The sequence below is a fragment of the Prionailurus bengalensis genome, chromosome A2 (assembly GCF_016509475.1).
Source record: "Prionailurus bengalensis isolate Pbe53 chromosome A2, Fcat_Pben_1.1_paternal_pri, whole genome shotgun sequence".
In the NCBI taxonomy this organism is placed as follows: Eukaryota; Metazoa; Chordata; class Mammalia; order Carnivora; family Felidae; genus Prionailurus; species Prionailurus bengalensis.
The window spans coordinates 132,730,118-133,018,475 of record NC_057348.1 but is presented as its reverse complement, the minus strand read 5'-3'; the positions used below and the strand labels follow the sequence as shown (position 1 = coordinate 133,018,475).

Here is a 288,358-nt window from a genome sequence, read left to right as displayed (position 1 = left end):
TTCTTTCTTGTTTTAAAGGGTAAAAAAATTAAAATCACTGTATTTTTTTTTCTTTTCTAGTCCTAAGAGAGGTTTCCCCATTCATGACATAATTGAAAGTTTTCAAACCTAAAACAGTTTTAAAACAGGAACAAATCAAGACTAAATAGGATCCCTCTCTATGCTTTTTGGAGAACAGGTTCCAGGAAGCTCTCAGAGGGCTCAAAGTAGGACAGTGTAGCAAGAAATGAGGCTAGAAATAAGGGCAAGGGACCAATGGGGAAAAAAGCCTTAGCAAATAATTGCCTAAGAAAACATTTACCAAATTTGAAAACCTTAGAACCAGAGTGGCCACCCAATAATGTTAGAATTTATCTCAGTTGATATATGAATAAGTGACTAAAGAGAAATATTTTTTAATATAAAATTTTCTATATTTAATGAGTTTCAAGGCAGTACTGTGTAGAAGTTAAAAGTGTAAGCTTGAAAATCAGACTCCCCTGGACCCAGCTCTTAGCTCTACCTCCTACAAGGTGTGTGACCCCAGATACATCACCTAACCTCTAATTCTCAGTTTCAGCATCAGTACAATGGGACTGGCTCTCACAGGATGTCGTACAGTTATGAGAATGTGTCCAATTAATGTAGGCTCTAAAAATACTTAAAATTATTTTCTCTGATGCTATTTTTCATTCTGTCAGCCAAAGTCAGAAAGAATTTTAATAATTCCTCATCTGGGAACTGGATATTTAAGGTTTCCCACTGACTGAGATGGTTTTATTCATTCATGCTTCTCTATACAATTGCCTCTGGAACTCCTTTTCAACTCTCCCTGGTCCAAATACTTGTTGACTTTTGCACATGTGGAGCTATTTATCCAGATAGTCTGGACAACAGATTTACTTTAGAAGACCGGTGCTTCTGTTCTGTTTCTAATGTGGTTTTAGAATCCAAAGCATATTCTTCATCTCAAGGCAGAGTCACACACTGCACAGCTTGTAACAAATAACGTGATCAAAGCCACCTGTGACGTACACTGAAGCTAAAGTGATAGAAGAAGGAGTGTAGTCAGCACTTTAATGGCTAAGTCTTAGAATCAATTTTAGCCTTTTTGCACTTATGCCAAGGATAAAAACAGGGAAGACTCCGTTAGTATTATTTGGAATATTGAAATCCATTGAATTACAGGGCCACCTTGGGAGTGAGTTGGAGGTCTTATTGTAAGTAACTTTCCCCTTCACCTCTTTATGTGCAGGTGCTCCTAAAGATATCAATTCTAATATTTGTCCATGAGGACACGATTACTATACCAAAAGAAAGAAGTTTTAATAGCTTCCTTAACTGGTCTACACTTGCATCCTCATGGGAATAAAATGGGTGTAATTTGGCCTACCTTCTGTAGTAGTAACGAGGATTAAATAAAATAATGCACATGAAGTATATATAGCATGGTGCCGGACACATTGCAAATGCTCGATAAATCACGTAGATCAACTCAGAAATCATTTTCCCTGTTAGTATTTTAGAGTATATTTGACATTATGTACAAATTCTTAAATTTATAATCCTAGAAGTCAGGGTGTTAGAAAAATAACTAGTATAGATTAGCTACTGATTAAAAACCATTGTATTTTGTTCTGGGAATTTGAAATATTCCTTATTCCTTTCCAATTTTTTTTCTCTTTAATCACCTTTCAAGTTTCTATTCAAGTTCAGCAAAATTCAAAGCTGAAAAATAAAAACACTCCCTAATGAGGCTAAGATGTTATCTCAGAAAATGTGTGCTTTAATTTCTGTGAAATTTAGTAAGATTTTCCATTTGCTTCTTTTGACCTGAATAACAGTTTTTGAAATAATTAAAAACACATAGTTACAAATATTATATATGTTCAAAAAGAAAATGTCAATAAGAAAAAAAAAAAGAAAAGAAAAATTGTTTGTGATAACTATCAGCTCCAGCTAGAACAGAGGAATTGAATTGGTACGAAACTTGTTCTGCCACCAGGAAAAAACAAAAAAACAAGATAAAAAAAAAAAGAGCGAGAGAAATAAACTGGTCAAAATACATGAAGCAACTCTTTTAAGCATTGGATAGTAGACGACACAAGAGTACAATCTCTGAAAGAAAGAAGAGAAATTCACAAGGTGAAACACATATTTGTTACAGTTCTCTGCCTAGGGGTAATTTCTGAATTTCCCAGCATAGGGAGCTGGAGTCCAAGCAGAGCAGAGTGGTCCTCCTGAGTGAGATGAAGAGTCTGAGGTCTGAGTTTCAGGCAGCTAAAGTGACCAGAATAACTATGATATATAACACATTATATTATGTTAATATTATTATAATATTCATATTATATAAATGAATACATGATATATACCTTTTAATGAATATATATTAATATATATTTATTGATTTTCTTTGACATGCAATGGTTCATGATAGTCATATCTTTATTCTGAATTCTACTCTTTAAAGTTTATTTATTTTTGAGAGAGGAGAGGCAGAGAGAGACACACACACAGTAAGAGAGAGAGAGAGAGAGAGAGAGAGAGAGAGAGAGTCTCAAGCAGGCTCCACACTGTCAGCATAGAACCTGACTCAGGGACTCAAATTCATGAACCATGAGATCATGACCTGAGCCAAAATCAAGAGTCGGAAGCTCAACTTACTGAGCCACTCAGGTGCCCCTTAAATTTTACTCTTTAGAAGTTAAAGTGAATCTTTGTTCCATTTAACATATACTTTCAGGGGCAGAGTCGGTTGAGTGTCTGGCACTCCTGATTTCAGCTCAGGTCATGATCCCAGAATAGTGGGATTGAGCCTGTGTCAGGCTCTGCACTGAGTGTGAGCCTGCTTGAGATTCTCTCTCCCTCTGTCCCTCTCCCATCTTTCTCTCTCTCTCTAAAATAAACAAAAATTTATAAATAAATAAACAAAAAAATAAACATAAACTTTCAAAGTACAGTAAAACTTTGGAGTGTGAGTACCTTGTTCTGCGAGTGTTCCCTCAGACGAACAAACATTTTTTTTTTATTTAAAAAATTTTATTTAATGTTTATTTATTTTTGATAGAGCATGAGCAGGGGAGGGGCAGAGAGAGAGGGAGACTCAGAATCCAAAGCTGGCTCCAGGGTCTGAGCTGTCAGCACAGATCCCGACGCGGGGCTCAACCCGTGATCATGACCTGAGCCAAAGTTGGATGCTCAACCGACTGAGCCACCCAGGCGCCCCACGAGCAAACATTTCTAATAAATTTTAACTTGATAAACGAACGATGTCTTGCAATATGAGTAGTATTGGCATGAGTAGTATGACATGACACCAAATGTCACATGATCACAACTGAGCCAATTGTTCTTGAAATTCGCTTTGATAATACAAGTGCTTTGCATTACAAGCACGTGTCCAAATGAATTATGCTCTCAAACCAAGGTTTTACTATAGTATCAATATATGCTCTGTTTTTAATTACATTTGCTTGACATAATTTGACTAATACACTATTTCGGATTTTTGTGTGTGTTTTTTTAGAATGTCTTAAAGACAACATGTAGTTGAATTTAATTTTTAAAATTAAATCTTGAAAATCAATTTGATAACTCCAGTCCAATTTTATTTGTAATTTAGAGTGATATACGTTGACTTAGGTTAATCTTTTATATTTTTAATTTGTAAATCTACTTAGTTCTTATTATTTCTCTCATTTTATATGAGGGTTCTTTTTCTTTTTTTTTTCTTTTAATTTTATCCAATGCTCTAGAAAATGTATCCGATTTTAATCCTTCTAGAAAGATGTCAAAGTTCTCAAAAGCATTTTAAAACTTATTTATTTAATTGACATCATCAAAAATATGCTTGGGGTGCCTGGGTGGCTCAGTTGGTTAAGAGTCACACTTTCGCTCAGGTCATGATCTCACAGTTCGTCAGTTCAAGCCTCACATCAGGCTCTGTGCTGACAGCTCAGAGCCTGGAGCCTGTTTTGGATTCTGTGTCTCCTTCTTTCTCTGCCCCTCCTCTATTTATGCTCTCTCTCTCTCTCTCTCTCTCTCAAAAATAAATAAACATTAAAAAAATGTTTTAAGTATGCTTAAGTCTTCTTTAATTAGGAAAATTTTACTCCCTTCCTAATATCTCCCTACACATATATATATATATAATACTCAGAGATTTGATGATATTACTGGAATTTCTGATCATTATAAGTATTACATATTTTCAAATAATACAGATTTTCATTTAAGAGTAATTACTATATTACATTTATTTTTAAACCCAGAGTTATACAATCTAATCATTTTAACACTTAATTGCTATTAATGCTCATTACTATTGCCCACCTCTAGTCAATACCATTGCTGTGCACCTTGGTGAAAAACATTTCTTCATTTGAAGCTAAGATCTCTAATCAGCAGAGGTCAAAATTGGAAAAAAGGAAGGAAAAATTCGATGAGTGTGTTATTAGATGTAATAATGAAAGGCTTCATGAGGTGCCTGAGTGGCTCAGTCATTTGAGTGTCCGGCTCTTGATTTCTGCTCAGGTCATGATTTCACAGTTCATGGGATCAAGCCCCATGTCGGGCTCTGCACTGACAGTGCAGAGCCTGCTTGGGATTCTCTCCCTCCATCTTTCTCTGCCCTGTACAATGTGCATGCTCTCTCTCTCTCTCTCAAAATAATAAATAAACATTAAAGATATCATTATTAAAAAAAATAAAGAAAGGCTTTATTTACACTGACATCCCTGGATTCCTAGATTCACATATTGTGACTTTGAGACAAACAATGATATTGGTCTTTGTTTCTAAGAGAGAAACAATGATATCGGTCTTTGTTTCTAAGTATATATGGATACTATAAGATTGATCTCCCAATTAACCATTATTGGGAGCGTTATGATCACCTCACTAGTGCCATAACTTGATTTTTGGGAACTATTCCATTATACTAGCCAGGTACTTATGGATTATGGGGCTCATGGTAATGCTAGTGAATTCCATATTTGTGAGTCACTGCCACATTTATTTTTCTATGAAATGAGTTCATTGGCCAGAAGTAGTGTTGCTTGTGCCACGGTAATGAATAAGGGATTCATAAATCCACGTATAATGTTGCTTATAGAAGCTTTGTGGGCAAGGAAAAAAGTCCATTTTCAAAACAAGTATGCATTCTAATGATGACAGATCTCTTCCCCATCTAAGATGGCAGGAGCACAATGTAATCAACCTGCAATAAGATGTCTGACTCATCTCTGTTGTAAGAGTCAATATTAGTCTCTGAGAAGCTCTGCTCCAGGCCTAAATCTTATGTGTGATCTTTTAGGCCCAACCATAGACAAGTGCAAAGGCTCTGTCTGTCTGCCAGATAGAGGAGGGGGAGCATCCTGGCTAAGGCACTTTTCTTCACTCTGACTCAATATTTTTCTATTATTAGCTTTTCACTTCTCCTTACTATTGCCCCCTTTCTCAGCTCCCCAGGTATATAAGATAGCAGGAACTTTTCTTCAAAGTTCCTTGGCAGTGTGACAATTCCCCCTGCCTGTGCTGCATGTCGTTTGACCCTCTCCTGGGACAAACTTAAAGGAAGATTTGTGACATATGCTTATGGCATTGTTTCTGGAGACCCTGTCCACTCTTTGGTCTTGGGATTCTGGTGCTGTAAACACAATTGGCCCTGGAACCCAGATGAAAGGCTATGACTTCTCCTGTGGTGAGTTAAATCAGATTTTTAACTACCTGGTCTGGATTTTGTTCTTCTACAGATTTAGATCAAATGATATTTTAGTAATGTGCCTATCTATTTCATTCTTAGGGATACTGTAATCAATTAGCTGCTACCAAATATCCTTGCAGGCTAAAATATTCTCATTACTACTTCATGACTGCTCCCCCTTCTTTCTAGTAGTTAAGTGCTGCCACCTGACCTCTACTATGAGAGCCTATCATCCCCTTTGAAATCACAGAGACTTTCAAGGATACTAAGTCCCATCTCCCCCCCATACCAATATCTTCCTCAATTCCTTAGTGAAGGGAGTATGCTCAGTGCCCTCTCAGGGGATGTGGTAGAGATGGGTAGTCAAGTCATACATGATAAGTTTACTCCAACATTCCTATATCCCTAAGTATTTAGATTCCTCCATTTACATTATGCCAAGGAAGTTCATCTCAGTCTCATTAAATGTAGGCCAGTACTGAATCCAAGGTTTGGTCATCTAAACAAGTGCATTATTAAACCTATTTTCAGCTGCATAAGCTAACCCATTAAATTCAGAATTGCCAGTAAATGCACCCATATCAATAAATTCAGTCCAATCCAGCATTATATTACTTCTTCCATTTCATCCAAGATCCTTAAAATCCATTCCCATATATATTCCCAAGGTTTCCACTGATGATATATATGTGTATGTGTGTGTATATATATATGCAAAATCTTATAATCCTTTTGAAGTATAAGCTATTTACTCCCAGGTTAGGCTTTGCATTTATCCCCCTGGAGTATACCAAGATCTGATTCTAGTTATATATCTAGAAACCACAAAGAGGGATGGAATGGATCTTGAGAAAATTAGGATTTCTCTTGCAAAGCAGCTGCCCCACAGGAACTTATTACTAGGTCTTCAAGCAACAAAAGGCTAGTATCTTTAGGTACAGGAAGACAGATAGCTTCTACTGATAAGGGAAACCCAGAGAGCCCTGGGGAGTTCAAGATTCTCAGCTTCCTCTGAGACCATCAGATATCCGCATTCCAAATATCAGGGTTTTATTCATTACGAATCATTGCCCAAACTTTTGCATAAAAAGCTTAACAAGTCTGAATTCATCTTATATTGTCATTATGCAGCATGCCCAATTAGATCTTGAGTCTGATTTTCAATAAGGTTGATCCTGTAACTATAAGAAATAAAACTTCTCTTAGGGTCATCACAGAAGTTTTCTGGTTGTCTGACCTTGGCTAGAACTGAAAATTGAAAGCTCTGGGATGGTCATTTCCTTCTGCAAAATCTCCAATATGGAAAAAGGAGCTCTCAAACTCCATCCTACAGCCGTCATTATTTCCATAGCACTCAAGTTCAGAAGCAGTTTGTTTCCCCCCCACCAAATACTTTCTCAGCAAGCATTCTGTTACCATCAGTAATAAGTGATAATGTGATTAATTGCAATACACTGTAAATGCATATCAATGCAAACTGGCAAGGAGTTCAGCACTGAATTCAAGATCAAGGCCAATTGATTCATAACAAGCCAATCCCATTTGAATGTTATACCAACTACCATATATGTCTGAGTTCAGGCAGGAACCTAGAAATTACACTGGTTATTTTAACTGAGAGAATGGACACAGGAAAAGTACTTTAACAGGCACTGGAGGACTTAAAAAAAACACGAATACTGAGACAAGTTGAGTTAGTGACAGCATGAAACAACCAACCCTAAGTTGGGGCAAAAGAAAGATGTTGGAAATATCTAAACCTGTAGAGCGAACACCCTCCTGGCTGCTGCTAATGCTCCATTTGCTCAGAGGAAGGATCCCACCAAAGATGGGTTCAGAACTCTGAGGAAAGTCTGTGGCACACTGTGGCTGGTGTGGGGTGAAAAGAAGTTGGCCACTGGAGCCAACCACCCTTTCTGAGGTAAAGAGATGTTTCTCAGAGGTGTTGACTGGTGGGAACAATAAATAAGCAGGAAGAAGCAAGTCCCTTCTCTCCGCTCCCACCTCCCAATCTCCCTCTAGCGCCCCTATTGGTATTATCAATTGGGAAAACACCTGGCAACGGAGAATTGAAGTTTGCGGAATCCCAGCGCAGGACCACAAAGCTGATTATAGAAAGCTGGGTTTGGATCTAAGAGACAAGCTTAATAATTGGCACACAGTGTCCTCACAGTTCTTAAGCTCTTAATTTTGATTCATCTCTTGATCAATTGGAATGAATCTTTATGTAATTTCCATATTATACTATTCGTGCATTTGAGATTCAAGAATATTATTGTCTTGCCTTTGCTAATAAATTACAACTTTATTGTTTACAAGAATCTTGGGTTATGATTGTCTTTCTACTAAAGTTTCTACTAAAAATCCAGGAACTTAGTGTTGTAGAGAACAGGTTGAATGCTAAATTGTTTTCTTTGTAGGTAATCTAGTTTCCTCTTGAATTGTGATTGTTTTATTCTTATTGATGAAAGCATTTACTGGAACATGTATAGGTATCTCTGAATTCACTTGGTGTGGAATGCAGTAACCCTCTTTTGATCTGTGTCACAGTTTCTCTTTGACTTGGAGGGTTGTTCTCTAATTTTATCATCAATTGTTCTAGTTTCATCATTTTCATTTGTTCTAGTTTTTCTTCAGACAGAGAAATTATCTATACGTTGGCTTTCCAGGGTTTCTTTTTTTTTTAATTTTTTTTAACGTTTATTTATTTTTGAGACACAGAGAGACAGAGCATGAACGGGGAGGGTCAGAGAGAGAGGGAGACACAGAATCCGAAACAGGCTCCAGGCTCTGAGCAGTCAGCACAGAGCCTGACGCAGGGCTCGAACTCACGGACAGAGAGATCATGACCTGAGCGGAGGTTGGACGCCTAACAGACTAAGCCACCCAGGCGCCCCCCAGGGTTTATTTTAGATACCTGTCATTTTATTTCTTATTATTTTGTGCAGTTTTCCTTTCTCTTTGATGACCAGAAGACCTGTTAATATATATTCTGTATCACAGATTGTAGTATCACTTCTGCCCAGGACTGCAATTGTATTTTAATTTCCTGGCAATCCTTTCTCGCTAAATCTTGTTGTCTTTCCCTCTTATCCTGTTGCCTTTTAATATTACTCAGTTTTCTCTTTATGAATTTCAACTCCTGTTTCAATAAATGCCATGCTTCCTTGCAATATGTTGCACATGCCAAGCCTTTCACTGAAAGTTTCATCTGGACCCCTTACTAGATAATCTTCAGAGATATCTTTTGCTGCCAAGTCTTATACATACCATTCTCATTACCTTGTTCCTCAGTTCAATCCCCAGATAGTGGTATTTTTTTTCTTTTAAGGTATCTCCCCAAATAGTGTGTTATATTCAAATTCCAAATCTCCTAGCAGACATAATATATGAATCGTTCCGTGCCTTTTTTTCTTCCTCTGTGACAAATATCCTTCTCTAAGCTTACATCTCAAAGACAAACTTATTCGCTCAGCTTCCAGTCTATTTCTCAGCTTCCAAAAAAGATTTCTACTAGTTGTCTTTTAAGAGGAAATGCTTTAGTATGCCTACTTCCTAATATCTGTCATCCGGACAATAAAGTGTATGTGAAAACTTAGAGTTTCCAGCCTGCGTGTTCTTCTATCAGAATTACTCATGTTTCCCCTTCCAACTTGATAGTTTCACTTGTGGTGATTATTCCACTTTTAATCCAGGGTGCTATTGGCAGTACCTCTCACCCTCCTACCTCCTTCCACATTAGCTCAGGTGTTTTCAGGGATTTGTTCTCTCTCTCTCGTTCTCTTCCTCAGTAAGATGTACAGTCGGAGGAGATAGATACCAATTCTAGTTGACTCACATGTAAGCAGGACACTTGCCCCCCTATCCTGTTAATGTAGTTCCTGAATATTTGAATCTGAGTATAGACATTCATTGTATTCAATTGAGAAAAGAATGCTTCACAATATGAAACCCAAAGTATCACATTAGGAGTGTCTGAATGTGTTTTTCTTAATCTAGCTTCATGTGTATTTCATCCCAGATTTCCCTGAATTCAGAGCCCAAGACAAGGGTTATTTGAGTTGCATGAACCCAGGACAGCAAGAGGGAATTATAAGGAAAAGAGGATGATTAAAGATTCAAAGCAGTGCAAAATCAGGGATCATTTCACTGACCACTACTTCACAGCAATGCCTCTGCTGGGCATGTCAAATGTCTCAGGAGAGCTATATGGAAACACATTCTCAGAGAAGTCCATGTGAAGCAGGGAGAAGGTGGGACTTTATTTGCATGCTCTTTCTAGTCTCTCGCTTCCCAATGGGCAAAGTTTGATCTCCAGGGAGGTAACTCCCACACTTCCAGGTTGAATCATGTGGATCCTTTAGCAGCTGTTCCAGGTGCCAGATATGATGGCAGGAATGGCAGGATTAACCAAAAAGTCTGGGCACGTAAGACTGGTCAACCTGGTTGCACTGAACTGGCCAAGAGGGAGGCTCTGACACCCCCAAAGCTTGTTGGCTGCCCCAGATGGAGTCAACCTGGTACAGGAAGGAGGGCTAAGGCAATCTGGGGTGACAAATATGATTTATGTGATATGATGTGCCTTATAATCACACACTTTTGTAGACTTTGGCAGTAGGGCACCCATCAGATCTTACTTTCATTATTTTTTATTGCTTTTTCAACTGGGCTCAGGTTTTTTTGGTGAATATTTTTAGTGAAAGTGGAATAGGAAGTCGTCAATAGCTGATGTCCAAATGTGAGAATAAATTTGAGATGTGCCTGAATGCTTCAAACAAAACTTAAGTTTTACCTTAACACATCCATGATAGTTATTAGTATGTCAATTTATAAAATGATTCAAGCTGATTTATTTCTAATGAAAGGCAAACTCCAATTTATTAGTTGGCATTGTTTAATTCCTTGTTCCAAGTTAAAAAGGATTCATTCTCTGCCTGAATGTTTAGAATTTGACATGTCACATTTTCTGCTTATATTTTCTTTTGAAGGAGTTGGCCGATTTTGATAAAATACAGAAAACTAATAAGAGGTATCGTTATAAACTCTAAAATTACTTTGTGGTTCTGGCTGTATTTTTGAAAAAAAAAGAATGAGAAATTTTTATGTCAACATGTAAAATTGTAGTACAGATCATGATTTAGAATTTAAAGAACTAGAAAACCAAACTAAAATATGTCCTCTATTAAAAATATTTTAATATATAATGGTAATAAGTTTTTACCATTTGGAAGAATATTGGAAAAGAAAAGTAAGTATATAATTTTCTCTCTTTAAGGATTGTATGTCATCTTGCAAGAAAAGGTAGTGATAGTGATCCACCAAAACAGGAAAATGGTTCTGAGAGATCTTTCTAGCACTGATAGAAAGTGAATTTTGCAAATTAAGTTGGACACTATGATTACAGCTGCAGTCATTTGAAACATGTATTTATAATTTAAAAAAAAATTCAGGATTCTTTGTTCAGTATTCCAGTGGAGCGATATAAACCTAGATACATGCAATCCTGCTCCAAATATATACTTTGACCAGTTCACTTCTGTATTCAAGACAGTGGAGGTACTTGAGCTGCTTAGAAAAGTTTGTGTCGTGTAGAAAAATATGAAATAAACTTTTCCCTAACTGGTTTTAACCTTGCTTTTGTTTATGTAGTTGGTAGGGGGGAAAGGGAAGGAAAAGAGTATAAACGATGGAAAAAAGAGTAGAGAGAACTCATGGCCAAGGGTAATTGAGAAAGGTACACTAAGTTTGTCTGTCAGGGGTTGGAAATCAGTATTAAAAATGTAAAGCACCAGAAGGAGAGCGTCATTACCTGCCCCAAACATAGAGAAGCATTTCATTTCATTATTGTTCATTTAACTATTCAAAATGTTCAGGGTGCCCAGGTGGCTCTGTTGATGAGGGTCCAACTCTTGATTTCAGCTCAGGTCATGCTCTCACAATTCATGAGATGGGGCCTCGTGTTGGACTCTGCACTGACAGCACGGAGAGAGCGGATTCTCTCCCTCTCTCTTTGTCCCCCCCCCCCCCCCCCCCCCCCGTTTGCACATGCATGCACATTCTCTCTCTCAAAATAAACATTAAAAAAAAGTAAACCTACAAAAAATTCAAAATATTCAAAAGGCATTTTCCCCCCAAAGAGCCAGTACTTCATATTTTAATACTCATCAAATTAAGTAATGCGTATATCCTATGTTCCTGGACTACTGTATTTTTCATTATAAGGAAAGGCAATTTTTACCAAAGATGTTTTTTTTTTTTTACCTAAGTGATAGAATATCATGTTCTACTTTGTGAAAACTGAGAATATGTGGAGAAGTTATTCTGTACATTTCCTCTCAGGATCTGACTGTAAAATGTGACCTTTACTGAAAGCTGGCATTATGTACAGGTATTTTGATATCTCAATTGCATGAAAACATACCTTAACAAATTGAAAGCAGTGACCTGTCTCTACTCTCAAATATATAAAGAGAGGGTAGAATCTTTCAAGCTAAGGGGAAAAGGTGGGGAAAGGGTCATCAAATACTGGTAGAGTAGCTCTACTGAAAAGCAGTGCAGGAGTGAAGCAATAAACCATTCTCATTCTGTAATGAAGGCTTTTAATAGATAAGAAAAAAATAATAAATAGATTTGTTTCTTAAATTTGGGTTTTTGCTTTACAAATGTGCTTTAAAAAATAAAAATATGCTTTAGCTGCACTTCATTTCACACACCTGAGTCATCATAAATTTCCTCATGTAGCAATATTTGCCTTCTAGCATCAGCTGTTAGGAAATCTACCAGGACAGCTCACGTGAAAAATGTATATTCCTACAAAAAAACTTAAAAACAAACAAACAAACAAAACAGATGATTTGTTTCACTTGTTAAAAAAAAAAACTGACATAGCTTTCTCCAATTTTTAATATTTCTGGTAGTAGGAAGAGGTTTCCAGTTGCGACAGAGACACCTTAACTCACACTGCAATTCTCTCAGGCAATGCGTGCGCCTTGTGTGTCCTTTCACAGTGCAGTTCACTTGGAGACAAAAGCAAGAAGAATTTGTCTCACTTGAGCTACTCCCTTTTAACATATGCTTTCCAGCTGACTAAAGTTATCTTTCAAATTGCAGCAGTCAAAAGGGCATCAGCCATAACCATCAAAACTGTTATGGATTTTTTTTAGCACTATCATGCTCAATAAACGGATGAGAAACTTGTTCTAATTTGTTCGTTAATGTTCTGGTTTTCATAATTTACCATGTACATATGCAGTCCTACAATTACTACAAATTAACTATATTAAAAGATACCTGATTCTAAAATATCATGTTCAAAAACTACCTCCTGTAAAATATGACCACTGGAGAAAAAAGAATTCTTATGTTGCCATTCTAAATAAGAATATCTCATTGGCCTTGCTGTTAAAAGAACAATAGAAGACTAATTAGCTCAACTATGTATTAGTCCCAGTGAGGGAACCCCAAAGCCCACAGTAATTTTGACACAGATGTATGCCACATGATACCTTTATTATATGCTAATGATATTTGACCAGGAAACATAATCAAAACTTTTTTAAAAAATCAATTAGAACTATTTCATTATAATAAAAAGAAAAGTTCTACATTCACTGTAAGTTCTTTCAACAATTTTTGCTAATTCAATTATTTTCTGTGCATCTTTAATAGATCAACTTAGTGTATTTTCCATCTGAAATAATCATTTTAACATCTCTAAATGACCACGTATAATATTTTGGAGGCTATAGAGCCATAGACAGTCAGCTAACAAAAGATTCAGGTTTGCATCAGTCATTTTCCCATGACTGTTGCTGCATCAAGTAAAGGCACATCCATGCCTTCCCTTCCCCAGATTTTCACCAGGAGGTACAAATTTATTTAATGTATTAGCCGTTAGAGTTTTGTAGGTGGTTGTGCTGATTGGTTTCAGTCACCATCAGGAATACACCTAGGAAATTTTTAAATATGTATCTCGGTTCACAGGTCTTGAAAATTAGCTAGCAAAATCCTATAGTCCTCTCTATGTGTTTTTCCATTCTTCTAGACTTAAAGTTGCGTGTGGTCAGAAGCTATTTCTACTGTGTTTGTTACTGTATGTTCATCAGCTAGCACCACATCTAGATTTTAGTCAATATTTATTGAATGTTTATTCTTGAATACAGGAAGAAATGAATGCTAAAATTCTAGATTACAAGGAGCTACAAAGCAGGCATCCATTTTAAGTTTTCCGTGGGTGGCATCTACCTTTATGCCTTGCCCAATCAAACATCAAATAAAACTTATGTGCTAATGATGATGGAAAATGAGGATAATGATGATTATTATAAAGCATTGTTCTCCGCCTTGGCTTTACATCAGACTCATATGAGAGTGTTGAAAACACCATTGCCTGGGTTCAACCTCGATTTTATAATTGGTCTGGGGTGTGGCCTGGGCATTAGGGTGTTAAAGCCTCTCCAGGTAGTTCTAGTGCACAGCTAAGATTGAGAACCACTTAGGTATGATGATGTCATGATGCCTATGATGAAGGGAAATTTCAGAACATCCACCTTATAATTTTACTTTATGAAAAATAAAAGGGCCTTGTTTAAAATAAAAAGCCAAGTTTAGGAAATATAACAAATCCATTGCATTTCTCCTTGATACACTGGTGCGCGCGCTCACACACACACACACACACGTGCACAAATACAAACTTCAACACTTTCCTTTGTTCTTTTCCTTACAGTCCAAAGAGAAAAAAGTATTTTAAAAAAGACTTAACAAGAGCTACGTTTGACCTGCTCCTTAAATAGTAACGACAGAAATATGTATAAAATTAAGAAGCTTGGGGAAGGCGAAAAGAAAGTGGAGAGAGAGGCTACTGATTCTAAACCTACAAAGGCACCTATTTTCCATAATAACAAAAATGAGAAGATGCTCACATTCAGACTGCCTGAGCAGGTGCTTTCTCTCAACTGTCTGCTCACTGGCCTGACCCTTTCCATTCTGTTTTAAACTAAGATTACTTAACTCCAAGGTAACTGTTCAACCAAAGACTCTGAAACCAATCTTGTCACAAATCAAGAAATATTTAAGAAGCTTGAACATATAACTCAGAAGCTCAGCCTGGTGTTATTATACTGTGACTTTGGGCTCTGCTTTCATAAACAGATTTCTGCCTTGTCCCCACATAGATAAATCCTTGCTTTTACACATTTTTCAAATTAATTAATTAATATTTATTGAGATATAATTGACATTATATAAGTTTAAGGCATTGCATGTGTTGATTTGTTACATTTATGCATTGCAATATAATTGCCACTATGACATCACTTATATGAGGAATCTCAAAAAGCTGCGAAACACTCTTAACCTTCCTTATGCACTAGTCCTGTGACAAGAGTTCTTGCTTGGTTTCTCTCACTTCTCAGGAACCAGAATTCTGCTCTTTCTCCTCTCCAGAAACTCTTTACTATTTTCAGAAAAACTATAACTTTGGGGCCAAGGTCACCAAGCAGCTGAGTTGATAGGCATCTGCGAAGTGTAATTTATAATTACAAATATCCCATGTGAAACACATCCCAAGATATCTGCTAAAGTATCTCTGCTAGAGATGGGTTTACTTCTGTTCAGCGAATTCTCTGAGTATGCTAGGGCTATTGTTATGGAAGGTGGGTTTTCCAAACAAAAAATTGGATATAACCTGAGAATGTCTAGCAATAGGAGAGAATACTTGATGCCAAACTCAATAAATCCAAAGTTAACTAAAGCAATTTTTCCTAAAATACTCTTTTGGTCATAGAATAGGTCACTACTCCTTATGCAAAAATTTTACTACATCTCAGAACAGAGAAGAACTATTGAACTTCGAATGCTAGAACTGTTTAGAAAAAAAGAAAACAAAAGGTATATAAAAACAGTTCATGAACAGAGCAGTAGTTAAAACACGGTATTTAATCTGTAACATTTCTATTTATTGATTGCATGAAAATTGGAAAAAACGTTTTTCTCTACAGAATTTTCTTGTGTATGAGAGAATAATGCACCCAGGCTGGTGGCCAGAGAAGCAAGTATTAAAATGTAGTTCCTAGAATAATAATTAATATTACTGCCAAGAATAGAAATTACCTTCCGTGTGCTTCGAAAGTGCGTAAACACTTATTTTGCTCCTTTAGTTTACAAAGACGCTTATTTGTGAAGTTAGAAGTTGTCCATCAGTAGTTAAGTGTTGGTGGAAATGCAGATTACCTCACAGCTAATCCACTCACAAGAATTATAATAAGAGACTTTACTTTCTGAAAAAGAAAGGAGAGCTAACCAGGAGATGCTGTCACCTATTTTAAGCGAATTTTTAAAATACTTACATTCCACAGCAGGGTTGTTTCACTTCCAATAGCTCTTCATAGGCAACTATCAACCAGGTTAAGAATTTAGTGCATAGTTATTGTGACATGAGTTTTTGATGAAAGCAATCAGCTATTGTTAGCAAGTGAAAGTTGAAAAGATTGCATTGGTCAAACAAAAGCACTTTTAGGCTGCAAATGCGATTGAGAAAAGGCAACAGTCAAAACACTGCCAAAGTGATTCGTGACATCGGAATGTTATCTGGATTAGGTCAGAGGAAATGTTGAAGTGGTGTCATGATGTACAGATCAACTCTCAATTTAGATTTTGATAATCTAAGATTTAACAGAACGTTCGCAAGCATGGTCATAATGGAGTAATAACCACAAAATGTTGTTGAATATGTATCATTTAGAAAAGAGAATATAGCAAAGGTGCATGATAGTTTTGCTTAAAATCCTGTCTTGTCAAAAGTAAGTTATATACGTGTATTATTGTCAAATGATTTTTTTTGCTTCAATTTTGATGTCCTGAAGTTTTTTGTTGTGCCTTTATTATTATTTGTTTATATTTGGCAATCTCAAGCTCTCACTGAAAGTAATTGGCTTGTGATGACAAGTAGGTGATTTATTTGGAGCTATGGGGAACTTACTAATATATAATGTAACCACAGCATTTAAAGAAATTAGCAACCCCAGCAGCAGGTGATACCTATTAAAAAAAGAAAGCAGCTTATCAAGTGGCTACGGTCCTTGGATTATAGAAGAGACTGCTGACTGGGTCCATGCTAAGAGGAAAGGGAACAGAAGGCATTAGACAATGATTCCTTCACTTAATTCTATCAGGGTAGTGTGATTGTCTATGACTTTGAGAAAAATTAGGTTGGAAAATCAGAAAAGCTAACTATAAGAGTGTTTTCCATAAGCTGTTTGAAGCACTAGAACTGATCAACACCATTTATTCATCTCATGAGTGTATATTAACTGCTTGCTAAGTAACACACACATGAGTAGGAAGTCAGAGGGAGATCACGTTGATGACTTACTTGCATTAGAAGCATTTTTGACAACATTTTTACTGAGTTTCAAGGATGAGTAGGAGTATGCCAAAAATATGACACAGAGATTAGTAGATATTCTAAACAGGAAACTAAGGCTGTGAAGATTGGAACCAGGATGTGAAAAAGATGGAGGTTAGGGAGGAGAGGTAGATGGGGTCTAAAAGGATGGAGGAGCAAGCAATGGCTCTTAGATTCCTTTTTATTTGTTTTTAATGTTTCTTTACTTTGAGAGTGGCGGTGAGGGGCAGAGAGAGAGGAAGACAGAATCCCAAGCAGGCTCTGTGTTAACAGCATAGAGCCTGACATGGGGCTCAATCTCAGGAACCAAACCGTGAGATCATAACTTGAGCAGAAATCAAGAGTCAGACACTTAACTGATTGAGCCACCCAGGCACCCCTTAGATCCTGAATCCAAAACCACAGCGATTAAGGTTCAGGGTGCCTAAACTGTGGGGCCATGGGGATTTCATTGGCTTATTTTTTTTTTTATTTTTTTCAACGTTTATTTATTGGGACAGAGAGAGACAGAGCATGAACAGGGGAGGGGCAGAGAGAGAGGGAGACACAGAATCGGAAACCGGCTCCAGGCTCTGAGCCATCAGCCCAGAGCCTGATGCGGGGCTCGAACTCGTGGACCACGAGATCATGACCTGGTTGAAGTCGGACGCTTAACCGGCTGCGCGAACCAGGCGCCCCACATTGGCTTATTTTTTAAACAATGGCCAAGCAATTCTGATATAGGTGGTTATAAACCCCAGGTTCAGATACCCTATGCTGGGTGATGAGGAGACTATGAAGAATTTAAAGCAAGTTTAAGTGCAAGAATTTAAAGTAAGGATTAAAGTGGGAAAGAAAAGGAGGGGAAATATCCATGATAAAAATTTCTGGCTAGGGTGACTGGAGCACCCTAGTGGGTGGGGCTATTAACCTAGACCAGGAATATATCCTGAGAAAACTTCTAATTCTAAAGTAAAAGATTCAGTTTATGTTTAAAGTTGTCTACTCAATCCTGGAAGAAATCAGAGTTCAATTATGTCATAATTTGTAAACACTAGAGTGCATAAGATAGCTAATTTACCGAGGCTCATTAATTCATTGAAGAAAAGTTCATTGAACCAGGCACTATGAGGGGTGTCTACTCTTACCTTCAACAAAAGATATTCAAGGTAATATCTGGCCTTTCTGTCAAATGGAGTCACCTCTGCTACTTTTGGCCTTTGGCTCTTCAAGTTCACGTAGATAACCAACAGTGACTGAGCTATGCACTCAAAGTGATGTGGAAATGTTGCGGTCTGGAGTGAAAGATCAAGAAAGAATTTTTGAGACATTTTCCGTGCAAAAAGGTGGTTTTATTAAGACATAGGGTCAGGACTTGTGGGCAGAAAGAGCTGCACTTGGGTTGTGAAGGGTGACTGAATATATACTTTCAAGTTGGGAAGAGGTTAGGGATAGCATAAATTTCTAAGGAATTTGGAAATTTTCCAGGACCTTGAAGGGGGTAGCTATTGTTAGGAAAAGGTCATTTATTATTGTCTAGTAAAACTTAGTCATGAGACCCTTCAGATGTGTATCAGTGGACCATATGCTTGGAGGATGATTGCTAACATACATCTAGGGGGGTAGAGATAAAGGAAGTTTCCAGAGGAATTTTTATATGTTAAAGGAGACTTACAGGATCCTGGAGGTTGGGATAATGTTAAGCTAAGATCGCCTTTTGCTGTGAGCAAAGAATTAACATTGAGGCAGTTGAGTTCCTAGAGGAAGGTCACTATTCTGCCTGTCTTAAGGACCTGTAAATGGGTAGTATGTTATAAGGAAATTTATTTTTTTTTCTTTGGCCTCTGTTCCCCATATCAGTAGGAGTGAGGCCATGTCTAACTCACCTGTTTCTAATCGGACATTACTTTACCCAAGTGAATCATGCTGAACCAAGTTTTCAGGATCAACCACTGATCTAGTAGAATAATACAAGTTGGTTTATAGTGGGGCAGAGTAAAATTTACCAGATAAGGTATGGGAGTCATTTCTGGTCTTGCAGGATAAAGACTAGAGCCTTCTAGAAGAGACTGACAAGCTCTCTTTGTCAGTCATGGCTGCTTGCCTCAATCCCTTTGCATAGTCTCCTCTTTCAACCCAGCTCACCCCACAATCCAGTACCCCCTCCTTACCCTTCCCTAAAAACAAAGACAGTGCCACAGCCCACCTTAATTGTGGTTTGCAAATTGAAGAACTCAAGCTTTATCTGGAAGCTCTAAGAGGTTCTCTTGGGATAGAGAATTGATTAGTGCATAGGAGAATAGGTACTGGTTCACTCTCTCTACCAGTTAAATTTCTCACTAGTTACCTAGGAAACATACAAGGTCAACACACAAAGTTGTGCAAGTCATACAGGCTGTTGTCTCTACAAATACCCAGCTGAAAGAGCAGGTGGCCAAAGCCTGCACTTGACTCCTCTAGTGTGAGCCTTGTAACAGGGCTACATCCACCAAGAGGGGTGCCTCTTTTTTATTTGCTCAAAGGCACTACTATCTGGTCCAGAGGGACCCTAAAGCAAATTCTACCAACGTGAGTCTTAGTTTACTGTAGAGGGTGTGACTCATTCCAGACCCTAACCTACATTAAAACAATTATGATGACTATAAATTACATTCCTTTAGTCTTCTGGGATGTATGGCATCAGTTTCTGTTAGATCCAACAATTTGAGGGATGGGGAACAGCAATTTAGTATTTCCTGCTATAGATTAATAAAATACGATTCTGTCCATAAACGAGTCTACAAGCTAACAGATCAGAAAACATATACACAAATACTTAGTTATTTGTGTGCTAATTAATACAGAACTTAAGACAGTGAAAAAGTAGCACAGTCTTTTGTAAGTTTAGGGAGGGGAATTTCTTCTGACAGAGGAAACTGAAGTCTTCCAGGAGACTGTAACAATCACAGGCCATTGAGAGGCAGACAGAGTTTTAACAGCAAATGAGAAAGCACTATGTATAAATACAACCCAAAGGCAAGGTGAAAGGAAAACTTGAAGATATGACAAAACTATACTGCTTTCAGGGAGAATGCAAATATTTCAAGAAGAGTAAGAAAAAGTAATGCTAGTTTTTTAAAGTTTATTTTGAGAGAGAGAACACGCACGCAAGCACATGCGCAGGGGGAGGGGGAGTGGCAGGGAGAGAGGGAAAGAGAATCCTAAGCAATCTCACTGTCAACGTGGAGCCAGATGCAGGGCTTGATCTCACCAACCATGAGATCATGACCTGAGCCAAAATCGAGAGTCAGACGCTTAACCTGACTGTCACCCAGCTGCTCCAATAATGCTAATTAATACTGTAAAAGTATACTCAGAAGAGAGAGACTGGAGGACTCATGTCAACCAGTCTGGATTTTAAACCTTGCAGCCCAGAACTGCCCGTATGACCACTCTTCTGTGGTCCAGAAGAGCTCCACATTTATCTATTATACATACCAGTGTCACAAGGTAAAAAGAAAACAAACAAGGGGCGCCTGGGTGACTCAGTCAGTTGGGCATCCAACGGGCTCAGATCATGATCTCAGGGTTTGTGGGTTCAGGTCCTGCAATGCGCTCTGTGCTGACAGCTCAGAGCCTGGATCCTGTTTTGGATTCTGTGTCTCCCTCTCTCTCTACCCCTTCCCCACTTGCCATGCTGTCTCTCTGTCTTAAAAGTAAAGAAAACGTTAAAGAAAATTTTTAAAAAGAAAAGAAAGCAAACAAAACAACCACTAGTCGAGCCTGGTTTCATTTTTTAGGTGGGAAACTGGTGCTAAGAAAGATACAGGAGGGGTGCCTGGGTGGCTCAGTAGGTTAAGTGTCAGACTTTGTTTCAGTTCAGGTCATGATCACCTGGCTAGGTGGGTTAGGCAGTGCAGAGCCTGCTTGGAATTCTCTCTCTCTCTCTCTCTCTCTCTCTCTCTCTCTCTCTCCCCCTCCTCCGCCTCCCTCCCTCCCCATCTCATTGCCCCTCCCCAACTTGTGCTGTCTCTGTCTCTCACAAAATAAATAAACTTAAAAGAAAAAAAGAAAGAAAGATAAAAGAAGCCTGACCCACTCACTGCATGTAACTAGTTAATAGCAGGCCAGGACTAGAACTTGAGGCTTTTTCTCTTTCCACTTCTCAGCTTCTCATCCTGGAATGTTAATATCCTCTGGTGCATAGGACAGAGCATTAGAAAATCAGCTGAGCTATGAGTTAAGATGACACATTCTAGGAAATATGGATTTAATTCTGAACATTTCGAAAGCATTCTGGTGTAATGAGGGTAGAAAAGTAGATTGTTGCCAACTCTTGGAGGTTCTTAAACATTAATCCAAGCAGTGGTGGATTCAGTTCACGAGGCAGTGCATAACCACTAAACTTTTAAAACTGTGGAATGTAATTATTGGACTTAATGTGTTTTAATTGCCTTACTTTAAAGTCTCTATTGCTTATGTCTTTTCAGTAAGAAATGAGGTTTGTCTTTACCTTTGTTGTCACGGTTGTTGAACCGGAGCCAAATTGTCAGTTTAGTTAGCTGAGTTTTGGTTTTTATGTTCTCTTTCTTTCTTTCTTTTTCATTCTGTTTTGGTTTTCCTAATTTATATGTTCTTTGAACTTCTTTTAGATTTGATCTGAGACTTGAGAATAGTTGAGAATCGCACAGTTCCTCTAAAGATTTCTCTCTGCTGAGTGTGAAGAAACTAAAAAAAAAAAAAAAAAAAAGTGACTGCCGAGGGTACCCTCCTATTGAACAGGCTAAGAGTCTAGCTCTGATATTAGGGAGGCTTACAGAGTCGAGAGTTCTTGAGAGTCGATGCTCTGGACTTGTGGTGGAAGGTTTGATCATGGTATACTGGAACTGCTACTCCACTGCCCAGCACAGTGGGCATGCTTTGGAATTTAAATTTAGTGATCTTTTATTCTCTGCAGCTATGTCTGGGGCATCTTCCAAATCAACAGTCTGCTTTATTTCAAAGCCTAGACAAAAATATTACAAAACATAGTTCAGTTTTTCCTTTGTAAGTTGTATAAAGTAAAAATGCACGAAAGCTCTGAGAAGTCAAGTGAAATTCAAAGCTGGCCCTATTACAGTGCAGAGGTCCTTCAACCTACCAGATGATCTATCTTGTTATGTTTTCTGAGGAAACAAGGATATGATCAAGAAACTCTGGTTGGGGCACCCGGGTGGCTCAGTCAGTTGAGCGTCTGACTCTTGGTTTCAGCTCAGGTCATGGTCTCACAGTTTCGTGAGTTCGAGCCCTGAGTCTGGCTCTGCCCTGGCAACACGGAGCCTACTTGAGATGTTCTCTCTCTACCTCTCTCTCTGACCCTCCCCTGCTCATGTTGTCTTTGTCTCTCCCAAAATAAATGCACTTAAAAAATTAAAGAAGAAACTGTAGTTGGAATTGAAATTGGTTTTTCTTTATTTAAAAAAAATTATAATATTTTAGTACAATGCTATAATTATATTAGCTAGGACTTTCAATAGGAGTAAGTAACTTTTATGGTTTGATTGATGTTTACTATTAAAATAATAGTATTGTTTGACTGAAATGATATATAAATGTAACTTACCATATAAAATCAGCTTCTGAAATTTTTACTATCTCGAAGCTTAAAATTTGTGAAAGTCCAAATAAGTGCAATCCAAGGGTAATAATTACAGTGTGAAAATCCAAGAAGTTTTGTTTTTGTTTTTGTTTTTTTTGCTCTCATGAATTGTTCCTAAAAGATAGAATTCAATATCAGCCTCATGTGAGATGTTCTGTTGCATTACTCAGGGTAACTTTCAACCAATGGTTGTATTTAACTTTATTAAAAAATTCTGAATTCTTGTTTCTCTTACCTTTCAAATGTCATACACTTTGTGGTGCTTTCTTATTAATGGTATTGTTTTTAAATGAGACCCAGAGACTCCTGATCTCAGCAAATATCTTGGTGAATACACTTTTGCTTTGGGGCAAGTACAACTTAATATTCATAACTCTTGGAATGCAGAAGCAAAACGTGAAGAGAATCATTGTGATTCCCAAGCTTTAGGTATTGGGGCTAAATAGCTGATGTGAACAACTTATCAGGGGATTGGCAACATTATTAAAGTATCATGTAAAAGCCAAAATCACTCTGAGTTTCAAAAATCCAGGGAAAGGAAAACTCTACTACTAGTCGACATTTCAATAAAATATGGCTAAGAAGAAAATGCCTTGTAGCAGGAGATCTCAATGGGCTAGCTATGAGCAAAACAATAAAGCAGAGACAAAGCAGTAAAATAAAAATACATCCCAGTAATAACACTTGAAATCTGAAAATCAATTAAGGCAATTTTGAATAACCCAGAATTAAGTCGTTTGAGATGTTCAAATGAGAACCAAGTAAGTGAGGTGCCTGTGTGTATTAGTACTTTTGCCTCCAGAGGTCTATTGCTCTCTACCCTGCAATGGTCACCAAAATCATTGAAGATGCCAAGGAGTTCCCAAGTTCATGTTTACTATTGCATGAAATTACTGTTATGTAGTATGTATCGCAGTGCATGGAACAAGCAAGAACTGAAAAGTATTCTCAGACTTTTAAGGATCTGGCTAAAAAAATTGGGGCGGGGGGAGTAAACACCTTACTTTTAAGTGAGAATACTTCGTTGCAAATTGAGAGGTATCAAATGATATCACATATGTATATTTCTGTCTCTGTTCATCAATTTTCTTTTCTGGTAATATTGTACCCTATGGCCATGTACTATTTTATATACTTAATAAGATCATACACCATTTATAAATTCATATATTGAGAATGGGACAAATAAATAGACTGGTTATGCTGGAAAAGAGAACATTGGAATAGGTTTATCAGTGTTGAGAGAAAAAAGATAACTTTAGTATCCCTAAGATTATTCCCTAATATTATATATCCCATTTCTCCATTCTGGAAAAATTTGAACTAAGACTGAATAGGCAGACTTACCCCAGTTTCCCTAAATTAGTGACCCTAAAGTAGGGACATCAACAAGGGCAAAAAGAAAGATTTTGAAATACAATCAGGCAAAATAAGGAAGAATTGAATTTCAGATCCCAAGGATGCATGATAGTCTAGGACAGTTTTCTATAGAAATCTACACTAAAAAAATCCTGATAAAGTTTTAAACTTTGGAGGTAAATAAAGAATTCTTTGGTCAAAAAAATTTGTGTGTGTATGTGCATGTGCACGTATATGTGTGTATAAATAATAAAAGGTGAAATGTCAGACTGTTCCTAGACTTCTACTAAACCTAATCTAGTGTCAGAAGGTACCAGAAGACAAGGGCAAAAATGTTAGCAACAATTTAATGGCAAAGAGTGTAACTAAGGATTGTATACAAGGGTGCCTGGGTGGCTCAGTTAAGTGTCTGATTCTTGGTTTCGGCTCAGGTCATGATTTCATGGTTCCTGAGATTGAGCCCCATGTTGGGCTCTGCACTGACAGTGTGGAGACTACTTGGGATTCTCTCCTCCTCCCTCTCTTCCTCTGTCTCTGTCTCCCTCTCAAAATAAATAAGTAAACATAACAAAAATATTGCATATAAATAGGTTGTCAAACTAGGGCAAGAGGAATACATTTTATAAATAAAAAACAGCAACAACCAAAAAATACTCAGAGAAGATACAACTCATGAGCCCTTCCTGAAGAAACGGAAAGATTACTTGATGTTAAATACCTAACCAACGGTGTGGGTGAGGATGTGGAGAAAGGGGAACCTCTTGCACTGTTGGTAGGTATGCAAACTGATGCAGCTACCTGAAAAACAGTACAGAGATTCCTCAAAAAGTTAAAAATAGAACTTCCCTACCATCCAGTGATTGCACTATTAAGTATTTATCCAAAGAATACAAAAATACTAATTCAAAGGGATACGTGCACCCAATGTTTACGCAACATTATCTAAAATAGCCAAATTATGGAAAAAGTCCAAGTGTCCATCAAATGATGAATGATAAAGAGGATGTCGTATATACACACAATGGAATATTATTCAGCCATAAAAAGAATGAAATATTGCCATTGGCAATGACATGGATGGAGCTAGAGAGTATAATGTTAAGAGAAATAAGTCAGAGAAAGACAAATACCATATGATTTTTCTCATATGAGGAATATAAGAAAAAAAGAACAAGCAAAGGGAAAAAATAAGAGAGAGAGAGAGAAAGAGAGAGAGAAAGAGAGAGAGAGAGAGAAATCAAGAAACAGACTCTTGGGACACCTGGGTGGCTCAGTCTGTTAAGCATCTGACTTCAGCTCAGGTCATGATCTTGTGGTTTGTGGGTTCAAGTCCCGCATCAGGCTCTGTGCTGACAGCTCGGAGCCTGGAGCCTGCTTCGGATTCTGTGTCTCCTTCTCTCTCTGCCCCTCCCCCACTTGTGCTCTGTCTCTCTCTATCAAAAATAAATAAATGTAAAAAAAATTTTTTTAAAAAGAAACAGACTCTCAATTATAGTGAACAAACTGATGGTTACCAGGGGAGAGGGGGATGGGGAGACAGGTTAAATAGGTGATGAGGATTAAGGAGTGCACTTGTGATGAGTACTGGGTGATGTATGGAAGCGTTGAATCACCATATTATACACCCGAAACTAATATAACACGGATGTTAACTGGAATTAAAATAAAAACTCTAAAAAAAGAAATACAAATTTCCAGGTATAAAATAAATAAGTCCTACGGAATAAAGCATAGGGAATATACTCAATAATATTGTACTAACTTTGTAAGATGACAGATGGTAACTAGAGTTATTGTAATGACAATTTTGCAATGTATACAAATGTCAAATCACTACGTTGTATATCTAAAACCAATACACTATTGTAGGCCAATGATACCTCAATAGCCAAACACAAGATTTTTAACACAGAAAAAATAATCTAACCAACTGGAGATGGCTTGATCAGAGATGCTGGGATAAAGGAAGAGAGGTATCTGTCAATGCCCAAAGATAGTAAAGCAATAATTACAAAGCTGTGAGATAAAGAAAGCATGAGTCAAAAATGTATACTCAACCACGTTATCATGCAACTATAAAGGAAACAGAGATTAAGATTCATGAAGGAAATGCTACAGGTAATGAACCTTATGGAGAAAAAATCAAGGTCAAGCAAAAGAAATAAAAAAAAAAACTATGTGATGAAACCCTGTCCCAAGAGATGGATTTTTTTTTAAGTTCAGAACTGAGAAACAATGAAATTGACAGAAGACAAAGAATGGTGAGTTTTGCATTCACTTAATTATAAAACAAAGAGTTAAAAATGTAGAAATCACAGAAAATTCATATTATTAACTTGGAATATATATATATATATATATATATATATATATATATATATATATATCAGTATGGCGTCCACAATTTGGGAGGAATTGATGCTCTGGAAAATAGCTCTTTAGCTAACCTGAAAATTAGTTACAGTTATTGTGTGAATTTTCCCTTACCACTCCTCCAAAATATTCTCCTACATAGAGGTCATGAAGGCTGTGTTATTAAGTTCGGTAGTTCCTAGTTCTTAGCAATTTGGATCAGGAGAGGAAAGCATCGGAGCACGTTTGAGTGGGTTTTGTTTTTTTGTTTGTTTGTTTTGTTTTTTTCTCATCTTTCAGCAGAACACACTCCATAAGAGAAAGGAATTAAAACTTTAAATTTTTTTCCATACTCAATGATTTTTTTTTTTTTGGTTTTTGTTTTTGTCAACCCTAGATCATTTGGGAAATTTTACCACCAGTGATGCTAAATTTTTATCTAGAGTGCAGAAATTCCATCAGTTCTGCTTCAGTTTTCAAATTCTGTTAAATGTCATCAAAATTGAAATTGATATTTTTATATTAAAAATAGCATACTATTGTTATCAAATCATCTATCTACCCATCCTTCTGCACATATAAATATGCACCACATTGTGTAATCAATTTTATGAATGACTACTTCAGATGGCCAGGTTTTGGTTGAGTGGGGTTTTTCTACTTTTTTCTATTTTTAATACATAATTTACAATTAAAATATGTCATATTTATAAGAATTTTTTTTTGCTGTTGTTGGTTCACAGCAAAAATGAAGGTAAGGTATAGAGGCACCTGGGTGGCTCAGTCGTTTAAGTGTCTGACTCTTGATTTTGGCTCAGGTCATGATCTCACGGTTCATGAGAATGAGCCCCGAGGTGAGCTCTGAGCTGACAGCTTAGATCTTGTTTAGGATTCTCTCTCCCTCTCTCTCTCTGCCCCTCCGCCTCTCTGTCTTCCTCTCTCTCTCTCTCTTTCTCAAAAATAAAGAAACAAACTTTAAAAAAAGATTGAGGGTAAGGTACAGATATATCCTCTGCCCACACTCATGCACAGCCTCCATTATTATCCCTTACCAGAGAGGTACATTTGTTACAACTGATGAATCGACACATGGACACTTCATAATCACCCAAAGTCCACAGTTTACATCACAGTTCGCTCTTGGTTTTGTACATTCTATGTGTTTGGACAAATGTATAATGATGCGTATTTCTTAGTAGGATATTATACAGAGTATTTCCACTGTCCTAAAAATCCTCAATGTTCTGCATATTGATTCTGTCCCCCTCCCCAACCCCTGGCCACCACTGATCTTTTTACTGTCTATTTAATTTTGCCTTTCCCACAATGTCATATAATAGCAATAATACAGTATGTAGCCTTTTCAGATTCGTTTCCTTCACTTAGTAAATACGTTTAAGTTTCATCAATGTCTTTTCATAGCTTGAGAGAGTCTTTCATTTTTGAAGGAAAATTTTGCAGGGTGTTAGGTTCTAGGTTGGTGGTCTTTTTCTCTCAACATTTGAAATATTTCACTCCAGTTTTCTCGCTTGCATGGTTTCTGAGAAGCTGGATATGCCTGTTATCTTTGTGCCTCTATAGTTAAGGTATTTTTCCCCCTGGCTTCTTTCAGGAATTTTTCTGTATCTTCAGTGTTCTATAGTTTGAAAATGTATGCCTAGGTATTTTTTGTTTGTTTTCATTGCTGTGGGCTTTTTTTTTTCTTTTTTTCTTGCATTTATCCTGCTAGATGTTCTCTGAACTTCCTGGATATGTGATTTGGTGTCTGAAATTAATTGGGGGGGGGGGGAATTCTCCACCATTTTGTTTCAAATATTTCTTCTGCTCCTTTCTCTTCTCTCACCATTTATTTTTCCTATTAAGCATATTTTACACCTTTTGTAACTATTCCACAGTTCTTGGATATTCTGGTTTTGTTTTATGGGTTTTTGTTTTTTGGGTTTTTTTTTTAGATTTTGTTCTCTTTGCTTTTTCATTTTCCAGGGCTCTACTGATATGTCCTCAAGCCCAGAGATTTTTTTTCCTCAGCACCATTCAATCTATTAATGAGCCCATCAAAAGCATTCTTCATTTCTGTTACAATAGTTTTTATCTCAAATATCTCCTTTTGGTTTCTTCTTAGGATTTCCATATTTCTGCTTACATTCCCTATCAGTTCTGGCATGCAGTCTTATTTATCCATTAGGGCCCTTGCCATAGTAAATATAGTTGTTTTAAATTTCCAGTATGATCATTCCAACATCTCTGCCGTGTCTGGTTCTGGTGTTTGCTCTTTCTTTTAAAATCGTGTTTTTTGCATTCTGGCATGACTTGTAATTTTTCCTTGATAGCCATACATGATGTGCCTAGTAAAAGGAACAGCTGTAAATAGGCCTTTAGTAATGTGGTGGTGTGGTGTAGGGGGAGGGGAAGTGTTGTTTAGTCTTATGAGTAGATCTCTGTCTTTCAGTGAGCCTATGCCTCTGGACTATTAACTGAAGTGTTTCTCAGGGTTTTTGTTTGTTTGTTTTGTTTTTTTCTCTCTTTTTTGGTGGGACCATATGGCTAGTGTTGGCTGGCCTTGGACATTTCCCTTCTCCCTTGTGGAAGGCTAAAGCTGGCTTGAATGAGGTATTTCCCTACCCCTAGGTCAGTTAGGCTCTGATAATGCCCAGCTGGTTAGGCCCTGGTTTATTAGGTTCCCCTGAGAGAAGGCTTTATAAAGAACAGCTATGTTCTGGTCTACTTCAAAATGGTTGCTTTTCTCCTCCCCTTGCTGGAAGCAGGAGACAATTTTTTCTCCGTATTTACTGTGGGAGCCAAGTCAAGCTTTTGGAGGTAAATCTCATTAACATAGTGGTGGTCCCCCTCTATGACTGGGTGGCCCTGGAGTTTTTAACTCCTATGCTTGCCCACGCTAAGCCATCAGCAATTTCTCAAATACATTTCAGGTCTTCCTACCCTGGCCCTCATTCCTGTGGAGGTATCGGCTCTTGAGTCTCTGCTCAGGTAAGTCGTGACTCCCTGAATTGATAAGGTGTCTCTCCAGTCTTGGGGGCAGTCATTTGCCTTGTGTCCTCCCTTCTCTTAAGAACTTGAGAACAGCTGTTGACTTCCCAGCTTTTTATTATTTTTTAATTTTGACTAATTATTTTATTTTCTTTATTTTATTTTTATTTTTATATAGTTTATTGTCAAGTTAGCTAACATGCAGTGTATACGGTGTACTCTTGGCTTCAGGAATAGATTCCTGTGATTCATCACTTATATACAACACCTTGTGCTTATCCTAACAAGTGCCCTCCTCAATGCTTATCACCCATTTTCCCTACCCCCAAGCCCCCACCCCACCCTCATCAACCCTCAGTTTGTTCTCTGTATTTAAGAGTCTCTTAGAGTTTGCCTCCCTCTCTGTAACTATTTTTTTCCCTTCTCTTCCCCCATGGTCTTCTGTTAAGTTTCTCAAATTGCATATATGAGTGAAAACATGTTATCTTTCTCTGACAGACTTAGTTTGCTTAGCATAATACCCTCCAGTTCCATCCACGTTGTTGCAAATGGCAAGATATCATTCTTTTTCGTTGCCGAGTAGTACTTCATTGTGTGTGTGTGCGTGTGTGTGTATACACACACACACGCACACACACACCACATCTTTATCCATTCATCAGTGAATGGACATTTGGACTTTTTCCATAATTTGGTTGTTGTTGATGACACTGCTGTAAACATTGGGGTACATGTGCTCCTATCAATCAACACTCCTGTATCCTTTGGATAAATTCCTAGTAGTGCTATTGGTGGGTCATAGGGTAATTCTATTTTTAATTTTTTGAGGATCTTGTACACTTCCTCTCCCCACCCCCCCACCCCACCCCCCGGCTACTTTGTTCATGTTTTTACTTGCTAGAATGAAGTGGCAACTTCCAAGCTCTTTGCATGCAGAAATGGAAATCAATATTATTTTAAAAAGTAATTTTGAAACAAAGTAAAAACTAGTGAAGATTAAAATATAAGTGGATAACATTATAATTAATACCATAGTGTACAAGGACAAGGCCATACTTTTTAATCTATAAAAAATTTTTCCTTGCAAATGGTTACACTTGTATTCTTAAAATGTCTACATTGAGACATTTTTGGTTTCCTACAAGTTGCCACTTATACCTAGGATTTTAAGATCTCAATCAGGAATAAAATTTGATATTTCAGTCCAAAGTATCATATTTAAAAGTCTTTCAGACATTAATTTCACTTGCCTGACACCAAATTCTTACTGCATTAATTTATTCAAGACTATTCTCATCACTTCATATTGACCTGAAATTTCCTATTTTCAGCCTGGCAATTGAAAAATTAACAAATGATGTTTCTAAGATAAGAATAGTATCTTCTTAGAGCTTAGAAGCCCTAAGCCCTAAGCCTGAGTGGCTTAATTGGTTAAGAGTCTGACTTCGACTCAGGTCCTGGTCTCACAGTTTATGGGTTCAAGCCCTGCATCAGGCTCTGTGCTGACAGCTCAGAGCCTAGAGACTGCTTCAGATTCTGTCTCTCTCTCTCTCTCTCTCTCTCTCTCTCTCTCTCTGCCCTCCCTGCTTGTGTTCTGTTTGTCTCTCAAAAATAAATTTTTAAAAATTTGTTTAAAGAATAGTATCTTTTTTTCCTTCTTTCTTTCTTTTTGACCAAGACTTACCCAGAATAAGGATGTTCTTGGCAGTTAAACTATGCTTTGCAATGTGCCTGAAATTCCCTATTATTACTTTGCCTGTGTCAAGTTCATTTTTTTAAACATCTATTTATTTTTGAGAGAGAGAGAATGTGTGTGTGAGCAAGCAGGGGAGGGGCAGAGAGAGGGAGACAGGATCCGAAGCAGGCTCTGCGCGCTGTGAACACAGAGCCCAATGAGGGGCTCGAACCCATGACTATGAGATCATGACCTGATGTGAAATCAAGAGTTGGCCACTCAGCCTACTGAGCCACCCAGGCACCCTGTCTATGTCAAGTTCTTAAACATTCCTCAAACCATTGCACAGTCTACCCCATACCAATTACCGTGCGAAGAACAATTAGACAAGAAGATCATGGACTGTGGAGGGAAGCTGGATGAGTTTGAACCCTGGCTCCCTTACTCATCAGTGGTGTGACCTTGAGATAATTATTTACCTTTTATATCCCTCAGTCTTCTCACCTCTATAATGAGAACAATAAAAGTGCCTATGTTATAGGTTGTTGTGAGGATTAAAGAAGTTAAAATAAGTCAAACATTTAGGTATTTCCTGGTACACAGTAAACACGATGTGTTAGCTTTTATCTTGATAACAAATATCCAACTATAAATTATTCTTTTTAAGATCTGAGTGCATACATGACAAATAAGATTATTAGAAATACCATGTGTTAATATAAAAATTATTTTAAAATATTGAAACAGGCTTTGTAGAAAAAAATTCAGTAGGCTGACCATACAATTTGCATTACCTAGGGCAATCTTAGTTAATGCTCGTTGTCCTGGCATACATTTTTTTTGAGCTAGAACTGATAAATAGGGTGTAAGTTTAAGGTGTACCACATGTCAATTTGATACATTTATATATTGCAAGATGAGCCATGCCTGGGTGGTTCAGTTGGTTGAGTGACCGACTTTGGCTCAGGTCATGACCTTGCAGTTTGTGGGTTTGAGCCCCAAGTTGCGCTCTGTGCTGACAGCTCAGAGCCTGGAGTATGCTACAGATTCTGTGTCTCCCTCTCTCTCTCTATGTCCCTCCCCTGCTTGTACCTCTCTCAAAAATAAGTAAATAAAGTTAAACAAATATATATTGCAATATGACTATCACCATAGTATTAGCTAACACCTCTATCACATAATTATTTCTTTTTTGAGATGAGAACAATTAATATCTGGTTTCTTAGTAACTTTGAAGTTGATAATACAGTATTGGTGACTATAATCACTATGCTGTGTGTTAAATCTCCAGAACTTACTTATCTACTAGTTGCAAGTTTGTCCCCCTAAACATCTCCCCAGTTCCCTCACATGCCACTCTTTGGTAACCACCATTCTACTTTTTGTTTCTATGAGTTCAACTTCTTTAGTTTCCACATAAAAGTGATACACAGTATTTGTGTTTCTCTGACTTACCTCACTTCGCATAATGCCCTCAGGCCCCATCCATGTTGTCACAAATGGCCGGATTTGCATCTTTCTTGTGGCTGAATAATATTCCACTGTATATATACTCGCCGTCTCTTCTCTATTCTTTTATAGATTGACAGACCCTTATGTTGTTTCAGTATGTTGGCAATTGTGAACAAAGCTGCAATGGAGATGGGAGTACGGATGTATTCTCAATACTCTGTTTTCATTTTATTTAGTCATATACTCAGATGTATGATTACTGGATAATAGGTCAGTTCTATTTTGGACTTTTTGAGGAAACTCCATACTGTTTTCCATAGTGGCTGCACCAATATACATCCCCACCAACAATATTGGAGGGTTCCCTTTTCTCCTCATCCCCAGCAATACTTGTTATCTCCTGTTTTCTTGATAATAGCCTTTCTAACAGGTGTGAGATGATGATCTCCTTGCAGTTTTGATTTGCATTTCCCTTGATTAGTGATGTTGAGCATATTTTCATGTACATGTTGGCTATTTGGATGTCTTACTTGGAAAAATGTCTGTTCAGTTCTAATGTGTCTCTTTGACTCTCACAAGTAAACCAGTTTGGATGATAAATGTTAAGAATACTTTATAATTAAGGCAAAAAATGCATCGCTGGAAAGACATGGTTAAGATTAGAACTAAAACAATTTTTTTTTGTAAATTAATGTTGACTGATGAGTTGAAATAAAATGTTTTAGGGGCGCCTGGGTGGCTGGGTCGGTTAAGCGTCCGACTTCGGCTCAGGTCATGATCTCACGGTCCGTGAGTTGGAGCCCCGCGTCGGGCTCTGTGCTGACAGCTCAGAGCCTGGAGCCTGTTTCAGATTCTGTGTCTCCCTCTCTCTCTGCCCCTTCCCTGTTCGTGCTCTGTCTCTCTCTGTCTCAAAAATAAATAAATGTTAAAAAAAAATTAAAAAAAGTGTTTTAGGTTTAAACACCTGTTAACAACCAGTAATTAATTGACTAGTTCATTTAACAAATGTTTATGTAGTGGCTGTTTTGAGGATAAATCTTTGAACAAGACAGAAAAGCTCCCTGTCCATGGAGTTGACCTTTTGTGAAAAACATAGATATTAATAAGTAAACAAATACCTAGAATGATGCATGGTAGGCATGAATAAATGCTTTTTAATTGTTTCTGAAATAAACAAGATATGATTGATCTTGATAAATGCTCTGAAGAAAATGAAATTATACGAGGAGAGTATTCAGATGATATACAAAGGGCAGGACCCGCTGGAAATGACCTGGATGTTCAATCTGAATTGCCTGGCTTTGGACAAAATAGTTGGGACCAGCCCTACTCCCACCTCTGGGAGAAATCAAGTGTTTTTCTCCACCTGGGCCCCAGGGTCTCCATATGCTGTCAGCTGAAGTCCATGAACAATTTTAATTCCCATAACACTTCACCTCTCATATCCAGACTCTCTGGCATCCAGGAAGGGTGATGTCCTTCATTAATAATGTTGCTCTAATGCCTGACCTGTTAAAAGGAAGAGAGGAAACAGGGTTCCTCCATTATAAAATAGACTGAAACTACATACTTAGTGTTGCTCCTTGGCCTGGCTTCTCTCTCTGGGCCCTGGAAGAATCAGGTGTATCCTTGCCTTCTGTCTCAATGATGTTAACCTTAAAGGTTTTGTATTTTATTTTCAAAGTAATGTGAAATCATTGAAAAGTTTAAAGCCAGGGAATGACATGATCTAACTTAAGAAAATTATTCTGATAGTCATGTAGGTAATGGATTGGAGAGGAATAAGAATGAATGTAGGACGGTCAGTTCAGAAGCTCTTGAGATAGTGTGGTTTGTACAATGCTTCTGGTGGCATGAGTGGAAGAAATAGAACAACCTTAAATAGGTTTTCCAAGATTTGTCAACGAATTACATGTCAGAGGTAGGAAAATGGAAGAGTCAAAAATAACTTGGTGTGTGGTGGTGTTTTCTTGGAGACACTGGATGGTGACTTGGGAATCTAGTTAACTTCCAGGGAACTCTCAGTGGTGTACTGGTCTGGAAAGGGAATGCCCAGAGTGTCCGGTGTACCTTACTCTAGATCACCATTCAGTGGTAGTCATTAACCCATAAAAACATACATGACAACTCTCTTCGTAGTCCTGGCATCAAGGAAGCTGATTACATAAATGATAATATGAATACGGATGGCAGGATTCCTTACAAGAAGTAACCTTTTCAAGAGGGGCTAATAGAGGCCTTCCCATAAAGGGATCTGGGTATAGATCATAGTATCTATTTATTCCAGTGTTCCTTTTGTCCTTATTTAATCATAGCTTTTCTAGTTCAGTTTTTCACATTCATCTCTTTCCTAAGAAAATTTCAACATAACAATTGCTTGGATTTAAGAACATAGTGTTAGAAATATAGGGTTCCTAGTAAGCAAAATAGCCTTGCAAGTTCCGAATAAGATGCAATTTTGGCAAAATATGTTGAACTACCTGAAGAAGAAAGGGGGAATGGGAATTAGCCTGACTTTTTTTTCAGCTTTTTAAAATTTATTTATTTGGGGACAGAGAAAGAGTACGTGCATGCACATGAGTGGGGGAGGGGCAGAAAGCGAGGGAGAGAGAATCCCAAGCAGGTTCTAAACCTTTAGTGTAGAGCCCAATGCGGGGCCCAAACCCAGGAACTACAAGACATGACATGAGCCAAGATAAAAAGTTGGGTGCTTAACTGACTGAGCCACCCAGGCGCCCCAGGAATTAACGTGATTAATAAGTCTATTTCCCCCCCCACTCTGTCTCTGTATTGCACCAAACTTGGTATTACTAAATGTAACATTTCGCCTATCATGCTTTAAGTTTTCTTCAGGGAAAAGAAAAATAAAGCAGTTTTTCTCTTTAGGAGTAAAGAACCAATATTACGTTGTTATGGCAACCAAAGTTGCAAAACATTTAAGAGAAGGCTGGTTCTTCAAAAGTTGCTATAACTTGGTAATCATGCATGAACAATGGCATTTGTTTGAAATGCGCTCATTATTACCTGATTATAATTGTCCCCAGGATGTTCCAAAGAATTTCTGGAAGAATTACCTCCTCAAAGCCTTTTAAAAAATTAACAAGCCAACTATTTATTACTTTATTAAGAAAATTATTCCAAACATTTCACTGGGTCTAGTATATTTAAATCTATTTTCCTGTAATTTATGCATATCTAGAAACTTTTATGTTGACTAAAAGTATGCATCACCTATAGCTAGGCAGAAGTCTATAAATTATTTATCAGCCATACTTACAGCTATTAATTGGGTTTTGAATGGAGGGCAATATCAATATTTCAGATGATTTTTATTCTTTACTGACTACTTGGTTATAAATACATGATTTTCATGTATAAAATGTAATGATCACGTAATATATATGAGATTGTGTGTCAATATTTGTCAACAAGTTCATTCTGTTTCCAAAAGGATTATAGTCTTAAATTCCTTAGTTTGGTATTTCTTCAGTATGTGTGAAAATTTTATTAACTACAAAATGTAGATAACATCACTACATTACTTAGAAGTTTAACAAATAATTTTAGCAGCAAAACACAATGGAAATGTCCCCAAGTCTAATACAGTGATTTTCAGCTGTGTGCATGGATGTTTTGTAAGCACAAATTTCAGGTCCATATTCCTGGACAATAGGCTTGGGATGGTTCTCTGATACCTCTATCTGTTTCATAGGTGATTCTATGTAGCATCATCACTGTTTGAGAGCCTTTGGACTGTTTTAAACAGGAAGCATCTTTTTAAGTAATGTGAACATCGCTAAGAGTTCTATAATGGGAACATGCAAGATCATTCTAAATACTATATTGAAACTTTATTTCTAAAATTGACCAATTCTTCCAAATAAGCCTGAAAAGGATGCTCCTGGACAATATTCTCAACAGAGTTTGTCAGTAATTCATAGCTGGAAGAATACTGTGGGGTCGGAGAGACAAACAGGTGGTCCTGATGCCAGGTGGGGCCTGCAGCCTTGCTGTTGAAGCTCGCGCAGTGTATTTTAATTGTTTTAGTTGAACTGACCATGTGTAAACTGTATTTGAAGTTGAACCATTTAGTTTTTAGTTTCTCTTGGAGAATCAGAAGTACTCGCAGCATGGGCCTGCTTTCCCACTGAGGCTGGACTGTGTTCTCCCTTCACATGCTTCTGGCTTCTCCAGGTTGCCCCCAGTCCCTGCCTCCTAACGTGTGTGTGTGTGTGTGTGTGTGTGTGTGTGTGTGTGAATTTGTATGTATCCCCCTTTGCCAGGGAAATCTTGGGCTTTCAGCCTCTGCGCTTCCTTTGGACCCTGCACGTGAGGTAGCTGGATGTAGCCCCTCATTCAGATCTATAACCTGCCTGTCTCCCTTAGCAATGGGGTTTGCACTCTGGTGCCCACCATTGTCTTTTTCAAGTAATGAGTTCTTTTGCCACTTGGAACATTCAGCTCAAGTATTTTCCTCTAGGAAACTTTATCAGAATTTCCAGACTAATTTAAGTGCCCCTTTTCTGGGCTTCCAGAGCACGCTGTGTATTTCTGGACCCTTAATACATTACATTGGAAAGATTTGTGTTTCTTGCACTAAGACCAAGGATGGAAGGTGGGCAGTGCACACAATTGGGGCACCTGGGTGGCTCAGTTGGTTTAGTGTCAGATTTTGGCTCTGGTCATGACCTCAAGCTCTGTGGGTTCAAGCCCCACATAGGGTTGTGCACTAACATCTCAGAACCTACTTCAGATTTTGTGTCTCCCTCTATCTGTCCCTCCCCCCTCTTGTGTTCTTTCTCTCTCTCAAAAAAAAATAATACAACAAAAAATATCCCTCAACAGTAACAACAGCAACAAAAAATAAGCATCAGAGGACAGCTTAGCAGTTGAAGGCAGGGTAGAAGTTGAGTCACAGGATGAGGAAAGTCTTCTAAACCTCTCCAAGAAATACATGTTGAGTTGAGTTGTTCTTGGTTAAGATCACTATGAAAAACCTGCAGCTTTATTCTCTAGGAAGAAAGACAAATCTTGTCATATGGAGCTTATTTTTTCTTTTTCATTTTTGGGTCTTGGAATGAAATGGGAAGAAAAAGGAATGAAACAAAACATGGGGTAAACAGAAGTTTACCTGGAGCAATAAATGTCTAAATAGAGCCAATTTTTATTTTAAAGCTCTCTGTCCATGTGATAGACACTAAAACCCCTTCAGGGATAAATTGGTGTTTTGGGGCTAATAGTCAACAATGTTAGTTGCAGTGATCTCCCTCCAGGGACTGGGAGAGTCTAGGTGCTCACAGTTTGGAATACTTTGTTATTAGATGAAATATTTTCACACCTCAGTTCATTTTACAAAGAGATACTCCAGTTATTACCTGTTACCCTTAAATGCTGGAAAATAAGATAGCAAGCAAAATCAAAAATTTAAATTTTAACATGTATTTTTTAAAGCATACTCCATAGAAAAAGTATAGCCAAAAGAAGAAAACACGGAAAAGTAAATGTTAATTCTCTTGTCCTTTCATTTACATTTTGGTGTTTGTTTTTCTATATTTTAGTGACCTGGGTTTTAAAAGCATTTTTCCTTGGGGTGCCTGGGTGGCTCAGTTGGTTAAGTGGCCAACTTCAGCTCAGGTCATGATCTCACAGTTTGGGAGTTCAAGCCCTGCATCAGGCTCTATGCTGACAGCTCAGAGCCTGGAGCCTACTTTGGATTCTGTGTGTGTGTGTGTGTGTGTGTGTGTGTGTGTGTGTGTGTGTATCTGCCCCTCCCCTACTTGTGCTCTGTCTCTGTCAAAAAAAAAAAAGAATGAATAAATGTTAAACAAAATATTTAAAAAAAATTCCCTTGCTAAAAGGTATTTTTAAATATCAACAACTTAAGATACACGTGTTGCATTTTTTTAAATTGAAATGATTTACTTAACCAGTCCCCTACTCTTGAACTTTTGGCTGCTGTACGTTTATCATGAATGTAACTAATCCCGTGATATGCATCCTTCTCTCTGTAAGATTTATGTGCAACTCTGAATATTTTGGGGGAATAATTTCAAAAGAAGACTTTTATTCTGGGCTCAGTCCAGTGTTTTCAATTGTCCTTCAGAAAAGTATGGATGGATATACACTCCACATTTGGAATGAGAGGGCTTCTATATACATACTCAACCCAGTATCGAAGAGTGTCCTTTTCACTTGGCAGCAAACATATACCTTCTTCGTATAGAACAGACTTCTAAATTTGTGATTTTATCCCCCATCTCATCCTTACAGTGTGTGTGTGGCTAATTTAATGTATATTTGGTTTAGACTGCTTTTTGTTTCAAGAGATGAAAAACTGAACTCAAATTGGCTTTAGCACAAGTGGCAATTCATTGATTTGCTTTTCTAAATATTCATTTAGATCTTACTCCAGGATTACTAAATAGAGGCTCAAAATATTTTACAAAAAAAAAAAATTCCCCTTTCCTATGTACTGCCTCTGTTTTGACAGTCTCAGATAAGCTCTTCCTTATATTACGAAATGGTAGCCAGTATCTCCCAAGATTGGATATTTCCAGTTTCTAATAAGGCACAAAAGAACAAGTGCTTTTGCACCAGCAAATATCCTTAAGTCATTCTCCTGGGACCAACACTGGCCATGTGGACATAAAGTATCTAGGTACTGTAGGCAATGCTGATTGACTTGGGTCCATGATACTGACTTCTCCTCTGGTCCAATAGTAGCTAATGAACTGAAGTGGGGGAAGGAAGCTCATTAAGTGAAAAGGCTAATGCCAGAAGGAAGTGTTGAGGTAAATTACAAATAGTCGCTATAACATTGTCTCTCTCTGTGTGTGTTTTACTTATTTTTTTATAAAACTGGATTGATGGCTTGTCTGTGTTACTGGTTTTTCAAAGAGTACGTGCCTGGATTTACTTGCAAAACTGTTTTCTAAAAAGCAAATCTCTACCTGTACCCTAATAATCGTTTCCATCTGCTTTCTTTTAATTTCTTGGTGTCTTTCTAACTTCCTGATTTGAATACTATGAATTGGCTATTTATTTAAGTTAAAGTAAAACCAGTTGGGCAAAAGCATGAAAACTGAATAGTTTTAAAGAATGAATTCAGTAGTGCAGAAATCTGAGGATCTTATTTACGCCCATTCAACTTCTCCTTGCTGAGAAATTTCCAATTGTCACATGACACAATGATACCAATGAACAAGGATTTCATCATTGTTCATCAACTAATATCACAGGATATTAGTTTCCTGTGAAAGATGATGCCTGTAAAAAAAAAAAGTGGCATCTGAAGGGAGACAATTTGGAACCTCTCTAAAGGTGATAGGTACAGTCGGGAATCGAGGGCCTTATTGGCACAGCAGGAGATAGCTACAAAGTAAGACAAAGGGGTATAATAGATATATATAAAGTTTCTTCATTGCAATAAGGGCAGACCACAATGAGTCTAATGGGAATTATTTATGGAAATGTACATTAAGCTATTAATGTCCATTTTATAAACTCAAGTTCCACACTAGTATATCAGCCCTTGTGTTAGTTATGGAACTTCTTTAATTGACCGGTGCTAACTACCTTTTTGCTACTCCTTAGAAAATAATAAATTGTTTAATATTAAGATGAGCCACCCTGGGCTTGGATGAGACATAATGAAGTGAAGCAGTTCTAAATCTTTTACTCAGGCATTTAACAATGATGAAGCCTTTTGTGTCTGAGACAACATATATTTTCAGGGAAATAACCACGCAAAAGCTTTATAGACCTACACTTGCTAAATACCCCTGACCCATTTCTCACTGAATATTTTTTGAGCAGTTTCTTTAAATTATGCTGTCAAACATCACTAGATCCTGTTGTATTTTTGTACCCCACAGTCTATATAACCACATTTCAGTCTCAGGAATAAAATGTTTTAGATGAGTGTTTGTTAAATTATAGTCAAGAAGCCAGCCACTGAAGGCCCAGATGGCATTGCCTGTGAGTAAATGAGGAAGATCCAAGATGAAAAACCTTTCACTTCTCAATGCAGTCTGACTAGAGCACAACCAAGGTTAATTTACAAAACAGCATGGTAGTTGACCCTGACGATGCTTCAACACATTAATCTTGGATCTTAGTGGCAGGCTGTGTGAAAGACCCTGCCTCATCCACCTCATGAAATACTGTATGTAAAAGAAACACGAAGTGAAATTCATAAATTATATTTAAATATGACTTCTTGTATAGTGCTTACAAACAGAGCCGGTAGAGCCAAATTTCTTGGGTTCAAGTCTTATTTCTGCCTTAAGTGGCTCTGTGACCTTAAATACTTCATCTCTTGATGCCTCAGTTTCCACATTTGTAAAATTAGACTAATAGAAACCTACTTCATAAGCTTATTAAAAGGGTCAAATGAGTTATTATATCAAAAGCTCTTCCAACAGTGACTGCTCTAGAGAAAGTGCTACTATTTGCATTTCTGTTTTAGTGGGGCTGCCCACACATGTCATTTGCCTTTGTCTCTTGTTTTGGGCCCCTATACAGTTGTGATGAATAATGCCTAGGTATTCGAAGCGTTGACGCTTGTGAACTTAAAGGGACATTGACATGGTGAATTAAAAAAACAAACAGGTGGTAGGGTTTCTGTGACTTGGCAGCAGGAGAGGCTCAGAGATTTGATGCCTGGTTCCCCCATAGATGAGGTCTCCCCAGACTTGTCCAGCTGGAGGAGGTGACCCCCAAGAAACAGCAGGAAGAAGGAATGAGGACGCAGTAACCCATGCGGGACCAGTCTGGTAGAGCAGGTAGACCTCCATTTCTGCTCCGTGTCGGAGCCACACACCCTCTACAGGGCTTTCAGCACAAGTACGTTGAGGGCTGTTCTCTCCTGACTTCTCCGAGGCCACGTCCCAGAACTCTGCTGCCTCATCCCCTCAGTGCCAGGCCCTGACCCTGCTATCTGGCTTCAGGGTAGCAGAACTAATCAGCCTAGGCTTGCTGTTTTCCTGCCCATAATGTTTGACAACGCTGAGACTGTGTAACCCCCATAAGGCCTGCCGCATAATCAGAGACATGAAATTCTTCAGGCGAAACCCTGAGAGCAGGAGGGCTGTTAGTCTTCCAAAAACACACAGAGAACGCATTGAAGAATGCACCTGCTCTCTTTAGATATTACTTCCCTGCCAAAGCAATTGGTTATAAAGAGCTTTTTTGAAAGTCACAGTTGCACTTAGCCTTCAGGTTAGAGACAGGCAGAGCAGAGGCCAGAGGATTAAGGTCTTAGCCTAGTGCCAGACAGGTGACAAGTCTTGTATAAATGCTAGTTGCAGTTTATTACTGTGCTATTATTGTGGCTGAAGAGATAGGGTGACCATTTACAAGGACAGAGAAATTAACCAGAGGGAAAAATTGTAAGAGCTTTGGAGAAATCAAATCTTAACAATAGCATCGAAAAAAGTTAGTACTTAAAGTGAATTGGACCACTGCAGTGAAATTGGACCACTTTAGATAAAAGTAAAAATGTTCACTGCCTAGGCATTGCCTTAGACTCTGAGAAGCATCTCCACTTTCAGCCTCAATCTGCTTGCTCCTTGACTTGTGGGATTCTTCCAGATGGCAAGCAAATCATGGTTCCAGACTCACTTGGCTCAGAATCTTGGCTCATGTTTCTTATTCCATTTGGACTTGTTAACAAGGATCCAGATTGTCTAATTCATGGATAGCTTATAAAGTACAAGATACCCTAACACTAAGAATTGTCCCCACTATTGCCTCTCTCAGCCCTAAGTAGGGTCCTTAGAATTCCCACCATAAGGGTTCAGAAAAGATGGCCCCAGGAAAAGAAAGTGGCATCTCAGCAATGTCAGTGTAGGCACACAATTGATTACTAATATCTGGACAACTTATAAGTTTGAAATTTCATGTTTGCTCAGATACTTTGTTCCAGGAACAATGGACTCAGTTTTTCTCAATCCCCAGGAAAGGAGTAATTTTATTATAGCCCCACTGTACAGTAAAACAATTGAGTTCGATCATCCCAAACCAATTTTTTGTTACCTTCAAAGAGTCCAAAGAGTAGATTTTACCTATTTCATCAAAACATGGATGTTTAAAGTGGGGGAAGCAATGAAGCAGAATGCTGCCAATCAAAAAATTTCAGTCTCTACAATGCTACACATTAGATATGAAGCCCTCAGGAGTCTTCTGTTTGCTTTTATTGGTGTGGTCTACTTTGTTGATTCTTTACAAAATTGAGATTGGGATTATCTAATATCTGGCAAATGTAACTTCTGACTATTGTTTTTATTTTTTTACTTTTATTTTTTTTAAACAGAAAGTCTGATTTATTTTTTATTTTTTTAAATGTTTTTTTAAGTTAATTTTGAGACAGAGAGAGACAGAGCATGAGTGGGGAAGGGGCAGAGAGAGAGGGAGACACAGAATCTGAAGCAGGCTCCAGGCTCCGAGCTGTCAGCACAGAGCCTGACGTGGGGCTCAAACTCAACAGACTGCGAGATCATGACCTGAGCTGAAGTTGGACACTCAACCGACTGAGCCACCCAGGCGCCCCAAGACTATTGTTTTTATTATAGTGCCCATCCCTTCCTCAAGTTTTTTTTCATTTTATCAGTGATTTCTTTCATAGTTTTTATGCTAATTTCTGATTATTTTATTTTTTAACTATCTCTTAGGCTTTATGAAGTTGGTTAGAACGGAGACTTTGTTTTTCTTGTTCACTGCTAAATTCTCAGTTTCAAATAGAGTCAAGTACACAAGTGCCATGTTCATGTTAAATATATTAACCTGGTGTTACTCCTTCATGTTGCATTTACAGATAAGGAAATGAAATTTAGTAGAATGCATTTGATACATTGGAGATCTTTTGTTCAAGGCAAAATCCAGAAGTGAGCACCAGTCTGTTGATTCTTAGGAGTTATTTTCCCTTTTACAACAAGTTGCCTCTTTTCGTACGTTAAAAAAAAAAAAAGTTCTTAGTCCCAAAGTACATAATATAATCACCTAGGGAGCTTTATAAAATCTCAAAGCCCACACATCACTCCTCACCAATTACTTAGAATCAGTATGTTTGAAGCTCTGTGGAAGGGTCCAATGAGCATTCAAGTTGAGAATCTGTGCACACAGGTGTGCAAGGGCAGGCTCAGAGTTGGGATTTCATGTAGGAGCCAGTGAAGGGTTATACAAGCATTGCCCAATGTATTTAATTTAGCATGCACCTATATAAGGTTGCATTTGGAACTTTGGTTCAATTTAAGAAAAGCTCCAGCTGTCTCTTGATGACGTCTGAATCCCAACTGTTGGTTGCCTGTATTGTTTATTTCCTCCCTGGGTGATTTTTCAAGTCCCCATGTCTTGGGAAGGCTTATATGACCACTACATAGGCCAGTTTGGGGTAGAGGTAGAATGACAGCAGAATAACCAATTCCTATACTAATGAAGTTCTCTAAACAAGAGTAGGAAAGACCTGAACTCAGGTGGTAATAGTAGCAATACATTGGAGGGAGTAGGGAATATATGTGAGACATTGTGGAAATAGCTCTATGAGATTTGGCAATGAATGTGAGCGCTACGGGGGGTGGAGGCGAGGAACTTCAGAGAGCCTTGACAATTGTGCCTAGCCTGATTCCAGAAGTAATTTGTTACCCACATGTGGTAAATTAATACTTTGAGTGACAGTGTACCAATTTGCAAATTACTTCTTTCAGGGCATTAATGACTGAAGAGCATAATCACCATGGCATTATTTTTATTAGCATTAGCATTAATAAATATTTCATGAGCAACCAAAAATTACAGTGCCTATACTTTGAAGAATAGGTATTCCTCCAAAATATGAAATAGAAACCTCGGGCTCTCACCAGTGCCAAAATTCTGTAAATATTTATAAATAACAATTCATTTGAGTAGAAGGTTAATTGAGATGAGTTGCAATTATGCTTAATGTTAAGTAGTTTTGTTTATGTCATTATAAATTGGAGGGCTTGAAGAATTGAGCAGCATGAATTCCAGTAACAATTTAACTGTGACATTGGAAGAGTTTTACAAACTCTCTACATCTCAGTTGCCTTATCTGTAACCTGACAAAAATAATTTTTTGTCCACCTGACAGCAACAGTCTGAGCCAGATTTTTCCATTTACTGGAGGTCTTAAAAAGTTTTTTTTTAAGCTATGGAGGTTGATATAGTATGGAGAGGGCACTAAATAAGGAATCTAATGTTTTGTGATCAAGTCTCTTCATTTGAAATGATGCAAGAATTAGCCAAATAATCGCTTCTTTTGAGCTCTTAAATCCGAAATTCAATATCATGGAACATACTACTTAAAGGAGGATGAGTATAGCAAGATAATCAGGGAAAGCTAGCATAATGAATTTCTAGAAAGACAGGGAAGCACAGTGGTCTGGGTCTAAGAAGAAAAGAGGAGTCCTAGGATTGTTCTTGAGACTTCCTTCATCCATGATTGTATGAAAGTCTCAGAGGCAGGTGATGACAATGCAAGGTCTTTCTATAATATTTTTGAATTTTTTTCTAATAGAAGTGCTATTGTTGCCATTTTAAAATTTAGGGAGACGGGCTTCTTTTAATGGGGAAATTTAAGAGAATTTGCAAAAGAAGTCTTCTGCTCTATACAAATGCCAGGAATGCAATAAAGAAGGCACTTTATTTTGTGGCATTTTTGCAGATTCGTTTTCACCATGCTTGTGTAGGCATGTAAGTAAAATAAATTAATGATTTAGTAGGATTGAGCTGATGAAGTGCAGCAATAAAGACTGCCAGGTACAGGAATAATTCAGTCTTTTATTTTAAGCCACTTGAAAGCTATAACACCAGAGGGAGATAGTCACACCATCAGCAAGCCCATAGAAAATGCTTTCACACCATTGGGAAAGGCTCTGCCAAATTTCTCAAGAAATTATGAAGTGAACGAGACAAAATAAGCCAAGCCATCAAACATCAACAAGACAGGTGTGAGTGGCTGGTAAGCACCATTTCCCTGACACATGTCATTTAGACAAGCAGGCCAGAGGATTATATAAAATGCAAATACGAAATGATAATATCTAGCATTGGGACCACTGCTTCAATAAGATTACTTTGAGGGGGGGGGAGTTAAAAATAGAATTCTTAAGAGTATGGTACTGAGATCTGATATAAATGACAAAGTTGACTTAACAGGAAATGTAGAAATTACTGAAATTAGTCATTTTTGAGGATTTATTTATTGAAGACCTATGTGCCAGACGTAAAGCTTAGGTACTTCAGATGCGTTGGTGGAGTTTACATTCTAGAGAAAGAAAAAGAGGCAGTAACCATAGTAAATTAGATAGTATGTTCGAAGGTGATATGCCCTGGATAAAAAGAAGAAAAATAGTGTAAGGGACTGAATTTTTGGGCTTCCTTGAGGAGGATATAGACAGAGTAGTCAGGGTAATGTCATTGAAACGTAAGCAAAGATTTGAAAACTCTGAGAGCATTGGGGCGGGGAGGGTTGACAGGGAGATGTATTCCTTCGTCCAGGAAGAAAGAACAGAGCCAAAGTCCTGAGATGTGAGCATGCATGGCATATTGAGAAACAACAAGGAGTTTAGTTGATGTGGCTCAAAAGGCAAAAACGAGTGGGGGAGCTCTAGGTAACCAAAGGAAGGCAGAGAGCAAGTGAGGTGAGCAGACTGACTGTGCGATCAGATTGGGCCTGGAGGCAATCTTGGGAAGAATGTTGGATTTTATGGGGGGTTTTAGGTAAAGGGATTACATTATTGGCACAGAGGAGGTAGGACTTCTGTGTTTAGACTGGGAGTGGGGCAAGGTAACCTGCTAGGTGGCAAGGGCGGTATAGAAAAAGGGGCAGCATAACTTTCATGAAATGTGCTCCTAGCTGATTACCTATAAAGGGAAAGAGTTTTGTGGTATATTACCCGTATCTGCTTCCCCAATCTGACTCCTGGCCAAGTGCACGTAAAACAGAAGTCAGAAAGAAAAGTGCCCACACCTGGAGAGTTGACTCCTTTTCTCTTTAAATATCTCCTCCCTCCATTTTCGTAGTTCAAGTACTTACATTCTCTTCTGAATCTAAAGTCACATTTCTGGTTCCTTCCTCTTGCCTAGGAGCTAATTCTTTGCCTCTAAATAACTGCTAGTTGCCGCTTGGTCATGTGTCCACTTCCCCCAAATCAGTGTTTCTAAAACTTAGTTTGTCACCACCCAATTTTAATTTCCTTAATCATGAATCTTGAAATCTGTTGGTCATTCTGTCTTAACACCATTCTTTCTAATTCATGGTTCCTTCTCCCATATATGTAGGCAATCTTTGAAAGGTATTAATGATTCTTTCAAAATATTTCGTGTATAAAGTGTTGCTTCTTTTTCCTACCTCTGTCACCTAAAACAAACCACATCACATCTTTATATTACTATAAATTTCCCAAGAGTTCCTTACCAGATCCTGCCTAAGAATATCATAAACACTATTTGTATTGACCTGCAGAACACTTCAAATGTGTACGATGTATAATCTAGCATCTAAAGAAGGATCATTAAATGTACAAATATTGTTAGGAAGAACAAAAGAAGTCAATAGTTTTGACTGTATGATGATTAATATAATGGTATATCAAAAATGTAATGATTGGGAAGATAGACAAACCAGGAAAAGTAAGTTGTTACAAATGAGACTCCATGTTGGTGTAATCCAATTGGAAAAGTTGTTTTCAGTGATGACTTTCGTTGTCATTAGGATGTTGGTAGGAGGTTAAATGGATACAGTGTTTCTATAAAGCAATCAGGCAATACCTACTGATAATTTTTTTAAGTCCCATTAGCAATATAATTAAAATTCTATTTATTTTCCTGAGAATTTCAGAAAAAAATGTTTCTAAATAAATGTTCAAAGCATAAGTTACAAAAACAAGGCCTTTCATATCCATCCAGTTTTCTCTAGCTTTACTATTTCTGTTCCCGGGGGCCATTGTCAGGACTTCACCCATGTCGTTTTCACTGGAATGTAGTCTTGTTCCCTTCTAATTCATCCTACATGCTTGCCACTAGAATGAGCTTTCCGAAGCATTGTTCTCAGTGATACTTGCTGCAATGATGGGAAAGTTCTATTCTGGACTGTCCCATATGGTAGCAGCTTAGACACATCAGATATTGTGTAGCTAGTGCAACAGAAGAAATGAATTTTTAGTTATACTTAATTAAGTTAGAGTCAAATAGCTGTATGTGGCTGGTGGCTAAAGTATTGGACATCATAGTTCTAAAATACATGTACCTTTTGATGACTCCTAATGCCAAAATGTTTTCAAATGTTAATGTGCCTGAAAAGGCAAGATCCTCTGAACAGCTTGTTAGGAAAGTAGATGACGAGGTTTTATTTTGTTTTTGTTTGTTTGTAGAAGAAAGGGGCCACAGGCCTACTGGACTGTACTCATTTTTCCCCAGAGACTGAAGGTGAGGGGCTAGATGAGTTTGTCTTTTTTCTTCTTCTTTAGAGGTGGAGAGATCCAACAGAGGACAGTAATAGCCTTTGCCTAGGCTCGGACAAATGGTTGATACAGGGCAGACCCAACTTCCATCACCCCCAAATTCAAAGGTTTATTCACCTTATACTTTAAGCAAAGGGCTTTGAGTACTTTCCTGCTCCAAAGTTGTAAGATTTTAAAACTCAGATCTAGGAACGATGTCCCTTCCTTACCACTAATTTCAAGGGCAGAAGTCAACATCGCACATAGTAAAAACATATTATCAACTCTGTTGCATTAGAAAAATTTATTTAAGCCACATGGACAGAACAAATCTCTGTGGGTAGGTCTTGTAAATATGAATTCTCAATCTCAGGTGATTCTAATGGAAGTTCTGGGCAAAAATTTAAAGCACAGAAGTACAAATTTCTTACCATATTGTAGAAAAAATGCTCATGATCTGGTCCTTCCAACTCTCCAGTTTCATCTTACATATTACTCCACATTTTCCCACTGTCCTCTACCCTATTTTGCCAAGCCATAGTGAGCTACTTGATAGATACTGAGTGTTTCCATTCACTGAGAATTTATGTGCTAGATACTTGTCACATTTTTTCGTTTAATTTGTAACACAATTTAATGAGGTAGAATATATCCTTTCCATTTCACAGAAGAAATTAAAGCTTAGGTTGAGTAATTTACCCATTACTATATAACCAATAATGAGTATGATAGCAGGAACTGTATGCCAGAGCAATGGGTGAGATATGCATAAGCAGTATGGATGGATCCCAAAAACTTGATCTGACTAAAAAGAAAAAATAATCCAATGTGCAATATCATTTACTAAAATTAAAAACTATATGCAAAAGACTTGACACATTTAACAGAACATATACACACACACTACATACATACATGTGTATACATGCATGCATGTATTAAGATGAATGAGTGGGGCAGGTGGTAGTGGGGAACATGGACAAAAGAAAATTCATGGATAGATGGGTGAATGAATGAATTAATGAACAAACGAACGAAACTGAAGAAGGGTCTTGTTGGAGCCAATTATAATATGTCAGCAGGACGTGGAGAGAGGGGGGTAGAGAATGAGAGAATAAAACAATGTGTTCTATCAATAGGTTTCTTTTATATAGAGTGTTAGTATCAGAATGTGGATCCTGAGAAATTTAACAGAAGCCCATGGGGGAGGGGAAGGGGAAAAAAAAGTTAGGGAGGGAGCCAGACCATAAGAGACTCTTAGAAACTGAGAATAAACTGAGGGTTGATGGGGGGTGAGAGGGAGGAGAAAGTGGGTGATGGGCATTGAGGAAGGCACTTGTTGGGATGAGCACTGGGTGTTGTATGGAAACCAATTTGACAATAAAGTTCATATTTAAAAAAAAGGAATATGTTAACAAGAACAATTGTTAATTGCCCTCCAGTTTTAAAATAAAAGCCTATCACACTGTGTGCATTACTAAATAAAAGCACTCAGTGCCAAAAGTTGATATTTTGGCAGCATCCCCGTTATTACTCACAAATGCATGTATGTTTCATTACAGAGCTGAAAGAGCAGTTAATGTTGTCATTTTATGGTTTGTTTGCTGGCTTTTTCCAGGTATCTGCATGATTATCCTTACACATTGTTTCTCTGAGAATAAAAATTTCTAAAGAGAGTTGTTAGGTATTTAATTTGTTTGGCATATTTCTTCATGTATTAGACTCAACAGAATCGTATCGGTATCTATATCTATCTCCTACTATGTGCCAGAAACCATGCTAAGTTTCTTAATGAATGTAAAGTACTTCTGATGATCATGAAGCATAAAGTAGATAGCCTCCCAAAGCCTGAATTATTTTCCTTACCATCAAAGCTTATCACGTGTCCTATTAAATTTAGTTGTAATGTCTAGAACAATCAAATTTATGCTAGCACATGCAGATTGTTTTAATTATATAATCCCAGCCAGTCATTCCAGGAAATAATATCAAAGAAAGATTAAACTGCAGCCCTGAATAGCAGAATGTGATACTAGAAAGATCTTATGTGCAAGAAATTTGATCCATATTAAATTATTCTTCAATATGTTTGTCAACATTTTGCTTCCCTTTGTGTGCATCTGTGTACATCTTTCTCACCAAAATGACTGGCATAAGGAAGGTATTTAAAAAGTGACAACTAGTCCAAAAAAAAAAAAAACTCAACATTCTCTCTCTTTGTTGTTGTTGACTGACTAAATCTGGTTTTAATACTGAGTGGAATTTCCAAACATGACCCTGGGGCAAGAGAGAAAGCAAAAGTCAACATATTTCCCGAGGTATTAAAACTATCAGAAGGAAGTTCTAGTATTTCCCTTAAATACACACAATGCAAAATGAATCAAGATATGATGTCATGCTTTATTGAAGTATTTATTTTCATTACAATTCACACAGTTCTTCAAGGTCAGAATGACACTGGTCTTACTAGAAAATATAGGATTTGTGTTGCATAAGTCATTCTCTACTGTTTAGAAAACAAACCATGAATTTTCATGAATTGGGGACATAGCTCTAGGAGCTAGATGATATCAAAATTCAAAGATAAGGGACAGTGTTTCTGTTTGAAAGGCTTCATTGGAAAAAAAGTTTAACTTTTGTGGTTATGCTGGAAAAAAAAATGCAAAGACCAGTACAGCCTATCCTTTTTTCTTTTAGAAGTTGTGGAGGTTCTTTTTTTCAGCAGTGTGATTCCCTGACATCCCCCGACTCTGCCATTCTCCTCAATTTCCTCTCACATCTGCCGTACAGCCCCCTCCCACACACACAGGACAGAAGTGGGACAAGAGGAGAAGAAAATGATGAGAGTAATGCCGAGGGAAGACAGCAGTGTGTTTAACATCACAAGATCAGAGGGAGCCCAGAAGCAGAACCTAGAAAAATCCTTTCACAGCATGCAATATAGAACAAAAATCCCCAGAAAACTCAAATACTACTATTATCATGTTTCAAAACAAGAAAGCTAAGAAAGGTGACAAAAGGACCCAAGAAAGGCTAGCACATACTTTTAGCCACCTGTGTGTCAGGTGGAAAGTTTTCATCAGAACCCTTTAATTCTTGCCTTTGATGTCTAAGCCCAATCAAGACAATAATGTGTCCTTGAACCAAAATGAATCCCCTATGATAGGCTGTATCACTCTGGGTGATAAACAAAGCTTTTAAACACATAAACTAGCTCTGTAGGTGGCCTTCACTCACTCCAAGAAAGCTTTTGATTAAAATCAAAATGTATGTAGGAGCAAAGTTGAACGAAAGCACACAAAAAGTTTTATTCCATTTGGAAGAAACAAACATGAAAATGAGGCCTCTTCAATACTCTGCAAGGGTAGACAAGCTTATGAAAACAGTCCGGTAAAAGGAGAAACAACAACTTTGCTTCCACGGCCTCGAGATTTTTAGCTGGGGAGCATAACCACAGAGAGTTGACCTACCCCTAAGTAATTCTCTTCCAAGGTGTTGCCTAATTTGCTCAACCACAAATATGAACATCTGCTCAATGGGCTTAGCTAAGAAAATGGAAGAGCAAACTGAAGGAAGCTTGTGACCTCTGACTTAATGGCGGTCCATTTGGAGGCAGCCTTCACAGGTGAAGAGATGGACACTGTGCAAACAACTGAAAGAGATTAAAAAAAAAGCAAGAGCGAAATGGAAGAACAATGGGAAATAAAAAGGAGAGACTGAGGTTAGATTTTTAGCATTAAGAGAAGATCTAATGGATAAGAATTTCTCCTGGCTTATATCTACAGAAAGCTACAATAAAAATTGGAATCTCTGCTGCCTAGTAATAATGGAAATACGGAAGCATGAGTTAGTGAGTAAGTAACAAGAAAAAGCTATTGTAATTGTTAGAAATATACACCTAACAGTATTCTGTTGGCTATGGAGTGTAACCTAAAACTTCTGGAGACACATCTCACGAGGTGATTCTACAGCTGTAATCACTAGAAGTAGAAATGCTTTTCAGGTTTTGGGGAAGGGCAGAGAAATTCAGAATTGAGGGTATTGTTAGTAAACTTACCCTTTAATTTCTCAGAGAGTGCCAGCTTCGACATGTCAGTGAACACTGCCAAAGCATTTACATTAAGTTCTCCAAATGCACAGTTTTTCAAACACTCGTACATTCTCATGGAAAAGAGAAGTTGGTTAAGCTTGGTTGAATTTAGTTAACTGTCCTTTTTCTAGGAGAAATAAAAGGAATGGAAACTGTACACAAACCAACATTTCTAAGCCACTACACAGAAATTCTGGCAGATTGGAGGGGTTGAGGAGCAAAGATGTGACGATCTGACTCCATTGCAGGGAAGACATAAAATAGGAGGTTTTACATTTTTTTTGCATTTTTAACTTTTAAGTTTTAAACTGTTAAAAATTATGGAAATGTTGTGATGCTAACGTGTCAATAAGAAGTTAAAATTTAAAAATGAATTCAAAATGTTCTTTGTTATGTATCATCTTGTACTGAAATAAAAGTGACTGGAATGAAAACACAATCAGCTGAACTTACATTCTTGTACAATTCAAAGTACTGGGCCAATCCTTCAGATCATGTGCAGATAGTAACTGTTCTGCATTTGTCTTCATAAGGAGGGACTGGGCGAGCCAAGAAAACTTTAAATCAGTATTTATTACCCAAAAATATTTAAACCAATGTCTCATTTTTTTTATCAAATATATTTTTCAAATTAGAACTGCTAATAATCAAAGACAGTTGTAAATTCACTATCAACTAAAACTCTATTGTGGACAGTTATATATTTAATTCTTGAAAAAGTGCTTCACGCTTGAAGGAAACATCAAAACTTCTATATTAATTCCCATAAGGAGACCAGGTACTGATGCATTCATGCAATCTTAACTGTTTTATTCAAATTTTAAAGATTCAGGATGATTTTTGGTTTTTGCATAATAAAGAATGTCAATATAAATGAATTATTGGTTTAAAATGATTTTAAAATATCTGGCCTTAGGGGTTCTTGGGTGACTCTGTTAAACATCTGATTCTTGGTTTCAGCTCAGGTCATGATCTCAGGGTTCATGGTTCAAGCCCCACTGACAGCAAGGAGACTGCTTTGGATTCTCTCTCTCTCTCTCTCTCTCTCTCTCTCTTTCTCTCTCTCTCTTTCTTTCTCTCTCTTTCTTTCTCTCTCTCTCTTTTTCTCTCTTTCTCTCTCTCCCTTTCTCATACTCTCTCTCTCTCTCTCAAATAAGTATATAAACTCTAAAAGAAAAAAAAAAGTAAAATATCGGGCCTTTAAACATCGTTAGCACTTTTTCCTCCCTGGCGTAAAAAGTGGAGATTTGGGAAATACCGATTATTAAAAAAGAGAACTATTAAAAGGTTCCTAATATCACTAATTAGGGACAACCACTGTTAAGCATTAGTATATCTTCCCGAGGGAGGGAAGAAAGAAGTGAGAAACAGAATATTTTATAATATTATATTATAATATTTTATTTTATAATTTAATATTACACAAAATACATAATGTAATATTGCCTGAAAAAAAAGGAAAAGGAAAAGCAAAATACCCTTATATAAAAGGTAGCAATACTTGGCTTATAAGTATTGCTTGTAACAATTTTCCCAATTAGCCATTTTGCCTAATAGGTTTTTGTGTTTCTGAGTAGTAGTCATTCAATTTTTTGTGAATTCACATCAGTTGCCCTTTTACTGATTTCTTCCATTGCTTTTAAATTAAAAATCACTAAAGATTTATATAAAAGATATGATCTAATCTGAACTGGTTTTTTGTTGTTGTTGTTGGTTTGTAATTTTCAAGATAATGCCTGCCAGGGACCCAAGTCTGAATAACTACTTTGTCTATTAGTAATTCCTTCATGTGAAAAAAAGAAAGAAAGAAAAAATGTACCAGGAAACTAAGTGGCTTGTTCAGCTCACAACTCAATCATACACATGTTTTTCCTCAAAACTATCATTGCTACATGCAGAAGTTTGTCCAATTTTGTCAAATAGTTTGTTTTAAAAGCTTGTGCCTAAGGGTTGAGATTCAATATTAATAATTATTGCTGCTTCATGAAAGATATCCTCAAGTGAAAGGGGCACCTTCTTTTAAATTTACGTGGGGGTTCATTCCGGAAAAGTATACTGCAAGCAGCATCTTTCATTAAGAGCATCAGCCTCCCAACTGTCAGCTTGAATCTACTCTATTCTCAAAATAGTAATCAAATGACCCTTTAAAAATGTCAAATTGTTCTTCCAAAGCACAGAATATAGGATGGAAAAAAGGGTAACTTTAAGTGGGGAAATGGGGCAAACTCTACCTTCACCAAATGATGAAGGTTAATATCATGTGGATATCCTAAGCCCGCTGCTATGACATGACCTCTCGCCCAAAACCCAAAACTTCAATCTAACCTTGAGCTACACATCAGACACCCCCAGAGTGAGGGACATGGTACAGGATAACTTGGCCACTACTCCTTAAAATTGCCAAGGTGTGTAAGACAAGGAAAGATGGAGAAACAGTCATAGACCAGAGGAGACTGTGAAGCCATGACAATGTAAAGTAGCTCAAATCATGGGCTAGGTCATGGAACAGATGAAGGCCATTGATGGAGAAACTGATGAAATCCAAATAAGTCTGGAAGGTGCTTAATAGTAATGCACCAATGCCGGTTATTTACTTTTGACAAAGATGTCATGGAAGGTGTTTACAATGGGGAAACTGAGTGACACACATATGGGAACTCTTATTGCTGTCTCTGCAATTTCTCAGTAAATCCAAGACTATTCCAAAATTAAAAAAAAAAAATTGAGACAGATCATTTTACTCCTTTTCTCAAAATTCTCCATTTGTTACTCATCTCACTCAAAGTTAAAGTGTTTTAACAGTCCTTGTGTAATCTGGCCACCCATGAACTTTTTAATATCTTTCCCTAAGTAGTCTTTCCACACCTCACTTTGTTCCAGTCATGCAGGACTCTGTGCTATTCCTCTAACACATTAAGCATGCATCTGCCTCAGGGCCTTTGCACCTGCTTTCTCTTCTGCCAGATAGCAGCATGATTTATTCCTAGACTGCCTTCAGATTGCTGAACACATTTCACCCTTGTAAAGAGGTCTTCTTTGAATGTTTTCTATAAAATAATCATCATTTTTCCCACTCTGGCACTCCTTATTCCGTTTACTCTGCTTTATTTTTCTCCATCTGATATAACATCACCAGCTGACATATTTACTTGTCCATTTGTTTATTCTTCTCCTGGAACACAATCTTTTTGAAAGTAGGGACTTAATTTTGTTAACCGCTTTCCTTTAGCATTAAAACAGAACCTAGTGTATGGTCAGGTCTCAATCCTTCTTGAATAAGTCAACAATAAGGTTTTCATGGGTTCACTTCAAAACCAGAAATGTAAGTAAGAAATACTGTTTTGCTATAAAGCTGACAACCATTATTTCTTGGGAAAACCAGTAATTTATTCTGACATTATCCCCTTGATTAATTTTGTGTGTTAAAATATTTTAATGATATCAACTACCAGATTTTAAAAAGTGTCTTTGCTTAGCAAAACAAAATAATCAAAATCTTATGTTCTCAAAACCGGTTAGGGAAATTTTGCTGGTGTAAGAAATCTCAAGTTTGATTTTAAACTTCTATATACTACAAGGTTCTAGAGAAAATATGCTAGATATCAGGGTAGAAGTTCATTTCAAGAGACAGATTCATTCATGTAAATATTACTGATGTGAAATAGCAACACAAGTTCTATATTCTTAGAAATCCCTAGATATTCTTAGAAATCCCCAGATATTCGTAGAATATCCCAAGAATCAGGTGAGGAAAAAAAATTCTCAATAAATCTTCTCAAAGATCACTATTTATTATCTATCTGTAGAACAACAACAACAAAAACCAGGCTAGGAATAGATTCCAGGTCTGTTTGCAAAGATAAAGTTTCAGTCAAAGGAGGTATTTTTTAAGTTTATCTAATTTTTACCCATATGAATATGTAGGTCTGCTGTTTTTATATATATTCCTTAGTTTAATTCACACTGGCACTAGATAAGTGACAATCTAAGTAAAAAGTACACAATATTAGAGGGAAAGCCCTTCAAGGTCTGATTGCATTGTCCTTCACTAATTGTGTCTAACAATTTATTCAAAATTTGAAACGTTTTTCTTTTTTGAAAAAAGGCTTTCCACCGTTTATAAATAATAATAGAAAATTAAAGGCTGTGTTACCGTATTTTGAGTTACCATATTTCTTAAAAGACAATTATTTTCTTTATCCATTTTTCGGAATTCTGAGTGATGAAAAGCTCTCACTGGATTCTGAGCTTTATTGAAATACTATTTTTTATTGTTTATATTTGGGAACCACAGATGGTTATGATTGAACTGAAGAAAAAGACTGTGTTCAATTTTAATATTTATAGAACTCATCTATTTCAAAAACTAAGCATACTAGTTTCCCATCCCACCTGCCTCCACTGTCCCGCCTCCCAAAAAGTTGGGTCTAGAGTCTGGGCTAATTGGGACTTGATAGACCTGACGGTAATATTTTACATATGGCAAGAAAATACGTTTATAAGGTCATCAAATTATTAGGGCATGGAAGAAAGTTCTGAGGTTGGAAATTATTTCCATAGTTGCTCTTCTAATAGAAGAATTCCACTGATTTAAACCCAGCTCAAAACTAATCTTAAACATTAGGTGTCAATTTATAACCTTGTGAAAGAATTACATCATACGCATTGCCACAATTTTGTGTAAACTAGCCATTTTCTTTTCTAACTAGGAGTTCGTCCCTTTTGACCACCCTCACCTGTTTTGCCTACCCCCAGCCCTTTGCCTCAGGCCACCACAATCTGCTCTCTGTATCTTTGAGTTCTGGTTTGCTTTTTGGGTTTTGAGATTTTGTGTTTTTCAATTTACATGTAAGTGAGATCATACGGTATTTGTCTTTCTCTGTGGCTGATTTCACTTAGCATAATGCCCTCAAGGTCCATCTGTGTTGTTACAAATGGCAGAATTTCCTTCTTTTTTATGGCTAATTAATATTGCTGTGTACGTGTGTGTCCCACATTTTTTTATCCATTCTTTTATCAGTGAATACTTCAGTTGTCTCCATGTCTTAGCTAATGTAAATAATGCTAAAATGAACATGGATGTGTAGATATCTTTTTGAGTCGGTGTTCGCATTTCTTTCAGGTAGATAAATACTCAGAAGTGGAATTGCAGGATCATATGGGGGTCTTATTATTAATTTTTTGAAGAACCTCCATACTGGTTTTCATAGTGGCTGCACCAATTTACATTCCCACTAACAGTGCACAAGCGCTCCGTTTTCTCCGCATTCTTGCTAATACTTGTTATTTTTTGTATTTTCATGCTAGCCATTTTGACTGGTGTGGGCTGATACCTCATTGTGGTTCTGACTTTCATTTCTCTGATAAATAGTGACATTGTGCATCTTTTTATGGACCTGTGGCTATCTGTAGGTCTTCTTTGGAAAAATGTGTATTCAGATTCTCTGCCCATTTTTTAATCAGATTACTTGTTTTTATGCTATTTGAGTTGTATAAATGAGCTTATGTCATATTTGCCGCCAGTGGAGGTCGCAATTTAAGTTCATCTTTTGAGGTCGTCCTTGGAAACACATAGCAGTGTGGAAAACAAAATATATATATATATATTTAGAAAAAGAAGCCATATATATCTAAATTGTGTGTGTGTGTGTGTGTGTGTTTACATATATTAGCCCAAAACAAGCTTAATGCCTCTGTGGAGTATATTTCTGCAGCAGGTGCACAAAGTGGTAAGTGTGTGAAGCTACAAGTGTGAGCTCTCTGGGCTTTAGACCCCGATTAGGTCAAGGTAGCAAGAAGTTCATTTACTGTGATGTAATGAATATTACATCAGCCTCAGTTCTTAACACAAAGTTCTCAGATATTCTTTTCTGACTCCTTGCCCCATGTTTCCACTGCCCTCAAAGGAGGATAAAAATAGTTGCTTTGGATCCCTGAGGACAGTGGCCAAGGACAGCATATACCTTGAGGGACAGGATGGAGGAGACTCAGATTTGAAGCCTAGCCTGAACCCAACCCAGATACTGGCTCAATGAATCGATTTGAAATGTCCCTAGTCCAGAGCCACTAGTCATCAACCTAAGACCTGATTCTGACAAGATGGCTCTATGAGGCCAGATGGAACAACTCAAGAATTCCTAGACAGTAGAAAGGGAAACGTGGAATTGAGAGAGGAAAAACAAATAACAATGCATTCAAGAGGAAGATGCAGAATAAGCATTCAAAACATATGAGAAAAACTACCATTATGGGAGATAACCAACAAAATCCTACTTCAGAAAATGAATTCACATAAAATAAAATAAAATAAAAATAAATGAACAGTTTGTCACTGACTTTAAAAGTTCGGTTCATTCAGGGGCACCTGGGTGGCTCAGTCGGTTGAGTGTCTGACTCTTGATATTGGTTCAGGTCATGATCCCAGGGTTGTAGGATTGAGCCCCGCATCAGACTTTGCCCTGAGCATGGAGCCTGTTTGAGTTTTTTCTCTCTCTTTCTCTACCCCCTCCTCCCGCCCCTCCCCTACTCATGCTCTCTCTCAAAAAAAAAAAAAAAAAGGAAAAGAAATAAAAGTTAATTTCATTCAGCAAATGACCCTGGGAAAATAATTGAGAAAGCAGAACTTGTTCTACATTAACTGTTAATGACCATTGATAGGAGAATGGTTAAATAATGTTAATACTATGAAATTGTATACACTTGTTTGTTGGGAGACAATCCTCCATGGCACCTCTTACATTTCTGCATGTCTTACAAGAATGTATACTGAATAGCCTTGGAAGATAGAGATATTATCTCCCTCTGGAGTATAGGCTATGTTTGTTTACTCTCCAGTATAATAAATACAGTGTCTTCCTCTAGCATCAACATAAAGCTGTTCTTCTGACTGCCAATTAATGAAGATTTGGCATTCTCTAAGTTTGGGTCATTCAACCACATATACAGACATTGCCTATCCTTCTTCGTGTTACCCTATGGGAACTGGAGCTTAGGGGATTGGTATAAATGCTGATACTCCTGACATTGCTATTGCTGTTGGGAGAAAAGTTCTTCATCTCTGACCCAAGAGTCTCATGTCATCTGCCAGCATCCATGAAACTGTGGCAAGCTAGCTTTCAACCCACAAACAGTAAAATCTCAGACCCTTCACAGCTGTTAAAATTGTTAAAAAATTGAAGTATATGGAAAGATAGCCAAGACATACTGTTAAGGGGGGGGGAAATCAATAGTGTATTATATACACATATATGGCACACACATATTTGAATCCAACATACACCAATAAATATTTAAAGAAAGTTCTGGAAGGATATATACCAAATGATAAAAAAATGATAACTTCTCTATTGGAAGAGAAGACTGCTTGGGTACTTGAGTTAGAAGTGGGTGGCACAATGAATATGGTACTGAGGAGAAGTGTTCAGGCAGTTGCCGCGTGATCCATTCAGTCTCTCTGGGGGTGGGGAGCACCCCTGGGGAAAAAGTAAGGAAAAGTGAACTATTCTTATCTCCTCATCAATTGGACTCTCTCTTTCTTCTCTTTCTCTCTGTCTCTGTCTCTGTCTGTCTCTCTCTCTCTCTCTCTCTCTCTCTCTTAGAGAAAGACACTAATAATATTTGGTAGGAGAAAGAGAACTTTCCATAGAATTCTTATAGTAGGAAGCCCCTGACTAAAGGTTTACTGTAGTAAATAAACTCAGAATATATGGTTTATAAGGCATGACTCCTTAGAGAATGTCTCATAAATTATAGAACTCCTTTGGGTATAAAATGCAGATGTTTCATAACTTTAATGTTCTTGACTTGTCAGGTAACCCTGCAAAACCTTATTTGGAGATTCCATATATTATTCTGGGCCAGGAAAAGCATGTCTAATGTGGGAGGAAGGACCTGGAAAGCTGTGTGGAATTTCCAGGCCTCTCTATTTGGTCTATGTTTCTTGATTGAGGATATCCTTAACTGATTTGTAAAGCTCACTACTGGGTGAGATACCTGATTTGTACGAGTCTGCTCTGACAATCCAGTACTTTACTCCTCAAGGTACCTTCTCTACCCAACAATTGTATTTTGATTATTCTTGAAATTCATCAAAAACTCCATGAACTCTTTTCAACCTCCTTTTCTATACTTGCCTAATGAAAACTATTATTTACTTCTTTTTGTCTTTTTTTCCCCTCAGGTTCTATTATACAGTTTCTTCCTGGCATTTTCCCACTTTTCTGACAACTTGTTTAATGAGAATTTACCTAATTCTAGATACTTGGCACATGTTTTCCATTTCATACTTAAAATACCCCTGAGATCTAAGTGTTACTATCGCTGTTTTACAGAGGAGCATCATGAGGCTCAAAGAATGCAATAATCTGCTCAAATTCAAATACAGCCTTGATCAAACTCAGGGTTTTCTGATTCTTTTTTTTTTTTCAACGTTTATTTATTTTGGGGACAGAGAGAGACAGAGGATGAATGGGGGAGGGGCAGAGAGAGAGGGAGACACAGAATGGGAAACAGGCTCCAGGCTCCGAGCCATCAGCCCAGAGCCTGACGCGGGGCTCGAACTCACGGACTGCGAGATGGTGACCTGGCTGAAGTCGGACGCTTAACCGACTGCACCACCCAGGCGCCCCAGGGTTTTCTGATCCTAAAGCCTGGGCATGAACACTTCTCTTCCCATCTTCTCCTCTCTGACTCTCAAATGTTGTTTTTCTGGTTTCTTTTCTTGCACTTGCATTCTTGCTCCAACTTTGTGGTTCTTAAATTTTTGTGGATCAAGTATCACTTTGAGAATGTGGTAAATCTCTGGACTTACTTCTCAGAAAAGTGCATATGGCAATAAATACAAACATATTTCCTGATTTCTGTGGGTTTACCCTATAGTTTGACCATGTCAAGAGATGCCAGTCTACGTGTTTACTCTAGTGATCTCCTCAGGTTAAGTAGCTTCAACTAGTACCTATTTGTGGTTACCATTATTTTTTTTAATTGTATTTAATCCAAGTTAGCCAATATATAGTTTAACAATGGTTTAAGGAGTAGAATTTGGTGATTCATCACTTAATAATATAACACCCAGTGCTTATCCCAATGAATGCCCTCCTTAATGCCCATCATCCATTTAGCCCCTCCCCCCACCCAACACCCCTCCAGCAGTGCTGTTTGTTCTCTGTGTTTAAGAGTCTCTTATGGTTTGTCTCCTTCTCTGTTTTTATCTTATTTGTCCTTTCCTTCCCCTATGTTCATCTGTTTTGTTTCTTAAATCCCACATAGGAGTGAGATTGTATATTTATCTTTCCCTGACTGACTTATTTTGCTTAGCATAATACACTCTAGTTCCATCCACATTGTTACAAATGGTAAGATTTCATTCCTTTAAAATTTTTTTTAAATGTTTATTTTTGAGAGAGACAGAGAGCATGTGAGCAAGGGAGGGACAGAGAGAGATAAGGAGACACAAAATCCGAAGCAGGCTCCAGGCTCTGAGCTGCCAGTATAGAGCCCAACGCGGGGCTTGAACTCATGAACTGTGAGATCATGACTTGAGCTGAAGTTGGACACTTAATCAACTGAGCCTCCCAGACACCCCAAGATTTCATTCTTTTTGATCACTGAGTAATATTCCTGTGTGTGTGGGTGTGCGCGCGCGCGTGTGTGCGCGCGTGTGAGTAACTCTGTTTTCAGATGTGAATTGGGCAGATGATTCCTTGTGGACTTCTACCCACATGCTAACCAAATCTGGCATCAGGTTGCCCCTTACTCATTTTCTGCACCAGGCTTTCTGGTTCAGACCTCATGGAAGCTAGACTGGCCAGAGAAAGTACAACCTGGAAGTATGAGGTGTGGATACTCAGGGACAATGGAGACCAATGGAGTAGGAGCTTATAGATTAATGTCACTGCCTCTTGTCCTTTAGGTACACATTTCTGAAAAGTACTCTGTGCCCTTCTCAGCTGGTACTGGCAGAAATGAGCCCCATTGCCCAAATGACAACCTCAGTAACACCTTTAAATTGACTTTTCCTCTTCACTTGCTTCCCTGTCCCTGATCCCTCAATCCTGCTCTTGGAATCACCTCCCAGATAAACTAAATATACCTTCTTGCTTCAGACTGTGCCCTCAAGGCAATCCTATACAAACTAAAAAACTCTGAAATTTACTTTTCTTCTCTGGACCTCTTCTTGGAGGTCCAAGAAAGACCTAAGCCGCAGCCTTGGTAGCCTTAGGTAGGGCCACTCGTGGACCTCACTATAACAACCACCTCATATCTGTTTTTACTTTTTCCCTTGAGTCTTCCTCCTTTCCAGTGTCTTCCATTTTTTTGCATGAATGATCTGTCTAAACACAAATCTGAAACTATCTTCCTGCTTTAAGTTGTAGCACATAGAAAAAATTTTTTGAATTACGTGGCATGGCATAAAAGCTCATCTTGACCACAACTTCTATTCTGTCCTATCTTTCTATTCTGTCCGTCCTGCTGAAGTGGTTTCTTAGCCACACTGAACATTCTCTGGTGTTAGGACATGCCACGCTCTTCACGCTCCATGTATTTGTGGATGCCGCACCTTGTGCTTGACTGTCCGTCCTCCTCTCCTTGTCTGCTTGGGAAACTCGAAATCATCCTTCAAGAACTGGCTCAAAATAATACTTCATCGTAATTCTTGTTCCTGCCAAGCCTTAGTCTTGTGCAATCCCATCAAACTTTCACGTTTCTCTCTGACCTCTGACCATGCACTTTCATAATTTGTTCACGTCTTTATTTCCCTCAGTCTGCTATGTGCTCCAGAAATGCGGGAGCCAACTCTGATTTATCTTGTCTTCCTAGTGCTTAGAAAAAGTGGCCACTTCACATGGGCCAAACTTGACTGAATGGTACTGAGAACGTCAAGAGAGAATTCTATGTTGAAGAAAAGCACAGGGAAAAGGGGATGGTGGACTTAGGAGGGGATGTTTATCAACAGGCAACTGGGGGAAAGAAGGTGAAGAGTGATGACTGAAAGTGGAGTTGGAATGTTACAGGAAAGCCAGTATCATGAGAAGAAAAAAATGTGTGCGGGTAGAATGCAAAGAGGACAAAGACACAAGTGACACAGACCGATGTTCGGGTTCAGGGGTGTTAACTCTAGTTTAAAAAATAGATATATCCCACAGGTTTTTAGTGCTCAGTTTCCTAAGTGCTGTTATTTCTATAAACTGCTATACTCTCAGGATTAATTTAACATTACGAATTATTCCTTAAAAATGAATATGTACATATACACGCACCACAATGTACAAGATAATGTTAAGTGATTTAAGTGATAATTTCTATTTTGAAACTATTCTACAAATTGGAATTTGCCTTTTGAGAATCTTGATGCTCCAGGCTTCTATCTCAGAAAGAATGTGGAGCATCAGTTTCTGAATATTTCCTATTTTTACCTGATCTAAAAGCCAGAGAGGGAGCCCCGGGAGCAGTGGTATCTGGCTGCCAAACACTTAGAAACTCTCAAAAATAAAAAGCTTGACATGCTTCACCATGCAAGTAACTTCAGAGGAAATAGATTTGATTTATAGTGTTAATTCTCCTTACTAGACCGTAGCAGGCAAGTAGAAAAGATGAGAAAGCTTTTTTTTTTTTAATTTTAATATAGAGGATATATTGGAGAGATACCAGACCTGTAATCATGTCCAAAGTTTCTGAATTCATATGAAAAAAGGATTTCCCACAGTTTCAATAAAAGGAATGTTTCCTTATGAGTGCAGTGTTGTTTTTCACTTTTCTGTAGTGATAGGATATTCTGTTGTGCCACAATTTGATAGTCTATGAATGCTTTTTTTTTTTTTTTGTTATACTGCCAATAGTGTCTTGATTTTTTTTTTTAGTAGGGTACACTTGTATGTATCTGTTCTCTATTATGTTTTTGTTTTTCTGGGTTATTTCACCATGGGTTTCTCCTCTCTTCCAGTATCTATATCATAGTTCAATTTTCCTACAGAAATATCCGTAAACCTTCTTCAAATCAGTAGTTCTGGACATTCTTCCAGGATATATAAGTGGTTACATCAAACAAGGATACACACACACTAAAAAGTTCATTGTTTTCTGGGATCTTTTTATGCTTAGATCTTATCTTTTTAAATTTGGCTTACCTGAATGCGATAGAAATTTGTATTTCTAGCTGAACTGAAATTAGAAGGTACAAAAACTGGAAAATGATATAAATACAACTTCTAGACTAAGTAAATACCATAGATGTATTGCAACTATAAACTTAGAGATTGTAAGATTTTTATTCTCCCTTGATGGAGTTCAATATAAGTTATTAATACTACTTCTGTCCGATTTTACATATATACACACATGCACACGCACACACTAGTTTCTTCCAATAGCTTATAGGAGTTCCTAGACCATAAACTATCCCTGCGAATTGATTCCACACTCCCTCAAATATGACTTTTCATAAGCCAAGTCCTTTAAAAATACAACATTTCATATATTTCTCAGACTACATGTCAAATCAGTATCATGCAAACATAATACTTTTACTACTTTCTTAGAGCATGGTGTTGAGAGGAAAAAATTTAATATATCTGTGCTACATCTACATTAATGCAATGGTGCAATATTGAAACTGCTTTTATCTGCCACATTTCTCAAATGAAAGCGGCAGCTAAATTTTATGGTAGTTAAACTGTGAACCTTGCACACAATCTTGCCTATACGGATGTGGCCCATGGTATTATTAAGGCAGTAGTCTTTATTGTGCATCTTAGACTTTCAAAGTTGCTATGGGTATAAGAAGTCTATCGTGTGGCCATGTCTACACCGTAAAATTTTCCCAAAGTGCGCAGCAAATTCTTGGTAGAGTTCATAAGCCTTTCAAGAAATTAGAGTAAAATTTCACCTGGCATTTGTGAAGCAGGCTGTAGAGGAGAGTGTGGTCTACCTTGGCTCCCAAAGACACTAGATGTGAACTTACCAATAGTTCTTGTATAGCTTTAGAATAATGACCAATTTTTGGCATCTCCTGCTGTCTTCCTATCCCGTACTTTACACACAAGGGAAGTGCAGACTCCACTATTCAAATGAACGATGGCTAATACTAGGTATTTGGAGGCAAATGTGGTTTCTATTAGAGTTTAGTCCAATCGTTCACAGAAGTTTGCCATTAAGAAGGAAAAGGGCTACAGATAAACAACTTGCCATGTGAGTGTGCTTAAATGGCTTAGAGAGGGATTCTGTTTTAAATATCCTTATATTTTTTTCTAAAATAAGTATGCTGGAATCCTTGCTGTGATGCTGATAAACTCCTTGTATCACTCACAGTCAACAATACCTTTTCTTGAGCTGTTCCGACTGAGTGAGTGGCATTTACTATTGGCAAATCCCCCATGGAGTAACCTGAGCTCACACGTGCCTAGCCACAGCACCAGTAATGACAGGATTCTGAGGGGATTTGAAACCCTACCTCGATAAATTTATTGCTGTTTTTCAACATATATTCAAAGCAATACTTTGGCATTGTAATGTGATTCTTGACAGGGCTAAGGTAAATTCATCTTGCTAAACAGAAATGTTTCTGGCAGATGTCTACCCTGGAACAATCAAATTGTGTGTACTGTAATCTATGACAACCACAGGGCTACTTTAGTTGTGAAACTTACAAGTGGAATACTTTATTAATGCAAACTTGGGGTGTCATTATGCAATGTATTATCCCTCCATATTTTTTTTCATGTAGAAACCTTTTTGAAGACAGTCTGCCAACTTCCAAATAATGGAAATAATTGAGCGCATATAGAAAAAGTAGAACTTTCTCATCACAAATATGTGCATCTATACGTATTGTGATGCTTTGATAGGATCATATGTGTTGAAAGTCATACTTTCTGAAATTTAAGAAAGCATAAAAGTAAAGTGTTTTCCCTTATTACATATTAACTTTTCTCTCTATGGAAATAGTCATTTGTCCCGGGCACATGCTCTTCTTTAAAGAAGAAATGATTATGATGTCACTATTATGTATTGAGATACTTTAAAAATAGGTAAGTTTCGGGATAGACTCTGCCTAATTATATGTACCCCATATATACTTCATTATAATTTATCATATTTTAGATCAGAGAACCTTAAAGTTTTGTTTCAAGGAAAATGTAATTCAAAAGAAAGACAACTTTTTTGACTCTCATAATACACGAGAAGCCTCAGCACATGACATTTTTTTATTCTATGACATGATCTCTGAAAACAGGAACACCTAAGGAATTGTGACATACAATATTTTAAGAATCTGGCAACTGTAAGTTTTTGTATTTTGGTGTGGATTCCCACTGCCTTGTCCTCCGTACTGTCAACAATTATTAAATATTTTAATGAACAGATAAAATCCTTCAGTTCGTATTTTACGATCTAGTTGCCAGATGCAAATCAAACTACTTCCCGGGAAGCTGCATTGTGATTCCCTTCAACTACCAGCCTCCATCACTGGGGACAAAAAGAGCCCAAGGGACTCCCTTTTGCCCTGGTGCCTCCCCTCCTCCCTTATTATTCTTAGGAAGCACCTATATTTTAAAGACCCCTTGAAATTTAATTAGTATTTGCAATGTGAATTTAAATATTTACCTTTAAACGTAATTATTTTTTAAGAAAACAGTCTAATTCTATGATCCTTTTGCAAATTTTGTGTGAGTAAAGAATAAAATAGTAAAAGCAGGTTTGGGTCATTTTTTTTCTTTCTGAACTAAGGAAACATAATATGTGATGCACAGAACTTAAGACAAATTAGGCAATCTCTCGAGGCCAGTAAACACCCTCCCAGACTAACACAAAACTTGGAATGTGTCCAATTGAAAATTTGAATCAGGTTGTGCAAAAAGACAAAGGCTGGCAACACTATAACTTTGGAAGATTTACTCCCTAATTTTCGAACTGCTGGAGGCGCACCAAAGAGATTTGGGTCATACATTACCTAAGACTTATGATGGGAAGTAGACTTACTCATTAAGCCAATTAAAGAATGACTCATTTAGCCAACAGTTAGTAATCAGTAACTGGTTAGCAATCTGTTTAGCTAAAAATGATCAAACAATAGTGTGTATAGTCCAGTGGAAATTGTCCTCTCTTTCAGTTATTATGCTTATAATTGTCATTCAGCGTGTTGTAGCAACACACATCTGATTCTGTGCAGTTATTCATGCCACGTGTGTGTGTGTGTGTGTGTGTGTGTGTGTGTATATATATATATATATATATATACCTACACATATACATACATACTCATTAATTCACATATTAATTTAACAAATATACACAGGAACACGTCCTACGTGCCAGGAACTCTGGAGATCCTTTGTCCATGTCTCCTTACTCCTGTTTTCCTTGTACTTCCTCCCCCGCAACCCCTGGCTACACACATTAACATCCATCTCCAGCATCTTAGGGAACTGGAAGATTTTACTCTGGTATTTTTCTCACTAGTTCGCCACCAGAACACCATATATACCACCATTCCCACCATGTAAACCCTAAATGGAATTCTGAAGAAGTTTCCGAATATTGGTGACACTGTTTACAAGCATTTTCAGATCCATTATTTGACTGAGTGAAAATGTGATATCGGTGGCCTGAAACATTAATGGGCTTTAAAACTTCTGTGAACTTGACTTTTATCTAACATTCATGCAGTTGGTTTTGTTTGTAGGCACCAGGCACATTTAATACTTCAATTCACCTAGGATAGTCTTTCAGTTCTCTTCCAGAAATGCATTTAATTCAGTCCCTTCTCCCACCCCCGTGTGTTCCTACAGTCGGTGCCTTAGTTCACACCCTCACCATCTTTGGTGTAAATGAACGCACAATCTTTTAGCCTGCCTCAGTTCATCTTCAGCCCCTCTAGTCTGTCACTCATACAGCTGCCCCAATAAAATTACACCAAAATATAAATTTGATCTCATCATCTCCTTGATTAAAATCCTTAGCAAGCTTCCCATTGTCTACAGGTCAGAGCCTACAGGTTGAACTTTGGAAACGTAAGGTTGATGTTGGACCTACTTTTGCTTAAAAGTATTTGACTCTCAAGGCATACAGATGCCCACTTAAGTTATTGTATTACCTTTGTTTACATTCATATGGAGTCTCTAAATAGGACATTTCTGGAAAGACTAATTTCCAGGCTAAGATTTCTATTGTGGGTCTGCTTACATTGATAATGATGTTGCATCATTCCAGGTTGTGTGGAACAAAGTTAAACCTTGTCATCTCTAGGAATCCTAAAGCTGTATAAACTCAGTTGTAAACTTTGGATAACTCCTGGTAATGATACTCTCTTTCCTTCCCTCTTCCACTGCCAGCTTGTTATAGTGTCAAATGTTAGCATCAAGATGTGTAATCATTGAACCTGAAATTGCTAAGTTAATTTCTGGAGTGTCTAGTGTATTTCTTGCAATATTAGATTTGACTAACTGTCCATGCTAAAGAGAAAAACATCTAAGAAACCACCAGAGTTAACATTATTTTGATAAATCTTAGAAGCACATGATAACTTGATTGGATTCAGACAACACGTGCATTTGCACACACAAGCTCATTCTTCCTCACTATCTCTTTGGAGTACTGACAGGAAACAGCTCACTCAAAGAGCTTAATTGAAGAGCATTTAATAAAATGGACCGTTTACAGAGAAAGAATCAGTTGTAAGGTAGCCAACAAGGGCGTTTGGAGTGCCAGAAACTAGCAACAGTGGGAGATGTTACATCTCTATGTCTGAAGGGGCAAAAGCAAGAGAGCTGTAGCTCTAGACAAGGGTGACGACAGTGGAGTTGTTAAAGGTCATTTCATTACCTGGCAGGAAGGGGGCCAGGAAGTAGGGTGGGAATTAACACCTTGACCTCTCTCCTCCCACCTTCTGATTTCTCATGACTGCCATCAGCTAAAATCAACTGGAAACCAGAAAGCAAGGGAGCCTGAACAAAGCAGGCAGAGACCGAGAATAGACCTAGAGGGACAAATGGAGAATTGACCAGAAACAATTTATAATGAACACATAACTCTTGATTCCTTATCCATCTGGGGGTGGGGGGAGGGGGACAAAGAGGGATAGTGTTAAGTAGGCATACGATAGTGAAATATTGTGGATTGATTGATTTGGGGTCAGCGCATGTAATGGGATTTAAGTAGTATAGTGGCTACGATTTTCAGTCTTCCTGGGAGCTGGTGCCAGGATACCCACTCAAGGTGGGAGAGATGAGAGACAGGAAATAAGGCTGGGGAGAATTCAGATCCCCATGTCCTCATGCCAGCTTCAAGCAGAGCAGTTGTGATTGAATCTATTATATTACATTATATGTAAGATTTCTTTTTTTTTTATTTTTTTAAATGTTTATTCATTTTTGAGAGACCAAGAGAGACAGAGCACGAACTGGAAAGGGGCAAAGAGAGAGGGAGACACAGAATCCAAAGCAGACTCTGTCAGCACAGAGCCCAATGCAGGGCTTGAACCCACGAACCGGGAAATCATGACATGAGCTGAAGTCGGCCACTCAACCGACTAAGCCACCCAGGCACCCCTATATGTAAGATTTCTTAAGAAACATAGGGTTGTAATAGCAAGATCTGGGAAGAGAAATCAGGTTTCCAAGGTCCAAGGGAACTGTGTTACTTTGGGAAGTGAACTTAAGCCATCTGTCCCCATTGTTTCATCTGTAAAATGGAGGGAAAAATGCACATCCTAGATGAATTGTAGGGTTGTAAAGATCAAATGGGAAAGTGGAAATGGTTTTCTTCTGAGAAGTTAAACAAGCTCTACAAATGTCAGGCTCTATCGCTTTTGGATATGATCTCATAAAGCCGGTCCCTGAGTATGCGCTTGTAATCATCATCCTCTCTTTTTGACTATCTTTCCCCTACACATGGAGCACTTCACTCAACTCCAACTTAAACATCACATACAAAGAAAAGATAAGCAGTAAGAAAATCCAAATGTGTTGGCAATACCGCTGCATGTTAACAAGAGAGAACTAGATTCACGTTGAACTCCGTTTTCGTGGTGCATAACTCTCCTTTCCATAGGTCCTATTAACTTCAAAGGGAGCTCCGTGCATGTAAATGATTATATTTATTGGATGCGCCAACTCCTTCTTATCCTCCGGGCACAATTAGAAATATCATAGAAAAATGAATGTCAGAGACTTGGATCCATATTTGATATTCTATAGGAAACTTCCCATAGTTACAGATGTTAAAAATCCTGCCCAATGGTCCAGTTAGGAATGTGTAGTATTTCTTCTTCTTTCATCCTTGCAATTATTTTTTTCTCTCATTTTAGAATATTCTTTTTTGCGTTAAAGGAAATATAATTCTCTGTAGGTCTAGATAAGCCAGTGATAAAATCTTGGCTTGTACAACTTGGTATCGTGATAAAAATTTGGACCGCGTAGCCCCTCTCTTTCAAGGAACTGTTAGTGCTTCCCTGAGATTGTATCATTAATACTTACAGCAATCCTGTTCCTACTTCAAGTTCGTTCTGGGAACTGCCGGGGGAGTCAGTGTCTAGGAACTAAATTCCTGGATGCCCAGTTTCATATTACATCCACTAAGCCACAACTGTAATTTCAGTGTTCGTTGTGAACTCAGGCCATTATTAATATTCTTGTTAGGTAACTATAAACTCAGGTTTTCTCCAGTTGAAATCACCACAGTCTAGGAGAACAGATGGTGGGTGTATGAAGAGCTGCACTTCTCACACCAATTTGTTGTTCGTTCTCCTTAAATTCAGTTGTCTGATGGCTCTTGGTGGAAGTGTCTGTGAAACTAGTTCTGACAAACAACTTAGGTCCTCACCCAGACTTATCAGTGAACATAAAGGCCTTCCTAGTGTTACACACATGGCTCCTCAGCCATATAAATGATTACACATTACATATTATATATCCAATATATGTATTATACATCCAAGAGGGCAGGTTAAGTTTTTAACTGTCCATTTCTTCAAAGTGACAAAAAAAAGGAAGGATCCCCTCAAATCAAATATTCAGACATGCATGAGAGAGAAAATGTATATTATGAAAAGATAAAAAGCTTTTCTGGAAGTGTACCCACATGTGATGGGTGGTATGAAAGATATAAAGACTTTCCTGATGTTTTGATAAGCAATTTGATTTACCAAAGAGTCATTCTAAGTAGTCTTACAGACAAAACCATATCCACAAAGTAATTTGGATCTACTTTGAATTATTCGTAAGAAATAAGTAAGCAAAGACCATCTATTTTTAGTAAATATTGATAGAGCAAAACAATCCAAAGTATATATAACAATCACATTTCTAGTGAAAATGTGTGTAAGTAGGTTTATTTTGAAAGGAAAAGTCCTACTCCCAGTGTCATAACCAATTAAATTCTCCAGGTAATGACCCCATTTGCATAGCGAGCGGAACCCACAAGTGGGAATTTTAATGGGCACACCACCTGAGTACAGTAATTGAGAGTGACACAACTTGAACTAGTTTTGTGCTTACCCCACTGAAAATTCTACTCAGATTATTTTTAATGTCAAGCTACAAGTCAAATTTCAAGATGATGGATTTGTTCTTTTTTAAGCACTGAGTTTGAGTAAAAGAAATGCTTTAATTCTGTTATGCATTGCATATCTTTGCTTTAACTAATCTGTAGTTCTGATTCTTACCATTGCTTCATTTTCTTCAGTGATTGGAATTTAATTTTATTCATTAATTTGTGAATAATTAGATAAAAAAAATAATGTCCTCAGCAGCAAATTGCCTTTGGATTGCAATTTAATGTATTTTTACCAGAATATGTATTCTCGTTAAGTTGGCATAATAGTTTACTAAAATGTAATTGTGTAAATATGCCCAATTATTCTTTCTGATGATCTAAGAAAATCTAATAGAATATGTATTCGTGAGTATGTCCCTCCTCCTCCGCCTCAACACCAATAAAACGCCCTTCCTGCAGAGCTGATCACAGATGCCTTGTCATCTGAAGGTGTTACTTTTAAAAGATACTCTCCTTATCTCTCAGGCACTATTCATGTCCTTGAAAGAACTGTGCATTCTGATTGAGGGATCATATGACGTCCACATTAAATTATATAATAAAGGTGATCTCAAGACTCTAAGAGTCAGACACACATGATGAACTGTGCTTTCTAGGTTTTGAGATGACATTTTAACACTTCTTTTGTTTCACTCGAAGATTGCTCGAGATCCTAACTATTTGTAGGTGTTTGACACCGCTCCGCCACATCTGTAATTGGCAGAGCATCCAGCAGACAGGCTCTGTACATCTTTACACTGCAACCTACCAAGTTAAGAAATGTATTGGTTCAATATAAAACAGCAGGCTGTTTTTAGACATAGTTACTAGTGCACAAGCTTTAATATGGCTTGGCTTCATCCTATAATGAGATCTTTTGGTTCCCTGCTCAACAGGCTTTTATTCCTTTGCAAAAGGCTATGAACTATGTCAAGTGGATCAGCTGCTTTTGTACACCCTCTTTCTTGGCTTTGGAACGTAATTCTTTTGCTTCTACCCCTTTATGCATCAGACAGAACTTAAGAACCTTTTCAATTTTTCAAGCTAAACTTAGAATTGGTTTGAATTTGCTTTTTACTATTTTCCTAATAATTACATTCTCAACCGAACCTCGCACAAAGACCTGCCTGGAAGTGAGCACTTAATTGCAAAGCTCTACTTTGTCTTTAACATGTGTTATCTATACCCCATGTTGGTAATGTGTCAAAGGATGGTTATCTAACGTGATTTCTTCACGGTCACCTCACAAGTAAATGCAGGGCTCTGTTTTAGCAAGCACTGAGGCAACAGATGGAGGGCATAAATAACAGACAAACGGTGGAACTGGAACTAGTAGCCACAGTTCAGTGGGAAGGCAGGAAACTACTCATGAGGACATTTGGCAGCTTGGGAGCTATTGGTGTAGTCCCCGTGGAAACCGTCACGCTATTGTCCCAGTTTGATGAAGCACGGGGTGGTGCAGGCTTCTGCTTGCCTAGAGATCCTGTGTTCTACAGGGTGGGGCTCGGCTGTGGCTGTGCTCAGACTCCTTTGCAATCCAGACTGCCTATTGATTTCATTAAAATTTGATCATTTATATGGTGTTTTCATTCACAGTCCTTTAAAGTCAAGGGAGCAGGCATCGTTGGAAATTTTGAGATGTGAAAACACATGGTGGATTTAGTCACCACTGACGGTTTTTGTAAAAACACCCTCCACTTTAGGGCTGCATCATGCTATCACCTTTCTATAAGCTCTTCTACAGAATCTCTAATAGAAAATGAGCAAGGAAATACAGTTTTCTCCTGGGAGGTGCCAAACTTCTTACCTAGGTTGAAACTACGTGAGGGTTCTGACCCCATTGGGTATCTAGAGAAAGTAGGGGTGCCCGGTGGCTCAGTCGGTTAAGCGTCCGACTTTGGCTCAGATCATGATCTCACGGTTCATGAGTTCGAGTCCTGAATTGGGCTTTGTGCTGACAGCCCCGAGCCTGGAGCCTGCTTCGGATTCTGTGTCTCCCTCTTCCTCGGCCCCATACTTGCTCATGCCCTGTCTCTGTCTCTCAAAAGTCATCAAACATTGAAAAAATTAAAAATAGGCACTTGTAAATGTATTGGTTATAGTGGGAAGTGGAGATGAAGGGTTAAAGGGATACCCTTGTAAAAATTCTTGATTAAAAGATATAAATAGTAAGTGTGGAATAAACTCTATTAATGTATTAACTACTGTTTAAAATAAAAATGATGTGCTTCACTACATTAGTGTAAAGGGAAAATAAAAATGGATATTATAGTATTTGATGAAATTTCATCCTGCCTGTCAGATTAGATGTAATAAACCTACAGGCCAACAAATCACAAGTAATTGGAAAGGGCATAAAGGTCTTGAATAATTTGAAAAATAATCTCATTAATAAATTAACTTACTCTTTAGGTGGTTGGGTAAATCTAAGCATTTAAACTGAAAGGCAAGAAGGCAAGCCACAGACTCAGGACTCCAGTCTTATTTATGTTAGGCAGTGACTTTGACATTTATAACATTAGAATCTAGGGCACTGATAGAGTTTGTATGGATAAAGAATGGAAAGTTATTACATAAGGTTGCCTTGGTTACTCCTTGAACTGTTCAGAAAAATACTGACTACTTTAGGTGAGAAAAACGGATGTAGTTAATAGATGAAGAATATAAAAATTAAATATTCCTAAATAGCCTTCTGCTAAATAAATGATTTGGGGGGGGGGTGAAATACTATAAAGCCTTTCCTACTACTTAAAAATTATACCACTAAAAACCCTAGATGAAAATACTTCTGCTGATTTAACTTTTGGGTAAAATTCATTACATCTAATATCCAATTTCATAGATTTTGTGTGTGTGTGTGTAATCTCAGTATATACATTAAAAATAAAATGACCTTTTTTTCCACTTATTTACTTCAGAATTATTTCCCAAATTATAAAAACCATTTACCTAAGACTATGTTTTAAAATACCGTATTAACTATGATTTGTGGTATAAACTGATCTGAATCTTTCATAGTTCATTTATGAGCGTGAGTCATGTGATTTACATAAGGAAATATGAAATCTTCAGAAAGGGAAGTAACAAAGAAAAGTCTCAAGGTTTAAACTATAGTTGAATTAATTCAAATATCAGTATAACAATCAGGAAATATGCTAAAGCCCAATAGAGAATTTTTTTTTATTTCAAAATAATGTATTCAGGATAATACAGGTCCAGTTTAAAAATATTTCAGGTTAAGTTTCCACATCTGAAAAGAGACCAAATCTATAACTGTACACTGTAGCACTTAGTCATGACGGCCATGTAATTCAACAAAACATTTTACATACAGAAATTCTAACATATATTGAAAACTATTTTCACATTTTCCTACTTTTGTTTTTTTTTTTTTTCATTTTTAAAAATCATACAAGACACTTTATGGCATGACTGGAGTAGACAATAGAGGAAAAGCCCTGTGAACATAAATAGGAAAATAAAATTCTGCTATCAAGTAATGTTCTCTGTTAAGGAAAAACATTACTTTAAAAGGGCTAATATTTTCATTGCAAATAGGGGCAGAATATACTTAAATATTAGATAAACCACTTGGTTGAAAAATTTTGCATGATGAAAAGTGACATTTTAACAATTCTAGGTCATTAGAAGGCTTTACATATCAATACACAGATGATATTCTTATATCCTAATATATACGCATAAGTTAACATTGGGTATATGTAAATATTCAGATTCTGGTTACTATGAAATAGTACAAAGATGTTCTTATATTTAATGTAACAAATGAAAGACACTCTTGAGACAAGAGAAAGACAGCTGTTTCCTAGAATTCTATTTAAACCCGACAATTTAAAGGTTGTGTGTGTGTGTATACACGCACATAGCACTGAAAAGGGGATTCAAGAGTTTGCCGACTTTTTAAGTCCTTTCAGTAATGATAGAAGTAGAACTAGGTTTTATCTCAAAGGAAAAACTGTAGGTGACATTCCTATGCTTGAGGTTTAAAACCTTTCTGAAAAGGGTAGGGTTGTTAAAGGCTTCCTAAAAAAATGCATTTGTTTTTATCATGAGTTTGAATTTCAACTAGAAGAACTGAAAATAACTATTAATCCAAAAGTGCGCTTTCAGAATTTCTACAAGGAATTACATTAACTCAAACCAAACTACAATTTTGGGGAGATCAGATTTAGTAGGAAAGCACATAGTATGCAAATGTACTCCCCCTTTCATCTGGGCTACATGAAGTTTCTACGTCTTACTATGTACTTAGTCTCATAATTGACTTATTTCTTTACTCTTGCAGCATCTTCATAACCTGTCCTGTTGGTTTAATTTAACATAAAATTGCAATAGTGAAATTTGGTCACAGTAGTGGACGTCAAGTTTCCCACTGCTTTGGAAGGAATGGTTTACATTTAAGATGAGCTGTGTTTATAAAATATAACATTGGTTATGAAGCAAAACAAACAAACTTCCTTCCCTATAAAGAGACTTAAAGCTCTTAAAAAATTAAAAAAAAAACAAACATTTTTGAATAAATCAAAATCAGAATACTGGGATTTTAGTATTAAAAAAATCACCTAATTTAAATGCAATTTGTCAAAAGCATTCCACGTTCTTCATAAAATAGAGCTATTTTAATAAATCATTATGTTCTTACCAAAAACGTTATCACATTTAAATTATGTGTAAAAAGTTATTGTGTAATTTTAGTTGAATTTGATAGTCTTAAAAAAAAAAGCTGTATTCCTGCAACTAAAGAAAATACATACTTAAGGCATTTTTCTTTCAACTGCTTCAGGACAGACACAGTTCAGGCTCCCCACCTAAAACTTGGTCCTAAATCTAATTCATTCAAGCCATAGATGGATCACTCATCCTAAAAGGCCTCTTCAAATACCATCTTTTCCTTGAGGCCTTGTGCATATTCCAGTAGACAAGAGCTGTTCTCTGTGTATTCCTAGGGCCTTTTCAGTCTTTCTCTTGCATAATCCTCACTTCAGCATGCCTTGAGGAATGGTTCATACTGTACAGGTCTCTTTGCTCTGTTAAACTGTACACTCCTCTAGATGAGAGTTGAATGGCATCTGTCTCTGCATCTGAGCAGGAGATTATACACAGGAGGAGCTCAATGTCTGTTGAACAAGTGGAGAAAGTGAGAACAGAGCACGGAGATTAGCACGGGGCGCCCAACTACGGTGTGGGTTTGTTTCCCAAAGTTCACTTGAAAGGAAAGAAACGCTTACTTTGAACCATGGAGAGATAAACATCAAAAATAAACTGTCTGGTTTAAATACCCACAGAGAAATAATACATTTGGAGCAAGAGGCTCCTAGGAATTGTTAAAAGAAATAGAAATGTGTATAAAAGGAGGAGACATTTAGCTTTTTTTTTTTTTTTTTTTTTTTGGTCAAAATGTCCCTCAGTCATTGTAACCTATGAAGTTTACAAGTAGTTAAAATTTCACATATTAAACCACGTAGATTTGGTTAGAGAAGGCTTTCAGAGATTACTTAATGAGTTAACAGTGCAAATACTGGCTTGCTTCATGAGAATCTTACCATGGGCTTTTCTGCCCCCTTAAAAGAAAAATCTTAAAACTCTCCAGTTTTAACACAACAGAAGATAAATATCTATGAAGGAAAACAAATTCCACAGCATTCCATACAGATTTCCAAACAGTCTGATGATTCACAACAGGCATCCATGATGCCACAATCCATGTCACAAGGGCAGTTACAGTCATCTCCCATTTCATCTCCACAGCAACAGCAGCAGGCTTCTGAGGTGCAGATGCCACACGAAGCTTGGCCCAGGACAATATTGCAGAGGGTCAGGAATTCACAGAACAAGCAGGCCAGGATACAGTGGACACAGCAATCTTCATTTTCAGTTGGGAAGGGACCACATATGAGAGAGAGAATGAACACAATTACATAAGTCAGCAACGGACGGAATTAATAAGAATTGATCAAAATAAGGAATCCGGAACGCAGTGACAGGCACTCCTAGAAGTCTTTCCGGGGTCTGGAAGCTCACAAAGAAACTTAAGTTAAATTTTCGAGGAGGAATCTTGAGACGTAGGTATTGCATTCAGGAAAAAAAAAAAAAACAAAACCCAGATCATTGTTGTGTATACTGCTGCGTGCTCATAGGTTAGATTTCATGTCACTTTCATACATTGTGCCGTGGTCCTGGTCCTAGGTTCCGCTTCTCTGTGTCTCTTACCCATCGTCCTTATATGCTACTGCTCTCTATAACAGAGGCTCAAACAATTCTGTGACAGTCAAGTCCTTTAGAAATAGAAATTTGACTGCTCCACCCACCTGCTCCAAAATCGGAAGGAAAAAAAATTCAATAGGATACATTCAGTATATTATTGAGTACATCATGATGTATAAGGTACTTGAAATGTTCTAAAGAGCTAACGAGCTAGATTATCATGATATTAAGAAACTAGTGTTTAACTGGCACTAAGCCAGTTCCATTCAGTATGCCTTCAAACAAATACTCCTATTTAACCACTCATAACATTTCTGCCCTTAACTTTCTATTCTGCTGGGGAAAGCTTGTATTTCAAAGCTGAAAGCGGAACCTACAAAACTCACTTGACATTGAAGAACGTTTAACTGAGTATTCTGAAAACCCTAAGAATATTACTGATCATTAGATTATTTATGTATTAATCATAAACTACACCATATATCAAACTATCTGTAATGGATCTATCGATTTTAAAGGGGGGAAAGAATGGTCATCCCACCTAGACTCAGAAGTAGAGGGTTATATCTTTGAAGCCTCCTTTAGTCCCTTTCTAATAACTGTATTTTCCTCTCCTGAGATATGATCAATGTCTTGAGTTTTGACTCAATCTTTCCCTTACTTACCATTGTACTTTTTGCAACAGTGAATGTGTAAACATCCCTACATAGCCGATCAGAAGGGAAATGATACCTTATGAATTCCTGGGAGTAGCATTTTTTGCTCAACACTTTGTTTCAGATTTCCTCTCACTGATTCATGTCACTATAGTTCACTTATTTTCCAGGTGTTGAGTATCCCAATTGATTTAATATGCCATAATTTATCTGTACTATTTATGAATATCTTTGTCGTTTCCAGTGTTTCTGCTACTCCAAACATCACTGTTGGGAATGGTTTTGTGCAAGTGTCTGAGAACATACATGATATATAACTAGCAGAACTGCTGGCTCATGGGATATGCAAACGGGTTGTCCAAAGCGATTGCTCCAGAGTTTACTCACACAAACCAAGTTTGAGAATGCTCACTGTCTGCATCCTCACCAATCTTGGGAACTGTCATACTTTCATATATGCCCATTAGGTGAGTGCGAAACGGCATCTCATGGTGGTTTTACTTTGTATTTACTTACTTACTAGTAAGTTGGGACATCTTTTCATGTTTGGCCATTCATGCGGTCTCTTCTTTGAAACACGTGTTCAGGATGTTCATGTTTTCCCCTCATTTTTCTATTAAGTTGTGCTTTTACTGATTTGTAGAAGTTCTCCATAGGTTCAAGATACCAATCCTTTCTCAAAAATGACCGTGGCTTTTCTTAGGTGGCTTTTCTTATGGCTTTTCTTAGGTTATGTGGCTTTTCTTAGTTTAAAGTAAAATAAGAGACAGATGAGTGAATTTTCAGACCTTGAGAGTTAAATAAAGAGAAATCCAAATCAAATCTTGTTGTTAGCTAGAGATATGGGATTGATTATATGGCTAAGGAGGCATTAACAAGATCTGGTAACAGAATGAAATAAAAAGTTTTAATGGCTGATTCAAAAGAAGGGGAGGCCAGCCCTGCCGATAGGGAGGGAGACAGAGAGAGGGAGAGGGAGAAGAAGCCAGCAATCAGGAGGGAGAGACTGAATGTGATGAGTAAGAAATCAACAGCCTTCAGAATAATTCCAAACTAAACAGCTCATTGCTACTCACAGGATGTCTCTATTCATTGGCGAATGAAAATCCCTTCCTGATTTTAGATGATGACAGTTGTCATACAGAAATAAGAAGCCCTAAGCCCAGAATAGGATCTGTCCAATTCCTATTTTAGCCAACAAGATTCACAGATCAATTTAAGTCTGTTAAACCCCCTTTGTATTTTTAGTAAACAAAATGAAAAAAACGAAAGTTCTTAGCTGTAAATAGATCAAATACTCCTTTCTAGCCTATCTTCTACAACCAAATGTGATTTCTGTAACTAATAGGTATGAGTGGTTGTCTTTCATAGAATGGGAAGCCTAGCATAAATAAAGGAAAATTATTTATTTTCATATTAAGAAATATGGTATCTTAGAGAAAATGTTTTGATTATTTTTTAAAAAACTATTTTAGATACTTTGTACTGATCTCTATTTAAGGCTTTTTCCAAATATTACTTCACTTAATTTTAATAATAGTCTCAAGAGGCAGCCCTGGTATTATCCATGTTTTACCAATATAGACGTAGAGAAAATTGAGAACACTTGCCCAGAGTCATACAGGCTGTAAGGAACAGAGTCGGGGTGAGAACCACATGGTTCGCAGGGAAAGGCCCTGCTCTAATCCAGCATGCTGTGTTGACCGCAGGGGTGGACCGCTTGGTTCATCTTCCTTGGGGGAAGATCAGTTATAAACCCCCACCTTCCTGATTTGTCTTGATCTGTTTTTAGCCTTGATTCATGTCCCTTTCCTTTCTAAAGATGATTCTGAATTTCACCTTGAATGAAGAGTTGATAGTAGAGGTTAACCTTCAACAACTAAGAGCAAAGTTTATGAGCTGGAGAACTGATATACTGCCAGTAACACTGTGGAGACAGACATCAGAAGGTGGGCAGCCAAGAGAGCAGGTCTCAAAAGACACAAATCTGTACATGTAAAACGTAAACATTAAAGTCCACAGTTACAGGAACAAAAGCAGTGAACAGATTATGTAGGGATTCTGGTACAACATGGTAATGACACAGGTTTTAAAAGAATCAATTCTTTAGGTAAATACTAAAACTACAAAAATAAAAATAAAAAAAGACATCCTCTTAGAACATAGGTCCTACATAATTCACTAGAAAACCATTTTGAGCTACTCTGAAAAACCAATCTATTAAAGGGCACCTTGAAAAAAGCCACAAACCAAACTGCACCTTAGAGATTAAAGTGATGTTAAATATGGTGCATTTACAGGGGCGTGTACCACAAACACAGTCCTTACCTGTACTTGACAAGAACTTCCGAGGTATGAAAACAACAAAAGAAACGAAAGGATCCCTGGACCCTATCAAATCAATTTCATAATCTGATTTTTATTCCTTGTCCAAAACATTTCTTTTCGTTGGGATCTAGAACGAGCAGTTTGTGACTGGGGCAATGAAAAGGTTAAACAGAGACAAAATAGCTGATAGAGTTTCTTCCATTGTCACCCCCACCACCCCCAGGGGAATCAAGAATCATAAGAGGCATCACAATGTTGGTTTTATCTGAAGCAAAGAGAAGATTCTAAGAATTAGCAAACTAAGAAGACTTCAATAGAGACACTTTGAAAAAGAAGAGTTGTCTGCATCGATGATAGTTCACAGTCAGAAATAATTTCTCCCCCCTGTTCTTGAGGTTTTTCATTTTTATGGTTTTATTCAGTCACACTTGCAGTTTTTGCCAAAAGCATTTAACCTCTGAGAAGCCAACTAGGTTCTGGGAAGGATGCCTGTCCCGAACTGGGCCAAGCAAGAATTGCACAATTCAATGTGCTAGTGAGAGGGGAACTCAGCGCAAGACTGACAGCTACTGTAAATTGGGGAACACAAAGGCACATACCAGCAGCCAAGTATCTTGCAAGAAAGCATAAAGGGAAAAGTTTAGTGCAACATTTGATTTAAGAAAACCAAAACTGTTATGAATGACTGCAGACACAAACCCAAACAAAATATCTGAATCCTATAAAAGGTCATCAGTGTTAAACCCCTGCAGCTGGTCTAGCTGGAAAACATCTGGCTGCCCCAGGCCTTGAAGGCAACAACAGAAACCTACTTCAACAGCATCTTAGGTGACTATGGAAATGGCCGCGACTGGCCCAAGGGGCTTTGGTCTGTTTAAAACGACACCAAAGACTCATTTTGCTAAGAACATGTTAATTTAATAATGAAATGATCCCAGATTGATTTCCCTAATCATAGGTGGCCCCAAATGCTCAGAAAATAGGGGGGAGAGCCATCAGAAAACTCTCTGCACAGTACACTCAGCTCTGTTATAAATGAGTCTATTACATTTCTTGAGTTTTCTTTTTTTAAGATGTGGTATGACAGATGCTCTGAATTTCTTGGAACAAAGACCCCAAACAGCAGAGTACTGGGAAGCGCAGAGCAGTGAATTCTGAGAACAACCCACAAACCAGATTTGTATGTGGTTTATCTCGACTAATCTCTAATAACGTTTCCTATGTCTTCAATGCTTGAAACGACTTTCTTAACCAAGTCCCCAACAAGTAAACTATATACTGAGAAACAGAAGTTTGTTAACATTGTTAACAGGCTAACAGGATGCCAAAAAGCAATTGCAGATTAGAACATGAGCAGTCAATTATGCATAATTAGTCATTTGATAACTGCACAGAGACCAAACCTGACTTCACACCCAAAGCTACAGAGAACCCCCAGGTGTTCCCATGTCTTGACCTGCTAAGGCTCACAACTAAGGGGGCGTCCAAAGGGGCTCCCCGTACAGAGGATGCCTGATTGGTTGGTGGCATTCTTCTTCCCAGACACTGCTTGACTGCAACTGTTGTTTCTCAAGGCAAAACCAGAAACCAGGCTAGAAGTGGGGGGTTAGTAATCTTGAATTGCAGCCAGGATGGCTAAGTTAGTATCTGGCCTATGTGAAAAGCTAGCTGTGAGGGATGAGACACAGACATCTCCAGGGAGTTGTGCTCCTCAAGTGTTCATAGGGGCAGGAGATATTTACTAATACAGCACGGTAGCTCAGCTCCAAGTAGCTCTGAGTCTCCCAGCCAGAGGACGCACAGCGTTCTGGCCTACAGCCCTAGAATGACCCGCTGCCTGCATAAATTGGCCTGAAGCGTACCTCCTACACAGAACTCTCTGGCGCACTGCTGTCCCCGTGAGGCCATGCATCTTAGCCAGAACACAGTCAACATTTTCCTAGTGGGGAAGAAAGGGAGTTAGGTCAGGAGGTAAAGGAAAGAGAAGAGCGATATTTTCCACTGCAGTACAAAGAAGACCACACTTAGGAAAACCGAACAATTCTCTTTACTATTATCTTTGCTTTCGGCAAACTCAAAAGAACCTTGGGGGAAAAAAAAGAGCACCGTTCTCCCACACCCCAGAAAGGGACTCCTTGATAATTTTCCTAGCACATGTCCAAATTCTGGATTCCATCCTGTACCTATGAGAGGTGCATTTGCATTTTACATTACAGTAGGTGGAAGGTACAGATTTTTTTGCTTCTCTTATCCGTTTATTCTGCTGCATGCTCCATGGTTGATTCATTGAACATTCCAAACTCTCTAAGAGATTTGATCTAGTAATCGTCAGTCATTACTTAACTGTAGGACTGAGTCAAGTAGTCCTTTGTAAAAAGTCGCATCTTACAAAGTCTAGGAACATAACATATACACCTGAACACCTTCCCCTCCACCTCAGGAGCTGTACACAGAAATCTGAAGAGGACTAAAAGCTCAGTTAGTAGACGTGTTTATGTAAAGCATTTTACATGTTTAAAACATTTTCTGTTGTCTACATGCCATTACATGTAGTTAAAATATGGGAAGAGAAGAGGGTAAACAAAAGCTAAAAAATATAGGTGGTGCACATAACATGTACATTAACTTACCGAATCCCTACAACACTAAGATCACAAATTTGATAGCTGGTAATAACAATACTGTCCTCAGAGGGTTACAGTGAAGATTATTGATTAAGCATTTGAATCTTGGTTACCACTCAGGTCATGATCTCACAGTTTGTGAGGTTGAGCCCCACATCAGGCTCAGCCCTAGCAGTGCAAAGCCTGCTTGGGATTTTCTTTCTCCCCTTTGCTGCTCCTCCCTTCCTTACTCCCTCCCTCCCCCCCCCCCGCCGTCCCTCCCCCTCTCTCTCCCTCTCTCAAAATAAACTTAAAAAGTACTCAAGAAGGGATTTATCATGTAATTCTTATTAAATGTTGTTACTGTGATAGCTATGAAGATAATAGAAAAATATTTATTTTAGGGAGGCCCCACGTCTCTACCTACCAATAGACTTCATTCACTCTGATTACTACACCAAAATTGGGCCATTCCATAACTGAGGTTTTATAAAAGGCTTAGTTCATAGTTGAAACACTTGAAAACAGAGACCCAAAATGGCAACTTTAAGAGACAGAATCTGCAGGAGTGAAGCAGAAATCTGCCCAGAAAAAAATTAGTAAATCTTGTGTTTGACTACAGCAGAAGACTTAAAATAATCATCTTTTCCCATATTTAAATGATCCATTTATTTTCTCAGGAAGTTAGAAGGCATAAACACAGTAAGACTACACTTTATCTGAACCTATTCAATGCTGATTTTATTCAGCCAGCCAGTTGGAGTATCTCTAATCCAAAAAGTTCAATAAAGAAGTTGAATATAACTCTTAGAGAACCAAATCCACTTTAGACCTTAAAAGCATTTTCCTAGAAAGAATATGTCTGACAGTGTCTCCTAAAATTGGTCACAATGGCATCTATGCCTAGGAAAAAAATACACTTTTTCATTAAAACTAGAGGATTTACTTTCTTATGACTGTGTAAAAATGATCTAAGGAATGTCTCCACAAACCTTAATGTTTTTCCCATTTTTCACAACTGTGACTATTTCACAATTACCATTTCAGTTTCCCCTCTGATCTGTGCATGCCTAAATACTGCACAAGGTACTGTTATGAAAAGAAATCTGCTTAAGTCAAATAGTACCTAATAGGGTGATCCTGCAAAAGGTGCTGGTGGTGATGATAAGAACAGTAAAATAACACCTTACTGTATCACATGCTTTTTATGTATTTATATTTATTGAGGTATAATTGACAGACTAAATTCTACTCCTGAAACCAATATTGCACTGTATGTTAACTAGAATTTAAATAAACATTTGAAATGAAAAAAAAAAACATACAACCTATTAGTTTCAGGTGTACAACATAATGACTCAATATATCTGCACTGTGAAATGATCACCACGATGTCTAGTTAATATCTGTCACTCTAGTTTTTTTCCTTAGGAGAGCTTTTTCATATCTACTCTCTAAGCAACTGTTAGATATGCAATATATTAACTATAGTCAGCATGGTGTACATTACATCCCCATGGCTGATTTATTTTATAAGTGAAGTTTGTGACTTTTGGACTCCTTCATTCATTTTACCATGTCCCCCCCCCCCCCCCCCCCCCCCGCCTCAGGCCACCACCAATCTGTTCTTTACGAACTCATGGTTTCGGTTTTAGATGCCACATATGACTGAGATCATATGGTATTTGTCTTTTTCTGACTTACACACTTAGCATAATGCCCTCAAGGTCCATCCATATTGTTGGAAAGGTAAGATTTCTTTCCTTTTTTTATGGCCGAATAACGTTCAATTTGTGTGTGTGTGTGTGTGTGTGTGTGTGTGAGCACACAAATATATCCTATATATATCCATCACATCTTCTTTACCCACTCATCCATTGAGAAACATTGTTTCTATATCTTGACTATTATAAATAATGCTGCAGTGAACATGGGGGTGGATATATCTTTCTGAATTAGTCTTTTCATTTCTTTTGGATAAATACCCAGAACTAGAATTAGTAGCTCATATGGTGGTTCTGTTTCTAATCGCAGAGCAACCTCCATACTCTTTTCAATTGTGGCTAAACAAATTTACATTCCCACCAATAGTGCACTTTTTCCCATAACCTCAACAATACTTGATATTTCTTGTTGCTAATAGCCAATCTGACAAGGTCGAGGTGGTATTTCATTATGGTTTTAATTTATATTTCCCTGACGATTAGTGATGTTGAGCGCCTTTTCATGTACCTGTTGGCCACTTGTATATCATCTTTGGAAAAATATCTATTGAGATCTTCTGCCCATTGTTAATCAGATTGTTGGGGGTTTTTTGCTTTTGTATTATAAGAATTCTGTCCATATTTTGGATATTAACTCCTCATTATATAGGTTTTGGAAATATTTTCTCCCATTCGATAGGTTATGATTTTGTTTTGTTGGATTCCTTTGCGGGGCAGAAGCCTTTTAGTTTGATGTAGTCCCACTTGTTTATTTTAGGCTTGTTTTTGATGTCAAGTCTAAAATCTTAGCACAAAAATAGAAGTCAAGGAGTAGCTTCCTGAGTATGTGTTCTTCTAGGAATTTTATGGTTTCAGATCTTATAGTCTTTCATCTATTTGGAGTTAACGCTTGTGTATGGTACACAATAGTGATCCAGTTTCATTCTTTTGCATACGGCTGTCTAGTTTTTCCAGTACCATTTACTGAAGAGACTTCTACTCATTGCATATTCTTGGCTTGCTGTCAAAAATTAACTGACCATATATACATGGGTTTATTTCTGGGCTCTCTGTTCCACTGATCCATGTGTCTGTTTTTATGCCAATACCATCATGTTCTGATTACCATAGTTTTGTAATATAGACTGAAATCAGAGAGTATGATGCCTTCAGCTTTGCTGTTCTTTCTCAAGATTGCTTTGGCTATTCAGAGTCTTTTGTAGTTCCAAACAAACATTAGGATTATTTGTACTATTAATGTCCTTGCCATTTTGATAGGGATTTCATTGAAATTGTAGATTGTTTTGGGTAGTAAGGACATTTTAACAATATTCTTCCAATCCATGAGCACAGAATATTTTCATACAGATTTAAGTTGTCTTAGGTTTCTTTCACCATGTCTGGTAGGTTTTCAGTGTATAAGTCTTTTACCTCCTTGGTTAAATTTATTCCCGTGTATTTTATTCTCTGATGCATTTTTAAATAACATTATTTTCTTAATTTCTCTGATAGTTTGTTATTAATGTATAGAAATGCCACAGATTTTTCATACTGATTTTGGATCCTGCAACTTTACTCAATTTGCTGATTAGGTCTAAGTTTTTTGAAGGAGACTTTACGGTTTTCCACACATATCTGTGTCATCTGCAAATAGCAATAGTTTTGCTTCTTGCTTTCCAATTTGTATGTCTCCTGTTTCTTTTTCCTGCTTAATTGCTCTGGTTGGAATTTACCATGTTGAATAAAAGTTGTGAGAGTGGGCATCCTTGTTTTATTGTTGATCTTAGAGGAAAAACTTCCAAGTTTTTCACCATTGAGTATGATGTTAGCTCTGGACTGGTCATATATGGCTTTTACTGTGTTGAGATACATACCCTCTGTACACAATTGTTGAGATTTTTTATCATAAATTTATTTTGAATTTTGTCAGAGGTTTTATGTACCTATAGATGACATTTTATTAAAATGGTATATACTTTATTATCCTTCATTTTATTAACATGGTATACACATTGATTTGCAGAAACTGAACTGTCCTTGCATCTCCGGAGTAAATCCTATCTGATCATAATCTCTGATCTTTCTACTGTTGAATTTTGTTTGTTAGTATTTTGTTAAAGATTTTCCCATGTATGTTTACCAGGGATACTGGCTTATAATATTTTTTCTTTTTTTGTGGCATCCTTGTGTTGTTTTGTGTCAGGGTAATGCTAGTCATATAAAAAATGAGTTTGGAAGTATTCCCTCCTCTTCTATTATTTTGGGAGAGTTTGAGAAGGATTGGTGTTACTTCTTTAAATATTTGGTAGAAATCACCAGTGAACCCATCTGGTCCCGACTTTTGTTTGTTGGGAGATCTTTGATTACTGATTCAATCTCCTTAGTAGTAATCAGTCTATTCAGATTTTCTATTGTGATAAAATAAAGAGGTTTATTAGTTACAATAATAATAAATAAACCTGGTAAATTTATGTTTCTGAGAATTTATCCATTTCTTCTAGATGGTCAAATTTGTTGGCATGTAATTGTTCATAGTCTCTTACAATCTTTTGTATTTCTATGATATCAGTTGTAATGTCTCCTGTTTCATCTATTAAAGAGGATTTTTTTGAGGGTTTTTTTTTTTTGGTGAATTTAAAGGTTCATCAATTTTGCTTATCTTTTCAAAGAACTAGCTCTTGCTTTCATTGGTCATTTCTATTGTTTTTTGTAACCTCTATTTCATTTGCTTCCACTTGATCTTTGTTATTCTACCAACTTTGTTCTTCATTTGTTTTTCTAATGCTTTGAGGTGTAAAGTTACACTGTTTGAATTTTTATTTCTTGAGGTAGACATTTATCATTATGAACTTCCCTTGTAAAACTATTTTTGCTGCATCCATTAGTATTGCTGTGTTGTACTTCTATTTTCATTGTCTTGGGGTATTTTTTAATTTCTCCTTTGACCCACTGGCTGTACGGTAAAATGTTATTTAATTTCCATATGTTTGCGAATTTTCCATTTTTCTTGTAAATGATTTCTAATTTCATACCACTGTGGTTTGAAAAGTTGCTTAATATGATTTCAATCGTCTTGAACTCATTTAGAACTATTCTGGGGCCTAATAGGCTCTATCATGAAGAATATTCTATGGGTACTTGTAAAGAATGTATACTCTTGTTACTTTTGTGTGTAATGCTCTGTGTATATCTGCTGAGTCTATCTGGTCTAATGAGCTGCTTAAGGACAATGTTTCCTTACTGATTTTGTGTCTGGATGATCTATTGATGAAAGAGGTATTAAAAGCCTGTACTACTATTGTTATTTCTCCACTTGGGTCTATAAATATTTGTTTTATATATTTAGGTGTTGCTGTGTGGGTGCTTAAATATTTACATATGCTATATTCTTTTGTTGGACTACCTTTTTTTTTTTTTTCAACGTTTATTTATTTTTGGGACAGAGAGAGACAGAGCATGAGCAGGGGAGGGGCAGAGAGAGAGGGAGACACAGAATCGGAAACAGGCTCCAGGCTCCGAGCCATCAGCCCAGAGCCTGACGCAGGGCTCGAACTCCCGGACCGCGAGATCGTGACCTGGCTGAAGTCGGACGCTTAACCGACTGCGCCACCCAGGCGCCCCTGGACTACCTTTTTTATCATATGATTATCTTATCTCTTTTTACAGTCCTTGTTTTAAAGTCTGTTTTGTCTGATATATATACAGTTACTCCATCTTTCTTTTGGATTCAATTTGCATGGAAGATCTTTATCCATCTCTTCACTTTTAAGTCTGTGTAACTTTACATCTGAAGTGAGTCTTTTGTAGTCAGCATACCGATGAGTCTTGTGTTTTCATACCACCATTCTTTTAATTGAAGAATTTAGTCCATTTATATTTAAAATAATTATTGATAGGTATGTACTTACTGCCATTTTTTACAATTTATTTATTTACTTAGCCACCTAGCTGCCCCTGCCATTTGTTTTTTTTTTTTTTTTTTTTAATCTGTTTTGTAGTTCTGTTTCTTTCTTTCACTTGGTCTTTTCCATTGTAACTTGATGATTTTCTGTAGTGGTTATGCTTAGATTATTCTTAGATATGCTTCATGTTTTTCATATTTTGTGTGTCTACTACAGGTTTTTGCTTTGTGGTTATTAAGAGGCTTACATATAATGACATATCCGACAGCCTATTTTAAGTTTATAACTTAAGCATTAATGCATTCTAAAGCTCTACATTTTTACTTTCCCCCTCTTTTTTGATGTCACATTTTACATCTTTTTATCTTAACTACTTATTGTGGTTATAGTGATTTTTACTACTTTTGTCTTTTAACCCTCATACTAGCTTTACAAGTGATCTGCCATGTTTACATTAGATTATTTTGACCTTTACATTTACGTTTACCACTGAGATTTATACTTTCATGTTTTCCTGTTCGTAATTAGTGCCCTTTTTCTTCAGCTTAAAGAAGTTCCTTTAACATTTACTGTAAACCAGGCTTAGCTTTTATCTGTCTAGAAAATTCTTTCCTGAAATCCAGAATGACAACTTTGCTGGAGAGTGTTCTTGGTTACAAGTTTTTTTCTTTCAGCACTTGAAATAAATGATGCCACTCCTTTCTCTCTGGCAAAGTTTCTGCTGAAAAATCTGAGAATAGTCTATAGGGGTTCCCTTATACATATACTTTTCTTTTGCTGCTTTTAAGATTACCTCCTTCTTCTTAACTTTCGACATATTAATTATGATGTGTCTTGGTGTGAGTCTCCTTGAGTTCATCTTATTTGGCAATCTCTCAGCTTCCATATCTGGGTACCTGTTTTCTTCAAGATGTTAGGGAAATTCTCAGCCACTACTTCTTGAAATAATTTTTCTGCCCCTTTCTTCTCTCTCTGTGATCCCTTTAATGTCACTGTTGGCCCACTCACTGTTGTCACATAACTCTCTTAAGCTATCTTAACTTTTCCATTCCTTTTTTCTATGCACTGATGAGGTGAGCTCTGCTGCCCTGTTTTGAAACTCCCTGATCTTTTCTTCTGCTTCATAGTTTGCTGTTGAATTCTTCCAGTATATTTTTCAGTTTGGTTTTGTATTTTTGAGCTGTGTGACTTCCATCTGGTAATGTCTTATATCTCTGTGTTCTGTGTCCACTCATTCATCTCCCAAGTTTGGTGAACATGTTTGAAACCATTATTTTGAACTCTTTGGCAGGTAAACCACTTATCTCCATTTAATTAAGAACTTTTTCTTAGGGTTTATCTTCTTCCTTTTTAAACATATTCCTCTCTTTATTCACTTTTATTGACTCTCTGTGTTGGCTTCTGTGCATTAGATAAAACAGCCACCTTGCCCGGTCTGAAGAAATGGCTTTGTGTAGCAGATACATCTTCTTGTTCAACCGTGTCCTAGCTTGTGGTTGTCTCTCAAACCTTTGTGATTGTCCAAAGTGTTTTATTTATTTATTTATTTTTGGCTCCCAGTGGTTGAGGGTGCGCTAAGACACTGGTGTCCCAAAGGGGAAGAAATCAGTCAGCACCTAGATTAAGGCTATTTGGAAAATGACCCCCCCTTCCCCCTCCCCCTCCCCTGCAGCAGTGGCTTGTAAAGTACGCAAACGTACATAATCTTGTGGCACTAAAACTATAAATCCCACTGGTTTCCAAGGCCAGGCGATCTAGAGGTGTCCACTGGTGGCAGTCACAAAAATCAGGGTACTAGCTGGGTATACAAGTTTCTTTTGGGAGGATACTGGTTATCTGGAGCAAGGCAAAGGGAGAGCTTAAAGACGGCACTCACAGGCCGTTTCTCTGGAAGTGCATACAAGTAGGCCCCTACATATGTGCCCAACCTGAAGCCTGCCCAAAGCCAAAGGTCATGTTAAGCAAATAGGACTCCCTTGCAGAGACTGGGGGTATGTCTCAGTCTGCTATCTGTGCAGTGCCTCTGGAGTGGCAGCTGGCCACAAGCAGTCTCTCCTGTGTTAGTCTGTGGGACCCAGGAACCCAGGCCCTGCTATCCACCACAGCTAGGCGATCGAATGGTGTCCCTGGGCACCAGATGTGTATAAGCTCATCTTCTCCCAGAGATACTGGCATTCTGCAGGACAAAGCTAGTGTTCACCTTCCAAGGTGAACCCAGATTACAGTGAGTTAGTCAGAACAACCTCCCTGAGATAGAGCCTGCCAGCTTCAGATCTGAGTATCCTGGCGATTTCCTAGATGTGTGTTAAGTTAGGTGCTTGCCCCTCACACTGACACTTTATTTTAAAGAGTATCTGCTTGACCTAAGGTCTGGGCACCCCTCAATCTGCTGCCTCTCTACTGGGCCCAGGGCACGTGGGTCCGCACGCACAAGCCCATTACTAGCCACTTCCCGGTTCGACACAGTCTTTTGGGTCTTCGGGATATAAGCTGCACTGGTTTACAAAGCTAGATGTTTGGAGGTTCTTCTATCAGATACAGTCTTAAAAGTCAGGGTGCTGAATGTGGGGTTCAAACTCTTTGCTCTTCAGGGAGAGGCTCTAGGTTTTGAGTTCCATCCTGTCATTGTGCCTGTGTGAGCTTTAATCTCAGCCTCTCCTGCTTGCTTTAGATGTGGTTGTTTTTTTTTTTTTTCTCTGCCATATGTGAAGGATTCACTTAGCTAGTTTTCAGATTCTTTTCAGAAGAAATTATTCCATATGTAGCTGTAGATTTGGGGTGTTTGTGGGAGGAGGTGAGTTCAGGATCCTACTGTGCCATCTTGAACAAGAACTCCCTATTATCAGATGCTACTAAACTCTTCCAGGGCCCCCAGAGTTGGCTAGATCACTTGTGTCATGAGGTCTTTAAGACAGTGTGGGAATAAACAAACACAAGGAGAGGAAGCTGACAGTATTCAAAGGGCTGGGATCTGGAACAGTAATTCTCCAGGCACTTGCACCTGTACGATGGAAAAAGGCTGAGAGGCCCTGGTGGTGACTGTTCCTGTAAGCTCCTATAAAGGCAGGGACTGCATCTCCAGCAGGGGGGACAGGCCTCACACAGGCAAGAGCAGCCTTGCCTTGAGAAGGCCCAGGCTGTGCACCCCAGTCCTGGTACAAAAGCCAGGCCCCAACCAAAGAGGCACAGCAGTCTGACAGACACTCCAGGCAAGATGAAGAGGAACAAGCCGAGCGAAATGAGACACCAAAGCGTATTTCAAAGGAGTGCACAGGAGGTAAATCCTGTTATTTATGGAATTAATTTGTGAATCAGTGATGGCATTGTTACTCTTTCCATATCCCTCCCTCTCCACCCATGTTATCTATTAATACCATTTTTTTTGTTTGTTTTTTTAAGCCTCCGATGAACAGGACAGCATGACACTGAAATTATAAGGTATAAATACCTCCACCTTAATTTAGTGTACAAACAATTCCACAGCCAAGAAAATCTATGAACATGTCGTTTGCAAGTACTCTAAAACTGACAAACCTGGTTTTCTCATATAATAAAAATTTTGGAGCCTTGTTATATTACTTTAAATTGTAGAAAAGAAGGTAAAAAAAAATAAAAACACTTTTACTTAGCTGCCTCTCGATGCTGTGCACTTCATCAGGGCCACCCCCCAATGGCAGTTTCCCTGAGTCACAGCTCATTACCTACTGTGGCAATTCCAGCCAGCAAATGCCAGAATTACTGAAACAGATGCCCCAAGTGTCCATGGTGGTTGTCTCTCTGTTTGGTTTTGGTGAGGCTTCTAGCAACAGGGAAATGACATTTTTGGGGGCACAAAAATGTTACAATTTATGATCACTCTGCCATCTTCGTGAGTGGCACAGACAGCCAAGTATTATATCCCATTTATCAGGATCTGGAAAACCTATTTCCTAGTCTTGACTCTGTCACTAACTGGCTAAGTGACCTTGAGCAAATGATTTCAGTGTCTAACTTCTTACAGTAAAGAACAAAATAATCTCCAAGTTCTTTCCAGGCACTAAGTTTCTATGAAAGCATAGCTCAGGGTCTTTTCTTGGCTTTGAACAGAGCAATTACTTGGCTTAACACGATATTCGAAGTACAGTGGCAAGTTCACAGATGCTCCTGGGTCTCAACCAACTTAGCGTCAACACATATTCAACAGATGGTCAGATGACATGTGTTAGGTGAAGAGAAAGCCAAGGTGGTTCCAGGTAGTGAGGAGGAAATGTAAAGGCACACAGGCAAGAATATGATAGTTTTAGAGATCCAAGTGGCTCAGGGTTGTTGGGGCAGGGAAAACCAAGGAGAAAGCCTTCAATTTTCCATTTCAGAAAGGAGGAGGCAAGAGCAGCATCAGTGATAATATATACCTACCTGACCCCCATGGCACTGTATTATTGAGGAATATAATGGAAGTGGTCAGATCAGCACGAGTTGCTAAGACACTGGATGAGGCAATGATGGGAAGAGAATAGTCAAGTATGACTCCCTGGATTCTGGAGCCATTCACTAAGCAAGAAACATAGACAAATAGTTTAGTTAAAGATACTCTGAAAGTATCATAGGATAATTCTGAAGAAACTCAGATGGAGTTGTCCAAGAGGTGGTTGGAGACACTGGCCTAAGAGCTTAAGGGTCAGGTCTGGGCTTGGGAGCCAGAGTCGCTGAAATGCTTACGGCAAATACAATTATTAAGCTGCCCAGGGAGAATGTCCTGAGCAAAAGGAGAAGAGACGGAAGGGGACAAACAGCATTTGAGAAAAGGACTGAGGAAGAGAGGGGTAGGCAGGGCAAACTGGGGACTTAACAAGGGCAAAGAAACTCCAAGAAAGGGAGGTGCCGTGGAAGCAAGAGAGTAAAATATTTCAAGGAGATTGTGTCAAATAGTATGCTTAACCAGAGAAATTTCAGTGATGTGATAGGGATGAAAGTGAATAGCAGTGGGAGGAGGGGTAATTGAAAAATGAGGAAGTAGAGACCGCAAATGCAGATACCTTTCAAGAAATCTGTACAGGGAAAGCATCTTCTCCCCATGGAGAGGGAGAGAAAGTTTCAGAGAGCTTCCTGTAATGAGAGTGGCAACAAAATATAATAGCCATTGTGGAAAATGGAGAGGGCAGGTCTGCTTATCTGCGTAGTTCGTTGCAATGTCCTCGTCCCCTAAAGGGTGCCTGCCCCAGAGCAAGCTTGATAATGATTTGTTGAATGAGTCAGGGACATACAGAAGGTTTGCTGAGGGATTCTGAAAATCCAGTTGAGATCTGAGACCATACATCGGTCGTGATGGTGATTTTTATGGAGGTCAAGGTTTCCTCAGTAGTGCTCAGCGTCTTGGTACAGACAGAAGTTGAAAAAGAAAAGGGGTCTAGGTTTTGGTTCTGAAAGGCAGGCGTGCCTGAAGGACAGGGTCTCGAGTCGGGAGATTCATCGAGGGATCCAAATATCAATAAGGAAGACAACATCTGGGAGGCCAGGTACATATAACAAGGGTCAAGTGGAGTTCAAGAGCCAGCATATTCATAGTTATTTCTGACTAAAAGTGTAATTTTTAAAAAAGAATAATACTCAAAGGCACTAGATTAGAAAATAACATGGGACAGCTCTATAGAATCTAGTACACAGGCCTGGGCACCTGGCAGATCCTTAAATACCTGTTGACATCATGAAATTCATTTGTATGGCCTCAGGCGAAGATTACTTTTGGTTTTACTTCATCTTCTCCTGTCACTCTACAGAACACATTTTCCAGGAGATATCTACCACAGATGTTGAAAAGTTCTTTCTAAAATAACTACTCTTCTGTCATTCCAAGATGCAATTTCTGCATCCCTCACTGAGCATAATTATTAGAAAAAAAAATAAACTTCAGCTTCTAGTGTCAACTTTAAATTATGTTATGGGGATATTATTCCCCAAGAGGTCCAGTTCTTCCAGTCTGATTTCCCAAGAGAATTCAGAGTGGAAATTTAGGCAGGTTTAATATGTCTTTGGAAAACTAGTATATTCATCCATTTTGCTCTTTTCTTTCAATTATCTTCACATTTCCCCCCAAATCCTGGATTTCTCAATCTTTGAGGAGACCGCTATTATTAATGTGTATGAATATTTCCCTTTCAACATAAGGAATACAATTAATTTCCCTGAGTAAACTGTTTTATAATTATTCACTTTTATTATTCTAATTGCCTCCTCTACCTACCACCTTCCATTTTCCCTTCAGCCAGGAAGACGCAAAGTAAGTACCAACTACCAAGGTCCAGTGCCAGGAAGAGGGCCATGACGCCACGCTATGTTACAGGTCAATTCAAATCCCTTTGCAAGATTTGCCTGAGAGCCTGGAAACAAAGTTTTCACCAGGTTGTTGACTTTTGATACATTTCCTCTGTTTTGTCTTGTATTTATTTATGGACAGTTAAATTAAGATTACCCAAACTGTGGCATGCAAAACCACGGAAATAATTTTCTCCATTCCTCTATATCCTGATATTGCTGAGTATGACGTGGGTAAAAAATTTTTTTACAAAAGTATGCATGAAGATGTAAACGTGACAACAACAGTTTCTTGGAAATTTACTATTTAATATTGTTTTTTGACGTGGAAATTTGGGTATGTCTTTTATGCTTATTTCAATTTCATACAAGCAAGAAAAAGCTGTTAAAAAATCTGTGTTCTCTGTATTATGAAAATTGCACACAGATATGTAAGGTTGCAAAGGAAATTATACTACAAAGAATGCTTAGGATGCAGCAAAGCAGGATAGAGCAGGTATTCTTGTTTTTTGTGTGTCTGCCACTGACATAAAATAATAGTTTCAAATGTGTCAAATAAAAACGATTTCAAAGGAGACCAATTATGTTGAAATAGTTACAATATTAAAAGTTGAGGTAGAATAAAAGTAAGTATGTGCTTTTTCTAACACATCAATGACAAGATCCACTGACCTTGTAACTGCTATAATTTTAAAGTAGTGATTAGCATAAACAATTATTTCACGATTTCTGCAGCAATGTTAATAGGATATGAAAATAACAGTGATTGGGGTGCCTGGTGGCTCAGTCAGTTGAGTGTCTGACTCTTGATTTCAACTCAGGTCACAATCTCACAGTCGATCATGAGATTGAGCCCCGAATCAGGCACCAAGCCAAGAGGGGAGCCTGCTTAAGATTCTCTCTCTCTGCCCCTCCCCTACTCACATGCATGCTCTCTCTAAAATAAAATATCAGTGACAAAAGTTACAAGTACTACTAATGCTACTAAAGTTTGATTTTTTTCCCCTCTCAAAGTCATGGACCCCTGAACTGGTGGATCGTAAGCGAATCTTTCAAAGAGCTTCACTTAAGTATATTTATCCATTTAAGTATATTCAACCTAAGCCTTCTTTTAAGAAAATATTTTACCTTGTGAGAAATTTTCAGAAATAAGGCAAATTTGTACCTTGAGTTCCCCTCTGAGAGTTATACAAATTAATTTGAAAAAGTCCTCAAAAACTACACTAATTTAACACTATGTATTAGTATTAAAATTAGTGAAAAGAGTTCTAAGATGAACTGTACACATTTCTATGTTACTTCATTTTTTTTAAATTACATTCTCAAATGACCCTGCCTAACTCCAAACAGTGAGCAACTATGTATTCTGAAAGAAATCAACTCAAATACCATGAGAATCTAATTCAATCTAGAAAAAGATAACCATTGTTCAAAATTCTCATACCCATACTCACAAAAGCTAAAAATAAAACCATTGGACACTAGTATTAAAACATTGAAAATGTCATGAATCACTGTCATTTGGGTTCCTGTAAATTGCAATAAGTTCAATTAAATCATGCAAAATGTCTGAGTCAGGAGGGAGAGAAAGTAAGAAAAAGAGAAAAACGAAGGGATGGAGTGATGAAGGGGCAGTGGGTGAGAAAGACAGATGGACTACACAAAGTATACTTTGGAGTTACAAACCAAAGGAGCCCAAACTCAGCTTGAAGGCCTACTCCAAACAGTTCCAAATGGGTTTCCCCCCAGTATTGCAATTCTCTATTCTTAAATATTTTAGTGTCTATTTAACCAGTAAAACAATAGATCTTTCGAGCATACAGAGATGACAGTGGGGCACACAAAGGAAGGAATGGAAAGAACATAGAAAAACATAGGGCAAAAAACAAAAACAAAAGCAAAAACAAACAAACAAAAAAAAACACCAGGAAATTTAAGGTGCCAAGACAAAAAATACAGAATATAGCATTATCAAAAATGGTTTTAGTTGAAGTCAAAGTAGCATGAACATAACCCAGTTAGGCTTAGAACTTTGAATTTCTTCTTTCTTCCAGATTGTCAGTGGGCAGACCATCTGGCATTTGGACACAAGTTAAGGTATGGATTACACATCAGTATTTTCCTCGAGTCATTAGCTCATTTAAAGATTTTTATCCTTCAAACCTCAGAAATTGAACTAATTTTTTTTTTAACAAGGTAAATACTGTAGCTATGGCGGTAAATTTTAGGTTAAAGTGAGACACAAAACAAAGAATTTTGATTTATTGTGACCAGCAGAGAGCAAGTTTTACTGTGAGTGGTCATCTCAAATATTTGAAGATAAAAATTATATTCAATGAATAATACTTTGATACTATTTTCCCTGTGTATACTTCATAAACTACAAGAGACTCATGAGTCATCAGCCAGTTTTTGTCAGAAGATTCAAAACATCCTGCACATTCTGTATCTTTTCCCAAAAACTTCCTCCTTTGAGAATTGTAGTTATTACGCAGTGTCTAGTGCTATTATTGTAACTATGAAATAATTTTTTGAAATCCTTCTAAAACGAATGGAAACTTTTATCATAATTAACAGCATGCCAAATGATAAAGTATTTTCTTAAATGGATGGTTTCCAAAACAGTAAACCTAGGCCAAATCCTACGGGCTATTTGAAAGATATCCAGCTAAAGAAATCGAAAGTGTCTCCTACTATAAGCACTACTATAGTGGACACTATAAAGATCATCTGAAACCATGGCTGCTTTTAATGGTCTAAAACCTGAGAAGGATAAGATATAGATAGAGCACTTTGTAATGGATCTCCTCCCCTCTCTCCTACACTCCAGGACATCCTTCTCCTGCATCATCACCAATAACAATCAACCAATATATCTCATTTCTTTTTATTTTTTAAATATTTTTTTGTTTATTTACTTTTAAGAGAGAAAGAATGTGAGTGGTGGTTCAGGCGGGGGGACAGATTGAGGGAGACACAGAATTCAAAGCGGGCTTCAGGCTCTGAGCTATCAGCATAGAGCCCAATGCGGGGCTCAAACTCATGAACCATGAGATCATGACCTGAGCCAAAGTCAGACACTTAACCAACTGAGCCACCTAATTGCCCCCAATATATCCTATTTCTAAAAACATCCCCCTTCAGCAAAATTCCTTGAATGCAGTATCCTAGACTTCCAATCTTCAATTCCTCTCCTTTCATTCTCTCCAGAACCCACTTTAATCATACTCTTATCCCCCTAATGACACCAAAAGTATGAGGTCACAAATGACCTTCACAGGACAATGTCAACGGTCACCTCCCATGCACCTGTTTGGACTTCTCAGTTTCATTTGACCCATGATCATTCATTCGTTCATACTGAAACACTTCCTCCATTTGGTTTCCAAGCTGTCTGTCTTTAGTGGTTCCTTCTCCCCCATCACTGACTAGTCATCCTCCTCCTCTTCTTTTTTCTTTCTTGTAAAGTTCCTCTTCATTTTCTGACCTCTGTATATTGGACTAGTCCAGTGGCTCAGTTTTTGGAATACCTAAATTTATCTTCATCCCGAGCAATAGTTCCTAACTCTACATGCATATTAAAATCTGGTGGGAAGCAGGTAGAGGATACTAATACCTTAGCCACCAGCCTCCCTCCAATTCCAAATGAGTTAGAATCTCTGGGGGTAAAGTCCAGAGAGTGGTAATTTACTTCCTACTTGCTTTGCCCAGAAGCTCTTCCTCCAGGTCCCCAGGTTGAGAACCCCAGTCCTCGGAGATCCCATTCGTCGAACATTCTGTATCTTGATGATTCATAAAATGTATCTTAGGCTGCAGACCATTCCACTGAATTCCAGACACCTCTATTCAAACAACTATTTCATATCACCAGTTAAATAAAGAGTATCTCAAATCCATGACCAAAATCCTTATCTTCCTCTACCAACAAAATCCTGTTCTTCCCATAGCCTTCTCATTTCTATTAATGGCAACTTGTTACTTTAGATTGCTTAGGCAAAAAACAAAACAAAACAAAAAAACAAAAAAACAAACTAACAAAAAACACCTCAGGAGTCATCCTTAAGTTCTATCTTTCTCTGAAATCTCACTCTTCAGTAAATCTTACTCCGCCTTCCAAATACCTCCTTATGCAAAAACATCTCACCACTTCTACTGCCACCCGGATCCAACACAGCTATCTCCCACCTGAATTACTGAAAAAGGCACACAGTAGGCCTCTTTGTTCCTTCTGTACCTGCAGTGAATTATCAGCACAGAGGCAGGTGATGCTTAAAAATGCTAAGTTAGACCACGTCATTCATTTGTTCAAAATCTTTGAAGGTTCTTCAGGCTCCCCATTATCTGCACCACCTTCACTGTTAAGTGTCTTAATTTACTTCCAGGAACAACACAAGAACTGACAGGATTTTCTTACCATCTTTCTTAAAAGCTTGAGGAAAAGGATCACAATTTTTGTCAGATTCTCAAAGAAGCCCGTGAGCCAAAAATGATCAGAATTACTTTGTAAGAGACTATCATAATATTTCAATTTATTACAGGTTAGGTTTTAACCTTTGCAAGCTTTTACTTACAATAGTAATTCAGTCAAAGGTAGGCCACGTGAGGAGTGCCTGGGTGGCTCAGTCAGTTGAGTGTCTGACTCTTGATTTCAGGTCAAGATCTCAGAGTTTGTGAATTTCAGCCCTGTGTCCGGCTCTATGCTGATAGCACTTTTGAGCCTGCCTGGGATTCTGTCTCTCTCAAAATAAATAAATACACTTAAAAAAAAGAAAAAGAGTAAGCCACATTACAAGATAAATTTACTTTATATATATTTTAAAATTCACCTGTCTTCTATTTTCCTGGATGATACAGTGGTTTCTTTACTCATCTTTCCTACACTTTTCTTCTTCTTCTAATGTTTATTTACCTCTGAGACAGAGATAGAGTGCAAGTGGAGGAGGGGTAGAGAGAGAGGGAGACACAGAATCCAAAGTAGGATCCAGGCTCTGAGCTGTCAGCACAGAGCCTGACACAGGGCTGGAACTCACCAGTAATGAGTTCATGAGCTGAAGTTGGCTGCCGAACTGAGCCACCCAGGCGCCCCTCTTCTAATTCTTTACCTGTTTTTGTGTTCATGTATTTCCTTTCTTATACTATACATATATAGAGGCTAGGATTTAAATTCAATTAAGGGTCTTGCCAAACTAAAGTATAAGAAGCTATCAACTTACATCCACTTGTGAACTTGTGATCCAAAAGACAACAGTCAGAAGTTTGGAACTCAGAATCACAAATGCCCGCCCTGTGAAAGCCTCCCATTCAAATGGCAGTTAGTGCTCCTGGAATGAGGTCGGAGTGAGGGCTTGAGATAGGCTTTTTAATCACTTTAAGCTACATTTCCTCATACCCAGTCATTCCACAGAGGTTATTCAGAAGTCTTCTAAGATTAATCAACCACACCACAGAGTGGAGTCATCTAGGTTAACAATTCAGTAAATGCTTTTCTGGTTGCTCAATTCTCTTGCCTTGTTAATGGATATCCAACCACATAAAGAGCTAAACTCTAAAGAACCCATGTATGCTGGCTTGTCAAGAAGTTAATGTTACTACCTTTTTATGTATTCAAACTTTTCCTCTCTCCTTGATCCTTTCCATCGAAAAGTAAACACATTCAAAGCTTTCCCATCTTAAAATGAAAAACAAACTCGCTGGACCCACACTTCCACCCTGGACTTGAGCCTTTCTAGAACTACTGTTGCCCGTGTGTTTCCTCAGTGTTCCATAGCCTACATCATTCTGGTTTCTCCATGCAAATGGTTCTAAATTACGTCACCAAATGATGTCCACAATGAAACCCATAAAATATTTCAGTATTCATCCCGCTGAACCTGTCACTGATCTGGCACAGTCCCCTTCCTACATTCTCGCCCTGGCCTCCGTGGCACTATCCTTTCCAATTGTTTTTCTCAGCAAGATTATCCTCTTCTTTGCCTCTGAGGTCTCCCGAGGGCTATCTTATCAGTATCATGGCCTCACTCTGACTCTATTTAACATCACCTGTGGAGAAAAATCTGAACTTTTCCATGCGATTGTCTCCCAAGTGCGCAAGCTGAACCCACATTCCCCTCCCACCAAGCTGGCTGGCCTCCAGTGATCTGAGTCAGTCAGTTTTCCGCCATCTGACTGTTTCTCATAAATCTCTTCTTAAGAAAACTCAACCAGATTTAGTTTCAAATATTCCCTCCATGAGAATATCAGTTAGCATACTTGGGTTTAACTCCTCCCAAGTTCCAACTATATATTCCCAAATGCTCTTGAATTGTGTATCATCATTTGAAATCGAACAGTTCTAAAACTCAACTCATGGTCATCCTTAAACTACACTGAGCTATTCATGATTTCCTCATTTCTTTTCCCTTTTCCAACTAATTGAACTAGAAAATTAATGACAGTCCTGACTCAGATGCAGGTCTGACGGCTGTTCAGTTCTACTCAGTTTTAACCCAGCCCTTAATCCTGAAACCCTAAAGAAAACCTCTGCTTCTCAGTTATCACATTCAGTCCAACTCACAGGGTAGAAAACAAAGTTTGCTCTAGAGAAGCCTGGCTACTGTATCCCCTAGTGCTGTTTCACGTACACACACACACACACACACAAACACCACCTAAAATTCTCATCATCAAAGAAAGAATTAAAACCATGGTGTACGAATAGGGTCACAAGATCTGTTCAATCCTTTCCATTTAGCCTATTATTCTGAAGCTGGGTTTCTAAATGGTCTGTTCACCCTGCCACCCCACACCCCAGAGCTTCCTGGCCAATCTATCTCTATCTTCATTGTTTTATTTCCTCCCCACCCATCTCCTGAGTGAATGCTAAACTAATTTAGATCATTAGAACAGTGGCCTAAGCAACTTGTCTACAAAACCAAAAAGCCAAAGGTGAAGGAAGTAAAATCCATACATACCTGATGGCTTCTCTTCTTTAACCTGGCTTGTAAAACTGTAAGCTATTTCAAATGAAGCTATCTGAGGCCTCTCTGTTCCAAATGTTAAATTATACATATTTCAGAACCTTATAAAATCTTTTCTTTGATCATTAAAAGGATGGGTAAGAGAATAATTTACTATAGAACATCACTTATATAGTTAACCTATTTGCCTAAAATCTACAGTGTATTCAAGTATCTAGAAATATCATTTATTAAAAAAAAGAAAAACTCACATTTTATAAGCACTTTGGATAGATAATTGTTTCAATTTTTTTAAAAAAAAGCTGATTAAATATCTCAAGTAAATAAAAAGAATGATTTCTACTTTGAGATCAACTTTGATCATGTCTTCTTTCCTCACGTACCCATCTACTGTATGACTCTTGTTCCATTTAGTTTGTTGGTTGAGCAGTGAAATTTACTAAAAGCCTGTTTTCCAATGGACTGGCAAATACTGCCTCAGAAAGCAGAGTTCTAAACCTTTCTCCCACACAACCATTTTGACATGGAATGGAAGGCACTGTGCCTGAGAAAACAGAACAAAACAAAACATCATCCAAGCAAACTAAGTATTTTGAGGAAAGCAGAAACCTATCTTGCCAAAGTCAGAGGAGGTGTGTTTCTGGAAGCTCAAATTATAACACTATAGTCCTCTCATAAAATCCTATTATCCTTCCACTAAAATACTTGTATTTCTACAATTACAGGCAAACCTGACGTTTTATGGGGGAAAATGAATGTAAGATTTTATAGTATTATGTAACTAAGAATGAACAATTCAATTTGAATTTTACTTTTTTCCCCCTTGTTTTTAGGATTTGGCAACATGTTGTTGACTGAAAATCACAAGGAATAATGAAGAAACAATGGGGGTAAGAGGCAGAAGTTCTGAGTTCCAGTCCTACCCCAGTAGAATTTTTGTCTCCGACCTCTGATATTTGCACTCTTATCTTTCCACACTCTCTCCCTCGAGGATTTCAGCCTTTCTGAGGTTTCAACAACAATGTCTATGGAATGTTAAAGAACAAGTACCTGTGTTCTCAGGTTTATACTCCTTACTTGCTTCAACACTTATTACAAGCCAGACTCTAGACTGTGCTGGAAATAAAAAGAATGAGACAGAGTCTTGGCCTTCAGTGAAATTACATTTTAGTGCAGGCAGGAAGACAAACTTCAGTATCATTGGGTATGTGGAAGGTGCTATGGGGACACAAAAGAGGGGCAATTAGCTCAAAACTGGGCATCAGGAGATGATGCCTAAGTTGAGTTCTGAAAAAAAATGTACACAGGTGAAAAAGGCAAGGAAAATTACGAGAGCATTCCACGTTGAGGGGAGACAAGAAGGAAGGGCAGTTACTTGTACCCTTTAACCACATGTACAGGGACCTCTAACCAACGGAGTAAAGGCATGCTTTGAAACACATGGACTTGTGCCAACGTTTGCAGATGGTGAGGAGGGTAGGGGAAATGATGAGGTCAAGGAAAGATATTTTTACCATTTCACCAGCAATTCTCAAGAAAGGCGGGGCAGGACATATCTGATCACCTCCTGAGCTTTTCACACTTTCATGCTCAGTAGTGCCACATCCACTTTGAAGGCTGTGTGCCCCACCTGCTCCTACTCACGCTAAGGTGCCCTGTCCCTCTGGTATACCGTGAAAAACTGCCACACTACAAATACAAGGGGAAATACATGGAAAAGGGGGAGGAAGAAGAATCTAAAATGATAGGCCAGAGAGGAAGGAAACCAAGAAAATAGTTTGAAGAAAAGGAAGCAGAGAGAACCAGTAACATTGGAAGACGGGGCTCAAGTCCATCCATAGTCCCAAAAGCTTCCTAGAGGTTGGTAGCATCCCAGCTCAACAAGTCCAGAGTAACTCATCATGTCAGGTATGGCAATAATTTATTTCTAACATACTAAAAGTTGTGAAGGCACTATGCGTGCAGGTGCTTAATAGATAGCAATATTGAACAGGTAAGAAGGCATCTGGTTTGAATAACTGCAACCATGGAATTTCTGCATTGTGGAGAGAAATTTTTTTTCAAAGAAATGTATACTGGATATAAAATGGTGTCCTTCAAAGAGACTGCTTTAAAGCTTCAGAGGAACAGGACATCCCAGGGGTCCTGTGGACTTTCCCTTTGTCACATTTCCACTCTCATGGCTAATTTAGCTTCTATCACAGTAAACTGTTTATGATTACCTGAACAAACCACATTAATTCCTAACAGCCTTGAATGTCTCTCTCATCTATCTATGGAGCATCCACCCAGGCATTGCATTCTTCAGGAAGTTAACATTAACACTTGTGAGCTCCTTAATGATGACAACAGTGATACTTATCAGATGCTTCATCTGGGCCAGACTGCCGTTCTAACTCACATGAATTTGGCATCAACTCAACTCCTCTTTACGACAATTCTATGAGGTAGGTACTAATAATAGCCCCATTTACACTTAAGACACTGAGGTACAAAGCCTACCCCAGGACACATCACAGGTCAGTGGTAAAGCCAATAGTTGAACATAAGCCGACTAGTTTCAGAGTCTGTGGTCTAATCCCTAGGCCACACAGCCTGTGTGTGATTAAAAATGGGACAGATCCTAGGTACTGCTATATACACAAGGCTCTTGGCTGTCTTGTTCAATTTAAGTTCAATGAGCTTTGGGGTTGGAGAAGTATATAAGATGGCATATTAACCCGAAAGGTATAAAGTCTATTCTAAAAACACCTTTGCTGAAACTTAATTTTCACACAAATATATAGCTGTAACTATCATTCCTAGGATAAGAAAAGTGTCTTAGAGTCTAATGAAAACCCTTGGCAATTTGAATATTGCATGATGCTAAATTATCCTATAATTATTTGAGAGGTCAAGAATCTTAAACATTTAGTCTTAAAACTCTCCACATGGGTGATGCAATCAGAAAATTTAAGGATGTATGAAAATATTTTTACACAAAACAAGTAGAAATCTACGTATTTAATAAACTTTAAATAAAAGGTACAGTATTTTCCAACACGGGTATTTTTTTTCCTCTATTGCAAAAAAGGAAATTTTTTTTTTTTTTTTTTTTTTTTTAAATTTTTTTTTCAACGTTTATTTATTTTTGGACAGAGAGAGACAGAGTATGAACGGGGGAGGGGCAGAGAGAGAGGGAGACACAGAATCGGAAGCAGGCTCCAGGCTCCGAGCCATCAGCCCAGAGCCTGACGCGGGGCTCGAACTCACGGACCGCGAGATCGTGACCTGGCTGAAGTCGGACGCTTAACCGACTGCGCCACCCAGGCGCCCCAAAAAAGGAAATTTTTAAAATAACATTTTTTTATGAATATGAGCACCTATTTTATTTTGCAGTACTGGTTTCAAGGAAGAGTAGGATAAAAGTGTGTGGAATAAAACACTGTATCACTTATTAACTGGTGGGAAACTCTAATTTATAATGGTGCCCAGCACTAAAGCTTCATAAAAAAATTTGAGTCACCTCAGTCCAACCTCTTCGGCACTTTAGTCTGGCAGGAAAGGGAAACAAGCCTAGGGCAAAAGTGTGAGAATTGTTTTTATAGTTTTAGTAGGAAAAGCTTCAAGAAGGCAAATGTATACTAAGATCCTTGCCTCATCCACAGATAACACCATCAACATCAGATGCGATGCGGGAATGACCAGTAACTACCTTTCTCATAAAGACTTTCAGTAAGGCGAAGTATCAGTGGTTAGGGGCATAGATTGTGGAGCCAGAAGGTCTGGGGTTTCATCTTATTTCTACCACCTGTCAATTGACTTCAGTGGGTTCACCTGACCCATCTCTGCCTCAGTTGGCTCATTTATAATAAGACAATTACATAGAGCTGATTAACTTAAAGTGCTGTTGGGAGGGTACAGTGAAATCATGCTAGCCTAGTTTAAAAGAGAATGAACAATACACATTACTACTTGAGCTCAGTCCATAGATAACCTACAGTTGCATCTTACAAGATGTTGCCCACACACTGACTCAATTACGGGGCTGGGTAAGTCCTAAGCTCTGTGTGAGCAAGGGGGCCGACATCTTTTTTTTTTTTTAATATATTTTTATTCAAAAACTTTTTAATGTTTAATTTTGAGACAGAGATGGCAGAGAGAGAGGGAGACACAGAATCTGAAACAGGCTCCAGGCTCTGAGCTGTTAGCACAGATCCTGATGCGGGGCTTGAACTCACAAACCATGAGATCACGACCTTAGCTGAAGCTAGACAACTGAACCACCCCGGCACCCCAAGGGGGCCCACACCTTAAGGGTTTTTCAAAATTTGGTCTGCAAAGAGGCCCTTACTTTTTTTAATGAAGCAAAATAGTTTCATATTTAATTCCATCTTCTGAACCAGAAAAAACACCCCCCTGTCAATATTATTTATGTGTAACACAAAAATAACCACAGGCACCGTTTGTCTAGAAATCACACTGTCAAACTGTGGTTAGCTGTCTGAGCTGAATTGAGTGAATATTATTTTGCTATTCATTTGTTCCTGTTACTGTAGGAGGAACAGGCATAGACAATAAAGACTTAAGAAAATGTAACAAAAAGAAAGTGAGAAAACAATTAAATCTCTCATTTTTAAAAAAATACTTTGTATCCACTTTTATCAGTGTCCTAAATCAAGCCTGTTCAAGACCTACTGTTGTGACATACCTCCTGAAATCCAGATGCTCTCCCTGTTCATCAGAACCATTCCTGCCATTGCCCGGGCCTACTCAGCAAGTATTAAATTTCTGCTCAACCAGGAATCACATTCTGCAGAGCAAGAAACCTGCGCTGAAGTGAAGCAGTTTTGCTGTGGGGATGGCATCACAGAATCCTGAACTCAACCTAACTTGGAAGATTCCTACTCCAAACCATTTCATAGAAAAAGCAGCCCCCTGAGAAATGCAAGTCGCCCAGCTAGCTGGTGGCCAGCACTTTGTCATTTCATTTGCCATCTACCAGGTCTGTACTTTTTGTTTCCCTACAACTACATTGCCAGAGAATAAACTGAACTTCAAAACTGAAAATCAGGAGTCAACTTTAAACAGCATCAAAAAGCATGAGGATGCCCAAGCTGGAGAACACAAGAAACTGGGACATGTTCATCTAGATTTGAGCAATCACAACAACATACAATCAGCTAAATCCTATACCCTTACAGCAACGTTCTGGATAGGATGACATACAATATATTTAGACATCTTCATTTGTGTTTCACATTCCTCATTCCCCAATCCAACCTGGAAAAGATGTGGTGATACAGAGGAGGATGACAAGGGACTTCCCTCATCCTTATCTCCCTCATACACTCACAGGCCTGGGAGAGAAAGGGGGAGAACACAACTCTATTTCATTTCAACACTATCGATTTTCCTCTTCCTTCCTATGTTACTTAGGAAGCTGCATTCTTCCATTAGAAATAACTTCAGACACAGAATTAAAAATAAACAAGGACAATCTAAAAGTTCCATAAGCTATTTCAGGTTGGATTGATACAATTGAGGTAGGACTGATACACCATTCTTTACAGTAAGTAAATATCAAATGGAAAAGAAGAGGTTAAGGCGGTAATAAGTAAATTCAAATGTATAAAACAAGTAGATTTCAATTATTTCACCCAATCACCGGGAAGCAAAGATACTCTAAAGAAAATTGCATTGCCTTCCCAACTCCTTGGAGAGCCAGTTTAGTTAACAGCCTACCTCTGCTTCCGAGATGACCATACAGCTTGCATGTCAAACTCATTTTAAAGTGTCAATCATGTCCCTTTCAATCTAATTAGTTTGGAAAGTAGTGTCACTGACCTGGAACTATGCAGACCACTTATTATCATATCATTTGATCAACCTAACACTTTACCTCAGTTGAGTCTAGGACACCTGTAGCCAAAATGTAATATCCTTTCTCCCGCTCCTTACTGGTAACTCTCAATACAATTTCCTATTTACAACTCAATTTATCTCTATGAATAAGCATGGCCAACTTCACAGAGGCATCCACAGAATTTGCCTTATTTAAAATTTCATGGTAATTAAAATTGAAAGGTAAGGGGAATTAGAAAAAAAGAATCACATATAGATCTGAACCAGAGGAGGAAATATATACCTGTATCTGTATCTAAAATGCAGATGTGAGATTTTTGATCCCCAAGAACTGCTAAAAGGAGAGGAAAGAGGAAGAATAGAACAACCTGGATAGGCTGGGCGAAATCTGGGACCTTACACATGGTAGGGAGGCTATTCTTCTCTAACAAAACATAATACAGCAAGCCATTTTTATGAAAGGAGTCTGTGGGCTGTAAACCCATCATCGGATGGGTTTGTGTTCTAATAAAAGCTTTCTCACGTTCATAGTATTTAACCTGACTTGAACCTGGCCAAGGACAGGATGAAGCACATTGAAGACCTAATCAGTAATTCCCCAGAGGTCAAAGAACACCCATGTACCTCGGGAGGAGAGGCCACAACCAGACCAAAGTGAATGGGCAATGAGGTGGGCCTGGAGGGGTAACAACACCGGGGGCTGGAAGATGCTCCTCAGTGAAGCAACAGATCACCGGGCCCATCCCTGGTGAGAGGATGGAAATTACCTAATCCTTTCCTCATTTTACTTGTGCGTATTTAAGGACTGATTTGCAAGACAAAAATACAAGCAAGTCATTTCTGAACCACAGGACATCATAATGAATCAGGGACAGAGAGAACACATGCACACACCACCAGAATGCTGCATTCGTATGTTCAGATGTGGTATTAAAAAAAATAGGTATATGAGTTCTATTTAAAGTCCTGACTGTTCACTCTAGAAGACAATAATCTAAAGCAGGATGTCAGTTGCTAACACTTCCTTTCCAAGCCTGTGTTTCCCTAGGCAGATGTTGCGTTTTACCAAAACTCCTGTTTGAAAGGTAAGCAAGATTCTTCATTCATGTTTGCTTGATCAAGTAGTTATTGGTGAATATGATTTTACATCCGGTCAAATAAAATAAGCATGTATCTCAAACGTACCTTCAGGTGAAGAGCCTGTCTTTTGGGAAAAGACAGCATTAACTTTACTCTTCTTACTGATATCACTGTTGACGGACAAGCTGGACTGAATTTTTCTATGCATTTTGTTAGAAACAGGTGCTGAAAGTCTTCGATTATCCGCAGATACGTTTTTGGCCCCGTGGTGGTGAATTCCATTTCCGTTGCTGAGACTAGTGGGGCCATTCTTTATCTTGCCGCCTTCCTCCTCACTTGGCTCCTGTAGGGACGCTTGAAGCTGAGGCAGGCGCTGAGGTTGGGCTAAAGAACAGGAAAAGTTTTTCCAGTTAAAAAAATATTTGAAAATCATCAAAATATATGCAGTAACAGACTTTTTCTTTTTCCCCTGGGTTTCACCCGTGGTACTAAAAAATGGAAGGTGGAGAAAAAGGAAATATTAATTAACATGGACACAGAGAAAACAATTAGTACAAAAGGCAAAGTGGGAACAGGGTCATCAGAAGTGACTTGACACAAGGAATAGGAAAATAGCAGGAAAGACTTTTGTTTTTTTAAGAAAATTTAAGTTGGAAATCTGAAAAAGTTATTCCACACCCAATCAACAGCAAATGTTTGTCTTCTATGTACTAGGCTCCTCTTTAGGGTGCTGGAAACAGCAATATTATCTCAATATCTCTGTAATGGGCTAATTGTCTTTTGAGATAGAAGGGAAAGAACAATGAATTCAAGTGTCAAAGCTGGATAATAGAGAAGGAAATATAGTTGTTTTTCTTTTCAATTTCATTTCATTTTTTTAAAGGTTATTTATTTAAGTAATCTCTTCACCCAATGTGGCACTTGAACTCAGGACCCGAGATCAAGAATCACATGCTTTTCCAACTGAGCCAGCCAGGCACCCCTTCAATTTTATTTTAAATCCTGGAGAAGAAAACCTTTTCTATATGTATCCTTCAATTTGATATAAAAATAAACCATTTATGAAAAGTTAGGAATAGAAGACACTTTCCTTAATCTGATAAAACACATCTGCCAGAGTTAAATGTCAGCACTATAGAAACACTCCCATTTAGGTCAAGACCAAGAAAAGGCAGCCCAGCTTCACCCCTCTTATTCGACATTACACTAGAGGTCCTGGCAAAAACAATAAATATGAAAAAGAAGTAACAGGTCTGAAAAAAAATGTTTTTGAGACGTATACCTAATTTGAATGTTCTAGGGGAAACTTAGGAGACTATAAATCTTGAAACACAAAGAATTTAACAAGGTATATACGAGATCAACCATATTAAAATTAAAAAAAAGTTCCTCTAGGCCAACAGAAACCAAATAGCAAATATACAAGAAAAAATGAACTCTTCACAATATCATAAACAAAACACAAACAAGCAAACTAACAAACAAAAAACAAAGCCAAGAAAAACACTGTTAAGAATTAAGCTAGGACAAAATGGGCAGAGATTTTCTGGCAAAAATTATAAAAATACTGAAGGACATTAAAGAATATACTACTAACTGTAGAGCATATAAATGTTAATTCTCCCCAATTTATTTATTTAGTGTAATTCCCATAAAACAACAGGTTTGTTGAGGGAACTTGACAAGCTGATTCAAGAATTTATGAGGAAGAGTAATCAACAATCACTAAAGAAATTTTCAGAAAGAAAACGAGGGTTGCAGCATTTGACTTACTACATATATAGTCTTATCAAAAAACCAACAGGAGCTAAAGCAGTGAGCTGATGGTTCAGACACAGACACATAAACCAGGGGATAAGCAGAGAGAGTTCCCAATAAAAATGTGTGCACACATTTAAGGGCATGTATTCCTTAACCAAATAAATTATGGGTGTATTAAATGCCTACCTATGAAAAGCAAAACCTTTCAGATTGAAAAAATATAAGACTATTTTAACATCATGACACTAAGGAGGGACAAACTAATTGGTTGTTTGGACAATGAATCATAAAAAAAAGCAGGATGACTATTCATCATTGGTGTTGCCTGGCATGTCTGAACACCCTCATGGATTTTTGGTAAATTCCTCTATTCCATTCCTAGACTCCTGTGCAGCTAAAGGGCAGGCATGTGACCTAAGTTCTACTAAGCACAAGTATGACTTACATGCAGAACGGCCAATGCAAGAAGGCAGCCACCTCCACCAGAGAGGTGGAAACCCTCAACACAGACCATGTAGAAAGCGTTTATTGGTCTCGGCAGTGGGGTGCAGTGTCTGATGTCCACTTCCTATCAGACCAATGAACCGATAGTCTAGCAGTGGGGTTTTCAACAAAGAAGCCCCATTGAATAGATGGGAATGATCTGTGGCTGTGTAACTCTTGGGAGGGCCTGTATGCTAATACATTTATTTTCTATTTAAATTAGCCAAAATGGAATCTAGTGTTTGTAGCTAAAGAGCCCTAACTCCCCCCACCCCCAGTGTTATTTTACATTGGTTCCATAATGAAATTATTAAAATCAACATTCACCTTGATTGAGTAGCCCCTAAGCAAAGCTATCCATCATCGCACTTCAGCAAAAACCACCAACAAAAACAATTTGTTCCCAAAATGTTACTATTTTATAATTTCCTGCAATTTCAAATCTAAAAGTGCTGTTTTAATTAATCTTTTCCATTTATGAATATGAGCAGTTATGAAATGTATATTACATCTGAATACTAAGAACTCTTCAATTGAGAAAAGTATTGCATGCAAAGCAGTCACAATTATATGTGGCATTGACCATGTCTGATTATCTGTGTTCTGGGGATTAGCTAAGACTTGGTATATATTTTTGACAAAGACAGTTTGCATTTGAGTAAATCTCTAGCACACATCGTTTACCTCCGTTCCTGTTCACATATCCTCTGTCTCTTGAAGAAAAACCTCTTAACATATCAAAACATGCTAACTCATGAATGTGCATATTTTAAGAAAAAAGACATTCTTTTTTTTTTTACTTAACAAAAGCATGTTTTCGTACAAAATCTGTTAACATTAATACCTGATTTATTAAACTAACCTATGAGTTCCCTTAAAGTTTTTCAGTTCTTCAGTGATAAAGGAAAATGACTGTCTAAAAAGTAAAGTAATGGTGGTAAAATGTATCAAAATATTTTGTTTTTCTCCTTACTCTTGATGAAAAAAACCTTACTTCTCTGTTTAGCAGCCATATATGCCCTTCTGTTAAGAAATATCGACAAGGCATCTGCAAAGGTAGATCTATTTCTTATGAGTGTGCAATCATTTGATCTAGAGATTAATCTGCGGCTCCTGTAACTTGTATCAACTAGAAGGACACCCTAATGACTGCTATTGAACACACATAGTTATGCATATGTATTTAAAGGGATGCCAGAGAAGATAGTCAAACGTAATGTGGTGTTCTTTTCAGAGCACTTACCAGTAATTTCACCAAATAAATGGAATGTTTGGGCCACGTTTTCTCTGAAAAGAATATTTCAAAAGCAATCCGAGAGCTTGGTTAAATTGAAATATCCAATTGACCAATATTAAGGAGACTTCTTATCAACCAAAAATATCCTGTCACAGTCCATAATCCAAGATAAATTTAAAACTACTATGTAGTAGTTAAAACATTCCAATAAGTAAATTTTTTTAAAAAAAGGTGGTAAAAGACAACTATGTCTTGCCACCAAATTCTCAAACTGACAGATCTGACCTTTTTCTGCTATCAAAATTGACTATTTGCAAATTACCAGATATGGCTCAAGTGGTATTCAAACATATCCTTAATGATTTATCTACATTTCAATCTTCAAAATGATATCTATTTCTGTTGCCAGATAAATCAAAGTACATTCATTTTTGTTTCACTGTCCTCTAATTATTTTAACTATAGTTTGTATTATGGTCAGGTAACCAAATATTATCTCTTTATGCCAGTTTGGTTTTTTTTAATAGTAATAGTTTTTTTTTTATTAAAATAATTTCTTAGTTTTAGGATTTGGGCAGATACATACAGTATGTAAGTCAAATTAAAAATGGATAAACCCTAGGTATATTAGCTATATTAACATTTATTTTAAGTTCACTGCTAATTTTTCATGGGTGTGACTTGAATCTTAGAGTCAAATTCTAAGCAAAACCAAGTCAGAAACAGGATTTTATTCTCAAAGAACAAAAACATCTGACTGATTAAACCCTAACTACTTGGCTTTAAATAGATTTCTTTTCCTTATTGTGTAAAAGTTGTGTATGGCTTTAAAAAAAAAAAACACAGTAATATGGGAACGACACAATGCTTCTTAAAACACAAGTGATGCCTAGGGACCCTCACTCTCCCTTTAATGATCCACTGCTCTCATTCAGCTGTCTTTCTTTTTTCAAATCTTTACATATGTGACAGCTCTCAAAAGTAGACCATAGACCATCTGGCATTTTCCGAGGTGTAACTTGTGCAAATTCAGCTCTATTGGGAGCGCACTGCTATCTTCTGCCTGCGTTATAAAGGGACAATAGAATGTAGAACTTATGAGTTGTTTTGAATTATTCATTTTTTTGCCTGTATATTCAAGAAATTTTACAAACTCTGCATTTTGTACTACATAATCACATGCGTTAAAGGTACAAAGAAACTTTTTGACACCTCTTTTCTACAGAAAGCTGGCATTTTGTTTGATATGTGAACATTCAGCATCTGTTATATCATTCTAAACAGGATGGGTGCTTCTACAAAAGACCCCATTTTAAACTTACTCTATATGAGCAAAAAAATGTATTCTTGACATTCAGTAACTAATGCAATACACATCAAAATTTCAAATACCAGTTATATGAACATTCAGCATCTTCAAACCTGGATAGCATTGGTCACCCGCTTTACCATATGTGTAAAGAATTTTTTTTTTTTTACCAGTGCTCACACAATGCCGCATGATTGTAATTTTAATATCCGTGATGAATAGTTACAAATGTCTTAAGAAATACTGTGCTTTCTAGGTTCAAATGTTTTCAATCAGGGAGGAAACCAATAGAATTAAATCTAGTGATTTTCAATAAGAATAATAAATATGGGAGTAATGAGTCAATAGCATGGACTTCTTTTGATAATTTTTTTTAACTGGGTGATATTGCAGCAAGTAATAACTACACTTGCAACTGTAGCTGCCTGAGCGGCAATATAAAGCAACATTTTGTTATAGCATATAATCTATTAGCATGTGCAAGACCTCTTCAGTCACTGGTCTCTTGCACAAATCAGATTTAATAAAATTACTAAAGAATTCTCATACCACTTGCCCACTTTAAATGGTGGTTGTATGCATATGAAAAAAAGTTAAATGCTTAGAATTTAAAATTGTAACAAAATTATCAAAATAGAATATTGTTAGGGGGTGACTTGGTATAAACTGAATTTACTCTTCCCAGAGACAGGTGACAAAGCTTTTCTGGATGCCCAATATTATGTAACTCCATGGTCACTAAGAGACAGAGACAAACATGCACATGTGCACACATACTAAAATAGTAGAGATTATATATAAATAAAGTGGTGTTTTATTGTATATACATGTAATACACGTCAATACCCAATAGCTTAAAAAATCTCTTCGAGATGCACTAATGTGAAAAAATTATCTTTGTTATAATGTAAGATTTAGGCTAAAATCAACTAAAATAAAAGTTAAAATAATGGCTAACTCTGTTCCTCAGCTTGATACAAGCCTTTCTCCGTGTACCCTAGATAGACCCAGCATCTTAGCCCTTACACAGTCTGAAAGCTCCTGGCATTTTCTACCTGTTTCCTTAGTTCTCTGCGCCCCCTCCCCACCCAAGGTCTTTCTGAAAATTTTGACCTATCTCTTGAGCCTCTGAACTTTTTCATCACGTGTTATGTTTTCCATCTTCATTTTATTTAATGTATATGTTAACATAGTGAAATATATTTTGCAATTGTGTCCTTTTTGGAACATTGATCGGTTTGAGAAGCCCAATCAAATTCTCTCCACGCAATTTGAAGTGTACAAGATGGAAGAGACTCTCTTATGATGAAAGCATTTTTAACAGTAATTCATCACTTATCAGTGGTAGGGGTTGCAAATACTTCCCAAACAAAAGGATAAAACTTGACAAGTTGTTTGGAGAATCAATCATTAAGAAAGTCCTTAACCATAATGAAGAAGAGCTCAAAGGAGGGAGGACTGCTAGCTTTTCCTCAATTCCATGCTCCCCATTGTCCCGGGTTCTTGGCTAACCCATTTCCCAGTCTTCCTTGCAGTTCAGTTCAGCCATGTATCCATGTTCACTCTGAAAGAATGAGAGCAGAAATTATTTCCGCCACTTCCAGGCCTGGGCCTAAGCCCTGGGTGTGTCCTCTATACTTTTCTTTCTTGCACTAGCCAGCAACCCAGCTTTGACCACAGCAGTGGGAAATATCTTAGGCATTTTGGAGAAAACAAACAGAAGGAATCTGCATGGCAGCAGGGAGAAGAGCCTCTCACTGACCTAGTATGCTCATCTTATACTGTTCCATAAGAAATAAACTTCTGGGGCGCCTGGGTGGTGCAGTCGGTTAAGCGTCTGACTTCAGCCAGGTCACGATCTCGCGGTCCGTGAGTTCGAGCCCCGCGTCGGGCTCTGGGCTGACAGCTCAGAGCCTGGAGCCTGTTTCTGATTCTGTGTCTCCCTCTCTCTCTGCCCATCCCCCGTTCATGCTTTGTCTCTCTCTGTCCCAAAAATAAATAAATAAACGTTGAAAAAAAATTTAAAAAAAAAGAAATAAACTTTTATTCAGTCATGGGATTAATGCTGGGACTCGCTGTTATAAACAATGTTACCAAACATTACAGCTTCTATCAAATCCTATTAACAACGACACAAATTCTAAATACATATATATGAACTGCCCCAAGCCCAAATGACTTAAAAGATACCACATTTCACTAGAAAGAAACAGTACATTAGTAGCAGTAGAAAGACCACTGTCAAACCCACAGCCTGGGGTTTGTCTTAGAAGACAGTAGCTGAGCTAGCTTTACCATGCAGAAGCCAGTTATTACTGAGGGATAGTCGTGCATCATGCAGTTCTGCAGGAAAAGTCTCCCAGCATTACTCTGCTGCTCAAAGACAATTTTTAGCCTCACCATGGCTGGTAGGAAATCCAGTAGAGTGACCACCATCCTATTTGGTCAGGACTAAGGGAGGTGCTGGGATGCAGAACTCTTAGTTTTTAAAATAAGACAGGTGAACCGGGACAAATTGGTCACCTTTACATCAGGAGCAATTTGTACACAATTGCTACCGTTTTCCTCAAATGAGACACTGGCTTTAGCAGATGGTGGGAAGATAGGTTTTCAGTGAGACTCACGAGGGGTTGAATTCTAGAGTCGGTATTTCCCCAGTTCTGTAAGCTTGAGAAAGGTACTTCATCTCCCTGGGCATGAGGCCCTTCACTAGCAAAATGAGATAAAGTGACAGGTCCTCATGGGTATGGACACTTTATTAGCACTTTCCAGATTCGTACCACAGTTACTCTCTTCCCTTACTCTTCCCTACATAATTTTCCTATCATTTCTTTCTGATTTACTATTAGGCTTTTTTTTTAAATTCTGTTACTAGGGGTTTTTCCCCTATAAATCAATGCAAGACCTTTTTATGAAATAACAGGTTTCAAAAAAAATACACAGTATCTTTCATTGTTCAGAAAGAATGACTTGATTGAAAAATATATTAAAAAATAAGGAAAATCATTGGCATTTTAAGATTTACATGTTTTACTGAAAAGTCCCCAGCAGTAAGCCAATGAACAAACAATTTTTATTGTATTCCCTCCAAGTGTAGCTTTTCTTGAATGCCTGTTTCCATCCCCAGATGAATGACAAATTTGGCCTTACTTTATGCCAGCTCTTACACATCATGGATTCTAGCTAACTTATGTGGATAGCATGAGCCCACCACTCGTACATTTGAGAAGAGTATATTTTTCAGTTTAAGGTAGCAATTTTCATTATGGATTGTTACCTACAAGCTTTATTTATGTACTAACAGATCACACGGTCTTCTGATATAATCCCATAGTGAAGATGGGGTCGTTCTGCTACGGTAGGTATCCCTATGTTTTCAGGTATTTCCACCATTTGATTCAACTGATAGAATATCCTCTACTTATAATTATTTGCAACTATAGGATACATATCTAAAAAAAAAGTGCCTATCTACTTGCATTTAAAATATATATATATATATATGTGTGTGTATATATATATATATATATACATATATATATATATATATACACACACATATATATATATTGCCTAAGCAGCCTTTTCTTGTAGGAGAGAAAACATACTAATAAAAAGGCAACACAAAGTCACACTCTTCCAGAAACCTATTTTACATCCTAAAATTTTATTGTTTTTTGTTTTTAAGTTATAAAAGGCACTTCTTTGCTTTAATAAAAAAAACAATTATTGGGCAAGCAGAAGTTTGAAAAATCCTATAATTGTGTTACGTCTTAACAAATAGAATCTCTCCTTGGAATTCTGAAAACAGTAGGAAGACAAGCATCAGAGAACAACTATTCATACTTCAACCTTCAGACCATAAGTTAAATATTTCTTGGACCTTGCTGGTGTTTCACCATAGGTTTAAAGAAAAAGATTTTTTTAAAAAAATATTAATACCATGTTTATAAGTAATCATTTTAAAAGCATCTGATTATTGAGGCACCTGGGTGGCTCAGTCGGTTGAGCATCCAGCTTCACCTCAGGTCATGATTCATGGTTTGGGAGTTCAAGCCCTATGTGGGGCTCTGTGCTGACATCTCAGAGCCTGGAACCTGCTTGGGATTCTGTGTCTCTCTTTCTCTGCCCTTCCCCAGCTTATACTCAGACTCTGTCTCTGTTCTGTCTCTCTCAAAAATAAACATTAAAAAAATAAAAATTAATAAAAGCACCTGATTATCTATCACAATGGAATAGGACACATTCACATATCTTTAACATATCAGAAATACCTTATTTAACCACATGCAGCATCTACAAACTTCAAACAACATACACTGCAGTAAAATTAGTGTTGGTAACAACTAAGGTAAGTATACACTGAAAACCCCACATATCTGACACTCCAGAACCCATCTTGAGGTTTTATATACTAATTACAGATTTCAAGGACCACAAAGCATGTGAGAACACCTCCCATTAAGAAGCATGCAGCACTCTTAGGCTTCAACTAAAGATACACATTGACACACTTGGGTAGATGCAGAATTGCTTTCTTTTTTTTAAAGAAATTTTTTTTTCAACGTTTATTTATTTTTGGGACAGAGAATGAACGGGGAAGGGGCAGAGAGAGAGGGAGACACAGGATGGGAAACAGGCTCCAGGCTCTGAGCCATCAGCCCAGAGCCCTACGCGTGGCTCGAACTCACAGACCGCGAGATCGTGACCTGGCTGAAGTCGGACGCTTAACCGACTGCGCCACCCAGGCGCCCCCAGAATTGCTTTCTGAAATAGGTCCTGGATCACCCCTGCCTTCAAGTGACTTTAGCCCTCCTCCATGGGATGAGGGCTCTCCAGTAACGCAAGGATACAAGTCAAAAAAACCTTGAAACCAAGAACTCTGATCCAGTATAAAAAACTGCATCAAGAGTAGGCTATTAAAGTGTGAAACTAGTTAAGTAAAGCCAAGAATGGGGAAGACGAGAATCAATACATCCTACCCTAGAAAATCAGTAGTCACTGTGAACCAGTAGCAAAGTAGTGCATTGGAGTGAGTAGCCATCAGTTCTTAGAACAGAAATCATGTGCATACTGAGGCTGGAGCTTCGGAGTACTCTGCAGAAAACTCACAAATTGGTATATTGGACTTCTTATGGCCTTCAGTAGCTGCTGCAATAAAACAACAAACTCCGTTCTAACTGGCCATGGTAACAGCCACCTGGAGAAAGCAGGCAGCTTCATTCAAGGGAGCTCCTTTTACCTTCAAGCAACACAAACAAAGCCAGCAACACACATATAAATTTGCTATTGTGGGAAATCCAAACAGGTGCTCCCCTCTGCACAAATTTCAAAAGCCTTCCTTGCCTGATTGCATACCTGAATGAGTAGACGAAGAATAGGTTTTGGCCTCTACTTGCCTTGGTGCAATTCACAGACATACAACCCTAAGCAAGAGCCTTAGTAGCCAGTGAGGAGGGACCACTAGAGTTCAGAGAGTCATACATGGTAACTGGATTTCAGCAACCAAATTATGTATTCAGTCAAAATTGAGTGTGCTGATCTCAAGAAAGGCTTGAGACTCCCAGCTCCAGTGCCTCCCGCACTCACTGCCTCTCAGTAGTTCACATAACTCATTCACGAGGGATACAGCCTGAGGAAGGAGCGACCACGGGGTCAAGCCTCACCAACCACAGAAAGAGCTAGTGACGGCAAGCCAGTATGCAGAGACAGGAGGAGATCAGAGCTCAAAAACACAGATGGCAGGTCAAGGGACCAGAGTCAAAGATTATTCAACCAACTTTTGATGCCAGTTACCAGAAAATGAAGTCTTACCCCATCACCTCCCCCAAAAGGATATTGATAAACAAATAACAAAGATGTTAAAGAAATTACATTGCTAGAAAAATCTCTAGCTTAGAAAATAAAGGCTTGTGACAGTTCCACCAAAAGGCAATCCCTGAATCTAAGTCCTTGTTAACAAGAAGAGAACTGCTAAAATCCCTAACAAAGGAATCCTCCTAGAAGCCCTTCCTTGAGGAAAGGGCCATGAGGGACACCCAACAAGGGAAATCTTCTTAGCAGATGATCCTGGAGTAAGCACATCTACTGCCTACAGAACCCAGGCCAAGGTCAAGGGAAACATTCAATAAAGAGATGCTTCTGTACTATCCCTCACCAGACTGACACGGACATTCCCCAGATCAGTACTGTACTTGAGAGTTTACACTACAGCTGCCCTGTACTTCCTTTACCATCATACAGTTAGATTTGTTTTCAAACATAAGTCGCAAGATCATGAGGAGCTAAATCCAAACTTGATTTGAGATCACATTTCTGAACCATGTCAAAGGAGGAATAAATATCACCCAGAGGTGTGCAGAACAATGACCGTATGACGCTAGCTCTAGATGCATCATCTGAATGTGACTTTGATTCATCTCTCTTTAGGGACAGGTGGAGTACACATGTGTTTGTTGAAAGGATAATTGGATCTCATTAAGAATATTCTGAATCCATATGCACGGAAACAAAAAGTATCTGTATGTAGACACACACATAAATATGTGCTGGTCAAGCAAAGACTGGACCATAACCGACACCTAATCTTGATCCGTCCAACATCACCCACTTTCTTCTGGTGCCAGTATGGCTATTAATGAGAGCAGGACCTCAATTTACTGACAAGAACCCTTCAAAAAATAAAGTACTTTTAGTTACACACATTTTGTATACAGAGCTTAACACTGGGCATTTGCTGACTTGCCTTTGATTATACAGCAAGTGCCTTAAAGACAAGGTTCCGTCTTCTTAGAGTTCCATCAACCTTATCAGGCACATACCTGCTGACAAAGAGCCATGTACAGTGTTCAGCACCCAGTGGACACCCAGTGAAAATTAACTGATGATGATGAATTATACTAGCTTTTAAGCTGTCACTTGATCCCAGTATGTAACAACCTTCCTGAATAAATCAAGCAACAGTTTGGTATTCAATACCATTATAAACTTCATCCTTCACCTTCACGAGTCTAGGGAATTGCTGTAAAAGCATAATATAAGGATGGTGGAGCTATAGCAAGGATTCAAGAAATTCTCCGTTATAACAAGGGAATTAAAGATTCAGTTACAGATATCATACAATGTGTAGGGAAATGCATCAAAAATACTAGTTAAGTGACCTTCCTGAAAACAGCATTAAAAAGTCAGTACCAAATTATATATCTGAAAGTTTTCTCCCTGCCCTTTAATAACAGTAAATCCAACTTAATGTACAAGTAAAACTCGTATCTCTTTGAGGTTGGAACAGCAGAATTGCAAGTGAAGTTCCAGTTAGAAGACAGGGAATCAGGTAGAGGAAACGATGCACTGCTAACTGAACATTTAAAAAGAAATTTATTTCTGGTAGCTTATACAAGGTAAATCAGAAAAAAAGTAAATTCCACTGTTATTCCCCAGAGCTTTAATATAGGTCATAACCCTCAAAGTTCACTGGTGAGTATTTGTTATTGGGATAGCTTTCCACTCTTCAATAAATTCCTTGAAGATAGGGTCCGAGACAAGGAAACCTCTGTGCTTTCATTTTAAGAACAGTTCTCATTACAGGTGATGCTCTCTCTGATCTAATTTAAAGATTTAGGAATCCAAAGTTCTCAGAATTGACTCTAAGACTGGAATGGCCCTAACGATCATGTCCAACTCCTAGGGGATATCCTGGAGAGCTTCCTCCATAAGGAAGTAATAAACTAGCTGCTTATCCCATGTAACTGAAAACAATTTTCAAAAAAAAACAGTGAAGTTTTCCAAACCTGTGGAGGCAGATTCACACATACGAATTTTAAATTCTTTTTTACACGTGAGCAACAGATCACAGGTTAAACATAATAGAAAGGTTTCAATATGGAAAGGACTAGGTAAAAAATAACACTATTTCCTCATTCTCAACTTGTCTTCTCCTAAGATGAAATTTCGCCCCCGCTTCCCACCCCGTTACAGGGCTACTTCAAATTTTTGGAGCCGGATTTGAGGAATGTGAATTTTAGATTCTTGTCTTCACCAATGTATCAAGACTATTTTAACTTCTATGGGAATGAAATGTTACCCCAACATGAGCACAGAGGAACAAACTCATTAACCACATTTAAAGATTAACAAGATCGAGACCATTTCTTCCTTGGATTTTACCATTAAAATCCACTAAATCCTTCAGGGTACCTTTGGCGACAAACTAACTTAAATATATTATAAAATACTTGGCAAGTACATACTACAGTGCCAGCCACTGTTCCAGGCAGAAGAGATTTCACAAAATTTACAAATGCCTTGCCCTCACAAAGCTAAGAGATATTTATTATCTTGCATAACAAGAAATCTGAAGACAGGGTGGCTCTAATTAATACTAATTTCACAGGTTCTGTATTTTCACTGCCATCCTCGGCATGCCAACTTTCCCATCCGACTCTTCTCCTCAGAGTTACAAGACTCTCTGAAACAGCTCCAAACATCACATCTCGAGATGATGACAGCCCTTGAAAGAAGAAGTGCTCTTTCTTACCATCTCTTTAAGAATATATTTAAAAAAACCCCTTCCTTCCAGGAGATGTCCCTCAGGTTTCATTGGTGGACACTGGGCCACAAACTAAAAGTAAAGCTCCCTTCTTCTCTCCCTGCATCTGTTTAAAGGTCTGCCCTTTCCACCAGACTGTAGATACGCTCCTCCATAGCAAGAGACATATCATTCAGTCAGTCACTCAATGAGCATTTACTAAATGCTACATTCAAGCGCCCAGCGCTTCTGAAGATGTGTTACAGTACCTCAAATAGTGGTCACTTAGAAAATGAATGAAGGAATGACAGACAATAATATTCATTTCACAGATCCCAATTTCAATCCATTAAAATAAAACCTTAAGTATGCATTTCTTACCTAGAAAAGTAAACAAGGAAAACAAGCATGTTTGCCTTTCCCCATACCTCTCTGATATAATTTGAGTTCTACTTAACCCAGATAACAACCCTAACACCCTGTAACAGCCCACACACACTGTGTTATTTACAAGGCCAGTTATGAGCTATCATTCAAATGAAATGGGAAAATGAGAATGTCAAATTTATTCATCACCATAGACCTCATATTAATTTTGTTAACATTCCGAAGAATGTTGCTCCGTCTTCCAGCAGTAGATAAAAACCCACAAACAGTAAAAAACAACGATAGATCTTAGCACCTGAAGATTAAGAGTGGGTGAAGTGCCAATGATATACAGAATTCTGTTTTCTTTATGTGTCCAAATACTTATGGAACATCTATGTATCAGGCACAGCGCTAAGACTAGTCCAGTAGAGCTGAATAAAAAGACATGAGACATGTACATAATAAACAAAATATACAACTTGAAATCATGGTACTTGCTATGAAGGAAAAATACTACTATTAGAAAAACAAGTGAAACTGTTTTGCTTAGGATAGCTAGGAATTGCATTTCACCAAAGGCCTGAAGGGGAAGAAGGCCTCGCGGAGAGTTCCAGGGTTCTGGGCCAACCTAACAACACGTGCAAAGCTCCGCAACAGAACAGGGCTCAGCACATCTGCTGACCTGCTGGGAAGCCAGTGTGGCTAGAGGACACTCACACAGTCCTTTGGACAAAACATGTATTGCCTCATTCAAAGGATAAATATTAACAAATACATCAGAAAAATCATAGAATGCTTCCATCAACAATTCCTGGCAATATTCTTCCAGATATTCTGCTTCTTTACCATATAAGCTATTACAATAGTAAATTATTCACTTATAAGACCACTCTCAATAAAACTGACCAGAAGTTGACTTAGATACTTTACTGTGAATCAAGATACCCCCAGGAAAAGACTTCTGAGGAAGTTACAAAAAGGGGCCATCAACTGTATATATACAACTACAATTTGGAATATTAGGAAACATTTATAGAAATCTTATCCTCTAATTACTTTCTAAGAAAGAAACACATACATCCATTTCTCTGAAATGTACAAATCTATTTATATTTAAAGTGGTTGAAAATTGTTCTGGGGCTGGAGAGACTAGCAGGAATTATTCCATGTTCTCGGATAGTGAAATGAATGGTTGTGGGAGAATCTTGCTACTGTTCTTAGGAATCTGCTCAGATTTTAGAAAGGAGACTGTCATTCTGATTTTGTAGTCCTCTTCCTATTTTATTCCAATTTTCAAAATCTGATTCCTTTACTCAAAATATAATTCTCTAGCAGTATTTCTCAATCTTTTTCCAACTCCACAGAAGTTTATTTGAGCAACATATACCCTTCAGGAATATCTTGTGTGGTTTCAAAAACAAACTCCTCCAGCGAGTCTCATAGCTGTTGCCTTGTGCACCACACTGGAGAATCCTCACTCTAATACAGGAGTCACAGATCAGTAGAGAGCTTACCAAGAGCAATTTTTATCATGATTTCAAACTCTTAAGGGAGAACAAAATGGGCAAATGGACAGTCAGTTGAATAAGTTTATCTACCTGGGGTCTTTAAAATCCCCATTAATTTCTAGCAATTATTTTCAATTAATATAGCATTTAAAAGACAAATGCCATAGGATTTCACTCATATGTGGAATTTAAGGAAAGAAATAAGCAAAGGGGGGGGGGGGAAGAGAGGGAGGCAAACCAAGAAACAGACTTATAACTTTAGAGAACCAACTGATGGTTACCAGAAGGGAGGAGGGAGGGGAGTGGGTTCAAGAGGTGATGGGGATTAAGGAGGGCACTTGTAATGAGCACTGGGCGTTGTACGGAAGCAATGAATCACTATATTGTACACCAGAAACTAATATTGCACTGTATGTTAACTAAGTAGAATTTAAATGAAAACTTGAGGAAAAATTTAGCCTTGCAAATCCCACACTGTAGTTTACAAACTGCAAGAGCTAACTATATATTCTCATTGATAATCAAAGACCATTCTCAAAAATTTTAGCCCATTTCTGCCACCAACTACCTGAGTCTCGCTAGATAAACTGTTTACCTCTTTATGCTTCAATTTGCCAGCTGAAACAAACAAAACACAGAACCCACAGAGGTTGAACACACTGATCTCTAAGGGACATTCCTTAACTTTAATATTACAAGAATATAGGCCCAGGATTCATTTTCCACATGTAGAGAAACAATGTAAACATGGCATATAATATATACATAAAACAAACTGGAAAATACCAGCGTAAGCACCCATGTTGTTAGGGCCTTATAATTCGGAATCTATGTCATCTAGATAATATCTATTAAGGTAAGTATTCAAATGTCATCTTTTTCTAGAGAAGGGAGTCTGAGAGGGTGGAAGGTATAACACTTAAATAGGACCATTGATTGGGAGCCAGGTTAACCAGGGGGAGTGACAGTAGTGATTGAGCTGTCCACCTCCAGCCAACAATTACTAATTTCACAAGGTTCACACACCCTCTGCTCTTGGCCAGATGTCAGGAGCTCAGGGCTGTAGCAATGGTAACCAGTAGGGGTAAAATTAAGGCTTGTTTTTTTCAAAAGTGGAAAACCAGTGAACAAAACAGAATATGAAAATAAGTATTTTCTCTATATAGTATGTGCTATCTGGTTCATGACCATCAATGCTTAGGAGGAAAGGAGGCTGGGACAGTAACTGTGACTCATCCTTCCGGCAGCTGATTTTCACTGAGCACCCTGTGATCACTATGCCACTCACTCCTGTGCTGTGCTGTGCCAGGTGCCTATAACCTGGAGCCTCCCTGGTTTATATTGCCCAGAGCATCCCTCTCTTGTGTCTTATGAGAGTCAGAGTGGGAATAATATGGTACTCGGACTCAAGCAGGGGAAGAGATCTGATGGTCTAAGCCTTCTGTATGCAAACTTCCAACCAGCACACTTCTGGGCGTCAAAGTTCACCCCAGAGCCCAAGAGCCTCGGTGACTCAAGATCTGGAGCCTTTTGGGGGTAGTGCCAGATTGTGTCATACTGACACTTAGGTTTTGGCTACTCAGTGCTACAAAGTCAGTTATTTCCTCATCTACTTTCCATCTTACAGAAAACTCTTAACATCTCTGATCTGTCATTTCCTGGTCTGTTCTTGCTTTCCTTAAATTTCTGTCTCTGTAAAATTATCTTTAATTTATAATCATTTAAGTGGGATTTCTAAAGGGAATGGAACATGTATGTCCAATCTGCCATGTTAAACATGATTTTTAAAAAACAATCACACACACACACACACACACACACACACACACACACATACACTTTAAGAAAATGTGGCAAAATGTTAACACTTGTTAAAGCTGGGCCCGGTTCATTCATGGGTGTTTTCAATATTCATTTTTCCCCTTTTCTAAAGGAGCTACTTTAATGTTAAGAAAAATCAGAGTTCTATTTATTAAGCATATAAGTTGATTGGTAACCACTAACCAAAACACTAACAGAGTGGGATATTACCAGGATCAAGGGCAAATTAGTATCCTTTTCCTAGAAAAGTAATCTTTTGTTTATGACTGAGATATTTCATTATATTTAAAACTGAAAATTCATTTTAAAATAAAGAGAGGCCTCTTCAGTGCAGAGTCTCATTTTCTCATGGTTTTATAGGCAACTCTGATGATGTGTTTTAGGTTGTTTTTGTTTTCATTTTAGGATCATACCAACAGGCTATGCTGTGTGTACTTGACTCTCCCCTGCTAACTCCTGGCTAACCAATGGGAGAATCCAGACAACTCCACTTTCTTTCCTGGGTCTTTGCTCAGTATCTCGGGATCAGCCTGAAAATGGGGTTAAGAAGAGGTTCCATTCTTTCCAATGCCTAACTCAAAATGGCCCTGCACTTCTTAGTCTAATCCGGGTACCAGTTACTGTCACTGTTATGTATTACAAATATGCATCTAGAAACTTAGAGTTAACAATGTATTTCCACTTAGGTTTTCATGTTTGCCTCTTCACTAACCTCAAGAGGTAGTGAGAGAAGAGAGTACCTCCCTTCCGTCCATATTCTGAAGGTGGAGAGCATGAAGTGACTTTGCCCAGTGATCCCAAGCTAAGGAGTTTTGGTCAGGATTAGAATCCAAATCACAGGACTTCACATCTGACCTTCTCTGCATATACAAAGCCCCTTTTATAATGTCTGACCAGGAGCATCACTCCAGTCAAACCTAGAGCTAGCTGACAAGTCAAGTTTTTGCCCATAATTTCATTTTCACTTTTCCTACATTTGCCTTTGTCTATTAAGAATATGGGAGTCAATCTAATTGGCTTGCCACATGTGTACCTTCCTCTGCTTTAAAAAAGCACCATGTGGGGAGCCTGGCTGGCTCAGTCGGTTGAGCGTCTGACTTCGGCTCAGGTCATGATCTGACGGTTCGTGAGTTCTAGCCTGCATCGGGCTCTGTGCTGACAGCTCAGAGCCTGGAGCCTGCTTCTCATTCTGTATCTCCCCCTCTCTCTGCCCCTCCCTGCTCATATTCTGTCTCTCTCTGTTTCTCAATAACAAATAAACGTTAAAAAAATAAAAAAAAAAAAAGCACCATGCTATGTTTGTACCTGTCGTCGGTGACACCTTCAGTTCTTCCCAAGTCTTCATACATCATCAGTAACAGTAGGAGAGATTTCAGCACTTAGTTCGCAAGGCATACTAGAGTGGATTGCATCAGGCCCTACTGCCTGGAAACTAAGTTGAAACAGCACTCATGCAGACTTATAAAAATTAAGTTATCTGAATAATGAAACTTCTACATGACATTTTTCAAGGAACTGAGTTCTAATATTTGTGCCAAAAACAAAACAAAAAAATAGGGATACGTTAAAGGGTGAGAGACACATAATAATGAGCCTCTCTCCAAAACAGGCTATCCACAAATACTTCCACATTTGTATTAATATGCAAAGACGTGAAAATAACACTGTACCTACAATTAAGAGAAAAGACCAAAACCATCCTCAAACGATTTAACGTCATCCTTATCCCCCAAGATATGCTATTCTAGGTTTATAAACTACCCATCTTTTCAATTCATTGTAATTTAGTGTTTCATACACTAAAATGGACACCAAAATCTGTCATTATTACTGACCACGCTATAATCGCCCTCCTTCAGCCTGCCAGAGCTGTAGATTCTGACTCTGTGAGCTTAGTTACCCTGTTTTGTTTTTTAGGTCGAAGAAGTAGTGGTTGGGCTTTTGTTTGTTTTTAGTAAAAAAGAAAAAAATTAAATGCAGAAAATGACCACTCCCACACATTCATTCTTTTTACACATTAAGTATGTACTCGGTGAACTGTTCTATTTAAATATTTTTACTTTAACGCTGTAGATGTCACCAGAAAAACAAACTAAATTAAAGACTTCTTCCCAGTGAGTGTTCTAACAAACCCCTCATTTTCTTTAGGCTTAATGGAGACAAGGAATTGCTCATCAACGTCATGTTTATCAAAATAAGCGACCCTGAGAAAAGTGATGAGCAGGGCGATGAATCCTTGGCTAGGTAAGGGGCCCCACTTCTCAGGAAAAAACTTGTGAAACCATTTAAGATAATGATAGTGTAAATGCACCAACATCAGAGCACAAACTTCAAAGAGTTGTGCAAAAGATACAGTATTTCGTTTATGAGTCTCACACACTCAGGAGCCGATGGTAAATTGTGCTCGCAGAGAACGTTCAACTACATCTAGTGTGTAGGTTGGAGCCTAATTAGTTTTCCTGGTAAAACTGAAACCTTTGAAGAACTCCCTCAAGGTAAGAATGAGGAGACAGGCTACTGCCCAAGAACAGTTGAGTTTGGGATATTCATTCCTCATGGCAAAACAGTTCCTTCCATAGAGTCAGTTTCACTTTTTAACTAATTAACAAATTAATAAAATCAATTTATTCCAAACTCTGTTCCTCCCTTCTTCTCTCAGAATATATTTATTCCACAATTCCAGGTCTTCTTACTCCACGAGTACTGAATCTTCTGGGGTAGGTCCATTCTACAGAGTTTTGTAAAAACAGTCACTCTTAATAACTAAATGACCAAGCTCTTTTAAATGCTTAAATATTGCGATAGTGATGATTCTTATGGAAGCAAATGCTTATTCCTGGTTTACTGGCAACAAAAAATGGTGCCAGAAGTTGTACAGAACTAATGTTTTCCCAGCAGCCCTATAAATATTTGCCATTATTCTTCTTTCAGTAGCTAGTTCCAAATGAGCAAACTATGAACTTTTATACAGTAAGAATGGTGTACAACTGCCCCTAATAAATCTTCTCCGTCTTATGCTATATTTCCATACCATTGAAAGAAATAGCTGATACTGCACAAAGTTTTGAAATACACTGTTCTCCAAAGTATGTGCTTCATCAGCAATTTATTTTAACATCCACATCTCCCTCTCTAAAGGCACTGAAACTAATTATGTATTGTCCCAAATGCCTAGATACCACTGATATCATATGAATTCATATATTATTCAAAAAGCTGATCTTTTTTTACTTATTAATCTGACTCTTAGGTAAACTGTATCTCTATTATAAGGGACTTTGCTTTACTTCGAGAACAAACTCTTGCTGTAATAGGTAAGGAGATATTCTTTCCACTGTATCTACACACACTTGATTGGAAGGCTGCTTATTGCAGACATTTTTAACTGAAAGAGATAGCTTATTCCCATTCGGGACAGAGTGTCAAGAGAAGATGAAAGCAGGCATTTGTAATTCCTCAGAAAAACAGGCAAAAGAGTTTTCAACCTTAAGAAATCTGACTCTTCTGGAACATAAACCTTGATCTTGGGTTAATAAATCAAGATTCCTAAGATAATCAAATAATCCCTTATGGCGACATCAAGTTTTCGATTTTAAAGTCCTTTCATTGCGCTATCCAACCCCATCATGCCATTTAACGAGGCCACAAGTACCAACTGTAATAGTTCTTTTCCAGTATTATAGAACGCAAAGTGCTGCACAGTGAAACTAAAAGTAAGAAACACTTTGTGAACGATGTAAACATCTCTCTAGAAAACTTCAAAACAAGCTTAGTCTCAATCACGGAGCCAGTACCTGGGTTCTCCCAAAAAGGCAGCCATGGCTATCAGTCCCTAGGGGTCATTAAACACAACTGTTAAGAAACCACTTTCTAAAAAACAAACAAACAAAAAGTCTCTAAATGTTCAAAGAAAAAACTCTGTTTGGGCAATATATTCAATTGAAAACCGTATTAGTTCTAAGTCTGAGCTATACCTCAGAATTAACTAAGAAGCTCTGAAAAATTAAGCTTGTCCAGACCATGCCCACATATGATCTACGTTCACTGGTGTGGACTGGTCTGGACATCAATATGTTTTGAAGCTAATGCAAAGAGTGGAGAACCCTCGCTTTCAACAACGGCATAGGACTACAGCAGCATATTCTGGCCCCTGTATCTTCAGCTTCAGTTTCTGATTTCTTCTTGGTGCCAAAAGAAAATGCCTATCTTCAGACCACAAAAAAAGAACAGCAGATGTCAAGATTCTCTGCCTATCTCTCCGAATGAGACCAGTTAAGTTCTCATAGAGGCAATGAGACAATAGTTCTGAAAACAAAGAAGCCCTTTTTCGAAAACGTCAAGTATATTGTAAGCCCAGGAATAGACTTGAATTTATCACAACAAAGGTAAAATTCCAAAAGAATATGGTGTATTAAAATTTTCCTAACTTTTTTTATGACCCAACACAAAGGCAGGATACGGTCACATCATTAATAGTGAACAAGGGCAATAATTTCCAACCAGGGAAATGGATTAGAATTTTCAGCTTGGAATAAACTATTAATTTAAGAAAACTATCATCTCCCCTACGATTTTAATGTAATCTTTAGGGGACCGTGAACACCATAGAGTCCTGACTCTTTCCCTACTTTTTCCCCATCTGAGAGTCAGGGCTACATCACTGGGAGATTAGCTGTGTGGCCCTAGGTAAACTGCTTGGCTTTTCTGAGCTCAGGCCCATCTACAGATAATAATACTTATTCCACCTGCCTGATAAAGTTGCTGATAGGCCAAGTGAGATCATCAATATGAAAAATTTCATTAACTGTAAAAAGCTCTAAGTAATAACATTGTTAATATTACTAATAAAAAGCATCCTTTGATATGCATGAACTGTAGACTGAGAAAATTAGCTCCTTAAGAGAGGCAAAGATAGTCAATCCACATTTTAAGACAAATTACTACAGCTTAACCAATTCAAAGCTGTCAGTCTCCTACAGAGAAGCTAAATGTAGTCAAAAGGTACAGATTTTCATTTATTCAACAATTAACATGACAGTATTGGGAACAAACTCTGTGCATGGCCCTGGGCTATATGCTGTGAGGGCTACAAAGCTGAATGAGCCGCCAATTCTGCCTTTAAGGAGCCTTCAGTTCAGTGATGAGGAAGAGGGCCATCCACACAGGACGATTTCAAAATTAACGAGCCCTTTAGGAGAGATGAAGATAAAGCCACTGTGCTTGCAGAAATCACAGCATGGCTCGCCTGTACAGCTGGAGATGTGGGGAGACAGGTAGCATGAGTGAAGCATGGGAGAAGGAAAATACCGGACCCGGAGACGGAAGAAAAAGGAATGCATTTGGGCTACGGCAAAACTTCATGAAAGGAAGTAGTGGAGGAAAAAAAACAAAATTTCTTTTATTCCCACAGTCATCCAAAATAGCTTAGGGAAGGTCCAATGTACTCCTGGATCAATGCTAATTGCTGGGGGTGCAACCTAAAGCCAGGAGACCTGTAGACATGTAACAGCAGAAACAAGTTACAAATTGTGACAACGACAGAAAGCAGGGATGCCTGGAGAAATAGGGAAGCCCAGTTTAGACTGAGAAGTCTGGGAAGTCTCTCTTGGGAACTGACAATTAAGTCTGGTGGGCAGACCCAGAGTGCAAAAGCTCAGAGACAGAAAGGAACTCAGAGCATCTGGAGGATCCGAAAAGGAACCCCGTATAGCTACACAGGCAGGGGCAGGGATTTCCAGCAGGAAACACGTCATGTCAAACACTACACACAGAAGTCTGAGAAGAGACCACTGCGATAACTGACCTATCAGTATTAAAAGACTATTTCAGGGGCACCAGGGTGGCTCAGTCGGTTGAGCGTCCGACTTCAGCTCAGGTCATGATCTCACAGCCTGTGGGTTCGAGCCCCACGTCGGGCTCTGTGCTGACAGCTTGGAGCCTAGAGCCTGCTTCGGATTCTGTGTCTCCTTCTCTCTCTCTGCCCCTCCCCCAGTCACACTCCGTCTCTCTCTCCCTCTCTCAAAAATAAATAAATGGTAAAAAAAAAAAAAAAAAAAAAAGACTATTTTAGTTGTATTTAACCTTCCAGGAGAGACTAAGTATCAGCCATGTGGACCAAACTGGGTTTGAATACCAGGAGCTAGTATTAAAATAGAGCCTAGAATATCTCAGTGATGGAGACAGATGTATCAGAATACAATCTGAGTCTTCAGCAAACAGAAGTGTCATAAAATCAAAAGGCAAAAATAGACCATAAGTGAAAACCAACTAGAAATTAAAGTATAACTGAGTATCAGAGAGGTCTCAATTGAGATTAGAGAATATGTATTTATACCACAGCTAATCTTACTGCGATATAACATCTTTTATCTATGATCCCCAGCCCCTGGAATCTGAACTGAGAATACTGATGGTGTTGTCTTTTACTTTATTATCACGGCAAATAGGATACAAGGCCATAGAACTGAGGGGGATAATGACAGATCATTTGCAGGTGCTAGCAGGCCATGAAAACAAAGGCACATGAAGTGAAGAAGCAGATGAGTTACTATGAGGCAAAAGAACATAGTTCACAGATTAGGCCTAATTAAAGTCAAAAACAGGCAGAAATGAGAAAGTCAATTTCTGATTTCAAAATCTTAGAGATTTTGCAGTAACAAGGTCCAAGGTGGGTCTTTATTTGTAAGGTGGCTGAAGTGAAATAGACATTAGGGCCTTTGAGCTAAAGTCGTCAAGAATCAGTGTGATTTCCAAGAAATTAAAAGAAGCTTTATAAAGAAGCTAAAAGAACCTTTGACTTCAAGAACAAACTGGATACTAGTTAGGGATCAAATAGTTTAGGCTAGAAGGTGGAAGAGAATGTGAGAATAATCAGAGCAACAACACACTCAATACTCCTCCACGCAATGAGTAATTTAAGACTCTGCCATTTGACTTCCAGTGTCAGCTACTACCAACACCCCCTTCACATCAACTTTCCACGTATCAGACTAGCAGCTAGGCTCCAATTTAATCTTTATTTTATTATTATTATTTTTTAATGTTTATTTATTTTTGAGACAGAGACAGAGCATGGACGGAGGAGGGTCAGAAAGAGAGGGAGACACAGAATCCAAAGCAGGCTCGAGGCTCCAAGCTGTCAGCACAGAGCCCAACGCGGGGCTCGAACTCACGAACCGTGAGATCATGACCAGAGCCTAAGTCGGAGGCTCAACCGACTGAGCCACCCAGGCGCCCCTCAAATTTAATGTTTAAATTATCAGAAGATCTTATAGCCTGAAATATTTTACCCTGATTTGGATCAGTCCAAACAAATTTGGACTTTATAGAAAAAGCCAGTTTTATTCAACCTCCTATAAGAAAGGTCTTATGATATACATTTAAAATGATATATTAAAAAGGGGGGTGCCTGGGTGGCTCAGTTGATTGACCACCCAACTCTTGATTTCAGCTCACATCATGAACCCTGGGTCGTGACATCAAGCCCCATGTCGGGCTCCATGCTGAGCGTGGAGACTGCTTAAGATTCTCTCTCTCTTGGGGCGCCTGGGTGGCTTGGTCGGTTAAGCGTCCGACTTCGGCTCAGGTCACGATCTCACGGTCCATGAGTTCAAGCCCCGCGTCGGGCTCTGTGCTGACAGCTCAGAGCCTGGAGCCTGTTTCAGATTCTGTGTCTCCCTCTCTCTCTGCCCCTCCCCTGTTCATGCTCTGTCTCTCTCTGTCTCAAAAATAAATAAACTTTAAAAAAAAAAAAAAAAGATTCTCTCTCTCTCTCTCTCCCTCCCTCCCTCTCTCTCTAATTAATACACACACACACACACACATTTTATATTACACACATATATTCCACTGGGGTATAATCTATAGAAATTAAAAGGGATTCCTCTTATTTAAAAAAAAAAGGCAAATTATACCTATCTACCTAAGAAGTACTAAAAGGCATTTGTTCTGTTTGTTTCAACAGGTAAAGCCAGACCAAAAATCAACCACCTGAAACTTGCTAAAATGAAAAATATTAGAAACCTAAATATGTAAGAATATGGGTTTCATTTGACATTTCCAGTAGTAATTATTCATATTCAGAGCTATTTGATAGGACTTTCAAAAATTTACTGGATACGGGAGAAGTGCAAAAAGAAGAAACTAACTCATAAGGAAGAGGAGAAAAATGCTAATTGCGCATGATCACATCATCCTCTGGATGCGAGGTTCTCACTGCTGCTGCCTACATTTCACTCACCTTTGTGATGACTACAGCACCTTTGCAGTGCTGAACAAATATGCAGAAGACCACCTGCAGAGACGGGCCTCTTTGTGGATGATACACTAGTACCTTTTCCATTACAAGGAGCAATGATGGGGAGCATCCAAAGAGGACATGAATGGTCTTATTAGATCACAGGCATGAATCAATTATTTATGACAATTTGAGATGGTGGAAATCTTTTGATTTTTCTAAAATTTCCCAATCCAAGTTCTCAAGAACCATGGGAAATGTATTTAATTAGATTATATTCCAATGCAGAACAAATTTCTCCACCCACTCCTTCTCTAGCTCACATAATGCAATTTCACCCTCTAAGACCAGCATCAGAGGGTTTTAAAAGAAATTTCCCTTTTATGTGTTTTACTGCAGAACCCAAGGACTTGGGAAGAATCCAGCTTCCAGTCGAAAACTGTGGAGCATGGATTTACCACTGAGTCCTAAAAGACTCACTGGAAGAAACACAGGACAAGTCACTGTATTGACTCTCAGCTGTGCTAAGGCAGAGGGGAAATGGAGTTCCTGGAAGGAATGGAGAGGAATTTCTACCAAGCCTCCTCATTCTAACACACCTCATTCTCTACTACTGAGCCATGGATAAAGCTGGAAGCAGGTCTCACTCCTGTGGCTGGAGAAAAGCTCGGAACCACTGTCTTCCAGAGTCTGCTGCATGGCAGCTCCCAAGTACCCGTACAAGTCATTTGTGCTTGTGACAAACGCAGGATCTGCCAAGCAAAGAAAAACTTCCTCATTCTAGAACTTCAGTGCCTTACTGAAAAACCAAATTATAAAACGGGTATACAGTATTCTCTTTTGCTTACCAGAACTGAATGGCCACTCTCTTGAAGCCTCCAGCCAGGCCCAGCTTCATGGACCTGTGACCTGTGCAAAGCTCAGCTGCTGCCATCTTAAAATTCACAGTTTTTGAATAAGGGGACCTGAATTCTCGTTTCGCACTATTCTCCACACACACACCCACCAATTTATTTAGCTGGTCCTGTCTTCCACAGAACCTGAAGGAATCTGAATCTCCTGGCTTATCTGCCACTTGAGAAGCATTTCTTACAAGTGACTGGGGCTCTAATGTAGCTTTGGGAAGCTGGCCCCTTGCCCTGGTATTTTTTGCTATCTGGGAGAATTTTCTTTTTAAAATATTATTGCTTTTAATATAATAAGAGAATTTACCCTGTGGGGAAAAATCAATGATTCAGAGGAAGGTATACACAATATTAAGTGGAAGTCTTCTTCACAAATGCACCCCCCCACACTTAATTTGACATCACTCCCTAAAAGTTAACTATTGCAAAGAGATATCTTTCATTATGAAAAAAAGAAAAATACACATCTAATTTGATAAAAATCATATACATACACACACTATTATATATACAACCCCCCACATACATATAGATATATACATATAGATGGATAGAGATATATATATATATCTTTTTTTTTAAATCCCAATTTTGTATGTTACTAAACTAGATGAAGACCCCTTTGAATCTTTCAGTGAAGCAAACCAGCAGCTCCACACAGTGTGCATTATTTTTCATTCATTTCAGGGTCTTCAGCTTAAAGAATATCAAACTACTCTTCCATTCTTCCCCAACAGGTGACTAATCTTAGGGCAAAGCAGAAAGAACCAGGGATAACCAACTGGCTGCCTTCTCCTCAACTATTATGTTTTGATGAAGAATTCAGATGTTGAGACTCAAAACAAACAAAAAACATAGATAAGCCCCAGCTCTGCCTCTTACTGGCCATGCTGATTGAAATGAACCTCTGGATTTGTTTCCCCATCTACTAAACAGGGCAATTTTTATGAAGCCTCCAAAATTTCTTCCAAATCTAGCACTCTGGATTTGGAAGACACTCTTTCAGATATCCAGCCTCACAACTACACCTTGGGTGTTGTCCTACCTCAGAAATCTTAAATTCTTATTTCCCAATCTCATAATTCATCTATTCTTTCTACTTCTCCTGTTCATTTACTGCATTGATACTTGTTTTGTTTCTTCAGGAATAGAAACCTTTAGGGACTGTCAGCCACTCTGGCTAGTTTTCTTATTTGTTAGATCTTTCCTGTTTTTACTTCCTTCTCAACCCATCTGATATCCTCAGCCCAGCGCTATAAACTCTCTTTGGACAACGTCCTTAAGTCCTTTGCCCCACTGTCTTTTCATCATAACTATCATTTGTCCAAACTAAAAACCCTGGCCTCATCCCCAGCACCTGCGTTTCCCCTATCCCATATGTCTTACTGATTGTACACCCCAAAAAGCCGAATCCTACCTGCCATTACCCCATCCAAGACCGATCTTTCTCAGTTGGATTAATACAACAGTCTCCCAGTCGGTATCCTAATATTTTCCGTTTCTCATTCTTACTTATATTTTCCAGCTACCCCAACAGTTATTGCCCTAAAATATAGGCAAACAAAATAATAAACCTGCTTAAGTCACTACTCCCTTCAATACCTTCCACCTTCCCTTAACCCTTTGTTCACAGATTCTTTGCCTCCCACCTCCCTCCAGCTCTCATCCAATATTTTCCATCTCAGCTTAGGCAAAACTTCTCCAACTCTCTTCAAGCTGACCTCTTACCTCTAGACCTATAAACCATCCTATTGGCTTGGAACACTGGCTCCACCCACTCCCATGCTCTGCCAGAGTTGGCTAGCTCCTTTTGGCTTTACCAAATACATCGCTCCCTCTGGAAAGCCCATTTTGACCTCTCCCTAACATGAGAATTTGTGTTTCTCAAATGTGAAAATGTAACAGCCTGCTCCTTCCCATCAAAGATTTCATAACACACATTACTTCAAGACTATACAGTCTGAACACAGAGGCCACACCTGTAGTGTTCATCACTGCATCACAAACATAACACAGGGTCAGCACACTGTAACACTCCATCTTAAAAGAACTGATTTTTTATTCAGCTTTAAAAGTTATATTTTGACTCCTAATCCTGAAAGGTACCCATGAATAAAATATTCTACAAAAAATAATTTATGTGTAAATTCACACAGTATTCAACTCCAGGAAGTTGGAGGTTTGAGAACTAAAATTATCTAGACCACAGCATTTATGGTCTTGATCATTACATGTTATTTCTTCAGTGGTTAGCATTTTCAGGGTAATCTCTGTGGTAATTTCCAGGCCTCAGCTCCTCCCTGAGACTTGAAGAAACTCCCAGATGGGAAAGGAATATATCTGGTTCCCTCACTGAGCCCCACCCGCCACCTGTATTTCAATATCATCTCATCTCTCCCAATAAAGACAAAAAGATTTTAGGGATATCAGAAAGAGCCTGAAAATCTTTGACAAAAGGGCAGCAAGAGATAGACTGGAAATGAAATGAGTCATGGTATAAGATAAGGGTGAAGGGTAAGTAATAAATTAGAATATTAATAGGAATAGTAAGGACAACAACATCAGCTATATACATTGTATACTTTATAGAACGCGAAGCATTTTAAAACCAATTTAAAAAAGTTGATAAAGATAGGAGAAGGAAGAAGAAAGGAAGGAAGCTGGGGAGACAGGCAGTAAGCAAGGGAAAGAGCAATGAAGGAACAAAGGAACTAAAGGAGTCTCAGACTCTTCTAGCAAAGCAAGAAAAGTAAGAACTAGGGAACGAAAATAGGTCTTACATAAAGTGCCATTCCTACCCACCTCCACAGACAATGAACATTATTCAGAGCACTGCCACCGTTCACTGAGAACTCTTCAGACTAGCTTCAAAGTGAAGAGCAGTCAAACCTATGACTTGACTGTTTTAATATCTTTAGGAGTCATCTATGAATATTTGGAACTTGACGTGAACGAATCAGGTATGGCTTGAGAGTAATAAGGGGGTTAGAAGGCAAAAAAGAAAGAATGTATTGATTTAGAATGCTCATATTAGGAACCTAAAGTATGAAATAATACAAGCAAGATGTATTTTTAAGAATCTCATTAATTCCATGTACTTCTTAAGGATTTATTAAGCACAAACCATGTAATATCCAATGCTCTATTATGACATAATTATCAATGATCTCAGGAAGACATGATCTAATACCCAGCATATCAGGTGTCTGGACATGTAACCCATTTGAACCATGGATCCAGAAAGAACAAAAGAAACAATGAAAGAACGAAAGAAAGAAACCGAGCAAGAACAAAAGCAAAAAACAAAGCTTTGAAACTGATACTTGTGTCCAAAGATAATGAAAATCAATAAATTGATTCAATATTTAGACACATATTTCTGTGATAATTAAGCATAAAAAAATATTTTTCTCCTATAATCCTTAAAATAATACAATAAGGTATATAGAATTAGTACCCCCATTTTATTTTGTTTTTACAGTTTATTTATTTTGAGAGAGAGAGCAGGGGAGGGGCAGAGAGAGAGAGGAAGAGAGAATCCGAAGCAGGCTCCACGTTTACAATGTGAAGCCTAACACAAGGCTCAATGCCACACACCAGGAGATCATGACCTGAGACAAAACCAAGAGTTGGATGCTTAACTGACTGAGCCACCCAGGCACCCCAGGACCTCCATTTAAAAAATGAGAATTTTGATCATAGAGTTTAAATAACTTGCCCAACACCAGCAGGAATCATGTATCCAGGATCCGAACCTGACCATCAACTCCCACTGGCCTCCAAGAACTGAACTTAAGATGCCCAAAGCAAAAGATGGCAATGGTTCTCCCTAACTTCTTGGTCAAAACCTAGATGAGCTTGGAATAATGCACCCTAAGGGAGAAGTGTGTCAGTAAACTTGAGTTCCATTCTAGAATGCAGCCTAGTGATGGTCATTGAACAATGAGATCATTATAAGTAACCATCAAAAACAGCTTATGTTTGGGCACCTGGGTGGCTTAATCAGTTAAGCGTCCAACTTCGGCTCAGGCCATGATCTCAAGGTTCGTGGGTTTGAGCCCCATGTCGGGCTCTGTGCTGACAGCTCAGAGCCTGGAGCCTTCTTCAGATTCTGTGTCTCCCTCTCTCTCCGCCCCTCCCCCGTTCATGCTCTGTCTCTGTCTCAAAAATAAATAAACGTTTAAAAAAATTTTTTTAAAGATTCTTCTCTTCAGACCAAAGCATTTTAACTGCAACCACATAACCATGTGGTCAGTGTATTTTTTTTTAAAAAAAGAGAATTTTTCTGAGAGACAAATGGAGGCAGATATTGAGCAAGATGAAGTCACAATGACTTGCTCCCGATATGGGATCCTACAATGAATGAGCATGCAATATTAGGAAAGAATTCCAGGTCCACTGAGAACCGTAACACGAAAGCTGCCTCTCCCAGTCTTATTGGGTGGTATTTATTTCAGGGGTTTGTTTACATCCTCTTTTATATGAGTGAATTCTCAGAGAATATTAATACTACTACTATAATGTGCATTCAAACATGAGACCTGCAAAAGAAATTTAAATCCCAATCTCTCCTGATCTTTCCTTATCACCAAGTAACAAATGTTCTCTGTATATAAACAGTACACATGAGTATCTGCCATTTTCAGCATTAGACATAGAGGCGGCCCCTAAAGTGATAAAATAATATTCACTAAGGAGCGATCAGAGCTACGTTGGCCAAGTCTTGGGAAAGAAAGAATAGAGATCCGCATAACCGAGCCCGCTGATGTTGAGAGGAAGCTCAGAGGACACCAAGAGGAAGATGTCAAGCAGCAAGCCGAGTGAAAAAGCCTGATGCATTAGCTCCATGAAGAGGAGGCAAGAGTGACTTGGGCAACAGGCTTGCAACCTACTGCCAATTGAGTGCTTATTATTACGAGAGCAAGAAACTCTTCAGAATGAATAAATGGGTTAAATAGAATGAGGATTGCCATTTAAGTAGAGCATTCGAACTTTGCTTCAGATCATGGGAATTCTACAAAATCACAAAGGAGAGAATTAGCTGAACAAAATAGTTTAATTTAATGGGACATTTATTTCAGAAGAGGAGCTAAGGAAAATTTCTGGAGTTAAGTAATGGCATTTAGAATTAGGAGACATGTATGTAAAAGCAATGGCCAAGGATAAAGTTAAGTGATAAGAATTTTTCAGAAAGACCTAGAAAATCAGAGATAGAGACCTAAGGCACTTTAGAAAGAAGAACAAAGAAAAATGTGAGCTCTCTATAAGAAATAATTAAAATAGAATTTGACCTAAATTAAAGGAAAATACTACATGTATCTGAATGTAAGCACAGGAACACAGGCACACACACACACACACACACACACACACACACACACACACTCCTTCCTACCTTAGAAATCCCCCCAAAGACTAAGATCAAAATGTTACTTCTGTTCCTTTTCTAGTCTAATTAAAACATGAAATGTTGCCTATTGCCTGTTACCAGTTTATGTGCATTATGGGTTAAATAGAAAAATTAATATTAATTGAGGGTGTCACTTCCCTGCCACATTTATTTTACCAATTCAGAGGAATAGTGATTATAAAAACAAGGCATAGCTCCAAATTATATACTGAATCATATACGCTAAACTGAGGGGAAAAGCCAAAGTCTTTACTGGTGTTGTCATAAAAATATACTCTTATAAACTCTAAACTTTAGACTTAAGCCCCTTTCCAGCAATTATAGACCAAAAATATTTTCTCATAACATGAACCCATTGTAAACTGTAAAAAGGAAACTCGTAAGATGAAAAAATAAAACTTCCCAAACATAAAATTTCCTCAAATTACCTTCCTTACATTTTTAATTCTTTACTGATTTGATTTAGGTTAAAAAAAAAAAAAACAAAACCTTGAGTCGTTAGAATTGTCTTTTTAATTTAAATTTCATAAGAAAGAGAATCACAATGCACATTCCCTGACCAGATTGTGTGTGGCCTATTTATTCGAAATGTTTGATTCCATATGGATTTCTTCTCTTTTATTTATAACTTCCAGAAAGGATTCTCAGTAATAAGTTAGCAACTCAAGGGCAGCCAATGTGAAATCCAGGCCCTGAGAGCACTGTACCTGAGGTCTGTCACCTGCAATGTTTTCTAGAAGGACCAGGGAAGACACACAAAGCTCATGAACTTCTGTGTGGAGTATGAACCAAGTGTGAGCCACAAGTGGGTGGTCCACTGAGGTCAGGGTTAAAGTTCAGAGAATAATTTGGAAATTATTCTCAGCTTGGATCTCGTTTATGAGGCCTGAGAATACACCCTTTAATTAGAATACAATTTCCAAAGCAACCACTCCCTTGACTTTCCAGAGCTCAGTTATTCTCAGAAAAGTAAAAACAGCCTCATCACACTGACAGCTAACAGTCCCCTATAAATTACGCCTTAAATGTCCAACAAAGAAAGCAGCAGGCATCCGGACAACGTAGATGTTAGCTGCCAGCCCTTCTAAACACTCTCAAGAACAGATAGAGAAAAAGAAGTCGTATTAAACAGACTCACTCTCCTCTACTTCTTGCTTATGCAGCTGAGCTATCCCATGGAAGCTTGGAAAAAGAGTGGGTTGTGCATTTGAAAACGTTCCCACACCCCAGCCGGCCTCATTTTTCTGATGATCCCTGCATCCAGCCAAGCTCACACTACAGTGGGAACACTAAAATCAGTTCCATGAGAGCCAGCTGTCCTCCTCTTCCACAGTGCTCAGGGAGCCACACAGGACTCCTGGAACGGGAGCCAGCCCGGTCCTGACTCACCACAGATGTTCCCCTCCTCCCCCATGCAACTCTGAGCCAGGGCCTTCTTTCCAGGGCTTACTGTTATTACAAAAGATTTCACTGGGCCCCCCAAAATGTGCTGGATGCTGAGAGGAAAACACACATCTCCCTAGCTGTGGGGTTAAGAGAGACAGACATTAAATTATTCAGAGATGGCCAACGACCTTATGGGGCCAAAGAAGGAAATCCAGGCAGCTTTGTAGAGTTCAGTGTCAGGGAGTTGGAACAGCAGAAGCTATCACAATAGCAAACTTTGAAGTGCTATCCAGGCTTGAGTTGAGTTTAAATATGACATAAAACATTCCGTTTTGGCAAATCCAGACATCAGATTTTTCTCTGGACCCAACAAAGTCGCCTTTGCCTTAGTTATAAAAGCGTGACCAGGACGAGAACAAAAATACAGTTTCTGAAATTTGTAAATCAGAATTCAGAGTCCAAGGTCACCCGCAAATATTTGGAAATTCTCACCAGCTATTTTTCAGGCAGGAGTGGCGTTGCTGTCTTCGGACTTTATCTTTTGTGTATGCATTCATCTGTCCATTTTCCCAGGGTTGGGGGGGGGGGAGCACATAGCGCCCTGTCTCTGCATTTCTTCAGGGCATATTAGTAAAACAACTAGAGAGTTGCTCCCAGAGTGCCAGTGTCCCATCATACAGGCTGAATCATCATCATCTCAACAAAGAAACTATTTCATGCAATTGACAGTATTTTTTTCTATCACCAAATAGCATAACAATATTCTTTATACTTACCTGTTTGCTATAAAGAATATTTCATTATATAGCAAATTCATTTTGAACCTACCGGGGTGGGGTGGGGGTGGGGGTGGGGTGGGGGAAAGCCTCAGGTCTTAGGAGAACCTGACACATCATGAGTATTCTACATAGTACCCAAAAGATACTGGTGTTTCCGGGGATTCCCACCATCAAATGGAAATAAACCACAGCTTTTGTATACAGTCTACAGAGCAAGTTCAGGGAGAGGAAGAGAAGAAAAAGAAAATGCCAATGTTGGGAATTGTAAAAAAAAAAAAAAAAAAAAAAAAAAAAAAAAAAAAAAAAAAAACACTTGGAGTCATTTGGCTACAAGAACAGAGACCAGAATGGCATTACCAAAATACTATTCATTGCCCTTTTGTTCTTTCATTATCTTTTTAGTTTCACAGTCCATTTAGAATTGTCTGACTACTTCTCAGTCACTGCTCAAGAAGGAATTAAGTTTTATCTCTAGCTCTATGAGAACAAAATCCAACGTTTACAGGTTAATTCTTCCTTTTCTAAGAAAAAAAAAAAAAAAAGGATGAAAATGACCAAACAGGATTACCTATATTCTAGTTTTAGCTCTGTTTTTTAAAATACTCATGAACATACTTTCAGATAAACTCTGTTGGTTTATAGATTTCCAGGAAAATTATATGGGACAATTAACTAAAAGCCTATTATCATAGGCATATATCCAAATCACTCTGATTTTCTCTAAAAATACTTACTTCGGATGAGTTCGTCATCTGAACAATTTCCCCAAATGGACTGGTCTTGCATCATTCCATGTGTGAAGCAGCTATCGGCAGCTTGAGTTATATTTCTCTCAGTATTTTCTTTATCACATTTTTCTAAATAAAACAAAAGATCTATTACCATTAAATGTTACATATTGTTCTCTATTTTTTCAGTTTATGGTGTTTTTTTTCCAAATGCTTCCAAGTCTGCCATAATTTAAGGAAATGGGAGCAGTACTTCTATTGACTGTCGCATAGGTATTGAAGCAGTAACAGATTTATTGAGCACTTACTATGTGACAAACATCGAAGAAACAAACGTGTTTACATTAAAACTAACCTGTTACCGTAAATAAGTCATCATAACACAAGTGGTGTGCCATGACAGAGAAATGTGGAAAGGTCACATAAAAGATGAAAGTGAGTCCATACATGCAGAGGGCAGGTGCAGCAGAGAAAGCAACAAAGGAGAAGAGATCCCAATGAACGGTGGGGATTAAAAATCAGGCTGAAGCTCAGTGGGAGCAACTGAGAAGTGAGAAGGTACAGAAACAAGCAGAGTTCTCTCTGCAGAAACTTGGGAAAGAGGCAAGGGCTGTGTTACGTATTCTCACAAAGGGAGATGTTTAGGATGGGAGATTTATACAGGGGTTTATGGGCTCTTAGGGTGAAAGCCAGTAAGGAAAAGTAACATCTGATCAGGAACATGACAACTCAAACAAAAAGCTAACTACAACACAAGGTAAAATCCATGTTAGAAGAGGTCCAGAACAGTAAAGAGGTTCAAAGGAAGAAAAACAAAGTCATCAAGATTCAGACCTCAAGAAAAGCACCCCAGAGAAAGGTGCATGTTGGATAGTCTTCAAAACACTAGCAGGAATTCTGCAAACAGAGATGGGAGAAAGGTCATTCCAGGTGGAAGCATGGCCTGGCCAAACTCCACAAGCATAAACTCCAGCAAAGGTTCCAACTCTCTGGAGTGTGAAATACTTTAAGGGGGACATTAGGAGATAAGACTATAAAGGTTTGATTAGGGACACAGCATGGGTATCTGAATGTGAAGGTGAGAAATCTAGACAGAATCTCAAGGCAAGATGAGTAAGTCAAAGTAGCCATTGAAGCTTTATGAATTGCTTTATCAGAGCTGTGCATTAGGAAGATTAATTCATTTGTGCACAGCAGTGTCTCAATCCCATATGCATTTTAACTCACTTGGGGGGCTTTTTAAAAAGCAGATTCCTGGACCCCACCACTAAAGATTCTATTTCAATTTAGGGATGGGGCACTTAGGTAATTTTACTGCACTTACATCCTTGACAATCACTGGAGTATGGATGTATCTAAGAGGGAGAACAGAGTATAAGAGAGGCTTAGACTAGTCCAGTTTAATCAGAGCTTAATCTACTGAACAACAAGATGGGAAAGGGGGTAGATGTGAGAACATAACTGGAGATTTGCACAGATGATCAGGGAAGATGGGGTTGGAGATGATGGAGCTCTCTTGGTCAAGGATTTGAAGGGGAAAACCTGGAGAGGAGGAGAACAATTTATTAGTTAAAAATATCTATTTGTATGTAGATGTTTTAGGCATCGTGTCAGGCAATGAAGGCTCAATGAATTCTGAGACACAGCTCAGGCCTTCATGAACTTTACAGTTTAGTAGAGGAGGACTTTAGGTTGCACATTTGAAAGTGCAAATCATAAATAAAGTTATAGCTGGGAAAAGTGATCTTCCTAAACTTGACTGCTAAAGCCATTTAAATGAATGGGCCCATCAAAAGAGTGAGCACATTAAAATAAGAGTACCAAGAGGGGTCTGTACAATTAGACAGGAGTCAGAGAAGGACGAGAAACTGGATGATGTCAAGCCATGGAAGCAAGGAAAGGAAAGAGATTCAAACAGAAGTTGTTAGTCAACTCTGTTAACATTTCCAGTGGAAGGAAAAATTTTCTGCACATGCAAAAGTTTCTCATGTACCATGGGGATTTCACAACAATTGAAAAGTTCTGCCATGAAACACATTTCAACACATGAAAATAGATGGACACCGCTTAGGACTAAGTCCAGAGGCTAAAAATCTCTGAAAAAAAGCAAGGTCTTCAATGCTAAGTATTTTCAGAAAGCAAAACCATATTCAGATAGCAGTAAAATATAAATCAGAAGCATGCTAAACCAATATGTTCTAGAAGATTTATGTAACATTTACTCAGCATTATCCTAGAGAAAATGTAATCTTCCTGAGAGGTGTTCGTTTCAATTAAAATCTTTACTTTTTTAAACAACTCCAGAAATCTTTCCACTGTTACAGTCAACTCAAGGCCTTTCTGAGATTATCAACAGAAGAGCTTTTTATAAAAAGTCACTAGTATACACAAACTAGCTCATCAGCAGAGTCCCACACACTTGCTGCTACTGTTATGAAGCTAACTGCCGCCAGGTGTCATGCTAGTAGGCTTGATTCAATTAGCAACTTTAATTGAAGCTGAATGAAATTAATTATATAATTTTGAGCTGTTCAAGTTTAATTCCATTAAAATTAATTCATGAAACCAGGGCATTATGAAGCATTGCTGACTAAAAGAAAATAGGTATGAATAAAGCCTCTAGACACACTTGACTCACATTTGAATCATGTCCAATATTCAAGTGCTCAACACAGGCCCTCTAAACTCTCCACTGAATAAATGAAAATGTCATGTGGTCCATATACACGCTGATTTACTAGTGACCTACCACTAAGAGGAAAATAAAGTTCTTCTGCTTTAAGTATTTATTAAGGAACAGTTTATCACTTATTTTTTTTTAAGTTTCCTTATCTGTGAAATTCTAGAGTTAAGAGTCCTTCTCAAGTTAAAAAAGAAAAATTATCATTCTTTGTCCCTTTATATTCAAGAAATAAGAAACAAAATGTAATTACTACCAAATCATAATCATCAGTCTATCCAACTTTGTCTCATTTGAAAAGTAAATGTCTTAGCCCAAAAGTTGGCCTTAGCTTTTTGCTATGACCCACACAGCACCCAGCCCAAAACAAGGCTCAGAAAAGGTTCTAAGCATAAAAATTCAGTTGACTTTTGCCAATTCTCCACTTTTAAAAATTAAATTTCTGTGACCACTTGAATGTTCTATAAATTTTTAACATGTGTATATTATTTTATTGGCATGTTTGTAATATTTAATGGAATACCTATATAACAGTCTCATAAATGGGGCACCGTTACATCTAACACTGGAGAAACGCATGGAGGCAGACTAAGACTTAATTGATAGACAATGGTAAGGCGGGAATCATGATGCCCAGCCGAAGAACCAACCTTACTACAACTTTCAGTACTTTGGGTCAGCCACTACTCAGTAAGATGACAAACAGGCAATTTCTAACAGATTTCTGTTATCAATGGAGGTTTACTGTGTGTGTGTCACTTCTGAACTGCAGAAGCAGGGCGACAGTCCTGGTTTAATCAATTCCTTCCTGGGTTTATGAAGGTTTGTAGATGCTGTTGAACTAGTATATGGTCCCAAAAGGCACATCCCATAGGCAATCAAGTAACTTCGTGATGCATGAGCTCAGCCCGTACCTTTCTGTAAGAATTCTGCGTATACAACCAAGCAGCACTGCTCTCTAACCTTAACAGTTTTCTCTTAAAAGGGGACCGTGGTCATCTCAATAATGCTGTTCTTCTACGCTAGTGGGTCTTCACTGTTGAGCCCCTTAAACATAAAGAGGCACAGGTTCCAATTCAGGTGGTATGGGGTAAGATGGGGAGAGGGATGTCATCATCATATATGGCCAGGTTTGAGGGACACTGTTCTAAGCAAGCTCTTCTGTACTACACAATTTCGAGAACACTTAGAAAAGCCTATTCAATACTGCAATACAGACCTCACTTCACATCACCTCGTCACCGTATTCCAAGTAATCAGAAAATACAATTTTACCTAATCACTAATACAGAGGTATTCAGTTTGGTCTCCAGGTCAGGACAACTATGAAAATACAAATCATGAGTTATATAGGACATTAACAAGCTCTACTAATAGACGAATACATAAGCATTGTTTTAGAAATTAAAATACACTTGAAGACACTTTAAAAACAGCACTAGACCAGAGGACAGCTGCATACTACTGGCATCTGCTTCCATAAGGCTAGCCTCCCAGGAATCACAGAAGTACGGAAGAAATCTTTGGCTGAGGGAGGAAAATAAAGTCACCTTGGTCTCTGACAAAAAAAATCCCCTAGCTTGAGAGACCAAACATACACACAAAACAATCAAGCAATTACCAAACAGAAGGTAACGGAAACTGCACTGGGTTGTAATTCCGACTCAAAAACTGACCAGCTATGTGGCTGGGGCTGGGTCTCATTTTCTTCAAACAGAAGCGAGGGCCTTGAGCTGGATGATGGCAGAGGCCTTTTTGGTCTCCACAATTCTGTAAGTCTGACTTTGCAAACAGTCTAAACAACAGAGCCAAAACTTCATATACACGTTGAAGGGTTCAGAATAGAGGGGAGGAAATCAAAGAAAAACCTTTGTAAGGCATTGGATTTGAGTTAATTCTCAAAGAAAATAACAAGCATGAATTAAGCAAAAGAATCAAAAGAAAATAGTAAGAATTCTAAATGATCGATTTAAATACAGTATGTCCTACTCAGAAATGACTCTCTCACAGGATCAATACTCTTTATTTTTTGTTATTTTTCTAAACAAGGGTATGAATGGTGAAAAGTAATCTCTCTCCAACCTCAATCGTTCCTGCTGAAGAAGAATGAGATCCAGGTAAACAGAATTTCCATTTCATTTAAAATTCTATAACACTTTACCTAGTTGACATTGTCCAAATTTGAAACCTTGAGAATGAGAATTTTACTGACCTCTGAGAGTTAGGGAATAACCCAGTTGAATGGTGATTAACAAGAGAAAAATCTAAAAGCATTACATATAAGTAAATTGGATAATAATATATGTACAACATATTATGTTCTATGCCACAGAACAGCCACTTAGCTGGTATATGGTTGTTAAACAAGTTTTTAAAAATAAAACACTTCCTTTCGTTGAAAGAGTAAATTAATTAACTTTTGGAATTACAGTATTAGCAATTTTCAAAGGGCTTTAATATTTATTTGATCTTCGGAACCATCAATGATATCGTAAGAACACGTTGGCTTTATTTTACTGATGAGAATGCAGAATGAGAGTCAGAGACAGACATTCAGGCGAAAATAGGAGAAAAGCCAGAAGTGGAAAGCATCTTGCAGCTCTTTTGATACTGTACCAAGTGTAGAAAGACCCACCACACCACTCAGCCCTTCAAACCTCCAAGGAATGATCCCTCACACAAGGAAACAACCCTATTCCTGGTCAGTTAGGTCTATTAGTAAGTTGTTCTTTATTTTGAACACAAATTTGCTATCAGGTAATTTATAACTAGTCTCAGTTCTGCCCATTGAAGGTAGACATAGTAAACTTAAGCCTTTCTAAAAGATAACAGTGTCAACCACTGAAAAGGGATAGTCTTTCCATCAGTTTGTAATCAAGCAAATATACCATCTCAAGAGTTAAATGCTTTTAGCACACAATAGTAAAAGAATCTAGCCATGCTGCATGAGGATGATTAGTTTGTGAAAATTACTAATGAGCTTTTAAACACAGAGTTCTGTACGTGCCAGGGTTTTCCAAGAAATGGAGATAATCCTGTCATGTACAAGTGCAGATATCTGAATCCTTCCTGATGAACAAAGACTCTCTTTGGTTCTCTGGGACAGAAAGACCATCTCTAAATTGTACTTTGCGCTGGAAGTGGTTAGTGGCACAGGATCTCAAATCAGGGTGCCTGGGTCAACCACGAATGTTATGGATCCTGGGCAAATTAACTGTCACATGTTTAATCTTTAAAATAGGAATAGCAATAGTATCTATTTCATAAACTGGCTGTGGAAATAAACGGAATCATGCCTGGAAAGCAGAGTTTCTGTTATATAGTAAGGGCTCATCCACATTTGCTATTATTATTTCATTAACTGTTATTACAATAAGCATCTTTTAAAACCCTGATATAAAGCTATCATATGGAAGATGTTGAAGGAACTATCTAGTCAGTAATCCCTATGTGAAAAAGCAGGCAAGAAATCTATTTCCAGACTTAGTATGAGGAAAACTATTGCTTTCTCTGAGAAGCTATACATTTTTCCTGATGCACAAGGAACATCGTATTAAAGAAAAAGTTTTCTTTTTGACCCAAATTTACAAACAAAATTGAGTGAGTCTGACCCTACGGTCTCTATATACATTTTGATTTTCCCTCATGTTTGGATCTCCTAGGTACCTGTATTTTCCATTATTAGGTTTTAATATTCTTTTAAAATGTACTCTTATAAGCCACCTCAAAATATTCTACTGAACTAGGCAGAGGTATATGTAAATGTACAAACCAACCATCAAATATATTTTCTACTCGTTAACCATACTTTATTTGCTTACTTCATGGAAGACTAATATAAATGATGGTGCTTGGCAGAAATCTTTACAAAACCTCAAAAACTTAGTGTAAAACACACATATATTCATATATAAAAGGAATACAAGTACCATTCTTTGTACTTAAATTTGGGGACTTTTGCATGTTAGATCTCATCCAATTCAATTTAATATTTGATAATAATCTATGTCAGATTATTTATAATCTATATATTATGGATATTCTTACTGCTGTGCAATCTATATTCATACCCCCTTTTTCTGAGAACAAAGCAATTGTTTTAAACAATTCTTATTCTTCCTTTAAAATATCAGCATCGTTTCAGATGGTCTATGTGTGTTCCGGTTTATGAAATCTCAAGTAATCCAAGACTAAAATCTCTGGGCAAAGTAAAAAATCTGGGTCTGTTTTTCCCAGAGGCTCAGAACAATGTGGAAATCTACAAATGCTTCCCATAAGTAACCTTTAAAAATCAAAGATAAAGCAGTTTCCAGGAAGGCCTAAGGTTCTGGAATTTTACTTCTTCACTCATCAAAATAACACAAACAAACAAAACCCTCAAGCCTAATGACCTTCAAGAAACATTGCAAAACCAACCTGCTTTGCCTAATGCTCTAAAATGGGTTAAAATCGGGGCACCTGGGTGGCTCACTCAGTTGAATGTCAGTCAGTTGAACTCCTGATCTCAGCTCAGGTCATCATCTCACAGTCATGAGATTGAGCCCCACAGTGGGCTCTACACTGACAGCACAGAGCATGTTTAGGATTCTCTCTCTCCCTCTGTCCCTCCCTTGCTTGCACACACACACACACACACACACACACACACACACACACACACACAAACACACACACACACACACACGTGTGCTCTCAAAAATTTTAATTCAAGAACAAAAAATAAATTGGATTAAAATCTCATTGTCCAAAAAAAGTTAGGATAACCAAAGTATTTTAACAGATGAATGAGCATATGCATAAAATTTCATGATTTTGTAAATACAAGAATTATTATATAAGCACAAATCATTATAGATGTTTATAGAACTAACTAAATGCCCGAATCAATTTAATCAATTCACTGTTATCGATATTTTGAAAAATAAGACTGAGCAAAATCTAGTGTGCATTCATTCAAAGGGCTTCGTATGCATTTAAAAGCTTAGGGTGCATTTATATTCAAGAGTGATAAAAATGACATTGACTCAACTGGTTTAAAATTTGGGGGTAGGTAGAGTGGGTTATATACACAGCAAAGCGGAAAACAATTCCAAAGTTAGATAAATATACAATTGAATAGAACCATGCAAATGAATAGGTACAAAATATAATAATATCTCAATAAATCCGGGTTCTAAATAAATGGCAGAAGGAGTAGGGAGAGGTTACATGACAGAAAGCTGATACTTGCAACCAGGGCACATTACCTAGGTCATCTTTATCTCCTGCCCTTTGACATCCAAACCTATAGTTCTTTCTCCTAAAAATATATTTTCAGGATGACCTACCCTGAGGCATAGTAAACTCCTCCCACTTCAAATATATGCTCATTTGTGTTCTTTCAACCAAGTATACTCATGCTAAAACCAAACACTCACAGGCTAATGGAATTTGGAGTTAGATGAGCTTTTAGAGGTCTCAGCCCAACCTGCTAACCTGAATTCAGATGAATACCTTCACCATCCAATATCCCCAAGAACAAGCCAAGGAGTATAGGCATGACTACTTCTGGGGCAGGGAAATAGCGTCAGCACATCATTGACTCCAGTTTGGGACTGTTTTAATCATTCACAGGCTTTCCTCACAATTGGCTAAAATCTACTTCCTTACATTTTTTTGCTGATTCATCATTATTTTGCTCTTTGCAATCAAAGTCTAATGTTCCCTCTGTGACTGTCTCATATTAGAAAATATCTCATGCCCTTGTGCCTATTTTCTCTGTGCTAAACACCCTCAATTCCTTCGATCGTTTTTCGGGACCTTTTTAACATTCTGTTCACCCTTATAGACAGGATAGTCTTCTTCATCTTGTCTAGAAAGCCATCATCAAACAGTTTGTCTTACGGTGGAAATCCAGAGAGGCCATATCTGCAGCAGTTTTCTTACTTAGCAATTGACTACGCCCATTACAAAAAGGAATTGAGGACTCTGACATCTTCCTCTTTTTTTAAAATGATGTCACACACCCATCTTCAGTCTTTTGTCATGATCACTGTTGTAAGTGCCACAATTCTAAAACTTTTCTGTTACTTCTCAGTTATATCGGGTGGGGATGAACCTTAATTTGGCACTGTTACAAGAATGAAGGCCAATGGAAATCAAAAGTGAACCAAAGGGGGTTGTTTCATCTGTAAAGCCTTTTTCAAAGCTATGATTTGAGTCCACTCCTGATATAAGTGAGAGAGGATGGAGAAGAGCATTTCACATAGTAGTGAAAACACAAATAAGATAATGATAAGAGAAGCAGAACCATATTGCCATTTATTTTTTGGACTTCAGTCCAAAAGTGACGTGGCTTCTTGCCTTCAGGATCATTTCTTTGAGACATTGCTTTCTTTGGATTCTCCTCTAAGACAACAAACCCATTCTGGCCCCACAATCTTTGTAATCTCACAAATGGCTGATGGCCTCCAGGAGGAGAACTTGTAAATCCATTCCTCTAGACTTGCTCCCTGTCCTGACCTACAGATTTGAAGTCTCACCTCTACATGAATATATCTTTGGCAACTCAGACTCAACATTTCCTAAAATTTTAGCAATTAATCACCACTTCTCTTCTGGCCCTGTTTCTCCAACTATAGTCTATATCTTGGTCAGCGGTGTTCACAGAATCATCTTTCAATTCTCTATTTTCTCCGCCCTAACAGAGTCAACTATGAGATCCAGCTAATTAGAACTTCCCAATCTCTCTCAAATGTATATTTTCCTATGCCCACTACCAATGCCACCTTTTTCTTGAAATTATTTCAACACAAAGACTGAATATGTTACTCCTTAGCTCAAGTAAAAATTCATTTCGCATAGTGATGACAAATCGGTATATTGTCACGTTGTACATATTTTAATGGAAGCTCCGACACCTTTCCCATGCTCCAAAATTTCATCTTGTACTTCAGTGAGAAATAAAGAGTAATACCCCTCAGAAAATGCAAGCTGCATGAGCGATGGAAAAACAAACAACAGAGTAGGTCCACGTTCATAGAGCCCAGGAGATCAAGGGCTGATCCAGGGAAAAGAGTAGGAGGACCTGATCCTAGAGAAGAGGCTGGTTCCTTTGTGTGTTCCAGCTGCCTTCAGAGAGTCTGTCACCTACTCAACCACAAATTGCTTTATTTTTGGTGCTCAATTCTGCATAATTCAAACCAAAAGACCTGCAAACTATGTCTTCTTCAGATGGGATCACTAGCAGCCCAACCCAGAAGGAACAGACTTCTTGCCACTCTGGGTTTCTCATTCAACCTCTGAATTTGTATGCTCCACAACTGCACCAGTCAGCTGGCAACTGGCCATAAACTAATCTGTCACCTGGTTCTTGTTGTAATCTTGAATTGATATTTAGACAAGGAATTAACTTTACAAATTCCTTGTGGGCAAACTACGCATTACAGATTCTTAATCTGCACAAGACTTCGCACGCAGTAGGCACACAAAAACGATTTGTTGACACGGTTTCTCTTCAAACGTATCAATAATGAAATCTATGTGCTGGCAGGAAAATTAACTTCAGATTCTACTCCTGAAACTAGTAAAAAAAAAAAAAATCAGGCATAAAAGCACATGCATATGAATCATCTTACTTCAGATCATGTGGGTGTGAATCTGAAAACAGAAGTGGACTGCAAGTAGAAACCACAAACGAAATTAATGTTAAAATAACTCTGTTCATAGCTCCTACTTAGTGAACCCTAACTGATTAAATTAGAATCTTTTTAAAACATAACTGGCTTTCAAACTCAAGATTAAAAGCTTTCCTTCTGGAGAAGATGTATGCGAATGTGAAAGCAGATACGAAAAGTTTAAGTAACTTCAGGAAAGTGTCAATGGTAAAAGGAGAGGAGGAAAGGGAAAAAGAGACACAGACACAGAGATAAGGAAAAGAGAGAGAAGCATCCAAAACACTGGTGCACAAATACATGTGTGATTAAGACAATGGGAGGAACCACGACTTCCTTCATCTGCTCCAATCACCAACATCCAACTATCCAAACATCTAGTATCTAGACAGTGCAGGATCAATCTTTCCTTAGTAAAAACTTAAGAAAGACTTTTAGAAAAAGAAACATAAAAATCACATCCCCTAACTTTATATAGGGTAGAATAATCATGTTACCTCAGAAAGACCATTTATTTGGTTGAATCATTTCTCTCCTTTGTTGGTTACTGTATCGTTCTAATTTTCCATTTGCAAATGGCTTAACTTCAGATTATGTCAATTTAGGTTTCCTTATTTTCCCCAAATCTTTTATTATTATAAAAATATAATGATACTAAAATAATTGCACACAGCTATTAGAATTTTCCATGATATCACCTCAACAAGATCCAGGAAATAAGGTTCAAAGAAACAGGAAAGGCTCTTACACACCCAAAAATTCCAGTTTCCCCCCCAACTAGCCCTATAAAGGTCACTCAAATACATATATATATTTATAAATGTATAAACGTATAAATCCTTACATGTTAACTGACCAAACAAGGCCAAGAAGCATGGTTCTTGCTGGCCAGAAACCTTACCTGCCAATTACACTGCTGGGCTCTCTGCCTCCCCATACACCCTAGAACACAAGATTCATTAGAACAAATACACTCTTCTCACACATGGGTAATCCTCCTCCTTTGTCCCCCACTGCTTCTACCCTGCCAACCTCCAACCCTATGCTAATTCCAAAAACTCATTCTATCAGCTCTATTCCCAAGCTCCCACATGCTCCTTGCTGAGAAAGGCAATCAACCACGCTGACCGTGTCCACTAAAAATTCATGCCATTCATTCTCAGTTAAGCCCTCAGTGCTACAGAGCAGCCCTTTTGTTTGCCCCAGATTGAATCCCTCTTGAATACTTCATTCTTTGAAATCTTTTCCACACATCTCAAATTTCTTGACTCATCCTAACCACCCCCCACTCTTGCTCCCAGCAAATGTTACCATATACTTTGTTAAGAAGATCTAGGCCTTCCAAGATCTCTCTTTCTCATCCAACTGTGTCTAGATTATCATTTATTATTTTCTCCCATGCCCATCTGTAAAGGGAACGTGGTCTACTTTCCTATGACTGGTCTCTGTCCAATTCTGTCCCGGAATTTTACTTTCAATTACACACACCCACCACACCACCACTGTACCCCAGACCCTTTCAACTTCCATCTCCCTCTCTCCCCTGGATTTCTTTCCATTAGCACGTGGTGAGCAAGCTCAAAATCCACCCAACTGAAATCCTCTCTACACCTGGTTTCTCCCTTAACAAATCACAACTTTTTTCATCTTCCATGACCACTAAACCTCTAAGGCTTCTGTGACCAATCCTTATGGACTCTCTTTCTGTATTCTTTTCCTTCTCCTTCCTCAAGTGTGGCCATGCCCCCAAAGCTTTTCCTCAGTCCTTTCCCTCACTCTTGTGTCCAGGCATCAACTATCTGGTGGTGAACTCTGACCCTGTGAGCTTGACCCTCACCACTCTCCTAGGTACAAGTTCTAGTTCTTGGTGGCTTGCTGGCTTATCATGGCAAGGGATAAGCTCCAGGAACGAAGATGATCCAAAGAAGACTCAACAGCTCCTCCCATGTTTCCACTCAGGCTAAAAAATCAAACCCCTGGATTACCTTGAATTTCTACCTTCACACTACCTCCCGTATAAAATACATCGCTCAACCATATCAATCAGATACAACAAAATCTGGACACTATGCTTTAGGAGATTCACAGCTGAGTAAGTAAAACTTAAGGCCCACAAGGGGCTCTCACAGCTAGGAAGAACTCTATCCTACTTTTGCTGTTGTCCTTAAACCCATTTCCTCGATCAAATTCCTAGTGGGGCTGCCCTATGTCCTTTTTGTCAAGTGCCTGTCATAGCTTCCCGGATAATCACTGCCTTCACTCTTGCCCCTCGTACCAACATCATCCTTTGCACTGCTACCAGATTTATTCTCCTAAAAAACACCAATTTGGTCCTGTCCTTCCCCTTCTCAAGAACTTTCAATGGCTCACCACCGCCTACAAAAAGGATATACAAACGCCTTAGTGGAGAATTAGAGCCATCCTCAGAATTACTTCAGTTTATCTTTACAACTTTACCTCACTCTTTGTTCTTTGATACAGCCCATACAAAGGGCTTAGTGAAGCATTCACCATTTTGTAATAATCACCTCCAAGTTTTGCTCTCCATTATCCATCTTCACAGAGCTGAGTTCTATGATCGTGCTTCTTTGTCCAGCTCAAATCAAAAGTTTTCCTTGCGGTTCTTCCAAATGCCCCAGCTAGAGATACTTTCTGTCTCCCATGTTCTGTCATCACACATTCTTTCTACGTCTATCATAGCACCTATCAGTCTACCTTGTATTACAGTTATGGGTGAATGTAGGTGTTTTCCCATCATTCAGCAAGACCCGAATTTCATTCAGTGTATTCCTCTCTGTACTTGTCACACAGCAAGGTTCAAGATATATATATATATATATATATATATATATATATATATATATATACACATATACATACATACTCGTGTGTGTGTAGGATTGAATATTTATGAAGCATTTGAGTAAAGCAGAAATAATGCAAAGAGGAAAAAAAGGCTATGGTAGAAATAAAAATTAGTAATAAATATTTAATATAAGTTGATTCTAATTTTTTGAGATTAGGGAACTAAATATAATTTATCACTGTTTCTATGAGAAAGGGTAACTTAGGTTCCAAAACTCCAACTTACAAATGAACACAACCCATGTGCAAATTATGCACTCTTTTCCTTATTATTCCATAATGCTGGGATCTCCAAAGAGAAGTGTATGGGTGGCAGGACACGAATCTCTACTGAGCTGGTAGAAGAAAGTACTAAAATACCTATTTCACTTACATTTTCATGTACTTACATCCACTTACAATTTTCATCTCTGTATTTCATTTTTAAAGTTCACAATACATTTGTGTTACAGTCCACAAAATGTTAGAAAGTTCTTTGAGGAAGAATACACTCAGGATTATTTGTATTAATTGGGGTATGTGATAAACATGCTGACAAGTAGTAATGTAGAAGATACACAGAGTGATAGGATTTAAAATTTGGAACTTGAAAGAGACTGTTTTTAAAGCTTTCTGAGGCCTTTCTAACTAAAAATGAGAGACTTACTAGAAACCTATCAATATATCTTTCTGCAGACAAAAGCCTATATAACAATTATTTTCTTTTTTTTTTTTTTAATTTATTTTTCAACGTTTATTTATTTTTGGGACAGAGAGAGACAGAGCATGAACGGGGGAGGGGCAGAGAGAGAGGGAGACACAGAATCGGAAACAGGCTCCAGGCTCTGAGCCATCAGCCCAGAGCCTGACGTGGGGCTCGAACTCCCGGACCGCGAGATCATGACCTGGCTGAAGTCGGACGCTTAACCGACTGCACCACCCAGGCGCCCCAACAATTATTTTCAACTAGAGATAAAGAGCACCTGGAGACTGTTAACAATACAGATTCTTGACCCTTCTATATCCAGAGATTCTGATTCTAAAAGTCCAGAGTGGGACCAAAAATGCCAGTAGCCTTGAAATATTAGGGTAGTATCTCAATGCATCTTACATTCTCGGCCAGATAATTCTGTGTTGTGAGGGGCTGTTTGGTCCTATGCATGGTAAGATATTTAGCATTACCCCTGGCTTCTACCCACTAGATCCTAGAAGGACCCACTCCACTCCCTGTATGTCTACCAAACATGTCTCCAGATGTTGCCAAATGTCTCCTGGAGGGCACAATCTCCCCAGACTGGAACCAGAGAGAGAAGCTATCCAAAGAGGATCCACTTTGAGAATTTCCATCCTTAATCAGAAGGATAAAACAATATGATACGTGTCTAAGAATATGGGTGTTACAAGCATACATTGTATAAATTGAAATAAACAGGCTTCCCATAAAGGAAATCTGATTAGCCACTATAAACTCCTGACAACTTAGCTAAGCTTCTAAGTCAAAGCTCTTCTTATGTAATTTCAACTCGAAGATTTTCTCCCTAGCTTCTATTTTAAATTATTTTTAATTAACTTCACTGGCATTTTGCATCCTGCTATGAAAAGTCTGCCTAATAGTCTCAGAGGACTCTCCCAAGAGAGAAGAGTGCATTAAATCACACATTATCACATTAAAGTATATTCCAGCACTCACAGTCCAACAATCGAAGTCTTGGCAAATGCAGGGAGTGGCGGGGGGAGGGGGAAGATGCAGGGACTGGAACAGGCTCAAGTGATTCACAGTATCCAAAGCCTATTATCTTCGATTCATCCATCCGTAGGAAAGATTTATATTCATTCTTTACTTCAACCACATTTATCACAATGACATATATTCCCCAGTTTGTGGTTCTACCCTGATTTCTATGGACTGCATGAGACCTTGGCCAAGTCACCTGAATACTTTGGACAACCTTTCTAAAAAGTGAGCCAGTTAGGGGCACCTGGGTGGCTCCGTCCAGTAAGCATCTGACTTTGGCTCAGGTCACGATCTCATTGTTCCTAGGTTCGAGCTCCACACCAGGCTCTGTGCTGACAGCTCAGAGCCTTGAGCCTGCTTCAGATTCTGTCTCCCTCGGTCCTTCCCCCACTTGCACTGTCTCTGTCTCTCAAAAAATGAATAAATGTTAAAAAAATTTTTTTTAAAATGATCCATTTGGACTAAGTTATTTTTATAAATCCTCATAGTCCCAGGTTGCAAATGTATGAATGAAGTACTTAATTAAAAAGCTCTTCCGAGTACATGGATTCTAGTAACTTTTGCGCAAAAAAGTAAGTACCTACATTTTCAGTGATAACACAATGAATTTTAAGATGTTTAATCCAAGAATGAAAAAAAAAAAGACAATTAGATGAATCACGTATACAAGATCCATTCTCTCTTAAAACAAAATTAAGTTTGGCCCAAATTATCCTTCATCTATCAAGACATTCATACAGGGACTTTGCATGGGACAGCAAATCAAACCAATCTTTCAGAAGTTAGTCATAAATAGGGAAACAGTTATAAACACATGTTTACATTCTGATTTCTAGAACAGAGATAACAGATCAGCTGCCTAGAGGCCATATCCAGCCTGAAAGTGTAGTTGTTTTGTTGGCTGGGGCAAAATTGTATTTAATCAATTGCCAACTTTTAAAAAGGGAGAGATGATACATAAAAATCTGTATTTCCAGTGTCTCTTGAAATACTGGAAGATATTAGCCCAAATGGCAACAATGAGCTGGAGCTGAGCATCACCACCTCCTGGCCCATGGGCTGTCCCAGGGCCCACGATCCCTGCTGCTATAAGCTTCTCACACCCATCCTGGTTCCCTTTTACAGCCTGGAGCATAAGAGCTTATGTCCTTGCTCTGCAACAATTTTCAAAATACACAGAAAATGTTTTTAATGCTTTCAAACCAATAGCGTTTTCCTTGCAGAATCACAGGAAAAGAGCAGAAATTTTAAAGAGGTAGAACAATGCTCTTAATAAGGAAACCTTCCTAACCCTGAATGCCGTTACGTAGAATCAGCTACACTGTAGGTTTCTAACTAACCATCTGGAAGAACGGAGAAAGGGATTTTAGATTTGATGGGGAGTTCACTAGAGACCCCCCCCCCCTATAATTTCTTTTAACTTTAACATTGCATGCCCTTAGTTAGGAGTGTGGATATCTCATCATGATATAGTAATATATGCATAGGTTTTATCTTGACATCTATCTATCTTTGCCTACAAGGTAAGACTTGACCTTATATTTCCTCTTCATGAAAAGATATTTTCTGCTAATTGCCATAAAACACTCCATTTTTCTCACAGATTTTAATATATAAAAATTTTAAATTAAGTTTCAATTAACTAAGCAGCCACATCTGACCAGAAAATTATTAAACTATTCTTCTGAAAAGATGATAAAGAATCCAAGGACAGAGGAAAGAACTCAAGAGCTGGAGAGTAGGGCACTCTGTGAGCAAAGCTTCTTTCTTCACTAACGCCTTTACCAAGAGGATCAAACTACCTATGGAAGGCTGCATCTGCAAACTTTTACCCTACCCACTCACTCCAAAATTTGTTTTCTTTCAATATACCTTATGAAATCTGCTTGTTTGAGGCATAATATTTTAGCAAGAATCTGAAGATTTTCTTCCTAAAAAATCATTACAATCATTACCTTATATTACACGTGCAATTAAATTGATGCTTAAAGGATGTGAGTCGAAGATAAACTAATAAAAAGGCGGTATATAACTATGTTGCTGAGGGTAAGCCGATTTTCAGGTACAATATAACCCCAAGAGTTTCCACACTGGTAATCCTGTATGCAGTCAACTGCACTTCAGACCATTCTAGATGCTCACTTCCTAAAATCAGAATCATGTGATATTTTACAGCATTGCATTGCATTACATTATACACCACTGCAAGTTCTAGCTGACTCTAACGATGCGTATTATTAAAGTAAGTTGGACACTGTAGATATCACTATGTCCAAATCAATTGTTTTTGTAGTGTGTTTGATGTGGATTTTGACATAAGCATTGTTTAACAATAGTGATTAACAGCTCAAGTGTGAAACATCAATGAGTCGATAAGACTATGAAGGGCATGCCTAACAACGGGAAAATGACTGTTGGCAATACAATGTGCAGAGCATGGGCTGCTTCTGGGAAAACATGTTTATCATTCTACTTCTCTGATTTGCTCTATTTTCTGTTTAGAAAAAAATGACTCACTGTTTAGAAGCAAAAAGCAATGATAAACATAATTCAATTTAACAGCCCTGAATGCCAGAACATTTTAACTTAGCCATGGATGTTTTCTGCTTTCACCTCTTTTGAGTTCAACGTTAACTTCTTCCTTTCCATTTTTGCAGCTTGGGGAAAAAGAAAAAAAAAAAAAAACAAAGAAACGAAAAACAAACAAACAAAAAAAACACCAATCCCAAGAAGCTCACTACATTATTGTCAAAGAAACACAAAAGCTATCATATATGCTTAAAATCAAGACTATAAAGTAGGTTTTGAAGACCTGGAAAATTATTTAGCCTATATCAATATCAGAACTTTCTAAATCAGAGCCACGGTTAAAGGAAACTGCATCAGAAGAGTAAGGCCCTTGCTCCCTGAAAACCTCAAGGATGTTACCTTCAAGAGAGCAAAGATATTGCCTGACTTGTTTATAAGCTTGTTAGGGAAGTCTCCCAGAAACAAGATCATATTCTTTATAGGCTGCCTGTGTTTACACTTTGGAAAAACACAAAAGAGCTAATTCATTCTTGCCAAGTGTTCCTTTTTAAAGCATGCTGATTTCAAAACAAAACAGTTATTGAAACGTATGCGTGAGCCATTCCAAAGGAACTGGTCACAGAACCCCAGATCATCAACTGAGCTGCAGAGTGGCTCACAAGAAACAAAGATGAGCCCAGAGTGCTTAGCTTGTTCAGAGAGCAGCAACAGACCTGGATCTGAGGAAGACACAAGAACTGAAGTGAAGCAGGCGAGAGTGCTTCAGATCCCACATATTGGAGTCTTAGGCCCCAAAATGCATATGCTTAAGAAAGAAGCAATCATGTCATCCAGTTTCCCTGCAGTCAAAGGAAGGGGGAGTGGAAGGACCAGCGGATCCCGCCCTCTTATCCGGTTGTTGATCTAGGGCTGGAGTCCTGGAGAACTTTCTTGAGTAGCACTAACTGTGCAAAAGTTCACAACTACGGGGTGAGACTCCGTCCTCATTGCACACCAACCTCCACCCCCCTCCCTCAATCAGTAAATGTGTGGACAAATTTTAAAATGCAACAACGACAAAGCGACTCACAACTTGCGAGCAGGCACTCACCCTGGGCTGGGGCGCCCAGCCGGCCGCCGCCCGCCTCGGCCCCGCGCTGGGGCCCGGGAGCCAGGGCTTCGCCCGCGCCGGACATGGGCCGCTCCACCGAGCCCGCGCCGCGCTGCCGCCTAGCTCGCCGCCCCCGGGGCGGACGCGAAGGGCTGTTAGGTGGTGGGTGCAGAGAACTGACTGCTTCTGGTGGGGGGGAAAAAGTGTTTCAGAGACCAGCACGCCACCCCTGCAGGACATTCCCTGCCCCTCCACCTCCCTCCCCCAAACCCCACCCCAGAGAAGTTTTGATTTGAAACCCGGGAGGAAAACTGCTACCCCGCACGTTGACAGTGGTGGAGTTGGGGGGCGGGGGAGGGCAGTGGGAGGGAGGCACTGAAAGGGGGCGGGGAAGGGAGACTGGATTTGGAAGCGCGGGGAAGGGGACCAAACCCCTCCTCCTTCTGGCCGGGGAGACCACCACCTACCTCGGCATCCCCCCCCAACTCTCTCAAAGCCCCTTCCTCCTTCTCCTCTTCCGCCCGGCAAAGTTAGCGAGGATCCAGCAGCTTCGGCATCTCACCCCAGTGGCCTGGCAGCAGTGGCGGCAGCCCCTGCGCGTCCCTCCCCGCCTCCCTCAGGCTCAGCCCAGACACTGCAGTGGCTGCAACTGCGCCAGTGGCCGCTCTTCTGACTCCGTGCTCTCCGCCCTCTCTTTCCAGCCAGCTCAGTCCGGCCAGCTCCCCAGGAAGGGGGCCTGTACCCCCTCTGGCTCTCTGTCCCCCTGCCACCACTCCTCCGCTCCTGAAACACTTCTCCGTCTGTTGCTCTTTTTCATCACATCCGGATCAGGAGGCCTCGAACTCTTGGCGGGCCGCCCAAGGCTGGGGGCGGTGCAACGTGGGCTCCCTCGCCCTGCACTGTCTGGGTCAGGAGGCCAAAGCCGGAATGGGCTGGCTCCGGGTAAGGGGTTTCTCTAGGGCCTGAGAGAAAGGAGGGAGTTGGCTGGTCCTTGGCTGCCTAGGCGTTTTCCTGCCCAGACTTACCCCATTCCCTCTTCTCCCAGCCTTTCTTCCCAATTCTGTCCCAGACCCACTGAAGATCTGGGAACTCCCTGAGTGAAGGAGAAACCTTTAGGAGGGACAATGCAAAACAAAAAATATAAATATTTATCGAACTTTCCTGATAGGATAGTAAAAGTGTGGTTTTGAAACCCTGACCCTTAGCTCAGTGTTTAAACTCTATGCCTCTGAAGTTACCTTTATTCTCTTTTTCAGGTCTTTATTCTGGTCCAACAGGAACGTGGATCAGTAAAACCAGTTGCACTTGCTTGAATCAACTGGAGGCATCCAGGCAGACAAGGTTGACATCCCAGAGGACGCCCTGGCCCAGGGCCCCAAGCCAGGCCTTGCACAGTGAATGGCTTCGGTGGCAAGATAAACCTGTGGTCGGAAGTAAAAAGCCAACTAAGTATCAGGCGTTCTGATTGTAGCATAACCTGATGAGCCTAGAATAACTTGTACGAAGCAATTTGCAGGTACAAAGTACTTTAATAATATATTCAGGTAACTTTTGTTCTTTCATTGCAAGCAAAATGCAGAATTCATTTCTAGAAAGGTAGAACCAACTCATGCTTTAAATCTCTAGGCCAAGGGAGGAAATCAGTCATGTTGTCAACCTTGAAGAAAATGTACACTGGATGCAGCTTTCTAGGTGTATCAATAATATCCCAGGAATTTCCTTTCTTTAAAAAACCCACTGGAATTGATTTCAACTGATTGAAAAAAAATCCATTTCTTTACTTGAAAGTGCCAGTGCAACCCAACCTACTTTCAGTTAAACCTGAAGAACGCAGACTTTGAAGTTTCTGATGACAGTGAGGTCAAACTCTACATCCCAAAAGACAAGTGACATTTTCCCTAATGACCTATGCCTAATTTTTTTTCTTCTGTCTTTAGACATTTCAGAAACAGTGTGCATAAAAGTGCCTTCACTTTGCTGAAAACTTGTACAGGGGCCTGGACTCTAGAATCTGCTTGATAGAAGCAGATCAATTCTGAGGATGACTGTAGTTCCTTTAGAGAATAAACTTTTAGGAAACATCACTGTCTACTACAACATTATCTGCAATCAAAGGAACAGGGTAGGAAGTAGCCACTCGGAAAGATTGCGTTATCCCTTTTTTGCACATTTCCTTGACTTCTTTTTTTTCTAATCCCCTCACAAAGAGGTTACAGTCCATGAATATCAAGACGTTCTACAACTCTTCTACAAAGTCATAGGCACAATAAATATTTATTAATTTCACACGGAGTGATTAATGTTGCACACATGGTAAGGGATTCAATAAATACTTCTTGAATTTAAACATTTTACTTTTTAATGAGGAAGGAATAAAATTCAAATAAAAATATTAGGAATAAATGAGAGCCTGTGTTTTAGAATCACCAGGATGGTCAAATGCTGTATCTTGCTCAGCTGTGTGACTTTGGGCAACTTAGTCAAACTCTCTATCCCTTTGTTGCCTCATAAAGATGATAAGAGAAACACTTCACAGGGTCCCATGAGGGATAATAAGCTTACTATAAAAAAAATAATTATAAAATAAAAATATAAGTGAAAAACATAAGTCTCCTATAGCATTTGGAATAATGTCAGGTATGAGGACAGGGGGTCAATACCTGAGCATTATACAGCAGAAGCATTTGGATGGATTACACTGAGCATGGCATGATGACTAGATCACAAGGGCACATCAAAATACCAGGTGTCAGGGCTCGTGGGTGGCTCAGTTGGTTAAGCACTCTTCGGCTCAGATCAAGATCTCACGGTTCTTGAGTTCCAGCCCTGCATCGGGCTCTGTGCTGATAGCTCAGAGTCGGGGGCCTGCTTCGGATTCTGTCTCCCTCTTTCTGCCTCTCTACCTCTAAAATAAACATTTTAAAAATATATAGATCAGTTATCATACATACACTTTATAAATTTTCTGTGTTCTTAGATCAGCCCTACCAATAACTTGCCAGGATTGCACTGCTAGGATTTAGAACTCAGATCTATCCGTCTTCAAGGCTATCTTGCTTCTTTAGGTAAACTCAGGTCTTCTCTCTGGAAGGTGTAAGGGTGGTATCTTATAGGCCAGAAATTAAGTGTGGACTCCTAAGTGTTCCCCAAGCTGCCCACTTACCCTATCTCTTGCTGTATTTGTTCAGTCTGATTAATCGCTTAGCTTGGTTCCTGACGAGTGGCACTCCATGCCCTCTTCTTTCATGTAACAAATACGTTTGGAGGTGGAAGGCACTGTTGCGGGTGCTGGGGACGCGGCAGTGAAGATGATCAATGTGGCCACTGCCCTTATGGAGTCGCAGCCGAGGAGTAAATAGGGATACACAACCACTTACAACAACAGTTGCTGAGTGGCAAGGCAAGACAAGTTCTGGGATGCTAGGATAATAAATAAGCTAACAGGGAGATGTAGTCTGATCTAGGAATCAAGGGAAAGGTCCTGGAAAAAATTCTGTCTCTGCTGAGACAAGAACAAAGTGAAAAGGAAAGGAACAGACTGCTCTAGGTAGAAGGAGCCATGTGGGAAGAGGCCTGGAGGATGGAAGGGAGCCAAGCATCCTTGAAGAACTGAAGAAGTTCAGTGTAAGGGGATAACTAATACAAGGGAGGCAGTAAGAAAGATGGAGCTGAAGAGAAAATCAGGGGCCTTACCAGCCTTGAACAAGGAGGCTATATTATCCAAATTTCCATTTATAAAAATCACTCTGGAATAATATATGAAACAACTTGGAGGCACTGAGATTGGAGCTAGGGAGTCCACTAAGATGGCAGGGGAATGAAGCCAAATAGAGGCAAGAGGCGGGGAGGAGAGGAATCCAAGGTGACTTCCAGGTTTCTGCATCTGGGTGGAGGCTGGTAATACCACCCACAAAGATGGAAACATTTAGGAGAAGCAGGTTTGGGGAAAGCTGCTGAATCGATCACGTAGATGATATAGCCTCTGAGGTACCTGCAACACGCCTAACTGGAATCATCCAGAAGGTTGCTGGATAGGGATTTGGAACGTAAGCACATAGATGGTTCTCCACTGACTAGGAGCTCTGAGTGCCCAAGAGGAATATGTAGCGTAAAAACAAAAGGCTTAAGACACAGCTATGCCCTGAAACTCAATACAAAGGTGTCCTCACTGGCCCCACTCCCTTTCTCCACACCCTTCCCAATGTCATCATAATACTGTTATCTCCCTGGCTTGAGACCACCACTATTTAGTCACTACTACCACCACTGACCCACAACCCCAGATGCCCATGGGTATCACATGATGGCCTTTGTTAAGCCAGATTTTGCCATGTCTCCTACTATAGTAATCTGGATGGGTTGAAACTTTCCCTGGGCAATTAAATGCTCTGGCTCAAAGCCCTCTACCATTAAATCTCAATGTGTGGGATGCTTGCGTGGCTCAGTTGATTAAGAGTCCGCCTCTTGATTTCAGATCAGGTCACGATCTTGTGGTTCAGGAGTTCAATCCCTGCATCTGGCTCTGTGCTGACAGTGTAGAGACTGCTTGGGATTCTCTTTCTCTCCCTATCTGCCCCTGCCCTGCTCTTGTTCTCTCACTCTCTCTTAAAATAAATAATTAAAACTTTTAAAAAAGATATTTAAAAAATCCCAATGTGTTTTATACCCATTTCTGCCTAGCGATATGCACTAGTGATGATCTAATGTGAACGCATTGTGAAAAAAGTCTGACATGAGCTAAACCGATAAAATGAACTAATTAAATGAGTTTATAAAGCATCATTATGAACTACTCAATGTCCATCATCCGTTCAACATTCATCAAACATTTATTGTGCTATGTACTGTGTCACAAGTTCGGGAGCTAAATATTTTTATTTGAGGTCTTGAAAAGCACCTAAATTAGTTTTCACTTGGGCAGAGGAATAGTGGCATAGCTCAAGTCAAAGTCAATATCCTTATGCAGTTATCTAAAACACAATCACACAAATGGGGTATGTAATTGTGCATGCATCCCAGGGGGTGCACAAGACGATTCTCTGGAGTGTGAGAATATGACAAAATATTCTAATATGAACATTTGTATTTGTTTTTGTTTTATTATTTGTAAATTTGATTTTCGAGTATGTTTTACAATGTATAAAACACATTAGTACAAAAGCACTTGTGTATCATTTATAAACATACATTAGGGGTTCATACTAAAAAATATTCTATCATTTGCTTTGTAAAAAAAAATAGATGCTTTACATCATTCAAGGTACGTTCATTCAGTCATTCCCAGATTATTCCAAGGTTAGTTTTTCTAAAAAACATATATACCTACCTAATTTATGTCAATGTGGGACTCTAGCAATCCCCAAACCCAGGGATGCAAAAATACCCCTAAGCCTCTAAATAGCAAAAATAACCTTCATGATGTTCACATAGGGCCAACACAATGGCCATCGACTTTCTCAAACCCGACTCTTTGTGTGTGTGAACATACACTTCCTAAACAAACTTTATTTTCTATTGTGTTAGCTCACAACAAAATTTAGGGCACAGGGGCTTTGAGAAAAAGACATTAGCTAAGGGAGCTATTAGGTCAGAGAAAGTGACAGCAGAAGAAATGGCAGATGACAGATAGGGAAGATACAGGAAAATAAACACGTCATAACAGTGCCTTTGTGAATTCAGCCCAGTGAAACAGTGAATGTTCCTAATGAGGTACCTAGGTCATTAAGAAAAGACTCAGTTACATTAGTATTGCATTCTGTCTTAGGGAAGCAGTTCAGTATTTTTACACTTCAGGAAAAATTTCACCAAAAAATGTTCACATAAGAAAGAGAAAATGTTGCTACTTGAAAGAGTATCTTTCACAGAATTACATTTTTATAGCTGCAAGGGAAATGAGCAACCCGATTCCAGGCCGATTTGTTTTAACTGTGTTTCTCCACCTCCTAGTGCTTTCTTGAAGAGGAGAGGTCAAGTGGACAGGTTTCTGGAATCCCATTCTTACTTCAAATAGAGCACTTTCCTCTTTTTCTCCATGACATTCTCATTGGTCCTCCCCTTAAAATTTTTTAAATGAGAAAACCGGTCCTTCTAGTTTTTAAACATTTGAAAACCACCCTCTTGTCCAACTCCTTCATTTAGCATGCAAAGAAATATAAAGACAAAGTTCATCAAGCTCAACAAGCACATACTGAGTATTCACTATATGTCAAACCATAGGCTGGGCACTCCCTCTATTCAAAAACAGAGGATGGGCACATGGATGGCTCAGTCAGAAGTGTCCGACTTCAGCTCAGGTTGTGATGTCATAGTTCCTGAGTTCAAGCCTCACATCCAGCTCTGTACTGTTAGTGTGGAGACTGCTTGGGATTCTCTCTGCCCCTCCCTGACTTGTACTCTCTCTCTCTCTCAAAATAAAGACTTAAACTTTAAAAAAAAAAGAACAAACAAAAAACAAAAAACAACAGAGGCAATAGTAGTAGCTCATAGTGGAACTCTAGGGGTAGGGAGCAGAGTAGGAAAGGGACAGTCACATAAATAAGAAGTGTAGTACAGGCTCAAGAAGAAAGTGGCACCTAACTGCTGAGGCGTAGGTGGGGAGACTCAGGGGATGTTTCAGAGTAAAGCTGACACCAAGCTAAGTACTGCTGATGAGTAAGAGTTTCCCTGTCCCAATGCTAAGGTAATTCCAGATAAAAGGGGTAATGTATGCAAAGGCACACTAGTGGGAAAGCCCCACAGAAGTTAACTGACTTGGCAAAGGTCATTTAGTGGGTTCATGACAGAGCTAGGACTAAAAACCTACATTTCTTGACATCCAGGCTTGTTCCCGTTATCTAGATAAGTCATGTAAATGAATTCATCATTTCTAAGGGATGGTGGAGAAGGGGCATGCCTGATCTTATATTTAGGAATTCCAAAAATTTTCTGTTGTCAATATGTGACCAAAGAGCTGGGCACAGGATCTCCTGTTGCTGAATTAGTTTGACTTGTCCTTCCCTCCAAGCCCTCAGTGTCCCTTTCAGTTGGTTGACTGCTCTGGCCTGGGGCACTGGCCTTCAGGGTATTTCCTTGCTGTCACTGTACTTTTCTGCTTGTGTTTTGAAGGAAGGGAGGGAGATATTAAGCCACACAGTGGCACATGTCAGATGAGAACAGTGTGAATGAAGACAGAAATGAAAATGGGCATATTGTACGCAGGACACAATAAGACTTTTTCTTGGTAGACAGAAAGTAAACCTGGCTATACCAGGTATTATGGAAAAGTAATGAACACAAGAGGCCCTTGCAAATGATAACTGATCCGCTGAAACTATAATTGCAAGATGATTATGACAAAGACAATGAAAAAATAGTCAATCCTGGGACCTCCAATCAACTGTGGGTAAAAGGCAAGGTTTTCTTGAATATCCTCCCACTCTCCCTTATTCTCCTCTCTCCTACTGCCCCTGGCACCCAAGCACTTGGAGCCCCAAACTATTTTCTTGCTACCCCAGTCTCCCAGCTTTAGACTCTGTACAAAGAACATGCCAAAATTTAAAGGAATGAATTCAAGTTGATATATTAAACACAAAAATATAAATAACTCATAGAATGAGGACCAACAGTCCTGTTCCTATGTTAATAGTACCCCAAAAATGTATCCAGGCCCATAAGGGGACAGAGGCAGGTTACTTATTGCCACATTATTTTGGTGGCGGGGAGTTGGGAGCCTGCCTGTTACCGCCATCCCTGGGAAAGCAGGAAGTTAATGGGGTAGATGTGGAGCCTGGGAGATTGTGTAACCCTTAGAAGAAACAGATTATATGCACAAGTTAGCGAAAAAAAAATCAATCTTTCAAACATTGTGTAGTGAAAATAGTAAGAAACAGAATGTAATGTTAGCACAGCACCAACTAATAATTAAAAATATGCACACACAAAACAGCATACACGTAAGCAAGGGGACTTAGGAAAACACCTTACAATGGTAATCTATGGAGGGTGGGGAGGAAAATAGTGAACAGGGATCAAAGAGAACATATATTCCCGAACAAGCGTTATGTACAAGAAAAGGAACTTGCAGACCAGTGATGATAAAGTGCCATGTATCAAGGTAGTGATTAACTCACTTCATTCAGAGGTTCAAAACAATGACAACTACTACCACTAATAGTATTAATAATAATAGACTTACCTGAATTTATATTTGGTGGATTATCAGTGCAATAAAATGACCAGAAGAAACAAAGGTGTTGTGGCATATATATTGGGGGAGGGGTATCTTAAAATTATCCTTAAAATCACTACAATTACAATTACCTAATTTATCTGTGTTAAAGGTCAGCAACACCCCAATACTTTGGCTACTTCAGCCAAACTATACAACGGCATGTTTTCTTTTCTCACTCTCCTAAGGAGTGTTGTCACCGGCTGATTGGTGGCCTCTAAAAAGATAGTTCTACATCTGAATCCTCAAACGTGTGAATGTTTCATTGTTTGGTTTAAATGGCCTTTGCAGACATAAATAAGCATTTGAAATGAGGAGATTATCCAGGTAGGCCTTCATTTCAATGCCAAGTATGATGGTTATTTTTAAGCGTCAACTTGACTGAGCCATGGTGTGCCCAGACAGCTGAGTAAACATGATTTCTGGGTGTGTCTGTGAGCGAGTTTTTGGGAAATGTAAGTATTTGAATTGGTAGACTGAGTCAAACAGGTGAACCTCTTCAATGTAGGTGGGCATAACCCAATCCACTGAGGGACTAACTCGAAGAGAAAGGCAGAGAAACGTTGAATTAGCTGACTGCTGTTTGAGCTAGAACACTGATCTTTTCCTGTATTCAGCACTCCTGGTCCTCAAGCATTCAGAGTCCAACCGGAATCTGTGTCATTGGCTTTCTGGCTCTCAGGCTTTCAAACTACACCACAGGCTTTCCAGGGTCTCCAGCTTACAGATAGCAAACCCTGGGACTTCTCAGCCTGCATCCAATACTTTGTAACAAACCTCCTTATAAATATATTATAAACATATAAATATTTATATATATAGACATATATGTATATAGATGTATGTGTATGTATGTGTGTGTATGTATGCAGAGAAGGCACTATAAAGGTGGATGCAGAGATTAGAGTTAAGTGGCCACAAGCCAAGGAAGCTGGCAGTTATCAGAAACCAAAAGAGGCATGGCACAGATTCCATCCCTGAGCCTCCAGAGGAAGTTCAGCCCTGTTAACAATTCCCCCTCTATAAGAAAACAAAGCTTTAGAGAGGTTAAATAAAGAACATGTGAGTACCGGTTATATCCTGGTAGTACAGAATTATTTTCTCAACTGCAAGATGTCAGGTATGCTGCTACCTGCTGGGATGCAAAGGAAAGTAAAGCCTTCACAGAGCTGTAGAGCCCTGGGGCAGGTAGACATTCATCACACAAGCACACCTATAAACATGGAAGGACTGATAGCGGTTAGTGAGGAAAACAATGGGTGCTGTGAGAGTGGGTAAAGGGTCCTGGAATTAGAAATGAAGTCTTTGCTCTAAAAGAACCTAACAACAGGGAAAGAATCAATAAAGATGAAACATGGGATTCATACTAGGAAGTAGCAGCTGGGTCTTGTGACTGAGCCTAAGAGGCGGCACCAAAGCCCGTCTGGAGGGATAAGAATTTCAAGAATGATACTGGTTTGGAGAAGAGCGTGAATGAGGAGAATTCAACCATAGGAAGAGGGGAAGGAAGGTAAAGCGGGCACATTTAGAGAATTCCAAACCCTGCACCTGTTTTTTTTGTTTGTTTTTGTTTTTCTTTTTTTTTTGTATTTCTTAAGACACATATGTCTAATCCAAAACAAGACCTCATTTATGCATTCCGGAATATTTTAATTCATCTCAGAATTCTGTAAGAGGGATTTCTAGATTCAGTTTTTTCAATTTTTATTAAGTTTTTAAATTTTAATTCCAGTTAACATACAGTGCAATGTGTTAGACTAAGTTTTTTATTTTAACTCTCTAATAATGAGAATGTTTAATTTTCCCCAGATGATGAGACATCAATCCATCTGAAGTATGCCCAAAATGCTATTGGCTATATGGTGCTAGCAAAATCTACCTGGTAGCAGGAAAAAAAAAGTATAGTTAGAAGGCTCATTTGTATTTACACCATAAACTGCACCACCGATGCCACCAAGGGAATTATGTTGCCCAATGATGTTGCTGGAGTGGGACATTGGTTACAGCCCCTTGGTGTCATTTATCTCTTTATCCTACAGTCTCTACTATATATTATTATTATTATTATCATCATCATCAGTCAGTTAAGCGTCCAACGTCAGTTCAGGTCATGATCTCATGGTTTTTGAGTTCAGGTCCCACATAGGGCTCTGATTTGACAGCTCAGAGCCCGGAGCCTGCTTCGGATTCTGTGTCTCCCCCTCCCGCTTATGTTTCTCTCTCTCTCTCTCTCTCTCAATAGTAAGTAAATAAACATGTTTTTAAAAAGTGTTTTAAATGTTTGAGTGAGTGAGAGAGAGAGAGAGAGAGAGAGAGAGAGAGAAAGAAAGAAAGAAAGAAAGAAAGAAAGAAAGAAAGAAAAGGAAAAGAAAAGGAAAAGAAAAGAAAAGAAAAGAAAAGAAAAGAAAAGAAAAGAAAAGAAAAGAGAAAGAGGAGAGGGGAGAGGAGGGAGAGAGAATCCTGAGCCCAATGTGGGACTTGATCTCATGAGCTGAGATCATGACCTGAACCAAAATCAAGAGGTGAACACTGACTGAGCCACCCAGGCGTCACCCCTACAGTCTTTTACTTTTTAAACCCTAAAGAATAGATCAGCTCTCCTGGGTCTGTCTGCAATGAAGGAGGAAGCGGGTATTTGGAAAGCCCACTACAAGTAAAGGTAATTTTCTAAACAAGAGAGAAATATTGGTGCTTATAAAGGTATAATTACAAAGTTATTTCAAAATAAAAGGAAATTTCTCAATCACATAAAACAATCATTAATGCCAAAGACACTAAGAAAGAGAAGGTTGAAACAAACCATTACAAAATGAGACCATGAGATTTAAAATTGCTAGAATACCTTCGGAATATTCTATTTGGTCTGTACTGAGACCCAGGGCACTCTCCTTTCAGATGCTAGCTGACAGACATGGTCTACGATCGTTCAGCATTACAGACACTACACCTCTTTCATATAGGATGTGAATACCTTTGGAACCAGAAGGAAGTAACTTCTTAGGACCACCTGGATTTTTTTTCTGTGATAAATCAATTTTTGGAGATGGTCTGGGATATTCTTAGCATAGCTTTTTAAATGCCATTTCAAAAATTGAATATAATTCACAAAGTAAACATAACTACTTTAAAAGCAAGGCTATGGAAGACTCAACTCAAATTATGGTTCTCATTTTTAGTTTAGCATAACAAACATAAATCACTTCTTTTCCTTGGGTCTGTTCATGCTTTCCAACACTCAGTGGTTCTTAAGGAGCCACATCTGCCCCCAGCTCCTCAAGCTCATCAGAGTAGACAATGGGCCAAGGGACAAGGAAGACTTTTGATTAGAGAATTTGAAACATTAGTCCAAGAGAAAGATGAAAACTGTGGTGTAACAGTCAGAAGTTTGAAATATTTCCCTAGTGGCCTTTAACCCATGGCACCAGGTACATAAAAAAACAAAAATGAACAACAACAACAAAAACCCTGCACATTTTAAGTGAGATGAAATGGAAAAAAAAACATTTTTTTAAGTCTCTGATGAGCTTAACATCATTCTTTTTGTTTGTTAAAATTTCTCCAAAAAGTAATAACCTCTAGTTGTTAGAATCTTGCTTCCAGGATTATGGATGATACTCATAACTATAGTACAATTTTTATCTATGCGTATGTAGTTTAGCAAGTTCAGTAGAAGCCCAATGGTCATTTCAAAACATTGAATGAAAAAGATAGTTTCTTTTCACATTGCAAGTACTTTTAAATATTTTTAACGTTTATTTTGAGAGAGAGAGAGAGAGTGAGCACCAAGGAGTGGCAGAGAGAGAGAGAGAGAGAGAGAGAGAGAGAGAGAAAGAATCTCAAGTAGGTTCTGTGCGGACAGCATGGGCTCCATATCAGGAACCCTGAGATCATGACCTGAACTGAAATCAACAGTCTGACACTTAACTGACTGAGTGACCCAGGTGCTCCCACATTAGAAGTATTTTTAAACCATTTTGTCTCCTTAGCTATTTTAAGTGTATAATAATAGTACTGTAGTTGATAAATTTTAAAATATCAGTATTTTAGAAAGCTAACTTATAAGTAAATTATTTCCATTGGTCTGGGAGGAGTTCTGTTAATGAAATATCAAGCCAGTAAGTAATCAATTGCCCACACAATCAAGTTATAGCTACTATCGAATAAAAACTATTACAATATACCAGGCACAAATTTATGTTTTTGAAAATGATCCAGTTAACTAAGAATATTGAATTAATGTAGTTATTTAAATGTTTCCTTTAGTATTTAACTTCACAAATTGTAATGCCAACTTAATCATCTATAACTTTGTAATATTACTTCATTCCTGTCAATGTTTATATCATGCACTTGTAACTACATTATGAAGATATATTTAAAGACTTGTCTCTTTACTATCATGTAAATCTCTCAGTATTATTAAATAAAAGAATGCATGCGTACCAAAGGCCAGAATACATACTTAGTATTTCCTATGCTAGCCACATTAGTAAGTATCTGGGCAGGCAGCATTCTAAGATGACCTTCAATGATCCTCACCTCCTGTGCAGTCCTTTGGCTTACCGAAGGGCTTATGTGGTGACTTGCTTGCAATGAGCTGACTAAGGCAAAAGTGATGGTATACAGATCTTCCATGGTCAGGTGACAAAAGCCTGAGAATTCCATCTTGATAGCACTTTCTCTCTCTCTTGCTGGCACTCACACTCTCTCAAGGCTCTATGAATAAGGAACTGTTGGGGGCCCTCAGTCAACAGTCCTCAAAGAAGTGAACCTTGCCAAAAACCGTATGAGTGAGCTTTGAAGCACTTCCTCCCCAGCAGAGCCTTTAGATGAAATCACAGCCCTCATGGACACCTTAACTTCAGCTTGTGAGAACCATGAAGCAGTGAACACTTGCCTAGATGCATTACCCACAGAAACTACGAGTTAATAAATGGTGGTTGTTTTAGCCGTGAAATTTCGGGGTCATTTGCAGTGTTGATAGAATAATTCAGCAAGTTTTTTTTTTCCTTTCTCAATCCACAAAGTACAACAAAACAGCATTCAGAAATATAGAGAACTTAATTAACCCTTGGCAAATGCCTTCATGCCCAGCACTTAGGCTGATGTTCCAGGAACAAAGCATCACTGCTCCTTTGGTTCTCAATCCAAATAAATATGCGAGTTGTCCTTCAGCCAAAGGTTAAATGTGGGTTTACTCTTAATGTCTGCATTTTTTTCATCACGCTGATAGGTAAGTGCATTCCTTTATCTCCCTACAGCATCAGATATTCTGATTTTTTAAAATTAAGATACATAATCACATAGAATTATATATGTTTAGAGAAATTTTGACAATTATATACATCTATGTAACCATCACCCAAAACATGGAAGAAAACTGTGTCCACTGATGAAGAAAAAGTGATACAGGTATATACACATGTATGTATATGACACATACAAAGGAATATTATTCAGTCATGAAAAAGAAAATCCTGCCATTTGTGATAACTCGGATGGGCCTTGGGGGCATTATGTTAAGTGAAATAAGTCCTAGAAAGACTAATACCATGTGGCATCACTGATACATGGAATATTTTTGTATATTAAATTATTTAGAGAACAAGTGGGGGAAGGGCAGAGAGAGAGGGAGAGAGAGATTCCCAACTAGACTCCACACTGCTGGTGCAGAGCCTGGTGTGGGACTGAAACTCACAAACCATGAGATCCTCACCTGAGCCAAATCAAGAGTCGGACACTCAACCGACTGAGCTACCCAGGTACCCCTATGTGGAACACTATTTCAAAAAAGCTGAACTCATGAAAACAGTAGAAAGGTGGTTGTCATGTGTTGGGAGTGGGAGAAATAGGGAGAGGTTGGTAAAAGGATACAAATTTCTGGGTATAAAAATAAGGTGTGAGGACCCAATGTAAAATATGACAACTACAGGTAACGCTCTACTGTATACTTGAAATTTGCTAAAAGTAAAACTTAAACATATATAATACATAGATAAATCTATATATGTCAAATATATACACTTGGAGTGATGATGTGTTAATTAACCAGACAGGGTGTGTCTTTTCACAATGTATATACATATCAAATCACCACGATGTACACTTTAAATATCTTATAATTTTGTAAGTCAATTATACTTTAATAATGCTGAAATAAGAAAAAAAAAAGCCCATACCTTGCCCCCCTACTGAAAAAAACAAAAATTAAAGGAGACCAGACATATAATTCCACACATGTAATTCCTCTGTTTGTAAATCTAGAATAAATGATGATTTTGTAGAAAAATATTAACTACCAAAATTAACACAGTGGAAAAACAGATCAAACCAGTTGCCAGTAAAGAAACTGGAAAAGGGATTAAGAATCTACTATTGAAAAAGGCACCAGAATTACACAGGTCCATCACTGGCTTTCATTTAATCTTCAAAGAATAGACAAACTAAATGCCAAATACACCATTATAAACTGAAGAAGGTGTAAAAGTTTTCTATACCTTGTGTAAAGACTGAAATAACATGAACTCCCGAAGCTAATAAATATAAATAATAGTACAGATAAAGCTTACTTATAATACATTAAAATTTTAGATGAAGTTATACCAAATACAATCTACCATGTTGCAAAAGAATAGTAGTGTATGAAAAAAAAAATATTTATTTTAATGTTGCAAGGATGATTCTGTACTGAGAAGGCTGTCAACTTAATAAAATGTGTCAAATAATTTAAAAAGAATAATGCCAAAAAAGCATTTGATAAAGTTCAATAGTCATTACCTATAAAGGCACTAAGTAGAAGGAATTGAGAAAATTACTTAAATACAATAGCCTCTAATAAAATCAAGAGCAAATATTACTCTCAATAGCTAACACTACACCTAGTTTAATAAAAAGTATTAAATACTGTTATTATTTAATATTTTCCTCAGAGTCCAGCAAATTTAACACAAATGAAAATTAAACAGTCAGTATAAACATGATGGGGGGTGGTTGTAAAACTCTCTTTTTCCTGAAGTTGAATTGTATACCTAGAATTATAATAGCAAAAACAGTACATGCTGTAATAGTAATGTGGTTAGATATAAAATATGTATGTTTTTTGAAATCCAGTAACTTTTCTTTTGGCAATGAGAAAATAGAAATGGAAATGAGGTTGTTATTCCTTGCCTAATAACAATAAAAATATGAAATCACTAGAAATAAATTTAAGAGAGACATACGACCTATATGAAGAAAAGTGTAAAACTGTACTAACAGCATAAGAAAATCTGAACAAATGGGAAGACAGAGTAGGTTCCTAGAGAAGTTTTAATGCTATAAAACGACATTCCTCTTAAATGTAATTTATATGTTTAATGTTTTTCTAACTAGAAATCCAGTTGCATTTTTTTTTGTTTTCTCTATAATTTGGGGTAAAATGATCTTAAAATTAATATGTAAAAATAAATACCTGAGATTAGCTATATGCCCACCCCCAATACGATAAAGAAGAACATGGAGGGGGACTTGCCTTACCACTTAGCAGAAATTTCTGTACAATCACAGTAATCAAATAATATGGTATTGACAGGAATAAAGAGAGATTAGTGGAACAGATCCAGAAATAACTTGTAAATATGAAAAACACTGTATTTCAATTTAATGGGGAAAAGATTATTTAATAAATGATGCTGATATAATAAATTATCTTTCTAGAAAATTAAGTTATAATTATTTTAAGCCAAAAGGCAAAAAATTTCAAATTGGATTTAAATGTAAAAAATAAAGTGATATAAATCTTAGCAGGAAACTAAGCAGTTACATATATAATATATAGGTGAAACTACAACGATAAAGGAAACTAAAGTATTTATATAGGACGTGGTGATGGGAAACAACAATATCCATTGTTTCAGGGAACACTACAAATTACAATGCTGGTGATAATAGGAGAAAAAAATGCTTTTAAAAAGTAATCTGCAACTTTAATTAAAATGAAAAATTACCTCCACCACTCTACCCATGACAACCCCTAGGAATCTATCCTATAGAAATATAATTTCCAGTAGGTAAGGATACATGTACAATGTTATTTATGGCAACACTGTGCTTAGGGAAAATAACTGAAAATAATGTAATATCATTATTAAAAGAGTCATTGAATATATTGTGCCATGATCCATATCATAGACTAGTATAAAATCATTACAGAGAAAGAATTAAAGCTCACTTAAAACACTTCCCAGACTATTGAGCTACAAAAGCAAAATACAGACAAATATGTTTAATATACTATTAAATACAGCACATACCGAAAAAGAGAAAAAAGTCTCTTAGGTAGAGACATAATTATACACGTATATGTAAATGTATTATATAACCTAACTTCTATTGTTAAACTCCAGGAGCACCGTTCATGCATGTGAAGCTGTGTATATGATGACTGTGTATTTTTGTGTGTTTGGTTAGAAACACCAATATGGATATTATATGCATATGGATATGGAAACAGATACAAACGTAGATGTAGAGGGGTTCCTGGGTGGCTCAGTCAGTTGAGCAACTGACTCCTGATTTTGGCTCAGGTTATGATCCCAGAGTCGTGGGTTCAAACCCCACATCAAGCTCTGTGCTGAGCATGGAGACTGCTTGAGATTCTCTCTCTCCCTCCATCCCTTCTTCCCTTCCCCACTCTGCTTATACTCTAAAATAACCCCACAAATGTAGATGTAGATAGGAGATAAATTTAAATACGATGGTATATACATAAAAAATATAGAAGCATAAACTTTGGTAGCATTATTATGCTATTATGTTATTAACATTATTCTGAGTGTGGGGAGGATGCAGAAAGTCTTTTGAAGGACACAAAAGAAGAAGACTACACCTGCACACATATACACACTACCAAGATGCCTAATTTTATGCCACCTATAAATTTCTATCTGCATGTTATATAGATGTTAATAAAAAAGAAAAGACAGAAACTAGTTATTTCTGAAATAATGAGATCTAACATTTATGGAACTTCTACTTATGTCTTGTGCTTAGCACTTCATCAGCATCAGCTCATGGAAGGAATCCTCATTGACTGGCTATGTCAATTCAACTCATGAGAGGATTTCTCAATTCTTCACCCCACTTTGTTAAAATCTGAGTGATTATTACTTTGTTTCTTGTTCATTCATTCACCTGACCTGTGACGGAGGACATTGATCACTGCTTAATAAAGCAGATAAACCATATCTGCTTGCATATTATCTTCACTCAATGTTCATCTTCATTCTTACCCTCATAAGCACTCAACATTGCTAGGGTCAGTTAGGAGTCTTTGCTAGTGAGAAATGCATAATAAATGCACACATATAAAGAAGAGCCACTAGAAATAAGTAGGCAATAATTTGGTAGTGAATTCCAAATTAAAACATGCTGTTAGGTCTTTGGACAAGTTACATGATGTTACTATGCATGAGAATTTTTAAAAAGTGGGTTCTGTAAGTGATTTTGAAGACCATGATCTCTAAGATTTCCTAATTCTACCCCTTGTGCTCACGAATATTCAGATTTGAAAAATCTATGCTCCTTTCTATTTTTATCCTCTAACTCCTGGCAAACGGTAGGTATATATTTATGTATATTACTTCTCCATTGTTGCAAATTACTCCAAAACTTAGTGGTTTAAAAACAGTAATATTTACTATTTAATAGTTTCTGTAAGCTAGAAAATTGGGCATGGTTTAATTGGTTGCCCTAGCTCTGGCTCTCTCAAAAGGACGCAGGCATCTCAAGGCTCCACAGTGAAAGATCTAATTCCCACCTCACTCATGAGATTACTTATAGAATTCAAAACCCAGAACTAATATTCTTCCTTTTAATTTGATTAATTCTTGATGAAATAAAAAGCCATAATGGATAATCCCACATCTCAAGAAAGTGCAGTTGCCTCTAGGAACACTCAGGAGCCTCTAGTATCTAAGGGTGACCTCCTATTGAACATAAGCAAAAAGTTGGGATCCTCAGCCATATGAAGAAATGAATTCTGCCCAACAACCTGAATGAGCTTGCAAGCCGATTCTTCCCCAGTAGAACTTCTAGATGAGAGCTCACCCAACAGAAACCTTATAACTCAAGCACAGGATTCAACTACCCAGTGCTTGGACTCCTGACCAATGGGAACTGTGAAATAATAAATATATACATTTTTTTTATGCTGCTAAACTTGTGATAATTTGTTGTGTACACTGAAAATGATTACAGCCTGGATTCTTGAAAAAAAAATTTTGAGACAGAGAGTGCAAGTGGGGGAGAGGCAGAGAGAGGGGGGAGAGCCCAACACAGGGCTTGGTCTCACACAACTGTGAAATCATGACCTGAGCCAAAATCCATAGTTGAACCAACTGAGCCACCCAGGCACCCCTAATTATTTTTCTTGAAAACGTAGCACATTTTCCTGGTTTTTTGTATGTCAAGTAATCACAGATTGTATCCTGGATATTGAGTGTTATATTGCAAAGACTCTGCATTCCTTTATATTCCTTTGAATATAGGGAATTTGATTTGATTCCCTATATTCCTTTGAGTATAGGGAAATTGATTTGATTTTTCAAACTGAAAACTCTGCCTCAACTATAGTATCTCAAATCTCAGTTCCACTTTCCGGTTTTTAAGTATAATTCAGATACTTAGAATTTATACACAGAATCTAGGCTTCCTCTTTTCTAGTTCTTTAATTATCATGGTTACTTGTCATTTTGTTTTACAGGGCCATCTTGAGGTGTTCTTTGATTCCTTACACCAGAAAGATCATGGTTTTCTACCGGAACTTCAACTTCCTGCCTTTGGTCCACAGCTTACAGAAACTAAAAGTCAAATCATGCCATTTCCTTCCTTCATTCAAGTTTTTACTTCCCTCCAAAATATCTCAACTTTTGTCCATTGTCTTTATCCATAGTCTTCAGTAGTTTTTTGTCGTTTGTTTTGCTTTTTGCTTTTGTTTTGGTAATATTTTCTCCAAAATTGATCATGGTAATATGTGAAAGGACTAGTCCTTTAGAAGCTTATCCCCCCTTATAGGAAGCAGACGCACCAAACCTATACTTTGATCAATAGATCACAGGTGCAAAATACTAAGCATTTCATTTTGTTCAACTGTAAGCTGTATCATCCAATCTTCATCATTCTCCATGTTTATAGACCAGCTAATGTTCTGTAACAAAACACTACTCATCACTTTGCTGTGAAGTATCAATGGACTCAAAGGCTTGTTAAATTTGTCCTATATATTTAATGTGTATTCAGACTTGTACCATAATATGTCTCTTTGTGTTTCTTCAGTATTTTCAGTGAAGGAGTATTTAAAAAACCATGTATTCTGCCTTTTGGACCTTTACTATATCTTGAATCCATAACATGTGTCTATTATTCTTCATATATATTCAGAGCATATCTTAGAATAGTTCCTTTGGAACCATTATCCAATGTATGCTGTGAATGCATATGAACAGCAGAATACATTTGCATAATATGAGTTCATATTGAATGCATAGCAAAATCTTTACAAAAATATAGCTATAATATTCAAAAGCTATTTACTTAAACACATTACTTACTATTCTACCATTTATTAAATGTTATTTTTAAATTGTATAGTAGAAATCAATAGAAAACCCAGGTTTTCTGGGGGTTATATGTTCAAAGAAAAAAGTTTTTTTTTTTTTAAACTAGATCCTTTCTGCTGGTATCCTCAAGAGAATACATCAATATAGGGGAAAGAATTGGCAGCTTTATTTGTAATGAACTTATTTTCATTGTGCTCATCACATAGCTGTTATTCTTAAAGGTTCTCTAACAGACGTCAAAGTTTGGATAAACTTCTCAAGTCCCCCAATTCTGCAAGTTGTAAATTAAATTACATTTATAGCCATTTAACAAAATATATAGTATCACAGGTAGCTAATTTTTCATCAACTACAAGAGCCCAAAAATTACCTAATCTCATATTGTGAATCCAACATGTCCTTTACTTTCTTGATGAATCTTTGAAGGTCAGTTGGTCACCAAGTAAAAAGAGGCAGAAGATCTGTCAATTGTGTGATTTTAAATACCTTAAGATAGTGTTACAGGGCCATAAAATGAATGACTTCATGTAGTCGAAAAATGCCAAGGGCTCTTTAGAGAAGTATTTTATGTCCCATTAGTACAATGAAATCAAATTTCACAATAGCACAAAACAAAAGAGACAGACCTCTGCATTCAGGCAGTGTATTAGCATGAGCATGAAATCTACGACATCTAGTTGGGAGACTCCAATTATGTACAGTGTACCAAAGTTACTTCATAATCTACATAATGTTGCTTTAGCCAGTAGTCACTATTGTTATTAATAGGTACTTATGTGATTAATACAAAAATTAAATATTTGCTACTAGGCATTTAATACTGTCTTAACTAAAAAATAAACTGTCACAACATTCAAAAGAAAGCACTCTTAAACCCAAAATTTTCCATTCATAAAGTAGCCTTTTCTTAAACATGACCATATTACTATTAACATTATTAAAAAGTATAAAAAATATCTGTAGAAATGAGTATTGAAAAGAGGGACAGAAACAAACAATGATGCCTACTCTCTCTACTTTTATCCACCATAATATTAGAAGTCCTAACCACAGCAATTAGATGAGAAAAAGAAATAAAGGTCATCCAAACTGGAAAGAAGTAAAACTGTCACTATTTGCAGATGACATCATTTTGTATGTAGAAAAGTCTAAAGACTTCAAAAACCTGTTAGAGTTCATCAATGGATTCAGTAAAGTTGCAGGATACAAAATTCCTAAGTAAGAAATCAGTTGTTTCCATACACTAATAACTAAGTAGAAGAAAACTTAAGGTAACAATCCCATTTACAATTACATCAAGAAAAAAACCTAAGAAGGGATTTCACTAAGGAGATGAAAGACCTATGAACTGCCAACTGGAAGACACTGATGAAACAAACTGAAGAGGATCCAAATAAATAGAAAGATATTTCATGCTCATTAATTGGAAGCATGAATATTGTTAAAATGTCCATATTATCTGGGACACCTGGGTGGCTCAGTCGGTTGAGCCTCTGACTTCAGCTCAGGTCATAGTGTTGCAGTTGGTGAGTTGGAGCTCCGTATCAGGCTCGCTGTTGTGAGGCTCTCAGTACACAGCCGGCTTCCTATCCTTTGTCCCCCTCCCTCTGCCCTTCATCTGCCTGGGCTCTCTCAAAAATATATTTTTTTAAATTTTTTAACGTTTATTTATTTTTGAGACAGAGAGAGACAGAGCATGAATGGGGGAGGGTCAGAGAGAGGGAGACACAGAATCTGAAACAGGCTCCAGGCTCTGAGGTGTCAGCACACAGCCCAATGCGGGTCTCGAACCCATGAACTGTGAGATCATGACCTGAGCCGAAGTCGGACACTTAACCGACCGAGCCACCCAGGCACCCCAAAAATAATTACTAAAAAAAGTCCATATGACCTAATGTGGTCTACACATTCAGTAAAATCCCTAACAAAATGCCAATGGCATACTTCATTAAACAACGACATTCAAACCTAAAATTTGTATGGAACCACAGAAGACCCCAAATAGCCAAAGCAAACTTGAGAAAGAGTAACAAAGCTGGAGGGGTCTTCCTTTCTGATTTCAAACTATACTACACATTCATAGTAATCAGAACAGGATAGTATTAGCATAAAAATAGATACATCAATCAATGAAAAAGTGTAAAGAGCCCAGAAATAAATCCAGTCATGTATGGTCAATTAATTTATGACAAAGGAGCCAAGAATATAGGACAAGAAAAAGATAGACTCTTTAATAAGTGGTGCTGGAAAAACCAGACAGCCACATGCAAAATAATTGTTATTTTATATTAATATTATTTATATCAGACACAGAATTAACACTAGTGGATTAAAGACTTCAAGGTAAAGCCTGAAACCAAAAAAAGCTCATAGGAAAAAAAAAACATACAGGGTAAGTTCCTTGACATAGGTGTTGGTGATGATTTTTTGGGTTTGACACAGGAAGCAAAGGCAATAAGAGCAAAGATAAACAAGTGAGATCACATCAATCTAAAATGCTTTGTAAAGCAAAGGAAGCCACCAACAAGAACAAACAAACAAAAAGATCAACAAACAAAAGATCAAAACAAACGGAAAAGATCAACATACCAAATGGGAGAAAATATTTGCAAACCATTTATGTGATAAGGGGTTAATATCCAAAATACATAAAGAACTCCTACAACTCAATAGCCAAAAAAAAAAACCAAAAAACAAAAAACAAAAAACAAAAAAAAGACTGATTAAAAAAATGGGCAGAGGTTCTGAATTGGTATTTTTCTGAAGAAGACATGTACAGATAGCCAACAGATTCATGAAAACATATTCAACATCACTACTCACCAGAGAGATGCAAATCAAAATCACAGTATAACTTCACACCTATTAGAATAGCTATTACCAAAAAGATAAGAAATAACAAGTATTGGTAAGGTTGTGTAGAAAAGGAAATCCCTATGCACTATTGATAGGAATGTAAACTGGCTCAGCCACTATAAAAAAAAAGTTTGGCAATTCTTCAAAAAATTAAAAATAGAACCACCATATGATCAGCAGTTCCACCTTTGGGTATTTTTCCAAAGAAAATAAAAACATTAACTTGAAAATAAATTTGCACCCTCCTATCCATTGCAGCATTATTTACAAAAGCCAAGATGTAGTAACAATGTAAATGTCCATTAATGGATAAATGGATAAAGAAAATATGGTATAGATATACAAAGAAATATTTTTCAGCCATAAAAAAATGACAGAAATCCTGCCATTTGTATCAATATGAATGGACAGTTAGGGAATTATGCTAAGTGAAATAAATCAGACAGAAAAAAGACAAATACTATATAATCTGAAATGTAGAGTCTATAAATCAAAACAAAAACCCAACTCAAACATACAGAAAGCAGATTGGTGGTAGCCAGAGGTGGTGGGTGGGGGGAGTGGGTAAAATGGGTAAAGGGGGTCAAAAGGTAAAAACTTCCAATTATAAAAATAAATGGGATGTAATATACAACATGTTGATTGTAGTTAATGCTGTATTGCTTATTTTAAAGTTGCTAAGAGAGGAGATGGTAAAAGTTCTCATCATAAGAAAAACTATATGGTGACAGATGTTAACCAGACTTACTGTGGTGATTTCACAGTACATAAAAAATATTGAGTCATCATGTTATACATCTGAAACTAATATAATGTTATAGGTCAATTATATTTCAATAAAAATATGAACACATAGAGAAATGTGTTCATAATACATATTTTAAAGAAAATAGTATTTATTATTTTTACATGAATTTTATTTATTTAAATTCATTAGTTAACATACTGTGGAGTATCGTTTTTAGAAGTAGAACCCAGTGATTCATCACTAACATATAAAAACCCAGTACTCGTCCAAACAAGTGCCTCCTTAATGCCCATCACCCATTTAGTCCATTCCCCCCCACCCCACCCAACACCCCTCCAGCAACCCTCAGTTTGTTCTCTGTATTTAAACGTCTCCTGTGGAAAACAGTATGGATTATTATGGATCCACTGGGTTATTCTTCTTTTATCCTAAATAGTTTATTCTGTTTTCTTTAAGCTAGTTGATTCCACTGGACTAGATTTAAAATTCTCTGTTCAAGTAAAATCTTCCCCAACATCATGTGTAAAAGTAGCTTGGTTTACATTTTATTGGTTCCTGTCAACTTCCTCAGTTTTTGGCATAATCCTTGATGTGTGGTTCCAAGGAGTTGGAGGGTTTAAACAGTCTGGAAAACAGTACAAGAGCCATTCAGCTCTTTCCTACAGCTGAGGGTATTTCCTTTATCTTGCAAGGTGCCTGGTTTGTGTATAGACTCTGAATATTCACTAATGAATGAAATTAGTACCTTGAGGTGCCATTCTCCTCTAGTGTCATGTAGACTAAGCCTTATATATCCAATTTTGAAAGAGTTGTTGGGTCAATAGAAACCTATGTGGTATATGAAATTGAATAGGAAAATATATTTTTCAGAAACAGTATAAAACAAAGATCCCCATATTAGGTAAGAGTCATGGAAAGCATGATGGGAGATGTTGTTTGAAGTTCCATCTTTACCTAGCAAGTTTTTCATCAGAACCTGTGTCAGTGGTACCTCATCTGTAAAACTACCTGCCCAGAATCAGTCAGCTTGTAAGTTGTTTTCAGCAGCAAAATTCATAGACTAGTAAAATCTAAAATGTTATGGAGTATTTAATTGATGAAAAAGTAGATACCCTCAGTTATTCTTTTGAGCCATTATATACTTTTGAGGAATAAATATTCTCTGACATTCTCACCTTAGTTAGGTACTATGGACTGTCACATACTCCACTGCTTCTTCTGAATTTCCATGATTTTGCTTGTCATTCTAATATTTAATATATAGTTCAATTTCCTATTTTAAATAGAAAGGAAAAGATGAAATAAATGATAAAAGTAGAAATGAAAAATGGGGCAAATTTTTTAATTCTTACAAAAATAGGTTTCTATTCTATATAGAAAATGGTAAAATTCTGAAAAACTAGGTATAGACAAATTATCTTTTAAAGTAGAAACTCACCAAGCAAAAATTGAGATAGAGGTGACATTATACAACATGAGAGTTCCCAGAGAGTAGGAACCATGTGTTCTTATATTTCTTTCATTTAAAAAATTTTCCTAGAATTTATCTCGGTATTGGGCAAATGTGCTCAGTTAGTACATGTTGATCAAAAACAATGAAAAGAAAAAAAAAGATGAAATTTGGACAGGATATAATTTCTATGTCTGTTCATCATATAATGTTTAGTTCACAAAGCATCAAGGCATGGGAAGTGGCCCAAGTCAAAGTAGACTCCATGCTCTCCCACGTTAGAGAGCCATCTGGAACACAGAGTATATCCCCTACTAGCTAAACTATTGAAAAATAAATGATATCGTGTAGTTTACGTAACCCCCTCTGTTTCCCATCCCCACTTCCTCTCCCCCACTGAATAGCCAGAGGGGAGTGAGAAAGGTAGAAGAATTCAGAATAAAGTAGTTCCATGGTCGTCTAATATTAAGTCAACTGGCAAAAAGTATACTGGACAACAAGGACGGGGACATTTTAAGAAACGACAAAGTCAACAATTCTTATTACTAGAGTAAACCCACATGAATAAAAAGCAAAGAGAAACACAATAATACACAGCCCATCAGTTGTTAATTCCCCACTAAAAAAAAAAAAAAAAAAAAAGTAGTAATTCAAAGCTAAGTGGTTGGACCAAGCTAACTGGTTGTGATTTAGTCTATTTCTTAACCATCTGGAATTTCAACCCTGATTCCTCAAGCTCCTTAGTGTGTGTGTTCTTCCAGCTGCTTTGTGAATCAACAGTCTTCCTTTTTATCCTCCCCACTTCCACCATCTTACAAACACTCCTACTCCATACTTAGCCTGCTGCAACAGCTTCTCTTCTAGTCTTCCTGGACTTGCTTTTCTCTGTTCTAATCCACTATAAACACCAAATGTGGATTAAATCTTCCTGAAACCTTGAATTACTATGAGTCTCTTTTCTGAAATTTTCTGTGTAACTACTTCATTTTAGTTCAAACCCTCAATCTATCATTCAAGTCTCTGACCTCACTCTCCTTGTCTACCATTATCTTGCTCTTCTCTACCCCAGAAGGGTGCTCACCATCCCTCTGGCATTCCATGCTCTTTCCTCAGTGGTACCCAGAGTTGTGCTGTACCTCCAGATAGATTCTTTTTTTACTCTCCACGTTCCCAAACTCTGACTACACTACTATTATCACTGATCACAGAACTTCCAATTTTCTTAATCAGAGTACTGAGAAAGAAGCTGTGTGTGAACATTGAGAAGACCATCAATGGCCATTGAGTTCAGAAAATGCTTTCCAAAAAATTGACACTGGAAATAAGTAGCAGAAGATGGGCAGAATTTGAACAAGGAGGAATAGTTGCAACTCCTTCTCTTATACAGAGAGGCAGCTTGGGGAGATGGTAAACCAGAGGGATCTTAATTCAGAATGTCTTGGTTCAAATTCTGTTCTCTGTAACTTACTCTCTGAATCATGGGCCACTCACTTGATAGGAATCTGGCTCAATTTTCTTCTCACAGGGTGATGACAAGGATTCGTCACACTTAGTAAATGTAAGCTATGCCCAAACTATTAATAACACAGCAAAACCGTATTGGTGATAGGATATTTCAGGATTATCTTGAATAGATGAATTCAGGATATGAAGTGAAAAAAAAAAATGGATCATAAAGAATAAACATCCTGGGAGGTGAAAAGAGGATCCAAGTAATGTACTCATCAGGAGACTCTAATATCGTGGTCCTTTCCACTAGACTCTTTCTTGACAACTTCATTAACTCCCATCAGCATGCCACAGAGCCAAGCACATTGTAATGACAATTAATATAATGGTAACAATGGTTTACTAATTAATCAAACCTGGGCATGGAAAGCTGGGTGGCTCAGTTTGTTGAACATCCAACTCTTGATTTCAGCTCAGGTCATGATCCCAGGGTCGTAGGATTGAGCCTGGTATCAGGCTTTGTGCTGAGTTTGGAAACTGCATGGGAGTCTCCCTCTCCCTGCCCCTCTTTTTAAAAAAAAATTTTTTTAGATGGGTAAAAATTTTTCTAAACTTTTTCTGTATAAATTCATAATCCCCACAAAAAATCTTAGTGTTTATTTTCCCTATTTTCAAGGTAGGGAAACAGAATGCTCAGAAATTTGTTATTTGCTTATGCATACAGGCTAAACATTTGTAGAATTTGGTTAATTGGATGGCTCCCATAATTCAACCTCTAGCAGAAATCTCTTCTGTAAACTGCAGTTTCTAATTTTCAACTTCCGGATGGATATTTTTCAAGCTTAAAATTGAAAATGTCCATACTTAATGTAGCTTTCACCCTCATTTTTTTAAGGGGTTAACAGAAAATGGTCTCTCCTTCTCTACTACCATAATTTTCTTTCTTTCTTTGGCACTTGCCACATTATGCCTTCAGCTGCCCTGTATTGGGTGACACAGACCAATGTGGAGTCAGCCACCTTGAGACAAGTGAATGCAGTCTTTTTCCCCCCATGGTGGGCCACTGTGGAGCAGACACTGGGGTAAAGAATACTTGTAGCAGAACATAGGCTGGCTTCTCAGAGTTCTGTTTTGCTGGGTTATATTAAAAGGGATTTTCTGTCTGCTTCTATTGTATGAAGGAACTGAAGTAGTGACCAATGTAGATAGTGCAAAGGACTCAAGTCCTTGGATTCAGCAGAATCCTGAAATGAAACTGTATGAAGAGTATCATAATGTAGATATATTGCAAAGCTTTCTATTTCAAACGATCTGAAGGTTTTCCCAGATGTTTCTGGGTTAGGTATATGTATTTGAGGTTTCAGATATAAAAAACTAGTTCTTCCTCTAATTACACTTCTTAGCTAACTTCATTACTAACAATGCCAGGTCCATATTTAAGTCCCAGGGGTGCTGGGAAACAGTGAAATGGGATTCATAAAAAACTTTTTCTGGATGAGAAAAAGAGAATGAATCAACAGAGGAGAGGCGCAGAGAGGCAGAGAGGTGGGGGGGTTGTTGGGGGGACAGCAGGGGGAGGTGAGGGGAGGGGGGAGGGGGGGAGAGAAAGAATGAATCTCAAGCCCAGAGCCTGCCACCAGGCTTGATCCCATGACCTGAGCCAAATTCAAGAGTCAGACGCTCAAGCAACTGAGCAACCCAGGGGCCCCCGTAACAATTTTCTATTAAGATAGAATACCTCAGTAAAAAAGTTAGCCATATCATGGATGTTGCATGTGTGTATTTCTTCTATAGCATCTAAGCTTTTTATTAGGGGTAAATAACTCACACCTATGCTCTTATGTGACTAATACAAAGTGATGGCACTGATGTGTAAAGCTACAAACTAAAAATGTTTCTGCATAGATACACTAGTTGAAAAATGTGCGTTAAGAGAAATTATTTAGGGACAGAATATAGAGTTTTAAAATAACAGAATGTTTGAGAAAGCCTAAATGAGAGACAGGGGGTAAGAAGAAGATGAGAAGCCAAAGCAGTAGTTGGGCGGGGGGGAAATCAGTCATGTCCAAGGACAATTAGGAGCAATGAAAGGTTTCCTTACACCCTCCCCTTCTCTCTGCTGAATCCTTTGGGGATTGACAGCTCCCTCCCCAACTCTGTATGGTTCTGTTGGGACTTCCAATCACTATACACTGCCTGTGGTCACAGGGATGGATGGGACTCAAGCTGTGAATATCTATATTATTTGCCAAACAGAGAGCATCCCCTTATACTAAGAGAAAAAGCCCAATACACAGAAAGAAGCCGATGGAGGAGATGGGGAGATGACAAAATTTGTTAGTTTATGGATTCCTTTCAAACTAAGAATACACATTTGCCTGTTCTTCCTAGTTCTATTAGCCAATGAATTCTCTTTTTGCTAAATCAAGTATGAGTTGGGGTTTTGTCACCTGTAACAAACATCATGGTTAATATAATAAACAATGACCACAGGTGTTACATATGTTACTATGAAGTCAAGGCAATTACAAAAAGATGGAGTCAAGAGACTGAAAAGAGAAAAACAATCTTTCGACTTTTAATCTTTATCAGTGATCTCTGAAAGTATAATTTCATCTTACTACTGAGGATAAAATCTGGTTTTCAAGTGATTTATTAAGCCTCTAGAACTGGAGTAATTTTTGCAAACTTTTCCTCCATCTTTACCATTCCCCTCTCCACCACACATACACTCCACCATTTCTAGATCAGTTTTATTCACAAAAATAAGTTCCCAGTACTATAACCCATCTAAATTAATGTTAATAAATAAAGCTATGAGCTATATAAGAAATTTAACTTTTGTTCAGTCTAATTATTCAGTTCAAGGACTAGGAAAGTAGTTCTGCCTTACAAACCTATTTTTCTTTAGAAGGTACTTAACATAAAGCTTATATATGGCAAATACACATTCTTTGAACCCAAAGCATCACTGGAAATTATCCTGATAGAACAAATATTAGTGAATTAATGTAGAGTATCAAATATCTTCAGTTGATATTTGTTAGAATAGTACCCTAAATATAATAGACAATTCATCTCCATGTAAGCTTCAACAACATGGAGACTAGAAATCTTATAGGAGAAACAAAAATACATTCAAGAACATTTAGAGAAACTATTTTTCTCAGCAGGGACTGTCATGGTGAAGGAAGAGCTGACCCAAAAGTAGGCTAATGTGCAAATTTAATAAATCCTTCACATACAATACTTTCTAGCTTGGATCTAAATCTAGATTCGTGGGCATATTATGTTTGTGCTTTCCAAGTGAGAATTAATCCCACCCTTCCCTTTTATTTCAGTGACTGATGACCTTCTTGAGCCATCCCCTTGGAATATTACAGTTTGGTGTATGTTTATTTTCTGGCCCTTAGCACCCGGGTTATGTACTTTTAGCAGAGAAAACTCCATCTGAGAGCCAGGGAGTATGCTTCTTTCTCTTTGTTACAATTGTTACATTAAGAAATTACAAAGTTTGATTGAATTTTTTAACACATTGCAGCAAGTACTTGTTAAAGGAGGAGGTTCCTGGGTACTAAGCATCTATTTAAAGACATACAATGTCTGAATTTCAAATGCCTAATTTTCTATTAGAACAACACCTAGTTAGGTTGGACATGACTCACCCAAACAAATTGAGAGGAAAGAATAGAAGACAACAACCACAAACATTCTCCAACATTTATTCTTGGCAATCCTTCTTGTTTTTATTAGATCTATCTGTGATCATCTAAGGACCACTTTTCTTTTTTTAACCTTGCCCGGAAATATTTCATTTTTAAATAGCTTAAGATACAAAGTGGTAGCATTGTACCCCTAGAAGACCTGAACCAGGTCATGAAAGGCTGACTCGGCTATGGAATTAGAAAGCAGGATCTGTTATGCACTTTGAAATTTTAAAAAAAATTGATTTAAAAATGCCATGTGCTATTTTATTAAAGATATATACACTACAGATAAAGTAAACTTTTTATCAACCAGTATATCAAGAGCTAAGTATTCTCAAAGTGAGGTCCTCTCAATACCTTCCTAATAGAGTGAAATATGGTAAAATAATGAAAAATGTATTAGCTTAGAAAATAAAACATTGTACATATAGGCCTATCCACAAAATGTAAAACTAGGTTAAATCAAACAAATGATTAGTGCCAAAGAATTTTACCTTATCAGAATTGGATAAAGCTATTTTGTGCTAACTTTGAAAGGTCTCCAAGGCAAATTGTTGAAGGAAAGATGTAGAAAAACACACATATATGGAAATTTAAGTGCAAAGAAAACAATGGATAAAATACTCCCAGATTCTTACCCATGTGTCTGTGGTTCTATCAAATGAAGTGATTAGACACAGGAATTGGCGATAGAAAGTTGACCCTGTATAGTTTTTTTTTTTGCATTATATTCAATCATTCACATTGAAATTTTAAACAATTTTTAAAAGTACTTGAGAGCGTGCATGCAAGCACACGCACACAAGTGAGGGAGGGGCAGAGAGAGAAGGAGACAGAATCTGAAGCAAGCTCCAGGCTGTGAACTGTCAGCACAGAGCCTGATGGGGGGCTTGAACCCATGAAGTGTGAGATCATGACCTGACATGAAGTTGGACACTTAATCAACTGAGCCATCCAGGCGCCCCCTGAAATTTTATTTTCTTATGATTTTGGTAATTATTATAATTTTTAACCAATATCAGACTTTAGCCACATAATTATCTTATTTACCTATAAATACATACCACATGGCAACTTTTATAAAAGATTCTAATACTTTATAAAGTTTAGTTCCTCCAAGGAATATGCAGATGTGTAAATAGTCTTTAAAAATCTTATTACAGGCTACATCTCCTTCATATTTTGTACTTCCCCAAGGGCCTGGTATAGTGTTCTATTTAACAGTCAAGATTGTTGATTGACTAGCAAAAATTAGGGGGAAAAAGCCTGCTGTGTTCTTTAAAAACAATGTGAGGAGGCTTTTAAAATGAAAACAAAAAAAATTACAGATTTTAAAACTTAATTTTTAAGATAAAAAACTTCTGATGGGGATTAAGGAGGGTACTTGTGATGAGCACAGGGTGATATCAAGTGATGAATCACTAAATTCTACACCTGACACTAACATTACACTCTAGGTTAACTAACTGGAATATAAATAAAAACTTTACAAAAGTAGAAGAAACAAAAACACAGTAACAAAAAGATCATCAACTGCCAAAGAAGAGTGGAAACAGAAGCCGCAGTGGCAGCTCCTACATTTATTCATCCACTTAACAAGTAATGATTGAGCGCTTACTCTGGACTGAGCATGGTTGAAGGCACTACAGATTCAATGATGAACAAGTCGAAGTTTCTGCTGTCATGGACCATGCACACGGAGATCAAACACCAAAATAGTACTGAAGATCCAAGAAGCCAAGAAAAAGGGCAACAGGATGGCATGATGGGTTACTAGCTTGGTGGAGGCTGGATCAGACCCGTGCTGGGCCTGGCTGTGAAGTGAGGTAGAGTTCCAAAGTACTCAACTGTGGCATAATGAGAACTTCAGGGGAACTGTGAACGCCAATGGCCTCCTCATTGAGGCCAGCATATAAAAGGCAGACATTGCTGGCCCTGTGGTCCTCTGACTCAACTCATCCCTCACTCTGTTCAAGTGACCACTGAAATGCAGGTCTTTGTGAGAGCAAGGTAGGCAACAAGGATATGCATAGTCACTACCATGGTTCCCTGCTCTTCTAGAAGATCTGCCCTGCTGGTTTGCTGGGTCAGTGATAGAAATTAAGGAGAAAGAAACCTTAAGCCAAATCCCTGTTATTCTTATCAGTCTCTGAATTTAGATCATTTGTGATCTCACAATTCATCAAGATAGACACATTTTTCATTATCTGATTTTCATTTGAAATTCATTTCATGAGACTTTGAATAGAAGGTATTAGGCAAGGTCAAAATCAAGAGATGTCCAGGATACAACAGTTTTTGTTTGTGTTTTAGTCCTGATATATTTTTTAAATGGAGTGGAAAAGCAGGATTACAAAAATTTTGATTTATTTAAAAGAGTTATATGTAACAAATGAATCCTTCTAGCACATAAATAGATCTTATGTGTATTTTGAAATACAAATATCAGAAGTCTCAGTTTGATCACCTTCATTCACGTTGACCTTCACCTTTCAAATGAGGCACCCCAAAATGTCTGGTTCACATTAACTCTCATTCCACTTACAAAGCCTATGCATATCCATTGATACTCTTCTTAGTGATACTCTAAGTTATGCCAAATATTCAGAAATGCTCCAAATGTTGCCTTCTGAAGCCATTCTCAGTAAAAGAAAATGTTAAGTTTTGACTTTACTAAGGAAATTCTAGAAATCAGAGTAGTCTAAAGAAATGAATTGATCCAGTACTCTTTGAATTACTGGGTCCCACACACAAAACCATGGACTAGAAGACTCTTGAAAACTTTCTAAAAATACAGATTACCAGGCACTGCCGACCAGAATTTTTAAGTTTATTTATTTAGAGGGGGCGAGGGGCACAGAGAGGGGGCCAGAGAATCCCAAGCAGGCTCCATGCTGTGTGAAGCCTATTCCAAGGCTCCACCTCATAACCATGAGCTCATGAGTGGAGAGACATGAAGAGTCAGTCACCAGTCACCCGACTGAGCCACCCAGGCACCCCAGGAATTTTAATTCAACACATAGCAGTTGAATACCAGGCAACTCTGTCTTTTAAAACTCTTCACTAATTTTGATGAAAGAACAGGTTTGGTAACCATTATGTTTGACTAAAAGCTCTTCTATATACGTTGTTTTAGCTGGCCTTTTGTTCTAGTTACATTTTAGTATATCCTTCTGGTCTTGTTTTCCTAAGCATACATCTTTTGTAACATAGTCACAATAATACTAGGACTCTTGTTTTTGTAAAGTTGAAATGTACCAATTTTTAAGATTTTTAAAAAATCTAAGATATTGGATTCTCAAAATGGTAACGTATACAAATAGTTTACTGAAGTATTACATTTATAATTCAAAAACAGAACAGTGGTATCAATTTCCAATAAACAATGTAACTAAAACCTTTAGGTTGGAATTTTTTACATTAATAAAAACTTTAAGGGGCGCCTGGGTGGCGCAGTCGGTTAAGCGTCCGACTTCAGCCAGGTCACGATCTCGCGCTCCGTGAGTTCGAGCCCCGCGTCAGGCTCTGGGCTGATGGCTCAGAGCCTGGAGCCTGTTTCCGATTCTGTGTCTCCCTCTCTCTCTGCCCCTCCCCCGTTCATGCTCTGTCTCTCTCTGTCCCAAAAATAAATAAATGTTGAAAAAAAAAATTAAAAAAAAAAAAAAAAACTTTGAAAATTATGCTTTTGAGAATTGCGTCTTGATGTTAGCTAAGTCTAGCAACTCCAAGAAGCTTTATAAACAAAATGGAAGGTAGAGAGTTCCAACTGCTTTTTTGTATTAAAGGTGAAAAACTTTCTGGCCTGACTTTAATAACTTTAAAAACAATTTAATTTAAAAACACTATAATTCATGAACTTGAGAAAGTGGTTGGTGGTCTTTTACAGAAGTTCTGAAGTGGGACATTTAAGGAATTCTATGTGGAGCATGATCTGACCTACTAAAGAGGCCATGAGGGAAGTGACTGAGTCTGATTTTCTTTCTTTGTAGGATTATCCATTCCACATTTTTACATGTGAATAACCACTTTTCCATTTTATTACTATCTGTTTAAATACCATTTGTTAAATTGAATTTCATTCCTCAACAACTATGAAAAAACAATGTTTTTTTGGTTACCGTTGGTAACCATTACCATTGGTAAATGGTTACTATTAGTTACCAGTACCAGGGTGAGTAGTATCTTAAAATCAATCTGTCAACAAATGAAAAGACAACCTATCAAACAGGAGAAAATATCTGCAAATTATATAGCTGATAAGGAGTTAATATCCAAAATATATAAAGAACTCATACAACTCAATAGCAAGCAATCTGATTAAAAAATGGGCAGAGGACTCTCAACAATAGCCAAATTATGGAAAGAGCCTAAATGTCCATCAACTGATGAATGGATAAAGAAATTGTGGTTTATATACACAATGGAATACTACGTGGCAATGAGAAAAAATGAAATATGGCCTTTTTAAATTTTTTTTCAACGTTTATTTATTTTTGGGACAGAGAGAGACAGAGCATGAACGGGGGAGGGGAAGAGAGAGAGGGAGACACAGAATCGGAAACAGGCTCCAGGCTCTGAGCCATCAGCCCAGAGCCCGACGCGGGGCTCAAACTCACGGACCGCGAGATCGTGACCTGGCTGAAGTCGGACGCTTAACCGACTGCGCCACCCAGGCGCCCCGAAATATGGCCTTTTGTAGCAATGTGGATGGAACTGGAGAGTGTGATGCTAAGTGAAATAAGCCATACAGAGAAAGACAGATACCATATGGTTTCACTCTTATGTGGATCCTGAGAAACTTAACAGGAACCCATGGGGGAGGGGAAGGAAAAAAAAAAAAAAAAAGAGGTTAGAGTGGGAGAGAGCCAAAGCATAAGAGACTGTTAAAAACTGAGAACAAACTGAGGGTTGATGGGGGGTGAGAGAGAGGAGAGGGTGGGTGATAGGTATTGAGGAGGGCACCTTTTGGGATGAGCACTGGGTGTTGTATGGAAACCAATTTGTCAATAAATTTCATATATAAAAAAAATAAAATATTAACTAATAAAACTCACTCATCATGAAACAGAAAGAAAAATAAAAAATAAAAAATGGGAGGATCTAAACAGGTATTTTTCCAAAGAGGAAGACAGAATGCTAACATATTCATGAAAATGTATTCAACATCCCTAGTCATTAGGGAAAAGCAAATCAAAACCACAGTGAGATAACACCTCACTCCTGTTTTAATGGTTATTATCAAAAAGATAAGAAATGTCAAATGTTCGTGAGGTTGTGGAGAAAAGGGAACCCTCATCAACAGTTTGAGGTAATGTAAATTACTTCAGCCATTACGGAAAGCAGTATGGGGTTCCTCAAAAAATTAAAAACTTAACTACCATGTGATCCAGCAATCCCACTTCTGGGTATTTATTCAAAGAAAATGTAAACACTCACTTGAAAAGATAGATGTACCCCATTTTTACTGCAGCATTATTTGCAATAGCCAAGATACAAAAGCAACCTAAAGGGGCTCCTGGGTAGCTCAGTCAATTAAGCCTCCGACGTCAGCTCAGGTCATGATCTCAGGGTTTGTGAGTTCAAGCCTCGCATCAGGCTCTGTGCTGACAGAGCCTGGAGCCTGTTTCAGTTTCTGTGTCTCCCTCTCTCTCTGCCTCTCCCCTGCTCGCACTCTGTCTCTCTGTCTCTCTCTCAAAAATAAATAAACGTTAAAAAAATAACCTAAGTGTCTAGTAATGGATGAATGGGTAAAGAAAAGGATATAAAATTTTTATATATTTAGTGGAATATCATACACTCTTAAAAATGAGATCTTGCCCTTTGTGACAATTTGGATGGACCTTGAGGGCATTAAGTAAATAAATCAGAGAAAGGCCCAATGCCATACAGTCTGACTTCTATGTGGAATCTCCACAAACAACCAAACAAAGTCACAGATAGAGAACAGAGTGGTGATTGTCAGAGATGGGGGTAAGGACCAGGTAAAGGGGGCCAAAAAGTACAAACTTCAGTGATAAAATAAGTCATAGGGATATAAAGTACAGCAGTGACCATAGTTATGGTGACTACAGTTAACCATAGAGTTTGGACATTTGAATGTTACTAAGGAAATGTATCTGAAAAGTTCTTAACAAAAAGAAAAAAGTTCTATGTGTGGTGATGATTGTCAACCAGACTTGTGATGACCATTTCACATTATGTATTATTGAATCATTCTGTTGGATACCTGAAACTATTATGTCAATTATACCTCAAAGAAAAATACTAACACACACATCCCATTCTCAAAGATGCTGTCTCAAGTCCAAATTCTAATTTTAAAAGCTACCCAGGTAGTTCTAATGTGCAGTCAAGGTTGAGAACCACTGATCTAGAGGGAGACAGATACACATAGAAGATTCAAAGGACTTCAGAGGTCAGTGGCCCAGGTTCAGTATGTAACTTCAGGATGTCAGGGACCCCGGCTCCCTGTCATCTTTCATCTCGTTGCTCTCCCATGACCTACACTGTCCAGATCATCTCACTGAGCCAGCTCTGGCCAGCATGTCCATATTCTAGCCAGAGGGTGGAAAAGGACAAACAGTGGGCCCTCACCCAATGATAAAACCTCTAACAAGTTGCACCTACAACTTTCTCTTTCATTGCATTTGTCAAGACCTAAATACACTTGATCACCCCTAGGTAAGAGGTGGGAAAATGTAGTTTCTATTTCTGGATAGCATCTGCTCAGTCAAAAAAAAAAAATCACAAATTGTATCACCATAGGAAAAGGAAAGAAGAAGGGTTATCGAGAAATAACACATAGTTTCTTCCTCAGGAGGTTAAAATTCTACTGTAGTAGGTTAGGCTGTGAGTAATTAAAGGGGAAATAGAGATTACCAGTAGAGTTTCTGGATATGCATGAATAAAGCTGATCTTACTTGCCGATTTTCTCTCCACTACAATTTCAGGATGATAATTCCAAATATTCCAGTGTTAACTATTAATGAAAAACTGTTAGCCCCCAACACAGCCCCAAGAAACCACTTCACTTTCAAGGAATAGGAAATGGAAGGGAAAGTAGGAGTCCAGGCAACAAGGATTCCGTCCCAAATTCCAGACGGTTTTTCCTTCTTATCCACCTGCCAACATGATAAATATGTGAGGTACTTTTCCTATATTGTCTCTTCAGTGCCAAGTTTAATTTTAATGCCAATATATTCTGTGAAAGGCATCTCCTGGACTCTCTGAAGATGTGTGTGGGAGATTTTGGTCTTGAGAGCTAATTTCAGCACGTCTTAAGTGTGGTTAACAGAAGCCAAAGACCAAACTGAGGATATTTAAGGTGATGTATCTTTTAAGATAATGGCAGCCAAGAATGGGAGCAATTGGCTGCAACCAGAGCCCATTTTTTACCAAATAAACCATGATGGGTAAGAAAGAGCCTGGTATAGAACCACACAGGTAGAAATGCACTGATACTATTATCAAATAATAGTATCCCCAAAAGAACTCTCTTTCTCATAGGACAAGGGGCATCTGATTTTTTTTTCAACATAAATCAACGTCTGTGAACATTTTATCTCATTTTTAAATATATGTATCTATTTTCAAAAAAAATAATTTTTATTTATTTTTGAGACAGAGACAGCAGGCATGAGGGAGGGGCAGAGAGAGGATGAGAGAGAGAGAGAGAGAGAGAGAGAGAGAGAGAGAGAGAGAATCTGAAGCAGGCCCCAGGCTCTGAGCTGTCAGCACAGAGCCTGATGTGGGGCTCAAACTCACCAACCTTGAGATCATAACCTGAGCTAAAGTAGGACCCTCAAGTGACTGAGCCACCCAGGCGCCCCTAAATATATGTATATTTTTTAAATACAAAGTGGAGTAGTAGAGAAATCGGGCAGAGTGCTTGAGCCAAGTGATTGAAGTTTACATCAGCTGCAATGGCACAAATAGATATCAGGTGCCTAATGTTTGCCAAAGGACACAGGGTCACTGCTGGGTTATTATTGGCCAAAAAACAAGGAAATCATAATCTAAATCTAATCATGAAAAACATCAGTTTTCTTCAAATGTCAAGCCACACAGAACACCCATATTCTGTAATTTCTAATACATGTAAATAGTCTTGTTCAGCAGTCTAGAGAGCCTGTCTCTTCTAATTACTCTTCTTTTTCAGACATTTCTGAGTTATTCTGGGCCATTAATGTCATCCTCTTTATATATCCATTTTCTTAATCCTGATAGAGAATCCAGATGGGACCCAAAGACTCCATATGATCCTTTATTAAAATTTTTTTTCAACTTTTATTTATTTTTGGGACAGAGAGAGAGAGAGAGAGAGAGCATGAACGGGGGAGGGGCAGAGAGAGAGGGAGACACAGAATCGGAAGCAGGCTCCAGGCTCTGAGCCATCAGCCCAGAGCCTGACGCGGGGCTCGAACTCACAGACCACGAGATCGTGACCCGGCTGAAGTTGGACGCTTAACCGACTGCGCCACCCAGGCGCCCCTGATCCTTTTTTTAACCGACATCCCAGGACCCACCTCATCCCATGTAGGAATCTTGCATAGCAACACCTTCCCAAGTTCCTCTCTCACCAAGAGAACATTGTTGGAAGTTGCAAGTTCATAATTAATTGTGAGTATTGCTCAAAGCATATCAGATGTCTGAATGGAGAAATGGGAAAGGTCCTGGGATATAGGGGAGCAGTGTCTAAAAGAGCTAATCTTGGCTATCCTAGGAGAAGGGAAGAAAAAAATCAGTGGAAGTCAAACTTGTTAACACTAGAGATACAGAAGCAAACGTTTGCATGTTCTAAAACCATAGAACATTTGGAGGAGAAAAAAAGGACAACTGACCCAGGACATGACATTTACCTGAGAATCTGCCGTAGCTTCCTCTTCTTTCATTCAGTTTCTTCCTCGGGTGAGATTATCTGGAGGAGTCACACATGCATCTTGAGAAACACCTTTGAAGGCTCAGGCACTGACCTTCACCTACTCTCACCACTTCTGCAGGCAGAAGAGACATGAACTACAAAAAAGCCAACCCATCCCTGTCCTTTGCTGCAGGAGAGACTCAGGAGCAATGAGCTCCTACACAGAGACCAAACTTGAAGCTTCTCCTTCCCTGTCTTCAAGGGCTTTCTTCTCCCACAGATGCCCAAAAATTCAGCTACAGAATGGACATTGTGTGGTGATCTGCCTGTCCTACTAGACACATGCAGAGCAAACCCTGTTACCCAAACCCTGAGTGAAGGTGGAACTCGACTCTCATAAATACACTCAGGAGCCCTCATACTTAACCCTGGCCTCACCTTAGAATCACCTGGAGCACTTAGTTAAAACCACACTGATGTTCCCACCCAGACCAACTGACAGAACCTGTGGGTGAGGGAACAGGTGCTGATGGTTCTTAAAACCATGTACGATCCTAGTTGGAAGTGTGGGCTTCTCCAGCTTATAAAGCTCTACCATACATAAAAATCAATCAGATAAATGTTAATTAAATTCACTGTGGTGACTTTTTTTGCAATATACACAAATACTGAATCATTATATTATATACATAAAACTAATATACTGCTATATGCAAATTATATCTCAATTAAGAAATATCACCTTGAGATAAACAAATAAAATACAAAGAGAAGAATTAGTCAGGATCAAATCCTCCCTGGAGCTCTTAACCCTAGCCCAGAATGTGACCTGGATTATTTGAAAAATATGACTCTTCTAGGAAGGCCAAGCCAATGAAAATAACACTTAGAAGAGATTCTAGGTCATATATATATATATATATATATATATATATATATTTTTTTTTTTTTTCCTCTGCTCAAGATCTAGGTTACACTTCAAGAAGAGGAGCTAATCCTTAAGAAATTAAAAAAAGAATAAATGAGGGGCACCTAGCTGCCTCAGTCTGTAGAGAATGCAACTTTTGGGGTTGTAGGTCTGAGACCCATGTTGGGTGTAGAGATTACTTAAAAATGAAATCTTTAAAACAAACAAACATAAATAAATAAATGTGGTTAATATGAGGAGAAAAGACCTCTTAAATTACTTTCTAATTATCTAGGCAGTAATAGCTTCCCTGTTTACAGAATTTTCTGGGGCAGGAACAGGGGGACAGAAACATGAGGCTAGGGCACTCAGCTATGTTCTCATTGAGTTTTGCAGCAGATAAGAAACACATTTAAGATCACTAATGATTCCCTTAAGTACAAGGTTTGAATGAAGATCTAACTTCACACGCACAAAATCTTTTCCAATGATAGCACAAATAGGATGTTTTAAAAGACCAAGAGTTTTTCCATCGAATCCAATCATTTAAGTATGATTGAACATTTGAACGCCTACTGCACCCCAAATTTCAGTTGAAAGACTTCACAGTACCGTCCCCTCATGTCCAGATGCCTCCACCTGCACCTCTTTGCAGTGCACCCGTGAAATAACACCACCAAGACTTCAAAACATGCATTTTTCATCCAGATGTTTTAATTGCTTGCAGGCCCTATCACTGACTATTAACACTGATGATTGAAGAAAGGCATTACTTTTCAGGGTGAAAGTCAAATTTAGATTTTTTTTTTTTTGGTCTCTTTTCATTTTGGTCTTATTTTATTCTGTACTATCTTTTGACAGGAAAATGAAACAAAAGGAAAAGGAAGTTTATACACATTTTATTTTAAGTTACAGTTTATATGAGCATCAAACATGAGTGTTTTATTTAATTCTTTGGGTTGATACCTTTCTGGTTTCCTGAAATATAATATCCATTAATCCCTGTTTGCAGACACCTTGAAATATTTATTGAATAATACAATACAGATTCTAAAACATAATCTTCTTTTATGAATACTGGCACAATTTCACCCAGCTCTGTGGAAGATTTAAGAAAAATGGCAGGGCAAGATCAGACATTGTTTACATCTCACCTCCAGCAAGATATAACTTTACTCTTGGCTGACCTTTAAGCAAAAGCAATGGTTATGTAACCAAGTAAGCTAAAAACTAAACAGGAAAAGTCACAGAGCCGGGAATGAACTACAAACTTACACTATTTGTTAAACTGAGATTTTTATCATGTTGCTCAAAGAAACACTAAAGTTTTCCAAATGGAAATATGTGACCGAGATTTTATCTTTGCGCTGAATGTATACATAAATATTTCAGTATTTAAAAGAAGTTATTTGGGACTCTAAAATGCATTGCAGTATTTCATAATGGTAAGCAGTATTACTGACAAAAATGAAAGTTTTGAATGAACTGCATTCTGTCTTCATGCAAATATTGGTTATAAGTAATGTTCATGCTACATTGTTCCTAAAACATACATTCTGAGGTGGTTCTTAAGCAGATTTATCTTTGTAAAGTTTTAAGTACAGCTTTAACAAAGGGCAGAAGAATAACTTCTTAAAATCTCTTTTTAGCTTTATTATTTGCAGCATATAATCAAGTTAATAGTGGCTACGTTTTATGTTAAATAGGGAAAAAACACAACATTCTTGCCAAAGAGCAAAAAGAAATTATAAATAAATAAATAGCACAACCTAGAAATATTCTATGGTTTTGAAAGAACTTATTTTTAGTAATACATAAATAAATTTAGCAAATTAAAGCACCTTTTTGATATCCCCATAATTGAGTATCTTTAACTTTTTTGTGGAACCGAATAGTCACCTAACAAATTTTATATTTTATATGCAATAGGATCTTTAATAAATCTATTTTAAAATTTTTAAATTTTAAATCATTTAAACAATGAAGCCATAGCATGAAATGATTTTAAAGGAATATGAAAAAAAGCTGGATAGTAGGAAGTAAAACAAGCATTGAAAATGAACTGAATAACATGTTGGGTGCTAGATATTTGCGGAAGAATAGGACACAGATTGCTTACAGTCTAATTGGTGAGATGCAGACAAGAGATAACAATTAAAATATAGTGAGATAAGTAGTTTAACAGAGGAAATCCTCTCCAAGTACCTTGTAGGGGCACCTAAGTGAGTCTTGGCAGAAGAATGGTTATTGGAGAAGAATTCTTGTTTAAGGATAAACAATAAGCTGAAGGGAATATAATTCATTATCAAAATAAAAGTGATAGGACTAGAGTATCGGACATCAGAAGGTGAAGGGAGAGGCTGAAGAGGGAGGCAGATCTAGAAGAGCCCTGTAGCTATGTAATGAGCTGAAAACATCTTCTTTTAGAAGATGTTTCAGAAGAAACAGACCAACAACCACACCAAAGTGTTTTTGAACAGGGTACTGGCACGATTGTGTCATCTCTCGGGGATGCTCTTTCTGGTTGCATTTGGAGAATGAACGGAAGGAGTGCAAGATCAAAATCAAGAAGAGTCAGGATTGGGAGCTGTATTAGGGCTCTTCAGAGAGACAGGACTAATAGGATATAGAAATTTACGTAAGAGGAGATTTATTAAAGGAATTCCTTCACAGGGCTATGGAGGCCGAGAAGTCCCACAATCTGCTGCTCGCAAGATGGAGAAACAGGAAAGCAGGTGGTATAAATCAGTCCTCATTTGAAGACCTGAGAACTGGTGGGGCAGGGAGTGTTGAGACATGAGAACCCAGAGGCACAGTGATTATGGGTAGGATCACTGGTGTAAGTCCCAGAGTCTGAAAGTCTGAGAACCAGGGACTCCAATGTCAGAGGGCAGAAGATGGGTGTCCTAGCTCAAGAACTGAGAGAGAGAGAGAGAGAATTTACCCTTCTGCCACCTTTTATGTTCCACTCAGGCCCTTAATGGATTGGATGGTAGCCATCCAATGAAGATAGAGCTCTTCACTCAGTCTACTGAATCCAATGCTAATCTCCTCCAGAAACACTCTTACAGACACACTCAGAAATCATATTTTACCAGCTCTCTGGGATCCCTAAGCCCTGTCAAGTTCAGATATAAAATTAACAATCACAAGAGCCTATGGCATTAATCCACGCAGGCAATATAACAGCACTGGGTAAGGAGGGAAGAATATGGATTTCTGAGCTACTTAGGAAGTATTGTATTAATTGTGCTCGGTAGGGGAAAGCAAAATGGCCATTGCCTTCACTGAAATAGGAACATGGAAAGAAAATCAAGTCTGGGGAGGGAAGATGATAAATGCAATTTTAGACATGCTGCCTTTCCTTTGAAAAACGTGGCTGTGGATGTCAAAAGTAATTGGATACATGGGAAAGTCTGGATAGACATTATGGAGTTTAGACATATAAATGAGATAAAAAATTGTCATCTTTCCCAAATATACATATGCAATTGAAAGAATACCAACATCTAAATGCATTACATATAATATTTTTACTAAAGAAATAATATTTTAATCAGAAAGGTAAATGATGATGTGACCAGAATACCCTTTTGGGAGAGGATTTGGAAGGTGTCAATGATATTAAAAAAAAAAAAAAAGATTAGAGAGAGCAAGTGGGTGAGGAGAGAGAGAGAGAGAGAGAGAAAATGAGAGAGAGAGAATCTTAAGCAGGTTCCATGCTCAGCACAAAGTCCTACGCAGGGCTCAATCCCAGGACCCTGGGACATGGTCTGAACTGAAATCAATAGTCAGGCACTCATCCAACTAAGCCACACAGGTGCCCCGTGGTATCCAGTTCTATTTTTCAAAAAAAGGAATACAATAGGATTAGACTGAGGAAGAACAAGGTAATAGGGTAAGTCCAGGGTTTGCCCTTCAGTAAACACACAAGACCTGGCAACAGTTTTGAGGTTGATCTTGCATTTCATTTTTCTGTTTGTTTGTTTTTGTGTGTGGAGTCAGCTGGTTTTGGTAAGATCACTCCGCTTTTACAGATTGTAAGGCAATTTGTATTAAAAACTGGCTGTAACTATCTGTTTCCCGTGGAGGAAAGATCCATAAATTACAGCTCAGGTTATTTGTCAGTTATGTAGTTTAAAAATTCCTTGGCAGATAGGATTAAAGTGTGAGAATTGATCCTGAACTCCAGCTGAGGGACTTGTGAAATTATAAAGATAATATGTTCGCTACAACATCTCCTGCTGCCCAATTTAAAGGTACTGGGTAGGAGGTCAGTGGAAAGGAAAGACAGTTGGATGGCACTATTTGAAATGCTTTAAATAAATGTTTTGTAAGAGACTAACATATTGTGTAAAGGAATGATTTTTTTTTTTTTTTTGGCTAAGCAGAATCTTCATCCAACTGATTTATGAATGAGAGATTTCATTTAGAGTCTTGGGTCTGTCTTCTGGTCAATCTAGTTTTTAGCAAAGCATTCTTCACGGTATAATTTTTAATGCATGGTCTAGTGTTTTTTTAAATGACTAATAATAAAGGCTTTATATTTTCTTCCTACTTTTTCCTCAACAAAATATTCTGGGATCTAATAATTCTCACATGGAGAAACTTGCTTACAATCTTCTGCAGGACTAATTTTATGGGCATATTTTCAGCTCAGAAGCAGTGCTAACATCTTCTAGATCCCAAGGTTGTTATACTATAAGTTGGCTGGATGAACCAGAACAAAAAACAAAAAACAACAACAAAAAAAAAAATACGACATCTCTGAGTTTTCCTTGGAACAGCCAGGTTCTGGAACCAGATGGTTAAATACACACAAAAGCTGAAGTTGCTTGATTGATTTGTTCCAGAAGGGTTTTAAGTACTTAAAAAGATACAGAGAAAAATGCATAGCATAGCAAAATGTGAAGCAAAATAAAAATCATTTCCAACCTGCAGGAGGAATGAAAGAAAAAGACCGTGATGGAAGAAAAGAAGAAGGAACCAGAAATGAGGGCAGGACACAAGATACATCCACTTGCAAAAGATGAACTCAAAATGGGCTCTAAGCTTGTAATATCCAGGGAAAAACTGTATTTAATTATGAGGTTGACAGTATCTATGAGGAAAAAATGAAGCATTAGTGAAGTCTGCCAAGTTTTGATTTGCAATCTGAGAAGAGATGGGATCCTTTATAAAGGAATGAACAATAAGTTCCCATCATTACAGGAAACATAGCAAGGAGTTTCCCTCACCATGTCTAATGATATCCCTCATAGAAGCAGGGGGCACAGTGCCTATGTTGTAAGAGACATCTCAGGAGGGGGAGAGAATTAGGTGTCAAATGACCAATACGACTCCTAGTCAGGAAACTATATCACTATAGTTTATTGAAAAATAGATGGTAATAAACAGTCTGGAATGCAAAATTTTTATGTTGTCATTTGTTTTCTAGCTTAACAGACAGGAATGGCCAAAGTTACAAATCCCTTGAAATTTAAGGATGCTGGAGTGGAAAGCATGCAGGATTAGAGTGAAAGCCTGAGTTTGAGCTCCGTGCCACTTCTAACGGTATGATTTGGCTGTGTCAGGTCATGGGTGACCCTAGTGAGACCCAGTTTTCACATCTGCAGGAAGGGGCTAATAATACCAATTCAGGAAGTTTTTTTTCAAGACCAAGCAAAATAACACTCATGAACATCTTTTCATTACATTATCTGAAGTATTCTTTCCTGTCTTTATATTATCCGAAAGATCCTTTATCTAGATTTTGAAGATGTATTTCAAGTATATTGCAACTTGTTTTGTAACATATACAGCCACATGATAATTTATGTGAGTACACAGTTATATATATATGAACAGGGGCCTACTGAAAGATAGTTTAATTGTTATTATTAATAATAATGCCCACAATTATTTGAGCTCCTAGAATGTGAAAATCAACTAGAAAATGCTTGATGAGAACAAGCAATATTATTCTACTTACTTTATAACTTGTGAAGTTAAAGAAATACAGTTACTGAGCTGGGGTAGGAAAGGTGAAGTTTTTCAAAAGAGAAGAGGGCAAAACTGAAAGAAATTCTATGATGGACAGGGAAAAATGTAAATACAGAAAACGTCTGTTACACAATAAAATTAGACCCTTTTAAGTTATTGGTACTTGTTGATACCAGGTGTAGAATTCCTTTACAAGAACATTTTGGAAGACCAATTTTAAAAACCTATGCTTGGTATCTGGTAGAAGTTTTCAGGTAATTTGTAGAGCATCCCATCTGTAATGTTCAAAACCCCAGCGAGTCCATCGCATGCTTCTATGTCTAACGTCCACCATTGAGAGGGCCAGGCAGCACCACAGTTTTGTACCAAGGTCCCCCAGTGACTAATGTAAGCTTTAGGATGACAGTAAAAATCATCAAGCATGACCAGTTCTGGTCATGTTGTTGTTGTATATATTTTAAGAAGAATTCTTTTTTTGTGTGTCAAATTAGAAAGTTAGCTTTTAACTTTCTAATTTTAAGTGATCCCAAATAAAAATTCATCTTTATATAAACAACTGCTTATTAGAACAAACACCATTTGCTTTGTTTATTTATTTATTTTTTTGTCATATTGTAGTCCAAGAAAGGAGAGAAGTAGAAATAAAGATCTACCTTGCTTTCTGTCTAGGCTTTATGAAAATCCAAAGAGACAACCAAATAGAATGTTGAATAATAAAAATCACTGAAGATGCTAAAAAGCACTAAGACATTATTATGTTACCTAGATCAGCAAGTGGGCCCATGAGTTTATAATAGGCTGAATCAATCGTATTAGTTTGCTAGGAGTGCCTTAGCAGAGTACCACAGACTTAAAATAACAGAAATTAGATTTCTCACAATTCTGGAGGCTAGAAGTCCAAGATCAGGATGTTATCAGGGCTGGGTTTCTTCTCAGGCTGCTCTTATGATTTGCAGATGGCTGTCCTCTCCCTGTGTCTTCATATGGTCCTCACTCTGTGACTGTCAGTGTCCTATTTCCTCTTCATATAAGGACACAAGTAATACTGAATTAGAGCTCACCCTAATAACCTCATTTCAATGTAACTGCCTTTTTGTTTTCAACTTAATTGCCTTTATAAAGAACTTATTTCCAAATACAGCCACATTTGGGGGTACTAGGGGGTTAGGACTTCAAATATGAATTTGGGGAGAGGGAACACAAGATAGTAACATTAATAAAGTATAAACATAAAGAAAAAATGGTACCATATGTTGTAGCTTAAATATTAAAAAATAAACGTTAAAGATAGTATTGTAAATATAACATAGTAAATATGTATCACTGATAATTTAATAATTTTATTGATTCATGATCTTAAAATGCTGATCATTTTGCTTTTATGTTACAGTTGTAAAAGCTGGCTGCACAGGAGATTGGTTTTGTATCCCTCCCAGCATCACCCAACCATCTTTATGTGTTTATTGCTAGGAGCTGAGAAGCAAAAGGGAAAGAATGTACAGACCCTAAGGATTTAATACCTAATTGCAGCAACAGTGTGGATGTTTAAAAGAGAAAGAAGAATAAATAACAATACAAGTTTGCATGTCCTAAATTCCAAATGGAAGATTATCTAGCTTTCTGATCCTGAGGTTGTAACTGCCAGCGCTGTGTTGATTTCTAAAGGATTTCAAGAGAAAACTAACATTATTTAAATATGCATATAATTAGTGGAATAGAATTTCAGAAGAAAGAACAATAGTGATACACCTTTTTAAGGCCCCCAATTTTAAATTGCTTCCATTTCATTTGCTTTTGAATGACGGAGAAACAGAATGTTAAAAAATTTCCCAATTATTTAAAAGTTCTATTATTTGGGGCCCATTCAATTGAAGTTTGTTATATTAAGGAAATAATAATTAGATAAAATGATTTTTTTAACTTAGTTGACGTGAATTCAGTAAATACATCGTCACTACCAAAGAGAAAGCAGGGCTGAATTATTGTGACTAACGGAATCAAATTTAATGTCTTTTTATTGGCATAAAGATTTGGCCTAAATCTACTCCCTATTTCACTATCAAAAGTGGAAGGGACATTCATTTTGTTCTATGTGTACAACTATAAACAGAAGTCTCTGATGGGGTGGATAAAAAATACAAGAACACCTTATAATGGTCACAGTATTAAAGTATTTGATTTTGTGGGTAGAGGAACTTAGAGGAACTAAGTTAGATTTCCTGTTAGCATTTTAGTACAGTAAATGTAAATAACGTATTGGCCTTAAGCATATAGTTGTAAGCATACAGGGAAGCGGTGCTGGGTGAGGACTCAATGCTCAGGCTCTGGAATCCAAGCCCCTAGACGTGACCCCCCCTAACTTACTACTTGCCCGTTCTTAGGCAAATTACGTTTTCTTCCTAATGCCTTAGTTTTATCATCTATAAATCAGGATAATAATGGTACCTACCTCATAAAATAACCATGAGGATTTAAGTTAGGGAATACATGAGGAAAATGCTTGGCACACAATTAACAATAAATGCTAGTTATTATTGGTAGTTCATAATTTAGAATATATGTTACATTTTGCTTACAGTTTTTAAGCAATGATTTAAGCTGTTAAGCAAAAACCTCATCAGCACATTAGAATAATCTGAGGATTTTTTTTCTTAAGTTCTACTATCTAGCATTACCCACTAGAGACTTTGGTTAAATTGTTCTCAGGTGAGACCCAGACATCTGTAAGCTTTAAATGTTCTCCAAGTAATTCTAACATGTAGTCAGCTTTGAAGAGATTTGGTCCAAATGAGCTATGCAGATATGTAGCACCAGACAGCTCTAGAGAAGCCTTTCCAAACTGTATTCTGCATTACCATGGTCCACCAAAATGTTTCCTAAAACAAAAACATTTAAAAGTAACTTAGGGGCGCCTGGATAGCTCAGTCGGTTAAGTGTCCAACTCTTGATTTCAGCTCAGATCATGGTCTCACGGTTCGTGAGATTGAACCCCACACTGGGCTCCATGCTGACCTGGGAGCCTGCCTGGGATTCTGTCTCTCCCCCTCTCTCTCTCTCTCTCTCTGTCCCTCCCCTGTTCATACTCCCTCTCAAAAAATTAAATAAATTTATAAACTAAATAAATCAAAGTAACTTGAAAGCAATAGATCCAGAGTCAACTAAACTTGATGATATATATATCTCTTGAAGATTCATTTACCACATTAGCATTTAGAAGATCTGGGAAGTCCTTCTTTAAGTAAATTTGTTTATTGCTGATGAAGCCAGATTTCCTTGCAATTTTTTGTGATAAGGAAACATGTTATGAGGAATATTTAACTTATGGCTCTGTCACATTGTATTGCCAACTATCACTACTATTTGCTACAATATCAATTAATTAGTAATTATGTGATTGATATAATATTTATTAACATCTGGTAGTTCCAGTCCCTGTTCACGCTATTTGGAGTTAAAATAAAAAGCCATTGGGTTTGGCCATTATAATCACCTGTGGAGTCTTTTTTTTTTTTTTTTTTTTCAATTACAGGTACCTCACCTTCACATCAGACCTGCTATTCAAGGAGAGCAGAACTGCCAAGGTGCATTCTTTTTTTTTTTTAATTTTTTAATGTTTATTTATGTTCAAATGAGAGACAGAGTGTGAGTAGGGGAGGGACAGAGAGAGGAGACACAGAATCCAAAGCAGGATCCAGGCTCCGAGCTGTCAGTACAGAGCCTGACGTGGGGCTCAAACTCGCGAACTGTGAGATCGTGACCTTAGCCGAAGTTAGACGTTCAACCGACCGAGCCACCCAGGCACCCCGAACCAAGGTGCATTTTTACCTTGTCACTGGGATTCTGAAAATGAGCTGGATTTGGAAATCACCGATCCATAGCCTAACCTTTCATATTAAACCAATCTAGTTCCAATCTATTTTGCAAGTATCAACAAAGAAAACACAGCTGGAAATTATGGACCAACTCTGGAAAAAGGACACAGACAAAAAAGAAGAAGTAGGACAGCACTACGGAGATGCAGTGGAGCTAAGCCACGTGCATGTGTGAGGCATACGTGGGTGCCTGTGTGTGTGTGTGTGTGTGTGTGTGCGTGTGTGTGCGTGTGTGCGTGTATGATGAGATTGTTGACACTGGCTGGAGAGAGAGCAGAAAAAGAGGTACACTTCAGATCCATCATGGGCTGAGGGGGAGGGGGAACGGAATTCTATCCTTCATCAGAGAGTGACAACAAACACTTCCTGTTCCTTAGCTAAAGGTGCTGAGGGGAGTAAAAGAGGAGGAAACAGTGCAAGAGGAATGTGGGCACTACAGACTTGGGAAGTGAATGGTTTAGGACAATGTACTTCACGCTTGTTCTGATGGCAGAGGAGTTAGGGATCATTTCGCTTTTTGAGGAACAATATAAAATAGTGATATAAAAGGATATATACACATATTTCCATTTCCACACATATATACCAATTCCTGGTAGAAAGAGGTGATGGAGTGCAAGATAAAGACAAAGGAAAGAGTTTTTGAGAATGTTACTGTGTTTCTTTGAAAACAGCTCTATTAAAGGGATCCTGAATATGTACGATCTCCTTACATGTAGAATAAAAAAAAAAGTCCATCTTAAAGAAACAGAGACTATAATGGAGGTTGCCAGGGGTTGCAGGGGGGTGAGGTGAGGGAAATTGGGAGATGTTGCTCAATGGCTACAAACTTCCAGTCATAAGATGAATAAGTTCTGGGGATTTAATGTACAGCATGGTGATTACAGTTAACAATACTGTATTATATACTTGAAAGATGCTAACAGAGTAGATCTTACCAAAAAAATTATAATTCAGGTATGGATGCATTAACTAACTTCATTATGGTCATCATTCTGATATATAAAATATACTATGTATATGTATATATACACAATATATTATACACCTTAAACTTACACTATATACATTATGTTATATATCAGTTGTATCTCAATAAAGCTGCCAAGGGAAAGGTGGGATCTTGCTGGGTCCCAGTTTTTATATTTTGGGTATTCCTTAGAGGTTTGACTTTTAGGTGATATGCTTAATTTCATACCAGATTAAGACATTATTTTCTATACTTGAACCAGAGAAATGCTCCACCTTATTATTGGAACTTTGAGGGAAAAAAGGTACCCATTGTCTGAGTATTAGGTGTATGGTCCTAAGAATACAACCTCAACATTAGAGAGACATGGTAGGTACAAAACAGATAGTGGAATTTCTATTCCGGGGGGAAAATGTGTATATAAGACTGTATTTTTAGGAAGAAAACCAGATTTGTATGATATTACTTGTAACTTTCAAAATTCATTTATGAAGTTGTGAAACAAAAATTAATTTTAACCTCGATCTCTAAAACATATAGTATCAGAACTACTCAAATTGGTTTAGGGATGCTGCCCCATACTTCTGCAGAAATGACATAGCTGTCATTTTGTGCTTTACAATCAAACAGGCTTTGGGGCTGCTCACAGTGGGCTACTCCCTACCAGAAAAAGAATTTCAGGCAACACCGTGCCTGGGTTAGGAGCAGAGTCTTGAAGTCGTGGGTAGCTCATGGAATACAAATGCTACAAAATTGTTAGGTCTTGAGAGCTGAGAAATGGCAGAGATTAGGTGAGGGTTTATTTGAGAAGATTCTCTGACCTCAAGTGATGTGACTTGCTTTCTTCGAAAGCTTCTACCTAGAACAAGTGTATAGCAAAGTGGACAGGGGCTGGGATTTATAGCTGCAAATCAGTTGGAGTATGAAAGTGTTCCACCTCTGTGTTCAGTATAAGCTTTTCATCAGCAAGCAGAACACAACTTGAAGGACAAGTCTTGTTCCTCTTCAAAGTTGAAGAAGAAAGAAATTATAGCCAAGATTCATTAAGCCACCTTGGACTTCTCTGTAACCCAAAAGGATCTCTCCAATTATCTCTGTGACTACCTTGGCCACACACCAAAACCAAGTTTGAATGATGAATCTCAGGGTCAAAATGCCAGAAAGAATCTGATGGGCCAGAAGGGAATTCCAGTCTCTAATAGCTCAGGATAAGTTCATTCTCCAATCTTCAAATAGAATTCTCTGAAACCCTAGAGCAGGCCCAGTTTTGGATTGAAGTCTGAATGTCTTGATTTACTTTCATTATGCAAGAGTGCATCATAATGAAATTCCCTATAAGCAACTGGCTACTTGCCCTAGCATTTAGTAGACATAAATCACAAATGAAGTAAATCCAGTAATGACATAAACTGCATATGGAAAAACATTTTTAAATTGTTATTTCAGGGATGAGGAGAGCTGAGGGGTAACAGAGAAGCTGTGGGGACATGACAAGTGTGGAAGAAACAAGAGGGGGTTTAGGAGACTGTGCAGTGAGCTCTGAATCAGGGCGCATTTCATGTTCTCAAAGAGATACAAATGAAGATTGAATCTCCATTAAGGCTTTGGCTTGGGCCAATGTACGACACACAATTTTGGAGCTTGTCTCTAGGTAATAGAAGACTCCCTGAGTCCCATTTACTTTGGACAAGCACTGGGTTAGGTAGATGCTTCACATGTATTACTCGACATCCTTTTCAGAACAACTTTATGAAACAGAGATGACTGTAGCATATGTTATTTCCACTATGCCAGGAAGTCATGAGTCATTCTCTGCTGATGTGTGTTTTTTGTCATGTCTAACTAGGAGCAGACTTTCAGAAGCAGGTGACATTAGCTATTAATTATTGTCAGAAGTAGCAGCTTAATAAAAATTAATACCATATATATTTGGTAAACATTGTTACTCAGGTAAACAACCCTAAAAATCTCATTCAACAGGTCAATTCACTCAGCTACTTTGGCTGCATTTTACAGCCGACTAAACTTGACTGGAAACCATGATAAAATACTTTTCAAAAGAACTAAACATTTCACAGGGCACATATAAACTTGTTTCTGGTCAACTCATTTCCATTATTAATATGTGTGATTAAACTTTTCACAGGACTAAATGCCTTTTCCATGTTGTATAATGAAGCAACAAAACATTTTACATCAAGCACTTTTTTTTCAAGGTCTGGAGCAGTTACAAGGCTTTTAGGGAAAATATAACCCTTCCAAAAGATACCCCTTGGGCCCACTCCCATGTATAAGTGGGCTGGCCCTATGAAGGAAAACACCCATTTTGAGTTCTTCAACTTCTATAGCAGACTATTAATTCTGCATCGCCCATATCTGGTTGGCCTATGAACTCCTCTCATTAAATAACACAAAGAAATAAATTAGGAATTGACTTCCATTCTATAATTGCATAAAACTTATTTGAGATCACCTGTCCATCTCTCTAGATTCTCTAAACCTCACCATCTAGTAAGCTGCATTACCAGAAATCAACATGCATGGACTGTATTCTTGCTGCTCTTTAAATCATTGTTGAGTGGTGCACAAGGTATGCATACACCTGGATTCATGTTCTCAAGTTCTCCACTACTACATTTGTGACCTTGAGAAAATTACTCTCCTTGAGCCCAGAGAATTTCAGAAATTCAGTTTAGTTCCATAAAAATATTTAGAATATCTATTAGGTACCACGGTTCATGTCAGGGTTAGGTATAAAACATTTCATTCATTCAATGACTCAATATTTATCTTGAGCATTTACTATATGTTAGGCATTGTCTGAGGGATGGAGATACATTTTGGAACAAGGCTGACAACTTCCCTGTCCTGGTAGCTTGCATTTTAGTAAAAAAAAATTCAGAAAGTAAATGAGAAAACCAAGAACTAAGTCAATATAAATTGAGGCAAGTGATAAGAACTCTGAAGAAAATAAAGCAAAATGAGCAGGTGACTTTGTGGGAATATGGCTGTTTTAGAAACAGTAATCAGGAAACCTCCCATCCAGGAAGTGGACATTTGACAGACATATGAATGATAAGAAAAGACGACCAAGAAATCTCTGTATTTAAGTATGTAGTCTAACAGAAGACAGAGGAACAAAAGGGTAAGTCAGTCCAGTAAGTGTTAGTGTAGAGGTATATATATAGAGAGAGATTTTGGAGGAGGATGTGTTCAAGCAATGTAAAAGTACCTCACCGGAAATTATGCGCAGATAGGTATTCACTGAAGGTGATTCATCTTTTCTCTCTTTAAGATTTAACATGATGTCCTTCTTTAATCAATATGAGAGAAAACCACTTGAGCCTTCATGATGACTTCTAAATCAGAAAAACCTGATTGGTTTAATTGGCTGTCTAAGAAGTATATGCTTTCCTTTTTGAGACAAAAAACAAAAACCAAACAACATAATGCCACAAACTACCCTTTCCTCTTGGCTTCTAGGACTAGCTATGGTGCTTGATTTCTGCCATTCAGCTCTATTTCTTCTTGGGCCTTCATTTCTGTCTTTATTGTTATTGAAATGTAAGCTGGCTCTATTTTTTTTCTATAAAGGCAACAATGCTTTTAAAATTAAAAACAAAAACAAACAAAACATGTTCACCACTCCAACTATTTTTGTTTCCAGTAGTTTGAAGAAGTGTTTGGTATTTCAATTGGAAAAATAATCCTACTACTGTCCTTTTCTATGCAGGCCTCATCTTCAGTATCTTGGGTATAACAGTAGTGGGATGTTTTATTAGATAAAATCACTTTAAATCTAAAGTCTAATGACTTTACCATTAGACATCTGTTTTTTTAAGCATACAATCTACAGTAAAATTCTATCAATGCAATATTATTGAAGTAGAAGGCAATATAAACCATTAATAAATCTGAAATACAGACTATTTTTAAACACATGTATAACTTCGTGAGTGGTTAAAAACATGCACTTTGGACTTACACTCCGAGGACCAAATATTGTTTCCTGTACTTACTGGTTAAGCCTTGGTGTGTGTTTCAATATCTCTGGGTCTCCTCTGTACAGTGTGAGAAATAACACCTACCTCATAGGAATCTACTGAGGCTGAAGACATTATATGTATATAACAATGTTTATAAAATACTTGGTACATACATAGCTAGTGTCCAAAATAGAAATTATTATTCAGATTTCATATCAATTTTATTACATACTCTATGGAATGATTTATGTGCTGGTATATGCTATCAGAAAGAGATAAAGTCTTCCAAGATTAATAATTTTTGTCAAGGATTATAGTATGCCAACAACCAGGCTTCTCAGACTCTCTCAACCCTATCAATTCAGCCACAAGCGGCAATAGCCCGGGCCAGAACAGAATCTAACCACAAAAATCCTATCGTATCCATATGGTCCAATAGAGGCCAGGGGACTATCGGAGAAAGGCCAGGGGTTGGTGGTTTTAGTGTGAGGAAGTGGAGATATTAGACTAAAGACTAGCCTAGATCTGCAAGAGATAGGTGAGATGTAAGTACTGTCAGGTAAAGAGATGGATCTAAATCTAGGAACCAGATCATCTGAAATCCACATGGGCACATGAGCACTCAAGGGGAAACGGCAGCATTTGCTAGGCGGTGGGGCAGGTGATGGGGCAGGTGTAGACTGGGATCGGCTTGATGGGACAATGGGCTAGGGAAGCCCCAGTAGAGAGAACCAGGTTCAGGGAAAGCAATTCCAGTCACAGCAGGGATTCAGGCATGAAGGCAGGAATCCAGGCAGCAAGTCAGGGGACTTGAGCCAGCCTCCATTCAGAGCACATCTTGTAACTGCTCCTCTTTTCCCTCCAAAGAAAAAGACACATTTCAGAATCTAGCGTGAGGTTAAATGGTCTCAGCAGTAAAATTTCTCAGTAAAGGATTAGAAGCCCAGTCGCTTAACGAGTCACACCAGATGCAGAGACAAATTTAAAAGCACTTAGAGTAGTTGCTGTATAAGTAAATGAGACACAATGGTTTTCATTCAATCAGGATTTTGCCCAGACAGTATACACAGCAAGGTGAGGTTGGTTAATTTTCTGATGCCTGTTACTTTTTCCTGGTAGTTTAGTACTCATAGATTGACATTATAATTCTCTAACTTGAGCCTGATGTATAAAATGTTGAGGAGTCAGATTATCATCAGAAAGCAGAGGTAACTCCTTGGATGGCTGGATGGCAAGAAGTCTCAATCATTTTTCTATTTATACATGTGCAGATAAAGAAAACTCTTAACCACCTGAAAGACTATCTTCTGCCCAAGGAACTTTGTGTTTATAATCTGACATTGATAAAATCTCCGCAAGAAATATGTTTACTGTATCTAGTGACTGGAATAGAAAGGACTAGAAACCGTGGGCCCTTTGGCGAATATACAGCTAGAGAGATGATGGATGTCTGGAGCAGAGAAGCATCTGTTAAACTAGTCACAGTTGACACCCTGTTCTAGCACATAATGTTTGACACTTACTCACAGGTTACTAAAATGATTATGTGCTCAAGAGTGAATCCATGCCGACAAACCAACCTTTCGTTGATGATGAAAAGGGAGCCTGGTATTTTAGAGAGTGATTCAAACTTAAATTCAGCTTTAAAGTTAGTATACTTTACATTAATGCAAACAAGAGAAATGAGACTCAACAAATTGATAGGCAACATTTTTTTGTTCTTTTTATGCCGGCAGCAATCAAATCAAATTAGATTTAATAAAAGCTGACAGTACAGTGTGATACAGACTGTCTAAGTGAACCATGATTTACCTATTCAAAAAATACTGTAATCCTATTTTAGTTAAGGCAAACAGGAATGCCAGAAAGTCTTGACATGTCAATGAAGCAAAAAGAAATATAATTGTCATATTTCCTTAAAAAAAGTAATTAATTTTTTAAAATTTTATTCTAGAGAGAGAGAGCACATGAACAGGGGAGAGTGACAGGTGGAGAGACAGACAGACACACACACACACACACACACAGAAATAGAGAGAGAGAGAGAGAGAGAGAGAGAATCCTGGGAGGCTCCAACTCAGGGCCAAATCGGGGATTGATCCCATGACCCTGGGATCATGACCTGAGTCGAAATCTAGAGTCAGATGCTCAACTAACTAAACCACCCAGGGGCCCCAGTAATTAATTCTTCTTAAATATTGTCTTGTAGGGGTGTAAACAGGATTGCAACTTTGATTATAAGGGGACATCTTTTAACCACTAGCAGAAACAACTGAACATAGTAGATAGAACCCTGAGCCTCACTAGGACAAAGGGAGGTCAGGTTTTCAAGGGTAGGGGTGGGAGTAACAGCAGTACAGCCCCCTTAACTTTCTAGACAAGGATGAGTTCTGAGTTCAGGAGCCTGAAGCCCAACAAGATGGTAAGGTGTTCTGACAATAGGTCTAAGCCCAGGAGGATGATAGGGAAGATCTGTCACTTGCATGGTTTGTGTATGGGCCACCCTGGCAAGACTGTCCTCCTGAGCTCTTGTAACACATCTTAGGAAACAAATGCTTGGTGCTTAAACAGAATCAAAGATTTATAACGAGTCTCATTTAAAAAGCTTTAACAGGGCCGCCTGGGTGGCTCAGTCAGTTAAGTATCTGACTCTTGGTTTCAGCATAGGTCATGATCTCATGGTTTGTGAGTCTGAGCCCCACATTGGGCTCTTCACTGATGGTGTGGAGCCTGCTTGGGATTCTCTCTCTCTCCCTCTCTCTGTGCCTCCCCAGCTTCTGCTCTCTCTCAAAATAAATAAATAAACTTAAAAAAGTAAAATAAAAACAAAAAGCTGTTACAAATTAAAAATATATTCTTATTCAGCTAAAGAGTTGTACATTCAAACATTTCAGCATTTTTTCCTATTCTTGCCATTATTTAAATTGATGTGCTCAAAGTATGAGAAAATGGAGAGCTGAAGGGAGATTAGCAGCCTGTAAGAATGCCTAGATCATGTTTCTTTAACTCACACTTTTTCAATCGACTCAAATCAAGGCACATTTATTGTATTTCCAATAAATATTAGGGTGCAAACTGTGATTTTTGCTGTGGAGGAAGTTTTGGCTAGTAGAGGGAGAAATATAAATGTGGAACAATACAACACAGTGGCACAACGTGCTGTTTTGTTGGAGGTCTGCGCGTGGGAACAAGACCGTTTGGTGAGCTACATGGCTATTCCATGACTTTGCCACCAGTGAGAAACACCAGGGCAACTGGAAAGTGGTAAATTGTTCCCACATCTCATTTAGTACCTCTTTATTTTTTCTAGTGGCTCTCAACCTCGAAAACCCTCATTGTCCCCAACTGCACTCCTCTTTCAAGGTCTCCCACAGTTTCCGTCACACTTAGAACAAAGCCTAAACTCCTTTTTTTCCGGTTTATAAAGCCTGTGAGATCTAGCCTGGACTTTCTCAGGTTGTTTCAGTGATTCATTAGATTTAAGCCACACTGATCCTCTAACTCAACGCCTCTCAAACTTCAGTGTGCATATATAACACTTAGGGATCTTGCTAAAAATGGAGACTTTAGGGGGAACCTGGGTGGCTCAGTCAGTGAAGCGTCTGACTTCAGCTCAGGTCATGATCCCAGAGTTTGTGGGTTCGAGCCCCACATCAGGCTCTGTGCTGACAGCTCATATTTTGGAGCCTGTTTCAGATTCTGTGTCTCCCTCTCTCTGCCCGTCCCCCGCTCATGCTCTGTCTCTCTTTCTCTCTTTCTCAAAAATAAATACTTAAAAATTTTAAAAATTAAATATAATAAAAATGGAGACTTCTGTTCCGTAGGTCTAGGGAAGGTGACAAAATTCCTACATTTGCAAATAGTTTCCAAGGTGATGCTGATGGTGCTGGTCCTGGAAGCACAATTTGAACAACAAAGTGCCACAGGACTGGGGCTCATTCCAGATACTGGCAGGCTGCACTTAGCACCTTGAGTAGCAACTTTGTTCTCCCCTTAAAAACACAGTGCTTGTTGTTTCTACTAGGAACTTTACTCCCCAGATCTTTCTATGTCTAGCACCTTTTCTCATGCAGATATCGCTCAACAGTCAGCTCCCCAGAAGTCTTTATTAATCACCCTATCTAAAATGCCCATCTGATTACTGATCTGCAAGACAACCAACATTTTCCTATTTTACTTTCTTAATTATACTTGTCACTCTCTGAATTTTCTTTACTTATCTCTTCATTTCCTTATAAGTCTGCTGAGGCAACAGCATGGCCTGTAGTGTTCAGCCCAGAATCTTAGCATGTAAAACCATGCCTGATCCACAGGGCTGGCTGGCTTCATGGTGCAAAACCTGTGCAACTGCACTTGGCCTCCTTTCTGGTTTAACACTCCACTGTCACCAACTAGAAATTCATAATTTTCTCTTTGAGTTTGTGCTTTCTAACTGAAAGGCAATGGGACAATGGTGTGTACATGAGCAGAGGAAACACACTCCATATATATGTTCTCTTTTCTTTGCTGCCCCTTGTCATGTTGTGTTTATGATGCCCCATGAGCACAGAATTCTGATGGACCTAAATGTGTGGATGTTCAATACAACTTAAAGTTATTACAAGGTAAATGTGTTACAGCCATGACTAAGTGGGAAGCTGAGAGCCCTAAGAGACCACGCTTTCCATTCAAGCCAGAACTTGCCGCAAAACCACAAAGAACGACGGTGTTCTGTGAGGTAAGAATTACCAAGGAACCCTATTATGTTCTTTCTTACTCATGTTATTTTCCTAGCCTATCAGTTATACAGAAAATGATGCATATAAGTAAAGGGAAAAAAAAGGAAATCCATAGTTCTTTTTCCATTCGGTCCTTCCTTCCTCAGGACAAAGGTGGAGAGTATTGGTAGAAGTGCACATATTAAGAAATGAAGTAAAAAACATTGTGTTAGTTTTGTACAACATCTACTTTTCAGTAAGAACAGAACGCGCATACACACGCATGAGCTGTGAAATATGAATGGTGTAACTTTAGTGAATCCAGATGCTAGTTAAATGTGCTTATATTTTCATTTAAAACTCATTTCACAATATAAAAAAATGGATGCAAAAAATTTAAAATTTGAATTTTTTTCTTACTTAGAACAATAAATTGCAAAAACAAAAAGAAAAAGCCATGATGCATCAAAAAAGAGATCACTAAAGAAAGAAAAGACTTTATATTTAATGGCAATTTTTCCTACTGCTTGCACAAGGGAGCCCACAATTTTATTTTCCACCGGGGCCCAAAGATTATGTAGCCTACCCCACTGACTCACAGAAGCCTTTGTTGACAGAGTAACATTGTTGTGCATTTACTATGAGCCTGACACTGCGCGAAAGCCCTTTACTTGGATGATCTCATTTCTTCCTAACAATAACCTTGTAAAATGGATGTCACTGTTATTCTTTAATAGACTAAAAAACCAAGTTGTAGGAAGATTAAGTTATTTAGCCACTATCTTAAAGCCTAGTAGTAAGGAAACTAGGGTGCAAACTAGGCATCAGATCTGTAGAATCCCAAAGCCCTGTCTCTTGGTGACTCTGATGCAATTCCTGCCGGAAGCCTGGCTCATTCCAGTCCTCCTGTGGGCTGTTGGGATTCTACCAGAGTGGGCTCAAGGTTCTATTGCAAACCAAATGAACCAAGACTGCTGAGCCATTTCTACCTCAATCTGAAGGACTCTCAGAAGGCTCTGGTGCTGTGTCCACACCTAGATTATTACAAGGATCCATGTAAATAATTCATGACTAAGTGCCACACACCAATTAAGCCCAGAATTTCCCAGGGTATTTCAGTATTTTTGTCTTGGGAGAATGGGGGAAACTTTCAACCTTATTTTGACATCTTATTTGGCCCTCCAAGATGAAGACCATTTGATTAGGGTCTTTTAAGCATTTCTGGTTATATTCTGGAGCACCAATAAACAATGTCTTTTAGCAGTTTTAATCTTCTTTGCCCAAATCTCACTGGCAAATATGAATGTATCTTTTATTCATGGTGTTGAATAAAAGCCTCTGCCTGGATATGCATGGTGTTTAAAATATTTTAAATAATGTTCACTATGGTAACAATATATTTGAAGTTTCTGTCATTTGGACATTAAAACGTTCAATTAGAGGATGAAATATAGTACCATACTCTTGAGCATTTAGTATTAATGAAAGGGGAAAAAATCAGCATATGATCGTATATCAAACATCGCTTGCTTTTATTTTAGTATTTGTGAGAGGATAGAATCTATTTATTTAACGTATATATGATTAAATGTATTTTACCATTATAGTTTTTAAATCAAATATTTACTTTTAGTATGCATTTTTTGATAAAAGTATTCATTACTATAAACCCATTTTGTGATCAGATCTGTCGTAATAGGTTTAGTAGGTATAATGGGGCCTAATCACAGGCACTTACCTTCACTCTATTTCAAGGTGCAGAGCTCCAGATAATTACATGGTAACACTCATACATCACGGGCTGTAAAATTTTCAAATACTTCTAATTTTGTTGGTATTAACATCCTCAAATATCTATATTCACTTTTTCCTTATTCAGTATAAAACCTATCATAGGTATACAATTTAGTAACAGAGCCATTTGGATAGCCTTTAATTTGGAGTCGGAATAGACTAAATCACTTAATTGTAAACTCTAACTTTTAAGTTTTACTTTTGTCTGTTAGAGAAGCCCGCTGCCTTTGCTCTTAATAGAAGCGCTTCAAAGCAATGGCAAGAGAAAAACTGTTAATTCTCATAGGTTGTTTCCTTATTTGTAAGATGCAAGCACGTCGACTTGACTTCCAAGGGATTTTCCTTCTCTCTAATTCTAGGTTAATTTTTTCTCCTTCAATATGAACCAGACATTATCTCACCCTTCACTTTGCTTTGGCTATCAATATCACTTTTGGTCATTTAATTTGCTGAAAAATACAGTAATTTACCAAAATAAAAGTACCTACGTTCAGTATAACCCCATATCATTATTTAGGTAAATAAATATTTTTGTATTGTTTTGATATTTACCTCAATTCCTTACTTCCCTCTAGACAGGAATATCTTTATCGTGTGTGGTACTGTTTTTTAAAAATGTCAATCTCCATCTAGTTTTGTCATGAGATAGGAAATTTTTTCCCTGTCTCTTGATTAATTACATGATACAATTAATCTACATTAGATTACAATTAATTACATGATGTAATTAATCTACAAATTTTTGGTTATCTCAAGAGAAAAGAATAAAATTTTTGGTAATCCCAAGAGAAGTATAAGGCACTTTCATAGATAATATATTCTCAGGGGAAAAACAAAAGGTACATTATGACACCAGAAAAGTTTGTGTATGCCTGTGTGTGTGTGTGTGTGTGTGTGTGTGTGTGTGTGTTGGAGAGACAGGGAAAAAAAAAACACTAAGAAAGGGAGAGAATAAGGGAAAAATATGCAAAAAAAAAAAAAACACTCTCTCAAAACTTTCCAAACTGAGATTCAAGATGTTGCAATATATCAGTGAATGCCCTTCCTCAGTCTCATAAAGTAAAACATGACATATACTTAGAAAAATAATCATGATAATTTCCATATTTCTCTAAATATTTAGTTGTTCTCAACCCTGGCTGCATATTAGACTCATCTGAAAAGCTTTCAAAATTTTTCTAAGCCTCACCTCAGATCAATTAAAATCAGATACAGGGCGTGACTGGACATTCCCAACTGTTTTAAAACCTCCCTTAGGGATTTTAATGTGCAGCCAGGGTTGAGAGCATTGATTTAGAGTAAATCCTATTATACAGTGTAGCAAGAAATATGTATTTAAATTTTAAGTGAGAGGGCCATTTTTTAAAGAGTTTGAAGTCACCTTACAAAACTGATGATATATTCTGTCCATTCTTCAATTATGACCGAAACCAGAAATCAAAAGTACCTGAGACCATGCTGAGCGTGTGGGATTACGAGTCAGTGATCATAGAGCAGCCTTGAAAAGAGTGCGTGCCTTGATGTGCACTGGCCCTCTTTCCACCGTGGCCATCACTCCAGGTAAGCTCCGGAGAACCAAACCACCCTGCCTGGCACGGGCTCTTCTTTGAGCTCTCTCTCTCTCTCCTTTTTTTTTTTTTTTTCTGTTTGAAATGGCTAAATTGAGGTAAAAATGTAATATTCATGTGATACATTGAAGTTCCCTAGACTGGAAATTTTTATTTCTTTGCCAAAGGAAGCTAGAACAGTTTGCAGGCAAAAATATTAGAGTAAAAACTGCCTCCGTTTTTAAATCCCTCTTTTAGTTGGTTTCTTACCAGACCAAAGTGAAATGTGACCTGCAGCTTGGAGGTTGCTCCTAGAATTAATAATCTCCAGGTGTATTCAAAACCATTAATTGCCTCTGAAGGGAGCAAAAGGAGGCTTCCCGGAATCCTGCTATTGCAAGGGGAGATACTGAGCTCAGTGTTTGCTGCTTCAGTGGGTTTCTATGGCCAAGGTGTTCATGTTGCGCTTAAACTATGAAGCTTGAAAGGAATAACTTGGGCCGGGAACTTTGTTGTACCAGCATGAATGCACTGAAGGCCTTGTAAAGAAGGTTGTTTGAATTACATGTATGTTAAACAGTTTCAGAAGAACTGTTTCCACTTTCCGTTTTTGCACAATAAACCTTAAATTGCACTTTTGACTACTGAGCTGAGTCTTTCAACTTGCTTTTTTCCAAAATAATAAATCCCCCTAATGATGACTGTGCAGCACTGTCACACACTGACACAGTCTATTTCTTCAACCCCTATGTCATTAAAAGATGCAACTTACTTATTTATGATGATTAATAATAATGAAATATGTATGAAGAAATAAATTATACAAATGCTGCACTGTACATAATAGGGAGAGATACAAATGGCCAGATCCTGATTACCCGCACCCACTACAAACAACAGACAGTGGAACGTATCTCTCCAGCTGATTTTCCTCTGCGGTCAAAACTTAGGGAGCAGGATATGAGAAAGTTGGAAAGGTGTTTTGACAGGTTCAAATTCTTTTTTAATTGTGGATTTGTAAAACTCGACTTCTCCCCCACCTCGCTTTTACTGTTGCCTTCACATCACATTATCTGAGGCAGCCCAGAACACTCGAGTCAATGCCATCTGACGGGATGTGTCAAATCTTTTGTCTTAGCTGACACAGAAATATCATGTACCCTCCTAGTGCTTTTCCTAAATATCCATAACTTAACATTTAGGATGTGTGTGCTGAGCAGGGTAAGTGAAGGGGTGTGTTTCTTGGTACAAACAGTGTGGGTGGATGTGAAATGGGGTCAGATGGTCACCAGGTGATTGGTTCGGAGACGGATCATCACCTTGGCATGCTTACGCACACCTGTCATCATTCAGGTGTACCTGCCTCCTCCAGTTAGTATGTTTATTCTTAGGGAAAGGAATTAAGATATAAACAAGGCCGAGTCTCCTAATTTTCACATTTGATAAACAAACAGGATGTATATTTTAAAAAATACAAGTCATTGCTTCTACAGAATTTAAATAAGTTCATACCTTTGCTAGGGCTGAAATTCCATAGGCTGGTTGCTCAAGTTCATAGAAGGCTGTAAGCTTTCTCTTAACTATGCTTTGCAGTTGTTCAGACACAAACAGTGACCCCTTCACCCATGAGAGGATCCTGTCACCTTATTTTCAGAAGACCTGCTTTAAATTGACTGGTGAAATTCCCCATTTGGAAAAGCTAATAGAATCTGGAAATACCCAGAACAAAAATAAGACTCTTACTTCAGTCTCCAACAGGGTAACGTGTTCAACCCGTAAGACCCTTGAGGAATAGTATGACCATTTCTAACCACATCACTGGCTGATCATGCCCTACAGGCTCATTGCTGTTTTTAGCTATTTTCAAAGCCTTTTGTCAAATTAATCTTTTCAGAGACGTTACACACACACACAACAGATGTTCTTACAGATAAATTATGTGACAGAGAGAGAAACATGACACTTTTAGGAGATAAATATTAAACCAAGTCAAAACAAAATATGGAGCTGACAATCCCTGTAGTAATTTCTGTGGTAATGGAAAGCCCTGATTATTTTGGATTCACTTTTGTCAGATGAAGTTCATAAAAAAAAATCAGACAATTCACTATAAATGAAGTCAACTTATAACTGTATTTATTTGTGATTTTATTGATTATTGTCTGTCCCTGCATTAGAATGTAAACTCTTTGGGAACAGTTATGAGTCTCGCTTTATTCACTGGAGTTTACCAATACTTAGCACATAGTTATTTCTCAGAAAATTGAATTTAGCAAAAACATAAAAAAAGAGAAAAAAAACCTCTCCAAAAAGGAAAAGGGCATGTGAAACTTCTGTTTTACAGTATCAGTGGCTTATTTGAGAATTAGATCCACCAGTGTGTACTTCTAACACTTACCCTTTTATCTGTCATCCCAAAATAAAACTCGAATATGTTATGAAAATGTCCTATAATTAATAAGTATCCTGCATTTATCAGAAGGCAGCAGTATGTAAATAATCTATTTTTATTGTGATCTAATTCATAGCATTTTAAAGCTCTGGGAAGAAAGCTGAATGGCCCACTATTTTATGATTCATCTCAATTTAAACTTCTGAATTTTTCTGTTAATCTACCTTAATCATGTTATTACTTGATTAAACCTTTTTACCTAGCTCACATAAAATCTAAATCATAGAAAAAACAAATTTGAAAAATAGATGCCTTAAAATAAGAAAAGCCACCATTTGATAGTGGTTATTAAATTTATATTTGCATAAGTTTCATTTGGAATGATTGTCCAAAATATAGATGCTTAGGTTGCAGAGCCATTAGGACTGGACTGGGGACTTGGAATATATATTGTGCTTTAATTTTTTTTAATTATTTTTATTTTTTGAGAGAGAGAGAGAGAGGGCACGCAAAAGTGGCAGAGGGAGAGAGAGAGGGAGAGAGGGAGAGAGAGGGAGAGAGAGGGAGAGAGAGAATCTTAAGCAGGCTCCACACTCATGGCAGAGCCTGACACAAGGCTTGATCTCACCACCCTGGGATCACGACCTGAGCTAAAATCCAGAGTCAGACACTCAATTGACTGAGCCACGCAGGCACCCAAGGGAATCTGTGTTTTTAACTAGTATCATACCTTGATCCCTAAGTATGAGAAAATGGCACTTACATATTAATTGTGGACACAAACAAAAATCAAGTAAACAAATGTATAAATTTAAGGATTTCAAATGGTGGTTAGTGCTCTGAGGAAAATCAAACTGAGTGCTGTGGTCATCGGCCTGGAGGAGGGGACACACTTTGCACAGGGTGGCGACAGAGGAGTTTTACAGAGCCGGAGAGAAGAAAAATCCTTTTAAAGTCCTTAGGCCAGTTCCCTCCACAGAGCTCTCTCCTGCTGCCACTCTCTTGTCTAATTCAAATATTTGGATCATTTGGACTCTCCTTTTATTGTATGCCGTTTCGCTTGGATTTTTTAATATGCATGGTAATTTTTTAAGTTGAATACCACTTTCACACAAAATGGCAGAGGCTCTTGATGATTTTGTCTTTCTCAGCTAGGAAGATAAAATAGAGGCTTTATCTATCACCTTAATCCATTTAGTTGCTGAACAGAGTTGAGCCTGTGTGGAAGTTTTGGTAGCATGCCCTCAATCTTGGGTTTGCTTCAATTCTTTAGGCACAGTCTTCCAGGAATTCCAATGGAGAGCCTAGTGGTCTACCAGAGCTCCTTTCCTTACAGGTATTGGCCCTTAACCTTTGTCGCCTGCACCTCACAGACTGCCAACAACTCCACTCTGCTTTATAGAAAATTTCTGTATGGCCACTTAGCCTGTTGCCCTACACAACTTTAAATGCTGACAAATGCCTTGAGAGAAAAATGGCTATGTGTCAGGCTCAGTTCTCTTTCATCCCTGGTCTCTAGGATCTACGACTCTTAAGCCTTTCTACTACTGCAACACCACCAAAAGCTTCCCCAGTTTTCTTGCCTTCTCTGCTCAAAGAAGACTAGGTTCTCACACCTTTGCTCTGTGCCCAGGATCAGCTAATTCTTCTAGGGAAAGGTTGGCTGAATAGTGCAAATTCATTTTCCCCTTCTCTTTAGAATCCTGGCATTTCTAGTCTTTTGCCTGAGAGGTTCTTCGGTTCTGCCTTTAGAGAGATGTCTTCTGTATGATGGTAGGCTTGTTCTTGGCTGAAGCACTGATCTGCTGGAAAGTACTGCCATACACCCAGAAGGGGAAGTCTCCTGAGACATTATTTTTATTAGTTATTTACTGTCGTGTAACAAAATTACATGAAAACTTTAGTGATTGAAGAAAAAAATAAGCATTCGTTATGCCACAGTTTCTGTGCATCAGAAATTCTGTGGGTTAGGAGCAATATAGCTGGGTGGTTCTGGCTCAGAGTCTCTCATAGGACTGCAGTCAAGATGTCGGCCTGGGCTGGAGGTTGGGCTTCCAAGATGACTCATCTCCATGACTGGCAAGCAGGTGCTGACTACTGTCAGGGGGCTTCTGTCCATTTTCACATAGGGCTGCTTGAGTGTCCTCATGACATGGCAGCTGGCTTCCACCATAATGAGTGAACCAAGAATGAGCAAAATGTACATGGTAATATTTTCTATGACATAGTCACATTCTTTTCTTTCTGCAATATCCCATAGGTTACACAGATCAACCCTATTAAATTGTGGAAGGGGGTACACACGGAATAAACCCCAGGAGACAAGAATCATTATCAGTAGGGACTATCTTGGAGACTGGCTCCAATGATATTTAAAAGAAAATTCCACATTTATTTAAGAATTTGTTTTGCTGCAGTAATAAATCATTCCAAAATAACCACAAAGTTTTGCCTGTGTGGGTTGGTTGCAAATTTTGCCACTGTCTTTTCATGCACCATCCTTATTCAAGGACCCAGACTGAAAGAGCAACCCCCAGCTGTGGTACGCTTTTTTTTTTTTTTTAAGTAGGCTCCACAGTCAATGTGGGGCTTGAACTCTCACAACCCTGAGATCAAGAGTTGCATGCTCTACCGACTGAGCCAGCCAGGTGCCCTGACATACTGTTTGTTCTTTTGACAGAGGAAAAGGAGAGCAAGAACCTTAACACACAGTGGCTCTTCAATCACTGTGGCATACAGAACTACTGCTCGCTTCATTGGCCAAAGCAAATCATATGGCCATCTCAAATAACAATGAGATAAAAAGCTTTCAGACAAAACAAAACAAAACAAAACACAAATAACAAATAACAATGAGGCAGGGAAGAAGAGTCCCCTGATACGAAGGCATTATCTCATGGCAATGGTGCGGATATCTAAGGGAAATGGAGAATGAATAATTAAAAACAATAATAAAATTTACCACAATGAGTACATACATAACAATTCATATAGTAATCAATTTCATTGAGAAATAGCAGTCCAGGGGCGCGGGTGGCTCTGTCGGGTGAGTGTCCAACCCTTGATTTCAGCTCAGGTCATGATCTCACAGTCGTGACATACAGCCCCATCTTGGGTTCTGTGCTGAGCATGCAGCCTGCTTGGGATTCTCTTACTCATCTCTCTGACTCTCTCCCACTCTTTAAGGAAGTAAGTAAATAAACAAACAAATAAACATTACAAAAAGGAAATAGTAATCCAGTTGCCATGTGTATAGTCCTACTTATAACATTAGCCTTAGTCCTGAAGAAAAGCAAATGGTCAAATGATTTCTACTGTTTTAGGTTTTCTCATTCTTCTCATTTTTAGTCATGTTTCAGTGGAATACTTTGGACAGTGTAATGATTACCAATCCGCAATTCCATTCTTTATTCTACTTCATAAATGTAGTATGAATCTGATCCAATTGTAAAGTAATCAAATGACATTCTAAAAAAACTAGGTGGAGAAACAAACTCAAAACAATCTAGAATGTCTTAAACAATTTCTGAAAACATTAAGTATCGATCGTGGGAAAAAGCTGGAGCCAAACTTCATAATTTTTTAACTTACTATTGTCCTAATAATTCAACATTACCAGCAAATGAAATTAATCTTATAGTAATTACCTTTAGGCCTAACATGTATAATACGTCCATTCTCTGAAAGAATATAACAAAATGATTATGGATAAGAGTCTATCTAGAAATTTTATTTTTAGCATCCAAACTAGATATTCACAGTTTCTATTGTGCCTGGAAACAAGCTGACAATCATATTTTAAGACCATGTATTCTTTAAAAAAATTTTTTTTTAAATGTTTATTTATTTTTGAGAGAGACAGAGACAGAATATGAGTGGATTAGGGGGCAGAGAGGGAGGGAGACACAGAATCTGAAGCAGGCTCCAGGCTCTGAGCTTTCGGCACAGAGCCCGATGCGGGGCTCGAACTCAGGAGCTGTGAGATCATGACCTCAGCAGAAGTCGGCCGCTCACCTGACTGAGCCACCCAGGTGCCCCTAAGACCATGTATTCTGATCTGGGGTTGCAAAATATGGCGACCATAAGCGTATGTGCCTCAAAAGAGAATAGATTCTTATTAAGCCTTACACAAAACATAAAATAATACTGGTGTCTAATACCCCTTTTCAGACATATAGTTCTACTTTCCTTGTTTAGGTGTGCCAATTAAAATCTCTTCAAGAGCTGAGGTGGTCTTGTGAGTACTGGAGGAATTCTACACTAGCCTTGGAATGAAGCTAAAGAAAAATTAGAAATTTCACAACCACATGGAATAGAATGAATTATCACTTGATAAGGCAAAATTTAACTGTGCTAGCCCACAGCTATGTGGTTTAGTTCAGCTACCATTAATAATGTTAACTGTGATCATATTGCTGGGTTCTAATGAGGTCTCTCTCAGCCAGGTGAGAAATTGTTTTCACCATACAACCTGTCAAAATGGTAATTTATTAATCATTTCACCAAAATTTCAACATCAATTTTTTTAGCGTGCAAAAAAATAAACACATCATCTAATCACATAACCCTCCCCACCCCATATCTGGACACTGAAGTTCATGTAGCTTTCTACCACTAATAGTACTTGTGCCCGGAGGTACCACCTTAGACACATCACTTTCCCACCAGGAACTGTAAGTTCTTCAGCACATCCTAACATTCTGTCTTGAAAATTCGATTTTAAAGGAATGTGGAATGAATTTTCTTCATCTCATTCTGTACATGTAATATGCAAATTAAGTTTTGGTAAATAACAATTTCCCATTGACTTATGTCGTAGCTTCACACATAATTGCAGTTTAATCAGCAGGGACACCTTACATGGAAGGTTTAGATTTTTTGCCCACTACACTTTGTTGAGAAGATTGGTCTGCCATGTAACAGGAGAGCTACTATTTAAAGAAATCCATTTTTGGGGGGGGGAAACCCTTGGAACACAAGCTGTCACCCTCTGGTTCACCACTTTTACGTGTATGAACTTCCATATGTCTTGCTTTCTTACAAAAAGAGACACCTCTAGTTAGTTTTAAATACAAAACAAAATGCTTAGCTGTCTTTAATAACTGCTCTTATTAAACCAAAATAATTTTCTACTACGCAAATGTTTAGTGTTAGTTAAAAAGTAATGAAGGGCTGTTCTATAAGAAAAGCATTATAATTAATCTTTCCTTTAACAAAAGTTAAATTAATAACCATAATTAATACACAGCACATTTTGTCTGCTTTCTTATAAAAAATGGACATCCATATCCTCTTATTGTTTTTGATGAGATGAGCTAAGGAGTTTCTCCAGAGGATTAGTTTGCCCAATGTGCTTTTACATGATAAAAAAAAAAAAAAAGGAAAAACTTCACAGTAGAGAGCACTTTTAAAATATGTATTAGCAGTATTCTCAAAATATTCTGTAAGTCACTATGGGAGCATTTCCTTCAAGTTTCTGTGCATAAATCACTTTGCATGCTCTCCAAATATCAGAGGAAGAGATGTCAGCAAATAGCTTCCCAAATACAAGATATTTTTGTAGTTAAATATTTCATTTCTGCATGAGTGGCCATGAACGTCTATGGATTTACTGGGCATTTGTAGTCTATGTGGCACAATAATAGGCATGTAAAATTGGAAATTATCTTATTCAGATAAAAGATATGAGAGTAATATGAGAATTATCAACAAGTTTAAAATACTTTATGTTCATTTTTATTACATTCAGAAGTACTCTACAGTAAATGTCTCTAATATAAATTTTCTTTCTTCTTGTAAACTCAAAGAACACAGGGCTATGTTTCATTACAAGCATCAATAAAGGTTGATATATTGATGTTTTTCATTTAAAAAATCTTTTACAACTATACTTCCTCAGGAATCTGGTTCATATTCAAACTTTCCCTCTCTTTTCCCATAGTTAATTATTAATTTTTCAATTATTACTATTTAACAAACATGTATATTATGCTCACCTTGTCCTAAGGACTGCATATATGCTAATTCATTTGATCCTCATGACAATTCTGTAAGGTAGTTACTCTCATTTTCAGCTTATAACGGTGAAACTGGGATGCACAGTGATTCAGTGACTTGCCCCAGGTCACACAGTTAACAAATGGTGTACCTGGACTATGAATCTCAGCAGTCAGGCCAAGAGCCCATGGCCTATTTATAATGTGCTGTCGCTCCAGTGATGACCTCAGTTAGGTTGCAAACCTGGAAACTGATGGTTTCATTTCTTACTGGTTGTTGTATCTGCATCACGATATCTACTGAACCCTTAAAACACATGAGAGAACAGGTGGTCCATGATGAATTCTCAATTTCAAGAACAAGTATTCCCACTTCTGGGTGGTCAGAGAGCCTGCCTGGCAAGAATACACCTTCCAGTAAAGCCACTGGAAAGTATCAAGCTTGCCTGGTACACAGGAACCACAAGCTATTGTAGCACAAACTAAAAGCAAAGCTCTATTTCCTTTTTCCACACAAGGAATGCTAGTTTCCCCTAGAAGGGAACCACAGCTAAAAATTATACTTTACTCCTACCCAAAGGTTTTTTATCTTGATTATCCTATAAATAGCAGCAGGTAGTAGTATTTTCATTTTATGGAAGGAAAAATTGAGACAAGGTGAGATCTTATTACAGAAAGGTTACTCAGTTAATTGGTAGGAGAGGTTTTCAGTGACCTATAAAGCACTTAAAATGAGAAGTAAAATAGCCCTTAGTTCCTGTAGTACTCTGGAAGCATTTAAAGCCAGACTTTCTCCTATCTATATTTGTGACTATTTTCATCTACTTAGGAGACTTTTATTTCACCAGCATTATGTTTAGGAATTAAAAGTAGAGGTTACGTGGTGTGGCTTCTGGATACCAAGAATATTCCCCCAGCCCCTGAAGGCTCCTCCCTCGGTTTTCTAATATTTATAATTTAAGATTCTATCACTAAAAATTCAGGCTTATGGCTAGTAGGTGGGGAGCAGGGTGTGAAGGGAGACATAATATGGTAATACTAAATATTATTCAAAACTTACACTTGTGTAGATCTCTGCAACGTGATTTTTAAAGGGAGAAAACTGAGTTAGCAGGAAGTCACTAGGAACCCCAAAGGAAGTTTGCTCTGAAGAGAAACAGAAGTGAAAACGAGAGAGAGCCCAGAAGGCAGTATCAAAGAACCCAAAGAGAAACTGCCTCGCTTTTGTTCTATGTAAAAGACAATCACAGCGTAAGCAGGCAAAATCTAATTGACCTTTATTAATTGAGAAAGAATAGTCACAGTAATTTTAACTATACAAACCAATTTGTTTAGTATTAGAATATTAAATGCAGAAATGGAAGATCAATCATTAAAACTATAAATAAGCTTACGTAGTTGAATACAGGTGCAAATCAAACCCCAGGCCAGTTGCTTCTAAAATAGACTGAACAAATTATGCCAAACACTGTGAGCAGACAAACCAAGGCAAGTACTGCTGAAACACAAAGGAGGCTCCAAAGTGCTTCCATTGCTAAAACATAAAGTACTACCTAGAGCAAGCCTGGAGTCCTGCTACGGCTCTGCTGGGGAAGAGAGTCTAGATGTGGGATAAAATTGTCTGCAAAAAAATTTTTCTTTTGCCTAATTCTTGAAGGCAAAGAATTAAATGATAGAATATGTGTGGTGTGGACTAAATAGAAGGAGCCTTGGATTTTAAATTCATTCTGCAAGGGTAGAGAGTGATTTTTCTGGTGCAGTAGTCTCCTGGAATTGCGCTTAGCCATCCAGGAAAATCAGCAACCATAATCATTCCAAAGCTATCGAGTAACAGTCCTGGCAGAGGACAAAAAGGTATATTTACCTGTTGCAAGAAACTTTAAAGGTGGGATATTTGTCTATGTGTCACATATTAATCATATTTGACTGTCAAGAACTGTGAAGAATCTGGCGTACCTGGGCGGCTCAGTTGGTTGAGCCTCTGACTTTGGCTCGCATCATGATCTGGCAGTTCATGAGTTCAAGTCCCACTTCATGCTAGCTGCTTTCAGTCTGTCAGTGCAGAGCCTGCTTCAGATCCTCTTTCCCCCTCTCTCTGTCCCTCCCCACTTGCACTCTCCCCAAAATAAATATTTTTTAAAAAGAAAGAATAAAAAAAAAAAGAACTGTGAAGTGTCTGAAATTTACCCTACTGGCACTTAAACAAGTTAGCCTGCCACAGGTTCATAGATCCTAGGAGAAGACAGGAGGCTCCTGGGTCAGAGACAAAGAACCATTGATTAGAAGTAGCCAGAGCATCAGCATTTGTGCCAGCTCCCCCAGCCTCAATTCCTCAGAGCAATGTAAAGAGGGCCAGGTGATGCCTAAACACACAGTGGGCTGTTACAGGAGGGAAACCCCAAGCTTATGGAACCCCAAACTTTTATAATGGACAGTAAGCCTGCCTGACTTTTGCCAGTAAAGGAGACACTATCTTTTACATTTAAATGCTGTCTGCCATATAAACCTGTTTGAAAAGGTAGTGTAGAACAAAGGTAATCAGTGCCTCTGGTCATAAGACACAGGCAGAAACAGAGATCCAAAGAGAATTGTCCCTAGTAAAAGGAGATAGCTTGTTCTCTTTTCTATTTAGACTTCCTAATCTTTCAGTAATATTTATTCAGATTTTTCTTTGATTCAAAAATATGAGGCCATAGAAGAGAAAAATCAATCAGTAAGGAACTTCCAACAATAAAAATGCAGACGCACTGGACCTTATGATTCTACCCCAATCTAGTTCACCTCCATTGTGGAGCAGGATGTTTTTGAAGTGGGATGTTTTCGGTAAAAGTGATGCTACTCCCAGCTCCTGAGCTGGTCTAAGACTAAGATAAACCAATTAGCAAAACCCATTTCCCTTGCATTGTGATTGGTTTTCATAACCTACCTTTTGAAGTTAATCAGTATACAAGGCATTCTCACAGAAACAGAGATTCAGCTGGGGAGAAGAAGGCTAGGATGACTCACTAAATCTTTTTTATGGTTTAAGCAAGTTTAAATTTACAATGCAACTAGAAGCATCCTATCAATACAACATGATTCAATAAACCAAGGATGGGAAGAAAAGATGATTGTTAGTTTCATTGCTTATTTTTCAAGTTGCCTCTTTTTCTTTCAGAAAGGATTAAAGCAAATGACAGCATGAGTACACATTTCAAACAAGTGGTCCTGGAAACTGATGAGTTACCTCTCACAAAAGAAAAAAAAAGATTTACACATCAAAATAGTTAATTTATAGTTATCCCCCTGAGAAAAACTTTAGAGATTTTCAGGAACAGAAAATAAATCTCCATTCCTTTAAATTTAATTCTAAACCCATACTCCCTTCCACGAGAGGCACACTACACCCATTTTGGTCATTTTGTCTAACGTATGAAGGATTTGACAAAGATGCACTCTGGCCATTTTCCCGTACCTCTAGATAATCCCTCAAATCCAAGGCAAAGGATATGCCATGTTGGAATTTAATATATGAATATTCTTTGTTTTTATATTCGAAAAGAATATCATTCCAGCATTCCTTCTTTTTACATGATGGAATTTTTAAGTTAAATTCTTGGTATTGAAAAGATCTTTAGGCAGCTCAGAAGCAGTTTCCATATTATTAGAAGGATTAGGCAGATCCCAGATACAAGAACAATGTGTTCAGTTTAAATTCAAGGGGCACAAGTGTCCCTATAATTGCTTACAGGAAAGGAGATGCAGTCCATGACCACAAATCCAAAGATCTAGTAATATGAGTATAAAACATTAATTCCAGGGTGGATCCTACCACATTCCTCTACAGGCCATGCAGTAACTGAACTACAAGCATGTTAATTATTTACTTACAGCTGCTTAACAGTCGGCATAATTACATGAAAGTTTTCTTTTTTCCTTCATCTCTAGAATAACAACGTTTTCAAGAATTTAAAAGATGAGTGTGAGCAACTGAAGCCCAGCACCAGGATTTCTCGGGACTTCAGTCTCTGAAGAAATTTGTTACTAAGAATGATAGACGCAGGAGTTTCAAAAACTGATCTTCTATCCCCTGAGCTCCAGAAATCACGTTCTAATATCAGAAACCATCAGAAAAATTTAAAGCCTCCCAGATCCAGTATCTTAGGATAATAAGCATTTATGCCATTTGCCATTTTAAAATAAGGCAATACCTATAAGGTATTTAAAACAGTACCAGGCACATAAAATACTAGTCAATAATATTAACTATCATTATTATTACTGGAACAGTAATACATTGGAACAGATATGTGATCTTTAAGTTGATCACACTTTTTGAATGGATTTTTATTAAAATTGAACTCTAATGACACTATTTTTAGCTCCCTATTCATCTTAAACTTTTATTACTTGATATACTATTTATAGGTTCTTTCCTTAAATGTGTATATAATTTTAAATGGCATTTTAAAATAGAGTCAAGTTTATAATATAGTGCTAAATAAATGCTCAAAATATTAGTTTGTGTATATGGCAAGATGAGATTTTCATTCTTCTGTCCATTTTCCTCCTTTGACTTTCCCACCACTGATAAATCAGTAGACAGTGTTATGTGTTAACCTAGATATAGGCTGTGAGAGGTGGTCACTATTAGTAAGAAAGCTCTTTAAATGCTTTACAGTTACTTCTCTTGGATAACTGGAAAGACTTACATGTCCCTCTGCAAGGAATAAAAGAATATACTGCAGTGGTGCCTGGGTGGCTCAGTTGGTCAAGAGTCCAACTCTTGATTTCAGCTCAGGTCATGATCTTGTGGTTCATGGTTTGAGCCTCATGTTGGGGGGTTGACAGTGTAGAGCCTGATTGGGATTCTCTCTCTCTCCCTCTCTCTCTGCCCTTTCCCAACACACTTGCTCACACATGCTCCCTCTCTCACTGTCTCTCTCAAAATAAGTAAATAAATAAACCTAAAAAAAAAATCTACTGCAGCCATCCCAGCATGTGAATAATGCCCACAACCTTCAACTAGATAGAGTTAGGACTTAGGGGTAAGGGCAGAGGACCAGAGAAGATCAAATGCAATACTAGGGAGAGCAAGAAGAAGGAAGGACACCAGAAAGCAAATGGGCTTCAGATGCCTATCCAAGGTTCACCGTATAAGAACCACAAAGTGACTTGATAGGGCAAATGATGGAACATTTTGTAATATTCATTGGACTGTGTATTCATAGCCAGATTATTTTCTTTTCATTGCACTGCACCTACACATTCTTCTAGATATTATGCACATAACTGAGGCTTAACAACCATAAAAAGTCATTGTTTCAAAAGCTGAAATTGATTCTTTTTGCCAGTAGTTTCTCTGATCCTAGAAATGAGAAAGCAGCCATTTTCTCCCTGTAAGAGTTGTGTGTTTTTTTCCTAATGACAGGGATACAATTCATTTTGTTAAATTATCAAATAATTGCAAAATAACAATAATTGTTTCTTCTTGCAAATGAAGCTCACAGAGAGATCAAGTTCTTCCAAAACTGAATTAATTATTCCTGCTTTCCACTGAGTACAGCAACTAAATAGATTATCCTTAGATGGCTATTTCATGTACTGTATTTATTCTACAAAAGCAAAACTGTGAAGGAAACAATTTACCAGAATCAAACACTGTTCTCTTCATCTTTACTTTCCTTGTTGGCTGTAGCATTCACAATGTAATGGTTATATTGTCAAGATTCCACTAGATTGTAATTCATTTTCCCCCTGTTACCCAAGAGCCTAAAAGCAAATTCCCAACAATACATTAAGAGGCATAAAACAATTCTTGAAAAAAGAATTAGATTAGATATGAAGCAATCCAGGAAAAGTTGGAGATGGGGAATTACACTTATCAAGTTGCACATAAAGAAATGTCATTTGTGAGATCTCTAAGGAATCTGTGGTGGCTGTTTGATACACTGTGCCTAGGATTTGTCAGGTTGCAGCACAGCTCTTGGATTCAAAGAAACAAGTGTTCACTTATCTTGTAATGCTGGTCCCAAGATGGACCAATCTGTCCACCAGTGTTTATCCTTCTTTCAAGGTAACTTCTCTAAGTCGGTTTTTCCCGAATAAAAGCTGATGCTCAGCTGCTATATTTCTTCATGTGTGTGCGTGCATGTGTGTGTGTGTGTGTGTGTTCAACTGAGTTCTTGGCTCATGAATATGCCTCACCTTTTTCCTAGGCTTTTCCACAAACTTATTGATGAATAATGAAGTAAGCCATAATTAAATTTGCATTGTCTGGATAAGAGGCATCCAGATAATTCAGATAATTGAAATCTACTCATAATCCTTAACCCTCATGCTGTCTTTCCTTGATCCTGACCCTAGAATGTGCTAAAAAGTAGTAAAGTCGGTTTCATCTCCTCATTGTTTTAAGCCTGTCTGCTTTGTAGCAAAGCCTCTGACAAGCAGTGAAATCATCTAAGAGGTAAAAAGCTTAAGAGAAGAGGAAGAAATGCCAGTAATGTCTAAAAAAGGAGGCTTTAAAAAATTAAAAAGTTTTCTGTAATTTAAGCTTTTTGCTACCAGGCAAGGGCCTCACTTTGTTTGTTTAGGTGTCTATATCCTTTATAATGTTCACATACGACTTTTTTGGGAAGGAACCATGAAAGTACTGGAATACCAATCTAAAGGAATACAAATCTCAAAAGTCCTCCTTTCAAAGTTTTCCTTTTACCTTTTGACTTCCGCTTTTTGTTCTCTTTTATCATACTTCAGTCTTTAAAGAAAAGGGGTGGGGCAATCAATCAGTAATCTCAAAATGGTACACTGCCATTTACTTGGATGCTAAAACATTTCCAAATACCTTCCACTCTAATAATGGAATGAGACAATTACAGTTTTAAGAGTTCTATAACTCTCATTGCTCTAGCGGTTTTCCAAATATTTTCATTATGTGATAGAAAATGGCTTTCTGCTCAGTATACCAGATAAATCTGACCATGAAGTTACTTACAGGGTAACTGAAAGGTGTTGGTCTGTGCTTTTATTGCTCTATTTATAGAATTATGGCTAACCTAACATTACCTTATAACTCATGAATAGATTATACAGTCTTATATTTCTTAAAACCTGAATTCTTGACCGTGTGAGAAATTAAACTATTCTACAGTTTAACGATTTGGTTTTACAATAATCTCACTTTAAAGAAAGAAAATGTTTACACTCAATGGCTGCCCCAACCATAGACAATTATCTCTCCTGTGTAAAATCTAATCACAACCTTATAATTTTAAAAAGTCTGAGCTAGGGGTCCCCAGATCTATACCCTTTCAAAATCGGGGTGCAACTTTCTCCCTCTTTGTACTGCTATTATTCAGGGAGTGCCCCATGGCCAGATGGTAGATACAAGATGACTTCTGTATTAAAAAAAAAAAGTTCCTTCTTATAGATCACTAATTACAAACACATTTCAGTTGTTCTGTGAGTTAAAAAAAATCAGCCAAGAATTATTTGACCTGAAAGACATTGCTTCTAGTTGATGCCAACTTAATAAAGAATTAAGAGTGGGGAACCTGGGTAGCTCAATAGGTTAAGCGACCAACTCTGGGCACAGGTCATGATCCCAAGGTCATGGAATACAGCCCTGCATCAGGCTGCATACAGACAGCATGGGATTCTCTCTGTCCCCCTTTCTATGCTTGGGATTCTCTCTCCCTCTCTCTCTTTGTGCCTCCTCCTCGCTCTCTCTCCCTGTCTGTCTCTCTCTCTCTCTCAAAATAAATAAATGAAGTTAAAAAAAAAAAAGAATTAAGGGAAGGGGGACCTGGCTGGCTCAGTCAGTAGAGTATACAACTCTTGATCTCAGGGTTGTAAGCTCGAGCCCCACGTTGGGTGTGGAGATTACTTAAAAATAAAATATTTAAATAAATAAAAAAAGAGTTAAGGAAAAAGGAGATGACAGAATGAGTTCAAAATCTGGCTCAGCCACTTATAATTTCTATGATCCAGACAAATAACTTTCTCTATATATACCAAGCATATCCTACTTTGCAGAGTTGTTCCAATGATTAAACAAGATCACGTGTGAAAAAGTTTTAGCAGATGGTTTTTATGTACCAAGTGGCTTTTTTTTTTTTCCTAGGGTCCACTAGCCCAACTAGTGCAGTTGGGCTGGAGTCATGGCAAGTCACTCACTAATTAATATAGTACAACATAGTGTTTTTCAAATCCCCAGGAATACACACAGCCTCCAAGGAGTAGGAGGCATGAATCATTTTAAAAGATTGATGTCCAGATCCATTATTTCTCTATGCACTCTCTTCTAAACTTGACCTGTTTAAGAATACTCCTATGTATGGTGAAGATAGCAAGGGTCTTTTTCTTACAATTCTTTTTGGATTAATTCCTCCAAGTTGACAAAAAAAAGAAAAAAGAAAAAGAAAAAAAATCCTTCCTTTCACCTATCACAAATTTGTTATGTTGCATTATTTGATAGTTAAATGCTCTGGGTGTCAAAGGGACAAGTTGAAAAATTGTCACACAGACTGTCCTTTATTTAAGATACCATAACAGCCCCATCAATCCTACTAAAAAGGTGCATTTCCGATACAAATTTACTTGTTACAGTTAATGATAAGTTATCAAAATCTGTAATATATTTTTTGGTGATTTAATCAGTTTACTACCAATAATAACAACTCAATCAAAAGGAATCTTTACCACTCAGAGCCTTACGGCTATAAGAAATTATTTAAAATTCAATTTTAATTTATATTCATATTTTTGATGCACAGAGTATGAGAGGGTGATCAATAAAAGACTTTCAAGCATGTAAAATGTTATATTATGATAACATTCTGGGGAAGTAATATAATAAAAGTACAATTGTGAGCAAAAAAGAAAGAAGTGTTCATGAATTTTTAAAATCAATGGTTCTGGGCACCGTATCACCATGGCATTTAGAGTCCCTTGGAAACTTTTAAAACAGTGATCTAACAGTTACATTTTTAAATGCTAATATTTACAATATGTGGGAAATTACATCCTTTTCAGTCACTTATTATTAAAAATGTATAAGATGGCACATAGCTAAAAATAATTTCCCAGTATACATAAGCAATGCAAGCTGGTCAGCAGACCCTTGACGCAGAGGTTAAGAGCATGGACTTTCAAATCAGAGAGAACTGGCTTTGAAGCCAGTCTCGGCCGCTTGGTTTTTAGTGAAGCATATTCAACTAAACCTTCTCTGAGCCTCAGTTTTCTTCTCTTGGAGCTGGAAAAAAAGAACGGAGACAAAACCTGATCGAATTTAAGAACGTAATATATTTAAAGTGCTTAGCACTGTGCCTGGCATTAGGCAGCTACCATCATTATCACCATTATAACTGCATGTGAGGAAGACAGAGATAAAGAGCCCTCAGGGCAAAAAGAAATGAGGAAGATTCAAAAGGTAAATGTAGGATTTAAGTCAACATTTCTCCAAAGAAAAAATGATCTACAAATGGCCAGCCAGCACATGAAAAGATGCTTAACATCACTAGCCACTAGGGAAATGAAAATCAATACCACGATGAGATACGATTCGCATCCACTAGAATGACTAGAATTAAAAACAAATTAAAATGAAAGAAAAGATAAGTGTTAGAGAAAATACGGAGAAGTTGGAAATCCCTCATACACTGTTGTTGCAAATATAACATGGAGACGCCATTGTGGAAAACAATTCGGCAGTCTCTCAAAAAGTTAAACATAGAGTAACCAGGGCGCCTGGGTGGCTCAGTCAGTTAAGCGTCCAACTCTTGATTCTGGCTCAGGTCATGATCTCGCAGACTGTGAGTTGGAGCCCTGCATCGGGCTCTGTGCTGAGCCTGCTTGGGATTCTCTCTCTTCACCTCTGACCCTCCCCCACTTGTGCACCCACACCTCTCTCTCAAAATAAATAAATAAACTTTAAAAAACCCACAGAATTACCATATGATCTAACAATACCACCCTTAGATATACATCCAAATGAATTAAAAACAGGTACTCAGACAAATTCCTGTACACAAACAGTCAAAAAAGCACTACTCACAGCATCTAAAGGTAGCAACAACCGTAATATCCATCAATAGACAAATGGATAAACAAACTGTGGTATAACCAAATAATGGGATATTATTCAGCCATAAGAAGGAATTAAGTACTGATATATGCTACACCATGGAAAAAGGTGGAGAACATTATGCTAAGTGAAAGAAATCAGACACAGAAGGTCACATATTATATGACTTCCTTAATATGAAATATCCAGAATAGATAAGTCCAGACAGACGGAACATGGAATAGTGGGTTCCAGGGTTTTGAGGGACAATGAATAGCATATGACTGCTCAATGGCTACAGGGTCTCCCTTGAGAGTGATGAAAATGTTTTGGAACTAGATAGAAGAAATGGTCGCACAACACTGTGAGCATATTGAACACCATGCAGATTTGAAACACTGTCTCTTCTATGTTGTATGTTTTATGGCAACAACTCTTCAATTATGATAATGAAGAAGATCACTTGTCTCCAGTGTTTCCATCCGGAGTCCAGGTTATACAGCAGCAAAGCCAAACCTCTCCCACTCTTAAAAATACCCGGTATGAGGAGCATCCTTGAGGCTTTGGTGGCCAAAGCACAGCTGCCATCTCCATCCTTGAAGCCACCCTGCAGAGAGGATGAAAGATGATGGTACTTCCACGATCAAAGGTTTAACCTTCCCCCCATATTGTAAACAGTCATGCACCTGCACCAAACCCATCTTGAGGATTGTAAAGGGGCCAGTCTACCTTTTAAGAGGCAGATGGCATTCTTCCCTCAAAAACCACCTCTTGGGTCACAGGAAGAGCTGACAGAAAGGGAAGAGGCCAAGGGGGAGGGGGTTGAGGAGCACAGGACTTTTTCCAGAAGACATGGCTTAGAAGTATAATAAAAGGAGACAGGGAACAAGGATACAAATAACTGGGTGCTTTAGTTACCGGATGCAGCTTGCTGTGGAAGCTGACCCCTCTGTGGAGATTCCTGCACGCAGACTCCTGCTTCTCCACTGGCTATCTAGGTAACTTGAGGCAGGTTGCTTAATCTAGGTAAGGTTCAATTTCCTCACATGTATAAAATAAGGATGATGAGAAAATCTGCTCCCAAAGCATTTTATATGAGGATAAAATGAGATAATGCAATTTTCCTACAAGTTTGCCTGATGCCAACAATCACCTGTGGTGTTTTGTAAATAACACATTCCTGGGCCCTCAAAACAGACATGAATCATAGGGCTCAGGGGAATGGCCTGCGAACTGTATTTTGAATGCCCTCCTCAGATGAACTTCCTCAGAATTTCTTATAATCTAGCTAGAATGGGAAATAGCACACCTCCTAGGTTATGAGCATTCAACACTGTTAGCTATCATGAGTATTTGAGATGATTATTTTGGTGGTTAAGGCTACCTTTTATATTAGGCTTCCAGGAAGTCAAAATCATTAATCAAAAATGACAACGTTTCCATATTATACCAAACAATCAACTTGACCATTTTTCCCCATCAATAGACTAAAATTAAGAGCAAAAATTAATAACAACGTAAGCTTCTGAAAAAGCTTAATAACAATGCAAGCTTCTGAAAAAGATGACTGCACTGTCAGCAATTAAAATAGCCATTTGAGGGCTGTTTCCCATTTGGCAATAGGGGATGAGGTAGAAATTGTAACAGATGAAAAATCTCTACCAGCTTCCTAATTAGATTTCTCATGAGTCAATGATTATTTAAGTACCTTCGAAAAATAGTAATCCATTGATCTGAGTGTATGCTTATGGCTTACCTGATTGAAAGAGAGCCAAATGTTCCAATTAGATCCAGTTCATCTTACTACAATGGCTTTTCAACTTTTGATTATGGTACACAGTAACGAATACGTTTTACACAGATGTTAAGACAGATATCTGAAATAATACTTAACCTCATGTGCCCTTATGACATGTCATGTATTTGGATAATTATTCTATGTTCCTTTTTTTTTTCCTTCTTTAATGCTGGCTAGTTGCAATTCACTAATTTCTTTGACAACCACTAGTTTATCCCAAACCACTAATGGCTAGCAACCTAACATTTGAGAGGTATTGACCTATAACATACACACCAGAATTTAGTGTTTTCATGGTCTCCCAAATTGTGAATGAAAAAATAACTTGCCTGGATCAAAAATAAGCCAGAGATTGATAACCTTGGTTTGCAGGTAACCAAAGGGAAGAGATGAACTGATAATTTAGACCTTAGCAAAACTTTATGTTCTCATCTGGATCTTTCCTATTCCAAGCAGGTGGATACAACCTGGAACTCTATGTAGGAAGCTAAGTTATGACTCCTTGCAGCTTTGAAGTTTATTATTAATTACATATAAAAACAACTGAAAAGGTTCTTCCTTGCATGTAGGTATTCTTGAGTGTGAATTTATTTATTCATCTATTTATTCATTTATTTATTTATTTATTTATTTATTTATTTATTTATTAGTGAGCTCTACACCCAATGTGGGGCTTGAACTCACAAGTCTAAGATCAGGAGTTACATGCTCTACTGACTGAGCCAGGCAGGCACCCCTGGACTGTGAATTTAAATATCAAAGAGAGTTTATGAAAATATTATCTGAGCAACATGTTCTTTGAAAGGAAATGGCAAAGGTGTGGAAAAGGTTGTGACTTTATTATCGCATTGATAAAAAGTTGGCTCCTTTGTTTTATTATTTTGTTTATTTTACTTTTTTCCCTTTCCTTTCATAAGCTGTTTGTCCTAGGATTTGGCACAAAAAAATTTCCAACATGGTATGATAAGTGACAATGCTATATTTTGCTGTAGTGGAGGGTTTTTATTGTTGCTAACACAATAATACTAACAGAGAACACAGGGAGGAGGTTAAGTGGGTGGGCTTTCAAATTAGTCATACCAGGGTTTGCATTCCACCTCTCCACTTACTGGTTACAGAAACATAGGCAGTTTTTAAAACCTCTTTAATCCTCAGTTTCCTCATCTGCAAACTGGGGATAATGCACAACTCAGAGGGGTTTACAAATTCCTTGAGATAATGTACTACTACAGCACTCATCACAGTAACACTCCCGAATAAATTATACGCCACATGAAAACTGTTGGATAAAATTATGTGACAAATCAGTTTTTCCGCATTCTGTACTTGATAATGAAAAGATTTATTTGGAGAGAAGTAAATTAGCCAATATCTACTCTCTGACCAAGTGGGTTTCATTGACTCAGGCACTTGTATTACCTCCCATTGGGTCACCTGGATTTTATAGCCAGAGTTTTTCCATTGTTAAATCTGAAGGCAGCTGGCTGTGAGTTAGTTTAATCAGTGTAGTTGCTATAGGCAAAAGTACTCACTGTGCATATGTATTCTGTAAAGAAGAGGAATACCAATGAAGAAGTCACTGATTAGTGGCAAGTCATATAGTATGAATATTCGCCAAACCAATTTGATTATTGGGTCAAGGCTTTAATGGGTATAAATACTAATTTTCATAGAGCAGAGAGTAGATCTCAGTTTTTAATTAAAATATCTCTGATGCATAGTATAAATATTAAGAAAATATTAGGGAATCGTTCATTTATTCTTTCATGGTATGAAAACATTATGTAATGATTCCCCCTTTCATTCATTCAAAGTAAGCCAACTTCTAGTGCTCACTTTGGAAGCTCATATACAAAGTAAGCCAACTTCTGAATTCCAAATTTAAAATACAGAATACTTATAACAGTTGGTGTTAGCGCTAGAATTATTACCCACTCTAGAGGTAAACTGTAATGTCACAATGAAACAATTTGCCATACCTGCTTATTTAGATCCTACATTGGGTTTAGATACAAGGCAGATATCTACTTTGGAAGTAAAAGTCGGGGTGGGGGGACCCTACAAACATTGAAGGAGATTTGTCAATATGGGCCAATCATTAAATTTGAAATAAAATTAGAAATAAACTTTTTTCCGGGTGGCTTCCACCTAGTGGCTCAGTTGGTTAAGGTCATGATCTCACAGTTTGTGAATTCGAGCCCTGCGTAGGGCTCTGTGCTGACAGCTCAGAGCCTGAAGCCTGCTTCAGATTCCATGTCTCCATTTCTCTCCCCCTCCCCTGCTCTCTCTCTCTCTCTCACTGTCTCTCTCTCTCTCTGTGTCTCTCAAAAATAAATAAATATTTTAAAAATTTAAAGAAATTAACTTTTCTTTCTTAAATTACGAAATATATGGAGAATAAGATAATAAACACACTTCACACCCACATAACAAAACCTAAAGTTTAGCCATATTTTCTTCAGCCATTTTCAAAAATACCAGTTTCACTTGAATTTTTCTATGGGTCTCTCTTCCATCCTGTACTCCTTTCTCTTTCAAGAGGTGAGAGAAAAAGAGAGGAAACAGCTCAATTTTGTGTTTATAATTACATGAACATTTTAATACATTTCCTTCAAGAATATGTAAACTCTAAATGGAATAAAGACCTAATGTGAGACCTGAAACCATAAAACTCCTAAAAGAAAATACAGACAGTAATCCTTTGGACATCAGCCTTAGCAGCATATTTATAAATACGTCTCCTCATGCAAGGGAAACAAAAGCAAAAACAAACTATTGGGACTACACCAAAATAAAAGTTTTTGCACAAAGTAACCATTAACAAAACATAAAAGGCAACCTACTAAATGGGAGAAGATACTTACAAATGGCATACCTGATATGGGGTTAATATTCAAAATATATAAAGAACTTAATACAACTTAACACAAAAAAACAAACAATCCAATTAAAAAAATGGGCAGAAGACCTGAACAGACATTTGTTCCAAAGAAGACATACAGATGGCCAACAGACACATGAAAAGGTGCTCAGCATCACTAATAATTACCAAGAAAACGCAAATCAAAACTACAATGAGATATTACCTCACACCAGTCAGAAAGGTTAGTATCAAAAAGATAGGAATTAACAAGTGTTGGCGAGGATGTGGAGAAAAGGGAACTCTCATGCACTGTTGCTAGAAAGGTAAATTGGTGCAACCACTGTGAAAAACAGCATGGAGGCTTCTCAAAACATTAAAAACAAAAATGCCATATGATCCAGTAATTCCACTACTGGGTATTTACCCAAAGAAAACAAAAACACTGGGGTGCCTGGGTAGCTCAGTGGGTTAAGCATCTGACTTCGGCTCAGGTCATGATCTCATGGTCCGTGAGTTCAAGTCCTGCATTGGGCTCTGTGCTAACAGCTCAGAGCCTGCAGCCTGCTTCAGATTCTGTGTCTCCTTCTCTCTCTCTGCCCCTTCCTCCTCATGCCCTCCCTTTCTCTCTCTCTCTCTCTCTCAAAATAAACATTTTAGAAAAGCAACACCAAAAAACCCAAAACACTAATTCAAAAAGATATATGCACCCCAATGCTTATTGTAGCATTATTTACAACACCCAAGATATGGAGGCAACCAAAGTGTCCACTGATAGATGAATGGATAAAGAAGTGGTACACACACACACACACACACACACACACACACACACACCATAATATCACCAGCCTGAAAACAGAATGAGATCTTGTCATTCATGACAACATGGATAAACCTAGAGGGTATTACTGTAAGTGAAATAAGTCAGATAAAGAAAGGCAAATACCATATGATTTCACTTCTATGTGGAATCCAAAAAACAAAACAAATGAGCAAACAAACAAAAAGCAGAAACAGACCCATAAAAAACAGACAACAAATTGGTGGCTGACAAAGTATAAGGTGGATGAGGGGATGGATGATGAAATAGATGAAGGGGATTAAGAGGTACAAACTCCAATTATAAATAAATCATGGAATTGAAAAGCACAGCATAGAAAATAGAGTTAATAATATTGTAATAACATTGTATGGTGACAGATGGTGACTACACTTACCATGGTGAACTTTGAGTAATGTATATAACTGTCGAATCAATATACTGCACATCTGAAACTAATATAACATTGTACGTCAATTATACTTCATAATTTTTTTAATTCAAAAAAAATGCATACATGAGTAGTCCCTAGTACTGCATTTTTTAAAACTTTACTAATTATACCCCTCAACATGCATTATTCTAGAATATATTTTTACATTTGCTAAACATATTCAGCATTTTAGCCATGTTCATATAGATAACTTTAATTTACTTATTTAACCTCTATATATTATTTTGCATAAAAATTACCACAATGAACAAATACTACTAAGGTACTTGGGTTATTTCCAAAGTTTTACTTATGAAAATATTTTTATTTATTAAAATAAATGTTATGATAAACAGTCAAGACCAGAAATACTGAAGCACAGAGTCTGAGAATGTGTAAATTTCACATTGACTGGATATTGCCAAATTACTTTCCAAAATGGTTTGGGAGTTCTTATTTATACACATCTTGCACAACATTCGGTATTGTTAGATTTTATATTATTGCCTACCTGCTGGATATGAAATTATATTTCACTGTTGTTTAAATTTGTATTTTTGTAAGGCATTTAGATTTCTTGGAGAATTGATAGGTTTCTTTTGTTATATCTTATTTATATATTTTGGATATTATAGATATATATTAGATAATATATATCTCTTTAGATAGATTATATCTATGTATATCTATATTCATATCCATCCTTCCATCTATCTAAAATCTGTAGTGGGGCACCTGAGTGGCTCATTAAGTTGAGTGTCTGACCTTTCATTTTGGCTAAGGTCATGATCCCGGGGGCATGGGATGGAGCCCCACATCAGACTCTGCACTGAGCATGGAGCCTGCTTGAGATTCTCTCTCTTCCTCAGCCCCTCTCCATATGCCCCTCTCCCCATAATACACACTCTCTCTCTTTTTCTCTAAAATAAAAAAAGAAAAATCATTAAAAAAATAAAAAATAAATAAATGAGATGTGTGGTTATACTAATTACAACCAAAAGTACAGGGGGAAGCATCAAGACTGCAAAATCCAAGATGTTCTCGAGTATCCACATTCAGAGCAATCTGTTTTATATACAAGTGCATCATGTTTTTACTCCACAAACTCACCCCAGAATCCCTCAAGGTAGACCTAGTGATACATGAGACAATATGCCTCCACGCTCACCTACCATTTACTTAATTTACCTGACTTTTTCATATAATGTGACCACATGAAAAAAGGAGTCATTTACCAAAGCAATAGTTAAACCAATAATTCTCAAGGAAACCTGCTCAACGCTGCCAGTCTTTAAAGGCATTTTAGTTCATCTCACTCTTACAGGAAAGAAAATAATGTGACTATCTTCCTTAACTTGCCTGTTTCATTTCCATGACTTGGTAACCTGCACATGTTGTTGTGAAATCAAAGGCTTAATGGTATTTAATTCTACTAAGCTTGACATATGTTCCTCCTCTAATGTGGTCCATTTTTCTTCTAATCAACAGAATCCTATAATTCTATTCAAATTCTTGTAGAAAAAAACACCTTGCAACAAACGTTTCCTGTTATTTCTGTAAGCATATATTCCTAGGAAAACTGGTTTGAATTTTTTTCTCTTTTTTTAAAAATTATTTTCATACAAGAAATTTTTGAAAAGCCAAAGGAAATATAAACAGGAGCAGACATGAATAGTACATTTATAACAAGTACACTATTTTGGATATATTTTATTTTTGTCCCACCCAAGATGTCAACATATTAACTTTATTTTCTATTATCTCTTTCGTTCAGTAAGGTCAAAATGTATCTTTTTAAAAAAATCATTTTTCTTTTTAAAAGAAAGTCTGGTTCCCTGTTAAAACTTATAAACATCCGTTCAGGTTCCTGAGTTTTCTGAACAGGTCATTGTCCCCGCATGTGTCTCCCAACTTACTGGATATCAGTCGTCTTCTTCATAAAATGGATATAAACATCCCTGTGAAACTAACGAAACCACATTATTTTTACAGTGTATAAGAATTGCTAAGCTTTTGCCTCTTTTTTTTTTTTTGATTAATTTCATGCCTGACTCAGTCAGAGATTAGGCCTTGACACAGGTTATAATTAAATATTGAAATCATGAAGTGCAAGAATGTTTAATTTTTAAAATATGAGTTTTAATTTACCTCATACAGAGAATAGCTCTGGTCACCTGCGGAGATGCATTACACACTACATTGCCTAATGTAGGATGCCTGAATAAGGCTGAGCATACAGTTAAAGTAAACTAATGCAATTTACTGAACAGCAGTCAAATATTTATCCAGTTGATGAAGCAGACTTTATGTGAAACTCAGACAATAATTAAAGAGAAGCCTTGCTTAAAACATGCTTACTCCAGTTTTCACAAATACGTTATATCCTCTTTGCATCTTCCATTTTTCTGAATATTTCCGTGTATCTAAAACACCCCATGACAATCATTCTATAGCATCATATTTGACGTATTTCCTGATATTTTACTGTATTTTAAAGCTAGGAAGGTAGGTCAATTGCAGTAGCAGCCCCGATTCTTCTCCTTCCTATAGCATATCTTTGGCAATATGACTCTGCACTTCCTTCCATTGAAGGTGGAGTCTATTTTCCCCACCATTTGAATCTGCCTGGCTTGTGACTTAATTTGGCCAAAAGAACATGGTAGCTGTATTATGCCAGTTCAGAACCTCTGCCCCAAGAGACTATATGCCTCTACTTGTTCTCCGAGAACCTGCCTTGGGTACAAGAAAAGGCCTAGACTGCCTCGTGGATGATGAGAAACAACATAGAGGCCATCATATATTGGTCATCTCCTAGCCACCCTGCTGTCTTACCACAACGAGTACGGTTAAGTTGGGCCAAACTCAAGCTAGGTCGGCAGAACCGCCTAGATTACTTGCAGACTCATGAAAAGGAATGAATGGTTGCTGTTTTAAGCCCCTGTGTTTATGATAGCTAATAGCTAATTGAAGCAGGATTTAGAGGTCTAATTCAAACTCTCCATCTTACAGATGAGACAACTGAGGCCCAGAGAGTTTAAATGCCTTATTTATATCTACACATTGTCAGTGGCAGAACCAGGTTTAGAGACTCCGTTCCCCAGCTCCTCAGCCAAAGCTTCTTCTATTATGCAATACTGCAATTCTTTTTATTTTATTTTTTTGGCAAGAGAGATCAATGAATGCTTGCCAAAAGAACTGGAGTTTCAGCATAATAGCATTTGTTAAAAATAATTTTAAGGGCCTTATATATATCTATTACAGTCATATTTTAGATATTATCTGACAGTATTCTCAGATCCCTTTTTCTAAGTTATGTGAAGAGAATTACCAATGACAGAATGAAGATTGTTTTCAAGTGGAGTAATCCTATAATTTTCAGTCATTGTGATATTACCATTAATCCTTACTTTTGGAATATTTCAATGCTAAAGTTAACAGACATCTTCTCGGAGCTTTGTTTAGCAGAACTCAAATTTTCTGTGAATTTTATTGCATCCAAAACTATCATCTGGAAAATTACTAATAGTACATCAGAGTCATCCTATATTAAATATTCCATATAATGAACATTTAAGAAACCCTCAAATACTTACATTGTATAAATGTACGAAGGCTAAGTCCATCATGCCATGGGATGGCATGTTATGAAATCTTGTTCAAATTTGTCCTATAAAATTTTTGATAAATTGTAATAAAAACTTCTCTACATTTATAGTCATTATACCTGCAATGTCTTATGTCCTGTAGCATTTGTTCCCGACATTTAGCACATCCAAGTCACCTGGACAACTTGTTAAATCATAAATGGTGGGCTTCATCCCCAGAGTTTCTGATTCGATAAGCCTGAGCTGAGGACTCAGGCTCTGCATTTCTAACAAGGTCCTAGATGATGCTAAAGCTGCAGGTGGGGGGACCACAGTTTGAGAACCACTGCTCCATAGTTTTCAATAGTTGCTGAGATAATTGTGAAGAGTTCATCTTAGAATACATCTTACTACAATATTTCAGTGAAAGCTAAAGGAAGTATGTAAACTATATTCACAATTTGCATTAGTAACTGAATCACACAGTACAAAATCCTGTCAATCCAATCAATGAGACAGTCACTTCACTTAAGAGTTTGAACAGCCTTGGGGTGCCTGTGTGGCTCAGTCGGTTAAGCATCTGACTCTTGATTTCAGTTCAGGTCAGGATGTCAGGGTTCCTGAGACAGAGCACCGCATCAGGTTATGTGCTGACAGTGGGGAGCCTGCTAGGGATTTTCTCTCTCCCTCTGTTCCTCCCTTCCTTGCATGCTTTCTCTCTCTCTCAAAATAAATAAATATACATTTAAAAAAAAGTTTGAACAGCCTTGACTTTGGGTTGAGACATGTCCAGAGTCTGTCCACAGATCAAGAAGGGAGGTTGTCAAAAAAAAATTGCATACTGTCACAAGACCCATAATATTTGGAATGTAGGCACATTAGCTCAAATGATCATCCTCCAAAGGGAAATAATTTGCCTGAGTTTTTATAAGGTAAAGAAATGCCTACTTCTAATTCACAGTCTTTTTTTTTTAATGAGAGTATTCACATAACACTTTCCATGACAGCTTCTGCTTTCTATCACTCAACTCTTTGTGAAAATAGTCCATTTTTGGCTTAGTAACTGTATGTTTGGGTTTAGTCCAAAAGTGAACTTCTTGAAAGGTTTACAAAAAAAAAATCAGTTGTTTTTAATTCCTGGCTGCTTCAAATAAAGAAAACAAACTATGAAAATAGCAGTGGGATTTTAATTGCATTTTTTGTATTTAAATATCAGATAACTTCCTAATGGCCCTTTACATATCAGTGTCCTCTACAGAAATCCCATACCTGCTTAAATTTGAAAACACAAGTGAGATTAGAAAAAGACGGGTGTCTGCAAATGTCCTCAGAGAAAACACACACAAAAGCACATGTGTGTCCCAAACTCCTGAGTGTGCACATTTAAGAGGCGCCAGCCGACTCCATCTTTCTTCTTCTGGTAAACATGCCTCACTGGGTATTCAGAGAGCTTGCTTCATGAAGGGCCTGTGCAGTATTGTTTATAATTTTTATCGGTGTGGTTTTCTCCCACCACCTACTTAAAAGCTCATTTTTCCCAGTTTCTGTACTTTTTTGAATCTTCTTCTCTTATATGAGAAAAAAAATGCAAACTGAGCTAACCTGAGGCATTGGGCAGAGAAGACTTTCATAACCTTTCTATTTTTAACATTGAACATTGTCTTAGTGTATACTTCCCTCATCCTTTAAGCTGATGCTACATAAAGGGTGAAAGTTCCCTGGTACCTAACAACACACGGGGGTTCTCCTGAAGTGAGAGATTCCAGATGAGGAAAGATTACTCAGGGAGGGTTAGCCTGATTCTAAACATTGCTTTCCTGTTCCCAAATTAAATGGGTTATTTAGCAGTTGATTCTATTCACATCTTTTTCTGATGTTGAGGGACATCTTTTTTTTTAATATATATAACTTATAGACAGTGTGTCTCTACTTGTGTCATTATTAGATATGATTAACTGTCTTCTGTTGAGATATTTTCATTTTTCATAGACATGGAATTTCTAGCTGCAAATGTTTTCGATACTTTCATGAATACTTCCCAATTAACTCCAACTTACAGTTATCCTTTGAACTCATGTGGCTTCTATTTTTGCTGTTATTTTTTCTTATTTATTTTATATGATCTTGTGATGTTGCCAGTTAACATTTTATGGAAATGGGTTCTATCTACCTAATTAAATTTTAAGTGCCCTGAGGACAGAGACACATCACTGTGCCTCCTACATGGAGGACACTCCACAAAAATGTGCTGATGAAGGACGGGTCACAGATGGTTAAGTCAATCCTTTCATTTGAGGGTTGGGGTAGCTGGAATGGGGGAGAATGAACTCAAAACACCTAAGGAATGGTTTCCCAACCTAGTTCAGGATTTTTTGGCCAAAAGCAACCCCAGGATAGGAGGCTGGTTCTTACTGAGAAGAGCAACCTAGCCATAACTACAATGATTATTTCCGCCTGAAGAAGTGACATGTTGAAAGAAATGGAGAAAAAAACTACCATGTAACAGGTAAAGTCACAGCCTAGCCAACTGGTTCAGTCCCCTTTAGTGAGTTCTACTGTTCTGTATGGTAGGAAAAATTGTGTACACTCGAAGGAAAGCCTTACTCTGAGACCAGGAATGCATAAACACATGCTGAATTTGTGCAAGGAGGAAGCTGTAAACAGGCTAAGGGACTTCATTTACGCCAAGTCATCACCCCCCACCCTCAAGGGACTTGAGTGCACAAGGCACTCGTTATACTTTATGTCAGGAACAGTACCTGTCCTTGTCTGCTCAGATGACCAAACGGCTCCTCAAATTTCTCTTTCTTGTTAGCTATATATTGAAAGGATTTTCCCCTTTTAAAATCAAACTGCTTATGGTTGTAGGCAGAAGCTGCAGGCAAATGGACCAGTCATTTCTCCATGAAAGGTCAAGCTCTCCTACGCTGAGAACTTCTTCAAGGAGCAAATTAAAGCATTGTTACAATGTGCATTAATAAGTACACATAAGAGAATCTTTCAAAAATTTGTCCTGATTTTCAAGTTTACTCCTCCCCACTTGCCCACACCCCCACCGGCCACACACACCTATTTGTACAGGATGGTGGCTTAGTGCTTACACCAGCACATATGTGTGTTGTGGGATCATGTAGGTATTATACCTGGAACTGGGTAATGCAGGTCCAAGATTTGGTTCTATCACTTACCACTCAGAAAGAAATGTGTCTGTGTTTGTGTGCATATGTATGTTTACTCCATATTTTGTATCTATGTGTCCCACTTAATAATTTGTTTTTCTATGTGTACTTTCAGAATTATCATATGCTCCACTGTTATATGAAATATACAAGTTCATACCTATGGAAACAGTATATATTGAAATAGAAACCTACACTGAAGCATGCCAACTGTTTAACTATGCATACAAATGCCACAAAACAATTTAGAGCCCTAAATGAAGAATGTTATATACAAGTGAAACAACCACAGGAACAGAGGTCAACAGAAAATAATTACACTCAGGAGAATTTGGACAGGACATCAACAAGAGCACAGACCATGAAATCTCCAGTGACCCAAACAGTTGCAAAATTGCAACCAAGAGCTGTAACTTTCATCCACTGAGAAATGCTTTTGTCAAGCTTGATAATTTTCTAATCCTCACATTCTGGCATGACTTAACCCAGGTGCTGGAATGAGCAAAGCTGACCGATTCACCTACTAGTTAGACAAAAGGAAATGTGGAAGTATCAACTATTCTTTCCATATACGGGAGTATAATTTCAAATTTCAAATTTCAAAATTTGTGCAGCAAGTGTGGAGAAAGAAGAGCAGACATGGGGTCAAATATCTCAGTCCGGGCTACCAAGCTACACAACTCCAGGGAACGCCATTTCTATCACCACAGACCTATATCCTCTTTTCTCATCAAGTTGGCCATAAAGAGCAATAAACCTATACAAAAAGACTTGACTTTGGTTCTAGGTCTATACCCGCCACTTACCAGTCCCATGAACTGGTCAAATCATCACACTTCCCCAAATATCTGTACCAAACTTTCTTAGGTTATTCCATGTGCTATGGATCCCTTTGACAATCTTTTGGAAGTCATAGATGCTTTCTCAGAATAAGGCTTTTAGTTGCATAAAATGATACAGAGGATGGGGTGCCTGGGTGGCTCAGTCGGTTGAGCGTCCGACTTCGCTCAGGTCACGATCTCACGGTCCGTGAGTTCGAGCCCCGCATCAGGCTCTGTGCTGACAGCTCAGAGTCTGGAGCCTACTTCAGATTCTGTGTCTCCCTCTCTCTCTGACCCTCCCCCCGTTCATGCTCTGTCTCTCTCTGTCTCAAAAAAATAAATAAATAAATGTTAAAAAAAATGATACAGAGGATTTTGAAGAATCAATTAACTTTTTTCTGATGTAGTAATAAACATGCTTCTTTATTAGCATACTAAAGATCAGTATCAAGAGACAGGTCTTGATAAATATCAAATAATTTGGAAGTACTGATGAATGTAAATAATATTTTGAGATATCTGCAACAGCTGTAATGTGATATGAAAATATCTGTCCTATCAACTAATGACAAAATGACAGGTACCTATTGCTGTCTTTGGCTTACATCTACTAAAAAAGTAAATGCAGAATTTTGGTTAAGGGTTAGTAAAAATGAGATGTAATTCTTTTCTGCATTCAAGTTCAAGGACTCCCTGAATTTTACCCATTGACTCCAGGTTAAGAACCATTGTTTCTTACACTTCAATGCAAAATAGGGAAACAACACTTGCCCTCCAGAACCCACTGAGCTTTGCCAGGATCAAATTAAATAAAATTAATTCAACAACTATTAAATAGGTGAAATCTATATGCCAGGTACTGTCTTAGCATCTGGGATTCATCAGTGAGCAAAAGAGACACTGTCTAGTGGAACAAAAGTTTTATTTGTGTACAATAGACTTTAAATATATGTTTAATAGACTATAAATATTAAATATATGTAATGTCAGGGGATGGTACAGAAAAATGATAAGGGAAATAAACCAGAGCAAAGGTATACAGGAGAGATGGAGGGGAAGCCACTGTGAAGGTGCCATGTAGCAGAGACCCAAAGGAAGTGATCAACAGGGAGCTATGGACTGGGAAAAGGTGTCTACAAATAAAGTTTTCAGTATAACCTTAAATCTGGTCACAATCAATTAGCAGGCACTAATTTGTAATATAAGCCAGCATTACTAAGCAGGAAAATAATATGTAGACTTCCTGTTAGAATTATGAATTTTTATCAGGATTAGTATATACATTGTTTTATAGCCTTACTTCAAAAATTTGTTTTTTTCAGTTTCACTAAATATACAATTTTTTTAGCACATCTTATTCACAACAGGCACTATATTTTAGCAAATGAATTAATTTATTCTTAAGAGCTATAGAGGATAGGACATATCATTACCCTACTTCACAGATAAGAAAACATGCTCAGAGAGATCAAATTCATTGCCCAAATTTACCATCAAGTAAATATAAGTAAATTGCAGGACCGGGATTTGAAAGCAGCAAATAGCATATATAAATCTATCTGCCTACCTACCACATCACACTGCTCCTTAAAAATGTTACTGTTGTTTGACAGGAAAGCAATCCATTTCAAATACCATATTTAATTTTTTTTTTACCATTTATTTATTTTTGAGAGACAGAGAGAGGCAGAGCATGGGCAGGGGAGGGGGAGAGAGAAAGAGAGAGAGAGAGATACAGAATCTGAAGCAGGCCCCAGGCTCTGAGCTGTTTGTTAGCACAGAGCCCGATGTGGGGCTTGAACTTATGAACTGCAAGACCATGACCTGAGCTGAAGTCGGATGCTCAATTGACTGAGTCACCCAGTCGCCCCTCAAACACCATATTTTAAAAGTTGCTAGGAGCACTTAGGTGGCTCAGTCGGTTGAGCGTATGACTCTTGATTTTGGCTCAGGTCATGATCCCAGGGTCATGGGATTGTGCCCTGTGTTGTGCTCCACACTGAGCGTGGAGCTCGCTTAAGATTCTCTCTCTCCCTCTGCCCCTCTCCCTCGCTTGTGCTCTCTCTCTAAAAACAAACAAAGAAACACATAAGTTGCTAAAATATTTTAGAAAACTGCATTAACTGAGAAAAGTTTGCACTGCATTCATCAGGGGAAATGTTCAAAGAACAAAACGCTGAGCCATGAAGGAGTCAGAAAAAGAAAAAAAAAAAATTCCTGACTAGAGAAAAGAGCCATTTGAGAATCCCATTGAAAAATTAGAGTCTCCATAATCTTTCTCTTTTTAATATCTATTATAATTACCAAAAATTTAAATTAAAAACAATTTACAAAGCTAATCAGAGGTACAAAAAAGGCACTCTTAACATTTTTTCTACAATTTAAGGAAAGCAATCCTGGATGCTTCACTGTAGGAGAAGCTTTAAGTGCAGTGTATTGAACCGTAGGTTAATCTCTGAAAAGGCCAGAGGCTTCATAAAGTAGATAAGAGTAAGTAAATGGGAAGAACACAGTGATATCTTTTAAATCAAAGCTGGCAAATTTTGGAGAGAGAGAGAGACTAAAAATAAAAATTAAAAAAATTAGAATCAACTTCTATCTTAAATTATTTTTCTTTCTGAATGTTTTCTTGCTCCTAAATTACTCTTCTCCTCAGGAGTGCACTATAATAGCTCCAGTGAAAGATGACAGGAGCCTGAAGAAAAACAATAACAGTGAAGATGGCTGGAAGAAAATAAAGAATTTATGTGACATCCAATAATGGGAGAGGGGCAGATGGGGCAAAGGTGGATGGCCAAGGGAAAAGTCCAGATTAGTTTTGGTTCCTGTCATGGATGCCAATTGGATGGTATGTTGTAAATAAGATAATGAGTATAAGAGAGAACCAGAAGGAAGGTAGTGAGCACAAATGTGGAAGTGTTGATTATTAACTTGTAGTTTTCAGTGTTGAAATACTGGGAGATCCCATAGCAATGACTACAGACAGTTGCATATAAAGCTCTGGAACTCAAGAGAGAAGTCTGGAACTTAGGAAGAAAATGGGGCTAGAAATAGAGCTTCAGGAATCATCAGCATCTGGACAAAGACAGAAAATTTCACCAAACACCGAAGGTATGCCCAGAGCATGGAGGAGACAAAGGTGACTTTGGTGGAGAAGTTAGAGAGACCTAGGGAGCCAGGAGAGCACAGTATCAGCTGCACAGAGGTCAAATAAGGATTAGGGATGGGGGGTAGAAGATGGAGGGGTCAGTACATTGGTGCCTTTTCATTGGAGCTTTTGACAGAACAGTTACATTGATATGGTGGCAGACAGTCTGAAGAACACGGAGTTAAGAAGTTAATAGGAAGCTAAAATCAGAATATAACTAATTCTATTCATGTACTTGCTGGCTAAGTGAGAGAGAAAGAGAGAGAGAGAGAGAGAGAGAGAGAGAGAGAGAGAGAGAAGCTAGATGCCAACGCACAGTCAACAAATGGAGAGGCCAAAATTACCGGGAAAAGAATAATTGATGGCTAAGTACCTAAAAGAAACAAGAAGGGATAGGACCAAGAATACCTACAGGGCGTGGGCATTAAAGAGGAAAAGCAGGAGCACCACCTCCAAGATTAAACAAGCAGTGGTTCTTAATGTGAGCAGAGAACATGTTGCAGACTTATAAGGGCAATGGTTTTGTCTGGCAAAATGACTGGAGGCCCAACTGGCACTTAGTAAGTGGGACTAAAGAGAACAGAAATCTTGCAATTCCTGAGACACAATGAAGCATTGTCCCACGTCCCATACAACTATCAAATGCCCCAAAGAACATTCATGTAGGTGAACAATCTGTTTGTAAGGAAAACTCTGTTGTACAATAAGCACCAAGTGCCTCTGAATGGCTTTAATACATATAGATTCTCCAGGAATACAAATACCATGTATTCAAAGGAAAACTGATTTAGGTTTATTCAGATCTTTACCAAGAATTTGTCATAAATTCAGAAATTCACATGATCAAAAGAAATACAGTTAGCATTATGCTAACAGAAAGAAATCAAACACAAAGGACGCCTGGGTGACTTAGTCGGTTAAGTGTCTGACTTTGGCTCAGTTTTCTATCTCACAGTTTGTGAGTTCAAGGCCCTCACTGGGGGCACTGACAGCATACAGTCTGCTTGGGATTCTCTCTCTCTCCCTCTCTGCCCCTCCCCCACTCATGCTTTTTCTCTCTCTCTCAAAATAAAAAAAAAATAATAAACTAAAAAAAAAAAAAAGAAATCAGACATAAAAGGCCACATATTACATGATTCTCTTTACATGAAATACCCAGAATAGGCAAATCTAGAGAGGTGCTTCTGGAGTTGATGTTTTAGACCTTCTAAACCTTTGGGGTCTACACAGCATTCCTAAGCAAGGGCTAAAGCTAAGCTGGCTGACTAGCTGGATTCTGGAGACACAGGCCATTCAACTCAGTGGGAATTTTCTGAAAAAAAAAAAAATTAGAAATTGGCTTTGAAAGGGAAAAGAATATGCTGAAGAATGAGTATGTTACATACAAAGTCAAGGCCTAATATCATCTACCAGGTCCTGCCAAAGGAAGAAAGGAGTGAGTTACTGGCTGAAGGTTCTGTAAGAAGACCCAGGTTGAAGTGCCTTCCATCATTCAGTTAATAAAACCGTACTGAGCTGCTGCTGTCCCATGTTAGGCCCAGAGCCACACCAGCTGCAGTGCTAAGGCCCAGGGACAGAAATATGAATGAAATACTTAAAGTCCTCAGAGGAGTGCTTGGCCTTGTGAGAGAAAGCAAACAATGAGAAACAGGAAGTGAATACCAATGCTAGATTTGAAATACTCTAAGGCCTTTACTACAACTCAGAGTGTGGTCTGAGGACCAGCAGCATTGGCATTCCTGGGAGCTGTTAAAAACACATAATCTCAGGCTGCAGACTACAAACCAGAACTTGAATTTTATTTTAACAGGAACTGTAAGTAATCCATATGTATGTTAAGTTTGAGAAGTGCAACTCAGGGTGGGAGCCTGGAGGATTCAGCTTTGGGCTGGTCCATAAAGGAAAGTTCCAGATTTTGACTACTGTGTTTCTTTTCTTCAGGGCCTCTGCTTTTCATAAAAGTCCCTTGGTATATTCTTAAAAACTTCCACCACCTGTAGTCACCTGATGACTATATTAAACATTGCTTTCCACTCTAGGAGGCGGTGGCCATTTATTAGCATTATGAAGTATTCTGGCCAATAGGTGATGACTTTGATATCAGGTTAACTGATTAATTAAAGGTTTGATCCAATTCCCTTGACTGGACTCCAAACCCTATTTCCCATATGTGAACTGAACATTGGAGATACAAACATGTATTATATGGCCCTTGCCTTCAAGAGTTAATTTTTTCACAAAGACTTGATTTTAGTTACCATTTGGTCTAGGTAAGAATGCCTAGTCACTTCCATGAATAAATACTTGCAAATTCTTTACCAAACCCTGGACTATATAGTTAGGGTAAATATACATCTTGCTTTGCCAGGACAGTAACGATTTATTCTTATTGTCCTCAAATAGTTATCCTTCTTCATTCTCAAAAACATTATATTTGAATAAATTTTAGGAGCACCCTATCTATAGCTAAGTGATGGTCATTGAGGAACACAATGGTTACTGCTTTGAAGTTGACCAAGAGAAGGAAAAGGAATGTGCTCTTTAGCAGGGAGGTTATCACCAACACAATGGGAGTCAAGGAATAGACCACAGGAAATAGTCATGTGTTGATTTAAAGGGAGAGATCCATTTGTTTTACTCTCTCTCTCTCTCTCTCTCTCTCTCACACACACACACACACACACACACACACACACACACCATAAGATCTGCAATAGAGATGGAAAAAGACCGGAGAACCAAATTCACCACATCTTAAGAGTATATTGTAGGACTGTTAGAACATTAGAGATTGCCAAAAAACATTCATCTCCCCACCAAGGCTAAATTAAGTAAAAACTCGTTTGATACCATGAGTCTAAACACTGTAGTACTATTTACCTTCCCAGGTTAACAATATATTTGAACTTTCTCTTTCATCTAGTTTAGTGAGTTTTAACCCTGTCAGAACCAACAGCCTCTTTTATGATACAGCTTTTGCAACATTTGCATTAATATACTGATTTTAAAAATTCATAGGTGTGGAGCCTGGATGGCTCAGTCGGTTAAGCATCCGATCTCAGCCCAGGTCATGCTCTCATGGTTTGTGAGTTTGAGCCCCATGTGGGGCTCTGTGCTGGCAGGTCAGAGCTTGGAGCCTGCTTTGGATTCTGTCTCCCTCTCTTTCTGCCCCTCTCCTGCTCATGCTCTCTCTCTCAAAAATAAGTAAACATTAAAAAAATTTAATTCATAGGTAATATAACTCACCTATAAACATAATAGTAAAAATCAAAGTAATGCCCTAATACTAATATAAAAAATAAAGTAATATTCAATGAAACAACATGTATTGCAATATGTAAATCCTCCAGTGTGTTTTAATGAGTCAAATACTTGCTGTTCTTTGAAAAATCAATGCAAATGGGATAGCTACAAGAGCAGAAAGAAGGATGTGTACTATTAGTGAGTTATCTTCTATGCCCTCTGCTCTCACCCTTCACCCCCAGGAACCAAATTTTGTCTCTTCTTCCCTCTATAGATCTCTATTTTTCTATTGTCAGTGCCTCTACCTTAATTCAATCTCCATGATCTTTCTCCTGATTTAGAAATCATTCCTTAGTTTTTTTTTTAACTAATATGTCTCCTACACCATCCCCCTTTTTCCCCTCATCACACAACTTTCAGAGTTTCCCTAATTATTCCACTCCACTCCCGAAAAATTGTAAATGATTATCACGTCCTAAACTATACATCCAACCTCCTCTATGGTTGCCGGCATACTACTAGACATTCTGCAACATCCCTATGCTTTCCCTTCTCTGTGGCTTGCCCATACTGGTCTTTCTCCTAATTTCTATGCCCCATTTATCTATTATTTAAAATCTTCCCCTGGGAACAATTCCATTCCTTTTGCCTACATAATAGTTTACACACACCTCTATTTTGACACCTGTCATATTGCATTTTGGTTCCTTTCTTATCAATCCAGCTCCTTCCCACCTTCCTGGAGTCAAGCTCCTTAAAGGCAGGAGTTAACTTGAATTACTTACCTGTAAAACATGAGGAATGAACCAGTGGTCTGGTACAGAGTTGAGGCTGATTATTTGTCAAACAAATGAGTAAACTAACAATTACGTGAATGAATTAAAAAAGATTATCTCTGAAAGTACTGGATTCTTAAGTTAATTAAGTCTGCCTGTGGGGGATTTATAGTCAGCAACTTTATCAGTCTTTGACTTGGCTGGCTTCAAAGTCCAAACCATCTAATAAATGAGGCCCAGAAAAAGTTAAGGAATTTGCCCAAGGTAGCCCAGCTATGAAGACAGAAAAAAAAATACAAATGTAAATCACACCTTCTTGCTCTTTTCAATGCAGGGTGTTTACCTCTGGAAAGTAGCAAGTAAGAATAAATATCTAAGAAATACACTTTTTATAGATGAGAAACTTTGCTATGAGATCCTCGTGAACTTCGTTTCTTAATGCTATACTGGCACATAAAAGATTCAGTGTGCACTGGGGAGATGCTGCAGGATGCAGGAAGTTTAGAAGACGAGAGGAAAAAACCTAACAAGAGGAGGTTTATTCTGTAAGCACTCCACTTCATTTTTGGTTTGCAGAGCAAAAGAAAGGCTTTTGAGAGTCACCTTTAATAAGCATGCGTCATGTTAATAATCCAATCCATGGATCAATAAAGGCTGAGGAGATCTTTGCCCAGTGGCATTATTAATATCCTTTTGGTCCTGAGGGGGGCACAGTCTTCTTAGCTATCGCTTAGCTGAACTCAATGTAAACAGAGACAATAAGCCCTGTGGTTTAATAGGTGGTCCACTACTAGAAGCTTTGCATAATGATGATAAGTAGGAGGTTCAACAGAGTAGGAGTATTCTTGAGGGGGGTGCTCAGCAACTCCATATTTTCAAAGCTGACTAATCACGAGTTTGATAAACCTGTTCAATATGATGCATGCTTCTGTGTTAACCAGGCATTCCTTTATGGAAGTCCTTACTCAAAGGATCTATTTGGCCCTTTAGACACACTTGCATTTACATGTTCACTCAGAAGTCCACTTCTCCTTGCAGCTGGCTGCACTCTGCTTTCATTAAGCATCCATAGTTCTGGGCTCTGACATGTGTGTTGTATTTATTAAGCACATATGCAACAGGCCATTTAAACGGATTAATCTTATTTAACCCTCCCAACAACCTTATAAGGCAGGTGTCATAGTCACTTCCATTTTAAAGATGATGAAATGGAAACCCTATGGGTGGAGTATCTTCCCAAGAGCACACAGATACAGCAGCCGGGTAGGCACTTGACCCCATCTCTAACATGAAGTAGGTACCGGGTCTGTAGATTTCCCCACCGTCCCACCCTTGAACACATAGGAGGAGCTCAACAAATATCTGTTGGATGAATATATGTGCCACACAGTCTCACAGTTTTCTGACCTATCCTTGCCTACATCTGCCCCAGTGGAAGTTCAGAATGCCTCTGCACTCCATGACTAAGATAGTCTTTGCTAAATGAAAGCAGTAATGAAAGAGGTCGGGAGGGGAGAGTGGTTTTGCTAAGGCCAGTTGGAGGATAGAAAATACCTGATAAGGAATAAGTTTTCCCTCCTAACTCCTTGAAGAATTTGGGGTAGTGTGTCTTCTCACAGGGAAAGGTGACTACCACTGAAAGCAGACTGTGGCCACTGGATTAAGTCAGGCCCACAAACAGTCTCAGGGCACCATGGCATCACCATTTCTCACCCAAGACAAAAAAACACACTCTTGATCCACTTCTACCTTTTAGAAACCTCTTCACTGACGTCTGTGAAATTACAGCTAATATGTGAAGCCCTCCATAAGGACTGAGGTTAAGCTTTGCTTTCGTTTGTTATATTCCCAGATATAATGTAGTGGGTGTGGAAGCCAAGCTGATCTGAATTAAAATTCCAGCTTCAAAGAAAGCAAGCTGTGTGGCCTTGGGCAAGGCACTTGACTTCTCTGAGCTTCAGCTCCTTTCAAATTAAAATGGCCTGATGTTGCTTGCTGCACACACTTATTATAAAGATGATTGTACAGTATAAGGAAGAGATCTGGCAGCAATTTCCAAGTGCCTGGATTCAGGCCAACTGCCGGCTCTGTGACTTGGAGCGAGCTTTATTTACTTTTCTCATCTGTAACAACTACAATAATAGTATTGTTAAATAAGAGACAATATGCCCAAAATGTAGTCTCTTGTGCTAAGCCCACATGGCCAAACCAAGACTTAATACCTAATGCCTAATTTAAACACACTTTCACCCTCTCCCAGGAGTGGAATCTTAAAGCAGTCAATCTGGAAATATCTAGTCACCACTAGTGAGGTAATCTGCCTGGTAGACCCCTATTATACCCTACAGGAAGGTGGCCTTGCCACAGACAATCCCCTCTTTGCTAGTAACTTCCTCGTCCTGCCCCCTCTGCCTATAAAAACCTTTCATTTCGTACAGCTCTTTGGAGCAAATTTTGATTTGCTAGATGGGGGTGCTGCTCCATTCTTGAATTACTGAATAAAGCCAATAAGATATTTAAATTTTACTCAGTTTAGTTTTATTTTCAAAAAAGCCATCAGGTTTTTTTCTTCTCTCCTTAGTTCTGACATCTTTACTGTGATGGCTTCCCACTTATAGACGAAAGATAAGTAGTTTTGGCAACACATTCAGATGTGGCCTCTCCCACAGAGAGAAGGGGAGAATCCCTTCCTTATCTCTTAGAAACAAGAAACCCAGTTCTGCTGACTTCCCAGGACATTGGCCTCACTTCTTACTGTCCCTCTTCCCCACCCAAATTCCAATCGTAGGTAAAGGGAATGGGACATCCTTGATTGGTCTAGAACACTCAGAATTTAATTAGGGCCTCCCATTCCTGATTGAATTCTGGTTTTGCCAGCAAAACGAAGTAGGGGATTGACATGGGGGGAGAACCCCCCCGATTCTTACACCCAGTATTCCAGAGGACACTGGGGGAATTCTGGACTTGCAGGCCAAGGCTCTTGGCCTTTTGCCATGTGACTTTCACCTAGGGGGAAAAGTTATACTTGACACTTACAAGAAAGCTATATTGTTATCAGGGGATATAGTTCTACAAAGCTTGGGCCAATCCATCTCCAAAGGGGACCACAGCAAAGGGGCTTTCATAACATGTCACTATGGGATTGTGGGAGGAATGGTGACCTTGGCAGTAAAGGTACCTTAGCTTGAATCACAATTCTGGCACTTACCAATGGGTTCATTGGCCAAAGCAAGTGTCTCTTAGAACATCAGTCCCTTTATCTGTAAAAAGTGGGTAATAATACCTGCCTTGGGGTTGTTGGGAGGATTCAGATAACATATGTGAAAGTATTTTGTAAACTGCAAATCTCAATACTGTGTAATTGAAAGGTATGATTATCTAATGAACCAGTCCGTTTTACCTCTGCATGTCCTACTTCTCCAGCCGTTTAAGTCTTGTTTTCCTGCTGGCTCACCAAAGTAGCTTCCTGCTGTCTCATTACCACCTCATGTTTAACATGGCAAAGATCAAGATTTTAATTTTTTACTGGAACACACTCTTCTCTTTTCAACTCTGCAGTCCCTGTGGGGAATATTACTCCAATGCCAATCACACAGGCCCGAGTCTGAGCCTGTTTTAGAACCTGCTCTTTCAATCTCTCCCTTTACAACCATGAGTTCATTAAATCTCGCCACTTCCTACACAGCTTCTCTAATCTCCAGCCTTTTGCTCCCCCTAAAAAACAAGTATCTAGTGCAGATTCCTGTCATTTAACACATAAACCTTCTGCAACCTTTTCACTAGCTTTGCCTCTTCAACTTTATGTGAAATCTCCCCAGACAAGATTTAAAGATGAGAATTCCTGCAACATGACATCTCTTCCTACATGCTCTACAACCCTAACCTGGCTGTTTCACAACAGTGTAGATTTCAGAAGCTGAAGGAAAGGGATGGAGAAAGCAGTGGAACAAAAGTGTTGAACACAAACTACGCATTAGGTACTCTACTATGTTCCTTAAATACATCATCTGATTAAGTCTTTGCAGAAATTCTATGAGTTAGATGTTATTAAAGAAGACAACAGATCCAAAATGGAGTCACTTGTGCTAAACCCAAAGTCACCAATACCTTAATACCTAACTTACACCTAACTTAATACCTAACTACACCTAACAATTACACTTTCACCCTCTCCCAAGAGTGGAATTTTAAACCAGTCAATCTGGAATTACCTGGTCAGCACTAGTGAGGTAATCTGCCTGGTAGACTCCTGCCATCCCCTAAAGGAAGGTGACCACAAACACTCTCCTCATTCCTGGTAACTTCTTTGTCCTGCCACTTTTGCCTACAAAACTCTTTCATTTCCTATAGCTCTTTGGAGCTCCTTTCTATTGGCTGGATGGGACACGGCCAATTCATGAATCATTGAATAAAGCCAATAAGATCTTCAAAATTTACTCCGTTGAATTTTGTCTTTTAACAACTTGGTGATTATTTTGAAACTTCTGCTTTGAAAAATCTTGAAACCTTTCCTACTTGACTTAACATTGGGTGAAATAATACATTTCCATTGTTTAAGATAATTTAAGCTATCAAGTAGATGATAGCTTCCTAAGTGATAACATAGGCTTGAGCCTTTATTTCTGCAAATTAATTCCCAGACCTTTGACAAATTGAGACCCTAAATGCAGTGATTTCCTCACAAACTTTTACCAGGACACATAATATCAATTGCTCCTTCAAAAAAATCAAATGTAGCTATTTTTTTGTCAACAATGACCACACAAATGTGGATATAACCTGTTTCCTATCTCTTTTATTAAGCAAAATACAAATCGGAAGGCAGGTGTCCATCTGGTTATCTCTCATCTTCCTGAATAGACCTTAATAAATATATATGACAAGCTAAGAATATATATTCTTATGGACTTATAGACATTGTTTGATCCATCCTCATGGATTTGGAGAAACTATAGAATTTATAACCTTCTCCATGAATGACTGTGATCACTTGCCCCTCAGCCTGTGATGACAATTTTTGTCCCAGGAGAACCTGATTTTTCTTTTTTCATTCCTAACTCTTTGTCTCTCTCTGCCTTATTAACACTCTCTTAACAAATGTTAACGAATCTAGAACTAGGAGCACAGACAAATGCTGTCGTGGGGGAACCAATGAGCTAAGGATTGCTGTGAAACATGCCTAAAATAAGTGGCTGCACTTCTTCCAGGGGGCCATAGGAAAAGAATTCCACCCCAAGAAAGTGTTTCTATATTAGAAGTGCCCTTACAGAGGCCAAAGCTTCTGAACGCTTCCGTTAATTTAACAAATAGCGGATTGTTTCTATTCACACTTGCTAACATAATATTAAACTGCACAAAGGAGAAAAGAATGGAAAGAAAATCTTATTCCATGTATTGTCCAAGTGACTTTTGGTGAAGTTTAAATAATAGCTGATGACTATTTATACTAATATCATTGTTAAATCTAATAATGTGCCAATTTTATATTGTCTAGATTCACGTGTATTCAATGTAAACAGTGCCTGTGAGTGATGTGAATGCATTAGCATGGTGTAAATGATATTCATTATATATGAACTGTCAGCTCTGCTCTAGGACCCTTATGATAATGAGATGTTGCTTTTCCTGAAGCTTTCCTAGTGAGTAACCATTTTTAATAAATAAAGTAAAATATGGATCCCTAGAAGACTTCATAGTGCTTTCATTGAGAGTTTTTTTTTTAAAGTAAAGCACGTATCTCAAAAGTAGAGTCCTTCATGTTGCTTAATCTAGAAGCTATTTCTGTCCTGTTCTTTGGAGATTTTTTTTCATTACAGCTGCCCATCATGGTCCTTTTAATGGACAAAGTTGGAAGCTGAATAGCTAGATTACATTGTTACGATTCCTCAGCTGTTGGATTTCCCTTGTTGGTTTGAAAGAAAAAAAAAAGATTTTATTTCATTTTGAAATGTATAAATGATGCCAAATTCCTATTTGAAGTTGTCAGACTGTGATTACCAGTAGAACTATAACCTTACTTATGCAAATCACTAGAGTTCATGGTAAGTCTGACATTTACAGAATTAATGAACTAAATAATTAAGTGACCTAGTAAGTGAATTGGTAAACCAGAACTATTAATCTTTTAATGAATTCTTTACTATCACTTAAATAATAAATTTTTTGCATAATTTTAAAGGATTACAGTAAAGAAACATTAGAATAGGAAACCCATTATGTGAAGGAACGTTACTTTTATAAATCCGTCATTATGTCTCTTTTTATTGAATTCATTTCTATTCAGGTTTAGAAAAGTGGCAATTCCTATATTGGTGACTAACAGTCCCCGACTTCGAAGTTTTTTTTTTTTTCCCCCTCACTGAGACAGAGGGTTTAGGATCATTTACTGCTTCAAAAAACCACAGCCTAAAATGAGTAATTAGCATACAACTATAATTTCAGAAATCCCCTATTTGATGGTGTGCATCACATGTGTTTCAGAATTTTTAAGCTCTTGTAGGTTAACTAGCACATAAAAGAAGGCCTTCGCACCAGCTGTCTTCAAAAAACATTTCTCTCTTCTCCACAAATGACTCTTTTTACCTTCCTTTTCAAATACCTTTTAAAAAAAAAACTCAGATCACAGCTATTAAAATAACTGAACTGCGCTAAACACAACCAAAATTTAGAACATTGAAATGTCCAGGGTTATATCAGTCAATAATGAAAGAGAAGTAAAAAGGTTAGATTGGGTCTTCAGTATCCATACTAGTTGCCTGGAAAGGGACTGCCCTCAGTAGGATCAGGGATTATTGAATCACAAGTATTTGGTACCTTTCACTAGAAGGGAAAAAATTCAAATGCTTAAATGAAAAGACAAGCTAGTAAAAGTGATGACTGCCATATTTTTTTTAATCCAGATGAAAGAAAAGGCTGATGATTGCTTCAATCAAGCGATACATGTTTATTGAACAACTATTACGTACTTGATACTGTCCTAGGTACAATAGGACATACAGAAGAAGAATGTGGTCCACAAACTTGAGATTATAATCTAAGTGAAGAGATTCAACTAAGATACACAAACTATATCAAGTTACATAGGGGTTGTACACAAAATCATGTGACACAGATTCTACATCTTGTGACCTTTTAGACTGAGGAGATACATATAAGTCGTTTTAGCCAGAAAATCTTCTGAGCCTCTGTGAACCTCTATTTCTGGCAATATGGTAGGCTACATATCCTGAAAACCTTTCTGATGGGGAACATCTAGAAATTTTGTGTAAAATATAATAATAAAATTATATATATAAATGCACAGCTGAGGCTCAAATAAATTAAAGGAAATTCCCAGGGTCTCATGATGAAGATTTTTTTTTGAGTAGACTTCACTCCCAGTATGGAGCCCAGCACAGGGCTTGAACTCACAGCCTTGAGATTAAGACCTGAGCAGAAATCAAGAGTCATATGCCCAACCTACTGAGACACCGCGGCACCCCTCAAGATGAAGAATTTCCAACCAGAATGGTAAATGAAAGCAGATTCAATGGCTACTCTTAAGAACTTGCCAGTTTTGATCATCAAGAGTCTCATAAGGATAGAATAGTGCCTTGGGTCTTCACAAAGAGCATGGACCCACACATAAAGCTGGGACCTTCAAAGGGCTAGACAGCCAGTGAAATTGTAGATTAAGAAAAAAATCCTTCCACTGGCAAATGGAGGTGAAGATGAGGCCCAAGTCCTGGATAAAGCCTCTCCTGAGGATTTGTAAATTTAGGACTGCCTTTCTTCTGATTTGGGGATCAAATTCATACTTCTTTCCAAGTTTGGGAAATCCTAAGCCAAGAAATAACATAAATTATTCCCAGATTGATAGCCCTCCAGTATGCTCAGCAGAAGCCTGTGAGAGACTTATTTATCATGTAATCCAGGTCCTGAAAGATCCCCCATATTAAGATGCTGCTGGATTTGGCTCACAACAGAAAATTACAAAACATGTAAGGAAATAAGTTCTTCGGTTGTAGTGAAACTCGAGCCAGAGAAGATTGATTTAGCAGGAAAAAAGACGGGGACCCAAAGTGGGAAGATCACATGGTCTGGGGCCTGATATGGTGAGGAAAACAAGCATAGCAGAGAATAAATGGTAGAGAAACCTGCTCTTATGTTTGGCTTGTGGCCAAGTATGCATTTTAAAAGAAGTTACTCCATCAAATCAGTGAAAAAATGACTTAGACCATGGGTCATGTCTAAACATGGTCTTACTTCACTTGACCAACTTAAGAGTTCTGACTGGTGATCTAGGAAGTGGATAGATAGATAGATAGATAGATAAAATTATTTTGATAAAATTGATATTGATTATATTGATAAAATTATATTGATAAATATAGATAGATAAAATTATTTTCGTTTGGCACTTTTAAAATGGTCCACTTGGTTTGAATACTTTTGTTACTTTTTGAGTTTGCTACTTACTGGTCAGTAGTTGTCTGAACCAAAAGATACACAAATGGCTGATAATCCTTTCTAAAGAAAATTAAGAGCCAGGTAAGCGTATCTTCCTGAGGACACAGCTCTTGGGTTTAAGCATCCTAAATTTTTTTGCCTTTAACTACCCAACTTCCCAGGCTAGGGGGTAGGATCATTAAATATGTTCGTGTCCTTCAGATTGTGTCTTACTACTCCAGGGAAAGTGTGAGAGAAAAAGAAAACAACACCTCACCTTAGTGCTTTGCACAGAGAAAGCATTTAATACGGATTATGTTGGGGCGCCTGGGTGGCGCAGTCGGTTAAGCGTCCGACTTCAGCCAGGTCACGATCTCGCAGTCTGTGAGTTCGAGCCCCGCATCAGGCTCTGGGCTGATGGCTCGGAGCCTGGAGCCTGTTTCCGATTCTGTGTCTCCCTCTCTCTCTGCCCCTCCCCCGCTCATGCTCTCTCTCTGTCCCAAAAATAAATAAACGTTGAAAAAAAATTTTTTTTAAAAAAAATACGGATTATGTTAACTAACTGTTGTCACAAACTCTCTCTCAAGGCCTAAGGAAAAGCCAAGCCATTTCATGCACAGAGGAAGATGGTACCCAGAGCAAGATCAAACAAGGCAACTGAGAGAGGCTGCCAGGAGTAATGGCCCCAACTGGATCTTGTCCTGCCGTGGTTGGCATGAACTGAACAGTCTGTAAAGCTTTGTTAAATTCAAAGGGTCTTTTCTAGAATATGGCAAGCTATTTATTCCACAGAAGACAACTTACAAGGCATCGCATGAAAAAGTAAACACAGGCTCTACTGTTAAACTCAGGTTTGGTGAGAGAACCTATGTACAACACAGCTGCAGGCTAGCTGGTTTCAGACTGGGCTCCAGGGCTCTCTGGGGGAATTTCACCTTCCCACATACTCATGGGAACTTAAACTTTAAAAAACATCCCGTGATACCATGTTTTTCCATAAAGTACTTTCTTCCTACAATATTTTACTCAAATTAGGAAACTTCTCAAACAGACTCTCAGTTTCATTTAGTCATTTACTTGAAATTCACTGAGAAGTTAGTGTTTTTAAGTCACAGATGTCACTGTCGCCAGATATCTTCACAGTACATAACACTCTGTCCAGCTCAAATTTTACAGGGGTGTACAATCCAGTTGTTTTTTTTTTTTTTTTTAATGACTATTGTGCCTGTAAACATGAAAGTCACCTGCTAGAGTATATATTGCCATCCAAAGACTCAGGCAAGAGCTATCAGCGGGTAAGGGAAGACATCTGATAACTTCTCACAGGTGAAAAGAAATGTTTTTCATTTCACTGGAATCAGTATTAAGCAGGCATCACAGGAAGAGCTACACAAAAATGTTAACATCAGAAACCCTATAAACTTGACAAAAACTATCTTTAGAAAATCACCAATCCCATATTTAAAATATATGCTTTGTCAAAAATATGTGGAACTCAGAAGTAATCAAACAGACCAAGAATGTTTGCACAAGTGTGTATGCATACTTAACAGATGTTTATACCCTCAACTATTTTAACAGAACAAGAAGAAAGAAAAAAAAATCTGTCAAGTCATTTTGAAGATTTAATTTTTAAGCCATCATTCTGAATGGCTCTTTAAAAAGCTGAATTATCTACCCTGAAGTTCAAATCGGTCATTAAGTGTGATGTCATAAACACAATGTTTCTTATGATGTTCTAAGACTTGGATCGTAATTGCAGCTGTACCAACAAAAGGAAGAAGAGAAAAGAGACACAGTCCTACGAAAATAATCCTTGGCATGAAACCACATCTTTTGTGGGCACTACATTTGACCACAGTCTAGGAACTGTCTTTATGATTAATTCCCAACTCTGCTGCTGAATCGATCATGCAGTGATCTGCATTGATTATTAAGGTGACTGAAGTAACCGAATCAGACATGGCTTACCAGTGCAAATTAGCTAATTCATCAACACATAAAGATTTCAGGAGAAACGCTAGTGATTGTCACATATCACCAGAAAAGGAATCAAATCTGCTAGGCCCATTTAACTGACGTTTACTGTATTTTTAAATAAATACATTTTACCTGGGAACCACAGACTTGATGTCCTCCAATATAGTAAAGACCTGTATTTAATCCTCTGTCACTTAGGTATAAATCAAAAAGCTGGCCTTTTGGCAGCTGAAATGTCTCTCGGAAAAATCACTGGGGTGCTGTACTCTTTTAATATGACCTGCTAGTTAGTTACTACAAGGTTGCAACTTTTGGTCACCCTAAAACAAACCAAACTCTAATTGCAATGGACATCCATAATCAATTTCCCGAGACCAGGAGCCTAATGTAAATCAAAATTAACTTAGAAAGATCCACTTGTACTTCTATCCATTTCTAATAAAACCTTCCAGGGCTTAATACTACTCTTCAACTAGATAAATTAGAAATGATAATTTAGATCTTAAAATAAAACTTGGTCCGATAATCAGAAAAGCCAAGTTCTGAGTCTAAAGAAAAATTACAAAGAAAAAAAGAAATTGTAACAATGAATATTTAAATGTTTCATCCCATTTTGTGCTACTTTATAGTACATCATGTGTCTGTAAATGTGTACATCTCTTGTATTCTGATACGTAATTTAAAAAGAAGAAAAAAAATTCCAGAAAACCATGATAATTTAGCAAATCCAACATTACTAAGAAAGCCAGAAGGACTTTCTAGTTGGTTGCCAGTAAATGCAAAGATTTGGGTTTTGAAGACACAAGCCCAACAGGAACGAGCATGATCTGAGCCGATGGATTCATGGGAATTTTTCTCCAAAGCACCCGGCACCTGGTCCGTGAGCTTCCCACTTTGTGAGGTATCGCTCAGGCTCCAATGACGCCACATTACACAGGTCTCGAGGTTTACTGCATGGAAATACTTAAAGATAAATGAAAAATTTTGACCTAGTGATAAATTAAGAGACTCCAATGAGCATTGTTTGGAGAAGAGCTACTGACACATGTTTTACTTGTTTTTGAAAAGCAAATACAGCATATGATTCAAAATCACTTCCGACAGCAGCCAACAGCCAACTCTTTAGACTGGCTCAATTCAGCATATGTTGGGACTCCCATGCCGCTCATGTCTTCAAAAAGAAGCTCTTCAGATTGGCAGTGAGGGAATATTTCCTTTGAACGTTTAAGTAACATGTAAAGATAGAAAAAAAAAGATATAAATGCTAATAATTAAAAAGTAAATGAAAAATACCCAAAGCAGAATACTTGAAAAGGCATGGTAGATTTTTGCATTCCCAGAAAGTGGCAGCCAGATGCATTAAGCTCCCATCGACATTCTCAGCTTTTGCTAATATTAACAGTGGGGTGTACACAACTGAGAAGAAATATCAGGAACATTCTGGGAGACATAAATTTGCACAATTAACAGAAAAAAAACTGCCTGATTATTCCAGAGAATTTGCCTCATTCTCCATTTTAGGGAACAGTTCTAAACAGAGACTTAAAGAGAGGAAACCATGAGGGGGACAGGGCAGGAGGGGAGAACAGCGGGTAGGACATCAACATTATTATTATTATTATTATTATTATTATTATTATTAGGTATATTAGAATTTAGAAACAGTTTATCACATTATGATTTAATACTTGGGCTTTGAATGGGGACAGCAGTATAACATACACTATTCTAAAGATGATAGCAAAGAAACAAATAGTCCTTTGTGATTATCTCTTAAGACTGATAAATTTGAGGGGCGTCTGGGTGGCTCAGTTGGTTGAGCGTCCGACTTCAGCTCAGGTCATGATCTCACAGTTCGTGAGTTCGGGCCCCACATGGGGCTCCATGCTGACAGCTCAGAGCCTGGAGCCTGCTTCGGATTCTGTGTTCCCCTCGCTCTCTGCCCCTTCCCCACTTGTGCTCTGTCTCTCTCTCTGCCTCTCAAAAATAAAGAAAACTAATTTAAAAAATTTAAAAAAAAGACTGATAAATTTGAGAGGCACCTGGGTGGCTCAGTCAGCTGAGTGTCCAACTCTTGATTTCAGCTCATGATCTCATGGTTCCTGAGTTGGAGCCCCGTGTAGGGCTCTACACTGACAGTATGGAGCTTGCCTGTGATTCTCTCTCTCCCTCCCTCTGCTCCTCTCCCCGCTTGCAATCTCCCTCTCTCTCTCTCTCTCTCTGTCACTCAAATAAAAATAAAAACATTTAAAAAAAAGACCAATAAATTTGAAATCCTATAGTTTCTCCTTGTCAGTGTACCGGTACCAATGATAAAAACAAATATATCCTCTCAGCATTTTTATACATTAAGTATGTTTTATTTGATTCCATAATTGCAAATATTCTGCTGGTTTAGTAATGTATCTAAGCCTTACACCAAAATCTATACATAAATCGATTTAAAATAATAAAACCAAATTAAGAACTGAAATGTTTAACCTTCAAAACTTCACTGAGCGTGATGACTGTGTGAGATAAGTTTGATTTATGAGCTTGCTGCCTCGTTATGTCAGAGATCCTTGCTTGGGAGATTCTGGGACAGTTTCTTCTCTAACTAGTCGGCTTCCAGAGTGTTTCTGAACAACAACCATTCCTATCAGCGAGGAACCTTCGCTGTGAGCTCACTTACAACTTTAATTACCTTTAAAAGTCAGCAAGACAACATATGAATGTTCACTTCTTATTAAATGACTCTCCAGATGTAAGGCTTTTAATCTTTTTAGAAGGAGGCTGGCTTCACTGCCATCGAGAATTCTTATTCAGGTGTAGGCATGACCTGCATAAAAATTTCCCTTTGCCCTTTTGGCTACCCAATAAATATCCTAAGGACAGAGGTAAGGATAAATTAGGAAAATCAAATCTAGAATGACTGGAAAGACTCGCTGCTGTAAATAATGAGAAAAAAGAGATGTATGGGGAGGCCAACAAGTGAAGCTGTGAAGGTCAGCCCCAAGAAACACCTTCCATCTCAAATGGAAGGTGTGTTCTTCCATCACAGAAAACCATCTTAAATAGAAGGCTGATTACGCAGCATGTGTTCCGATTAAAGTCATGAGGCATCCATTCATTTGTCCTTTTATCCTAGAAAAATGTTTCCACCATTTACCAAGTACTAGATACTGTCTATACAAAATTAGTAAGACCCTGGAGGCACATATACACTTGTGAGTATAAGGACAAATAAAAAGAAAGTCAGACAAGTGGGGGAAGGTTGGTGGTAAGAGAGAGGAACAGGGGCTTAAGCAAGCAAAGGGAGGAGCATCTAACTCAGCTTACAAGTGACAGGGAAAGGGGCCTGCTGGGCAGACTGCTGGAATTAACCAGGTAGAAGAATAGAGAAAAACTGTTGGTGTATTTGGGGAAGGTGAAGAGGAAACAGTGTCTAAACATTCCCATGTTGCTGGGATGTGATATGTCTGTCAGTGGCCAAGGAAATGTTTCCTGAAAGCATCAGAAAGCCAAGGATTGAGAATTTAACAAAGAAATGAGCCCTTCAGGATTTGTTTTAGAAAACAACCTGGCTGCTGTGGAAAGGATGAATTTGAAACAGAATCCTGGTATGAATGGAATGAAAAGCATGCATTCCAGAGCCAACAAAGTCCTAAACTGAGTAGCTGGGGCTGAGATGCTGAAGAGGTAGAGGGTGGGATGGGCCTCAGGGAACTAATGGCTGGTTTTTGTGAGAACCCTCAGAAAGCTTTGATGATGACCCTTCACCTCTGCCCCTGTCTTTGCTGGGGAATCTGGAAGGATGATCTTTTTTGCAGAACCCAAACTCCTTGAGCACTGTACTTCACTCACTCACAGGTACCCTTTGCTGGGACCACAATCCGTTCCTCTCTAATATCTGCCCCCAAATCTTGGAACTTGAGTTCTCTCCTTTCCACCCAAGATGCCACAGCCTTTCCTGAACACATCTTTGTCTTGACAGGAAAAGGTCCCCTCTTATCCCCAGAATAATTCTTAATCTCATTCTCCGAGATAATTTCCTCAGAGCTCCCTTCTCCCTCATGGTCTTTTTCTTTATAAAAGATTTCTTGCCTTGGAGAATTCTTTCCAAATTCCCAGTGTTGCTGTAATTTGTCAATTAAGCATGTCCATCCCACGAGAGTTACAGTCGGAGCTATTTGGGTCGGCCTGGCTTCAAGGTTGAATTCCCCTCCCTGAACTGCTCTTTTGAGGAAGGTCCAAAACTAGATGGTAGAACCAGACCTGAGAAATAGCAGCCCTACAAATCACAAGACTTACTGATATCATAACACTCCTCACCTTGATTCTTGGCCCAGAATTTCTCTAAGGTCAACAAGAGTCCCAGAGCAATCAAAAGAAACTTGTAATATCTAAGATTTAGTGACAAGTTACAAGGTGCCAGGTATTATGTTAAATGCCTCAAATATTTTATTTAACCGTGTTATAATTCTATGAGGTATGTACTGTCGGAGGCTTAAAAATTAAAAAGGTTAAGTAACTCAGCATGCCTCAGTGGCTCAGTCAGTTAAGTGTCTAACTTTTGATTTCTCCTCAGGTCATGATCTCAGGATTCATGAGATGGAGACCCACTTTGGGCTCTGTGATGACAGCTCTGAGGCTGCTTGGGATTTTCTCTCTCTCTGTCTCTCTTTCTGCCCCTCCCCATGCATGCTCTCTCTCTCACTCTCTAAATAAATAAACATTAAAAGAAAAAAAGTTAAGCAACTTGCCCAAAGTCATGCAGAATAACTTAATTTACAGCCCTTCTTCTTCATCTCCTGTAATTATCCTCTTTAGTCTTTAGTGAGAAAACCTCATCCTATATATTCATCTTTCTGGCAACTCATACAGATTTTGAGTGGGTCTATATAGCCATCATTAGTTAAGTTAAATATAATTCAGAGGTTTAGTTCCCTTGTTACTTATTCAACAAACTCTTAGTGCATACTTGCTACTCTATGCCAGACAGTAGAATTCAAAGATGAACAACAACTTTGCAAGCTTAAAAGAACTTTAAGCTTTTCCAGTGTGGATGAAGATTACCCCACAAGCGTAACAAAGTACAATTTCCAAACCACAGCAATAAATGGGGAGACTTCTATACATGGCATTGAATGGAATCTAGATAATGGACAGATAATTTGAGTCTCTTTGCTCTGCCTTCTCAAGCATATACCTTCCATATACCTTATCTCTTCATCAACTCTCTAGTTTTGCCAAAATATACTGTCAATCTGGTCATACTGGTGGCTTAATATTCAGTTAAGAGCTTACAGCCAAGGAGTTTGACTACATATCTGATTTAACTGAACAAACCTGACTCTTAGGAAAATATCTAAGAGCCCAAGGGAAATTCCAGAAGAGCCCAATTCCCTTGGTTGCACATAGCCAGTATTTGGAAGTTCTACAAAGGAATTATTATTTTCTCCTGCCATTTTGAAGCACCCCCTGTACATTTATTTTAGAGTAGAAGCCCATTATCAGGGTCCCAAGCTATGTTCTTTACAGGGCTATGACATATGGAAGGTCTTCAATAAATGCTATTATTTTTAATATTAATGGTACGAGCAATAATGAGAAATAGTCATGACTGTACATGCTGCCTAAGGAGAAGAAACTATGCTGAATATCCAAGAAAGTAATTATAAGAGTGTAGTTTACTTTAAATGAATTTATTCATGTTGTCATGTATTTGCTTTGCTTGTGTTTGCACACTGCAGCAGGCTATAGTCCCAAAGTCCAATACTAATAATAAAAAAAAAAATACAACTCAGCCTTTGACTGATCTGCAGATAGGGTGAGGGAAATGTCTGGGAGAATCAGAGATGGGCAATTGGCAGAGAGAAAATCAAAATTGTTCCTAGGCCAGGAAATGTGCCTGACAGACAGACACAGTTACACAGCGACGGCCACATTTACACAGCTTTACCCTTTCTCCATCTGCAGAGACACGGCCTCCCGGCTCAGAGAATGCTCACATCTCAAGTGTTTCAGACTGAGCTAACAGACCTACCACATTGTCCCAGGCACCCGAAATCCTCTCTTTTCACATACTTACACAGAGCACTCAATCTCCTCCTTCAAAGGAGGCATTAGGGAGCAGAATATAAAGAGTGAAGAAAGGGGCGCTTGGGTGGCTCAGTCAGTTTAGCATCTGACTCTCGATTTCGGCTCAGGTCATGATCTCACAATGCGAGTTCGAGCCCCACGCTGGGCTCTGTGCTGATAGGGCAGAACCCGCTTGGGAGTCTCTCTTTCCCTCTCTCTCTGTGCCCCTCTCTCTCTCTCTCAAAAATAAATAAGTGAACATTTAAAAAAATAGTGAAGGAAAATGGGAAAATAGTTACCCAACTATGTTTATGTTTTTCCGAAATGAAGACCCGGCAGACACTGCCAGCTGCATGGCATTATCAATTTACCCTACCCTGCATAAATGGACAGTGAGAGAAAGAAAGGCAGGAATGCATGGAGTTAAAACACACAATCAGTTTCCCTTGCTCCTAGGGATGGCTATGATGACACAGTGATGGCCGTTAACATGTCAGAAAATATTTGTTAAGGATTTGGGGGAGAGTTTTTGCTTTACCAATACAAGGTCTTCTTCCTTCTTTCTTTTTCTTCTTGCCTGGAATGCAGAGATGAGGCTGAACATCTAGCAGCCTCCTCGGGCCCATGAGGCAAGGTGTAAACACAAGAGTGACAGCTGCCTGCTAAAGAAAGGGGAGCAGAAAGGTAGGACATTGGGCGTTGATGCCAACTGACTTATTGCTAAGGGGGAAAAACAAAACCCTATTTGGTTAAGCCAATGTTACTGTGTTCCTATTACATTTAGCTGAATCCCGGATGATACACACGATAAAAACAAAAAAGAAAGAAGACAAACACATCTGTGTATCCACCGTGAAACTGCGTCTAGGATCTCTATCATGTGTGGTTCAAATAAAGGTTAGGAATATTTTAACTGTGCTCACTGAAGGGGTGTCTGTATGTGTTGTCATCGTTATTCTGATCTCTATCTTCTACTCAGGGTACAGAAGCCACACGTGGCCACATAAATAGCACAATGCACTTCAGTTGAGAAATTGAGCATACATGGAGATCTTAACCTACCAAAACCCAGGAGTGGTGGGTCATATCCTGGGCAGATGGGGAGAGAAGGCTGAAGAAGTGAACATACATCTTCACTAAGGCTACTGGGACTCCTTTGTGCTCCCTCAGGGGGTAATTAGTCACTCCATAATGTGAGCAAGGCTGTGTCCTTCCCTGGCGGCTGAGCAGGACTGGAGCGAGGGCAACCTCTTTTCTGAGTCCTTGGGGGTGAGGGTGAGGGGGGCTGCAAGCACCCTCCTAGATGTGCTCTGCTAAAGAAGTTCTTACAAAAGCAACTTCCTGACTCCTGTCACCCAAAGCCTCCTTAATAAAAAGCTTGGACAGAGCTACGAAACCTGGAAAGAGGTAGACGTAAAGGCTTCAGTGATGGCATCTGAAATGGATGAGGCCTCTCTAACGACTAGCTGCCAAGAACAGCACACGGAAAACCTCCACCTGTAATCCAAAGCAGCATCCGTTAATAGGTCAGCTGCGACGGACCGGACCGAGGGAGAGCGTGTTGGAGAACGCGGTTCATTCGCTGCGAACTGTCACTCCAATTTAAACACAACCCCGTGCTCTTGTCTTCCTGATAGCAGCAAGGGACAGCGCGATAAGCACTCTAAGGAAAGACTGTGCCGGCCATCGGATGCTGAAGAGGCTGCTGCAATATTCAGCAGCCTGTGATGTCAAAGCAGGAGCACAGAGGCACGCGGACTGACAGAGGGCTCTAACGATGCTTCAGACCGTGGCCCTGGGTAATCAGGGCACCGTCTGCTCAAGTGCCTGCAGGGGAGATGCCCACTCTGAAGCCTACTAGTCATTTTCTTAAAACATGTGGTACTTTCGATCTGTCTTTTCTGGCCCACTTTTATTAGGTTCTTAAGTACAAAAAATGTTGTCCCACTACATGAATAACAGTAGTCCAAGTAAGATGACAAATGGTAACTAATATGTGATCCCGGTAACAGGGAGGCAAAAAGGAGAGGCCGTGGTGAAAAGGAGAATTCTCACTCCATCTAAAGGTCACAGGCACTACACAGCTCTCGTCAGCCGCTACCATGCAGGCCCAGTATTGCAAGATATTCTGGGTCTTTCAAGAAATGCCAGCAATTTCTAAGGAAATCTCCAAATTTTTAAACATATTTTGGGTCAGACAAAGCCTGTCTGTGGGTTGGATCCAGTACATGGATTGCCAATTGGAGATTTCATATTTAAAAAATCCAGACGTGCCTGGGTGGCTCCATCAGTTAGGCATCCAACTCCAGCTCAGGTCATGATCTCGCGTTTGTGAGTTCGAGCCCCATACTGGGCTCTGCAGTGGCAGCACAGAACTACACTCTCTCTCCTCTCTCTCTGTCCCTCCCCCTCTCTTGCTTGCTCTCTCTCTTTCTCTCTCTTTCAAAATAAATAAATAAACCTTAAAAAATAAAAAATGAAATAAAAAATCCAAACATGTTAATAATTGTGATGAATGCCTATCAGTTTCTCTTTACATCTCAATCCCTTCTTCCTTTCCTGGTTTCCTGACCATCTCTAAATTCTGGTCCTTCCTTTTACCCCTTCCCCCTCCTCAACTCGGCTTTAATTATCAGTAGGATTGAAGTGTTACCTGCCCCAGGATTATTTGTATCTAAAGAGATTGCTGCAATTAAAAAAAAAAAATCCTGCCAGAACCAAGAAAGGACTCTACAGGCAGCATTTCAGAGAGATTTGGACAAGGTTGCTCAGTGCAGCATGTCTGTTATCACACAACATAACTGTAACAACTCCTGAAGATGCTTTATTATGTGAGGGTCACATACTCCCTTTTTCATATCCAAACACAGCCACACATATTTATACGCACCTGCAATAACGATGATTTCCTGAATAGCAACATAAAAGATAAAATGACACCTCCAGAAGTGGCAGATAAGACTCAATGAATATAAACTAGTTGACATATTTTATGTGTGTTTCCTCGGTTGGGTTTCAGTTCAGTTTGTATCCACAGGAAATGTTATGATGGAAAATTCCACAACTGGCCCACAACTTACATTCCACCTTGGATCCAAGAACCAATTTCGGCAAATCAAATAGGAAATATAATACAGAAAACTTTTGGCTATATCTTCATATACAAAATAATAATAATAACTTTATAGCAGTGTGTTTCTTTAGAGTTTGCAAGGCACTTTCACACCCATACTCTCACTTGATCTACCAGCCTAGGTGAAGCACACGAAATACTTTGCGAATATGAGCAAGTTCCTTCACTCAAATCTTAGATGGGAGACATCATTTTAAAAGTTACTTTGTAAAAAGTTGCCAGAAGCAATGCACAGCTTATTATAGAAATTAGCCCAGTGTCCATGGGAATTAAGTACATGATAAAGAAAGCATCTCAAGTAAACAGACTACAACGGTTTTAAAAATCTGTCCACAAATTCTTTACTACTCCTCTTTTCGAAAGATGGAGCTTAATTCTCTTGCCCGTGCATGAATGCTGGACTTAGTGACTCGCTTCTAATAAATAAATACATTATTGCATGAGTGATCAGATGTCACTTCTAAGATTATGCCATATATATATATATATATATATATATATACACACACACACACACACACACACACTCTCCAATATCTGTCTTGGGTGCTCTCTTTCTGTCTTGAATTACTCACTCTGGGGAAGGCCAGATGCCATATAATGAGGACTCTCAAGTACCCCATAGAAAGGCCCACATGGTGAGGAACAGGGGCCTCTGGCCAACAGCCAAAGAGAAAGAAACTAAAGCCTGCCAGCAACCAAAGGAATAATCTTGAAGCACGTCTTTGAGTCCCCAAATGACTGCATTGCTCACCAATAGCTTAACTGTAACTTTATGCAGAACCCTGAGCCAGAACCACCCAGAGAAGTGACCACACAGGTAGATCACTCTCATGTTCCTGATCCTCAGAAACTATGTGACATAATAAACAGTTGTGTTTTGAACTGCTAAGTTTTGGGCATTTTGCCACACAGCCAATAGATAATACATGGAGTAATAACTGGGAAGGCTTCTGGAAGAAGATAAACTTGAACCCACAGTTTTTCCTGTGGACCAGGATACATTCTAAATGGATCAAAGATTTAAAATGTACTAAATATAAAATATACTAAAGTATAAATGTAAATGTACATGCAAAATGTACTAAATTATTACCAAAGGCTATGAACGGATTCCTTTAAACCAAGGTTTGTCCACTTCAGCACTACTGACATTTCAGGCTGGATAACTCCTACTGTAGAATATTTTCTTGTGCATTGTAGGACATTCACTAGCATCTCAGGCCTCTACTCACTAAATACCTGGAAGTCCTGCCTGTCCAGTTGTGACAATTAAAAATGTCTTTCGGGGTGCCCAGGTAGCTCAGTTGGTTAAGCGTCCGACTCTCGGTTTCTGCTCAGGTCATGATCTCATGATTTCATGAGTTCAAGCCTTATGTCGGGCTCTATGCTGACAGCATGGAGCCTGCTTGGGATTCTCTCTCTCCCTCTCTCTCTAGCCCTCCCCTACTCACACTGTCTCTCTCTCAAAAAATAAATAAACTTAAAAAAAATGTCTTTAGACACTAGAGTGGGGCATGGGGAACGGGCTTTCTGACTATAAGAAGAAACACATACAAGCTGGGGAACCAATACTTGCAACTCATATCACAGGCAATGAACTAATAATCCAATAGCAAAATAGGCAAAAGAAATCAGACAATTCTTAGGGAAAAAAATACAAATGGCCCTAAAACATATGAAATGATACTTAAATCTCATAAGAGAAATTCAAAACTAAACTGAGATACCTTCCTTAAAACTTTCATTTTGGCACCCCCCCACCCACCCCCGCCAAGTCTAACAATACACTTTGCTCTCATGCTGGGAAGACAAGAGACATACTCTCATTCACTGCTGATGGGAGTATTAAATGGTTCCACTCCTAGAGAATGCACTGTAGTATTATCTTCCCAAATTACAAATGTATTTATCCTTTGACCCAGCCATTCTGTTTCTAGGAATTTATCTTAAACATATGCCTATTCTTGCCTCCTGCCATGGTGACAGAATTGCAGTTAGCCCATGGCTACCCAGTGAGACAGTGAATTTCCCATCCTCCTTTGCAACTAGTGGTTGCTATGTCACTAAGTCTTTGCTAGTGGAATGTGACCGAATGAGATGTTTGCCATTTCTTGGTCTGGGTCCTAGCATGTTAGGCATGCACTTCTCCAAGATCTCTCTGTTCATTCCTGTGACATGAAATGTGGATGCATCCATGATCCAGTTTCAATCATGCAGACTAAGAGTTTGGGAAAAGTGGGAGGAATGAGATGCAAGGCACCTAGCACCTTGATATGGACTGTTTGTGCTCCCTCAAAATTTGTATGTTGAAATCCTATCCCCCAATATAATGGTATTAAGAGGTGGGACTTTTGGGGGTGATGAGGTCATGAGGGTAGGGCTCTCATTAATAAGATTAGTGTTCTTATAAAAGGGACCTCAGACAGAGATCCCTCATCCGCTCTGCCATGTGAGGACACAGGATGAAGATATCTGTCCATGAGTCAGGAAGCAGGTTCTTACCAGACACTGAATCTACCTATGCACTGACCTTGGACTCCCCACCTCCAGAACTATGAGAAATACATGTCTGTGGTTAAAGCTACCCAGTACATGGCAGTTTGTTACAGCAGCCCCCACAGACTAAGGTACACTTGAACGATTACCAGGAATAGACTACCACCAAACCGGACTCCCCCTATACAATCTCGAGATTGCTGCATGAAAGAAGTGAAGAGACTGTATATCTGGATCTTTTTCATAGGGTATCTTAACCTTTATCCGGTTGTATCTCTGCACACATATGAAATAACATATGGATAAGGCTATTCATTTCAACATTGTGTGACATTATACAAGACTGGACACAACCCATGGTTCCATCAGTAGAGGCCTGGTTATACAAGCTACGGCATATGAAGATGAAGTACCATGCAAGTATTTAAAAAGTGAAGGAGCCCTCTCTATATTTAAATAAGTCGATCATGGTCATATTGCTAGGTGAAAAACACACGGTGCAAAGCATTGCTCTCTAACAGTATTACACACCCTTGATGTTGGCCTTGACCATGTGATATGTTACAGCCGCTAAAATCGTGTGATGCATGTCTAAGCTTCCTGAGACAGCATGAATTACCACCAGCTCTCCTGTTCTGGCCCTCTACCATAAGAAGAGCTTGTCTCAGACAGCAGCCACTCCTTTGGTCTCGGTCTCAGGAGAAGGACAACCTAGGAAGCCTATCTCTAGCTGGGGCAGAGCAGCCTGTGTACTGAGTGAGGGAGAAAGGGAAGTGTGCTCTGAAAAATCCCTGAAGTTTAAGACTTGTTTATATTTACAGAATAATTTAGTAAATATATAATAAGCTATCTTTTGTGTCAAAAGGAGGATTAAGGGGCACCTGGGTGGCTCAGTCGGACAAGCATCCAACTTCGGCTCAGGTCATGATCTTGCAGTTCGTGAGTTTGAGTCCTACATCTGGCTCTGTACTGACAGCTCAGAGCCTGGAGCCTGCTTGGGATTCTGTGTCTCCCTCTCTCTCTGCCCCTCCCCCACTCACGTTCTCTGTCTTTGTCTCTCTCAAAAACAAACATTAAAAAGAAAAAAAAGGATGATTAATAAGAACATATATCAGGATTCCTGGGTGGCTCAGTCAGTTAAGTGTCCTACTCTGGTTTTGGCTCAGGTCATGATCTCACAGTTAGTGAATTCCAGCCCTGCGTCTTGACCTCTGCCGTGCTGGTGGTGAGTCTGCTTGGGATTCTCTCTCTCCCCCTCCCCTGCTCACACATGCTTTCTCTCTCTCAAAATAAATCAACTTAAAAATATATATCATATTTGCATTTATTTTCATAACCGTCACTAGAAGGATATAAAAGAAACTAATGACAATTTTTATATCGTTGTAATGACAACAGCCAAAGCTGTTATAAACATTTTGCTGTATCTACTTCTAATCTTTCATTCTGTATTTTTAAATAAAAATGGAACAAAGGCACATACTGTTTTGTGAACTTTCTTTCCCACTTAGTAGTATATGAAGGCGACTTCCCAAATTCATAGTAACCATTTTAATGTGCAATGCTCAGTTCAATGATTTTATTTCATTCTGATATATTGTCAGAAGTTCTAGCAGATGTTTGTGTAGAGCCACCCAGGCACACAAGCTATGGGATCAGTCTCCCAATGTCTTCAGGTCATTCTGTGTAACTGAGCCCAGCTCTGCTAGGACATGTGTGCGAAGGACCACGTGAGCTCTTGCCTACAAAGCCAGATCGGTGCCAGAGGCCCGTGTGTGACTCCAGCAGTGGGAAAGGCAGGAGGGATTCCGGTCATGCTTTACACTTGGGCAGTACTTTCCTTCAAAGTTTTGATAAGGCCACAGGCAAGTGTTTTCTTCCTAAAGATGATTTCTTTGTTACTATTAGATCAGAAATTTTTATCCCAAGCCAAATTGGAAGTCGCAGAGACAAAAGTTTTACCAGAAGACTCTGAGAAAACTTCTGCTTTCCCAGAGAAGAATATTTTCTGAAGGTATGCTAAGAATAGGAGGAAATTGATAAACAAAGTTTTTGTATCACCCAGCAAGGCACAAGGTCACACAGCTAAAGGGCAGGGCTTCTGGTACCCATGCCAGGGTGCTGGCATGAAACCACAATTACTCTGTCCCAACAGCATCACAATGAACTGTATTTGTAGTTTTATTGCTATCGCACAGGTCACTTCTAATTTAGCACCTATCACCTTTGCACCAACAGTGAAAAGAAGGACATGCTGATAGCATGGATGTGTATGTTTTAAATAATATAAACTAAAATCCACATGTAACATTCATTTGCCAGGATACAGCACTGGTGTACCCAATGGAGGGAATTACTGTCAGGGTGCGTTT

At 38.1% G+C, this 288,358-nt stretch overlaps 1 protein-coding gene across 1 annotated transcript; it reads right to left on the bottom strand.

The window, feature by feature from the left end:
• Window positions 1-74,741: 74,741 nt before the first annotated feature.
• MDFIC (MyoD family inhibitor domain containing) lies at window positions 74,742-162,883 on the bottom strand. The gene is made up of 5 exons (XM_043589309.1): window positions 162,632-162,883; window positions 162,165-162,350; window positions 143,641-143,763; window positions 109,284-109,562; window positions 74,742-77,474 (listed from the first exon to the last, which is right to left on the bottom strand). The coding sequence occupies exons 2-5, from the start codon at window positions 162,247-162,249 to the stop codon at window positions 77,227-77,229; spliced, it is 735 nt and encodes a 244-aa protein (XP_043445244.1). The 5' UTR covers window positions 162,250-162,350; window positions 162,632-162,883; the 3' UTR covers window positions 74,742-77,226.
• Between the last annotated feature and the right edge of the window lie 125,475 nt (window positions 162,884-288,358).

Excerpts from the sequence above, each read along its gene's own strand:
- MDFIC (XM_043589309.1), bottom strand. The coding sequence starts at position 162,249 with ATGTCCGGCGCGGGCGAAGCCCTGGCTCCCGGGCCCCAGCGCGGGGCC. Across the intron at positions 143,764-162,164 it reads GCTGGGCGCCCCAGCCCAGG|AAAAATGTGATAAAGAAAAT; the intron begins GTGAGTGCCTGC and ends TGTTTTATTTAG. Across the intron at positions 109,563-143,640 it reads AGATGACGAACTCATCCGAA|CCCAACCTCAGCGCCTGCCT; the intron begins GTAAGTATTTTT and ends CCTGTTCTTTAG.